At 47.3% G+C, this 288,358-nt stretch overlaps 5 protein-coding genes and 2 pseudogenes across 7 annotated transcripts; 5 read left to right on the top strand and 2 right to left on the bottom strand.

Moving 5' to 3' along the window:
- Positions 1–66,071: 66,071 nt before the first annotated feature.
- Positions 66,072–66,884, top strand: LOC139055704 (myosin heavy chain, embryonic smooth muscle isoform-like). Its single transcript, XM_070533239.1, has one exon. It carries the CDS (start codon positions 66,072–66,074, stop codon positions 66,882–66,884), a length of 813 nt encoding a protein of 270 aa, XP_070389340.1.
- Positions 66,885–68,050: 1,166 nt separating this feature from the next.
- LOC135905274 (uncharacterized) lies at positions 68,051–74,655 on the top strand (annotated as a pseudogene).
- A 2,003-nt stretch (positions 74,656–76,658) lies between these two features.
- Positions 76,659–81,129, top strand: LOC139046720 (uncharacterized). The gene is made up of 2 exons (XM_070533238.1): positions 76,659–80,061; positions 80,657–81,129. Exons 1-2 carry the CDS (start codon positions 79,443–79,445, stop codon positions 81,127–81,129), a joined length of 1,092 nt encoding a protein of 363 aa, XP_070389339.1. The 5' UTR covers positions 76,659–79,442.
- A 317-nt stretch (positions 81,130–81,446) lies between these two features.
- LOC135901800 (putative nuclease HARBI1) lies at positions 81,447–83,298 on the bottom strand (annotated as a pseudogene).
- Positions 83,299–111,371: 28,073 nt separating this feature from the next.
- LOC135901798 (uncharacterized) lies at positions 111,372–112,079 on the bottom strand. The gene has a single exon (XM_065431645.2). It carries the CDS (start codon positions 112,077–112,079, stop codon positions 111,372–111,374), a length of 708 nt encoding a protein of 235 aa, XP_065287717.2.
- An 18,555-nt stretch (positions 112,080–130,634) lies between these two features.
- Positions 130,635–165,669, top strand: LOC135901797 (putative sodium-dependent multivitamin transporter). Its single transcript, XM_065431644.2, has 6 exons — positions 130,635–130,647; positions 138,466–138,819; positions 144,913–144,978; positions 145,483–145,534; positions 163,157–163,224; positions 165,514–165,669. The coding sequence occupies exons 2-6, from the start codon at positions 138,487–138,489 to the stop codon at positions 165,667–165,669; spliced, it is 675 nt and encodes a 224-aa protein (XP_065287716.1). The 5' UTR covers positions 130,635–130,647; positions 138,466–138,486.
- Positions 165,670–177,110: 11,441 nt separating this feature from the next.
- Positions 177,111–269,678, top strand: LOC135901889 (putative sodium-dependent multivitamin transporter). Of its 3 annotated transcripts, XM_065431716.2 has the most exons (11): positions 177,111–177,128; positions 180,805–180,940; positions 196,626–196,755; positions 204,213–204,301; positions 213,652–213,761; positions 214,087–214,154; positions 232,888–232,974; positions 239,669–239,841; positions 252,110–252,210; positions 267,160–267,254; positions 269,471–269,678. In XM_065431716.2, the coding sequence occupies exons 2-11, from the start codon at positions 180,867–180,869 to the stop codon at positions 269,552–269,554; spliced, it is 1,011 nt and encodes a 336-aa protein (XP_065287788.1). In that variant the 5' UTR covers positions 177,111–177,128; positions 180,805–180,866; the 3' UTR covers positions 269,555–269,678. The 3 variants fall into 3 exon arrangements, with proteins under 3 accessions (XP_065287788.1, XP_065287789.1, XP_065287790.1); XM_065431717.2 differs by lacking the exon at positions 252,110–252,210; XM_065431718.2 differs by lacking the exons at positions 252,110–252,210; positions 267,160–267,254.
- The last annotated feature ends 18,680 nt before the right edge of the window (positions 269,679–288,358 follow it).

Below are 288,358 nucleotides of genomic sequence, written 5' to 3'. Positions count from 1 at the left end.
ATGTGGAGCAGACCTCTCACATTCCATTGAATAATTTGTGTATTAATTTAGATAGAGTTTGATACTGTGTCTTCTGAAAAGGAGAGTCTAGGTCACGGGGCCCTTTACGCGCGCCGTGATGCGCACTTTGCTTTTGGAGTGGTCGCGAGAACCGCGGCCCTCCCGGGGCGCTGGCTCGCCTCCTGAGAGTCCATCGCCTCCTGAGAGTCGCTGGGCTTCCGCTGAGTCGAACGGGTTGTTTTCGGGGTAAGCCTCACCTTGAAAAGCAGGGCCTTGGAGGCCACAAACTTAGATCTGGATGGATCCTCGTTTAGAGATGCCGCAGCGAAGCCGGCTGCTGTCGCATGGGCGGCTGATGGCACTGCCGCGGCCACAGTCTTTTGTGGTCCGGGCCGACGCCGCCGTCTGCTGCGCCGTTGCCCCCTTACGCGCCTTTCGCGCTTCCAGAAAGGAAATGGTCTCTTTTACTTCGAGGCTGATTATTTCTTTGTCTTTCTGCCATGTAGGGCAAGCTCTACAGAAAGCTGCCTGTCCACCGTCATAGTTCGGACAGTGGAGTGCGCCATTACTGTTGTCTGAACGGTGATCGTGGACACCGCACTTTGAGCAGGTTTGTTGACCCCGGCAGCTTTGTGAGCCGTGGCCATACCACTGGCACTTGAAACACCTCCGAGTGTTCGGGATGAATGGTCGGACTCAGACTTTAGTAAATCCTGTTTCTAATGTTTCTTGCAGCACACTGGACGCAAAGGTAACGATCAGATGTTTAGTTGGAATTTCTTTGTTTTCCTGTTTGATTAAATTTATCTTTACTATGGTGACCTTCTGTTCCTTCCCACCTTCTAGGAGCTCTCCCTCGCTCAGATACAACAGGTCATCGTCGGAAATTACTCCTTTGCTTGTGTTCATGGATCGATGTGGGGTCACTGTTTTGTCTACATTAACAAAGCAGAGCAGATTTGGGAGCTTGTCATGCTGTTGTTTATCACGGACTTCCAGCAGGAGGTTACCGCTAGCCATTTTTGTTACTTTGTAGCCTGCACCAACTGATTCAATGAGATATTTCGCAACCGTGAAAGGTGAAATCATTCTAACTGCCTTTTCAGGATTTTCACTATCAATAACGTGAAATTGTGCAACGTTTGTTTTGGTTGACAAAAAAACTGCAACTTCTCTTCGGTGCGTCCTCTTTTGTTAAGAGGCTGATCAGACAGACGGGGGAAGGACGACAAATCCATACATGTTTATTTAATTTCGGCAGCCATGCCAGCCACCCACCATCGAGCCCAACACGGGGACGCTACCAGACCCGAAGGAAACGTAGACGCTAGCTGTACATAGCTGCTATAAGCTAATATAATAGACCCCAGGTTGGACAAACTACAGAAGGTTAACGCTTGTGGCCAGGAAGTACGGAATTAATAAGAATTGAAGACAGGAAAGATGAAAAGGTGAGAAAGAAAGACGAATGTGTAGAAGAGGAGAGGAAAAGGCGGCTGCTGATTTCCCGCAGGTGGGTCAGTCTGGAGGTGCCGTCTATGTGAAGCAGAGGCCGAAGAGGCGTGTTGCCTCCACCAGCGGGCCTTAAAGGTCCATACACCCAGCATAGTCCAAACCTCCAGGATCCCCTTTTCCCTAGGCACGGCTAAGCCGCGCACGGCTACACGCAGGAGTGTCCAACCCTCGTGGGCTCGGGTACGTACTGTCGCAAAACACCAAACGCCTACTGACCCACAAGCCCCTGCGGGGCAATATTCACACATTTTGGGGAAAATTGCAACGTCAATTTTATCATGGGCCATAATGGCTAGACGCCAATCACTTGCCTCATAACGCAGGTAAAAAAATGTTTTAATGTTTCTGTCTTCACTTGAGTTATTGGACATGCCGAGCAGTCATCAGAACCAGACTGACACACATCCTCTAAGCACCCGTTTTCATAGCGCAATTACGTTGTCAACCCACCCTACGCCTGAGTAGTACGACATGCGAAGCCACAACAAACGACGAATAAGAGAAACGAGTATGAGGGAAGGTCCCCACACGCACGAGTCGCGCTTAACTGATTCCTTGCATGTGGTCTCCCTCCTCCTCATTACGGCCACTATGTACGCATAAACGATGCATTCATTCCATTGCTGGGTTTTCCTCTCTGCCAAATTAGGCCGATACCAAAGGCTGTGTAGCCCTAAAATGCGTCTCAATTCCCAGTTTTCATGGGTGAAGGATCGTGGAAACTTGCACACGCTCATTTTTGTAGTATCTGCTATGCGGCGCAACGCGCCCGCCTTGCGTTTCCAAGTGCTGGCGTGAACGAGAGGAGGACACACGGTTATGTTTCCGTCGCGGTCAGTACGTGGGTATGGATACGTGATGCGACTGCGCCTGCAGCAAGGCGTGAAAGGCCGACATCAACGGAATTCCTCTTTGAATAAATTGAATAGAAATTAGCAGTATATACCACTGAAGCAATCTTGGCGTGGCCGACCAGAGTGTATTTGCATTGTTCTCATATTAGTAGCCTCTAAGCAGCACCTAGGGCCCTATAACGTAAAGCTATTCCAATATGTTTCTATTCCAATCTCCTGACGTCAAACTTGCGTAACCGCCGACGCAAGCATCTGGCGGTGACCCGCAGGGTTGTCTGAATACACCAATCAAACGTTCTCCTCGTTCATAGGAGGTCACTTTTGTTTGCTTAAAGAAAGAATAAGAATGCCTACAGTGTTGTAGCTTGTCTTATCTAATTGGCTGACAAGAGGCGAGGATCACACTCAAGTGGAGAGGGATTTGATGGGGCCGAGCCAGTGCGCTGAAAATCGATAACCGGATCAAAAGGGTGCTGCAGGCGTCTGCGATTGGTCCACTTTCCCTAACTTAGCTTGTGGTGGCTGGTGGAAAATTGCGGCGGCATGCGATGGAAGCTTAAGAATGACGCCAAAACGGATCTTCAACAAAGAAATGTTGGCAGAACGAGGTCGTGAACGTGCCAAAAGTGCTCGAAAATCTTACATGATCACGCAGAAAGGTTTATTATACGCAAATAAACCCATGCTCTCTGGCAGGTACAAAGAGCCAGTGCCTGAGTGATCGGTGGCAGCCATCCTTTATTCCTTTCGGAATGGGGCAGCCTGCGGCTATTCAGAAGAAAATTGAGTTTTGTTCCTCATATTAGGTACGGTGATTTTCCGCGGTTTTATGACGACGCGGGTCAAGCAGGTGAAGTGGGTGCAACCCGAAAACTTTGGACCAATAGTCAAATAGTCGAATCAGAAATAAGTATTTTGTTTTTCGCTCAGTCAAATCATGCGTAATCAATGTGTGCACGTCATATTGTCACAAGCTGTCATGAACCATGCCTGCCGCGCAAACAACCAGATGAAAGAAAGAAGAGAACGACGTGAGCCAAGCTGCCGCGAGACCGCTCTTCAACAACCGCGCCTATCAACCAGATTCATCTGGTTCTGCATTAAAACACCTCGTGTGTAACATTTGGTGGAGCTGTGCGGGGTAACTCCCACGACCTACAACGGAGCCACCAGCACAAGAGCTACGCCGAAGCCGTCGCCTCGCCGGACTTTCGCCGTCGCGCTCAGTCATGGCCACAGAGCAAGATACCCTCACCAGCAGTGCCTCGGCGAGCCCAGTCCCTATCCAGCACTACCGAGAGCCACGCACGTTCTCGGTGAAGGCAGAGGAAGATGTGGATGAGTGGCTAACCCATTACGAAAGGGTAAGCCAATACAATAACTGGAACGCTGCCAGTCAGCTTAGGAACGTTGTTTTCTTCTTGGCCGGCACGGCGTTGGTATGGTACGACAACCACGCGGACATGCTAACTACTTGGACACGCTTCGTTGAGGAAATCAAAAAGTGTTTCGGTGACTCGGACGCAAAGAGGAAACGTGCGGAACTCACATTAGCCCAGAGAGCTCAGGTACCCGGCGAGACTTGCACTACCTACATCGAAGAAATTTTGAAGCTGTGCCGCACCGTCAACCCTCAAATGACAGAGGAAGATAAAGTGGGGCACGTGGTAAAAGGAATAGCGGAAGACGTGTACAACTTCCTCATTGGTAAAGAGAACTTGCACACTGTATCAGAACTGATACGGCACTGCCGTACGTTCGAGGCGCTGAAGACTCGCCGAATTACACCAAAGTTTGGACGGCTGGCCAATGTAACGACTGTAGCAAGTGTTGACACGAGTCCTCTGCTACCAGACCTTTCGTCCGCCATCCGCCAGATAGTCCGCGAGGAGCTCCAGCGACATGACGAACAGGCACGTTATGCGGTGCCTCGTTGCAGCTCCTCCGTTTTCCGAGACACTTTTCGGGAACCCCCTTCGGCTACTTGGAACCACTCGGTGAACGTCGCGGATCTTATCGGCTCCAGAGACGAACCGCATTACATTACGACCGAACCACCACGCAATGATTCGCCCCCTCAACGTTTTGATCCACACCCACGCAACTTTCGTCCACGAAGACTCGCCGCTACCTACGACTTTCAAGGGGAAGAGCCTCGTTACCCTCAACCGATGTCTTCGGCAGATTACTTCAATCCGCATTCTGAAGTTCGCCCTTCGCCAGTGTGTTACTGCTGCGGCATGCCCGGCCATATAGCTAGGTACTGTAGCCGACGCCGAGCATCAAACTACGGATCGTCAGCGCCGACTACGCGGTCTAGCGGTCGTACACTGCGCACTCAGTGGCCAGGAGACTCCTCTTCAGGAAGCCACTTTCGAGAGGACCCATGCACCGCCCAGGAGACCTACTTTGGAGCAGAAAGAACCCGGAACCGCTACCGCTCCCCTGCCTCCGACCGTACTCTGACGCCACCACCAGCCTTCCGAGCCTCCCGATCACCATCCCCTCGGCCGCGATTCACGTCACCATCGCCTCGGCGCCGTTTCGTGTCGCCCCCGCCGGGAAACTAGCCAGCGCGGCCGATGGAGGTGAGGTCGCTGGAAAATGTGTGCTGCCGACTCAACTGCCTCCAACTATTTTCATGCTAAAGAATAAGGTTCATGTACTGATTGATGGGGTCTCCACAATGGCTTTGGTCGACACGGGAGCAACTGTCTCGGTCATGAGTGTGGGGTTTAAAGGCCTTCTGGGACGCAAGGTTATGTTTCGTTGGGACCAGTGCACAAGTTTCCGTGGAGTCAGTGGTGAAGCATTATACCCGGTTGGTGTGTGTAACGTGGATGTGTCTTTGGGTGGGAAAGTTTTTAATGCAGAGTTTACTGTTCTTCCTCGCTCCTCGCATGACGTGATTCTGGGGATTGACTTTTTGCAGTTGTGTGGTGCGAATGTTGATTGCCGGACGGGAGAACTCAGTGTCGACACCAGTGTTTCACCTGTGCTCTTTGAAGGTGAAGCTTGCCCGGAGAGTGTGCTGTGCGTGTCTGAGGATAAAGTTGTGCCCGCCTTATCCGCGATGCGTGTTGCCGTCGCCTGCTCATCTCCGACTCCTATCTCGTTCGATGCTGCAGTGGAACCTGTACATCGGAACTGCCTCAAGAAAAACGTATTAGTTCCGCACTGCGTGGTCTCAGTGACCAATGGATGCGCGGGGTTGTGGGCGCTAAACTGTTCCACTGAAGCGGCAGTGCTACCTCAAGGCCTAAAGATTGCCACGTTTCCGACAGACTCTCCCGTATCGGTGGCAGTACTTGCGGAACTCCCCGATGAAGGAGCAACCAGTGTCTCGAGCTCCGGGAGCTCGAAGATACTTTCCATGATTGATAAGTCACTCAGCGATAATGAGCGTCAAGTTTTGATGGCCCTGCTTACGAAACATACCTCGGTATTCGACTTTGCGCAGCACAATGGACCGCCATCAATTCCTGCGTCCAGAACTCGTCACCGCATCAACACAGGAGCCGCCCAGCCAATCCGACAAAAACCTTATCGTGTATCCCCATCAGAACGCAAGATAATCAGTGATCAGGTCCAAGAAATGCTATGCAAAGGCGTCATTCGAGAATCATCTAGTCCTTGGGCAGCCCCCGTAATATTGGTGAAGAAGAAAGACGGTACGTGGCGGTTCTGTGTTGATTACCGTCGCCTAAACGCCGTTACTAAGAAAGATGTATATCCGCTCCCCCGAATTGACGACGCCATCGACTGTCTCTTTGCGGCATCTTACTTTTCATCAATCGATTTACGGTCAGGTTACTGGCAAATTCCTATACACAAGGACGACAGAGAAAAGACAGCATTTGTAACACCCGACGGACTATTCGAGTTTAACGTGATGCCTTTCGGGTTGTGTAACGCGCCCGCAACGTTCGAAAGGTTCATGGACACGATATTACGCGGCTTAAAATGGGAAGTTTGCATGTGCTACTTAGACGATGTTGTGATCTTCGGGCGAACGTTTAGTGAGCACAACAAACGTTTGGATTTGGTCTTGAACTGCTTGGAGAAAGCGGGTCTTGTGCTCAATTCAAAAAAATGCCGTTTTGGGGAACGGCAAACTCTTGTGCTAGGCCATCTGGTCGCTAAAGAAGGCATCCGACCAGATCCGCAAAAGACTGCGGCCGTAGAAGCATTTAGAGTACCCAACTCTGTCAAGCAGTTAAGAAGTTTCTTGGGCTTGTGCTCCTATTTTCGCCGCTTCATTCCCCGGTTTGCTGACATAGCTCATCCCCTTACACGCCTTCTCCAAAAAGGCGTTCCCTTTGAATGGACTGCAGATTGCGACTCATCATTTCGCCAGCTCAAGTTGCTGTTGACATCCCAAACAATTCTTCGCCACTTTGATCCTTCATCACCAACTGAGATTCACACCGATGCCAGTGGCGTAGGCATCGGTGCTGTGCTAGTTCAGCGTGTTGGCGACCGAGAGCACGTGATCTCTTACGCTAGCCGGTCCTTGAGCCGCTCCGAGCGCAACTACACAGTCACCGAACAAGAGTGTTTGGCGGTCATCTTCGCCGTGCAACGGTTTCGTTCGTATCTCTATGGGCACCCCTTCACTGTCGTAACAGATCATCATTCGCTATGCTGGCTTGTGAATCTGCGGGATCCCTCAGGACGACTAGCGCGCTGGGCCCTCCGTCTACAGGAATACGATTTCGTTATTTGCTACAAAAGTGGTCGGCGGCATGCTGACGCTGATTGTCTCTCTCGGATGCCACTTGAAACAACTGAATGTGATGCGGACAATTTTGATGAGTACATCGCTTTTGTGTCCCCGGAATTTCCGGATATGGGTACCGTCATATCCGAGCAGCACAAGGACGAGAGCTTACAACCGCTCTTCGCGGCAGCACAGGAGTCACCTGCGGGCAGTCGCTTTCGCCTACGGGATGGTGGCGCGCTGTATAAGAAGAGCTACTCGACCACCGGTGCACGCTACCTTTTAGTTGTCCCCACGAACCTTCGCCACCAAGTATTACACGCCATGCACGATGACCCAACTTCCGGTCATCTTGGTTCCACACGGACACTCTACCGGGCTCAAGAACGTTTTTACTGGCCTAAGATGCGGAAAGATATCGAACGGTACGTCGCCAGCTGCTCTAAATGCCAGCGCTACAAGCGTCCGCCACAAGCGCCACATGGCCTGCTTCAACCAGTTCCCCCTTCTAGCGTCCCCTTTGAGCAAGTTGGTATAGATCTTCTGGGCCCTTTCCTGCGATCCTCCAAGGGTAATCGTTGGGTTATCGTTTGCGTAGATCACCTTACCCGCTATTGTGAGACCGCCGCATTGCCATCGGCCACAGCTACAGAAGTTTCTATATTCTTGCTGGCTAACATTATACTCCGACATGGACCTCCTCGCATAGTAATCAGCGATCGTGGGCGACAGTTTACCGCGGACGTGGTTGAAGAAACCCTTCGTCTGTGTTCATGTAGCTTCCGCCATTCTACGCCCTGCCATCCACAAACTAATGGTCTGGTCGAGCGCACAAACAGAACGCTTGCCAACATGCTGTCCATGTACGTCGATTCAGCACACAAGAATTGGGACAGTATCTTGCCTTTCATTACCTATGCCTTCAATACCGCGAGACACGAGACCACTGGTTACTCACCATTTTTCCTTCTGTATGCTCGTCCGCCGCGCTACACCCTCGACACAATATTTCCCTACTTCGCTCATGACAACGAATCAATTGATGAGCTCCTATGTCGAGCAGAAGAAGCGCGACGCCTCGCTAGGCTACGCGCCATAGCATCGCAGGACCGGTCCAAGATACGCTATGACGGGCGTCACCGCCACGTTTACTTCGATCCTGGTGACCTTGTGTGGCTCTGGACGCCGTTGCGGAAGCGTGGCTTGTGCCAGAAGTTTCTCGCCCATTACGTCGGCCCTTACGTTATTCTGGAGCGCCTCAGCGATGTAAACTACCGCATTGCGCGTCTCACGAGCAGTGGACGACGCTCGGCCAAGGCTGAAGTGACACACGTCGCGCGTCTGAGGCGTTACAATCCGCGAGATGACTGACTCGCCCGGCGGGCTTCGTCTGCCAGCGGGGAAATGTCACAAGCTGTCATGAACCATGCCTGCCGCGCAAACAACCAGATGAAAGAAAGAAGAGAACGACGTGAGCCAAGCTGCCGCGAGACCGCTCTTCAACAACCGCGCCTATCAACCAGATTCATCTGGTTCTGCATTAAAACACCTCGTGTGTAACAATATAAAATGGGGTGCTACCGCGGTTTTCGTGACGTCGCGTGACAGACATGCGAAAGGGAGGTAGGTCGAAAAAAGTTTTTGACCAATCGCAGAGGGCTGATTGCAGAATTGGAATGGACACGTTTGCAAGAGCTTTACGTTATAGCGCCCCTAAACACACAACGGGTGCACTTGTTGGTTAGCGGCTACAAGGCACGTAAAGTTTTTGTTTTTGTAGTTACTGTACAACAGAGAACATCCCGCGCGAAGCCGGACGGGAAATTCTCGGGTTGAGATGCAGTAAATAATGCGCAGTAAGGAACTCAGCAGTCCTCAGCAATTAATAGAACTTCACATACGATACATCGCTGGCCACCAGTTCATCAAAGGTACCCGAGCAGTATCCGTTGATCATGTACTACTTGTACGCTGGCACGCACCTCGCTAAACGACACGACGCGGGCCATTGAATAGAGCACACGGCCACTTTAATGTTTTACCCGCAAACTAAAAGTAACCAATACAGCAGCCTCGGCGAAAGCATTCTGGCTTGTTTCCTAGTCGCAGTTGATTAGCAACACAGAACGGTTCTTTGACTCTAGCACAAATGTGGAAATATAATCGAGTACCTCTTCCGGATAGGCCCAATAATACGCATCGTTGAGTACAATCATTCGCATGCCTAAGACGCCAACGCTTGCGATAATTTTTGGAATTTTGCGACAGTTCCTTATAGGGGTCTAAAGCTGCTAAAACTGCTTGTGAACATTAACGAACCGAAGACAAAAAGCTACTGTCAATTTCTGGGTTCGCCTCGCATTGCATGTAGCAGATGAACGCAATTACCAGAGGAAAAACGGGCGTGTACAAATACCATAGCTGCCTTCGTTGTGGGCGAATGCTGCTGTCGCAGTTGATCAATTCACTGCGAAGACATCACTGAAGTTTGCTGGCTTATTGAGGGAACCAGTGCACCGAAATCGTCTATTTCTAGAGGAGAAAAGGTGGCTGTAGCGTCCTCGTCCGCTACAGTGTCATCTGTTCTGACCTCCTAAGTGTACAAACGGACACCACAATTCTCACAACCAATGCGAGGCCTAAAGCCCTCGAAAAGAAAAAAAAAATCTGGTTCCACACGACCCGGTGAAAGTGGATGTACAGCGAAGCTGTTGCCGGCGTTAGACGAGTACTACCACCCCTACTGAGGTTAGACAACGTTAGACAAGCACCGGCACTCCAAGCAACTAAACACAACCACAGCCTGCTTATGTAATACCTTTATTTCGTTCTAGTTGTAACGACGGACTTGTGATCGCTGTAATATACGGAGATTGGTTCGCTGACCACCTTGGACGAGTTTGTAGCCAAGACCAAATCCAGGCATAATCTGTACACCGCGTTATTGGTTGCTTTAGGTCGTTGAAGCAAGAAAGTCAAAAGATTTCTTTTGCGAAGGACACGAACCATTCCCGTCTGTATTAAGGCCACCAACTAATAGAACCGTCGTTGTGTCTTGTTCTTGCTTAACTCAATGAAAGTGCTTTTCATGAAGTTTTCTATATCTGTTTGAACTGTGCCTGGGTTGATGTATATTGTAAAGATTAACATGCCATCCCCGCTCTTTACGAACCGTACGTGGGCAAAATCGCTTTTTTCGTCGTTGTCAAGTATTTGGGATACGAGTTGGTACGATTCAGTCGCCTCGCGGCGTTTAGTCACCGACTGCGCAGCAATCCACAGGCCGCCACCTGCAGGTGCGCTGAAATCCGTTGCTAGGCAACTTCTCCTTTAAAAGGACCCTGCCATCTGGCATTTCGCTGCGCCGATTGCGTTCAATCCACAAGCCGCCAACTGCAAGTGTGCTTTGTTTAGTGGCGTGAGCCCATACAGCCCCTTTTCCAGCTACCGTTTGAGGTATGTCTGTATGGCCACGGCCACTAAACGGCGGTACAGTTTTTCGACAGTGTTTGCCATATGTTGATTATGGTCGCCGCCCAAGCTGCGCGACAGAGACAGCGGGCAGAGCGCGCACACATCAACGACAGGTGCGTTGCATGCACGCGCACATCCCGCCCCAACGTACGTGTGTGGAAGTGAAGCATACATCCTCACTCTTGTAGGCCCTCCTCCAAACGCAAGGGCATTATTGAACTAATTGAATTTTTAAATGTTAATACCGTCAGAAAATTCGCAAAGTACGTCTTACACACAAGCTGCAGAAATGATAGCTTGCGATTTTAATTCCAATATACGAGAAAACATACTTCTATTACGTGGAAACTCGCAGACAAAGCCCTTATCCCGTCTGAGGTCTGCCTGAGTGGACGAGACCACTAGGAGGCGGTACTCTCTCTGGGTGAGCATGTGCCGACGAAAAAACCGGACCAACTAAAGGCTAACAGCTTCGATGCAAAAAGCCAAATTGTGATACCGTTGGCTTTCTCTTCTGTTCGTTACAGAACATCCCATATTAGGGCAGCGCTTTTACGGTTAAAAAAAGAAATCATTTTCAGTTGTCTCAGGAACGATAAAAAAACGACGGTAAGTATAAGACCGGCAATATCTTTCAATATCAATAGCGCAGGTAGCACGGTTGCTGTTAATAATATTGGTAAAAGAAAATAGGTGTAAATGGTTCGTTAAATCACTTGTAAAAACGTCGGTAAATACTTCATTTTCATTTAAGTTTGCAACAAAGGTGTCAATCGAAGTGGCACTATTCTTTGTAAATGGTTGGTAACATTGTGCAGGCGCGGCAAGGTAAAATTGATTTCAATTTCCATGCCCATATGCCACGCGATGTCATGCCCATGCTTACAACACCTATGATTATCAAAGGCTCATTGATAAACAGGCATGGCAACACGTATAAAAATGCAAAAATCTACTTTTTCGTCAGTAGGAGGGCTATATATTACCGATGCCATGGCTTTCCCAAATCTACAGTAAGACATTCTACTTCTTCGGTACATACAGAGAATTTTTCCACTAAGATAAAACCTACCCTTTCATTTACCTGCATAGCTACAACCGCTCCCCTTTGACTGATTTTAGTTATGTGCTGTGAGCGATAGGGTTCAAAAAATGTGTGTTCGTTTTGTGATAACAATGTTTCCGTAAGACATATTACATCAAATTTATTTTCTGTTGAAGGCAGATTGTCAATTTCACCTACTTTGTTCCTCGTACTCGTGCTAGTACCATGCATGGTCAAAAATTTTTTCATACCAGTGATTTCTTTATTGACACGAAGGATGTCATAATAAGTGTCACTGGTTCATACTAATCCCGTGTTAAGAGAGCTTCGAGTTACTGTGTATTCGCCTGACAACCTATTCACGCTGACGTAATTTTTCTCGGTCATTTTGGTAGGCTACGCGGATGACCATTGCATTCTCACTTTTTGATCGTTTGACCATCATTTTGACGTCCTAACAAATTGGCAATTCGCCATGGATTTCATTTTGCGCACAGCTCAAGACACTCCCACACCAGAACAGGAATCGGCCTCCCTGGGGCACTATTCGGTCGGTACGTCTCTCATGACTCCTACAATTAACCAATGTCCCTCAGCCCCCGCGGCTGCGCAGTGTGTGACTAAGGCGGCGTTGAGATATGCGACGCTGCAGAGGGTGTCGACAATCTCTGCCCCCGTACAGGCCGTCACTACAAACCGATCCTCGCAGCGTTCAACACACCAACCCTCTCGAGTGAAGCTAGCTTAGCAGCTTAGTAAGACTCTGATGAAATTAAAATTTGATTAATTTGGTGAAGTAACAAACCTTTAAAGGAGGTAAAGAACAAAGGTAGCACAACACTACGCTCCAACCTCCAGTCACGATTTCAGAAGAAATCGAACAGCTTTATGAAGGTGTTGAATTAGCGATTGATCATCATCATCATCATCATCATCAGCCTGGTCACGCCCACTGCAGGGCAAAGGCCTCTCCCATAATTCTCCACCAACCGCGTTCATGTACTAATTGTGGCCATGTCGTCCCTGCAAACTTCTTAATCTCAACCGCCCACCTAACTTTCTGCCGCCCCCTGCTACGCTTCCCTTGCCTTGGAATCCTGTCGGTAACCCTTCATCACCATCGTTTATCTTCCCTCCTCATTATATGTCCTGCCCATGCCCATTTCTTTTTCTTGATTTCAACGAAGATGTCATTAACTCGCGTTCGTTCCCTAACCCATTCTGCTCTCTTCTTATCCGTTAACGTTACACCCATCATTCTTCTTTCCATGGCTCGTTGCGTCGTCCTCAATTTAAGTAGAACCCTTTTCCGGAAGCCTCCAGGTTTCTGCCCCGTGGGTCAGTACTGGTAAGACACAGCTATTATACACTTTCCTCTTGAGGGATAATGGCAACCTGCTGTTCATGATGTAAGAATGCCTGCCAAACGCACCCCAGCCCATTCTTATTCTTCTCATTATTTCCGTCTCATGATCTGGAACCGCCGTCACTACCTGCCCTAAGTAGATGTATTCCCTCACCTCTTCCAGTGCCTCGCTAGCTACTGTAAATTGCTGCTCTCTTCCGAGACTGGTAAACATTACTTATGTTTTCTGCCGATTAATTTTAAAACCCACTCTTCTGCTTTGCCTCTCCAGGTCAGTGAGCATGCATTCCAATTGGTCCCCTGAGTTACTAAGCAAGGCAATATCATCAGCGAATCGCAAGTTACTAAGGTATTCTCCATTAACCTTTATCTCCAATTCTTCCCAATCGAGGTCTCGGAATACCTCCTGTAAACATGCTGTGAATAGCATCGGAGAGATCGTATCTCCCTGGCTGACGCCTTACGTTATTGGGATTTTGTTCCTTTCTTTATGGAGGACTACGGAATTAGCAATTATGAAATTGAAAATCAGTACAATGCAGTCATGGGTGACCTCAATGACAAAGTGGGGAAAAGCAGGCTGTTGAACAAGCAATTGGAAGCTGCAGCCCACGCTAGGAACTCTAGACACGAGAGGAAAGTTGTTGGTAGAAGCTACAGAAAAGAACAAGCTGGCAATAATGAATGCCTTCTCCAAGAACAATAGCAACAGGAGGTGGACCTGCAAAAGCTCTAATGGAGGAACTATAAATGAAATAAATTTCATACTCTCTGCCGATCCCAGAATATTGCAGGATGCAGGAATGTTAGCTATCGTAAAGTTCAGTGAATATAGGTGAGTGATATCAAGGATTTCGCTCAATAAAAAGAGAAAAAGAGTAAAATTAGTCAAGAAGGAAGAGTCTAACCTAGACGCAGTAAGGGTAAAAGCACACCAGTTCAGGCTTGCGCTTGCGAACAAATGTGCAGCTTCAGAATAGAAAGATGAAGCTGAAATAGAGGTGATGAATGAAACGGGAACTAGGAATGGCTTCAGAAGCAGCAATTTCAGTGGATCATAAGGCATCAAAGCCACAAGAAGGTAAGCTCTCCCAAGTAACAAAGGACCTAATAAAGAAACGACGAAGCATGAAAATGCCCAACTGAAGAGATCAGATAGAATTCGCGGAACTGTGAAAACTGTTCAACAAGGAGAAAGTAGGGATTATTCGACATTATAACGCGAGAAAGACTGAGGAAGCAGTAAGAAGTCGGCGCAGCATGAAATCGGTTACAAGAAAACTTGACATAGGATTAGCCAGGATATATGCACTGAAAGACAAGCAGGGTAATAACATCAGCAACGCAGAACATATGCTAAAAGTAGCGGAAGAATTCTTTAATATTCTGTAGAGTATTCAGACTAGCCACACTACTTTTATTCAAAGTAGTAATGAACCGAATAAAGAGGTCCATTCTATAACTAGTGAAGCGGTTGGAAGAGCCTTGCAAGACATGTAGCAGGGCAAAGTGGTAGGAGAATATGAAATAACAGTCGATTTAATCAAAGATGGAGGAAATATGACGCTTCAAAAGCTTGTGGCCCTTTATGCGAAATATCTCCCGACTTCAAGGGTTCCAGATGTGGACGAATGCGAATAATATACTAATACGCAACAAGGGAAGCGCTAAAGAATCGCAGGACTATAGGCCCATTAGTTTGCTTCTATTATTGTGTAAAATATTCACCAATATGCAATACAATAAGGGCAACACTTGACCAGTCAACCAAGAGAACAGGTAGGCGTCAGGAAGGGATACTCTACAATGGATCAGATCGGCGCCATCAACCAGGTAATTGAGAAAACAGCAGGGTACAAACAATCTCTCTATATGGCTTTCATACATATTGAATAGGCATTTTATTGAGTAGGAATAGCATCAGTCATAGAGGCATTACGTAATCAAGGAGTACAGGGGGCACACGTGACTATCTTGGAATACATCTGCAAAGATTCCACTGCTACCTTAGGTCTCCACTCGTGAACCTGTGTGAACCTATCTTCGCCTGCTGCCCAGGCACTCCTACCATCCTCTGTCAAGACTTCCAAGAACCAACTTTGACTGCACTTCTAAAGCAATTGCATGTCACGCAATCATTATACCTACAAGGTTCCAGGCCATCAGCATCCCCGAGACACCTCCATGGACAATGCCGAAACCAGCAGTGAGGCCTCAAACACCCGGACTTAAGAAGAAATTTGACGTTTCTTCCATTGGCTTAAAACAGCTCACGCTTTCCCATATATTTATGCTATATAGTGGTAGTGTACAAGTACAGGTGTATATACTAATAGGTTCGGTCACACCATCTGCCACAACAGTAACTTTTGTCATCTCACAACTTGGCATTACTCGGCGATTTCAATTAGGCCACAAATCGACATCTACGACTGCGGAACTAGCCGCATGTCCGTTTTATGAGAACGCAGACACCTCATAACTGGACGGTGTTCTCCCATGCCAAATCAGCACTACAGACGCTAAAATGCTCTTTAAAGAAAGGAAGATACTACCCGCTCGTGCTGGAAACCACTGAACTTCATCACAGTGCGAGCTAGACGGCCACGTGATCGCTTTTCAATGGGTACCTAGTGATGGTGGTGTGATTGGTAATGAACTCGCTGACACTTAGGCAAGATCGCCCTTCCCTTCCTTTTATGAAGTACAGATTGCCTACTTGCGACCTGACACCAACTCTATTATGAAGGCACTCATGCAGGGCGTTACAAAAGCACACAGAGCTCACGATAACAACATCCACAGACGCCTATATATGAGTGACCCAGACGTTAAACTCTGTTTGCCTCCGAAGCTTACGCGGAGCAAAACGTGATTGCTACAGAGGATTCGGCGGGGAATCGGTTTCACACGTTGCTACGCGCACCTCCTCGGCCAGTCTAGGATAGGATAGAAATAACTTTAAGAAAGTGCTGGCAACCAACGGTTTAACGCGTCGTGACGCTGGCCAAGCGTCGACCCGGGGCTATAACCTACTATGCAATACCCCAGTTGGGCCCGTTTGTAGTGGGCCATCTAACAGCCTTGATTGTGACGCTGCCAGAGCCTGGAACCCAGGAACAGATTCTGTGGGATTGCCCAGCATATATGCTGGAGCGAAGGACGTTGGAAAGTTTTCTAGCCAGCGTTGGCAGGCGACCGCTGTGGCAGGGCATTAACCTCGGCCCATGACCCGGCACTGAAAATTTAATACGGGCAACTAAAGCGCTATTGAAGTTTCCGCAAGACACCAAGCTAGACGAGTGGCTCTAGCAGGGCCACGGTCTAATATACATAAGCACTCAACACTTCTCTTATCTCCATCACCCATGCCAGTACTTTCAATCCCCTTCCTCTTCCCCAATGAAAAGCAGCAGACAAGAGTGCATTAGCTCAGGTCGACCTCTCTGTCTTTGCTGTCAATAAATTCTATCTATATTTCAGTTTCCACATGAAATGTCGAAAGGCACCTATAAATATAGGGCCAGGTAAGGAGACACGATCTCATGAATGCTACTCACTGCACGCTTGGAAGAAGTATTCAAGCAATTGAAATAGGAAGGCATAGGACTAGATGAATGGCGAATATCTCAACCTTCGGTTTTCAGATGACATTGGCTTGTTCAGCAACACTGGGGACGAGCTACAACAAACGACTGAGGACCTTGACAGAGAAACTGTAAGAGTAAGGTTCAAGATTACTTGCAGAAGACAAAGATATTGTTCGATAGCCTAGCAAGGGAACAAGAGTTCAGGATCGCCATTCACCCTTTATAGTCTGTGGAGGCGTACGTATACCTAAGTACATTATTCACAGGGACCCTGATCATGAGTAGGATATTTACAAAAGAATAAAAATGGGTTCATATGCAAAATGCAGACATCGTCAGATCCTGACTGCAACCTTACCGCGATCATTGAATAGAAAAGTGTGCAATCAATGCATTGTTCGGCGCTATTATATGGGGCAGAAACTTGGAGGTTGATCCTCGCAAACAAGTTACGTACTGCGCAAAAAGCGATGGAACGAAGATCGTAGGCGCAACATTAAGAGACAGGGAGAGAGCAGTGCGGACCACAGTGAAAAAGGGCATAGCCGATAGTCTAACTGACATTAAGAGGAAGAAATGGAGCTGGGTAGGCCACGTCATTCGTAGGTTAGATGGTCAGTGGACCATTAGATTTGCGAAACGGCTGCCAACTAGGTGGGGGGATGAAAATAGGCCATTCGGAGGCGCAAGTTGGAATCTTTGGGTGCAGGACATGGGTATTTAATAGATCAAAGTCACAGGCCCTCGTCCTGCAGTGAACATGAAACAGGTGGCTGCTCCTGACCATGATAATTAATTAGTGGTGATCGTGGCGGCACATGCAAAATTTTTTTACTGTTTAGTCCAATACGAGAGTGGTGAGTTCATGTTACACGATACCTTGCGTGCACCACTGTTGTTTGTCTGCATTGTCCACGGACCACACAGGTAGACGTTTTTGCTTGAAGCTTTGTTGTGTGCCATTGGTCGTAAAGTCTAAGAGTTCAGCCTTATCACTGCCTCACATGAATCGCCTCACTTTCTTGAATGCCCTATTGCAAAACCTATTATCCAGAGTTTAGTATGATGCCGGATTATGGATAGCCAAGTGTCACGCGCTAGATGCTAGGTCACTGGACAGGCGCGGCGTAATGGAAGGCGCTGGGTACTGCAGCTCTAGCGTGTGAAATACCTGGTGCCTCACCACCGTATATATATATATATATATATATATATATATATATATATATATATATATATATATATATATATATATATATGGAGTAAATTAGGTATTGAGGTTACTCTTTTAGAGGAGGAAGTGATCTGCCACAACCATTCTTTCCTTTAGAGGGTAAGTGCGAGGGGATCAACTGTTGCTCCTCATGCGGTTACTGCTTCGAGGACACAGTTGCGCTTTTCCGATGCTCTTCACGGAAGTAACAGGCATTCTCTCCGACGCTCCGCAAAGGTGTAATTAATGAAATTAGGCATTTATAGGTTGATAACAAATTACTGCGCTGAAAAAAACGTGACCGAAAGTAGGATTCGAACTCACGTCCTCACGCTCACAAGTCAGGTTCTCTAACCACTTGACCACGGCAGGACTTTTTTTTTTCTTTCATGGTATTTATTACAGTAGCATTCAACCTCACATTCACCAGTCCTGCCTATTCAGAGAAAGGAGGGCATAATGAAAGTAACACACACAAAAGGCAGCGTTCATACTGTAACTTTAGAAGCGTGGTAAGGATAACCACCTCACCAACATAGGGTACCAGTCCGGTTGTATATCGAGTCCATTGTAAACTTGTTTTCGGTAGAACGTCATTTGGATAAAAAGTACTCTTGTAAGTACCACTGTTTCGGCGCTTCGGTCCATCATTCGCGTTTTGCACAAACTCTGCATTCCCATGAGAAAAAACATATCGAATGGTGGTTGGAAGGAGAGGATGAGGAGACAAGGTTAAGCTTCGGAACGCAGGTGCGGCAATGTGAAAGCGACTCGGCATTTTGTGTATGCTTTGCGGGGAGTGTCTAACGTTGAATGTACTTGCAACCATAAGCGACTGCGAAAAGAAATCTGCCCGTTATTTATAGGGTGATTTAAACTGAGGCAATGCGAGATGTGTACGTGCAGCGAGCTCAAACGGGGCACCCAAGATGACAGAGAAGGCCAATTTCTCTGTCGCTTAGCGTGTCCCGGTTGAGCTACACGTCTCTTCAGTTAAGTTTGTAATCTCCTTTGAACGGTACTATTGACCAAGAAAATCGAACAGTCTATCAAAGACGGGCGTATAATGTGTATCGCTCACATATGGTGTGCGCACGGAGGGCATGGCCTAGGCATGGCTCTTCACATACCAGCTTGTAAATTTCATGCAGTTTTCCCACGAAAAGGCAAAGTGCTGCTTTGCAAGCAGTTCAAGAGACAGTGTATGAAATTCGAACTATTGACGATTTATAGACAATCCCGTTTTCGCCGAATCACTCTACGACACGGATGAAAACAGCGGAGTGCATGGGGCGTAACTGTTGCCATTCGTCCTCCCGTTGCTCTCTTTCCGGACAGGGACTAAACACTTACTCTCCGAAGTTTGTACACGGCACGCACATCCCTGCAGTTAGTCCTTTGAGGGACGAAAGCGCCCTTATTAGGGCTAACTGCCCAGTTACTCCCGTTTTCTCCGGAATTCTTCTTAGGGTGCGATATATATATATATATATATATATATATATATATATATATGTGTATGTGTGTGTGTGTGTGTGTGTGTGTGTGTGTGTGTGTGTGTGTGTGTGTAGTGCAATGTAATACGATAAATGTAAAAAAAGGACGGAGTAGGATTCTATCGTCTGGCCTTGGAGAATGCCGCTCCAACAGACAGCGGAGTGTGAATAATTTGTCATATCATGACTCAGGCGCAGTTTTAGTTTCGCAGGTGCATCTCGCAGAGGCATGGCGGATTCACCATCGTCCCGCAACTAAAGCTGACGCCTGTGTCAGAAAGAAAAAGTTGTTGTCCTTATTCAATATTATGCTAGGAAGTGCCACAACACTGATCTTTTTCGATTGCTAATGTCTCTTTGAAAAAAAGTATTAAACAAACCGCCGACCCACGACGCTGTTTGGGCTGTTACTGCCGATTTTGATAGCCGTTTCTTTTTCTTTGCGCACGGGATATGCAACGTTTTCTTAGTGAAATGATGCGTTTCAATCACGGTGTAAGAATAGGATAGGTGTGCGAACGGCGGCCGCTAAACATGGAGCGGCAGTGCCCAACACTGGTGCATGTTTTGTTCACTCTCCGACAGGTGGCGCGACATTGTTAGGGGCCTACATTGGTTATGTTAGCGCCGCTCGCTCCTATCCCAACGCGGCTCGGCATTTCTTTTTCTGGTGTCAGGCGTGCACATGTGAGTGTGATGGGCAAGAAATGTTTTGTTCCCCGCTGCAGAACGGGTTACAAAGGCTGTACGGAGAAACTGTCTCTCTTTTCTCCACCGAAAGACGAAGAACGCTTGAACCTTTGGCGTCGAGCTATCCCAAGGAAGGATCGAGTCCTTCAGCCGAATGATCACGTCTGCGAAAAGCACTTCGAGCCTCACCTTGTGTCCAAGACCTGGACAGCGCACTACAAAGGACACGTCTTGGTGAGTGCTCCGCGAAAGGCATCGCTGGCGAGCGATGCTGTGTCAGGATTGGGGGCTCAATCCCTTCGTCCGTGGTCCTTTGCCAAGATTGGAGTACGGCATGAATTCGAAGGTAGCTGGCCCATGCCGTCGTCCAACTTATTTATGCTGAGATCGTTGATGAAGTGAAGAACTGCTTCTCATCGAGAACGGGGAAAAGGGGTTTATTTACAGAAATTAACTCAGTCTAACATGACTGCTTGAGAAAAAGAGTAACAGTCCAACATGACTGCATGAGAGAAGTGAACCAGTCTAACATGACTGCTCAAGAGAAGTGTGTCCAACATTCGCACAACCACAGTTTTTATACACTCGATCCGCCGGTCCTACGACGCGGCGGCTGTTCGTTTACACATCACCAACTCGCAGCTGCTCTGAAGATCAGTTTACAGACACAAAGGCACACACATTCCGAAGCCCAAGCGACGGCGTTGAAGGGGGTGCCGATCCGGGAAACTGTCGTTGTCGATCGCGCGTCGCTCATTGTTCCGAGCCACTCCGAACCGTGAGAAGCACAAAAATAAGTCTTCCCGCGGTAGCTTCTCCAGGCGTGTCAAATCAGCCCCGCGTTGAGGAACTCTGGAATCATTGTCCACACACCGAATTCGTCCCGTCACAATGTCGAAGGGGCTGGAGGAAGGCGGCGGATTCCAGCGCAACGGACACACGCTGTGTTCTTCTACAACCTGTTTTATCCATGCTACTTCTCCGGTGAAGTCATCTACCATCACGTAGGACGGATGGACAATGTCCAGCGTGGCGGCACTGTCTCTTAGCACTCGGCATGGTTTTCCATTAACTTGCAGGTCGTGGAGATATGGACTTAAAAGTTCCATATTCTCATCCTTTTCCTCCACGTAGGAAAAAACTACGCTAGGCTTCTCGCAGTTTACAGCTATATGTCCCAGTTTGTGGCATTTGTAACAGCGAATTGGTCTAACAGATTCGAATTTTCTTTTCTGTTCTTTTTGTGTGGTTTCTCCGTTAAGTTTCTCCTCGCTCTTTTCTGCGGGCTTTTCCGCCATGTCTACAGGCTCTGATCGTCTCGTTTGCGCACCCTTTTTGAACGGAAATGGTTTCCGCGGTCCATTTCGACCGTCCCAGTTTCCCTCCTCGGCGTTCAACTTTCTACGGGTTGCGTACTCTTCGGCTAATTCAGCCGCCCTTTCCACAGTGTTTACATTACCTCTGTCTTGCACCCACAGTTTCACAGCTTGGGGGATGGTTTTGTAAAACTGCTCTAGACACATGCATTCAATGATCATGTCTCTGCTGTCGTACGCTTCCGCGCTTTTAAGCCACTCGACTAGGTTGGCCTTTAAGCTATATGCAAACTCCGGATAGCCCTCGCTATCTTTCTTGCCTGTGCTCCTAAACCTTTGCCGAAAAGCTTCGGCTGAAAGGCGGTATTTCTTCAGGAGACTAGCCTTAACTTTCGCATAATCATATGCATCCTGCACACTTAGTCTGGCGATTACTTCCGCCGCCTCACACGGCAACATAGACAGCAACCGCTGTGGCCATGTACTCGGGCCGAAGTTCATCTTCTCGCAAGTCCTTTCAAAATTGCTTAGGAACAAGCCTATGTCGGTCCCGACCTCAAATGGCTTTAATAGCCTGTCCATGCGGTACGATTCTGCCTCACTTGATCGACCCAGAGCGCCTTCACTTCCTTGAGGCAACTCCAAACGTTTGCTTTCAAGTTCAAGTTGCATTTTCCTTAACTGAAACTCGCGATCTTTATCGCGTTCCTCTCTCTCTCTATCCCGTTCCTCTCTCTCTCGTTTTTCTCTGTCCCTTTCTTCTCTTTCTCGGTCCCGTTCTTCTCTTTCTCTTTCCCGTTTCTCTCTCTTTTTGAGAAGTTCCAATCCCATTTCAATATCTTGCTCACTGGCCTGATTGGAAATTAGCTCCAATAATTCCGATTTGAGCATTTCCTTGCGTACATCTAGGCCCAGTTCCTCACCAACAATCAACAACTCGTCTCTCAGCAATGTCCTTAACTCCATGACTGCTGCTTTACTGCCTTGATTCTGCTCTCTAAATCTAGCTAGGAAAACACAACCTAGCTAACACACAACAATCTAGCTTCCCTACTGTTCTAAACAGAACAACCACAAAATGAAGCTTAGAGAGTCAAAGCAAAAACCAAGCACTCACCGCAGATACAGCACCATGTCGCAAAGTCCATCTCACCGCTGTCAGCCAGTTGTCAGGATTGGGGGCTCAATCCCTTCGTCCGTGGTCCTTTGCCAAGATTGGAGTACGGCATGAATTCGAAGGTAGCTGGCCCATGCCGTCGTCCAACTTATTTATGCTGAGATCGTTGATGAAGTGAAGAACTGCTTCTCATCGAGAACGGGGAAAAGGGGTTTATTTACAGAAATTAACTCAGTCTAACATGACTGCTTGAGAAAAAGCGTAACAGTCCAACATGACTGCATGAGAGAAGTGAACCAGTCTAACATGACTGCTCAAGAGAAGTGTGTCCAACATTCGCACAACCACAGTTTTTATACACTCGATCCGCCGGTCCTACGACGCGGCGGCTGTTCGTTTACACATCACCAACTCGCAGCTGCTCTGAAGATCAGTTTACAGACACAAAGGCACACACATTCCGAAGCCCAAGCGACGGCGTTGAAGGGGGTGCCGTTCCGGGAAACTGTCGTTGTCGATCGCGCGTCGCTCATTGTTCCGAGCCACTCCGAACCGTGAGAAGCACAAAAATAAGTCTTCCCGCGGTAGCTTCTCCAGGCGTGTCAAATCAGCCCCGCGTTGAGGAACTCTGGAATCATTGTCCACACACCGAATTCGTCCCGTCACAATGTCGAAGGGGCTGGAGGAAGGCGGCGGATTCCAGCGCAACGGTCGCTTCTTTGAGCGCCTCGCAGCTGCAGCGACGGAGACGGGGAGGTGCGCGTCTTGCACCCCTTGTCGTAATCGGGTGGCAAGGTGGCAATCTTGTTGCGCAACTCGCCGTTCTTGACAGCTGTTCCCACAAGATTTCCCGACTGCCCGGCTTACCTATCTAAAACAGTGAAAACAAGGAAGCGCCCGGCGGAAAGACAACCGTGGTCGCAGTCGAAAAGAAAATGCGCTTCATCAAAAGATTGTAACGAGCAAGAAGCCTCGTGTAGCAGTGACAGTGGTGGCGTTAATGGGAGCTCGTTTCAAGCGTTGCCGAGTGCACCGGAGCACGACATGGATGCGTTTGAAGAGCAGACATGTGATAATATGCCTCAATCTGCTGGACCTAGCTCATCCCTGGAATCTGCGTTCGCAAGCTTGTTCGGCGATTTACCACGGTCGTTTCTTCCGTCAAAATCATGGGGATACCACCTGCTCGACTTTGGAGAAGTAAAAAGCGTCGTCTTCTCCCAACTGGAGCGCACCAAAGTACCTGTAAGCCGTTTACTGTCAGATGCAGGCCTATCGCCAGTGAGCACCGCATCTTCGTTCGTAACCACTAAAATTGTTGAAATTCATGAAGATATGCTGGCAAACATAACCGTGATGGGCAGGTCAGTTTCAATGGCAGATGTGCACTTTGAAGGTACTTTAACAACTATGGATGACGTTAAGGCTTTCTTAGAGCACGTTGATAAGACAAAACTGTGCAGTGGTGGACCGAGCACTCTGGAGTACCCGCACGCTGAAACAAAATGCGCATATCTGGACAACAACCAGAGATGGCGGCACAAGAGATGCTCTATTGTTCTTGACCCTAGTGACTCGAACTTATTAGTATGTCACAAATGTTCTGGCCTTTCAAACGTCCTGCGAATGCACCAGAAAAGAACAGAAGAAAGAAAGCGCAGGCTTAGGCCTTCAGGTACGCGTCCGTTGACTTCATACCAGAGCAAGGACAAAGTTGCAGCACTGCGTCGGGCAAATTATGCTCTGAAAAGGTCGAAAAATCGTCTGCTCAACCGCTTTAAAAAATGTCGGCGGAGCTTGCAGAAGCTCGTATCCACATGCAAAAAATGTCAGAAGAAGAACTGGGTGAGAAACTACGCAGAATAGATCTCCCTAGTGCTCAGCTGACTGTGGTAAAGGAGTGCGTAGCAGCAGCGAGGTTCACGAACAAAAAAAGCAGACGGTACACAGAGGATTGGCTTCTGATGTGCTTGCTGTTGCACATACGCAGCCCATCTGCATACTCGTTCCTGCGAGATAATGAGGTGCTCCCCCTTCCTTGCGTTACGACGGTGCGCAAGTACCTGAGCATGATAAGAGTCAGGTGTGGCTTTGACAAGAGGTTTTTCACGGCCTTTAAGAAGAAGATGACCACTAAAGACGATTTTCAACGCCACGGGATACTTGTTTTCGACGAAATGCGCGTCCGAAAGGAAATTCGAGTTCATTCGAAGACGATGACATACAGTGGCTTCACTGATTATGGAGACTCTTCAGAGGCCCCCGACGACCTTGCTGACCACGGGCTTGTATTTACCTTTCGGTCATTTGGCGACAAGTACTCTCAGCCGATAGCTGTGTTTGCAAGCAAGGGCCCCACAAAGGGAGCTGTACTCGCTCAGCTCGTCTTAAAAGCAATATTTTTGCTTGAAGATGCGGGAGCCTTAGTCGACGCAGTCGTCTGTGATGGCGCAAGTACGAACCGTGCGATGTGGAAGGAATTCGGCGTCACTGGAGCATTGCAACATACCCGGAACTACTTCATCCACCCCGTTGATGAAAAACGCAACGTATATGTGTTTTCTGACGCACCCCATCTTTTGAAATGCGTTCGGAACCGTTTGCTTTCACAGAAAGTGTTGTGCGTAAATGGCGATCGTGTTCACTGGGCACATTTTGACAGGCTGTTTATGGAGGATTCTAAACAGCTGGGAAATTTGCGTGTTTGCCCCAAATTGACTCTGTCCCACATCAACCCTTCAACGACCGAAAAAATGCGGGTGAAGTTGGCCACTCAATTGTTCAGCTTGAGTGTATCGAAAGGCTTGGAATTCTACTCGAAGAGAGGCACAAAAGGGCTCGAAAATGTCAAGGCAACAGTAGAATTCACACTAAGGTTTAATGATCTTTTTGATGCTCTTAACCGAAACCATCCAAAGGAAAGCATCACTGTTGGCAGCCGAGATTTGAGGGTCCTGGCCTCATCGTTGCATTGGTTAAATAAATGGGAAAAAGAAGTCGTATCAGGAAAAATCTCAAGAGCAAGTTTCCTAACCGAGCAAACCGCTGAGGGCCTTCGTGTGACTATTTTGTCCGCACTGGAACTATCAAGATACCTGCTAAAGGAGTGCGGTTTCAGATATGTTTTAACAGGAAAACTTAACCAAGACGTGTTGGAACGCTTTTTTGGCATTATCCGACAGGCTGGTGGCCAAAATGACCACCCATCTATGCCCACATTTCTGCAGCTTTACAACATGTTATCAGTTTACAGTTTGATTAAACCCCCTAAATTCGGAAACTGTCAAGTTGAAAATGAATCTCGGCAAGGTGCACCTGTACTCACGCTCAAAGATTTGAAACTTGCTTTTGACGACAGTGTCAAGTCAGAAGGACACCTTAAGCAACTCAAAGAGAAGCTAGATGGCCTAGTTGCTGCTGAAGAGGAAGTTGACCATGTGTTCGACAACTTGCATGAAGCACCGGCAGCTGCAGATTGCATAATTTATTATTTAGCTGGTTTTATATGCCGCAAGTACTTGAAAAGCACAACGTGTGCAAAATGCCGTGAAGGGTTATTGGAAGAAAGCGCACTTCATCATCAGCCGGAAAGCAGCCTTGTTCTGTGTAAAACCAGGGGAGGTCTTTTGCACCCAAAGCGAAGTCTTTTTCAGTTGCTTCATGCAACGGAGATGGAATTCCACAAGCATGCGGCTCTCAGAAATGCCTATGAATTAACATTGGAAAACATGCTTGATAAGTACAAGTTTCAGTTCTCCTGTGCCGACCATAAAGAAGAAGTTATGGCTGGCGTGCTACACAGTTATGTAGCCATGAGAATGAGGCAGTTCTGCAAACAACAGAAATCTGAGGCAAAAAATAAGTCGAAGGAGCTGCGAAAGCTGTCGAAGCTTCAGTAGGTGAAAACTCTACGTTTAATGTGCTGAATTAAATGATGGGCGTCATGAACTTACCCGTGTGCGCGACATGTGTGCCAGTGTCCGGTTTGTTTATGGAACATTAACGCTTGTACGAATAATTCAGTTTATGGCATGTTCTCTGTACATGTCAAATAAATGTCAATCTGCTCAAAACTTTACTGCTTTTGCGTCCGTGGTTTTTAGATGACAGTCGTCCATATGATTGACTCACGCGGAGGAAATGCCGTCAAACCAAGGCTAGGCCATCCTGCACACTAACATCACAACAACCTCTACCAGAACATTCAACTTCAGTTATTAAAAAATGCGGCCTTCGAATAGCCACATTGGAAAGTTGTTTTGCAGTCCATTACAATTTAACTGCGAGCTTATATAGGTTACAGTACACGTAAAACTAGTTTTCGTGCGGACGTTTTGGCATTTCATCATGGTAAGGTCTGTGGTTGGGTCATGTATCGTAGCCACTAATATTTCACAAAGTTCGCTGCAGCGTCAAGGAGCCTGATCAGTATTGCCAACTACCGTTGCGCTGGACTCATTGTGCCATGCTCCTATACCGGCATGGATGAGCGCGTGCACTACATAGCTCCCGGAGAACGCTTAATGTCGTGAAACGTATGCTTCGTTCATCGCAAACAAGTTTCCGTCTCAAGCTCGAATAACATACGCATCTAGTTTACCGTAAGAAGCGAATTCGAACGTTTTATTGACGCTTTTCACATCCGCAATGACTCTCGTCCTGCTTCTCTGGTTCAAAACCAAGGCCCTTGTGTCTGTGGCGCCATCTGCCGAGGGCAAAGCGATACATGCACGACTTTTTTCCGCCGGGACGGCCTTCGTTCAGCCACCTATCCTATTCTTACACCGTGGTTTCAATCGACACCTTTGTCTAGTCACATATATTCGTCAGAGAAGTGTAGGCTACTGCTGGCAGCCTTCGGTGACAGCACATATACCTATGTTTATAACGCGTCACATTGGCGCTAACCGCTTCTTGTGCTGTCAATGCAGACATGAAGAAATGGCTTATTTAGGAACACCGATGCGAAAGCTGTAATCCTTGTTAGACGTGTTGATTCCTGTACCCAGACGGATTGATAGGTGTAGATGGACACAGCGGGCATGCTAGGCCTAAGCTTCGTTGGTGGCGCACGGATTGGCTTAGCTTTGCTATCGGTGCGTTAATATCAATCAGCGGCGGGCTTTTCTTATGGCCATTTTCTTACGGCAAATCCCTGTACGCCAGTTTTCGACAGCTTCCTATTCCGGGCGTCTGCTACAGCGCCGGGAAGCGCAACCGCGAACATCACTTCACCTCACTGCCGCCAAAATAATGGCTGTGGAAGTGCCACGCATTGTTCTCAGATTGCGAGAGCCAGGACTGATGGCATTGGACGGATGGGTGACACATTTGGCGCAGAAAAAGCCGCTCAGGTGGAACAACTGCTAGCCAATACTGCTTGGCTAATGCCTTCTGCACAACATCAGCACCACCGCCATCTCCTTATGATAAAGCCACTAAATGTCTTTATTTCGATACTACTTGAGCAGAGAAATAGAAAGAGAGCTGTATAATAAATAGTTCATATGACCTCCAAGTCAAGGTCGCCAGCACCGTACGTTCCTCTGTACAATACAAGGGTGAATCAGAAAGTCTTTGTCCCTGTTCTTTATTAGCCAAAATAAAATAAATAGATATAATTACACATATGGCACACTATTCAACGAACCTTGCACTGTTGTGCTACCTATTCCCGACACAAGTTGAGCCATTTGTACCCATCGTACCACCACCTTTCTGGATTCATTTCTTTTTTCACGAGCAGCAACTGACTGGAACAGCCTTCCCCATCATGTCGCTGCCATAACCTGCCCATCAACATTTTCGTCCGCGATAAACGCCTGCATTTTGTAAACCTTACCCCTTGGGTAACACCCCAAAAGGGTTTGTTTTAAGGAAAGTAAAGTGATGTGGTGTGATGTAAATCTGGGATGTCCCTGTTGTAGAATTCGTCTGGCTGACTGCGGATCCATCATCCTCCTTTTGCGAACTCAAAACACCACCACCTCACACTTGTCAAAGCGAGAGACCTTACCACATACGTGAGCTGCAATTTCTTGAGTATTTCGATGGGCGTTGTCCCCTTGCCCCAAAGACAACGAATCAAACTTCATTGCTCGTACGCCATGGACGTGTGGAGCACAACCGCCATCTTCAACAACTGACAGGAGCACCATGCCGCGAAGTTACCGGCCGGTAAGGTCGGGCCGGTCCAAGAAAGGTTCACCACTGCAAATGGATATGCTGGCTTCGCATTTACAGCCGTAATTTGGCTATAAAAATACAGGCAAATACTTTCATATTTGCCCCCGTATGCGATTTTGCTGCACACGGTTGTAGGCGTGGTTCTAACGTCGCTCATGGGCTCGATGTCGGCTCCTTCGGCAGCCGGAACCGCCTGTACCCTTACAAAAAAAATTGTTGAAAGGTTATTGAAATATCATTGGTCAACGTCAACAAATGACCTTGAAAGATCATTGGCGAACTGTTGAAACATCATTGAGGAAATTGTTGACAAGTGTTGATAATTGGCCCGCGACATTTTGTCGAAACATCATTGTGGCCTCTCAATTTGAAAGATCGTTGGCATATCGTTGAAACTATGGTGTATTTCACTCTTGAAAGCCCATTGAAGCAGTGTTGAAGATGTGTTGTTTGTCAATGTTGAAAGCCCATTGAGGTATTGTTGAAATGTGTAGTTTGTCAATGTTGAAAGCCCATTGAAGCATTGTTGAAGCTCAAAATTGAAAGCCCATTGAGGTATTGTTGAAATGTGTTGTTTGTCAATGTTGACAGCCCATTGAAGCATTGTTGCAAATGTGTTGAGCCTCAAAATTGAAAGCCCATGGAGGTATTGTTGAAATGTGTAGTTCGTCAATATTGAAAGCCCATGGAAGCATTGTTGCAGATCTGTTGAACATCAACACAAATTACGTTGAAAGCCCTTTATGCCCCACTGGGTATTTAGCAGTCTAAACCTGCACTTACTTTAAAATACTGCTGAGCTATGTTGCATATAATTACCTTTGATGTCACGGTGGCATGTCTGCTGTGAGAGGATAAGGATAAAATTTAAATACAGGCATTTTGTACCGCAGACCTCTGTCACCCTGGGCTCAAAAGCATGCTCCTAGATTGCCTGTAATAAACCATATTGTAAAACTGCTAGCAGTACTGTTATGCCACTTTTTTCAATTGTCAGAGTGAATGGTCCTCCGAAAAATCAAGAGTGCTGAACTGATGCAGACAAAAACCATTTTTCTAGGTGAACTGTTTATTTGTAACCAAACATCTCTGTAAATGTACAACCCTTTGTAGTTTGAGATCAGAAACTTCTTAAAAACTATCGCACAGTACAAACTTCCTGCAGCTTGACACCATAACAAAATTGAATACTGAAGATGTAGTCAGTGTGGCTCTCAAGTAAAACACATTTCCCAAAAGAAATAAATTTTAAAAAATAAATGCCTAAATAAATAAATGTACAAGCAGACTGACATGACTGTAAATAAGAACACTCAAAAAAGGTACTTGCTTTCTCTATTAGGTAGCCAGTGGTACTATAACCATGGCACAATTTGCTTGTGCCCACAGCACTCAACTGAGACCTGATATGCAGGGTGGTTATCTTTAAGTTTCATGGAACTTATTGAAGACTGACTGTTGCAGCTAACATAATTCTAGATACAGAGTGCCAAATATTACTTGCATGAGAAACAAGACACCATAGTCAGCTGATTAACAAAAACTCAGTTCCTAATAAAGTTTTTACGAATTGTAGCCGGTAATTTTACAAGGTGTATGCACTTAGAATGAATTTCCAGAATGACACTAGTAACGAGACACATGCCATCAAACTGGCTGTAGAAATGCACTGCTATGCATCGAAGTACAAAAGTAACCGGAATGCCCTTGTATTTCTCTCACATTTATGGAAAAATATCGAAACTGGTGTCATCCTGGAAATGAATTTCAAGTGAATGTCTTGCAAACTCACTGGCTACAATTTGCAAACTGAAATATGTGCTGTGATGTTATAAGTGAATTAATAAATTTATGACAATCAGTTTAATGTTTCCATTTCTTGTGCTAGTAATGTCCACCTCTGAATAATCCAGCTCAAGAACAAGAATTATGCTACCTGGCAGACAACTTAAATATCTGTAAAACTGAAAAAGGATCGCTGTACAATCCTTATTTGTTGGTTGAATGGTGTGTGCCAATTTCAGTAAACCTTACATACTTTTGAAACATGGCAATCACAATAAGTGATGCCTATGGGAGCAGTTTATTATGCCGCATTGCTGTTGCATGATCCAGTTGTGTTTTCTGCCATGATAACATTGCTGCGCAGGTAATTCCATATCAAGCGACTTATTCATATTGACTGCTTCAGATTTTCATATGAAACAAAGACAGCTATTAGTGATGTGCTGGAATACAGCAAAGTTACTCCTTGTGCGAGTTCCATTTCAATTTTATTCGCTGCCACAAAAAATAACGAAAGAATTCAGAAGATATGGTTTTATGCAAACATGAAAGGCACATCATTGCCATTACTGGAGATGTTTTGTTGCATATTAAATTTAAGCCGACTTATACCTATTAATTTTACTCATGTATTTTAGATAGCAATAAACCATTTTTACAAAGTTATGTAAAATGCCGTTCTTACTGAACTCTGGAAATGGCACAGATGCACTTGCAGGTATGCAATTCCATGCCGAATCGACAAGCATTTTTTTCACACCGCACATAAATCTGAAACATTGCCATATGTTTACTAGAGTTCAAAGCTTGTTACCCACTTTTATTTATTTCTGCCAGATATTTTGTAGCATTTTAGGTGACAGTTTAGTTTTCCTGTTCAGCTGAGCTAGAGGCATCAAATGTCCTCTAGCTTTTCATTTTTTTTTCAAATGCTTCAAATACTTTTTTTTCAAATGCACATTGTATTGATCGAGGCCTTCAAATGGTGTGCGTGGAAATATGGTGAAGTGATGCAACTGCCAAAATAGCCAATTTTTCAAATATTTGCATACTTCAATTGCTTTTGGCACCGGCAAAAATGAGTCAAATTGCAATCCGTTAGTTTTTTTTTTCGTAAGAAAAAATTCACAGGACAGAAATTAAATACAGAATGGTAGCCCAAGTGACATAGTATAGCAGAAAAATATATGAAGCTCTGAAGGTTCAGCTGATCGCCTGTAAAAAAAAAATTATAATCTTTTGCAAGAAGCTTCATGTTCAAGGAAAAAACAGCTTTCGTAGTTGGCGAAAAAATGTGATACATTATTGGATAGCTCTACATGTCTGCTATGCATGTGTGAAGTTAAAAAAGTCATTTTTAAAAGCGAGAAATTCCTTTTTGAAATTTTGTCAGCACCGACTTTTCTCTGATGTGCGCACAGCTTGCTGGCCGGGAATGCAGACGACAAAGCTGGCTTCGTATGCACAGATGAGATAAGCGGTGTTAGGGTCTGCATTTTATTGCTAAGGGACACATGCTCTAATGCAACGAGGCTTGTGTTTGGTGTGGGCCAGGTAAACCATACAGCCATTGCACATAAAATATCAATACGAGGTCTGTTAGAAGAGTATCCGACCTTTGGCTGAAGAAAAAAAAGCTGGCATAACTGAAGTGTTGGAAACCTAATCACCCTCAAAGTAGTCTCCTTGGGAATCCAGCCACTTCTCCCAGCGGTGCTGCCGTTGTTAGAAGCATTCCGAGAAGGCTTCTTTCCAAATGGACTTTAGCTCAGCTGTCGTTGCAGCCATAATGTCTTCTCTTGTCTGAAATCAAGCTTGTTTCAATGGCCCCTTGATTTTGGGAAACGGCCAGAAGTTGCAGGCCGCCATATCAGGAGAGCAAGGAGCCTGTCGAACTACAGGAGTCTGGTTTTTCGCCAAAAAAGTCTGAATCAAGTGCGAGAAAAACATTGTCTTGAAGGACGTGCCAATTTCCTGTTGACAACTTCGGTATCTTGCTCCATACAGCATCACATAGGCCATGGAGGACATCCCTGTAGTAGTCTTTAGTGATTGTTTGACCCTGTGGTGTGTATCCGTGGTGTACCACACTGCGGGAGTCAAAGAAAGCAGTCAGCAACACTTTGACGTTGCCGCACACTTAGCAGTCTTTGGTTGGTGACGTGGAATGCTTCCACTGTAACGACTGGGATTTGGTTTCCAGGTCGTAAACATACACCCAAGACTTGTCACAAGTGATTATGGTGTTCATGAAGTTGGGGTCACTGTTTGTGGAATCCAGGATGTCTGCGCGACACAAAGTTGCTTTTGCTCCACCATGAGCAGCTTGTGAACGAATTTTGGCGCAACTCTCTTCATGGCCAAATCTTCGGTGATAATGGAATGTGGATAAAATGTGCTGATGCCCACCTCTTCCGCAATTTCTTGGATAGTTACATGACGGTCCCGCATCACCACGGGGTTCACTTCGGCAATGACCTGGTCATTTCGGCATGTTGATGGCCGACTGGAGCGTGGCTCGCTCTCCACCGATGTGTGGCCGTCTTTAAACTGGTTGTACCACTCCATAATCTGTGTGCTGCTCATAGCACAGTCACCGAAAGCACTCTGAATCTTCCAGATGGTTTCCACTTGGCTGTCGCCCAGTTTCTGTCAAAATTTGATGCAGTAGCACTGCTCCAGTCGCTCTGCCATTTTCCTTGCGATAAAAAACCGACGAAAGCACCGTACTACCTCATTCAAACGCTGCGTCCCAGCAATTCACGCTATTGGCAGGTGGGAAAAAATTCATGCATGCACACAAAGGTTCAAGGGCGGCTGATGAAAACGCGCTTGTTTCATATTCATCAGGTGTTCGCAAAAAAAGGTCGAATACTTTTCTAACAGACCTCGTACGTAATAAATATGTGAGGGAATCCTGCAGTGCTAAAAGATATGTTTCATGCAGTTTAGAAAAAGAAATATCAGCTATTATGTAGACAGTAAATCTATAAAGAGCACTGATATTGTTCATACAAAGCATCCTAAAGGGCATGTCGCATTGCAATGCAACATAGAGGGAGCAGGACACTTTGTGCCCTGCTCCCTGAAGCCCAATGATGATGCAAGTAGAAAACACCTTCATAATTAAGACTGAAAACCTACATGAGTATGAACAAATTCTTGTGGTGTTGTTTGCTACCACTGTTTCAGAGCTGGAACATGCTCATCTATAAAAGTCATATGTGCCATGTTCAGTCTGATGTGGTCAGACACCATTGGCAACCACTTTTTGCGTTCATGTTAAAAAAATACGAGCTGAGACTGCAGCAGCAGCGCTTGACGTCACCTGCCTTCGTAATGATAAAAAAGGCAAGTCAGTTTGTTGAGTAGTTCTTGTGGGTAATATATTAACAACCTTTCCTTGCTAGATGACATGGCTTCATATATTTATGCTATATTTATGCTGTATGTGTGATCCACAAAGGAACATTATAAAAAATACCTTATTGCACTTAAAGAATAATCACTTTTTGTTTCATGTCACATGCATAGCAGACATGTACGGCTGTGTAATGATGGGTGACATACTTTTGTGCCAACCACCAAAGCTAATTTTTTACCTTCAACACGAAGCTTGCAAAAAATTTCAACGTTACAGTTTTTTTAGCTGATCAACTGAACCTCCAAGGCTTGAAATATTTTGCTGCTATCCCAAGTCAAGCAGTCTGATTTTATATTCATTTTGTGCCTTCTGTATTTCCCTACGTTAGAAGAAAATTCAAACTGCAAATTTTAGCAGTCACACCACTTCAGTCTCTTGACATGAACACCACCTGAATATCTGGATCATATAATTTCCCTTTCAGAAGAAACGTGTATCAGTGGCTTCTAGCTTAGCTGGGCAAGAACAATAAATTTTTGCCAAAATTCAAAAAAATTTTTGTGAAGGAAAATAAATGGGGAGCAAGAGTTCGGAGCTTCAACTATATCTGTGATGGCCAAAAAAACGCTGGTTGGTTGCCCTGGAATTACTTAAGAGTATGTATGAAAGCAAATTTTCTCAAAAATTTTCTCGTTGTACCTACTCAAAATCAAGCAAACTTGAAATGGTTTGCCATAATGGAACAGTTCTTGAGAAAATTGTTGGGTGGTTTGGCATGAAATGACTTAAGCTACTTAAAAAATATATTAATAAGGAAACACTATCCTTACTGGAACCATATCAAAAACTAACATAAAAATGTAGTGAACTATAACAAAGCACAGCACTTGTATTCTGGATTGAGCAATCCAATGTGGGCTTCTCAGGAGACTAGCATAATTAACATAAATAAAATTAACATAAAAATGTCAGGGCATAGGAAGGCACAACATTTGTATGCTCATTTGAGAAATCCAAATTGGGCCCTTCAGGAGACTAACATAAAACATAAAAATGTCGAGAGTTACAAAAGCACAACACTTGTGTTTTGGTTTGAGCTGTCCAACTTGGGCTCTTCAGAGGTGAAGGGGCAGGGGCAGTTGCTTCAGGGGCAGGGTCCCATGCGAGAAGCGAGGCCAGAGTTCTTTACATAGGGCATGTTGGTACCAGGAAATTTGCGACACGTGAAGCCTGCAAAAACAAGCCAGAATAAGTTTTAAAAAGCAACTTCCACATGCAAGACAATGGCATGCAATATGCCCTTGTTACAATGAAATTGATTTATGTATTTGTGTTGCTTTATTCCAATTTTCCCTGGGTACAGCTTTACAGCATGACCATTTAAATTTATTTAGTGTGGCACAGGACTCCACTAAGTGTCAAATGCAGGAAAGGGCAAAGAGGAACAAAACACTGTAGCAATATAACTTTATGAATATCTTCAATGTCAAAGATGTGAACTTTGCTTGCTGATAAACAAAATGGTGAAAAAAATTCATGTCGTTCATAAATAAACCTGAACTGACAACTAAAATTATTTCTTGTAAATTTCATAATTAAAATGTGCAGCACTTCACTGTGCTTTACCATGCTCTAAATACAATAGTGTCATGTCACTATAATTGAGTGTAGCTTCATTTGATGTTAGGTTTCCTGAGTTCACATGCAATCGGAACGTACTTCTCGCCTTACAATGACTTAGGACTTTCCACATTAAAGAAGACACTGCTTACAGCGAAGTATGTTTTCTTCCTCAACGACTGAATTACTGTTACAATGAGGATTCCGTGTAGTTGTGCGCCAAACTGCTTAGCATGACACATGCAGAATGTGACAGATCCGAAGAAATGCTGTCTTTTAAGAGCCATATGCCATAGGACTGACTTCTTTAACCCTTTTAGGGTTCACTGCCATACATCTGTCACTGGGATGGAACGTTCTGAAAAAATTTGCCTTTTCAGAACAAAGTGTTGCCTAGCCTCCCACTGGAGGTGCTGCAACCTTCTGAGACTTCTAGAAAATATTCTTATAGTGCTGTCGCTCCTTGGGTTTCTCCCAAACTGATTTTTCACTTAGCTCCTTGGTGTCTGTCATTGCACTAATTTGGGAGTGCTGCCACAAGTTTCCGTAAGTTTCATTACAGAAAAAATTATGCTGCTTTATCCTGCATAAAACAATAAAACATGTAAAACTGCAAATACTGAAATGGTATTGCCACTTTATTGTTATTTTAAAAAATTATTTACCAGTTTATTTTCTCGGAAAGTCGCCCTGAAGAACTTAAATCTGCAATAACAATATTAAGGATGCGCGAAAAGTGATTTTTGAGACTGAACCGAATAATGCCAGAAGCAAATCAAATATTGGATAGCTTCTGAATAATGAACAGCTGATATCACAATTAATGTAAGATGTGGTTCACATACTAGTATTCTTAAAATTAGCAAGTTCCTGTCATTGTTATGTTTTGAAGAGCTGTTTATTAAAGGCACAAATGGAGCAGCAAAAAGTTTCTTCACATGCACAGGACTCTTCAGTAAGCATGAATGATTGCTGTACAGCCTCTAAAGTACAGCTACTTTAGTAACGTAGCCTGGTCTGCTATTCTTACAAGTTCTTACGTTTTACGTCTATACTATGTTATTGGAGGTGAAAATTTACCGTACTTTGGCTCAAATCTCATGTTTTATTGGCGTTTCGAAATATTAGAATAATACTCACATTTACAAATAGTGACCATTCAAAGACTAAATTGAATAGGACACTATTCAAGTCGAAAGTTTTGAGTATGTGCACACTACAAAAGATATATAACTCCTAAATTAGAGGCATATTTCTCCCCAAAATGTGATCCTCAACGGGCTAAACAAGAGCGACAGAAAAGCCCATTCATCTTTTTGATAAATTTAAGCCCATAATCTACTTGGCAATGGTTCATAACCATGTTAACAGGTAGGTGAAGTAAGGAAGCAGGAAACAATTCTAACAATTTCAGAATGGGAGTAGTGGACATGTCCGATGGTCTGTAAGAAGCTTTATACATTAGGCCCCAAGAGCCTATTCTCCATTTATTGAAGTATATGAGGAAAAGCCACATAAATATTTTTTTCTTATCTTAGAATACAAAGTGATACAGTGCATGTTAATAAATACGAGTCATAGGTTAGGTGCTTAGAATAAGTAAGCATCCACTAAACATAGTACTGTTGACTGTGAAGCTGGCAACTCGGTCCCTGTTGTTTCTTTGATTGAAACTACCAAAAGAAAATTGCCACAACACTCAGGTTCCCTCCGCTGAAAGGTTGCTGTCTCGGATCACATGGACCTGCTTCAAGATAGGAGCAACTTTGATTTGATGTGGTCTGTTAAAATTGGTGAAACTACTGTTTCACATCTCAGAACATGGAGAGCTGTTTTGTTTTGATTTCTGCAATTTGGTGAATGTGCTCCTGCTCGAGCTGAGCAGTAACCACACTTGAGCATAGCTTCTCCGCAATTCGTGTATTAACACTTTCAGGCTACTTAACCATGTCCTCCATGCCAACAGATTTGGAGCGTGCTTCACAGACAACTATTCCTTGCAATGACAGCCAAGTAGCACTGCTAATGCACAAATGCAGCTCATTTTATTTGGTGGAGATGCTAAAAACTTTCGGCAGTGAAGGCAGCTTTTAAATTTGGAAGCATTTGAGTATGGCGGCATTAGGCACTCAAGATCATATGAACAGTCATTCCAAATGGTAGGCTATTGTAGCACACAACTGCACACACAGGCTACATGAAAGTCGTTTGTTATGCCAATGGCAAGTTCATAAATTTAGAAAAGAAATGTGAATGTAAAAATGCAAACGGAAAGGGTATATGGTACTTGCCTATAACAGCACTGACCCTGATGGGGCCAAGAGCCTCTGTTGCCCCTTGGTGTTATTTCCAAAGCCCAAATGGCCCATGAGCTCCTCCTCTGTGAACACATGGTGAAGCAAGGCCCTTGCAAACTTTCCTGGTCCACCATGGCAGGCCATAGTAAGCTGGGCCAGGATAACCTTCTCAATGTGCACTCTTACAGCGTATGTTTACCTGCATGTTTAAGTAAATGTTAGCAAAACAGTTTTAAGCCTTTCAAGTACATTCACACAACAGCCCTACTGCAAATCAATTACAAAAGTACCTGTTGCAAATCTAAAATGCTAAACTTGACTTCTTACAAGCTTCTGATGCTGTCTGGATGCCCCATGTTTCAGAAAAACAATCCAGCACAAACAAGAAAAATAAACCAACGTATCCAAACATCTAGTACTTGAAAAAGGGGAGCACCAGCGAAACACAAATGACACGCACACAAGGAAACGGTATTAGACATGGACGGACATTGGGACGGACCAGCGTTCGTCCCTGTCTAACGCCTTTTCCATGTGTGCGCGTCCTTTGTTTTGCTGGTACCCCCCTTTTTCAAGTTCATCATGCACCAACTGGCCCAAGAGCTTGCGCTAATGCACATCTAGTACTATTTATTGTGATTACCATTCTTGGGATACTTCATATTTTCAGGTGTTTGTCTCGATTGTCCCATCCATTTGTGTGAATATGTAGCCATGGTCTAATGGGGAGATTGGGCTGCTATGTTGAGGGAAGAGTTCAATACCAACCGTTGGAACAGGTTGGGTGACTGGGTATGTGACCCTGGGCATATGCCACTTTTCAATGAATCTCTTTCACGCTATCTTGAGCAGATGCTGCTGCTTGTGTTGGCAAGCAGCATTAGGAGCTCGAAGTGGGACATGATTGTCGATCATTACTAAGATTACCACTACACATCACGTTCGCTTGCTGTGCTCCAGAAGTAATGCGAGATTCCACTCCACTGTATGAAATGTACATAAGCCGCAAGGACAGTAAATTAAATTAATTAAATTAAACCTCAATTAAATTAATCTACTCGCAAAGCACAGGCTGCACAAGATCACGGAGTGAACTCAGAAGTTTGTGGACAGTCAGTTGATGTCCATGTCAAGGACCTCTAGGGAGACTCGGTCATTTCCTCGATGTGCATCATCGTGCCGTCACACATTGTATTACAATTCTGTCTCGTGCCACTAATAGTAATCACGTATCACAGAATTCAAAATATAAATAGACACTTATATCTACTGTTTATTTAATCTTTACGGAAAATACTTTGAGCATGAGTTTTTGCAGAGATCATGAATTCTACCGCTTAAAGGAGCACTAAAGTAAAATTAAATTAATTAAATTTTAGCGTTTTAAGTGCCAAAACGACAATCTGATGTTTAAGCTTGTTTCACATGCAAGCGATTCAGCGAATGGAGCGAACAGCGACGCGGCGCTGCAAAGCTTATCGCAAAGTTTCGTTTCATATGCATTGCCGCCGCGCATTTTCCGCTGCTGCGAATAGCAATGTTGCTGGCATAAAACACAGGACTTTCAGCCAGTTTCGGTAGTTTGCGACTACCAACATAAACATAGCTTTGTCTCTGCCTCTCAAATTTTTATTTTATAAATACATATCCTGCGCTTAGCAATTTAACAATTCGTTGAAAAGCTCTCTTGGCATGTTGCCTGTACCACGTGTACCAAGTAAATAAACATCATCCTATGCGCAGGCTTTCCAGCACTAATCCTCCGCTGGTCACGTGTCGAGGTGGGTCGTTCGGAAGCAGTGCTGCCGCTCTGCCGCTGCGATGAAATTCCAACTTGCCCGAACCTTGCCGCTCCCACCGTTGAAACTGATTTCTGCGGCGCGGCGGCAGGATTTGCAAGCATTTTCGCTTGCATGTGAAACAGGCTTTAAGCACGCCATAGTGGGGAACTCTGGATTAATTTTTACCAAATCAGGCTGCAAGGTACATGGGCAGTTTTGTATTTCACCTCCATCAAAATGCGGTTGTTTGATCATGTGACCTCGTGCTTAGCGGCGCTGTGCCAACACCCCTAAGCAACTATGGCAAGAAAGCACTAAAGAGAAAAATTATTTTAGATGTATCTGTAAATGACCTTCCTACAATTCAAGAGATTCACTCGTACCATGACAAGAGGGTGAGTAAATTGTAAAAGCAGCAAGAGGAAAGATTGGCGGCAGTGCTGCCTTGATGTTACCACACCTGCTTTCTGTGACGTCATGGATTTTGATGTCTGTTCAGGTGCAGCAATTTTTTTTACAAATAAAGATGTTCTTCATTGTATTCCAAAAACTTAAAATAAGAACCGTCAGGAACTTTTACTGAAACAATACAACCCAAGTTTGTAAAAATACTTGAAATCCACGATGTGACAATGAGATGTCAGCACGAAGATTTTGGGGCGATACTCAGAAAATTGAACGCTGAGCTTTATTTTCTATAATAATCAAGCAATTACCAAGAAATTTACAGAAGTAGATATTTAAAACGATGCTTTATTTTAAATTCATTTAAGGTGTCATTAGTGTCCCCTTAATACAAAACAAGGAACGCACTTAGCTGCGTAATAGGTTAACATGCATCACAGGTTCTCATTAAGGTAGGATTATCAGTATAGCAATAGGCATGCACTGGCTACTCCAGAGGGGAGCCCTGCCACTTCCCCTCAACCTCCCAATTTCCAATTTTTTTTTTATGAGCAGTGATGCAATTTCTGTATCCTAACGAGGCATAATGCCAAGGAGATTCATGCCATGCTGGCTACAGTATGTGGTGACCGGCACTTCACACCGTCCAGCTCGGCATCAATCTTTCTGGAATTTGGCCCTTGAAATGCAGAAAGCTTTGATCACTGCTCGTTCTTCAGCCAACTTTCTCAAAGGGTGCTGCTGCTCTGGTTTGATACCTCTAGCAGTGCACTGCTGCATGACATAGGTAAAACTAGGAAGATGTGCACTCACGTAGACCACTAATGTCCACACTGTTTCTGAACACCCCTCCCATATCAGGCAAATACCCTGAAGAAGGCACATTCTATCTTTAATATGTTCACAAGTGACACTGAAATTCACTCCCAGTCCCGGTGCAGTTGCAGTCTTTCAGCTGAGTGCTTAAAGGCACCATGTCTCCTAATGAAGGCACTCTGCACCAATTGATCACTGGAGCAAATGCCTTGCAGTTGCATCAGCAATGTTGTTTTTTCTGCTTCCTGCAATACATTTTCACGGCATCACTGTATTTGATCATGGTGACGTTACAGAATGGATGGCCAAAGAATTCACCTTTAGCATTCCAGCTTGGGTGTCTCTCAGCTCATTTTGAATCTGAAAAAAGATGTCAGTATTAAAATGTGAAGCCACAATGCAGCAAAATCAACAATCAAAAGAGCTACATGGACCATTAGGCTGACATAAATAGACGGATACAAATGACTAGTCATTGAATACACTAAAGTGTGGCCGCTCTTGCCAATGGCAGTGTGAGCTTGTCAAATAATTTATTTCACATTCCTCTATTATTTTAAAAATTATTTCCATGCATCTACTGAACTGTTATGGCCACATATTAAAGGATGCTCCTTCATATAAAACCACAGTGTTGCATTCTTTTACTCCCCGTCTACCTGATGCTACTGAAGTTTTGCTTACTCTCAAAGAAAGAATTTCACAGAACTGCTCTTTCGACAATGCATTATTCCAAGCTTGTGGCAAAGCGCTGTCATTTAGTTCACAACTATGCGCTCCCCTTTCAATCTGTTCACTATTTAGTGCTCGGATTCAAAGCAAAAATAGCTTTTCGACATAACTAGCTACTTCTATGGTCACAAGAAACAATGCTAATTATTGATGTTTATGTTGCCGATAACGTATACATGCCGCCTCGAAACCCAGTGGGACGACAAAGCAGATACGCCAGGCATCTCGTTCCTCTACTGATTTTAAAATTTTGTTAAATCAATCACTTACTGAAGTGCGAAAAGCTGCAATTTCACGAAATTACGTTATTTTGAATGTTGTAGGACCTGGAGTGACATGAAATCTGCCTTTCCGTGAATGCTAAGAGCGCCTACGCGAAGCCGTTTGGGGCGAAGCACTCGATGGCGTCGAACGAAGATGAAAAAAGAAAGCTGAATGCGCGCGAACTGGTGGAAAACAAAACACACGCGGTTAGCAAGGCGTATAACTCGATGATTTCGCAGCACTCTGTGGCATCCCCCTCTATTGTATCTCACGTATCGCATAGAATCACATGTACACTTTTCAAATTCTTTATTATTATTGCGCGACAGCCTCCTCTGTGTTTTCCGATCGCGCGAACATCGGCCGCACGGCGTGTCAGATAGCAGCCTAGTCACTCGTTCATGAAGGGAATTCAGCGCAACAGAATACACTTTCGCCGATCCCACCGCCCCACGCCGCTACAAGCTCGCTCCCACGTCTTGTACTAGCGTGGCGCAAACGAAATATCTTCCGATTACAGTACAGATCGGATGGTTTCACGTCGCATTGTTTTGCGCTCATTAATAAGGCTAACTCAATCGGTGCTCGAATACCGTATCAGAAATTATGGCGTATGTACAACATGCCCTGTTTTAACTGGCACCACATAGCTGCCTTACGTCACCACAAGCGGAGTGTAAAGTTAAACCAGGACAAAGCTCCATGTTATATACCACGAATCTAGTGCGGTACAACCAATTCTGGCAACGGAAGGATAGTGCTAGGAATGAAAATTATAAAAGAGGCGCACGGAAAACACGCACAGGCGCTGAAATTCCCCTTCGTCCGCGCGCGCGGACGAACAAGGGGAATTCGAAACACTAACTCACCTTTGATGTCGCTGAGTCGGAGGCGATCATGGCGATCTTCGAGGCAACAAGCCCATAAAAAGCGAGCAACACGCAGGAACATTCCAAAGATGTCACAGCGAAGCACACAAAGAACGCAGAAAACGCAGGAAGTTTTCACACAACCGGCATGCACGATCACGCCGGAATGCTACAAGCCTCAACAGCGCAAACGCGCAATCATACATGTACACTCATACAAATACACGCTTATATTATCATAAATTGTACCATTTGATAACAAATTCTGTGATGTCATGTTATTACAGAAAAATTGTAGCGCTTTGGAAGTGTATAAAAGTTTTTTCTTCACTTCTTTGATGAACTACTTTCTTTGGCGCAGTAACGCAGTGCACCGGCCGGAGCTAATGGCATGCGCGGGAAAAGGCGCCAAATTCAAACGTCGCAAACGCCGTGCTAATGTTTCCGCGCACAGTTTTCGTCGTTTGTATTTTAAAAAAAAAAGTAATGCGTGCCGCAACCATGCGAACTGAACTATTGACCACAAAAGTACAGAAACGTCGCTGTTTGTGCTTCTTATTTCGACGTCATGGCAAACTGCAGGCGGTCTGTCGTCCCATTCTTTAAACATTTGTGCGTGTGCTTCTGCGCTGTGCGAGTTGTCACCGAGAACGTATAGCAGCGCAGGTTGTGCTTGGTGGCCGAGCAGATTCCCAACACATTCGCCAGCACCCCGTCTAGGTCACAGAGAAGAATTTGGCCTCCATGTGAAATATGAGCACCATGTTGTACATATCCGCCAAGCTTTTCGTTTCGTTCTGTAGCGCGCTAACGGGTAACATCTAAGCTAAATTACTCTGTAAAAACGATGTTCACTCCTTTCTCCGCCGCACCCGCCGTGGTGGCATAGCTTCTGAGGTGTTGCGCTACTAACCCGAGTGCTTGGAATCTAATGCCGGCGGCGGCGGCTGCATTTCGATGGGGCTGAAATGCAAAAACGCCCGCGTATACTGTGCGTTTAACCTGCACCAAATTTGGCGCAGGTTAAAGGACCCCAGATGGTCAAAATAAATATGGAGTTTCTTACTACGGTGCGGCTCATAATCAAAGCGTGGTTTTGGCCCGTCAAACCCCAGACTTGAATTTTGTTAACGTTCCCCGCCACCTTGACCATATTTAACATGGAGGCATGCAATGCCGTTTCCTAACACTCAGCCAGGGCACTGGCCCCTTATAATGGACGCCGATAGAAATGCAGGATGCGTCCAATCATCGGTTGTTTATCACTGCTTGTAGCGACGTTTGTCTTCTCAAACTATATATATATATATATATATATATATATATATATATATATATATATATATATATATATATATATATATATATATATATATATATGCAGGGTGTTTCTGCTAACTTTAGGCCGAGTGTAAACTCTATGCCCTCTATGACGACGCGACTAAATGCATGTTGCTCCCTTTGGTATGTAGCGTGTCGCGCTATTTCTATATATTGCTTAATTGGCTAATTAGTCAAGGATAATTAACCAACTTCTGAAGCAAGGAAGTTGCGAAGAAATTCCAATTAGAAAGTTGCAGAGCAGTTGGCAACACGTCCGAATAAACAGTTTCTGTCTTTTTATCTGTTAAGTATTAGTGTTTTCCAGCTTACTGCGGATGCTCGCAAAATACAAAAAGCACCACGTGACATGCCCGCCTGCGAGTCGTGATTGCACGGCTCCTAAGCCTTCTGCGCACAAACGAAAACATACCATTTAACCGGTGTGAACACCCGTCTGCTTATCGCCATCATGAACCGCAGCGAGGGAAGCACGTCGCTGGCGATCAATACAGCCAACGCCTACGTCACTGCCCTGTCGCCTTTTAAGCGGCAACACACCCTGCTCGATGGTATGCTCGTTTGGGAGCGCTGCACGCACGGCGCGCAAGCGGGTATGTCAGGTGATATTTTTTGTATTTCTCGGGCATCCGCAGTAAGCTGAAAAACACTAACACTTAATAGATAGAAAGTTAGAAATTGCCTAATCGGACGTTTTGCAAAGTGCTCTAGAACTTTCTAATTGGAATTTTTCGCCTAACTTTGTTCATTCAGAATGGCTAATTTTCTTGACTAGTTAGCTACTTAGGAAAAATACAAGAATAGCGTGACACGTACAAGAGTGAGCAACATGCATTTGGTCGCATCGTCTTATGGTGCATCGGCATATTTTTAAACTCTGAGTAAAGTTAGCTGAAACCCGTGTATATACGTCTATGGTTCAAGTAACGTGAAACAACACCCTGTATATATGCAATGGTGATCAAGTGATCAGTAAAGCAACATATATGTGCAAAAGACGCACACATACATATGTGCGTGTGTTTTTCACATGTACTTCGAAACTCAATATTGCTCGTGACTCAGTGTTATTCAACAATAAGTTAACAGCATTTAGTCAACGACTTTATTGTTGGAAACTACTCAACAATGGTTCAATACTCAATACTTTTCAACAATACGTCAAGAGAATTTAGTCAACGACTTTATTGTTGAAAACTACTCAACATTAGCTCAATAATACTCAATACTATTCAACAATATATCAACAGAATATAGTCAACGACTTTATTGTTGGAAACTACTCAACAATGGCTCAATAATACTCAATACTATTCAACAATATATCAAGAGAATTTAGTCAACGACTTTATTGTTGAAAACTACTCAACATTGGCTCAATAATACTCAATACTATTCAACACTATACCAACAGAATTTAGTCAACGACTTTTTTGTTGTGAACTGCCCAACAACTTTACTGTTGAATTAGTGCTCTGTGGTTTCAATAATTGTTGAGGTATTGTTGAAAGGCTATTGAGTCAACAGTTCGTCAACAATATGCCAACAACATTTCAACAGTCATTTTCATAAGGGTAAGGTTCTCGTCGACGAAGCCGCCGAGCGCCAACCGACGACTAAACGCGTGCTTCTTACGCACAGGATCACTGTCGACGGCGCAGAGAGCTATGAAAGTAGCCCTGAATGAGAAATGCACAAAGACGCCGTGGCTACCTACACTCCCAATATTATGAAATAAAGATTCGCTACGTAACGTCAGCACGTGGTGGTTTTGCTACCTATCACACTTTGACGTCGTATCAGCGTGCATCGCTTCATCTTGGCTTCTCCAGAGCTTAAAAAGCGCGACGATGCTTCGCACGAAGCGAAGAGGTCGTTTAGCAGTTTGTGGCGGTTAGGTTACGAAAGGAGCGACATGCCGAAAAGTGCATATCGTTCAATTTTGGAGCCCGGTAATAAATCGCTTATGCGACGTCAAGGCCCTAACTGCCGGGATTTTCATAGACAAAGTGTCCCCTGTGGCCCCTCATAAAAGTAAAGGCTAACATGTCAACATCGCCACCATGATCAGTGCCAATGTTTCAAGAAAATAACCAGGTTCATAAGAACTCATATTCAAGTGCACGTTATATTATAGAGTACCTTAGTTATAGAGTACCTTAGAGTTATAGTAGAGTAGTTATAGAGTTATAGAGAGTTATAGAGAGTTATAGAGAGTTATAGAGTTATAGAGTACCTTAGTAACTTGCGATTCGCTGATGATATTGCCTTGCTTAGTAACTCAGGGGACCAACTGCAATGCATGCTCACTGACCTGGAGAGGCAAAGCAGAAGAGTGGGTCTAAAAATTAATCTGCAGAAAACTAAAGTAATGTTTAACAGTCTCGGAAGACAACAGCAATTTACAATAGGCAGCGAGGCACTGGAAGTCGTAAGGTAATACACCTACTTGGGGCAGGTAGTGACGGCGGATCCGGATCATGAGACGGAAATAATTAGGAGAATAAGAGTGGGCTGGGGTGCGTTTGGCAGGCATTCTCAGATCATGAACAGCAGGTTGCCATTATCCCTCAAGAGAAAAATATATAACAGCTGTGTCTTACCAGTACTCACCTACGGGGCAGAAACCTGGAAGCTTACGAAAAGAGTTCTACTCAAATTGAGGACGACGCAACGAGCTATGGAAATAAGAATGATAGGTGTAACGTTAAGGTATAAGAAAAGAGCAGATTGGGTGAGGGAACAAACGCGAGTTAATGACAGCTTAGTTGAAATCAAGAAAAAGAAATGGGCATGGGCAGGACATGTAATGAGGAGGGAAGATAACCGATGGTCATTAAGGGTTACAGACTGGATCCTAAGGGAAGGGAAGCGTAGCAGGGGGCGGCAGAAAGTTAGGTGGGCGGATGAGATTAAGAAGTTTGCAGGGACGGTGTGGCCACAATTAGTACATGACCGGGGTTGTTGGAGAAATATGGGAGAGGCCTTTGCCCTGCAGTGGGCGTAACCAGGCTGATGATGATGATGCTGATGATGATGATGATGCTGATGATGATGATACATTACGGTAGCGCACCGTAGGCGAATTATATAGCGCATAAACATTCTAGTGGGCTTCGGATCAAATCGGTTCAAGTAATCAATCTTGCTACACTGCAGCTCCTGGTTAGGCGCTGTCACTGCACATATAATACGATAAAAATTTTGGGGCGGTGGTGTGCAAGCGGCGACAGACACCATTCTATAAACATGCGAATACGGACTCGCAGTAAGAAGTGTACTGCAGCTCAGGAGCAGCAGTGCATTAAATTTCTGGACAGTGGATGTTGTAAAACGTCATCAGCGTACCTTTGTGTACATTGCAGGACGAGCTCCTCTCACAACAATCTCTAATTTCCCTTGTCTTACGTAAGGTTTTTAAAAGTTGTGCCTGCAAATTTTTTGGTTCATCACCCCATCCAATTTTCTGCTGTCTTCAGCAGCGCTTGCTTTCCCCTAGTACCATGTATTCCTAATGGACCACAGTTTAGTGTCCCTACCAATTGCGCGACCTGCCAAGCATACATTTGCTGTCTAATGTCAACTACCACTACCCCTGTTTACCCTCTCATACACACCGCTCCGTTCCTGTCTCTTATCGTTATGTCCTTACATTCTTTCCTGCCATGACTTATTTGCGTGGTCGCAAACTTGTTCTCACAGCTTCTTTGTTGACCTAAGTTTTGCCCCATATCTTAGTGCTCCTACAATGCAATGATTGTTCCCTTTCCTTCTCAATGACAGCGGTGAGCTCCCAGTCATAATTTGGTAATGCCAGCCGTATGCGCTCTGACGTATTTTCCTTCTGTAAATTTCATTCTGATGATTAGGGTCCCCTGTTACCTGACCTAGATAGACATACTTCTGCGCAGATTATAAATGCTTACGGCCGATGATAAACTCTTGTTCTCGTGTCAGGCTTGTTTATTACCTTTGTTTTCTGCATATTAATCTTCAACCTACTCTTACGATTTCTCGGTTAAGGTGCTTTAAAACTTGTTGCCATGTGTCCCCAGCGTTGCTGAACAAAAACATGTCATCGGCAAGCGGCATGTGGTTGAGATATTTACCGTCGATTCTCACTCCTTTCAAGCATGGAATGAATAGCATTGGATAGATTGTATCTCCTTGTCTGACCCCTGTATTGATAAGCTTTTTTACAGCGAAGCTGTTAATGCTATAATGCCGAGTGTTGCCGTAAGGCAACAGCACTAAAACAGTTTTTTTTTTTCTTGAATGCTGCCTCCTCCGTGACACTGATTACGCCATGTGTGGGAAGAGACCGAGCATCTTGAGCTTGAAACAAATATGTAGACATGGTAGCACTGGTTCTTTGTGTTCGAATGTAGCGCGTTTTTGGATCTGCTGAGAGGTGGCCACTCAAGCTCAGCACACGTGACTAATAATAGCCCTGACACACGGGCAAAACTGAAGTCCCTTGCGGTAAACGCCTTTTGTTATTCTGGAGGACCCTTTGCTGAAAAGAGTTGCACCGATGACACACGGCACCGCACTAACTTCCTTAGGTGGTTCCTGAGATGAACGCCGCAAGAAACATAGCGCTGCTTGTCAAAGCAGCAAGACGGAAAATATTTTTATATTGCTGTGCATTTCGATTACATTTAGCTACCATAGAACCCAAAAATATTTTTGTTCTTCTTGATGACCTATAATGCGCGTATTAGTTTATATTATGCGCGTTTTTGCGCCTTAGCAGCAATCTAAATTGGCCCAGCAGCTGTGTACAGTCGGTCTTTTGCTATGCTACAGTGTACTAGAATAGCTGTGCATACTGTTTATTCTGGTGCTGGCCACGTTTCTGCAGTCCTTTTTCGCGTCTTTGTTGTCGCTTCCTTCGTGCGAGCAGGCGTAACGCGTTTTATTCAATGTGTTATTCGCACAATTGTGATCGTGCGACAGAACTGCGCATTTACATCATGGCTCAGCGAAACCCTATCGATGAAGCGAGGTTGCACTGACGCTTTTCGCTCTCTGATCTCTTGAAGATGAGATAAACGCAGCTAAGGCGAAAGTGGAAAACATCGAACGTCCATTCATCATGAGCATGCTTCATGTTGACTGCTTCGGCACTGTCCCCTCGAGCCGCGGACTGCGGATGGTGGGCCTACGTGCGCAACGAACGATGGTTTCACGATGCTAACACACCAAAGCCGACGCAGGAAATGACACTGCCGAAATTCAGCATTGCGGCACAAGCGACGGGATGCTAGCGTTTGAAAGTATAGCTAGAGTAAATCTTCACTGCTCGACAAATCGCATTACCGTTAAAATAAATCGTTTTCGCAAGGTAAAAGAAAATATACTTATTGGCAGTGTAGTTGTGTGGCAGGTTTCCTGCCATTGACGAGTTGTGCACGCTGTGCGCGAGAGTAACTCCTTTGCCGGTCGAATATTAGATGCGCGATGTACTTTCCCGCAAAGGAACTTTGCCTTCAGGGGGGTACTCCTTGATTGTGTGTGACGGCGCTTGAACGCCTTTCTAGTAGATGTCCCCTTAAATAAAGGATTTTGTGCCCGTGTACCAGGGGTATATATTTATTGAACTACAGCGGAATAGGACACTACTACGGCAACTGTTAGAGTTAAAACAGCTCAGAAGACAGTTTTGGACATCTATGATGACTCCAACCGGTGTGGCCGCAATTTGCAGAACGGAATTTGACCCGCCAAAAGGGGTGTTGCTCATGAGCAACAATTGGCATATGCGGAGGCGCAGTGAGTTAGGGGAGATACTGCTTGCAGTATTCTTCCGCTGCACTGTAAGTAGAACAAGAAAACCAGTAACACAGTGTTCATTCCACGGGATATAATAAGTGTTATTCATAGGGTAATATCTCTTGTATTTTATGGTAGATGGCGACGTCAAAAGAAAGGAAATAGCTGACTGACGAAGAAATTCTGTCACGAATCTTCCGTACGGATGGTGAATTGCCCAATGTTGACTTCGACAGTGGCCCAGATGACCCCGACTGTGATGCCAGAGATAATCGAAGTTTGATTGATTCCTGCCTACATGAAATTGCGAGCATGCTTCGCGGTGAACAGCCCTGCGAAGAGGAAGACGCAGAAATGCCAAGTGATCCTGTCCAAGATATGCCGGGAACTTGTGCCCACGCGGCCGCTCAGCGCAGAAAGAAGAAAGAAAACCTTCTCAGAATATGGCCTGCTTCCAAGATGCAATTGTCTGAAAGCCTTCCATGTAAAATATTACGATATGTATCTATGTTGCTGCGGAGCAACACCTCATTGTTCAGCGATGGATAAATATTCTTGTTTTCTGACAGTGTATTTCGGATATTTTGTGAGTCCTTTATGCTTGCCAAAATTTTCGTGATGCTGCATATTCAAATAAAGTTTTGTGCACCAAAGGGTTAAGGGCTAGTTCCTATAGGATTGTGTGCGTATGTAGACATAAAACTCCCTGTTCTTTTATTTATTTATTTATGATACCGTCAAGGTACATAATTGTACATTGCAGAGGGGAGGGGCGAGAATACGTACCAAGAGTAAAAAATACAGGATTATTTCAGGGAATTTACAAGGAACAAAAGCAATATGAAAAAAACTAAAAATGCATTCATAACAAATAACAGAGACACACATAACATGAATATACAGAAAGAGTACACTTTAGCAAGCAGACAATGTTCACGAATAAGTACATAATTATGCCATTTGCCACCATACATTATGTTATGCTGATTAGTGCATTCTTAAAACGAGTGCGGTCACTATGCTTACTAATGATGTAGGTAGATAATTCCAGTCGACTGGAGGCCTAGGAAAGAATGACTGTGAGCACGCGATGGTGTTATGACCGGGTCGTTTAACTTTATGTAAGTGGTCACGACGAGCCGAATAATGCGGCGCAGGTTGCATCCAAAGAGGGCGAAGAGATGCCTTGTGGTAGTATTTTATGAAAAAGGGAAATGCGTGATTTTTTTTCTGCAAAGAGATAATAACGGGATTTGAAGGGTACTCTTCATTAATGTAACACTAGCAGTGCGATGTTAGTTAGCTAAGATGAAACAGAGTGATTCCTCACTGATTCGATTTCATTAATTAATGTGATCTGATCAGGATCCCAAACGGATGAGGCATATTCTAATTGGGGGCGGACGTGTGTCGTGTACAACAGCTGTTTGAATAATACTGGCGCAAGCGAAAATTTTCTCTTCAAATATCCTAAGGAGCGGTTAGCTTTAGATATTACATATTGTACCTGCTGCTTCCAAGAAAGATCGCTAGTTATATGAATGCCAAGATAACGGCAGCATGTAACGGATTGAAGGGGCAGTCATTAAGGGTGTAGGTAGGGCAAGTTGATTGTTGTGTTCATATAGTAGGTTGTGCCCAAGTACTGCACAAGGGTGGCTAATCCTGCTCTGGTGAGGGAGTGCGTTACCAGTTCTGGTCACCGGGATGAGGCCACACTCCAGGCCTGTTTGTGCAATTTTATCAACACGCGGATTCTTTTTTTTTTAATTCGGTGGAAAATTGCCGGCACAGGGATTCGAACCACGGACCTCTTGCACGCGAGGCGGGTGTTCTACCTCTACGCCACCGCTGCATTACTGGAATACATTATATAATATGCAGGAATTCTATAGCATTAACGAGAGGGTGGCAGGTCTTGTTGTGAAACTTAATAAGAGGTACAAAATGAAGATTGTACAGGTCTACGCCCCTACATCCAGTCATGGTGACCAGGAAGTCGAAAGCTTCTATGAAGACGTGGAATCGGCGATGGGTAGAATGAAAACTAAATACACCATACTAATGGGCGACTTTAATGCCAAGGTAGGTAAGAAGCAGGCTGGAGAGAAGGCAGTGGGGGAATATGGCATAGGCACTAGGAATAGCAGGGGAGAGTTATTAGTAGAGTCTGCGGAACAGAATAATATGAGGATAATGAATACCTTCTTCCGCAAGCGGGATAGTCGAAAGTGGACGTGGAGGAGCCCGAACGGCGAGACTAGAAACGAAATAGACTTCATACTCTGCGCTAACCCTGGCATCATACAAGATGTGGACGTGCTCCGCAAGGTGCGCTGCAGAGACCACAGGATGGTAAGAACTCGAATTAGCCTAGACCTGAGGAGGGAACGGAAGAAACTGGTACATAGGAAGCCGATTAATGAGTTAGCGGTAAGAGGGAAAATAGAGGAATTCCAGATCAAGCTACAGAACAGGTATTCGGCTTTAACTCAGGAAGAGGACCTTAGTGTTGGAGCAATGAACGACAATCTTGTGGGCATCATTAAGGAGTGTGCATTGGAAGTCGGTGGTAACTCCGTTAGGCAGGATACCAGCAAACTATCGCAGGAGAAGAAAGATCTGATCAAGAAGAGCCAATGTATGAAAGCATCTAACCCTACAGCTAGAACAGAACTGGCAGAACTTTCGAAGTTAATCAACAAGCGTAAGACAGCTGACATAAGGAAGTATAATATGGATAGAATTGAACGTGCTCTCAGGAACGGAGGAAGCCTAAAAGCAGTGAAGAAAAAACTAGGAATTGGCAAGGATCAGATGTATGCGTTAAGAGACAAAGCCGGCAATATCATCACTAATATGGATGAGATAGTTCAAGTGGCTGAGGAGTTCTATAGAGATTTATACAGTACCAGTGGCACCCACGACGATAATGGAAGAGAGAATAGTCTAGAGGTATTCGAAATCCCACAGGTAACACCGGAAGAAGTAAAGAAAGCCATGGGAGATATGCAAAGGGGGAAGGCAGCTGGGGAGGATCAGGTAACAGCAGATTTGTTGAAGGATGGTGGACAGATTGTTCTAGAGGAACTGGCCACCCTGTATACGCAATGCCTGATGACCTCAAGCGTACCGGAATCTTGGAAGAACGCTAACATAATGCTAATCCATAAGAAAGGGGACGTCAAAGGCTTGAAAAATTATAGACCGATCAGCTTACTGTCAGTTGCCTACAAACTATTTACTAAGGTAATCGCTAATAGAATCAGGAACACCTTAGACTTCTGTCAAGCAAAGGACCAGGCAGGATTCCCTAAACGCTACTCAACAATAGATCATATTCACATTATCAATCAGGTGATAGAGAAATGTGCGGAATATAACCAACCCTTATAAATAGCTTTCATTGATTACGAGCAGAGATTACGAGCAGAACCTCAGCAGTCATGGAGGCATTACGGAATCAGGGTGTAGATGAGCCTTATGTACAAATACTGGAAGATATCTATAGCGGCTCCTCAGCCACCGTAGTGCTCCACAAAGAAAGCAACAGAATCCCAATACAGAAAGGCGTCAGACAGGGAGATACGATCTCTCCCATGCTATTCACAGCGTGTTTACAGGAGGTATTCAGAGACCTGGAGTAGGAAGAATTGGGGATAAAAGTTGATGGAGAACACCTTAGCAACGTGCGATTCGCTGATGATATTGCCTTGCTTAGTAACTCAGGAGACCAATTGCAATGCATGCTCACTGACCTGGAGAGGCAAAGCAGAAGGGTGGGTCTGAAAATTAATCTGCAGAAAACTAATGTTTAACAGTCTCGGAAGAGAACAGCAGTTTACGATAGGTAGTGAGGCACTGGAAGTCGTAAGGGAATACATCTACTTAGGGCAGGCAGTGACGGCGGAACCGGATCATGAGACGGAAATAATAAGAAGAATAAGAATGGGCTGGGGTGCGTTTGGCAGGCATTCTCACATCATGAACAGCAGGTTGCCATTACCCATCAAGAGAAAAGTATGTAATAGCTGTGTCTTACCAGTACTCACCTACGGGGCAGAAACCTGGAGGCTTACGAAAAGGGTTCTACTCAAATTGAGGACGACGCAACGAGCTATGGAAAGAAGAATGATAGGTGTAACGTTAAGGGATAAGAAAAGAGCAGATTGGGTGAGAGAACAAACGCGAGTTAATGACATCTTAGTTGAAATCAAGAAAAAGAAATGGGCATGGGCAGGACATGTAATGAGGAGGGAAGATAACCGATGGTCATTAAGGGTTACGGAATGGATTCCAAGGGAAGGGATTCCAGAGGGAGGCAGAAAGTTAGGTGAGCGGATGAGATTAAGAAGTTCGCAGGCATGGCGTGGCCACAATTAGTACATGACCGGGGTTGTTGGAGAAGCATGGGAGAGGCCTTTGCCCTGCAGTGGGCGTAACCAGGCTGATGATGATGAGGGCGAGTTGTGTTAGAACGAGAAATCCGCATAGATTTGCATTTATTAATGTTGAGTTCCATGCACCAAGTGAGGCACCAATTAGACATTATATTTAAATCGGATTGAAGGGTAGCTATATCGGATGCATTACTTATTTTTAGATATATAGCACAGTCGTCAGCGAATAAACAAATTTGTGAGGAAATGTTATCAGGTAAATCATAAATATATATATTAAATATAAAAGAGGACCAAGAACAGACCCTTGTGGAACACCGGATTCAACTGGAGCCGGGTTAGATGTGGAGTCGTTAGCTACAACAAATTGGGAACGTGACGAAAGGAACGATTGGATCCAGCTGAGTACTCCAGGCACAATGTTGAGTGCGCTTAGTTTGTGTAGTAGCAGTACATGTTTGACCTTGTCAAAAGCATTAGAAAAATCCAAAAATATGCAATCAGTCATAAAACCGCTATCAAGCTATACATGTAAGTCATTAGTGAAAGTTACTAGCTGAGTCTCACAAGAAAAGTATTTGCGAAAGCCATGTTGACTATTAGAGAAAAATTATTTTCTTGAAGAAAGTTGACAAGGTTAGAAAATATGATGTGCTCCATAATTTTGCAGGGTACTGAGATAATCGATATGGGCCAGTAGTTTAAAAAATATTCAGTTTCGCCAGATTTTCGGATAGGAATAACCTTCGCTGTTTTCCAGTCATGAGGCAAGGATGAAGACAGGTAAAACTGTGAAAAAATGCTCTCTAAGGTGACAGAGGAATACTCACAAGTATTTTTTAGAAGTTTCGTCGTGATTGCGTCTATTGCATGAGAAGACGTAACTTTAAGAGTGTCTTATAATTTTTTAATGCCAGTAGAGTTAAAAATTACGATATCCATAAGAAATAAATTACAGCATGATAACCTTGGAAGGTCGTTATTATGTGCTGAAGGAGTGAAAGCTTTTATAAACACATTATTTAAAATCGTAGCACAGTGCTGCCGAGGTATAGGCTTGCCGGAAGACGTGCTAAGTGATATGATTTTTGATGCACTAGGTTTTACTTGCTTCTTGGATTATTTATGAGCATGTTCGGAAGGGTGTTATTGAAAAAATCTTTTTTTTTATTCTTTATCGCAGATGTGTAGGCAGAGGTAGCTTCTTTGTAAGCAGACCGTTTAGCCTGGCTTTCCATTCGTTTAGCTGTGCGAAAAAGACGTTTTTTTCTGTTAGATAGGCATTTCAAAGATTTAGTATACCATGGAGCATTGTTATTCGAAAAAACGCGCCTCTTCGGAATAAACTTGTTCACGAGATCGTGAATTGTTTCATTGAATATATTCCAGTGAGTATCCAGCGAGCGCTCAGCAACTTTAGGCAGGTAATTTTCAAGGAAAAGAGCAAGTTCGTAGTTGATAGTGGTGAAGTGGCCGTTTTTATAATCACGAATGGTTTAATACTGTTTTGGGACGGTAGAATTGCCAGGCTAGTGGAAAAAATGCAAGACGTCGTGATCGCTCAAGCCGGGTGAATGCGTAACGTTAGATATGATATCTGTTGATGGTGTTAAAACAAGATCTAAAAGAGATGATGCGGTGTTGGTTACACGTGTAGGGTAAGTAACAACCTGAACCAAGTAGAAATCAGCCCAAATCTCGACAAAATGCTTCGATTCTGCGGAAGTTGTATTTACTAAAGGACACGTGCCTGACCAGGAAATGTTTGGGAATTTAAAATCACCCATAAGTAATGTTGGCGCTCCGGGGACGCGAACACTTACCTGGCAGCAATCGTACATGCTATCGCAAAAAGTCGCGGCTGATGATGGAGGTTGGTAAGAAACACCGATCACAACTTTCTTGATATTTACAGAAATGCAGCACCATGCACATTCAATGTTACGTGATAGGGCTACAGGGAAACAGTCAAAGCATTAATTACCAGCAATTAAAACACCATCGCCTAGTGTGTTAGCGCGATCAGCATGGTAAACTTATACCTTTTATTACAGTAGAATAACTCGGAGTTTTTATTTTACTCGTCAACCACGTTTTGGTTAATGCAATCATGTCTGCATCACAATCATCTATTAGGCTACACAGATCAGCTTCTTTAGGTAAGACGCTACGAATATTAGTAAAAAGAACCGGTAGTCTAGATATTTAGGATCGAGGTCCCTACCCCTCGCGTTATCCTATGGGCGTGCTGTTAGAACATTGCGGCCTGATCTTAAGGATAGAACAGGCGCCGTGGCATCATCTGGGATACCACTTAACGGCTTCAATTCATAGACATTTTGTTCAGTGGGGTTGTATCCGTAGCATTTTCTACCAATTAGTAGCTTGTTATATCTCAATTTAAATGGTACATTCTGACTTTTTCCGTATTCGATAAGAGTTTTTCAGGTGTGACGTATAGCGGGATCGAAATCTTCACTAACAGAGATACTCATTTCTTTTAGCATGACACGGTTCGATAATATTTCTTCCTTCCTTTTATAGGCAGCAAAATTTACTATCAATGAACGTGACTTCGCTGGAGTGAATCTACCAATACGATGTGCGTGCGATATGCTGTCACTAGTTATTCAGAGACTCAGAGTGTTAGTTAGAATCTCCAGTATCTTTTCCTCCAATTGAAAAGCGCACTCGGTGGCGATGTCTGTTAAACCATAAAAAAGTAGATTATTCCTACGAGAGCGGTCTTCCACATCATGGAATCGGGAGCGTAGGAATGCAGCCTCCTTTTCTATATTCCCAACCGCTTCACGCACGTCACCGAGTTCATGCTGCCATTTTTCAACATTACCGGTCTGAAATTATACCGTCGCAAGTCTTTGTTTAATTTCAGATATCGCTTCCGCCACCCTTTCCTGATCCGTTTTTACTCTGTAATAGTGTCCAGCATTGCTTTTTGGTTATCCTCCATTCTTCTAGACCTTTGATTCAAATCGCGTAATGTTTTCAGAATTTCCGATAATTTATCTCATTGCTGTTCCCTCGGAGAACCGCCATTACCCTCCACGTCACCGCACAAAAGCAACAACAAAGAACAAAAAGGACCAAGCACTGCTCCTGGGCATCGAAGCACGATTATAAATGGATAGTTGGATTGTTATCTTGATATGGAAAGGCAACTGACCTGTGGAATGAACAAAAATATGCGTGAGGCCATCATTCGTGTCGGGCGTCCATGCCCACTTGAGATTAAGTTCGGAGCGCCGGCTTTAAGCTGACTCGCTATAGGCGCAGCCGAAGACGTTGAAGATGCGCAGTGCACATCAGGTGACAAGTGACCCGTGACGCAACCACCCTACCAGAGGAGGGCGGCAGCGCACGGAGACATGTAATCTGGGAAAGCACCCGCCATCGCAGCTTCGTCGCAAGGGTCGCCGACTGTACCGTTGCCGGCGAGGCACTGGTCGACAGGGAGCATCTCATCTGGTGGCAAGCCAGATGAGATGTCTTGAAGACTATCTTCTGTGGTTAACGAACCGTTGTGGAGCACTCCACCGTGACGAGAGACAGCATGACATTCCCAGCCAAGGTGCAGGGCACCCAGTAACTGTGGAAATAACAAAAAGATGCATGAGGCCATCATTCCTGTCGTGCGTCCATGCCCACTCCGGGCCGACCCCGAAGACAGTGCAATGCTAGGCCAACTTGCGGTGGAGATGAAGCAGGCGTTGAGCGCTCGCTATATGTTGGCCGTGCAATACCGGGCTGACCTGCGGTGGATGTGAAGCAGGAATCAAACACTCCCTATACTTTCAAGGGACGTCGCGTTCCAAGATTGATTCACTACTGTTCAGAAAACGTACGAGTAGGAAGATGGTTGCGGCATGCGGTGGGCCGCAGAGCAGATGCATGCCCCAACCCGAGCAAGCGGCGGTGCATTTACTGCGGTGCGACCCTAGACACGACCTCGGACGACCGAGCGGAGCACAACTGCCAAACCAAGTTCTTGATCTGCGGCGAAGACCACTTCACAGGCTCTGCGCATGGTGTGTGTAAATTGAGACAGGCGTGGAAGCACGCTCCACCCCAGCTGAAACACGGTGAACCAGGACAACGCAAGCAAGGAGGATTGCAAACACCTCCGAAGACTGGCGTAAAGAAACCACAGAGTCCCAAGCAGATCAGAACTGTACAACCCAAACCGAGCAATGTACAGGCCGGGCCGAGATAGAAGCCACCTTCCTTCCATGCCGGGGGACTCCTTCCCGCTGGTAAGGCCGCTGCAAATGACGAGCACTGGATCAGGCGTCGCCTTTCAGTCTCCCATTACAACCTCTCTCTCCCCTTCAAAATTAGCAAAATGCTACAAATCATGCAAAAGCGGATTGCCACTCCTCAGCGCGAAAACCAAGCGCTGAAAGCGACGGAGGCTCCATCAGGAACGGAGCCGGGGTCTATGCAGGCCTCGACCCTCTCGGACGAGGAGGAGGAGTGTGGGTTGGACCTATCAGGTTATACTAGCGTCTAGCAAACCGTAGTAGCCACCTCAAAGATATTGAGACACGTTTTAGCAGGCTGGAAACAAAATTTCAAGAACAGAACTAAATTATATTGAAACAAAGCAAACTCATGGCGGAACACATTATTCCACAACTGGTAAACATTGCAGTTCAGGCAGCGACACAGTACCTGAAGCAGTCTCGAGCCCGCATTCAGGGGCCAGCATACTTCAGACCGTCAAAAAAGGGATTGTTCCCGAATTGTAGGACATGGAAGGTAGCATTATGATGTCGGAACAACGCCGACGCAACATTGTTCATCGTAACCCAGGAAACTCTGAATGTGATAGTTCTACGGAGCCACCCATTGCATTTCAAATCAAGACTTCCATGCCTACTCAGGCTCCACGCAGGCCCCAGTGGTGATGATGCCAACCCCTTAACAACAAATTGATGTTGTCAGGCACTTCCAAACAAGAGAAATTAGGGATTAACCAATGAAATTGCATGGCCTTTAGAGAGGAGAAAAAGAGGGCCACTCTGTATCCCTACCTGCAGACCCTAAATACAATGCCAGCGGCTATAGCGTTACAAGAAACGGGACTGTAGGCGAAACTGCCTGGATACAATTAATTTCAGGGGATACGTCCACCTGTATTCTCGTACATACGGAGTGTACGGCTCGTGAGAGAGACCTGGACCTCTCAGAGGGGCATCAAAACGTGATGGTCAACATCCTACCTTATAGAATACGAAACCACAGCCTATACATTCTTAATGTTTACAGTTTCCCCAAGTCGAAGCGAAGCGTCTTTTACAAAATAAAAAAAAACTATTTGGAACCGGATAAGCACCCACTAGTGATCGTGGGTGATTTTAACGAGCCCAGCTACCACTGGGGTTACGCTCGCGAAATCTCGAAAGGTCTCAAAGTGGCAGAACTCATCTCCACTCTATGTCTATCGCTCCTCACAGACACGATGCAACCAACTAGAGTTGCAAATTTGGTAGACCGAGATACAGGCTCGGATCTAACATTGGTGAAAAGTATGTCCCGTGCAACGTGGCAAAAATTAAATGAGCCGCTCGGGAGGATTCATTTTTATCACAAAGTGAATCAGCTAGCTGATTCACTTTGTGATAAATACCTATGCCGCACGCTAGACCCGGACAGGTATGCATACGAAAACGCGGGCAGGGAATGCCATAAACTTGATGCTGCATTTACCATGGATGATCTGAAAGCGGCCCTGGCCAAATTGCACAAAGGCACCACTCCGGGCCGGGATCATATTGACACGTCAGCTCTTTATCTTTTACGGGTGAGTGCTACGTGTCCGCAACCCATCGGCAAGAAGGCAGTGCGTAGATTCCTTGGTATGTGTGCCTACTACAGGCGTTTTGTTCACTGAGCCGCTGACACCTATAACAAAGTGGGACGTCGAGTTCAAATGGGAAGCGCTGCCGGCCGACGCATTTCAAGAACTCAAACGACACATGCAGTCGCCGCCGATGCATGCGCACTTCCACGAAGGCGCCGATACCGAAATCCACATTGACGCCAATAGCCTACGCCTCGGTGCCATCATAATCCAGAAGAAAGACGGACTTGACCGGGCTATAGCTTACGCTAGCCAGTCGCTGCCAAAAGCGAAAAGCAATTATTCTACGACCGAAAAGGAATGCCTCGCCATAATTTGGGTTACAGCAAAATTTCGCCCTTACCTACATACCTATATGCCAGGCCATTCAAAGTCGTCAGCGACCATCACGCGTTCTATTAGCTAGCGAACTTAAAGGATCCTTCAGGACGACTGGTGCAGTGGAGCCTCAAACTAAAAGAACACGACATAACTGTAACCTACAAGTCCGGACGAAAACACTGAGATGCCGATTGCCTTTAACGCACCCCCATTGACCCGCCACCGCAAGATGATGAGGATGAGAACCCCTTCTTTGGAATAAGTGCAGAAGACTTCACTGAACAACAACGAACAGACCCGGAGCTAAAAGGCCTTGTCGAGTATTTGGATGGGCACACCGACGCTGACCCTAGCGCATTGAAGCCATGATTGTCTTCATTCTGGCTTCAAAGCAGCCTACTAGTAAAGAAGAACTTCTCACCAGTCTGCGCCAACTACCATCTTATTGTTCCCTCAGCGCTACGTCCAGAAGTACTGCACGTCCTGCATGATGATCCAACCACTGGGCACCTCGGATTCTCCCGGACGCTATCGAGGATACAGGAGAGGTATTACTGGCCGCGGCTAATCACCGACGGTTCCCGTTACGTCAAGACATGCCGAGACTGTCAGCGAAGCAAGACACCACCGACAAGGCCAGCAGGATTACTACAGCCGAGCGAACCTCCTTGCCGACCATTTCTGCAGATCGGGATGGATTTGTTGGGACCGTTTCCGACGTCAACATCCTGAAATTAGTGGATCGTCGTGGCCACGGACTATCTCACCCGCTTCGCTGAAACTAAAGGTCTACCAAAAGGCAGTGCAGCCGAAGTGGCGAACTTTTTCTTCGAGAACATTCTGCTGCGACATGGTGCCCCAAAAGTCATCATCACCGACAGAGGAACAGCGTTTACAGCAGAGCTCACCCAAGCCATTCTGCAGTACTGCCATACAAGCCACAGGAGGACAACTGCCTACCACCCACAGACGAATGGTCTCACGGAGCGCCTGAGCAAGACCCTCGCTGACGTGCTAGCAATGAATGTCGACGTCGAGCACAAGACGTGGGACGCGGTCCTGCCATACGTAACCTTTGCTTAAAACACGGCGGTGGCAGAAACATCACTGATCACGCCGTTTAAGCTGGTTTACGGCAGGAACCCGACAACGACGCTCGACGCACAAAGTAACTTGTCTCAAAGTAGCAATTAAGGAGAGTAACGAGATTACATGTATAAAAGCCGATGCGCTTCCCCGCTGACCAGATCTTGACGATCACCGGATGTGTTCGCCATTGTCGACGTTCTTTAAGTGTAGCCTGTTCGTGTGGGCGCGGGTTCGCCAAATAAATGTTAATTTCGTCTTTCACAGTATTGCTACTGTGTTCTTCATACGTCACTACCACGTGACAACACCAGGATAACACTTCTAATAAATCGGTCAGCTGATACCTATCGGCATCTTTTGGAATAAATTAACGCTATCTGGGAAAGTCAACGGTTTCCAATTGATTAAGAAACATCTTTAGTCACCTTCTTCCCGAAATCCAGCAAGCAAATTAGCACAGACAACTCAGACACTTATCAATCACTTAGTCTGTAAGCAAACTCATGGAAACCATGGTTAGAAACCGCGACTCTGCGTACCTCAAAAGTAAGGGAGACTTCGCGGATACCATGTTTGGTTTTAGGTCCCTTATGTCTGCTCAAGACATCCTGCTTCAAGTAAATTGAGACATCAACCAACCAATCTATTCGACGCCCAATGACAAGGCCATTCTGGCTATCGACCTTCGTTAATGTTAAACATGGTAGCATACTGACCAACTTAGGCGACACTTATTGTGGTAGGAAAACCTGTACATACACCACAGACTTCCTCCGAGATATGTGGACGATTCTCCGCATAGCCGATGAGGAACATTGTCTATTTAAAATGGGCACGCGGGGGACTGCGGTAGGGGCGGTCCTATCCCCGCTACTACTTAACAACGCCATAATGAAGCTCTCCCGGACCATGGCAAAGGTGGGGGGGGGTGATGCACAATATGCCGATGACATCACAATTTGGAAAAATCACGGCAATATAGGTGAAATGGAAGACCCTCTCCAGCAGGCCGCCTCCACGGTGGATGCCTATGCCACGCAGTGCGGTTGCAGTGCGCTCCAGCTAAATCCAAGCTCCTACCTATCCGGGTAAACTTAAAAGACAGGATCACCCTGGACTTGTCTCAATCAGGAGACTCGATCCAGGTGGTCTCTGAGATCCTACGGAACTACGTTGCACAAGTTACGCAAAGCCGGGGAACAGGTAGGACGTATGATCTGCCGAGTCTCAAACAAACGCTGGGAGTTATGCGGTAGGGACGCGCATCGGCTCACCCACGCCTTTGTAACTAGCACGATTCTTTACTTAATTCCATATTTAACAATGACTAAACACTAGGACAACAGGGCTGATGCAATCCTCCCGAAAGTAACAAAACGCGCCTTAGGCCGGCCCATCAACACTTCCAATCACAAACTCTCAACCTTGGGGGTTCTTAACTCTATTCAGTAGCTCAGGGAAGCCAAACTAACAAATCAATGCACACGGCTTATGCAGGCCACCCCCTGGTGTCACCTGCTGGACCACCTGTATATTCAACATGATTGCGCACCTGAACACGAACAGCGCATCCCAGAACTTTTGCGCACCAAACTCTTGGTGACCCCACTTCCTCGAAATATGATGAACGAAACACACGAAGGAAGAAGACAGGCACGTGCCAATGCGCAAGAAAGACAGCTTGGCTCCCGTTTAGGGAATCACTATGTTGATGTAGCCGGACCATCGCCCAGGGGATATTACACGGCGGCGGTTGTACATCAGGGAACTGGGCTGCGTGGAATCTTGTTTAGAGCCGTGAATACAAACCAAGCACAGGAGGTGGCTATCGCCTTGGCGGCTGCAGACCCCTCTTGAGACTGCATCCTCACACAGTCTCGAAAGGCCTGTGAAAGCTACTTGGCAGGGGAAATCTCCCCGCTAGCCAACAAAATGCTGAGACTGCATCAGAGACAGAGATATCACACCAAAACGAATAATCGCGACTCCAGGCTATAAGGACCTCCTAGGTAATGAAGCTGCACATGCACCGACCAACGCAATCATTACCCCGAAACCTTCTTGTTCCCCCAAACTGCGTGAATGTCCTACCCCACTACTACGGTTCAGTGCAATCCGAGTTTACTTCTGCGAGCAGCGCCGGGTGTATTCCCCTCATGCAAAAGGCCTATCCAAACCAGGAGAACACATTCTACGGCACCTCCCAACTAACACGTTGCTCTTTCCCGCTATACTTAAACGTTTAGATCCAAAAATCAATGGGCAGTTCCAGCACTGTTGTGATTCGGCAGAGGTATATCAGTGTCCCTCCTAAACATTTATTCTTAGCAAGTTGTTCTAGTGGTAGGGAACCGAGCTTACAGGTGTATGCAAAGGGCTGTCTTTTCTTAGTAATAAGAAAGAACACACATCTTTCTGCGTTAAGTTTCATACCCCCTACATTGCGCCAATCGGTTGCGTAATTGACATTAACAAATACATCGTCAAGGTCATTTGTAGAATGAACTTCTTAGTACAATGCACAGTCGTCGGCCCGAGTGCATTGTACTAAGAAGTTCATTCTACAAATGACCTTGACGATGTATTTGTTAATGTCAATTACGCAACCGATTGGCGCAATGTAGGGGCTCCAGGACAGATTACGTCAACATTGTCTGTGACACAAAGAGCAAAAGTCCCAATACACTTCCTCGAGGCGGCTCAGATGTGAGTGGCAAGTAGTCCGACTATAGTCCGTCCATATCAACAAACTATACGCAGTCATATAAATTACCTGCAATCTAGCACACAAAAACTTCCGGAATACTAATTGACCTGAGCTTTAGAATTAGTTGTTCATGAATTACTCTACCGAAAACCGTGCAGAAATTTCAGTATATTACATCTATCTGACCCTTCATATCCATGACTCACGCAAAAGAGTGAATCTAATTTATCAGTAGCGTAATGCTCGAGTACTTTATTTGTAAACAAGCTCGAGCTTCAAGTTATTTAACGTATATTGCTTTTCTAGAAATATACGTGTATTTTGCAATACAGTGTTCTAATAGATTACAACACAGGGAAGTTAGTGATATTGGACGATAAGCTGGTATTATTATTCCTCCTACTTTTTTAAAGATCGGCACCACTCGGTCCATCCTCCACTCACTTCTGGACAACAGCAAAAAAAAAAAAACACGAAATATAATGACAAGAAGCTTTGCGGCAACCTCAGTATATCGGCGAAAGAATGCATTCGAATAGCGTAAAGACAGCATGAAGTTTTGATTTTATACTAGACAAAAAAATTCCAGGTTGAGAAATAAATCTGGCGTCATAATAACAGCAGACAGCAGCATTAGACGCACTTACGCTTTTAGGGGAAGACAGCGAGTGAGAACGCAAAGGCACCTCCACCAGATATGTTGTAGTGGGGTAATTACCGCGGCGTCACAATGCAATAATAAAACTAACTTTTATTGGACGAACCTTGGTGCAGCAAAAGAAGTAACACTCAGAAAAATAATAGCGCTGAGCACACTCGTCAATCGTGGAAAATCTGAACTGTGGGTCAAGAACATCGGCTTTCATACATGATTCGGTGAAGATTCCAGCGTTATAATTCGCACACCTTCCAAAAAGTACAACACTATTCGCGTCCCACATGTGATCTGATTACGCAAGATTCGACGAGAGCATACAGGACGGACTGAATCAACGAGAATACCCCAGAAAGATGCCAAATCATGCAGGCACATCTAGCTCTGAGCAAATACTTCCAAGTTGTTAGCGGGTGAAATGCTGTCCTGCTAATAGGGATAAGCAAGCACACGTGCCACTACTACGTTGATTTCATAGCATTTTTTTGCATAGTTTGCTTTGTACCACAGGGGACACTTACGTTTTCTCCTATTGTTCAATTCACGACAGTGGGTATCTGCCAAAGCTCCACATCATTATCATCGGCCACATCTTTATTGACACTTTCGCAGCGCAATGCCGAAGTCTGGGAGAGAGATCATCTCGAGTGAGGAGCAGAAAGGACCAAGATTTTCCGCGCACAACGTGACAACTTCGTTGGACGAATGGCGTAGGAAGTACTTGCGGCAGCCAACGCATGAGCAGGGTACTGACACCGAACTCGAGGCGCGTCACACGGACCTAAGCGGTGCCCCACAGTGCTACCAAGGCCTACCGACACCGGACAGTGCCGAGCATGGCGGTAAGGCTAACACGGACATCTCCGGTGAGAAAAATGTGCTTGAAATTGATAACTGCGTTTGCGACGTTTCTTCTCGTGACATACAATTGCGATGCTCTACAACGCAACACGAAGGGCTAGAAAAAGGGGAAGCGCAGGTATTCGAAGGAAATCTACAATTGAGGTTCCAAACGAATGAATCAAATTTATTGCCTCCAGTACTTGGCCCACAGTGTGACCTCAACAGGGGCATGTTATCGAAACAGGTGAACAATGAAATAGACCAGATTGAAATACAAGAAGACAATGATGAAAAAGAAAGAGACAGCCAAGCTCATGAATCGATTTTGCTGCACCATAATAATAGAGCGGAGGTGGATGTCGGTCGCGGAGTTAGCCGAATGGAACCTGTGGGTAAACACATCAGTACGTCAAAAAATGACGCAATGACCGAGCAGGCTTCGAATGATACTATCGGTAAAGATTCTTGGCCTTCCAAATCACGACTGAGCCATAAGCCTGAAGTCGAAAACGCCAATGTGCGTGTCAGGAGCGCTCTGCCCAGGATGGTTAGGCTGAAGAAAGTCTTCGTTTCACCACCACAGCCGCGTCACGGTGTCGAAGTCACGGACAACGATCATACGGACCGCTTCGCAAGTGCTTCCACTCAGATATCTGTTCTCTGCGAAGTGAACAAGTGTCTGCAGGCCAGTATTAGTGCCACAGAACAGAAGGTCATCAAGTGTCGGGACAGAAGTGGTGTGTTGGCCGGCGAACTTCGTCGGATTCAGGCACAGAAGGAACGACTGGAGGACCAGCTCGCGGTGGCGCAGGTCAACTCAAAACTACAGACGTCAAGAATGCAGCACACCGAGGAACAAGGAAAAGCTCTTCGAAAGAAAATTAACGAGGAGGAGGAAGGATTCGCGATGAAACTTCGATCAGCTCAGGAGGAAAGTGAACGAAGACTTGCGCGCTCTCAGCTGGCGTTAGAGAGAGCGGAGGGTGAAAAACAGGCTGCAATGCGCGAGATCCGGCAGTTGCAGAGGCGCATAGACGAATCTTCGAAGGAGGCTGACGTAGAAAGAAAGCGCGGACGCGAGTTTGAAGAAGAGAAGAACAAATTTAACGAGCAGATAAAGAATCTGGAGGCCCGTCTGCACGACGCAAAGCTGCAGTGCTCGCTTGAGAAGGCGCGCCGGCTGGACGTGAAGCGTCAAGTCGAGGACGCCCTTGAGCGGCGTGAGAAGCTCAAGAGAGACCTTCTTACCGCTTGCAGTGAACTCAGCTCGTCGAATAGCATCAGTGGAAGGTTGCCTGGACTTAGGAATGACGCACGCAACCTTATGGCACGCGCTCCCAACTACGGCGCTTATTAAAGTAATGGTAGCTACGACGGGTGCATAAGCGCTGAGGGCTATAAATATGAAAATATATGGCGTTGGCGTCTCTCACACGTGGTTTCCTTATTGTGGATATTTTTCCCCATGATTGGTATGGACACCCTAAACTAGGAGTGTCCAGATATTGCTTTTTATTTTTGGAGGCAAGGAGATCGTTTGGAGGAGGCGGAGAAGGTCAATGATATACAGCATTTATTGAATAAATATGTATGTTCGAAGTGGCCACTTCGGAAGCGTGCGCACAACACCAAAAATAATGAAATAATAAAACTCGCAGTTTAGCCCGAAAGGCGAAGCATCTGCTGCGATAGCAAATTAGTGGACAGTTATACAAAGTAGTGATGGTAGTTTTATCGACCATGTAAGCTTTGAAATGTAGCCCCACTAAATAAATTAACGAGCATGGTGGCACGCGCGCACAAGCGAACATTAGCACATTGAAATCGATGACCGCGGAAGGTCGCAGTCGAAGCGCTGGCTTCAGGAAATTGCGGCAGCAGCTGCAAGCGAAGTGACATTCGTGCTCTCTATTGGATCAACAACAAAAATTGTAGGATGTTTAAGCTTCGCCTTCAAGAGTGGAACGCGATAGCGTTATCGCACCCCGTTCGCACCGCCAACTCTTTCGCTCGGCATGCTCTTGAGTCACACAAAGACGAAACGTGCGCCTGAGCAAGCGGGACGAGCCAAAGAACTCGGTGCATCGGAGGGAGAAATGATCTACGCGAGCCAAACGCCGTGATCAGCACAGACAGCCGGGCCGTGACGAGCCGCGAAGGCGGACGCGATGATGGGGCTGACGCCTCGATGGGATCGTCCTCTAGAAGCGGGCGAGTGGCACGCTAGCTGTCGGGGCAGCGCCGTACATTGCGAGGAGGGGGCTTTCTGGGTTTGCCGCAAGATGGCTTTGCGTGCGCGTCAAGCGCAGAAGAAATGTAGCGGAAACCTACTACGCTACGCGTTTAACTGCGACTTCTGTAATTTACATGCTCATAATTACCGATATACACCGCAGTATAACTTTCTACGGCGCGTTTCTAAGGCAAAACCGCTATCACTAGAGGCGCTTTTGACCCCCTTTGAAGCATCTAACTCGTGGCTGAGTCATTCTGCTTCTGGACGCCGTGCAGTACAGACGCAGAATGGAGGGCTCCTCGAGAGCTGCGAAAGCGGCCGACGTTGGCCGTGGTACCCCGTGTTCTGCGTTGCCCAAGGATTACCGTGTCATCTTGCCTCCGTTACCAACAGGTGAAGGACAAAGGCGCGCAGTTGTATTGCACTGCGACGTCACTGGACGGCCTTATAGAATCGACGACTTCCGGAAGCCCTTGAAGGATGCTGGAGTAATTCAGTAAGTAGGTGGAATTGGTGCATACCAAATGTCGCACGTGTGGCTGCTGAACATGAAGACAGATGAGGCAAAGCAGACGCTGCTAGACGCCGGACCACTACTGGTGAAGAACCGGCCATGCCTCGTCATTGATCCAGCGAGGCAAGAACTCAGGATTAAGCTACATTGGGTCGCGTTCGACGTCACCTCTGAGACCATTCGACGAGCCTTCCGAGAGTACGGCGAGATAAAGGAAGTCATCAGTGATCGGTGGAAGGCCGAGGACTTTGAGGGCGCCGAGTCAACGACTCGTCTAGTTCGTCTTCTGCTGCGCCATGGTGTCACACCAGACCGCATCCCACATCAGATGCGTCTTGGTAGCGGCACTGCGCTAGTGGTTGTGCCTGGACGCGCCCCGTTATGCCTTCGTTGTCACAACACTGGACACATACGACGTGAATGCCGAGTGCCCAGGTGTGGTGCTTGCCGAGCGTTCGGGCACGAGCAGGCTAATTGTACTCGCTCGTACGCCAGAGTTGCAAGCGTAGGCGGTGAAGCAGACCGGAGCGAGATGCTCATGGACGAGGAGGAAGCGGAGAGCGTGGCTGGGATGGTGGCGTCTATCAGCGACGCGGCCGCAGTGGCGGCGTCCACCAGCTCAGCAGGTTCGCAAGAAAACGGGGCTGCAGACGCTCGGGCAGCAGACGCCACTCTGGAAGACGCTTCGACAGGAAAGTACGAAGAAGGCTCGGCAGAGCGCCCTTCTGAAACCCACTCCTTAGGAAAGCAGCTCCCACTAAGTGCGTCCGGGAGTGGTGAGAAAACAGCTGAACTCAAGACTGCAGTAAGCGAGGTTGTTGCGACGCTCGAAGACAGTGATTCGACGGATGAGGCTGCAATGGACGCCGAGGCAACACCTACGAAGCGCCGACTCAGCAAGGCAAGCACGACTTCTCAAGACACCCGGCTACGAGCAACGGAGAGGCGTGGGACCGAGCCTGGAACCAAAAAGCCTCGGGTGGCCACCAGCCATCAGCGGTCGGCGTCGCTTACACGCGGCGGCGGCAAGTCGACGCCCTGAGCGTCGACTGGACTGTGTGTTGCTACAAGGCAAGGTCTGTGAGGGGAGCGCCGTAGGCTCGGTCTGGTGTCACTCGCCAATATGGAGTCCTTAGAGAGGTCTATAAATATTGCAACACTTAAAGTCCGAGGGCTTAGTGCCAAGAGGCGGCAAAACCAACTTTACCGCCTCGTAACGGAGCATGATTTGGATATTGTAGCCATTCAGGAGACCAAAGTGGAGAGAGAGGATCAGACAGAGCGTATGGTGCGTCCTTTCACGAAACGCTATAACGTGTGTGTTGCTCATGCGGTGGGGAGGTCTTCGGGGTGCATTTTGTTAATTCGGCAGAGTCTTGGTGCTGTAGTGCAGTCGGTGACTACCTGTGAGTCAGGCCGTTTCATTGTATCTGACTTTTCGCTGTCAACAGAAAATTGGCGAGTAATTTGTCTTTATGCACCAACTCAGGCTCAAGAGCGAAAGCTTTTTTTGAAGAAATGGAGACGTACGTGAAATGCGAGCGTAGAATAATCCTGGCGGGAGATTTCAATTGTGTCTGTACGGAACGTGACAAAACCAGAGGGAAACACAATGATGCAAGTACTGCTGTTTTGAAAGACTTGATTGCAGAATTTAATCTAGAAGACGTGGGTGAATGTCTTTGCGGTGGAAAAGCGGTCACCTTTACCCACTTTCAGGGTGCGAGCCATGCCAGACTTGACAGAGTGTACGTGTCGGCTGAACTAATTCAGTCGTGTCGAGATTATCGAGTCACACCTGTTGCATTTAGTGATCATTGTTTGGTTTCCTTCCGTGTTGGAAAGGAAAAAACAAATAGCAAGCAATTTTCCTGGGATCTTTGGAAATTTAATGCAAACTTGCTGAAAGACGACGAGTTTTGTGATCAGTTTCTCAAGGCTATAGATAAAACAACAACTAAAAACTTAGATAGTTGGGGACATAAATGGGAGGTTTGTAAGCAAACAATTAAATTGAAAGCAATTGAAAGGGCCAGTGTTTTAAGTCACGCGAAAAAAGAACTCGAGTCCCGGCTTAGATTGAATCTGAAGCAATTATTGGAAGCTGAAAGTATACAACCCGGTTATTTCTTAGAAGACATAAAAAGCATAAAGCAAAAACTTGAGCTGATAGACCAAGAGCGATACAATGGAGCATTGATTCGAGCCAGAGCTGAAAAATGGTGCACAGGAGAAATGCCGACAAAACGTGCCTTGGGAGTCGAAAAGAAATATGCTTCCCAAAATGCAATAACAGAAATAGAACATAATGGGTTACTGTCTACCAACAAAGAAACAATAGCAAGTTGTTTTCTGGAATATTACAAAGTATTGTTTTCTCGTAGCCAAGTTGACACTGATAGGTTTAAAAAAGACTTCATGTCATTGATGCCAACATTAGATGATGAAACCAAGGAAGTATTAGAAGTGCCCATAACAGTAGAGGAAGTTAAGAATGCGATTGACCATTTAAATAATGGCAAATCACCGGGACCGGATGGCTTAAGCGCTGCATTGTACAAGGCGTTTAAGGGTGTTGTCGCGCCTGTTTTGACTGAAGTATACAACGAGGCTTACGCGAACAAACATCTACCGCCGTCCTTTTTGTCAGCACACACGGTCCTAATACCAAAAACTGAAGACCCAATTAAATTACGTAATGTCACATCGTATCGGCCGATTAGCCTGACAAATATAGACTATAAAATATTAATGAAAGTATTGGCTAACAGGTTGCAGACCGTAATGAAAGATTTAGTCGGTCCACATCAAACGTGCGGAATAAAAGGAAGGACAATTATGACAAATATACACATAGCACGATCAATCCTTGAATACTGTGACGCAATGCAACTAAGTGTCGCTATGCTGCAGGTTGACCTTGAGAAGGCATTCGACCGCGTGCCGCACGATCTGCTTCTATGTATGCTTGAATATGTGAATGTAGGCAATGTGATCAGTGAGGGTGTGCGGATTGCTTACGCCGGATGTACGACGAGATTGATAATAAACAAATCAGTAGGTGAATACATACCAGTACAGCGCTCAGTCAGACAGGGGTGCCCATTATCACCGCTTCTTTTTTGCATATATATTGAGCCCTTTTGTCTAAGCATAATTAGGAACAACGCGATACGTGGATTTCAGTTACATCAGGCCGAGGTAAGCCTTCTTGCTTACGCTGATGACATTGCAGTTTTCTGTGTCGATCATGAAAGTATAATGCATACCGTCAATGCTGTTAAAAGTTTCTGTCAAGCAAGTGGTAGTGCAGTAAACTGGGACAAGTGCGTTGGGTTCTGGCATGGGGAATGGGACGTCGCACCAAGGATGTTTTTGAACATTAAATGGCAAGAAACACCGACAAAATACTTAGGAGTACCCCTACAGTACTACTCTGACAATGAGCCTTATTGGAAAAAACAAACAGAGGTGTTACGTGAAAATGCACAAAAGTGGAAAGGATGGGATAAGTCGATTTTCGCACGGGCCACGACGTGCAACCTATTTCTTGTAAGCAAGCTATGGTATGTATTGCAAGTTTTGCATTGCAGCAGGTTAAATGTACAAAAAATGCACAGAGTGTTCGCGGTCTTTATCTGGAGCTCTCTATGGGAAAAAACGAGCCGAACAAATCTGTTTAAAAGAGTGAGTGATGGTGGGCTTGGTTTAGTGCATCTGTATGTGAGACAACTCGTCAGTCGATTTGTTTTTCTCAGAGATGTAGACCATACCTTTCTCAGAACTATGATTCAACTGAGGCTGGGTAAAGTGCTACCAGAGTTTGTTGTGTCTTCGGTGTGTCAGCAAGGACCAGTACGTGGATATCTAAAAGAAGTGGTGTCATCTTTCCGCTTCTTATCGGTGCGTTTTTCTTTGCAATATTTGACAGATGTGTCACGCAAAAAACTGTACAAGGACCTTGTGGATGTGTTATTTCCTGTGCCATTGTACCGTGAATTATACTGTGCAGGCAAAGGAAAAGATGTTTTGAAACGCGTTAAAAAAATGCTAGTTGCGCCAGGGGTTAAAACCTTTTTTTTAAATCTGCACACAGGAACCTTACCTGTTAAAACATGGTTAGAAGAAAGGGGTTTATTTGTTCCGTGGGGTACTCATTGTTTGTTATGCAAAAAACCAGAGACAATTGAGCATGTGTTTTTAGATTGCTGGGGTGGAGTGTTCTTCTGGGACATCTTACAAAGAACCTTGAAAAAAGAGTTGCCATTAAGTCCGCACGGAATCCGTTATCTCACGGTCGAAAACGACGATGGTGTGCCTTTCGATCTGGTTATGCTCCTGGGCCTGCACAGTATATGGCGAACTCGGACTGCTGTACACAATGCGGATACTGACGCTAGACCGGTTCGCGAATATTTTTGCGAATCTGTGTCCCATTTTGTCGAAGTGCAGAAGGTGCAGTCGTATGTACCAGAATGGGTTCCAAGATTAGAAATGTTGTTGCAGATGCCGAAATACTGATGGCTTGTAGTCAGCAAACAGCTGACGGTTCTCGGTACTATTATCTTGTTAATCTGTTCTTCTGATCTCGTAAACTCTGTGAAAAGCGAGGCAATAAAGAAAAAAAAAACTCGTGGCTGAGTGGTAGCGTTTCCATCTCACACTGCGGAGACCCTGGTTCGATTGCCACCCAGCCCATCTTGCAAGTTCTTTTTATTTCTGAATTGCCTTCCGCCATTTTTTACGGCCGACGCCGACGATACCGGCTTTTCTGCAACATGAACTCCTTAACACTATCGCGTTAAGAATGAGCGCCGAGAACACAGAGAACACACAAAGTACGAGCCGCCGACGCACCTAGGTCTGTTCCCACGCAGATCTCCCTCAAGATATGGCCAAGCAACCGCACGTCGCCGCCACATGCGCAGTTGCAGCCCGAGTAGAACGTAGTCCCCCCCTCTCTCTCTCCCATCCCAGCGCCTCGCAACGTTGTGTGCCTCGCGGACGACGGGACGCGGCAGGCTTCCTGCCGGCTCTCCTTCACGTGAGCGAGATTAACCCCCGTATTCTTAAACGCGCCTTCACTTGGCGCTTCACCTTGACATCGCCAAGTCGAGGAGAAGCGCTTTCCTTCACTCAAGGCGTCGTTGCATTTCGTGAACACTACTTGAGCACTACTCCGTCAAGGGACTGCTTGAGAAACCGGCCTTCACTTGAACGGTGAGCGACTTCCGGAAAGCGCCCCTGATAACGAAAGTATGTGGCCAAATATTGCAACAAAAAGAGCGAAAAACACTTTAAACTGTTTACGACATGTTTTTTATTGTAATTGATGAAGTTTTCTTCAATGTATCTGTGAATGTATTACACTTGCAACATATTTGGTCAATCAAATGTTGATGTAGCCAAAACTGGCTATAGCCAAGCTTCGCCAAGCCGTGCCAGAGCAGAATCCGTAAGAATCGGAAAGTTCGCATGCTTCTGTTGTCGGCTGCTGCTCCTCTTGTCAGCTTTTTCTGCCGTGTTCTGTGTGCGTTTTTTTGTTTAAAATGAGCATCAACAGCGACAACTGCGTTAATCGTCGTGGCGATAAGACCGGCGTGTCGAGATTCGTATACATGCACGAAGAACGGGAACTGCTCCGCAACCTTGTGGTGAGGCACAGAGCGGTTATAGAAAACCGCCGAACTGATAATCTATCGAAGCGCGCCAAGGACAGTGCCTGGGAGAAGCTGGCCGAAGAATATAACAGCCAACCCGGCATTCGTCGCGTTATGGTGATGCAGCTGCGGAAGCTATGGGACAATGAAAAATCAAAATAGAAGAAGAAAGATTCCGAAGAAAAGCGGGATTTGTACGCAACAGGTGAGAACTTCACCTTACATTTGCTTGGCAAAATTAAGCACCGCAGAAGACTGAAGACTACAGTGAAACTACGGTGTAAAATAATTGTATGCAGCCTCAGCATCATTGAACCACTGAACCCACCGGCCGCCCCCCTTCTAGCATACGCTGCGTATCCCCGAGCTGCTGCACAATTTTATTAATAATGGCAATGGAAAGTGCAAAAATGCTTTTGCTGGTGTCAGGTTAACGACAAATCTTCTGCGCACGTTATGCGCACGCGAATAATTATCGGCATAATCAGAAAGCGTAGCTAGTATCTGTATGTATTATAGCATATGTTGACGTTACAGTTCAGTAAGCTGCTCGTCGCGTTTATGCGTGTGCGTTGTTTTGTAACCTGTAATTTTGAATGTGCACATGCATTTACACTTTTTTACGTCAGGCGGTGGACCACCTACCTGCCGGCCAATGAGCCCATCATTGGCGCTTGTCGGGGCGGCGGCCTCTCACATTGGAACCCGGCTCCCAAACCCCTACGACAGCGACGGAGCCCATACCAACCAGCCAGTACTGTCTCTACCCCCTGCGGGCATACTTGAGGCTATGGTATCTGGAAACCAAGACAGCATGGACGAGTGGCTTGGTGAAGCCAGATTTGGCAAAAACTATTAATTGGCATGCTGCTGCCGTTGTGTTGTGATATGACTGCATGCATGTATACTGTTTCTGAGATGTTCTGTTTCTGTGTCGTTTATTTTTCTGAGTAACGCAGCTGGCGCAGGTGTTCACATGGCTTGTGTGTGTGTTTCACTAAAATTTACGTTTCTGTCATTACTATCTATCAGCAATACGCCATGTTGTGCCAGAATCTTGCTGTTACTTCACTAAATTATTGTCATGGGCGAGTATATTTATTAACCTTAAGGTGTCTTTGTGTGTCATAAGTAAACACGAAGATCAAGGCTATTTTGATAGGCTTGCATGCCTTTAGAGCTGTAATTGAACCTGGTTGTTTTCTATGTGCAGGTCCTCTCTTCCATAGCACTACTTCCAGTGCAGGAAATAGCTGGCCTGTCAATAAACCGGCAACTTTCACCTGCCTTGGCTGAAACGCTTCACTCCGCCAGTCAACTCTACATTTGGCGGCTGTTGAAGCCCCTCTTCATGAAGGACAGCCTCTTTTTTTCTAATTTGTGTCTTGCAAAATTAGCATGCACTTGTACGAGCTGTCTCCATCTCTCATTCTTTTCGAGGTGCCTCTGTGTTTGCATAGTGCCAGCAATGTGCCCCCTGCAACCTGTTATCCAATTTTAATGCTGACAACATGAAGATATTCATTGTGGTTCCTGTGTGTACATGTGCAAAAATAAGTGTGCATGCACACAAACAAAAGTGTCTCTACAGTAAAGTTGCAATGTATGAATGCTCTTTTGATTGCACCAACTGCCTGTGGGGCACTAGTTCTGCTTCCTGTGTATTTTCAGGCCCTACTCCTGTGGTACCACAGCCAGCTTCGGAAGTCTGCGCTCTATCAGAAGCAACGGGCATGTCGCCTTCTACAGCTCGGGCGCCTTCGGTTCTAACGCTCATGCTCCTCCAGCAGCACCGGCTCCTGGCGACATGCCTTCTTTGCAGCTGATTTCTGTGACTAACATGTAGCAGGCATCACCAGATAAGTTGTTTCTCCTGTTATCTGAAATTTCATGCTACAGCTGAGATGCATCCAGCCAGCAGTGAAACTAAATAGCGTGCTTATCCAGCAGCACTGGAACCTATGTGGAATTTGATGAGCCTCCTTTGACAGCATATTTGTGCAACTAACATCTGTCAGAAACATCACAGAGTGAAGTTGTATCTGTCATAATATATGGTACGCGGGAGTGCGAAGCCTAAACATATGAAGACAGTGCGCCGTGCGGTGGCGAAGAGGACCATCATCATCATCGACACCAATTTGGCAGCGCCGGCAGTGGTGCCTCAAAAAGCGTGGCGCGAGAGTGTGGCCCGTGGCCCGTGGCGTGAGCAGTGCGCGAGGTTCGGCGGTCGACGGAAAGCAGCTTCCTCGCTGGGCGTCTGGCCCATAGGAGCTATCGCCGGCCGCGCCAATACGCCACACCTGAAGCAACACTGTCGCCCGCTGGGAGGTTACCTCGCCCCGCTCTTCCGCTGGGCACTGGTCCAGGAGGGCTGGCGGTCCGGAACCGGGGCGCTCGAGCGTTCGGGTGAGCGGCCACGGGGCTACCCCGCCAGCTGTGGACGCGACCCGGAGACTGCGGCCGGTTACCTGAGCCCCGCGAGGCGGTCCGACCCGGCCGTCCAACCCGGCTGTCCGACCCAGCCGACCGTCCCGGCCGTCCGACCCAGCTGTCCGATCCGGCCGTTCTACACGGCTGTCCAACCCGCCGGCCGACCCTGTTGTCCGACCTCGCTGGTTACGGCTGTCCGACCCGCCGGCCGACACTGTTGTCCGACCCCGCTGGCCAGCATCGGTTCAACGAGGTCTGAGACACGGTGACATACGCTTCCGCCGGAACTGTAGGCCAATCATAACCCACCGAGCCATAGATATAGTGCATGTCGCCTATGAGGCATTTTGGGACATTGTCACTCGTGTGTGCCGTTATCTGTGTCGTGTACGTCAATACAAGTCTGATGTGTGTTTTTGCTTTCGCGTGCTGCTTCTCCCTTTTTATGGAGTGATCCGGCCCCAATAACATCACAAACTGGCGAGCCTGCCAGGATTCACTCGTAAATACAGTGAAAGGGGGCAGTTTCGCTTGAGCGCAGACACACATTAGTAGACGGCACCATGGATTTAGAGAAAATCACGGATATAGGACTCCAAATAGGATTGTCAGGCGCAGAACTTTGCAGATGGATTGAGGCCAAACAGGCAAAACAAAGGGATGAGAGAGCTGCGGAGCGAGAGGCAATCAAGGAAGCTGCTGAGTTAGCGCGCTTAGCTGACGAGAGGCAGCGTGAGATCCTCCAGCTAAAGCTGCAGCTTCAGGAAGGAGCTCGCAATGTGCCGGCAGCTGCTTCTGAAATTTTGACTGCGCCCAGCACCTCCTCGTCATCCCTCAATCCACAGAAGTTACTTCCTTTGTTCGACGAGAAACGCGATGACTTACACGCGTATATACAGCGGTTTGAGCGCGTAGCAACAGGGCAGGACTGGCCACAAGAAAAATGGGCTCTTGCTTTGAGCATGTGTCTGACTGGGGAAGCGTTAACTGTGATTGGTCGGATGACTGCCGCCGATTTATTAGATTACCCGAAGGTAAAGAAAGCTTTGCTACAAAGGTTTCAATTCACGGCTCAAGGCTACCAAGAAAAGTTTCGTAAAGCACGAGCAGTAGAGGGCGAAACTGGAAGACAGTTAGCAGCAAGAATTTCAGCCTATTTTGACCATTGGATTGAGATGGCTAATGTGCCTAAAACATATGAAGGTCTACGAGATCACATGATCTCTGAACAGTTTCTGCGTTGTTGTGAGCCAAAGCTAGTCATTTTCTTGAAGGAGCGAGAGTGCAAATCCCTTGACGAATTTGCTAGCTTGACGGATCGCTTTCTTGAAGCGCAGAACTGGACAAACCTAGGAAAGGGTCCCGATAACGCAAAGGATTTTGATGGAAAAAACATTGAAGCTCCCAGGAAACCGCAACTTATGTGCACCCTTTGTCATCGGTTTGGACATTTGGCTCCTGACTGCCGTGCCCCACCTAAGCGTATGCTGAAGTGTGAATTGTGCGACAGAACGGGACACACAGCTGAAAATTGCCGAACTGGGTACGGGGACAACAAACCAAGTTCAGCGTGTGCACTCGCCAAATCTCAACCAGTCCGAACTCGTCAAGTGAATGAATGAAAGCGTCCAGGAAAGAAGACTCGCCGATCAAGCGACAGCGATGACAAGAACCCTGGGACTGCTGTAACTTTCCCCATCGACGGGATGCCAGTGGTTGAAGGCCGGCTGCTGGGAAGAAGTGTTCGTGTATTACGAGACACCGGTTGTAATACTGCAATTGTCAGACGGGAACTCGTTCCAGAGGTGTATATGACGGGAAGAAAGAGGAACGTTGTTCTTCTAAACGGCTCAACAAGCTACCTGCCTGAAGCTGTCGTGCAAGTGAACACACCGTATTTTACAGGCAAGTTAACAGTGGCATGTATGGACGAGCCCCTCTACGACCTTGTTCTGGGAAATCTTCCAGGCGTCAGAGGACCATACGATCCGGACTCTGACTGGAAGCACCCCGCTGCTCCCAACGCTGAGTCGTCGCCGATAGAAATGAAGCTGAATAAGGCGCCTAGGAAGCCTCAGCATGTATCGAGCGTGGCTGAAGCCAGAACTGAAGAACAAGGCAAGATTTGTCCCTTGTGCGTTCCGTGAATCGTCTTACGTGACGTGACAAAAGGACAACTCACTGAAGAACAGCGGAAAGACCCGACGCTGAAACATATTTTTGCGAAAGTAAGCAAGTCGTTTAACTTGGGAAAGGGCCACAGCTACGAGTTCGTGGAAGAAAAAGGATTGTTGTATCGCCTTTACCACCGGGCCACTGGCAGAACCTTTAAGCAGGTGGTCATACCAAAAGCATTTAGATCTGGCATATTAGAAGGGGCACATGAAAACATCATAGAAGGGCATAAAGGTATCAGAAGAACAACCAATCGTATCCTACAAGAATATTATTGGCCAGATTTACACAGAGACGTAAAACGCTTTGTGAAGTCGTGCGACAAGTGCCAAAGGACAACAGCTAAAGGGAAAGTACAGGCCGCTCCACTTCCTCGTCAATGTGTGCTTGTGTGTGCGTGCAAGAATGCGACAAGTTCGTTCGGTCCTGAAGTTTTAAAAACGCCGACACAAAGGCCGCCGAAGTTGAAAAAGCACCGGAGACCAGGCCAGCGAAACCAAGCCCACAGAGGAGCACGCCAAGAACGTCAGCAACAGAGTGTTGCGTTGGAGTCTCCTTTGCAGGAGTATTCTTTTACTGTTAACTACATAAAAGATTGTGACAATGTCAGAGCTGACTACTTGAGTCGAGTCGCGCGTAATCACCTGTTTATATATCAAAATGTGATTAGACATTGCGACATCTCAAGTGTTTAGTATTTAGTTGAAAGCGAACAGACTTGTGCGTTCGTTCTTTGACTGGGTGCAATGCCCTGTGAGCAAGATGTGTCGTGTACTCATATGTACAATCGGACAGACGTACATGACAATTTTCCTTTTTTTCTGTTTCTCATCCCGCGTCCTTGTGTTAGAATAGTTGCGAACAACTTTCTCGAAAAGGGGGGTATTGTCATATTATATGGTACGCGGGAGTGCGAAGCCTAAACATATGAAGACAGTGCGCCGTGCGGTGGCGAAGAGGACCATCATCATCATCGACACCAATTTGGCAGCGCCGGCAGTGGTGCCTCAAAAAGCGTGGCGCGAGAGTGTGGCCCGTGGCCCGTGGCGTGAGCAGTGCGCGAGGTTCGGCGGTCGACGGAAAGCAGCTTCCTCGCTGGGCGTCTGGCCCATAGGAGCTATCGCCGGCCGCGCCAATACGCCACACCTGAAGCAACACTGTCGCCCGCTGGGAGGTTACCTCGCCCCGCTCTTCCGCTGGGCACTGGTCCAGGAGGGCTGGCGGTCCGGAACCGGGGCGCTCGAGCGTTCGGGTGAGCGGCCACGGGGCTACCCCGCCAGCTGTGGACGCGACCCGGAGACTGCGGCCGGTTACCTGAGCCCCGCGAGGCGGTCCGACCCGGCCGTCCAACCCGGCTGTCCGACCCAGCCGACCGTCCCGGCCGTCCGACCCAGCTGTCCGATCCGGCCGTTCTACACGGCTGTCCAAAACGCCGGCCGACCCTGTTGTCCGACCTCGCTGGTCACGGCTGTCCGACCCCGCTGGCCAGCATCGGTTCAACGAGGTCTCAGACACGGTGACATACGCTTCCGCCGGAACTCTAGGCCAATCATAACCCACCGAGCCATAGATATAGTGCATGTCGCCTATGAGGCATTTTGGGACATTGTCACTTGTGTGTGCCGTTATCTGTGTCGTGTACGTCAATACAAGTCTGATGTGTGTTTTTGCTTTCGCGTGCTGCTTCTCCCTTTTTCTGGAGTGATCCGGCCCCAATAACATCACAGTATCTATTGCTATTTCAAATTACATGCTACTCCAGGCGCCACTATTTAGTAGGGAAACTTTAGTCTGTTGTTACGGCAACACTGAGTCTAGACTGGAACACACTTTTCCTATTTATTTCTGTGACTAACACACTTGGAGGGCATCATATGGATAAGCTGCTTACTTTTTCTTTTCACTTGCTGGCCTGGGTTACAGTCTAAAGCCTCTAGCGCTTTCCATTTCGTGTGTGACTGATCACTTGTGACGTCTGATTAGTGTGCCTGCATGTATGTGTATTGGTATTCATAAGATGTTCAAACTATGAATCGACACTGCTTACAAAAATGAGTTTTCAACTGCAGTGTGTCCTAAGCTCTAAGTTAATGTTTGTTTTATGTGTGCAGATAATCCAGTTCAGGCACCACTGCCGGCTCAGGAAAGTGCTGTCTTGGCAGGTCCCAGTACCGTGCCGCTATCGACGACTGAGACCACGCCACATGCAGTGCCAACACCTGCTCGACTGGAAGCTTCAGACGCTGCGGCTCTCATTGACACACCTCAGCAACTGAGACCAGCACGAGGCCGCACAGCTGCGATAGAGCGGGCGCTCGCACCTGAAGGAGCTGCCCGACTGAAGGCGCTTCAGAAAGATGAGGAGCGCAAAGCAGAACTGCACTCTGTAGAGATGCGCTTGCGTCGGCAGCAGCTCATCCAGCAACGACAACGTCACAGGATGGACGAAAAACGGAAGCAGAAACTGCACCAAATCGAAGTGCGATTGCGGCAACAGCAGCTGGAGCAGCAAAAGTGGCGCGATGACATGGAGCGCCAGATGCTGTTTCTTGAATTAGAGGCAAAGAAGCAGCAACTTTCATAAAGCCAGCAGGCACAAAACTAAATGTTTCATTATATTTTCACACACGGTTATGCTTTAATATGTAAGGAGTATGATACAGCTGCAACTGTGGTTAATGATTGAAACTACTTGTGCGAATAAGCAATAATATACACAATACACGAAAAAAGCACCAAAATATACATATGAAAGAAGTACTAAAGGAGTGTCCTGACCAGCAAAGTGTGCTTGCACTTTGATGGCATTCCTTATCTTAACTTGCACATAATTGGAGTTTCCAAGATGTACTCGCTTTGAAATCTGGATTAACGTAGGTGCAAATTCACTTTTATGATGTTTTAGTTAAATGTTCGAGCAATAAGCCTCATTCGACATTGCGATCCATGCAGTGTGTCAGTTTGCCTCGCCACATCAGGCTGCTGCCGCCTCAAGTGTTGTGGGATCACCACAGCTGGAGGTTCCGGGTCCTGCCTCAGGACTGCCAGGTTATGCAGGGCAGCACAAGCTGTCGTAATGACCGCAGAACGCTCCGTCAAGTGCAGAAGCCCCATGTCCAAACATGGGAAACACACCGAAAGCTTTCTCTACAGTGTTGCGGGTGCGGATGTGAGCCGCTTGATACCTGTGCAAAACAGACAATGTTAGTTTACACTTATGCTAACTACTCTGAGACGCACTTTATACCTTGGCCTCATAAGCAGGTTAGTCGTCAAAGCTCTTGCGGCTAATATGTTAATTGTATTGCGTCTTATATTCGGTGTAGCAAGAACAGATTGCATGAAATACATGAAGGTAATAAAACAAAGCTATATTTTGCAAAATTACGTCATTACTACTAAAATATCGATCACGCTTACTCTAATTAAACCTTCAAACGCAAGAAACTGTACGTCATTACATAAGGATTATTGTGCTTTTTGCTTTATGCAGCGATACTCACTTGCTCTCGGGGCTGTTCGGACGTCCGGAGGAAGCTAGTGGGGTCATTAGGAAGGGCATGCATGCATAGCCAGCATCGCCAAGTAGAAAACCAGGCATTCGTTTTGTCTCGTAGAGAACACGTGCACGACTGTTGTCGAAGATTCGACTGTCATGCACGGATCCGGGCCAGTTAGCCACGACGTCGTAAAATTGCAGCTGAGGCCCTGCATTGACCTAATGAAAAAAAGAAGAATCGATTGTAATTTTTTTTCAGCTGAGGTGAATGTAAGCCGCGCAATTCACACATACACGATAGTCTTTTTCTGAGTAGAAGCAGCCACTGCTTTTTAGAATTGCAAGGCCCTACGTCCCTTTTGGTGATCTAAAGAAATTCAAAGAAGAGCCACAATATGTACGATAGTCTTCTAATATAAAACGTCTAGCACTATTGCCATGCCAATCTTCATTTACTCGGCCATATCTCCGCGCATTATCACGAAATGCGCTATGTCATTATCTGGAGCAGGAAAAGGATCGGAATGGAGTAAATTGATTTCTACCATGACTGATCCAATTAGCCAGTATACTGTTTATTGAAGCCTGTAGACATTAACACATGACTGTCTCATTAAGAATTAATGCTGCGCTAATATAGAGAAAAGAAAAGAGGTAGCAATTTACCTGTACATTTATGGAGAAGTAACCCTTCCGATTGCGGTAAACTTCGCCATTCGGCCCACCCGGTGCCTTGATGCGGATGTGGGTGCAGTCTATGCACCCCGTCACCTCGGGAAACTTGGCAATGCTGTAGAAATCCACCATCGTCGCACGGAACTCGCTATCTGTGCTCGGAAACTTCACGACGACCGGGAACAAGTGCGTAGCAATTAGTCGTGAGACACGTTCGACGACGCGGCTCACTGTCGGTTGCGACACGTTCACTAGGTCACCTGTCACAACTTGAAATGTGCCCGCTCCATAAAAGCGTAAAGCGAGAAGAAGTTGAAGCATTGGTGGCAGAGGGTGGCCACGGTTGCTGGCGCTCTGTTCAAGAGGCAGGCAGTCAAGCAGCTTCTTCACGGTGCACTTCGTGAACCGATAGCGTGCGAGAAATTCGCTGTTGGTGAAGTGTTCCATGGGATTCAGGCGGTCCCTCAGCCTCTGTCGTGCTACGTCTGCAATATCGCTGTTGTCCATGACGACGCCGAATAGCTCGTCGACACGCAGAACATAATCGACGAACGAAGCGTAATCCGCCATAACGCTCGAGTGAAGGAGCTGCCCAAGGTAGCCTCGATGCTACCTTGAGATTCTCGAGGAAAGCGCTCGGGATTTCCTTCACTTGAGGAGCGTTTCAAGTCGAGGGCGATTTGTGAAATGGAAAATGACCCTCAAGGAGCGTTTCAAGTGGAGGGTCGAGTCAAGGAGCGTTTGTGAATACGGGGGTAAGTCCTGATCATCGGCTGCCAGCGCACGCCATCATTCGAACATACAGCGCAAGACGCGCGGCAACTATTTATTGCCCTTGCACTTCATGCGGAATTTTAGGACATGGTGACACCGACGGCGGAAATGCACTTGGAGTGTCCATATAATTGATCTTGCAGTAAAAAGTTAACAGATGGTGTACAATCTTGCAACCTGCTGAAGCCAACAGCATTAGCTACAGTTTTTTCTACTTTGAACTCCGTTTTAAGGGGACGTTTATGTTGTGTGCCTCGCGGACGACGGGAGACGGCAGGCTTCCTGCCCGCTCTCTTTCACGCAGGCGAGATTCAGTCCTGATCATCGGCTGCCAGCGCACGCCTTCATTCGAACATACAGCGCAAGACGTGCGGCAACTATGTTATCGCCCTTGCACTTTATGCGTAATTTCAGGACACGGTGACACCGACGGCGGTAATGCACTTGGTGTGTCCATATAATTGATCTTGCAGTAAAAAGTTAACAGATGGTGTACAATCTCGGAACCAGCTGAAGCCAACTGCATTAGCTACAGTTTTTTCTACTTTGAACTCCGTTTTAAGGGGTCGTTTATGTTGTTTGCGTCTTCTTTGTCTGCTGTTTCTCTTGCACTGGTAGTCCGAGTCAAGAATATAATTTGTGATTTCCGGCTTGCGCCTCTTCCTTTTACCCAAAGTTATTCCCGTGCAATGGTCGTCGTTTATTCATATAAAATGCAATTATATATTATGATGGCTTAGGCTACATGCCTATGGGTCCTATTTTCTCTCTAACACTTTCCGAGATGCGTTGTATTTCGCGAGAGGTAAGGTCCAGCTGTACGTCACCCCGAAATAACCGGCATTCTGTTCCTTGGATGAACCAATCAGCAGGCCAAGAATTCGAGAACCGCAAATTGATCATTAGACTATGTGAAAGTCAATGAATAAATGTAATATTGCGAAGAAAGTAAGATTGTTCAAATTTATGAAATAGCGTATCTGATCAAAGGTGAAGGAAACCAGACGAAGACGACGAAACAGGGGACATGGGGGTGCATACATTGTTGGATGTCAACAGAGGTCACTTCGTGCCGGATCAGCGAAGAGGCAAGAAGGGACCATGGAGTTTGTCGAAGCAATCTATTTCGATAATCTACATTTCAGGAAAATAGACAAATAAAATACAAAAATAAACATAAATGCGACTATGCAAACACCAATAACGATGACGGCAACAGCGGCCAAAGTCACGGTGACTGATCAGTCAGTGCACTATAGTATCTGCCAACATTTCGGAATCAAATCTTCTAGCTCGCTTTTGGCTCATCGGGCTACCTGGGACCTTATTCACGAATATAGTATTTTGAAAGAGCTGTTTATAAGTGGCTGTCACTTTCTTCATTTATTGTGTTCCCAATAAGCACTGACTGGAACCTATTCTTAAAAATCCAACCTCATTGTAAATATATATTTTCCTAAATATAGGCCCTAGCAACGGCTTGAGTAAAAATCCAGTATGTCACACGTACACATGAGAAAGATAACGATCGCGTTCTCAAAAAATAATGATGTAAGAATTTCTCTGTCAGTTGCAAACGCTCTGCTATAACAAGTTCTAACAAATTTGATCTTTGTTTTCAAAAGATGAGGCGCCAACAGTGACAGCACACTAATGAAAAAAAATAACAGGACAAGGCACTTGTCCACCTTGTCCTGTCATTGTTCCTTCTTCATTAAGGTGCTGTCTCTCTTGGAGGGGGAGCAATAAACTTCATTTGTGGACGCCAGATTTGAGACCTAGGCCTCTATACCTAGATGACAGCCTCGAGCCCTTGGGCCCTGGCGGCACCTTCGGCCTGCTCGATTGCCTTGAGCTAGTCTTCCGGTGCACAGGTGAGCAGCGATATCTCCCGCTACTCTCTGGTCTTGTTTATTTCATTCTGTGCGGGTGTCCGAGAACAAGCCCAAACCATAAATTGTAGGTCCACCCTTTCTTGACAGAATCTACGTCTATAGGTGTAAAGGTCCGGGCAGCAGTGGTGGTAGGCCACCGGGTTCGGATATGCATCTGTTTATAAGAGGCACCATGCCGTCGCTTGCCGTCTACTCAGCAAGCAGGGTCCCGAGGGGAAATGGGCCATTCTCTTTTGAAAGTTATGAACCAACTAGCCCCACATGTTCTTCTGATGTTTGTTAGTCTGTCAATGCTATTTGTTTATTGTAAACATAAATATAACTCTGCGTGGATATGGCGCTGCATTGCTAAGCACGAGATTCCGCCTGCGATTGAGGACGCCGCGAATCCACTCATTTCCCTTCTTTACCTTTCATCACCTTAAAGGCCCCTTTCGGGGTATTGCAGAGGGAGTGGTTTGCACGTATGTAGGTAAATGCAGGCGATTACGGTGAAATACAAGTCGAATCTGTCTCAAAAAATGCTCAGTACCATCTGATGGACGCGATATCGCAGGGACGCTCGTTCCTGTTTTTAGCTATCCCAGGAAAGAGTGAAGCTTGAAACAGGTGGTTCGTATGCGAGGACTAGCATCTCGCAGTTGATGTCCGACGCACTGTGAAATGAGTCAACGGGACATACCTGAAGGAAAGTGCTTCAGCGAGCTATGAAATAATTTGTAATAAACAGGGAAGGTCGCGTTGCGGCGACGGAATGAATTAAGGCCAAAATAATCTCACGGTGACGGTCGATGGTAATGCGATCAGCATTCGAGCAAATGTAGTGCACCATAGTTGAGAATGGAAGTTTATTTGATTTCCGTAGTTGTCACTCTGACTTGCGTTGCTTTCGCTATCTGAGACATAATCCGGCATCCTCACAGGTTGTTATTACACTCACGGGCAAAGGTAGCCCACCACCAGGGCGGCATTACGACTGGTGTATGACGCCGACGCACTACCATCGAATAACTAGGATGGACTGACGTCGAGGGAAGCAACAAAGACGGTGAGCTGACAATGAGATAATCAGTACTAAATGTGGGCGATGCAGACACAAGGACAACTGGAAGACGATGAGTGTATGACGTCGATGGCGCAACGACGACGGTATGACGAAGCTGAAATGCGACAATGGCACGACGTTGACAGTATGGCTATGGATGCATGATAGCAACTGTCTGACGACGAATGGCGACTATTACCTGACAGTGGTGGCGTAATCATAATTAAATGGCACATGATTACAATAGAGTAAGAAAAAGGAATGCCGTCGATGAATCGAAAAAGGTATTCCGACGACGGCAGAATGACGAAAATGGAATGACGCTAATGAAAGGTCGACGCTAGTAAAACGTCCGCGTGATGGCGCGACGACAAGCAATGGTATGACGACGACAGTTTGACGACGGTGGCATGATGAGGAGTACATGACGACAGTCGAATGAAGAAGCTAGAATGATGTCGCTGGAACAACCATGGTGGCATCCCGACGATGGTATGACAATGAATGCATGGCGACGACTGTACGATGCCATCGAAATAACGATGTTAACATGACAACATTATGGGGACAATGGATTGACGATGAGTGTGTCACGACAATGAAAACAACGAAGGTTGTATTACGTAGCCTGTATGGCAGCTACGGTGTGATAACGATGGCGGGATGACGACGGCATGACGAAAGTCTGATGACGTAGCTTTATGACAATTGTACGACTACGAGGGCAAGCTGATGTTGGTATGACGACGGATGTGTGATTGCGACTGTCTGACGACGCGACTGTGTGATTGCGACTGACTCAACGACGACGATGTCATAACCACGGAAGTGTTACTACAAATGAATGACGACAGCCTTATTAGAATACGATGAGGAAGGATTGACCTCAATCGAACGGCGAAGATAGTATCGCAACATTGAGATGACGTTATTGAAGTTATAACGATGAAAAATCCACAGTGTGATGACGACATTATGATGAAAATGGTATGACGACGAGTGTCGGACGACGAAGTTAAATATAACGATCATAAAACGGCCTTGTTGGTATCACGACGCCGGTATCACAATGAATTCATGACGAGAACTCTATCATAAGGATGATGGTCTCATGACGACGGTAGGAGAAAATCGGATGACGACGACTGTATGACGACAAAGACGTAACGAGCAATGTATTTCGAACCTTCTGTGACTACTATGGCCAGAGGAAAGCGGGGTGAAGCCGATGCCTTGACGAGAGGTGATGATGAAGCTGAAATTACGACGATGCAACGGCATCTTCACCACAATCTACCTAGTACTAGACAAGTTGGCCAATTTGGCAAGGCGACGATGGCATGACAAGAGCGAGATTAGTAAACGGAAACGACGACAAAGGATCGACAATGACGGCATTACGACCACGAGCAGTTGCGTAGTGGCCCAAACTGCTAGAAAACTCGGGTCGCATGGTAGGCGTAAGAGCCTAGATAGGTAGATATAGATAGAGGGCACAGGATTGGTGCTCGCGCCAGCATGGCTGACGCATGGCGGAGACCCATGGCCCATTCATCATCGGGTTCCTTCCGTAAAGCAGCTTGAACGGCGTGATCTGCGTTGTTTCTTGCACTGCCGTGTTGTAACCGGCAGTGCTAAACAGATGCCGCCTTACGTACGGTAAGGCGGCATCCTACATCGTGTGTTTGACATCGATGTGTATTGCAAGCATCTTGGCGAGAGTCTTGTTCAGCCGCTCCGTAAGACCATTCGTCTCCGGGTGGTAGGCAGTTGTCCTCCTGTAGCTTGTCTGGCTGTGTTGCAGAATGGCATGGGTGAGCTATGCTGCAAAACGCCGTCGCTCTGTCGGCGATGAGGACTTCTGGGGCACCAAGTCGCAGCACGATGCTCTCAACGAAGAATTTCGCCACTTCTTGTGCACTCAGTTTCGGCAGAGCTCCCATTTCAGCGAAGCGGGTTAGGTAGTTCGTCGCCACGACGATGCAATTGTTTCGGGATGCTGACATTGGAAAGGGTCCGAACAAGTCCATCCCGATCTGCTGAAATGGTCGGCAAAAAGGCTCGATCCATTATAGCAATGCCGCTGGCTTCTTTAGCAGTCACGGCAAGTCTTGATACAACGGGTTACCTCGGCGGTCAGGTGCGGCCAGTAATACTTCTCTTGTATTCGTGCAAGTGCACGAGAAAACCCAGGGCACGCGGCTGTCTGATCGTCATGCAGAGCGTCAGGGACATCTGACCAGATTGCTGCAGGCCCAGCGAGAAAGTTTGCACGGGCTGGGGAAAAGTTCTTTACCATGACGTCATTACGCGAGTAGAAGTAACACAATCCGCGCCTAAATGTCCTCGGGACAAAGTCGGTTTTGCCTTCCAAGTACTTAGCAAGGCTTCATCGCTGCGGCTCGGCAAAGTCATCTGCGTCTATTGTTGCATAAAAGGATTCGTCGTCTTGGTCATCTTTCGCGAAGGCTTCATGGGAACACACGACAGGCAGTCGGCATCAGGGTGTTTTCGTCCGGACTTGGAATTCACTGTGACATTATATTCTTGCAGTCTGAGGCTCCACCGTGCCAGGCATCCTGCAGGGCCCTTTAAGGTCGATAACCAGCACAAGGCGTGATAGTCGCTTACGACTTTGAATGGTCTGCCATATAAGTAAGGGCAAAGCTTTGATGTAGCCCATATGATTGCAAGGCATTCCTTTTCCGTTGTAGAACTGCCTTCCGCTTTTGTCATCAATGAGCTAGCCTAAGCTATCACCCGTTCAAATCAGTTTTCTTTTGGATTAAGACGGCGCCGAAGCCTAGGGTACTGGCGTCAGTATGGATTTCCGTATCGGTGTCTTCGTAGAAGTGCTCAAGTACTGGTGACGACTGCATGCGTCGTTTGCGTTGTTGAAATGCGTCGTGCTGCGGCGTTTCCCCCGTGAACTCGACATATGATGTAGTTGGGTGCGTCCTTGACAAAGAAAGTCCTCGACAAAGCGCCTGTAGTATGCGCACAAGCCAAGAAACCTACGCACTGCCTTCTTGTCGACGGGCCAATGGAACTTTCTGATTGCAGCTGTCTTGTGCGGGTCGGGGCATACTCCAGACTTGCTGATGACGTGTCCCACGAGCAGCAGCTTTTCTCACGCAAAGTGACCCTTTCCTGGTTTCAGATTTAGTCCGCAAGACTTGATTGTGTTTAGCACTGTTTCAATGCGTCTCAAGTACTTGAAGAAACTTGCAGAAAAAACGACGACGTCATCAAACTCGACGAGGCAGGTCTGCCACTTCAACCATGCTAAAACCATGTTCATCACACGCTTCAACGTTGCATGCGCCGAGCACATTGAGAATGGCATGACTTGAACTCATCACGCCGTCTGGCGTGATGAAAGCACTCTTTTCGCGATCCCGCTCGTCGACTTCTATATGCCACAGCCCGTCTTGAGATACATCGACGAGAAGTATTTAGTGTTGCAGAGCCGATAAAATACATCTTTTTTCCGTGGAAAGGGGCGTACGTCTTTGTTCGTAATGTTGTTCAATCAACGATAATCGATGCAGAAGCGTAGGTTTCGGCCCCTTTTCTTTACCAAGAATACACGAGAGGCCCACGGGCTTTTCGAACGGCTGTATGATGTCGCCGTGGACCATCTGTTTGCCTTACAGCTTTACGTTCTTGCGTTGAAACTCAGTATGGGCTCTGCCGGAGGGGTCGAGCACACTCTTCGGTTATTATGCGATGCCTTGCAACTGGTGTTTCTCGAAACCTAGGTGACGGTGAAAAGCACTCTTTGTGTCATCGGAGAAGACCTTTGAGCTGCTCCTGTTTGCTGCATGGGAGACTTAATGGTAACTCTGAACTTAGTGTCACACATTCCTCCCCCCCTCTTCTTTGGCTTCTGGATTGGATTGGCGCGGCTCGCTACGTGCTTCCGCGCGCTTTTCCGAGCGCAGATTGGTGTGCGCCTGGTTTCTGCACTAGGCTGTTATGCGATCGCTTTTTCGAGCGCAGATTGATGTCAGCCTGGTTTCTGCACTAGGCTTTTGCACGATCGCCTGCTTTTTGCACTGGGCTTTCAAAAGCCGAAGTGAGCGTCGCTTACTGCAGGCGGCAAGTGATTTGGCTCACGTACTGCGTGAGCAAAAACATAGGCACGTGGCTCATGAAGGAGATGACCGGCGACTTGCTTAATCTGTCAGACCATGTCATCGCCGACTGGAGGAACTACGCTCGTGAGGTCGTGCGGGACGAGCTGCTGGCGCGACCCCCACTCGGTGGCCCCGGGAGGATTGTGCAAATTGATGAATGCCTCCTTCGCGGCAAGCGAAAATACAATCGAGGCCGCCTGATGACGGGCGACAACGTTCCGACGAGCCGCCAAAATTACGGCGGCATTGCAGATCGTGGACCATGGGTATTCGGCATGATCTGCGGGACCACCGGGGAGCTCCGACTATTCAAGGTCGATCGACGAGACGCGGCAACGTTGAACCGGGAACCACCATCCACAGTGATGAATGGGCCGCATACAACTGCATCCCGAACTTAGTGGGGGCTAACGGAGCAAGACTGATTTTGCAATGGGAGGCTGTTAACCACAGCATGAACTTTGTAGACCCAATCACGGGCGCTCACACCCAGAAAATCGAAAGCTACTGGCAGAAGGTGAAGCGCCACCTCGTCTCCGCCGGCTACAGGGTGACTCCACAGCTTCTCGAGTCGCACCTGATATGGCTATGGTGGGCATCGATTAATGGGCGCATGCGCTGCAAGGACTCGTTTCTGCGTTTATTAGAAGCGATCGCACGGCGCTACCCAGTGTGACATAGTAATGGAAAATAAAGCGCACTTTTCTGACCCTTTGCTTTTGTATGAATGTTTCCCGGCATTGCTGCGCGCTTCCATACACGGCACGACCGCGGCGCAGCACTTCCGCAGTAAGCGACGCTCACTTCGCCTTTTGAAAGCCCAGTGCAAAAAGCAGGCGATCGTGCAAAAGCCTAGTGCAGAAACCAGGCTCACATCAATCTGCGCTCGAAAAAGCGATCGCATAACAGCCTAGTGCAGAAACCAGGCGCACACCAATCTGCGCTCGGAAAAGCGCGCGCAAGCACGTAGCGAGCCGCGCCAATCCAATCCAGAAGCCAAAGAAGAGGGGGGAAGTAATGTGTGACACTAAGTTCAGAGTTACCGACTTAATTTGGATTTATGCCAAGGTCTTCCTCGGGAACTATGGTCGTCGAGGTAAACGCCGCAGAATCCCAGAGGACACACGTATTGCTGGTTTCCCGAATTTCCTCGATGTATGCGATCGTCGTGCCCATGTTGATGTGCTTGAACTCCTGACTGAAATTTATCAGCAACACTTTCGCATTCATCCGGGCATTCGAGCGATTACTCTTGCGGCGCAAATTTCACCGTCCAGCAGTAGACATTCCTCGATGACGCTTTCTACGTTTCTAGGTGTATTGGTGCCGACAGAAATTACAATGCTGGAGCGGGGGGGATGCTGACTTCATTTTGGAGCACACTCAAGGCACACTACGAGAGCTCTCTGGCGGTATCACGTGGTCTTCGGATAGCGTTTTCGACTTGACTTCAGGGCAATGATGGCGCTGTGTTGGTTCCGAAACCCAATGATGCCAAGAATAACGTCTCGTGAACAATGTTTGAGGATAACAAAGGTGGCAGGATAAGTGCGGTCATTAACGTAAATTCTGGCAGTGCCAATTCCAGTTCCTGTGATCAGGTGTCCCCCAGCTGTCGGGATTTGAGGGCCTTCCCATGCAGTCTTAACTTTCTTCAACTGGGCGGCAAGCGGTCCACTCATCAGGGAGTAGCCGCCTCCTCTGTCCACTAAGGCGGTTATTGTGTGGACATCGAGAAGCATGTCGAGGTCAGTGGTTCCTTGTCTAGCGTTGCGCTTAGGTATTAGCGTCGGATCATGGCTGCATCGTGTTAACGTGAGGCTGGAACGTGGCGTCGTCGGGTGTTCTTTTGTCAGCGTATTCTTTGCGTCAGGGCTTCGTCGGGTGGTGGTGTCTCGTTGATGTATGGTCGATATAGTCTTTTTGGCATCTTCGTCGGTGGCGGAGGATCTGAGTCAGTTTGACGAATAGCAACCGCAACTCCATTGGTTGACGCTTTTAGTTTTCCTATATGGGCGCGCAGGCCGGCCGCGGGCTAAGCCAGTGTATGTTCGGTGTTGCGGCGACACGCATCGGCCTGGTGACCACGAACGGGATGGTCGTCGAGAGCACCACTTAGTGGCAGCCAGGTAGTCGGCGACATCGCGAGGTCGTTTGCCAAGCTGTGGTCCCGGCGCGTTAACGGCGAATCCTCGCAGTCCCATCTCCCGGTATGGGATTCGGCAGTAGACGTGACCCGCTCATCTGCAGTTGTAGAAGAGTGGGCGGTGATCAGGAATGTGCCATACGTTGCGTTCCTTGGGTATTTCGCCAGACAACGGGTGGTTGAGCAGACGGTGGAAATGCATCGTTACAGAATCCTGGCCCGGGCGCGGAAGGTTACTTTGACGGCGGCGACGGTGGCGTAGATCATCGCTTCAGGCTGGCCTGTGGCGATTCCGGCTGCCCTTGGGCAAGCTTCAGTGACCGCTCTAATTCCTCTCGATCAAGGCAATCTGAGGCTGGGATCTTGGGAACATCCTCTGAAGTTCCTCTTGCACGACCGCTCTGACGATCTCGCAGAGGTCATGGGTGTACAATTACTGAGAAGGAGGTGGAGGGAAACATTTGTTAAAAAAGCACAAGCGGGTGTCTTTCTGCTTGTGTGGGGAGGCGCCCTTTGTCCAGGACTTCTGCGGCTGTTGTGGTCGCCGGGGCCCGCAACCAGTTGCTGCAAGTTACTATGGTCCGATCTAGCCAGCACAGCCTCCCACTGTTCGGGTGTAGCGTTGGGCATTCGCGGCGCTGCCTTCACGTTGGTGCATGCCCATGTTGCGGGATATAAGGAGGCGTACTCGTTACAAATTGGACATTTGTATGAGAAGGGTGTATTGGGTGTAGTCTGCTTAAATGGGGGTATATGTAGGTTTGTAAATGTCGCCATGCTAAAGAGTCTTCGCGTGAGATTGCCTTGTGTGGAGGTATGTATTGTCGTCTGTTCAATCTAGTGTTGTAGTGTGGCGGTGTGTCGTAAAAGTACGGGTTCCATAAATGTGGCCGTGTCCGGGAGGCATGAGCTCGGGCAACAGCGTGCTCACACTGATTTCCATGGGGGGACTTGTGTTGCGAGAATTGGGAGGCTTGTTTGAGGAGTTGGTGGGTGACGGAAGATATTGTGCCTCTCGCGTAGCTAGGGCAAGCTGCATGGGAGTCTGTAATAATTGTGTCGTGCTCGTTGGTTTCCTTAGAGGTGATGGCCAACTGGATGGCTCTCTCTTCCGCTACGAGGGTGCTGGCAGTGCGGATCGTCACCGAGACCACCTCTTGAAGGTTATGGTTGACGACGCTGGCCGTCATGGCGGCCTTTTAAGGGGACGGTGCGGCATCTGTCTCTAGTGTGGTTGGAGACTGCCAGATTTTGTCTATAGAGTCTTTTCGCTAGCTTGGTGACGACGGTCCTGATGTACCGGGTGCATGCGCATCTGGGCATAGGGGCTGCCTTGATGTGCTCCCGGATGTTGCGGGCCAGATAGATTGCTGGTTTGCGCCCTTTTTAGTGTGTGATGTAGCCTAAGCGCCCTACGGCTGTTCTTCCTGTTTGTGTGAGGGCTAGGCTTTCTTGTTGGCTTGCGCGGTGGGTGTCTATGATTTCTCGTATTGTATTATGGACTGCTAGGGCTTCGAGCTTGAGTGTCGCTGTTCCTCGTGGTAGGACGAGCACTTGCTTGTATCCTTTTCGCAGAAATACGTCTAATCAATATTTCTCCTTGGGAGTGAGAGAGAGAGAGAGAACAACTTTAGTGAAAATGCCTGCAGTGAAGAATAAGTACGAGGCAGCGTATGTAATGCGGCTGATTATCAGGGCTTGGGCTAGCTGAGTTATGTCATCTTCTTTTAGAAGTAGTATTTGGTGTTTATGCGGCTCAACATTCACATGATTTTGAAGGTGGTCCTCTCTAGACAGTGGATGGTGTATTCGCCTACACGGTCCTGTTGTATGTGGAGGCCGAGGACGCGGACATAGCTTACTGCTGGTATTTCCTTGATGTCGAGGGTGAGTGTGATGTGGGGTATTTAATCGAGTTTTTTTCGTGATTTCCTACGAACGACTAATAGTTCCGACTTCTCGGGGAAGCATCGGAGACCATTTGTTTTTGCATATTGCTGGACGACGTCGGGCGCTTGTTGGAAGGCGCCTTGTTTCCCTTCTTCGGAACAAGTGGTGGTGCAGATTGTAAGATGATTAGTATACTCCATGACTGATTCCTTGTATTGCGTTCAGTTCGTTAGGTAATTTCATAATGGCGATGTTGAAAATGGTACGTGATAGAACAGCACCTTGTGGGCTTCCTTTGTTTCGGCTAGGTAATGTCGGGGTTCTGAGTGAGGCAATGCCTATTGTGGCTGTGCGGTTGCGTAGAAAGGCGCGTATGTTATTGCAGCTATTACGACAACAGTTCGTGAGACTTAGGTTTGTAAGGATGGTATAGTGAACACCTTGTCGAAAGCGCCTTTGAGGTCAATTGCTAGAATCGCTCCGGTGTTGTGTGGCGACATGTGTTCAAGGACTTGTTCCTCTAAGAAAGAGGTCGTGGGTAGAAAGATGGTGCCGAAATCCGAACATGGTTTCGGGAAAAAGCTCGCTGGATTCTAGGTAAGGCAGAAATCAGTTCAGAATGACATCTTCCAGGAGCTTGCCTAGGCATGAAAACAGTCATATTGGTCTCACATTTACTGAGCGGGAGGCTTTGCCTGGTTTCGGAATGAGTATGATGTCCGCGTGCTTCCAATCTGGTGGTAGCATAGCCACTTCGCAATGATGATTAAAGAGGTCAGTGAGAGATTGAATGGCACCATCATCCAGATTGAGCAAGAGTTGATTTTTGTCCTTATTTTTGTGGTGTTTCGTGTGAGTTGTTGCACCTCAGAGATAGTGATCGGCTTGTCGACGTCGTAGTTGTCGCTCCTGCTGTAAGAAGGTGGTTGTCCTTGTGCGGGTTCGAAATCGCCTATGTACCGTGCCCCCTACTCCTCCAGGATATCATCATCAGAATCCGCATGGTTGTGGAGGATACGCTGGATTGTTTGCTGGCTAACTGTTGTGCTTTGTGTAGGGTCAAGAAGATGGCATAGCATTGGCCATGATTTGGCCGTGCCAAAATTGCCCTGCAACTGGTTGCATAGTTGTCGCCAGCTGTGACGGGTCAGCTCCCCAGCATAAAATCCCGCGGTTGCCGTGAGTTTCGCTATACGTAGTTTCAGTTTAAGATTATGTTTCTGGCGCTTCCATCTCCTAACGATGCATCGACGTGCTTCCCACAACAGGTGAAGAAGGCGCGCGCCTACGTCCGGTATGTCTGTGGTGAGTGTGATCTGATTTGAATGTCTGTCTACCGTCTTGTTGGAGCTCTCGTACCCCTTGTTGGAGATCCGTAATACCCGTTGAGGAGTCATCCACTCGCTCTTTGCGAAAAGCTGTCCACTCTGATTGTTGACTTCTTGATCGAGTGGCGTGCATGCTTAACGTTCGATGTGGTGGCAAGTATGCAGTGGTCACTGCCCAGTGTTTCCTCCGCGTTGAGCCAGATGGTTTTTTGTAGCCCTTTAGTAGGAGTGAGGTCAGGGCATGTATCTCCGGAGACGCTGTTTCCTAGATGTGTGGGGTATGCGGGGTCTGTGAGGGGGTGACAGGGTGCCGCTGTGTCATGTACCGGAGCGCAATGCCTTTTGATGTGGCTGCCCTGTAGCCCCATGCCTGGTGAGCCACGTTGAAGCTACCTCCTATGAGAAGGCTATTGTTTATGGTTATGACAATCACTTCGGCGATCAACAAGTCGAACTTGGCCTGCTTCTGCTTGGGTGGGCTGTAGATATTCAGTATGAAAATAATATTTCGGTCTCGTTGGAGCGGTAGGATCTCAATTGGGTTGTGATCGACGTCACTGTCATCCATTGTTGTTGTAAGGTTGTGAGCGTTTAAGCTGTAAGTGTGGCCACGCGGCTTTCAGGCATAGTCGTATATGGTGTAGCTGGTTTTAGTTGGGTGTCCGGTAGTGCGATTGCACTTGGTGTTGTTTTGGCGTTACCTATTAACGGTATTGATTCTTGCTTGCGTTTGTAGCTGCGACAATTCCAGTGTCCAATTAGGAGTGGGTTTTCATAGCTGTCGTTGGTTTTGCTATTCATCCTGGCTTACGGGTGGATTGGCAGGGAGTCCCTGCTCTATTTCATGTTGTGCCAGTGTTCTCACTTTCTTGCGCAGCTGATCTTTTGCAAGCCGTGTTTCTTTGATTACACTTGGCAGTGGATGGATGCTGTATTGCAGTGCTAGCAGCTGCGTTGCAGTACATCGACTTTGTCCCCGACTTGTGCTATTTCTGTCGGTTTTGCTGATTGCGCGAGAATCATGGGTTCATAAAGTTCCGAAGATGATGCATTGCGCTTGTTGGTGCGGACTGCTGAGTGGCAGTGCGATTGGCGTATAGTTCTGCAATGTCGTGCGAAATTTGTTGTTTTCTTCATGAAGGGGTTTGTTTTCCTCTCTGGTATTCTTGAGGACAGTTAGAATTTGCTGTTGAATATCAGTATTGCGTCTGTGTAAAAAATTCTTTTGTGTGGGTGAGGGGGTGTGTTGTCTAGGGGGACTGTGTGAGAGGGGACAAGCCGTGCTGACGTGCTCACCGCTAGTATTCCCGGCGCAGCAGGTCCGCTGAGCTTCCGGATCGCTCTTTGTTGGTTCCGTGAGCAGGAGCAGGGCCTGGAGCGGGAATGCTTCCATTGCTGGTCTGTGCGTGACCGAGAATTCAGTCGTGAATAGTCCCGGCGGCTAATCCTTTTTGATGTTGATGGTGCCTTCCTCAGTCGATCAGGGCACACCTTGAAAGCCATAGGATGAGGTCGCTGGCATAAGGCGCACCCGGGGTGGCAGGGGGGGGGTCTTGAGTGGGTTCCGTGTACCACAATGGGGACAAACGTCGGCTTGTGGACTTGGGCATACATCGGCCCGGTGGCCTGCCTGGTGGCAGATGCGGCGTAAATGCGTCGCTGCTCGGTATGGTTTAAAACGTACTTCACCGCTGTACTATCGCACGTAAAGGGTATATATAGTCTTGCCAGTGAATGTGATCACTGCTGCGGTGGTTTGCCCGAGCATACGGGCATGTAAGATTTCTCGGCCAGGTGAGTATAGCCCGTTAAGAAGGACTTCTGTGGTATTCGTGTGGAAATGACGTGAATGACCCCTTTGGCGGAGCTCACGGGTGCCGCCACGTATGCTGTGACTGCCAATTCTCGACCGCCCAGGTTAATTGTAGTGATGTGGCCAGTGGCGTAGCTAGGTCGCCTGGCACCCGGGGCCCATAGGTCTTCTGGCAACCCCCCCCCCCTTATGTAGTCGAGGAAGACGAGGATATCGACAATTTGCGGGTTTCAGCTCCAGTACAGCCACCTTGGATACCACGCACGTTCCCCGGGTCCCCCTCTCCTTCGCTTTCTTTCCCAGAGATCGCGAATGCAGCAAATATACACGCTGTTTTTCCTGCGACAAATAACACAGTGTGCTGCACTGATAACGTGCGATAAGTTCATGTGCACATCTTCTGTCAGACTGTAACGCTTGGCAGCCAATACAAATGCGGCATCGTGGAAAATATGGCTAGCGTCACAAGTAACAAAACATATCTTTATAATCAAGTTTTAATTACCAATTTCAGCGGCACTATTGCTTTTGCGAAATTGAAGCCCGACATTCATATCTTGCCCAACAACAACTTCACGAAAATTGTCATAGGTAGCATGGCACGCAGTATTTTGTCTGCGGGCAGCCCTGAACGACAACGAAAATGAACTTGTTTGTCAGCGACGCTGATCTCCCCACCCTATTAGAAAACGCTACCTGCCTCCCCACTACGCAGGTGCCAATGCTATGACAATTACGAGTTCTCTTCATTCTGATCAATAAAGGCTTGTTTTTATTTGCTGCTATACGGACAAACGTGATTATGCGAGCTGCGGTACCACCGCAGGATTTGGAACAGAATAGAGCACGCTTCGCGTCGATTCTTGGTATCACCATAAAAAAAGAAAGAAAAGGCCGCGATGAAGCCCGTGCCAGCGAAAGCTTGCACTACTGTCGGTCTGCACTCGCAATGGAGAGAATTAAGGGATCAACGTTACTGGTCCACTATTTCATATTTCTTTCGCTGCTAACGTATACTGGACGCCGTCCGCAGTGCCAAAGTACTGTAGGTTGTAGCACCCAAAACGATATTGTTTAAGAAGTTTTTGTTGAGTTAATAATATGACTTTGAGTCCTCAATTCTCGAATTGAAGTGCTTCCTCCATAAGTACTAATTACAGGGTTATTAAGGATATGGTTGTTACTTATCTGCCATATTTTTCGCGCTACCGAGTTCCTAGTAATCACAGACAGACATAACTTCATAGAATCTCGATCGGGAAATTTCCTTACAAAATTCACCTTTTCTTTTTTTGTAAAATTCTGTGCAGCTGATACAGACACTGTACTTCTGTCACGGAGTCACACAACAACAACAGTTTTCTGAAACTTTCCAGGGTAAGAAGGAAAGCGTGAAACATAACGGCAGGTTTCGCAGCGACTTCTCGGAGCGAGCGGGAGAGGGGAAGTAAAAGCGAGCCGGACATCCCGGCGGGCCCACGACTACAGTCTGTCGAGTCATACGCCGCCAAACTCTGCGGCCCAACCGAGTCTGAAGACAATCCAGAGAATCCCATTCGCGACGTTTGACGGCCCCACTTATGCAACGTCGCCCTCAACGAACGCTTCGCCGTAAACGCGAGCGCCGGACGCGCAGGTTGAACGCCCTCTTGCTGCTGTCTTCGTTCGTCTTCGCTGCGCGCTCTGAACGGAAGAGGGACCCAAGAGCCCCAACGCCTTACAACGCCTCACTGTATGTTTAGCAACTACTGCTCCCAGCATGAACGCACAGCGCAAGCGCACCCCACATGAAACGTTCCGCTAAGGCGAGTAGTTTAGCGACCATTTCGCGAATTAAATTTTTTTAACCCGCACATTCGTGCAATTATTTCGGGGGGTGTTGACAGAGCTGCAGCCGACAATTATGCGGCGCAACGCATCGGGTGCATGAGCTCGGGCTACTGGATGCCGGAGCATTCTTTGCAATTTGCGCCCAGTCAAGCCGGCAGAAAGAGGGGTGTCTTCAGGCGTATATTACACCCCCCCCCTGGCCCCTTGCATCCGGGGCCCACGGCCCCCCGGCCCCCCCTGTTGCTACGCAACTGGATGTGACACATGCTCATAGTTAGCTCTTCGTTTGGCGTACTAGCAACAGCTATGTTTTGTACTGGGACAGTTCTTGAAGCAGGCTTCCATACGTGCGCAGTGGTGGAGTAATGACATGTCAGCGTGATGCCTTCAGCAACCTGTGGCGTTGTCCAAGTGGCAAGGTTGAGTCCCTATCGGGGGCGGATGATTACCTTGAGGTCGTTTCGGGGCAGCGGAAGGAGTCGGGGGGCCGATGTGTGTCAGGGTTGGAGGGTTGGAATGGTAGGAGTCGATGTTTTTTTCCGACCGTACTTATCAGTGAGCCAGTCTCCCGCGGCAGATTCCCGAGGAAGTGGGATGTGTACGTGGCTGCGATTCACCTCGGTGCCGTCTTTGATGGCCGCTGGTGCGGCGAACTGGGTCATGGTCGTCGGCTAGACGATACCCGTCGTTAGGCTTAAGTGGGCGGGGGCCTCTTGAGAAGTTGATAGTCCGGTAATTTGCGGAACAAGCGAATCACAGTATAGATTAGGGTGTCGACGTGTTGCGCTTGACATAAAGAGTCGATTGATGCGTAGTTTACTGTGGTTGCGCGGTGGTGGAATTGCCGGTTCCACATTTCCAGAGTTTCCTAGATGTTGGTGACCTCACGAAGAAACTCTTCGATGGTCTTCCGTGGATTCCGTGTGATTCCGGCGAAAGGTTCTTGCTTGACACCCCACATGAGAAGGTGCAGTTTCTTCTCAGACATTGCGGGGTTGGCGTGGCTAAACAGGCGCGTCATCTCCTCGGTGAAGACCACTATGTTCTTTTTGGGTAGGTGTGCTCGGGATTCTAGCACAGCTTCGGCCCTTTGCTTGCGCATGACGCTCGTAAAAGCAGGCAGGAATCTGCTACGGAACAGGTCGCACGCTGTTGGAGTCAGCTCCCGGTTCTCAAACCAGGTTATGGCTGCGTCTTCAAAGGCGAAGTATACATGCCATAGCTTGTAGTCGGAGTCCTAGTTGTTGAAAGTGGCGATTTGTTCGTAGGTCTCCAGCCAGTATTCCGGATCTTCAGTCGCTGCTCGATGGAAGATCGGTGGGTCCCAAGGTTGTTGCAGCAGAATGGGGGACGCTGGGGCAGCCATTGCGGTCGTCTTAGCCACGATCTTCTTGGCCGTCTCAGGTAAACTTTGGTACTCCGGGGGCCACTGTTGCCGTCGGCGGCTTGCTAGGTGATCCAGGATTACGCTGGTATTGTCTTTGCGGGCCAGGCTTGGATCACGGCTTGTCGGGAGCGTCCGGTAAATGAACAAACTGGCACCTCCACCAGATATCACATGGTAGTGATTGCGACGAACGCAGTAGCAAAACTGTAAATAGCGAAACTAAAATATTAGGTGAACTTGTGCCCTCAAAGACAGGCTACATTCAAAGAACGGCGACAGCAGTCGTCGAAAATCTCACCAGCGGGCCAAGTCGTCAGTCATCGAAGGTTCTAGTGTGAGCGCTGGTGCCCGCGTGTGTTCCAAAAAGTTCTACGCCATTCGCGTAGCGTATACATGAAATCACAGTACACAAGGTTCGGTGACAAGAGACAGCGGATTGAACCATCGATAACATTCGAGCAACTTCCTATACATGGAGCTGCGTCCTGCGCTGTGCGATAACATTTGTTAGGCAGTGAAACCTGGTCACTCGATAAACAAGTATACCTGTCAATATTCTTTTCCACAGTTCGAAACTCAGGTCAAGTGAGGGCCTTATAACGGAAAACTATTAACGCGACAGCGTTAAGGAGCTCGTGTCGCACAAAAGCCGGTGTCGTCGGCGGCGTTGGCCGTGAGCGATAAATCCCACCAGGCCCTTCATGAATAAAAAAAAACAACTTGCAAGATGGGCTGGGTGGGAATCGAACCAGGGTCTCCGGAGTGTGAGACGGAGGCGCTACCACTAAGCCACGAGTTTTTTTTTCTTTATTGCCGACTTCGACGTTCTAAATCATGGTTTACAAAGGATAAAACATGTGAGCCACACTTCGGTCAACACGGTACTAAAATCTTTTCAACATCGCTAATTCATCAAATACAGAGATCCATTGCGGTGGATCAGGCAACGCTTTGAAACCATCTCTCACACACACAACACTCAATGAAATTTTCCCGAGTCGGTCGAGCAACAATGTCTCCGTTTTGGAATTGCAGTCTAGTTTTCCACATTGCGTGGAGGCTCAGGACCATAATAAGGTCATACGGGACATCCTCGGTGTTATCAATCGGTAAGAAGCGTATTCCATATGGGTCTAAGGGTAAGGGCCGGATTCTGAAATCCTCCTAACCTTAGACCGTTTCCTTACCTTCCGCAAGGAGCCCTCCATGCTACCTAAACGTTAGGCGCCCTCGGAAGGCCACCGCGAATTCTAAAAGCTTCCTTTCGCCTTCCCTGCGGAAGGAGCGCCTCGCCAAAGGAAGTGTAACGTTAGAGCCTTCTGGTTTCGAGATTACCCACAAAAAATGCGAAATATTTGTAATGAGTTGCCGAGACAAAGTGCCGGGACTGTTAAAATTGCATTTCTACTTTTATACTGGGGCATAAATTACATTTCTTTGGTTAATAACGTAAAAATGGTTCGAAAAGGATGCGCGTGGCAAGAAAGCAATCTCAGTCTAGCAACTATGGCAGCATCTGAGTTCGTTTGGTCAGGCGTCGCTTTTTTCCTTTCTTTGCGTGCGCTTTCTTTCGTGTGTGTGTGTGTGTGTGTGTATGTGTATTTGCCATGCCGGGCAAAGCATATTTTACGGAAGAAGAAAAAGACTTGTTCACGGAACTTCTACAAAGGTACAGCAATGTGATTGAAAGCAAGAAAACAGATGCTGTGTCGCTGAACGCGAAGGCGAAAGCGTGGGAGCGGCTGTGCACAGAATATAACAGCATGCCGCACGTGCGTCGACGCGAAGTAAAACAACTAAAAAACTGTGGGATAACCTGAAACAAAAACTGAAAAAAGCAAAGGCGCAGCAGATCAGAGACGTCATGGCCACAGGTACGTTTTCGTCTTTGTTTCCCCTAAACGTTGCAAATATTTTCCATCTGAAAACTTGCAAAAAGAGAGCGCAACGTATTTCAGGTGGCGGACCACCGCCTGAGCCGCTAGACGACAGGCTCACCCGAGTCGAGGCGCTCGTGCCGCACGTGGCGGTGCGAGTGCCGAACCCATTTGACAGCGACAGGCAGTCGCAGACGCCAGCCAGTGAAGCCGTTACAGACATTATTGACAGCATGATGCATGAGACCGATTCACGGTACCACGACAGCGACGATGGTAAGTATAGTTTCTACGACTACAACTTTTTTTTTTGTAGTTTTGCGGCCACCTTGGCACGCCTCACCGCTCAATATGTGCAGCAATTGCTCGAGTGCTGCTCACGGGCCATTTCATTACGATAAAAGCCCAAACACTTGCTGGCCTCGCTTCCCGACGTTTCCATCACATAGCGCGGCAAAATTTGCGGTTGGACCGCATGTCGTATGTACTGTAAGGAATTAATGAATGTCAGTGTAATTACCTGTTGGTGCAAAATTGTGACGCACATTTTCCGCTCAAGGAGCAGGCTTTGCGTAATGAGCGCCTGACCTGATAATATGAAAAATAGCCTATTCCTTTGCACATTACTCCGATATTTTGCTACTTTCCCAAATTATCCCAATGTTGCATTGCTGCGCTTCCGGGAGCACAGACAACCGATTCTACTTTTTATGCGGAACTAGTTCCACTGCATGGTTAGGTGAAACCCGTATGCCTATTGTGAATGCACGCATTCAAGCTACCACTGCAACGCAGCAGCACGATCTTGTGTTCGAGCAACTCGCTGTAGAGCATGTACAGAGTGTACATCATGCATTATGTACAGTGTGACGTAGTAAATAAAGGCGGTAGAGTGTAGTGCGCTGCAATAATTGCTGCCATTCTTTCTTCTGGACAGAGTAAAGTGGCATGAACAAGTTTGTTTTGTGGCGAACCGTTTATTTGTTCTTTTTAAAGCACTGTGAAACTTTTATGAACACTGTTACTTGCAGAGTTCGGGATGAATAGTAACCTTAGCCAGGCAGGTGGGATTGCCGAGGCTACATCACAGCAGTGCTCGCCAGCACCTCCTCTCAGCAGTGGTGGGCTGCCTGCAGAAACAGCAACCTCAAGGCCATCGGGCAGCCAAAACAGAGATGCTTTCATTGACCAAGGCTCAGGAGCTGAGCCAGTTGTTCGCCGTCGCCAAAGTGGTCGTCTTGCTGCTGTCGACACAGCATTATCGACGGAGTTGGAGGCTCGCCTTCGTGCTGTAGACGACGAGAGAAATCAAAGACGTATTGAACACGACGCCAGGATGAAAATGATATCAGGCGAACATGCTTTGAAAATGCAGCAATATGCCGATGAACGGCGCAAACGGAGTGCGCTGCACAGAATGAAGGTGCGTGTTCTAAAAGCTAAAGAGAAGGTACAAAACTTCAAACAAGCAATTCTAAAAAAGCAGCTCGAACTCCTCGGGCCAGGAGGCATTGCTGAATGTGACCTCGTTCCACAAGACTAAAGGCATTTTTTTTTTCAGAGGCGGCAGCAATAATAAACCTAGCCACAAGCCATATAAATGAATAAAGTCAATTTCATTTATCCTGAAGAATCGCCACTGTCTGATATGCGAACACTTCTCCACTTTTAATTACGCAGCACAGATCGCAGTTTTACCTCTACACCGTGTCCATATCGCTGTCATCTTCACTTTGGGCACTTGTGAAGCAACGCTGGATAAGGTGCCTTCGATGTTGGGTACCCAGAGGTGAGTCAGGTTCATACAATGCCACACCTTCACCTTCAGGCTCCGGCTCGTCAACATTAGGGTTGGGTTCCCGCAAAGTGCAAGCAATGTTATGCAGTGCTGCACATGCGGTGATAATTGCAACCGTCCGCTCTGTCAGCGTTTCCAGCTTTGTCCTGAGGCATGCAAAACGTCTCTTCCAGAGTCCAAAAGCTCGCTCAATGGAATTCCTCGTTCTAATGTGACTCCTGTTGTACCTGCCAGGAGAACAGCAAAATAATGACTTCGTGCTTATTTCACATTGCTTGAACAAAATTCTTTCTTCCTAACCTTTTCTCTGCAGTTGTTTGAGGGTTCCTCAGTGGGGTCATCAAATAGGGCGAACATGCGTAACCTTGATCGCCAAGGAGGATGCCAGTTACTGCCTTCTGCTCATACATGACACTTACTCTGCTGTTAGTAAAAATTCGACTATCGTGGACAGAGCCAGGCCAGCTTGCCACGACGTCGAAAAACTGAAGATCGGGCCCTGAGACCACCTGTAAAAGCAAAACAATGATTTCACACAGTGGCACATGCGTTGACGTATTGCATGCACACAGATGTCATGTACAGTTGTCCACACACTCGCCAACACCGCTCAAAATGACTGGGCTTCCTTTGCATTTATGGCATTTGCCGCTGCCTGCTAGGGTGAAGAAATCTTTTTCACGCAGGGTTACACAGCTATGGTCACGAATGTGCACGCCCTCTAGATAAATATGTGGTCGACATATATAAATTTCTAATGCCACATGTGAACTGCGCTCAACAGATATACATACGTAATGCGACACGTTAACTGTCATTTCACCTTACAACCTTTCATTTTACCTCTTTTTTTCTCTCTGTGTGCGTGCGTACTTTTGTGTACAATGGACACAGCACCTGCATGATTCATGTACGGAAGTGAAGAGAAACGCGAATTGCGCTGCAGTCATTTCTAGCAGGTTTCGGGGAAAACTGGCCACTCACCTGCACATTTATGGAGAATACTCCTTTCCTGTTTCGGAAGACTTCTGCGTCGTCTCCACCGGGACTTTTAATGGGTATATGAGTACAATCGATGCCTCCAGTAACCCCAGGGAATCCTCCGATTGAATAGAACCTTGTCATGACTAACCTCGCTTCACTGGCGTTTGGCAGCCGAACGTACTTGGGATACAGACGTCGGCATATCAACTGTGTCACCTCCCAAATACACCGGCACACAGAGGGTTGGGATACACACACAAGGTCTCCTACAACAGTTTGCATGGAACCCGTTCCGTAAAAACGCAGTGCAATGAGGACCTTCAAGAGAGCAGGTAGCGGCGCTCCTGTGTTGTCAGTGTTACAATGCAGTTGCAGCTCTGCCAGTATGGTTGTAACAGCTCGCTTGGAAAAACGATACCGGGCTAGAAAGTCCCCTTCGTCGTAGTATTCCAGTGGATTCTGCCTGTCAGTCAGGCGCCGGGCTGGAGTCAAAGGTGGAGGCTTGTACACAGTCCCGTAAAGAAGTTCATTTGCTCGTCGAAGAAACCGTGCATAGCTTTCGAAGCTATCGTCTTCGGATAAACATTGCAAGGCCGTCATTCTCGCCGCTCGCTTTCCACAAGATCACAGTGAAAAAATTACCGACGATTACGTTACTTCCTAATGCGAAATTTGAGCGCAGCAAATGAGCTGTTTCACCTTTTCGATAGATTCAAGCAAAGAAATCGAGCAACACATGTATGCGCTATCACAGTTTTTTTTTATTTTTCACACGTATTCCTTTAACAAAGACTCCACTAACAGTTCTTGACAGTCATGAAGGAAGCTTTGTGGTCGGAGAAATAGACTGATATATGTTCGACTTGGTACACCAATGCTTGATTCTCAAAGACGAGATCTATACAAGTGCCTCGCGAGGTTGTCACAGCCGTGGGACGCGTTACGAGCGAGAGGAACGGGATGTTCTCCCGCATAAGTGTTAGGAAATTGCTGTTTGTCTTTGTGTCAACATTAAAGTCCCCCACTACTAACATCGGTGTGGATCGATGGACGGTTAATGCGAGTTGCAGGAAGTGCACGACGTCTTTCGTGAGTGCGGTAGCGGACTCACGAAAGCGGTATCAGTCGGTCGCTGCTAGCGCTGGGGGGATGAAAGGGGGGCGGAGCTGGTTACGAGGCCGACGATAACGCCGACGACGACACGAAACCCAGGAACGGACGCCAAAGAGCCATTTGTGTAGCCAGCCCTCCTCCACAGTCTCTCCTCCTCCCTTCCATCATCCTCCCTCGCCCGGAGAGCCGACAGCGCGCATGCGCGGCGGCGGAGCAGATTCGTCGGCGAGCTGGTTACGAGGCCGACGACAACGCCGACGACGACGCGAAACCCAGGAACGGACGCCAAAGAGCCATTTGTGTAGCCAGCCCTCCTCCACAGTCTCTCCTCCCTTCCATCATTCTCCCTCGCCCGGAGAGCCGACAGCGCGCATGTGCGGCGGCGGAGCAGCAGATTCGTCGGCGAGCTGGTTACGAGGCCGACGACAACGCCGACGACGACGACGCGAAACCCAGGAACGGACGCCAAAGAGCTGCGCTCTAAAAAAGATATGACACAAAACGCGGTCCGCGTAACCAAACTGGGCGTCAGTACACGGCGGCTGGCTACCGCGGCCTTGGCTGCGCACGGCACCTACCCTAGCCGAGCGTACCGCGTGCAAAGTCATGCGGAGAAGCATACGTTCAGGTAGAGGAGCACGGTTAGGACGCATGAAGGTAGCATGCCGGCTCCCTAAGCGCGGGGAAGCACCAAGGAGGCCCTAACTTAGTGCCCCTTAGTAAGGTACGTTCCAGAATTGACGCCAGGTCGCCTCACAGCGTGTGAGGCATCCTTAGTTATGAAAGGAGTGTTTCAGAATCCGGGCCTAAGTGTTTTTTCAATGTTCTCTGCAGAACACCCCAGTGAAAGATGGCGTCCCAGCAGTCTAGGAATGCATGTTCTATTGTTTCCGGTTTTTTGCATAATAAGCAGTCGGTGGTCCAGGGGATGAATATACCCTTTTCATGAAGCCAGGTCTTAACGGGAAGTGTGTTTATGTGTAATTTGAAGAAGAAAGGTTTAGCTGACGGCCGTATTGGCATTTTTTTTTTCACTCTCTTTAAGACATCTTGTCCTGGGCCTCCACGGTGTGGAAGACGGTACAAAGGTGCAGGGAACATCGTGTCCACGAGATCTCTGTATAGTTTTTTCCTTGTAACGGTTGACAGGTATAGGTGTGAAAAACGTACATTCAACATCCTATATGACCATACCACTTCACGCAGGTAACCAGTCACAGCTCCTGGCATGTTGTGAACAGTCGAAACAATGAATCCTGGAATTTGTCTACACAGCCGTACCTGTGTCACTGTTCGGAGAAACGGATCTTTTTGATCCCGTAAAAACACAAAACGTGACACGACTTGTCGCAGAAACAAATGAGCTAGACCAAGCCCACCTTTCTTGACAGGGAGGAACAAGTTCGTTCGACTCATCCTCTCCCAGGTAGACGCCCAAATAAATAATCATAATAATAATAATAATATTTTTTTATTCACTTCAATTCGTACAACGTGTTCCAGCCTGCATAAGCGTTGCCGCTTGTGTGCTGAGCTGGGCAGCCAGGTTAAGCACATGAAACAACAGCGAGTAAATCATAGTTGAAAAGTAGGGAAAATAAAATCAACCAAATACTCAGCAACTGCTTGTGCGACATAAGAACAAACAAGCAAACAAACAAGAACCAGCAGAACATATGATAGCAAATCCACCGTGCACACTTTCGTACACGAAATGAAAACGTTAAGAACATGACCAACAGCAAATTACCTTATTCTATATTATCTTTCAGCCAAGGTCGAAGAAAATTTTTAAGGTCTTTTAAACCGGTAATATTCGGGAGGGTTCCTAATTTATTGAAGTAGTAAGGAACATAGTAGGTGCGGGTTCTTTTGCCATAAGTGGTGAAGATGCGGGGTATGACATACTTTTCTGATTGACGGAGAGGCCGTACTTTAATGTTGCAGGTTTTAAAGGAGCTGTGAAAGAAATGCTTGTATAATATGTCAAAGATAAATTGCTTGTGTACAGGAAGCATGTCAAAATATTCCATACTGTCTCTGGCTGACTTATCATGATAGTTGGTTCCATAGGAGAGATTGGTTGCAATCCTGTGCACAATGCGGCTTAATGTGTTTAATTTATATAAAGAAGCGGTTCCGTAAATTGTTATCCCGTATCGTAATATTGACTCTCCCAATCCTTTATATACCATTTTTCTAACCGATACATCACATATAGATCGTAGAGCATATATATAAACACACACTAGGCGTAGGCGTTTGGCTAACTCTGAAATATGAATATTCCACGACAGTGTTTCGTCAAATGTGATACCAAGGTATTTAAAATTAGATTTAAGTTCCAAAGGTGGGCATGAACAACACGTACAGTTTCTCTCATGAAGGTATATATTTGATAGTACTCTAACCACTTTATATGGGCTATGAAAACAAAGTAGGCAGGTTTTTGTATTATTAGTAAAAATCTGATTAGTGTTGAACCATTCTATCAAAAGATGCACATCCTGTTGCATCCTGTCGGAGGCCTCTTCATACGTTTCACTTGGTATCGCCAGGGCAGTATCATCCGCGTATAAAAAGAGTTGGGAGTTCAGTGGAAGACAGGTCATATCATTGACGTAGATATTAAATAACAAGGGTCCTAAAATTGATCCCTGAGGAACACCTGTCGAAACGTTCAAAATTGGGCTGTGTAATCCGCCTAGTTGGACGCATTGGGCTCGATCAGCAAAATAGCTTTTAAAGAACGACTTGTATGGACCTCTAAAACCAATACTGTCAAGTTTATCTATTAATAAATTGTGATTGATAGTATCAAAGGCTTTTTGCAAATTAATAAAAAGTGTAAGGACAATGTTATTGTTATCTATTTCTTTGCAGACTAGGTCATGAAAATCCTCTAGTAGGTTTACCGTACTTTTACCTTTGCGGAAACCATACTGGGCTGCATTTAGTAGATGGTACTTATCAAGAAAAGATGTCATGCTAATATGTATAATTTTCTCTATGATACAAGCGAGGGATGACAAAATTGCGATTGGCCTATAATTATTATAATCCTTTTTGGAGCCTTTTTTATGCAATGGTCTTATTACGCTTACTTTCATGAACATGTGAATTTGCCCAGTTATTAACGTTTCGTTGATAATGAAAAGTAAAACAGTTTTAAGTATGTCAAAATGCACTATGAGATCTCTTATCCTAACACTATCATAGCCTGGGGATTTCGTTATTGGCATTGTTTTCAACACATCCCATAATTCCTGCTCAGTGACAGTAGGCATGTAAGCTGAATGAATGCTTGAAGCAACTGCAGTAACGTTCGCCATTTTGCTTCCCTGTCTACACAAGAAAGTAACAGATTCTACAAAGTGTTTATTGAACTCAGTGGCCAATTCTACCTTGGTTTTATCTGGAAAGGCCTGTTCTAAAGTATCATCAATGCTTTTCTTGGATGGTTTTCCTATGGTGGTTTGAACTAATTGCCAAGTTTTTTTTACGTCACTACTGCATGCCGAGAATTGATTAAGCTGGTACTGTTTTTTGGCCAGTCGTATTTTTGCTGTAATCTGATTTCGCAGTTGCCTGAATTCTTCTCTTAGTGCAAAGTCATGAGGGTTCTCATTGCGCCTTCTTAAAAGTTTACTTTTGATGTAAGATAGCTCAATAATTTCCTTGTTTATCCAAGGACTTGCCTGATTTCGCCGCTTCATCCTCACCTTAGTTTTCGATTTATTGTAAATTGATTTTAGTTGTTCTACGAGCAGTTCGTAAGCATATAGGTGATTGTACTGCAACAGGGAAGTCCAGTCATACAACTTAATTAGTTTATCTACTTTTTCATTGCTAATTACAAGCCTTTCTGTAGATCTCTCCTGTGCCACCATTATACTATTTTTTAACAACGTAAGCGCAACAAAATAATGATCTGCAACTTTTTCTTTGATAATACAGCCGAATGTTTCCTGTTGCGTTACGGTTGTACTGATATGGTCAATACATGTCTGTGTGAATTTACTTCCTAGAAATTCTTCTCGCGTATAGCCCTGAATTTTATTCTCCAAGCCAAAACTGGCCAACAACGTTAAGTACTCACTTACACCTACCCTATTGGTCACCGAAATGTCAATGTTGAAGTCTCCTGCGAGAATCACACGTTTATTTACTCCATATTTTTTCAGGAATCTAGCGAGCTCCTCTAAAAAAACTGCAATATTCTTGCTAGGAGGTCTGTAAACCGCACAAACTAAAAATTCATCTTCATTGGGAGAAAGATAAAGCGCTATAACTTCCGCTTCATCAAATTCAACTTTTAAGCATTCACAAAACCAGCAATTTTTCACAAATACTAACACTCCTCCACCGCGTTTGCTCTCTCTGCACAAGGCAAACGATTGATAGTTCTGTATATTATATAGAGAGCAATCAAACTCGCTTACATTTATCTCGGTAAATATTATGACCTCCAGAAAAGTTAAAACATTCTCCAAGTACATTTGTAACAAGTTCCAATTTTTGTGAAGACTTCTCACATTCACATGGATAAGATCAAAACTTGTACAAGATTCAACTGACATGAGTTCCCGGCGTATCTTCATCCACTCAGAAAATGAATGTACAATCTCAGTCATCACGTTATCTTGCGCAGATCCGCTTCGTTCTCAACAAGAATAACAGGGGCACCTTCAATTTTCCTAACAAATATACGACCATTTCGCACCCAAACATATTTGTAGTGTTTCTCAGTTGCTTGGCGCTTTGCCATCCATCGAAGCTTCTTGGCTAGATGTGTCAAATTTTCATTTATGTAAATGTTCTCATGTTTCAGCATGTTTCGCTTTGCAAGCCACTTTTCTCTTGTTTCTCTCTTGGTGAAACGGACTAGTATGGGAGCCTCAGCGTCTGCTTTGCCTTTAATACTGTGCACAACTTCGACTTCCTCATTCCTGGGAAGGGGTAGTTCGAGTCTCCCTGCAAGGGAATTTATAACTGCTCTCAAGTCTTCCCTCTCATGGCACTTGATCCCATGAATTTCCAAATTATTACGTCTTGAATAGGATTCCATCCTATTCACCTCCATTTCCAGTTGAGAAAGTCTAGTGTCTTTTGCTATCAGCTGAGCTTCCATGTCCGTAGCTTTTTTCTTCAGCTCTTTTACTTCTTGATTCTGGGTTTCAAGAGTTTTAAGCACTTCATCATATTTGGAAGAGATCAAATCGAGTGATTCTTCTATGCTCTGTATTGTTAGTGCTTGGTCCTCAAGTTTTCCATTGGTGGTATCATGTTTAGCCAGCTGCTCCTCCTGCTTTCTTTCGAGCTCATCAAAACGGCGTAGCATAGTGTCAAGCTTCGACATGACGTCAACCAAAGAAGGTTGCTCGCTGCCTGCCATTAACTTCTTACGCTGGGAGCCAGCCCCTTCTTCAGCGTTCGACAGTCGTGTTTTGTGGTTTGCACACGTGGGACATAACCAAATACGGATCGTTTCTACTGACATGCTTTTTAGGTTAGTCTTTGTGACGCCAGAGCATTTGCCGGCATGATGACGGTTATCACAATCGCTACAACGAAGGCACTGGCTATCAGGTGCAATAGCTTTCAGGCACGCGAGGCAATCATTGCTAGACATTGTGAACACAACTTTGTGCAGTCCGGCGGAGCAAAATTTATATTTAAACACTGAAGTAGTTAAGAAACGCTGCTCTCACCTACGTAAGCGAAGAAAGAGCGTTATGCCGCGCTCATGCACTCCGCCGGACTGCGCTGGTTCACAATCGGCGTTGGCTTTTTAAGCGTTGTTGCCCGGTGTCGCCCTCCTGGATTGGCTGCCACCACGATGACGCACTCGCGGTATGGACTGTGTAGCCATGGGCGCTTGCACAGAATCTTCTCCGGTATCACGTCGATAACAGCGCCGAAGATGGAAGCATCCGAAGCCGGGGAAGCGACAGTCAGGTCCCTTGGGTCTGGCGGTTCCTACGTAAGCGAAGAAAGAGCGTTATGCCGCGCTCATGCACTCCGCCGGACTGCGCTGGTTCACAATCGGCGTTGGCTTTTTAAGCGTTGTTGCCCGGTGTCGCCCTCCTGGATTGGCTGCCACCACGATGACGCACTCGCGGTATGGACTGTGTAGCCATGGGCGCTTGCACAGAACCTTCTCCGGTATCACGTCGATAACAGCGCCGAAGATGGAAGCATCCGAAGCCGGGGAAGCGACAGTCAGGTCCCTTGGGTGTGGCGGTTCCTACGTAAGCGAAGAAAGAGCGTTATGCCGCGCTCATGCACTCCGCCGGACTGCGATGAAATGTAGCGAAAACTCGGTGAATTTTTTGTACGCTTACCCTCGCAGCACACAACACAGTCATAACGTACCATATCTTAGATACTAAACAGAGGTTGCAGACAGTGGCTCTAGAAAACATTGACAATTGCTTTCCTTTCCACCCGTCAGCCTTTTCCTTTGCTTTCGAAGCTTGATCGAGCCAGTACGATTCAGGCTCACGGTAACTTCCGAGAGGCACACCCAAGTACTGCGTTGGTAACGACGACCACTTCAATCGATAAAGGGCCTCCGGCGTGTCTTTCCAACTACCATGCCAGAAGCCGTAACTCTTATCCATGCTTCAAAGCGGTACAAAAGCGCCTCTAGTGAATGCGGTGTTGCCTTAGAAACGAGCTGTTTCTAAGGCGTGCGTCTCTTGCTCAGGCGCACATTTCGTTGCCGCGCCGAACGCTGCGTTGCTCGACGCTCACCGCGTCCAATGCGGTGCGCGTAGTCACTGCGCCGAAGCCCATTGTCTTGCATCCCTTGGTGGGTCGTCGGGAACGCTGTCGCGTTCCACTCTTGGAGGCGAAGCTTAAGCGTCTTCCAGTTTTTCAATTTAGTTTTTATTCCAATCTCCTGACGTCAAATTTGCGTAACCACCGACGCAAGCATCGGGCGGTGACTCGCAGCGTTGTCTCAACAGACGAATCGAACGCTCTCCTCGATCATAGGAGGTCACTTTTTCTGTTTGAAAAAACTGGCAGTGGCTTAGCTTGGCTATGCCAGAATATACGTAGCGAAAGCTAAGGCATAGCATAGTTAGCCTTGGTTAATCGTGATTGCAAGTCCAGGTTTGTCTGGTTGTCAGGCTATGTTGTGGCGTTTAGCCACTCGTTCGGCGCGCTGCTCGTCTATTTCCTGGGCAATTCACTTCCTTTTCATCTCGTTCCGTTAACGATTCCGCGTCTCCTACTGCTTATCACAATTGTCGCCGTCCATACTGCCGCCTCAACTGTAGTTGCAGCACACGCGAGCTCTCCTTTTCAATCCTTCGACATGTATCAGGTATGCGACGCCACTGGCAAAGCGAGCGGATGCGAGGGCAAAGAGAAGGAACGCAGTGTGACGTCATACCAAACGGCGGGAGCAAAAAGGCCTCGCGCACATGGCGCACACGGCGAACAGTGGTTCGATAATAAGAAGCGGCAGCACATGGAACTTAGCGGGGGGCCCGACAGATGGCGCTTCTTCAGCAGGAAGCGGAAATGCATTTTTTTTGCAATATCCGATATGGCCTCCTATTACCGGTGGCGTACGCTGGTTATGCGCCGCGCTCGCCTTGCTGGCTTTGCGGCATGCCTCAACTGCCACGTTTTAATCGCCAGGAGACTAAAGAGCCTCTACTGACGCCCATACAAAGAAGCCACAAGTGAGTGAACAGTACGTGTGACTTTAATGGCAGAAGAGAAGCAGTGCACCTTCTCGTACAAGAGCAGAAATAAAATTTAATGTCGAGATGCGCTGAAATCATTAACGCGTGCTCGTAAGCTGCTCACTTTCGTCGCTGCATATGGCGGTCTAGTAACGAGCGACAATCTGCAGCGCAAGCAAATTCGGCAGCGTCGTACCTGTTTGCATCGACAGTCGCCGTAACTTGCATTGCGAAGCAAACGGGTGACAAGGCATCTTCTACCGCAGCCAACACAGCGACATGGACTACCCGGCATTTTAGCGTTACCTCCTTTCCAACCTGCACGTTTCTTTTTGTTCTCTCGGGGGCCACTAATGTGTAACTCATACTTGGTGCCCCACATTCTCAATATGGGTGTCACCATTTTTCAGCCACTTTTGCAGGCCTTTCCAGCCATGTGGTTGTCAACTTCATACACTTCGGACCATGTAATCACGTGTGCTGGTCACCGTGCACGTCACATCACGGCCTATGAAGGCCTACAAGGGTAATTTGACCGCGGCTGCAGCAGGAAAGGTCGAACGGGGAGAGCACCAATTACGGTGCATGTAAATTGAGCGCCTTTGTCGCTGTGTGGACTGCAGGAGCAGATGGTTACCTCGAGAGACTCTTGCCCATGCAGCTGACCAGGTCACCACATCCAAGATACATAACACGGCGACCACTATCAAGTGAAGCTCGGCATTCAATCACACCATAAGGTTCAGACAGTGCACTGTACATTGGCTAAGATCCATATGACAACAGTGGGCATTCACACATTGCAGGTCACTTACAGCACATTCAGCTATCCGACTTCAGACACAGTGCTTGCCTCCATCGCTCATGGCGGTCTACTAACGAGTGACAACCAGCATCGCAAGCAGATTGGACAGTGCACCACCTGTTAGCACTCACAGTCGCTGTAATTTGCACTGCGAATCAATCTGGTGAAGCAGGCCCCTGCTGCATTAGCCAACACAGCGACATGAACTACGCAGCGTTCTACGTTAACGCCTTTCCTACCCGCACGTTTGTTTTTGTTCTTTCGGTGACCGCTAATGTGTCGCTCACACTTGGTGCCCCACCTACTCTAAATAAGGACATGGTCTGTTTTGTGAGAACCGCCATTTCGCAGCCACTTTTGCAAGTCTTTCCATCCATGTGGACATCAACTTTATATGCTTGAAACCATGTAATCATGTACGATAGTCTCAGTTCACGCCAAATCACAGCCGAAGAAGGCCACAAGCACACTTTACCCACGGCTGCAGCAGGAAAGAACGAACAGGGAGCACCAATCACAGTGCATGTAAACGGGTTGTCTGTGTCGCTGTGCGGACTGCAGGAGCAGGGCCTTACCTTGAGAGGCCGTTGCCCAATGCAACTGACCAGGTGGCCACATCCGAGAAATGTAACACGGCAACCATGAGCAAGTGGGAAAGCATTAAAAACAAGACTGCATGCACATCATTTCGGCATACTTTACCATAACGCTCAATCTATACATTGGCACTATACACTATACATTGGCTACAATCCATATGACAACAGTGAGCATGCACGCACACGGGTCGCTTGCGGCACATTCAACCGTCCGACTGTAGGCATAGTGCTTGCTTTCGTCGCACATGGTAGTCTGGTAAAAACCAACAACCATCAGCGCAAGAAGATTGGACAGTGTGTGAAACGTGTTTGCACCGACAGTCACCGTTGAAGATGAGCAACTTGCATTGCGAAGCAATGGGGTGACACAAGCATCTGCTGCCGCAGCCAACACAGCGACATGGAGTGCCCGGCATTTTAGCGTTACCGCTTTTCCAACCTGCATATTTGTGCTTGTTCTTTCGCATGCCATTAATGTGTAACTGACACTTTGTGCCCCACATTCTCTGAATATGGGCATGGTCGGTTTTGTGAACATCACCATTTTGCCGCCACTTTTGCAGGCCTTTCCACACATGTGGATATCAACTTCATACACTTAGAACCATGTAATCATGTATGAGAGTCTCCATTGACGCCTAATCATGGCCGAGGAAGGCCACAAGCAAAATTTGCACACGGCAGCAGCAGGAAAAGACGGAACGGGGGCCACCAACCACGGTGCGTGAAAATTCGCAGTCTATGTAACTTTGCGAACTGTAGGAGCAGGTTCTTGCATCGAGAGACTGTTTCCCAATGCAACTGACCAGGCTCCCACATACGAGAAACGTAACACGGTGGCAAGTACCATGTCGGACAGCAGCGAAACCAGATTCTGCAATGAATCACTTCAATATGCTTGCGCAAAAACACAGGCTCTCGAGCAGGAATAGCGATACTGAATGAGACTAGGAATTAAATATTGGAATGAGAAAGCTTGCATGCAAGAAATAAGCCACTCTACCTTGGAAGAACTGAAAGCGGAAAAAAACATTAAGAGAAGTTAAATGCTACATAGCACACAGTGTGAAGGTTAATGCAAGACACATGACAATGCCGCATGAGCTATTTCAGGACAGGAATTGCACATGGCAACCTGCACTATAAAATACTGCTACAGATATATTGCGCTACTAGACAGTGACTGGTATTACGTATGAGCAAATAATCGGTTTACCTTTAATGTTTGGATGAGGAAGAGGAATGATCTGTAACAAGAATGTGGAATGAAAAAGCTTGCATTAATTGAAAAAAAATATACTTGACAAGAATTGGCAAGGCCAGGAAGCTCGCTTAGGAAGGGCAAGCTGGCGGAAGTCTTTTGGCCAGCGTCGTCTGTGGTTGTTCAGAGGTTGCAGGTACACCTGAAGACGCATAATTTTTGTTATTGAGGTACCTGGATGACTCGGCCAATATCGGTGCTGGTGGAGTGATGGCAGAGGCTCTTTTCACTCTTCAGTCGTGCGTAGACTTGATGTCTCGCTCAAATAATTCTGGAATGGCTTCTTTGTTCGTTGTCTTGCGAATTCGGCTCTAGCCCCTTCCTGTTGGTGTAGATGGGGGCTCCCGCGATGGCCAAGATGTACTTGGCACAGACTCTGTGCCAAGTACTTCTTGGCCATCATGGCACAGATCATCCAAACTCATGTAGTGCTTTCTTTTATGTTGGAACCAATTATGCTGAATTGTAAACATGACCAAACGTTCATATGATTTGCTACAAACAAATGACATGTATCTCAAGACTAGCAAGCCAATGCAGCTTATATCAAGTATATTTATTTCTGAACCAGGTGTTGTTTACCTTGTAGTAGCAGCCAAAGCCCACACAATAACCTTGTTGTAGCAGGCAGCAGCTTCTGTTTAGTGCATAGAGTGTGTTGTCTTATACTGGCGCCGTCTTCATTACTGCATGTCTGGAGCAGAAATTGTGACTGCATCAGAAATTGAATAAGCCCAATTTTGCAATATAAAATGCGAAAAGTTCAGACATATACATTGTAATGGTTTGTGAATACAGAACACATGCAAATGTACACTGTTCTAGGGTGCTTAAGCAGCATGGTAAATAAATATTGTTACTCTCCGTAAAATGGATGTCTGCCTAACTACAATGCATGTCAACAGCTTAAGTAATGTTAAGATCACAAATGAGAACATTTGTGCGCTCGTTTGTACACTAGAAGAGATCACATTGCTGGTTTCACAAGCAAATAGAGGAAAGACATGAAGATATTGGAAAATATGCCCTCTTTTTCAGCATGAACGTGAGGCACCGCTTTACTGGAAACATAAGTGTCCTCAGGTAAACCTACCTGAACAGCAAGAACATTTGGAACCAACAAGTACGAAATATGGGTGAATTATCATGCGTGCAATTGCGTAATACAATAAATTCAGTACTTTAGCTACAGTTTATCACAAGGTTATTCGGTTCCCTGAACGAATGAAGTTGCCGGTGGACTCGATCTATATATATATATATATATATATATATATATATATATATATATTGATAAGGCTACTCAGTCACCAATGGCTACCGCTAAAACGAGATGAACAATGTGACACGCGTTCCGATGTCGCTTTCTCTTTCGCGAATGTGTACGATAATGGCCTCAAAACGGAAAGTTTATTTGGGAAACCGCAACGGAGGGTACTGACTGCCCATATGTAATGCAGCATCTAGTTCGTTAACTTGCCTCCGCATATAAGTTAACGAGACGAATATATTATATAGCGATTGAAGCAGCGATCTTAAAAGACTCACTGGTATTGCCGTCCCCAGTAGCAGTAGGACCCGGCTCCCATTTCGATACAGACGTGTTCCACATGGCTCACGACTGAAGCCTAGCTTTCTTGTTTACACCCCAAGTTAAATAACGCGAGATATCGAAGCGCACTAAACTGGTTTTAGCACAAAATAACCAATCGATGCACAAACCAACGAATACGTACCTGCCGTGCACGCGAACATACGAACATACAGGTAAAAATTTTAAATCCAGGCCAGAGGCCACGTGGGAGGTCGATGATGCTGAACGCTAATTTGCGCTTAAAATTGCAAAAACAACAAAGTTGGTAAACAAGAGTACAATGTAAAAGTAGGATTGATAATTTCGTACTCTTTGTCACGTAATAAAAACGCTTCGTTTATTGTTGAAGTAAGCTTGTAGGTTAAAATTGTGCTTACTACGGCGCCTCAAGCGGGAGATAATGCACTCACGGGGGAACCTTTTTAATTGGCCTACTATGCCTCTCTTATAGCAGCACCACGCGGTTGATTTTTTCGCCCTCTGTGAACATTTGTTGAACTTGAGAGTGTTCGAGGTCTGGCGTCTGCGATAGGTCCGCTTTCCCTTACTTAGCTTGCGATGGCTGGTGGAGAATCGCGGCGGCATACAACGAAACTCGAAAATGACACTAAAAGGGATCCTCGTCAAAGAAGCGTTGGTAGAACGATGTCGCAAACGTGCCGAAAGCTCTCGAAAACGTTATACGGCCAGGCAGAAAGCTTTATTATAGGCAAATAAATTCATGCTCTGCGGCAGGTGCTAGTAGCCAGTGCCTGAGTGAACGGCGGCAGCCATCTTTTATTCCCTTCGGCACGGGGCAGCCGACGGCTATTCAGAAGAAAATTCAGTTTTGTTTGGCACAATAATGCGTCTTTAACACGCACACGTCACTTTGACGTGGTGAGTTTGCGCAGATTTTTGACGTCGTGTGAGAGGCAGGTGAAAGGGCCGCAGCCCGAAAACTCTTGACCAATAGCCGAGGGCTAATGGGGAAAAGACGTCGAATTAGAAGTAACTATTTTTTGTTTGTTCGGTCAGATCATGCATAATCAATGTGCACACGTCATATCAGATGGGGAGTTATCGCGGTTTTCGTGACGTCTTCTCACAGACCGGCGAAGTGGTGGGCGGTCTAAAAAAGTTTTTCACCAATCGAGAAGGTCTGACTGCAGAATTGGAATAGAAAAGTTTGTAATAGCTTTACGTTATAGAGCCCTAAAATACATATGGCTGAAGATTTATCGCTTTCTACTCGTTGGGCTCGCAATACGTTAATTATCTTTGCCAAAGAGTTACCTGAATCACCTGTTTTCCAGCTTCGGTATAACAGGCTGTTTTGAATGACCCGTGGTACATGTACGGTCTCAGTAGCGACAGTGTGTGGGAACCAAGTGTCAAACCTGTATCATCCACCGACTGCGATAATACCACACGAGATGGCAGCGTTATTAGAAGACCTGCCTCTAACACACACGCGCACATCGTGGCAACTCGCTTGGATCCCATTCTGTTCGTACACACCAATAATAATCGGTGAGGGGCTGTGGTGGCATTGTAGCGCGCTAGGACCTGTCACAATAGTCCGGTCACAAAACACGGCGACCACACGCCTAGTACGCTGACGGTGGGCGAGCAGTGGAATCGGTGCCATTAGGCTTTCGCCTGATCAAGCCACCTCGGCTAAATTATAATTTCTGGACGCCAGGTGCCAGCGTCTGTACAGTTATGTCAGCGGACCTGTTCTAAGTCGAGCCCTTGCCGTATGGAGACCGGTGGAACCCGCCCCGGAGACCGGGGCGGGTTCCTGAACTCACCACCAGAGGGCGCGTGAAGGGGGCGGGGCGGCTATAGCTAGCAAGCAAAGGGATATACAACCTCTGGCTAATATCTGTGGTAGGAAGGCGATACGTTAGGCCCGAAATTTAGCAATAATGAATCAGATGTTTTAGCATTGAATGAAAACAGCGAACAGGCAGTCACAATACAAGGCCAGGAACTACCTCGCGCAAAATAATAGAAATACCTTGGTATACTGATACATGGAGGCAATAGAAATATGGAAAGAGAAGAAAAAAACAATATCACTCAAGGGGCAAAGAAATGCGGCCATAATAAAACACAGAGCGCCATGGAGATACAATAAGTATGAGGTGCTTCGGGTTATGCGGAAAGGTGTAATGGTTCCAGGACTTACATCTGGAAACGTTGTTGTCTGCTTGAAATCTCGGGTGCAATCAGGACTCGATGGGAACCAAAGGTCCGTGGAACGCCTCGCATCGGACGCTCACGGAAAAACTACAAATGAAGCTGTGCAGGCTGGTATGGGCTGGACATGTTTTGAAGTGAGGGAAGCTCACCATAAAATTAAATATGAGGAAGAACTGAGGTATATGGAAGAAAGTAAATGTGCTGGAGGAGTGTATTTGTAAAACAATAACATTGATTCACAGCGGAGCAAAAGAGCTAGGAAGCTTACCAGTTCAATATGCGGCCTGTATGGTGAGCAACACCACAACAAAGAACGTGAAGCAGAAAGTCAGAGAGGCTGAGACAATCTCCTGGGTGACAGCAATGGAAAAGGAACCTGCTATGAGTAACTACTTAAGAGGAAAAAACGAAATCAGGAAAGAAACAATTTATGATAACTCACAGGGAACTTACTACTTTCCGAAGCGATATAAGGAGGCCTTAGAACACGCGTGAGAAATGTGTCATACGTTTCTGTGCATCAACTGCGATCACCATTAGCATTCCCTAGAGAACTGTCGTTGTACAGAGCAGTCATATCTTCTTACATCCTTCAGTAGAACAACTGCCAAAAGCACCCCGCCAAGTCCGCAGTGTGCCAATTAAGACAATGTTTGCTGTGAAATTTCGTGAGCATAACTTCTAAAATCAGTTTTTTGTGTAAATCTGCGTTTACCCGCCAGTGAAGTGGCAGTTGTTCTAATAAAGTTTTTTTTTCAGGTTTCACCAAACATTTTTGAAAGCCCCGGCAAAAGGCCTGATAAAGTCATAAGCCAAGAATGTCACAAATAAAGTGAGCGGAATAATGCAATGCCATGAACGACATTGGAGGGAAAGTTCGTTTTTCTTTCTTGTTCTTTTGAGCATATGCAGTGCTCTAAATCTGCCACATGGTGGCTGTGAATACTGTCAGCTACTATGTAAAAAACAATGCCATTTATGGTGTTGTTGTTCCGGTGTTGCTGTTAACATTTACGCCACCGTAGCTTCCGGTGGTGTTTTCCACCAACCGCCCAATTCCTGGCGCGTCCTTATGGGCGTCTTGCGCTGGAGTTTGAGGTATAGTAGCGGCGCCTGGTGGCGGCGCGGGAAACGACATCTGGGTCGTACCAGCTTGGGTCGTATTGAACCCTGGCTATGGCGAAGCACGTTTCTAGGCCGGCTTTTGCGTCGATTCGCACTTTTTTCTGCCCTGTTGCGAGTGAGAAAAGGCTCGTCACTTCTCACAGACCACGCTGCGAGCTCGCCGCAGCCTATAGTTTAACTAAAACGGACCCTCCGTGTGCCGTGGGACGTAATGCAAGGAGCAGTAGGAATCGGTGACGCCGATCCGGAGAGACCTAGCCCAGCCTCAAAGAGGTGTCACCGTCATTACTTTTGCGTCATGGACTACCATGAACAAGAAGCCTGAATCCCAACATCAGATTCTACCGTTTTCCTTCAAGGCCTCACGAAGTGGAGCGTCGGGCGCGCTGCATAGCTGCAGTTCGTCGCGCTGAGTAAGCGAAACTTCGCGCCATGCTGACTGCTTCGCCTGTCTTGAAGCTTGCTTGATTATCTGCGTTCTAAAGTTCAGTGTTTCGCACCTACAGTCCCGACGGCAGACCGGCATAGCAGCAGGCATGGCTGGTAATTCACGATTCGAGACCCGGCCACAGCGACAATTAACAATTCGACCGATGCGAAGTGGTGAAGTGACCAGGTGTGTGCAAATGAGCACAAATGGTCGGGCTCATTCGATGACAATTCACTACTCCACTACGAGCAGCACAGGTTAAGAGATTTAATGCGCTCATCCTTCATCTCAAGCTAACACGTTGAGGCAGCGCAGCAAGGCAGTACTGATTGCAGCACATCGATGTTCGAGCGCTGTCATTAAAACCTATATCAAGCGAGCAGCGCACGAGCTCGCGCTGCAGCGCGATTCGCACGTACGTGCGAGCTCACATGCGTTGCATCAGTTATTACCAGTTACTAAAGGGACAGATGGCCGCTACTACAGCGCAGGCATAACTACTTGTTTAGCGGCATGCAGTCAACAAAGATTGCAGGAGGCCCGCTGTTTCGCAGCATGTCGAAAGACCGCTGCCGTCGCGGCGCGTACGATCGTGCGCTCGAGCAGTTCGTACATCGCGACGCGTACCGTCGTGTGCTCGAGCAGTTCCGTACACACGATGCCTGCTTATCGCTGCTGTGGATTCATTTATAGCAAGCGTTTCCTTGTGTTTGTGCGCCTGAATCTAGCAGCTAGCGTGCAAACCTTACCTGAAGTTCCACTTCGTACGCGACTCGCTTCACTTGCGATTGACACCGTGCTAAAACTTCACCGCCTAATTCTTGAACGGCGTACACGTATTCGGCACTGCATAATTTCTTGCCTTTACGCAGCGTGCCACCCCTGAAAAAAATCTTCGGCGCCCGATATTCGCTGCAGGCCGTGAAACAACACAACCGAAAGTGGCGGGTCCATATTGTAAACGTGCTTTCCGAAGCAGACGACCGAGCTGGTACGACCCATTTTAGCACAGAGGGCGCTTTTTAGCACCTTTTTCGCAGCGCCCCCTGGGCAATGCAAGAGCCCCATTGTGGGTATGGGACATGCTGGACGCCGATTATCACTAATGACATGTACGCCTATTTAGCCCTCGACGCTGTTAAGCGAGCGTTGACGAATCACAATGGAAGGCACAATAAAAACACCGCCATGTGGTCAAATACATCACGCCATTCTTGCGTGCTACAGTACAGCGTGTTCATATCTCCGATATATACGTGCAGACGCCACCTTTCTAACGACCCGTGTGCAGCAGACAACCTTGCAATAACTATTGCCAACATGGAAAACGCGCATGCTGTACTGAGATGTTGAGCTCCAATTTCAGCGAGCTCTAATGACCGTTAACTTGAACGACAAGTACCACCTAACAGACTGGTATACCTCTCCATATGTTGCCTGTAAAATTGCCATGACTTTAGTGCAAGAATGTTTGTTGGTTTTCTGTGTTGCACGGTGTTCACATAAACGAGAAGAAAGGGGGTTAACCGACAATGACAGTGACAAGAACTTTATTATAGTGTCCTGAGGAAATTGATTGGGGGGAACCGAGTGCTTCCGGTGTTAACCGAGGGGCCAGATATTTGTTAGCCATATGATAAGAAGCCAACAAACACTGACACCAAGGAAAACATAGGGCAAATTACTTGTGGTTAACAAATGAAACAAAAACAATAAATTAATGGAAATGAAAGTGGACGAGCAAACAGCTTGCCGAAGTTAAGAAACGATCCCACAACCTTCGCATATATGGCAGCAGAGGAAAAAATAATAACAGTAAAGCGGCAGAGAAATGCGGCCATAATGAAGCGAAGAGCGCTATGGGGATGCGAAGGTTGTGGGGTTGTTCCCCACATGCGGCAAGTTGTTTTTTTATAGTGAGAGTGGATGAATTTTGTTTCGTTTAATTTATCGTGTCTTTATTTCATTTATTAAGCAGAAGTAATTTCCCCTATGTTATCCTTGGTTTCAGGGTATGCTGGCTTCTTATGAAGGTGTTCACATACTGATTTATGGATCCCTTTCAGGCCATCAGTGCTTGGTGTGTTAGCTAGCGTTTGTACAGTTCTCACATATGGCATTACACATGATATATAAGTACCATGGACAAAGAAATGCTCGTGCGATATCGCAATAGTTACAGCACCGTCTTCCTAAATGCTCATTGCCGCATTGACATGGGTTCGAATGTAAGTGCTGGCAGTAGTAGACATAAGATTTAGTTTTCTTAGCACGATGACAATGGCGAAGTCGGAGATGAAGAGGTGGCCTCACGGGGCCCAAATAACAATCATGAGGGCAAAGGTCTTTCTCGACGTAACATAATTGGTGGATGGACGGACGTCCTAGACTAGCCCAGTTTAGGCACTTAACTGCTGTCGCAAAAATAGGAACATTACAAGCTGCAACATGACAGCAAGAGGAAACGACACAAGTTATTACTATCAACCGGATGCTTCGGCTTGCATAGAACGAAACTTTGACCGACAAAATCTGGTCTTTATGTTGCAATTTGCGATTGCAGCTGTACTGAGCGCATCTTTGGGATGCGATAACGTAAATCATGCCTTTCCTATTTGGTTCTTTTCGCCTGACATCAGACTCTGTTGACATCAAACCGCTCTGTCACGCGAGGAAGAGCAGCCATTCGTGGTATTGAACTTTACGTTGGCGGGATGCCTGTTGGTACATAACTTCCACGCGAAGTATTGTTTAAGTCTACAGAGCCTACTTCTTGCCGTAGTAATGAGCATAAATGATGTCACTTCTGCATGTACAGTCTTTTTTAGATGCTCTATTTTGTCACTGGTTGCCAGCTTCAGCTAACTCTTCGTCGCTTCGTTTATTCAGTGCAAAGTTCTAAGGCCTCATGGTGACCAGCGTACTCGTGAGATATATGAGGGTCACTGTACAGATGACAAAAGGGACACTTGCTTGAGTATGCTGTCGATATTGCTCCTCCCCAAGGAAATCAGGTTTCTTTTTTTTCTTATTGACGACGACGCTCGCTGAATGACCTTGATTTTCAATGTCGAGCCTTTTATAGATGCATATATTGGCCGTGTGTGTAACAAAACATTCAATGATAGTTAGCGCCTCGCGCACCTCCTTCTGGTGTCTTCTGTCTTCCGGTTTATTCGTTTTGTCTGCAACACGTACCAACCGGCCAAAATTCGCAGTTTATTGCAAAACCTTGCCAAAGGTGCAGCACAAACCACACCACTGTGCTAAAATGGGTGCATACATATTTAACATTTTGTTCGTGTTTTCGTGGCACATATATTAGTGCAAAATATATATGAGCTGTCAAGTAAGTGGTGTAACACAAACCTCAAAATAACAGTCGTACTTGAGTAGCAAGGTGAAGGCCTGTTATCCGCAGGGTGTGTTGAAGTATTTCTTTATCGACACTCCTTTTGTCATTTTTATTAATATGTGCCTTTTAATTTAGGGCAACCACAAATGGAGCATTTTACCCATCCAATTCTTATTTATTCAGCCACAGGTTTCTCGCCTATACTGTCGAAACGTGTGAACCATACTCCCTGCTGATGCATCACGGCACAATTGGCAAACACCTCATGCACGACAGTACTTTCTGAGAAAAAAGCTGCCTAAAGCACCACATTGCGAACAAGGTGTGCATCTCCATGCGCATAATGAATTCTAGTTTATCCATTTTCTACGCTTATATAGACTTGCCTTTGTCTTCTTAGGTAAAAATTCTGCACATCTGATGGCGTATTTTGTATATTTGCACGACACTACGCACCGGCAGGAGAACTGATGCTGAATGTACAATATGCAAAAACTGTGAGTCTGTTCCACGTCAACTACGACAAAAAGAAGCAGTCCTGATCATCATGCCTGTCATGTTTTACCCATGGTCGGTTATGAAGGTACATAACTGAGGGGTATTGGTGACCACCTGAAGAAAGCAGCTTTCTAAATCCCTGGCTGCATGAAATTATGTGTGCATCCTGTCAGGGGAATCCTACTTTTCTGAGGGAATGGAAACGCTGTTGACGCACCAACGTCTGCATTTTTAGCGGAACATTGATGTCATCTGGAGAATAGGGTTAATTTACTAACTACAGCCATGTATTGCCGAATATCAGGGAGAGGTATGCACGAGTCCTTCGGATACAAAGCTGTGCTTTGTTTTATGAGGCAAGTTACAAACGTTTGTTTTTATGTTTAGGGAAACACAATAGAAATTCGAAAGACAGGAATGTTAACAAGAAAGAAAGTCTGGTTTTCTGCAGTGTACTGCGGAGCAGGGAAGATAAGGAGAGAAGAAAGTAGAGAGAGCGAGAGAAAAAGGGAGTGCAGACACACAACCACCGCCAGTCGCTATCACCACAGACTATCACAACACTGTAGCAGCTGTAGCACTTCGAACCTCAATTGAGGCTACACCACTTGTGCAGATCTGTTAGCCTTAAAAAATGACAAGGGCTGTAGAGCGATCGGTTGGTTTGAAATTATTTCGAAACGGGGCAAGCTTCAGCGATTTTGAAATCCTTTTTTGCGTTTTGCACAGCCTACCCATGCGTAATTAAGGCGTACACGCCATTTTTACGGGAGGAGGTGGCGTGGGATAGTGATGTCGCATTGCGGACAGATGTCTTCTGTCTATTCAACCCGATATGGACCACCTTTGTAAATAATAAACATTCATTGTTTGATCGCTTGCTTGCTTGCTTGCTTGCTTGCTTGCTTGATTGATTGATTGATTCATTCATTCATTCATTTATTCATTCATTGAAGGGGATGCGTTTGAACAGAAAAGAAAATCATATTAAATGAAAATAAGAAAGCAAGAAATTATCGCGCACGTTCATGGGCAATCAAACAATACAGTGCAAGTAATTTCTATGAATATATGTGAGAAGAAAAACGCAACTTTCGCGCAATGCCATTCTATACTATGCAACCAAAGACACAGTCTGCATGTCGCGTGACCTGAAGTCCTCTGGTATTATGTGCCTTTATGACCGGCCATCACACGAGACACGCAGCAATGAACTGTGGGCATTAGAGAGTCGTCTCTTCGCTTATTAACATGAGATGGACAGTCCGCTCTGAGCTGAGAAACACCGGCTTCTTTCAGCTGCTCGCGCAACTACCAAAGTATTCTGGTACTGAACCTTTCAAAAGCCTCACGAACGACAGCAAAAATTTTGTCTCCAGGTTTCATTTCAGTGGGCTCCGTCGATCACTGTTTTCTATAAGTATTTTGGCCTGTCTGAGTAGAGGTTGCACCACGTGTCGCAGATTTGCATTACAAAAAAGACAGCACGTCTAGATAACGGTTCAGTTCAGAGGCAGCCAACATGTGCACCTCGAAAGAATGCTAAAACATGCGCGGGCGAAAGCGGCCTGCCACGTCATTATTTCCGCTGTCGCTGTTTTTATCTTTTCGACATGAGGCACCGTCAATGCAGCACACCTGTTCTCATCACATTTCGCTCATGACCCCATGTAGCTGTGCAATGAAAGTGTGTTTCCGGCCCTATTCACAGATTTCCAGCAGTCTCCTAAATACATCATGTTCACGAAGTTGGATTGAGTTACAAGTACGAACACTGAAACTTCGCCATTTGTGATTCTCTCGTATATCAGGTTTCCGAGGTGGGATTCGATTGCAGGTACCAAACCTTCTGAACATTTTCACGAATTTTGCTCGGCACGTTCTTTTGGGTTTTCTCCTGTCCTAACAGTATTACGGCCTATGCTTAGCTGGCCTCTATCCATTATATAACACTCTGTGAAGATAGAAATTAGTGAGATAGAAGATAATTGAGGGCATATTTCTGTCGTTGTGTTTGATTTAGGCTGTGCCTAAAGGTAGGTGCGATCTTTGCCTCCCCCTTTCTTTACAGGTACGTTACACAGATTCAGCAGCGTTTTATGGAAGTAGGTCCGACATTTCTTGTCGTTTTTGCAATGCTTCATGTTTGAGTACGTCAGGTATAAGCATGTTGGGCAGCTAAACACATATTTCGCCCGATTCCTCGCTTATTTTGTTTTCTTGTGCCGCCTCGTACCTGTTTCGGTGCGGATCACGCAAATAGGTGTACTCATATTTGCAGCAGTAAGTGCCGCGTCTGCTTCCATAACTTTGATGCAAGCTTTTACAGCAAGAAAACGTATTCCATTTGTTGTCCCTCGATGCGATACTATGAGAGCGTCTGTTTATCGCAAGTGCAGCAACACTGCAGTAACGCTTCGTTACCCTTCCACTAAGTGACTGAGGGAAAACCGCTCGTGTAGCAGCACTCCACAATTACGAAGTAATTGAAGTCGCAACTGTAATTAACAAATTAACAGACTCGTTTGCTGACGAAAGGAAAGAAGCGCAACTCGAAATAACTGAGGGAGGCTGACTAACTAGAATAACTGATGGCGAATGAAGCAGCGGCTAGCTCCGCTGACTGCTCTTGAAATCGCCCTGAATTGTTGTTGGCGAACAGGCGCGAGTGCCTTTATTGCACCGCTGGCTTTTTCGATCAAAGAAATTCTTTTGTGACGCTTCTTCTGGAGATTGATTTAATCACACCGCTGTGCAAGCAACAAATAAAAAAGGCAACCAGCGATTACCTTATTCCCTAGTGCGTGATTTTAGCGCCGCTATGTACGTGTTTTCATTTCGGGATATACAAATCTGATCTGCGGGTCAAGCTCGTCGGCTTTTATACATGACTCGTCAAAGGTTCCGGCGTGATCGTTGGGGCAGCTTGGCTTCCAGGAAGTAGTACACAATTCACGTCACCCGTATAATGAGATTATCAAGCCATCACACACCATGAGAATCGAAACAAGCCCGAACGAGTCTAAACCTAACAAACGAAACACATGTGAGCGAGAGCTGACGCGCAGAGATGATAGTATGAAATGAAAGCTCCGGCTGAAAGCAAATACGAGTACGCATCGAGAGGTCGGGAGGGTCCACATAAAAGCAATTTCGCACGCGCGCGTCCCTCATGGCGCAGGTCTCATTGGTCTCCAGCGGTCGCGCCTTGCGTTTTTCAACTGCCACTCCGCGTTTCCTCTCTCATCTCTCGCTGTTGCACTCGTTCGCCCGGTTAAGCTGCCGCCGCCAACGTTAGCCGCAGGAGTGGGACATCTACCACCACAACATATAGGTGTACTGTTTAAATGTTAAGAAGGATGCGCATAAGCGAAAGCTTCTTAAGAGCTGCGCTCTAAAATTGGTGGTTTCGCCTGAAAAGCGCAGCATCGATTGCGATAACAAATTAGTGGCAGTGGCGTAGCTAGGCCGTCTGGCACCCGGGGCCCATAGGTCTTCTGTCACCCCCCTCCCTGGGCGTAGCCGGCGGAAAGAGGGGTGTCTTCAGACGTATATGACACCCCCCCCCCCCCTTCACTGGCCCCTTGCACCCGGGGCCCACGGCCCCCCGGCCCCCCCTGTTGCGACGCCACTGATTAGTGGGCAGCTAGCTCTACGAAATAAGGATAGCAGCTTTATCGGCTGTATAAACGTGTAAACATAGACGTACTAACTAAATTAACGAACATTGTACCACGCGCGCTCAAGCAAACATGAACACATCTCCCTCGATTACCACAAAAAGTCGCTGTCAAAACGTTGGAGCGAGGAAGCAAGGGAGCAGCAGCGAGCGAACTGACCATCGTGCTGCGTGTCGCATCAACACGAACTAAGCCGCGAAAACAGTGCGCGGGCGGACTGTCCCCGTCGCAGATGACTTTAAGAGAAGCGGCCCGTGTGGCCGCACGCGCCAACCCGGTCCCACCTACCTGCTTGGATCGCTCGCGTGCACGAGATGGTGTCGCGCCCGCCGGTTCACCCTTGCGCGCTTTCACTGGCACATACATCGCAAGGGGCGCGGCGACGTTTTTTTTTCCTTTATGGAATGAATGTCAGAGTAAACGTACGCAAAGCACATAAATATTTCTAGTAAAGCATTTGCGGCAGATATCTGAACATGTTGTAGTCAGTTTGTAGCCAGTCGTACATCAACAATCAAGTGGGCTGTTTTGTTGGCGTTGCAGTAAAATATCCGATTGCCACGCGGGGTAGATTGGTTTTATACCAATTCACAGTTTTGTTGTTCTCTTGAGGTTCTTGTTTGTCGGCGGCAGTTCACCTGGGAAAAGCCTTTCCGCTACTATTCATCTCACAAGGTAAGACGTTATAATTGCTGCCGGACTGCCACACGCACTATACTGTCCACTTACGCGTTCCGGCAAGTTTCTTGCGCTATTTTTCCGTGTACTACATGTGTAAAAACCACAAAACAAACGTATCGCACAAAAACAGCAATAAACGTACATATATATACGGCCCGATCGTGCATCAGACCTGACGTTCGAGTGACCGTGAGGACATATTGCTTGCTGTCACTTGCCATTGTCAGATCTAAGCGGCGAGTATGTTTTCGCCAGATCAGGAACGCTGTTTAAAACAGTGGAGATAAAAAAAAGTTTCCGGCATGAAAGAAAAACACGTTACGGCGAGAATCAAACGCAAGGCCACAGCGTGCTCAGCAGAAATGATGGCCACTGCTGAGACATTTTTTTGTAAATCTATTAAATGGGAGAAGAACTTTCAGAAAAAAACGGTGAATGAAAACGCATTCAAAAGTCACGCAACCAGTCATCCAGTCCGACAGTGTTTCTTGTGCAGCGTACACACTACGAACATAGTCTGAAAATTCCCGAGAAAATGACTGAGTGCTTCACGGTAGTTCAGCGTGCCTGTGACACATTCTGCTGCGCCAAAGGCTATCTAGACCAAGTGACATGAACATGTCCTACGTTGGTTCGCAGGGACATTTAAAAGGTAGGAAGGGAATTGCGTATGGTGTGATCTTAAAGTCTTCTTTAAGTGGTTCTTCGAAGAATATCCCAGAAGAAAATGGTGTCTCTACAGTTTACAAAACAGCGATCAATCATTTCACCATGTGGATACAAACGGCAGTTTACAGACTACCGCACGAAACAGCCGTTTTCCAACCAGGATTTCATGCAAATAGTTGCCTAATGTAACTTGAAAGATGCTTTGATCCTTGGCGGTATGTCCGTTCTGCGAACACGCTTAAGTACATCTAGGTAATAGCATTCCAAATGCAGGGCTTCAGAGGAGGCAGGACTTCAAGTGCTCAGTTGTACCCTTCTTCCCTGTATCGCAATAGTAATCCTCACTGGTGAGCGGAAGTTGCAAAAGTACACCGTAAAGTTAACAACTGGCAAGAGTAGCAGTTGTCCATATTTAGCCGAGCTGAAGCTTGTAATATGTTCCTAGCTGATCGAAATATGTATGTCCTGCAGGTTAGAGCCTACACTGATCGCTGCTTAAATTGCAAGTTCTGTACCGTGTGTTTGCTAAATATTTGCGGAGCTCACATGTTGACGCCATGTGGCGTGCTAACTTTTTTCTTCCTCTTGAAAGACTTGGTCCTCGTTTTTCTTAGGCAACTTGTATCCCAGTAATTTTTCGTTCGTGGTTAGAGGATCCATTTCTAAGACCTAGGTTGCTACTACGATTAATCCATTACATAATAAAAATAGTTGTTTTGTCATTCGTCAGAAATGCACCTGGCATTCATCAAATTGAGATTTCGTCATATGGTTTATAGAAGCATGTTGTTGAAGGCTTTTACTTTCTAAAGGCTCGCTTTAGCATGAATTATATTTTCCCTGTCTCCCGCAAAAAAACTTCTGCTCCACTCATAGACGCAATGTTTCCTCTTCCCCATTACCATGCTCCTTATTTGGAACGCCACCGCCCAGACGAGCCGAATTATTTTTTCTGTTCTCATAATGAAACATTGCCTTATAACTGGTAAGGCTTTTTCCGCATTATTTTTTAAAGATTTCAGCCTTTGGAAGGTCGATTGTAGTGAGCTTTACGTACATTCTACTTTTAAATGTTGTCCTATAACGCACTTAACGCAAGCTTGTAAACGCTTCTTTGATTAGAATCGCAAGCCGGGCGCCCCCCTAGAACTGAATGCCATCAATACTCGCTACGCCTACCACAACTTTGAGCAAGATGCTAGGTCGCACATGTGCTGATGGGAAGGCATGTATGTATGATAACAAACTCTGCGCGTTTTTAAGCTATGTACTTCGAAGGAAGTGTGAAGTTTCGCGGAATGCGGTTTCAGAACAGAGTTCTTATAGATGCGCTGTTCCACAGCATCTTTAAGGTGGGAAGTTGGACGTGCCTTTTCCATGGATGTGGTGGATTTATTTGACTCTTTTCCTCACAAGGCCGTCTTTGCTGCAGTCCGAGAGTGTATGAAAAAAAAAACGAAAAATTTTCCTTTCAGAATAATGCTGGAATATGCATTGGCGATTTTTGACCGTTTTAGAGTTTTATTTGCAATCTACCTTTATATCATTTGATCGGCAGTGCTTTCTGCAGAAAGCCGGCATATGATAGGATCCTGTGTGGCACCAGTATTGCGTAAAAATTTTCTCTCACAAATGGATCAAGTTTTACTTCATGTTTTACCAGCTAGGCAAGTTTGTTGATGTCTTTAGATACGTGGATGATATTTTGATATTCTTAATGAGGACGGAAGTTTGAAAACTTCGAAGAGAGTGGGCATGATATTTTATGCATGTTCCGATAACATGGAAATGGCTTGAAATTCACTATTGAAGTGCCTGAGGGTAACTACCGACAGTTTCTAGATATAAATATTGAGTTTCGTGCGGATCACATTTGTTGGGCAAATGCACCTCGCGCAAAGAAAGGGCTCCTGCCATAGGTATCCGCCCATTCGAAGGTAATAAAAAGCGGGATTGCTTCAATTTGCCAGAAATCCGCCCTCGAAAAATCATGCCCTCACAGCATGCAGTTCAGCTTCCAGAACCAATTGGCCAGGCTGTCTTCAGCTCGATTCCCTGATTCGATTGTGATGGCAGTCGCTGAAAGCCTACTACAAAAAAATGAAGAGGGTGGCTGTGAGAGCTGGCGAAGATCCCTATCGAGAAGAGGCGGTGAGACCTGTGGTGGTGCCCTATGTACACAAGATGGCCCACAATTCAAAGAAGGTGTCTGGCAGAAATAGGGTGCCGCTTGTATTTTCTACCCAAAAAAAGCGCGGAAGCCTTTGTTCTCGTATCGAAATTATACGTGAAGGAAAAAATTGATGCGGCACCAAGCATGGGCGACCGTTTATGAAGTGCGCCGAAGGTGTCGTGTACGAAATCTTCCTCTCATGCGGCCGCTCCTACACAGGGTAAATGGGCGCTGTGTTAACGACCCAATTAGGGAGCAAGATGCAGAAGGGCCTAACATACCCAAGTCCTGCCTGTCACGCTCTTGCGAGCCATGTTTTGCAGGGGCACGGATTCTAGCAAAGAGTAAAGATACAAAAGCTTGGGAAGCAATTGAGGCTTTCCATATAGCAAAGCAAGGAAGCATGTGTGAAGTTTGCAGTTTATTTCCTTTCTTCATTACAGAAAGAGGAAACAAGAGCTAAAGGCCATTCGGCCTGACAGGGGCTCTTGCTCCTAAGTGCGTTCGGCTTACATGATGATCCGATGTACAAACAAAAAAGCAAATATAACAGGAAAACAAGCAAGTACGATGTACAACAGACAAATAAACAAGATAATGTGTACATTATACAATCACTATGTGTAAAAGACATTTATGCTTCAGTTTTTGTTTGTGCAATCACATTACCGCGCAGATTAAGGAATACATATATAGTGCATTATTAAAAAAATTTAGTGCGAGAGCAATTTATGTGTGATTAATTTGATAGTGTATGAGTAGGCTTTTTATACCTTGCTTAAAATTCGGCGCACAGAAATCAATTTTTTGTTCAACAATGTTTAGTAACCTAGGTATTTGATAGTTTATATCCTGACGTCCATAGTTAGTACGCGTGAATGGTATTTTTTTTATTTGATAACGTAATGGGTATCGAAAAGAAGTGGGTATGCTGACAACATGGAGCCTGTGTTTTTTTATATGTAAGAGTAATCTATAATGAAATACTTGATTTGCTCGGATCATTAAATGTTTGTTGAAGAGATTGTGTGTGCGTAAGTCACGCGGCCTACCATGGTAGTTTTCGAAAATTCGGAGTACTCGTTTTTGCAAGCTTAATAACCTATCATAGTTTTTTGTTGTAGTTGTTCCCCAGATCAAGACACAATAAGATAGCTTCGAGAAAAAAAGGGCGAAGTATATTGATTTCTTTAGCCATAAAGGAATTAAATCACCTATTTTGTACATACAGCCTACTACTTTGCTAAGATCATTGCAGAGCTTATTGACATGATTATCCCCGGAGAGGTTTTCTTGGAACCATACCCCCAAAAATTTTTGCGTTGTTACTTGTTCTAGCCTCTTTGCTTGAAATAGAACAGTTATATTAACAGGCAATGGCTTGTTTATCGGTCTAAAGATTATATATTTGGTTTTATTGACATTCAATTGTAGTTTGTTGATGTACAGCCATTCAGATAATAAATTTAAATATTCATTTATTTCTTTTTGTATGCATTGCAAGGAAGAATTTGCAAAGAAAAGATTAGTATCGTCTGCGTACATGATGATATTAGGTGAGGAAGAAATGTTAGGAAGGTCATTGATATATAGATTAAATAATATAGGACCAAGTATGGAACCCTGTGGCACGCCATTCTGTATTTTGAGAAGTGAGGAAGTGGCCTGATTATATGAAACAAACTGGTAACGATCCGTTAAGTAGCTTCTCATTAACTCTAATGCTGTACCACGTATACCATAGTCATAAAGTTTGCACAGAAGTATACCATGATTTACGCTGTCAAAAGCCTTACGTAGGTCCAGAAATAAGCCTACCGTGTATAAACGGTTTTCTATATTTTGCAGTATTTGATGTTTTATATTTAAGAGCGCATCCTCACATTATTTATTTTTTTGAAATCCGTACTGCGCCGTACTAATAATAGAATATTTCTTTAAGAAAACTTCTAGTCGAGTGTTTAGAACATTTTAAAAAAGTTTTGAAAAAAGAGGTAGTATAGATGTGGGTCGGAAGTTGCTTACACTATGATCAGCACCGCCTTTATGAACCGGGCAGACTCTGGCTATATTAAGTTTGCTAGGAAAAATTCCGGACTCAAACATTTTATTAATAATATGAGCTAATACATTAGAAATGATGTCAGACACATATTTTATAGGAGATGCCATGATACCGTCGAAACCTGCAGCACTGACTTAAAGTTTTTGATCACGCTCTCTACTTCGGTTGGTGTCACCGGAAATAGCATTAAAGAATTTTGCAGAGACGGTCTCACAGTATGCCCTATCTCTTCTGGATCTGCTGCAGAAATGTTGCTGCAGCATTGAACAAAGTGAGTGTTTAGGATAGAGACGGCTTCTTCACCCAAAAGAGTGCCGTTAACCGAAGCTATTTGTAGATCTTGAGGGCTAGCCTTTCCTCCAGATATTTTCTTAATTTCCAGCCAAACTTTTCTTGGATTCGTATATATGCGCGAGAACACCTTCTCATAATATTATTCTTTTGCCTTTTTTAATTCTCAATTTACCTGGTTACGGTACTCCTTAAATTTGGCTAATTCATTCATGTCTCTAGTTCAAAGGAATGTATGGTACATTTTATTTTTGTTTTTGATTTTTGTAAAAAGCAGTACATCTATCCACGGCTTTCTAATTTTTTGGGGTCCTTTTGTAGCACTATGTTGCGGAAAGGCTATGTCGTAGCAAGTGATTACTTTATCGAAAAATGAATTGTATGCCTTATTTGTGTCACTTTCAGTTAGTTCAGATTCCCAGTTTTTTCCCGAATAAGAGAGCGAAAATAGGCTAGCGTCATTGTATCTATGAGACGGTAGGAATATACAGGCACATTATGCTTTTATTTCTGCGAACAAGGCAGAAAACAAAAAATTGGAAGATGATCGCTTATATCAGAGGACATGACACCAGCAGTCACAGTGGAATCATGTACATTAGTGATACAGACATCTAATAAGGTTTGACTGTGTGCTGTAACTCGTGTTGGCAAGGTTATAATATTCGATTATGCGTAAGAGTAAAGCAACTGATTATATTCTCGTGTTATTGTATTTTCAGCCATCATATCTATGTTCGTATCACCTAGTATGGCAAACATTTGGCCGGTGCCGCTGAGATAAGCTAGCAGGTTATCCACAAAGGAAAAGAATTCTTTTTTGTTCCCACAGGCTGGTCTGTAGACTACTGAAAATTTTCCTGCTTGAAGACGAATAGTGAGGCATTCAACGTTGCGATTAATTAGGGAGAAATCTGCAATTTTCTCCGAGTTTAGATCATTTCGTACGTATGCTGCTAGACCACCACCTCTGGCGTAGGTACGGTTTAGTATGTGATGCCTGTAGTTTTCGAACTGTATCGGGTAGTTCTTATCAGATATCCACGTTTCAGTAAAAAGAAGAACATCGGGATTAGTGTTGGTGTGTTGAAACAATTCTTCAATTTTATCTTGTTTATTTTTTATGCTTTGGACGTTTAAATAAAATATTGAAATATGTTTTTGCAAACCAGCAGATATATTTGTAAATGAAAGGTAATCATGATATAAAGATTTATCGACTGAAGCCATATCTGGACTTAAATCAATAAGAATTGATTTGACTGAATAAAGCTAAATATTAGGTTATCATCTTGCTGATATCTTCAGTGCAGAAAATATGCAGAATAGGAGATGTTTCATTGCGCCTTGCCATTACTTTCCCTCCAGTGTCCAGACATATTTCCAACCAACCTCATTCTTCCTTTGTTTCGCAGCACTTAGTAATTGTTTACCTTGTCTCGTCAAATGCTCATTAATGAATATAGGACGATCCTCATCAAAGCCAAGCATTCTGGCATTAATTTTTCCCTTTCGCGATTTAGCAAGAAAACTGTTCCTTTTGAAACGGCGCACGAATCGAACAATTATGTTTTGTTCATTGTATTGTTTTTCATTGTGTGCGTCAGCGACCCATCAATATCTTTATATATGGATGAAAAGAAATATTTAACCGGTACGCTTCAATGTCAATCTTGGTCTTAGTATGTTCCTTGCGTCTAAGACGACTATATAAGAGTGTGGCGTGCCTCCGGTTAAAGCAGTTGTAAGTAGCACTCTTTCCGGTACCCTTCCTTGTTTCTGCGTATGATCGCACCTAGTACCCAAGATGAGTTTAAGGTGGGAAACTCGATTGTTCGCGTGCGCGTGCGACGTAGATTTAAACACTTCCTTTTACTGAGCTTCGATTCCAGAGAACCAAAAAGCGTACGCAACGAACGAGAAATACTTTACCAAACTGTAGCCGTTATGATTTTCAATGAAAGTTCTAGTTGACTGAGATTGCTCTGCATTCCCACAGTAGTGAAAAAGAAGAAAGGCAAGCCCCATGCGCAACTTATGCTATGCTCAGGCTACTGGCTCCAGCAGACTATAGAAGAACAGTTTCGTCGGGTATGATGGAAAAGGAACGCTAGAATGCTTTTCTCCAGGTTCTTTTTCTGAACTCTAATGCGAATGTGATTTCATATACGTGTCGGCAGCCAGATCAGTGAATAGTTCTGATGTTATTTTTCACTTAATTATGGTCATTGATGGGGGCGCCAGAACAACTATACATGAGGCGAATTCTCGTCTACTTGTTGTGAGTGTTCTTTACGTAAGAATATTTCAGACTTGCTTGCACATGTGAAACTAAATGCAGTGCAAAGTATTCCTTGAAAGCAATTCACAATGACGTAATGCCGTTCCTCGAAAGCAACGCTAACTTGCAATTCAATGGCTCTTTCACTATCGGCATGTGTATATTAGGGAGCTTACGTGGGAATTCCGCTACCGCTGCTACGCTGATCACGTGTGTCGTAGGATGAATCAAAATACAATAATACACATTTAATCTCATAAACCGACATAACTCGCTCTGTGTTAAGCTTGTTGATGCTCCACGTTTGAACAATGGCTACCTTTTTCACACCAGGTCTACCAGCCAAGAACCACCATGGTACACGCTTTTGAGTTCGTGATCTTCACAATCATTGTAGGAGGGAACGTTGCTCTTGGCCTGTACTTCTCCTTCCGGCGGCGAGTCGGTCACGATGGCGGCACCGATGAAGTGTTTCTGGGCAAGCGTTCTCTGGCCATGTTTCCCTTGGCTGTTTCAGTGCTGGCATCAATGATGTCAGCGCTGGGCATAGTGGGTTTCACGGCACATTACTATGCGTACGGCATACATATGATTTGGGCAACCTTACCTATGCTGCTTATCATCCCGGTCATCACAACAATCATAGTGCCAGTGTTCTACAAGCTGAAGATTACATCAGTATTTGAAGTAAGTGCACGCCTTTCCATTGAACTATTTCTGTCTTTTTCGCTATCGTATAGATGTCGGCCGGTTGTGCGACGTAGCTGGCGAACCAGACAGCGTGCCTTTGCATAATAATAATATTTGGGGTTTCACGTCCCAAAACCACTTTCTGATTATGAGGAACGCCGTAGTGGAGGACTCCGGAAATTTTGACCACCTGGGGTTCTTTAACGTGCACCTAAATCTAAGCACACGGGTGTTTTCGCATTTCGCCCCCATCGAAATGCGGCCGCCGTGGCCGGGATTCGATCCCGCGACCTCGTGCTCAGCAGCCCAACACCATAGCCACTGAGCAACCACGGCGGGTCGCCTTTGCATGCTGGAGGCAGCATCGACAGCAGAAAAAGAGGCCATTTATATTATCCAACATAAGCAATTAAGTGGCGACTGTGATCCAAATCTCAGATAAAGCTAATTCACAAAAATAAATAAAAAAAATAATTGTGAACTACTTCGTCTGTCTTGCCTGTGTCATGTCCGCTTCTGCCTGTGCGTTCATCGTAGCACTGTTTGTTATTTGCCATCATGAATCCGATCCTAAGTTGCCTTACTTGCAAATAGAGATTTAAAACCGGGATAGTAATGATTTAAGAGAAGGAAGTGGTGGTTGAATAAGCATCTGACAGTATCACTGAACTGCATGCCTAATCGTGATCGCATATATATATATATATATATATATATATATATATATATATATAAACTTTTTTGTACTGCTTTGACCTAAGGGGGAACTCCTTGAATAAAAAAAATGCAAGGCGATGTTGCAGTGGATAAATGATCCATTTCATTTAGAAATGCCTTGCCTCTGATACACTTTTACCCTTCACAAGCCTGAGGTCCTTAAATGAAAGTTAGGTGATGCGCCTACCTAAGGATGTATTCTTCAGCACCTGCGTTAGGGTTTATGATCCCTGTAAAATGAAAATCAGTGTTTCAATGTTGTATTTCACTCGCTCATTCTGTTAGATAAGAATGGTCATTTCGCAGAGAGGGCAGCAAAGAGCAGCTTGCTTTCAAGTGTCATCTTGTCCTGATTTTGTGTCCCGCATGATCAGTGTCTGAGTTCAGAGAAATTATAACCGATTTGTATTGCAAAGTGCGAAACCTGAAATTTTTTCACGTGCGTCTGCCATGTAGCAGTGTTGGTAACGCGCAAGTAAGAGAACTTTGAAATCCGATTTTGTGTGTAATCCACTGGCGCCACATAATTTCAAGGAACTGTGAGAATAAAGCGAAGTTGATTTTTCGGTACTTGAAGTTCTTTGTAAACCATCCGCATGTACCACGTCACCGCACAAAACATGTTAAGAAAGTTGCCAAGTGCCCAAAATTCAATAAGCGGTAGTTATCCCAGCATGCTCAAAACGTGCGAACAACTGTAGAAAATGGTCTCCGACATAAAATGGGCGAAGTAGCAGTCGTATTTCAAAACAATCTGATGGAAATAAGTAATACATCTCCACACATGTGAATTTTAGAAAGTGCCTTCGAACGTCACGGTAAACGTATTTTCGAGAATAATCATGGCGTACACGCTTCGTCTCTTGAACTGTTCGTGGCTGAGGTAGAAATTGGCTTCCAACGTGGCTTCCAAAAGAAAGCGCTTGATGCGCAGGAGCTCATTTCGCGCAATGTCTTGTGCGCGGTCCCGGCGCTACATTGTAAGCAATGCCACATGAACTATCCCATCAGTAGATCTCGTTTTTCCTGCTGTGAACTTAACGCAGAGGTCCAAGCGTAATTGGAGCAAATACTGCCTCATTTGCATGAGGCGCAATAAAGGCTTGCGCGATATGGCACGTATAAGTGCCAAAAAGCAACAGGACCTGGCTACGTCCGCAGTCGTGTCATCTGCTATCCAATAATTTGGGTTCAAAGTAGCGTAGATAAAACTGCCTAGCAGATAACGGTGTGCATTCTTTAGCAATTGGGGCTAAATATGTAGATAAGACTATTCCACGTGCTATGTTAGCAAGGGCTCCGTCTAGTAGCGAGCAACACCCCGATTACGGCAGTTTAACTGGCAAGCCGAGTTTGCATATTTGTAGCGAACAGCGTTGATCTTTGCGGCTATCCAACAGCGTAAGTCCATGTTAGGGCGCGCAGCCACCAGAACTCTCAAGCGCTCTCGCAGCAAGTGAACCTTGGTACTGAGGTTCTCTTTAGGACTTCATTGCGAAATCAATGATAGAGGCGCTCGAGGCACAATCGTGACGTCGGCACATAAAGCTATTGTGCTGCAGTGGCACCCATGGCGTATGCGCGGGACACAAGTGGAGGGCGTGGAGGCGTGCAGAGACGGGCAGTGCATTTGGCCGAAACAAAAGGAGTAAACCAAGAGGACGCGCAGTCATTCTACGTATAATCAGCTCTGCAGGGCGCACAGGGCGACGTTCAGGCTTCCGTTGCTGGCGCGGGTGTTTCGCTTACAATACGGTGGCATATGAGCAGGCACTGATGTGCACTTAGTGTGGCATGCACTGCTCTGAGCGGAGCGAACAGCGGACGTTGAGCTAACGAACTATTTAATGATTTCAATGGACGCATGCAATAGCTGACAATTTTCGGTCAGCTTAACATATTGCAACATCGGCGTGTGCGTCCGGTAACGTAACTGCCTTCGTCACGCAGCCTCCGCATTTGCTAGGACAAGGCCGTGGGACTTTCTTGCAGTCCAACCTTACTGTCGCTTTTAATGCTTCGCCTGCAGGCAAAACTGCCATGTTCTTTTCTTTCTTTATCTAGAGAAGATTAAGTCCTGCTTCCTCTCCGCAGCACCGAATCAGAGGAAAATAAGAATGGCACCAATCCGTAAAAGTTCATTCGATGAACTTGCGTTAACAGACCCTTAATCATTTGCCAATACCAGCAGCACACTTTTGCACGCCCCTCAGCTAAATTTCCCACGTGGTTGCTCTTATAGTTACTTGGTTATTCTTAAATTCCGCAATAATTTGTCGTCTTTGGTGAAAATAAGACAGCCGATTTATAGGCTTTGAGATCATTCCAAGAGCAAAGAAGTAGCCCAGCAGGTATGTAGTAAATCTATTTGTTGGTGAAGCAAATTATCCCTGTTTATCATATCAGTGATAAAATATCTTGTATAACTGGCAGAGAAAGATTCACCTTTCCTGAAAAGCATTTGTAGTACGCCACAAAACAGTTTGTAGGCTTTCAATAACCGCGTACATTGTTTACCACTTTGATCGCGACACATGATACGCTAAAACGAGCGTGCGCTCTTGTTCAATGGAATCGTGCGTGTATTCGCTGAGAGAGAGAACCCTTTAATGAAAGGCAGATATTTTAGCCTGCGTATAGATATCGCTGACATGCTCCTCTGCGTGGGGAAGGGACTTGGGGAGAGAACGAGAGAAAGGGGAGGCGCGAAAAGACAATAACTAAAAAAAATTGGGCACTGACTTTTCTGATTCTTGGTCAGTGGCGTGCTATAGTAAAGTCCTTCAATGTATGCACCGCCCTACAATGAGGTGACAGAATTCGCTGCGTGAAAGGTGCATGAAGGTGACCGAGTAGAACTAAAGTTTGTCGAGTTGACCAATATTTTCCAAGTACGTGAATAAAAAGTTGATCGCACGCTTTTGTGTGAGGCAGGTTAAAGAGCCCTAGACACAGTCAAATGACAAAGGTCTTTGTGTAAGCTAATACATGCAATGCTCATAGAACGCACGCTCGTCGGCATACGGTCGACACTCATACAGGATATGCTCTGCGGTTCCACTTGAGCTACAGTTGTTGCAGTGTGGACTTGTCACTTGACCGAAGCGTTACCGTAAGCCGTTTCCATAGGCGGTATTCAGGCGAAGGCGGTGAAGGCGATGATATAGAGTTTCCAAATGCGGACGAACGTTGGATAGGAGTGTAGATCTGAAATTCGAGTCAATTGAGCAAATGAAGGGGTAATATTAGGTCGGCAAGCTCCACATCCAAACCTTTTCTTTAGAAGAAAATCTTTTAGCTAGTTGGGAAGCATCAGATCTAGTGAAATAAATCCGCTTATATTTAGGTGTCGAATACCTTTGCGTGGCGCTTCATCTGCTTTCTGATTGGCCAGAATGCCACAATGAGCCGGGATCCACTGATATGCGACACAGTGGCCTTACAGTACGCGATGTTAAAAGAAACACGCTGATGGTTAGTTTTTTAATAGATTGCACAATGCTTGTAGTGCTCCTTTAAAGTCAGTGTAAATCGCCCATTAGTAGGGCGCTCGGCGCAGTAATAGAGGACAGCTTCTTTGATACCATGAAGCTCTGCTGTCATTAGGGATGTACTCCACTGCAGACAATAAGAACGCATTTGTCTTGTTGAGGGAACATAAAGACTACAGGAGGAGGTCTCCCGAGTGGTTGAGGCAGTAGTGTAGATGTGGGTGTGCTGAGTATATTTCTCGGCTAAGTAGAGGAGAGTGGTCTGCAGCAGAGCGGCCTGTGGCATGCGACTCCTCGTCTCATTTCCACCGGGTACAAACTGGTTTATACCTAGAGGCCAAAGTGCTCATGGAGGAAAAGTCGGAGGTAGTAATTTCTGTGGCGGAATAATCGGAGAAACGTGCAAGAATTGCGCAGCTTGGCTAAAGCGAGGCTTACTGTAGGTTACGTAGACGCGGTAGATGGAGTGCTTCTTCCCTTGAAGCACATGCCGAAGATGGGTGTTCAGGGTTTCTTGGGGAGGGATGACATCTAGTGGTAAACATCCTGCTTCCGCTGATGTTTCCGAGGGTGAACAGCCCTTCGGGAGGTTCAGGCAAATCCGCAGGTCGTTGTTCCACGCGTCTTCCAGAGTCGTCTTGTTTGCTGGTGATAATCTCTGAAGCACCGGCAGGCAATAGCGTAATCTGCCTTCAATATAGGCTTTTTTAAGTAGTACCGTTGAGCAGCAGATTGCTTGCACTCAGCTACTCATGTTAATATATTACGTTATAAGGATGAGCACGTAGACTGCCTATACTTGAATCATGCAACGTTCCAGCATCCGATCCTCCCGTCCATTTTCGTGTTACCTTGGAAGCACAACGCCGAGTCATCCGGCGGGCTCAGCATACCGCGTGGTTAGCAAGGGCTCAGAACGAAGGACGCCTCTCAGCGAGTACTGTAAAACGTTTTCTCTCTTTCAGCGTCAACACTGGCGCTCCCACAAGTTCTACAATTCACAACACCCTTCACGTCACGCATGTAATCTTGTATCGGCGACAACACATACAAAAGATAGAATCCGCTACACGATCGAGTCAAGAATATTCTGATACATGAAGGTGTGTGCTGCGCTGAGCGATAAAGTGGAACATCTGTTAGTCGGTGAAAAGCGGCCAACAGAAACCATGAACAAGTACATGTTTGAAAGGGAAGTTTTACTGCAAGAAACACTACGACTCAGACTGGAAGAAACTTTGTAGAAGCTATCGGTGCCACCACTGATTGCGGGTAAGGGTGCCCAATTTTACTTGGGCGATTTCGTACCCGGAAATCTCAGATATTTAGGGGTATCGTAAAGAAACACGATATGCAGACGTAGATGTCGTGGATGTCGGTGGCCTCAAGTGGTGCTGAGATTTATCAAGTAGCTGAGCTGTGTACATAGACGTGTACTCATTACTTAGCTAAGCTGTGCAATGACACGTTGCCGTTGCATACAGACACTGGCAATCTGAAATTGCGACATGAATCTCCAATTCTTTTATTTTTGGTTCAGCCGCACCCACCTGGCTTAGACAGGTGTGCTTGTTCGCTGCTGCATGAGGATAACTAGCAAGAGCTACGGCTCTTTCTTTACTAGGCTATTGGCCATACAATGCTTATGGTGCAAAAATATCTGTTATTAACTATTACCACATTATTTATTCACCTGCAACACTATGAGCTCTCTAGCTCTACAGAAGGACGAAAGATGTAAATTAGGAGATTGGATATAGGCAAATTGAGGAGGGGGAAGGAGGCATGCATACTTACGCACTTGCCATTGGCATTTAAAATACGTGAAGCTCCGTAAATGGCCCGGCGTTTAACAACTACACAATTTCATTTTGTTTTACAGTACCACAGAATGCGGTTTGGCAGCGCCATTGCAGCTGCCACATGCGCATTGTACTTCTTTTTTGCGGTAAGCTCGTACATACCTTTATATACCTTAAGTACTTCTGGCAAAACATGAGAAAAAAATATTATTTCCACAGTGATCCATGCTGAGTGTGATTCTTCTCCCTAAATATTGTGGTATAAAGTTTATAAACAGAAATAGGGTGCCTCAGAAAGGCTGGCCTTTCTGAGGCACCTTATCCCTGTTTAGAAACTTTATACCCCAGTGTGCTATTCCATCGGTCAACCCCTTTCTTGATTTAGTTATCCCTAAACAGACATTTCAGGTGAAAATGCATCTTAGGCTTCTCATTCAACAGTTAATTCCAAAGGTTTGGTATGATTGCAATAAAGTTGTGGGTCTAAACAGCTACCTGTTGCACTTTGATGCTTTTCATCATTTTATTACAAATTTTGCCTATTGTACACAGCTAATCCTATTTTTCTTCTTTAGAAATTTATTTGTTCACAAAATAGACTTCATTTAAGATATGATGTAATTTGCTTGACTTGCTTTCTTTTTTTTTAGCAAAGCTTGGGGGCTCTATGTATTTACACGGCATCACTGGCTGTTTCAACAGGTATTTATGAAAGGAAAAAAATCATTGAAAAGTGAAATAAAGTGCGCGCAACTTCGAGCCATATACTTCTGCGTATAAAGCACAAACATCATGCGGTTCTAGCTGTAAAAGATTTAGGCGGCGTGGCTGCTAGTTCTTAAGCGGTGCTCTTGGCGTCCATCCGTGTAAAGTCAGAAAATAAAGCGCAAAGCCTACTGTATTCGGCCAGGCACGCACAATTGAAAATAAGCTTTGTAATTTGATTTCTTTCCGAGGCGTTCACAAAACCATCTGCTCACCGCATTTTAAAGAACGAAATCCAAAATAACAGTTTCTAGTTCATATCCCGTAAGATTTTTTCGGCCAACCGCAGTCATTAGGCGAAACACGTTTCGCAGAAATTCAGAGTATAGAAATTTCACGAAAGGGAAAAAAATTGTTGCAGCTTTGTAGCTTTGCTAATGCTGTATAGTGTGAATGACAGCCTTTCGTTTTGAGCAGTCGTGAACCTCCAACTTTTCGATGCTTTTAGTGACCATACGTGATAACCTCCTTCTCAACGGTGATCCTGGAAAACACTGCTACAAATCATATGCCACTTTAGGAACTGGAAGCTTACGGGGTATATAGGGAGGCTCGGCCGCAATTCGATACAGCAGGAGCGTCACACGCAGCCACGTAGACACGAGCTGTCTGCAGCAATATTCATCTGAAAGCTCGACGGGCTAATATCCCGGCTTCCTATAGCAATATTCGCCAAATAGTAAGATGATGGTGCTTTTCCTTGTTGAACTTTGCACACTTTTTGCGCATAATTCAGAATCTTGCAGAGAACAAGCGCAGTGCTTTGGGAAGGCTGGTGGGCGCGCCAGCGTCTGAATGGTCGCACCGCAGCGACAATGGCGCAGCGTTGGACACAGCACATGTTTTGTCTGGGTTATGTCTCGGGCAGTATACCACAGCATTAACGCTGTGGTATACTGCCCGAGACATAACCTGCTGAATATCCTCGGCGTCTGTCAGTGCCCAATTTATGTATCACCTAACAGTGCGCAGAAAACAGCTGGGACGTAACTGTTAGAAGAATCGGCTGAGTATACGTAAGCGCATGTTCGATGTCACAGTTGCTTATTAAGACGTTTCTTTAAATTAAATCTTAATGTGAAAAGTGGAGACGCACAATGCTATAAGGCATGACGCAGAGGAAAACACACGAGAAAATGAACGAGTGACGAAATCAGTAATAATTATTTTATTATCAAACAAACTTAGACATATGGCACAAAACACGGCGTAGCACTTCACTAAACACTTTGCTGCATCTTCGGAAAATTCTTATTTCTATTTCGCTGAGTGATATAAAACACGCCCTTTTATAGACCACTTCGTCAAGGTGCATTTCGGTTGCCTCCGTCATCATGTCAGTACAATGCTCCGATCACAACAGAAATTACTGCCATTGTAATTATATAGTTAGTAGCCAACTTAATCACTGGAGCCGTATTCTGTAATGTTTCCCCTTGAAGCCGGTTCACTTTCATGCAAGTCATTTGGCGGCGCTTGGCTGTTGTCAGCCCTGGCGACCATGGCGATTAATTTTGTTCCGGTAATCAATAATCGCAAAGCTTATCAGTAATCAGTAAAGGTTATCAATAATCTACATAGCTAACTGGTCGTCTGCTACAAGCGGTAGCGTCGAGAAGTGGTTCACTGGACGGTCGCGTGCGATGGCCAGCATGGTAGCCAGCCATAGTCCTTTTCATCCATCAGGTACAAGCATGGAGGAAGGAAACGTTAGAAAAGAGCGTTACGTCACGCAGCCAGCCTTGACAAGTGAACGCTGCGTGAAGCCCACACATTTGCTCAGTCGTAACCCCACACGTCATATCTTGCGTCGAGATCACGGAGCGACAAATGAGATTTGCGGGATCGTTTGGTTCCCAGTAGCTATACTAGTTGTTTTATTCGGTGCGCGTGGGTTGAGCTGGGCTGCCGTGGCTCTGCCAGCAGTGCTGAAATACTAAAACCGACCGCGCACTTTGACGTGCGATCACATGTTGGGCCACCAGGTTTGGCTTCAATCGCGCTGCGCGATGCTCCCACCGAACTTTTTCCTTTATTCATGGGCGATACGCAGCAGAAGATACGCAAGAAGTTTCGTAATGGAAGTTTAGCACTCCGCGCAGTCCATCAACGTTTCGCTGAGGGTTCCGCCGTGCTTCGCCTCGCTCCAGCAACGTTCACACGCACGTGCAATAAGGTCCGTAGATAAAACATGTTTTCAATGTAGCACACCTCCTCCTCTCCTGCGCCAACCTCCTCTTTCTCATTGTGCGAAAGCGCCCCTAAGAAATTTCAAAACTATTGAGGGCATAAAGAAATACAGGCATATTTTATTTACTTTCACCTCGACAATACGTACTTCATTTATAAAAGCGTTATTTCACTCAAAAAGTACGCTTTCTCTTACTTTCTAGTACAATGCATATTATGTAAGGAAACATAATCTGTGTAGTTCAACTGTCAATGCTGTGCAGTTTGTACTTCACATCAGTAGCTACGGCGTTTCGCACGCTCCCGGGCAATGCACCCGCTTCGATGCAAATTCACGCTTGCTACTTGCTCTACACTCTGACGGCAACAAACAAAAGACGAAATCAGCCATTGCTTACTCTCACAACATGCTGAGGGCACACCATTAGGTATGTTTTGTTCTCGTTATTGAGACGAGCTCTTTGTGTTGGCGCTGCTAGGCCTACACGGACGATGCCCAGATATAAATGAGGTTTGACTTAACCTACCAGATGGCTCCACAGCTTTACCAGTGATTTCTGACTATTTTCCTGTTGTCTCGCGTTTAAGCAGCTTCCCGTTTGTCCTCGCGACTACAGGAACATAATGAAAAAGTATAAAAATAGAGAGAAGTTCCAAATGCCTTCCACTCTTTCAAAAAACAGTAATACCAAGCAGCGCGCAAGAAAACACTAGACTCATCATTGAGGCAGCGGTTATCGCAGAACGCAACTGCGTCAGCAAACCATTCCTAGCATTGACTGTTAAAGAATTTGCCCACCTGTGGTCTTTATGTGGGAGGCCACCTTAAGCCTTGGCACGGCATTGGTGCGCCCTAGTTTATTTGTGCTGACCATGTTGACTTGCACGATTGTAACAGATTATGATCAAGTTCGCGAGAGTATATATACATATGTTTTTGTAATAAACACCAGATCTAAGTTTGCGCTTCTCCTTGTCGCCTTTTTAGTGTCCCGCGTCCACTCTTGCGCCAGTCATTCAGCATGGAATACCAACTAGCCCGGTTTTACAGCAGCTTTTATTTATTGCGTTAGTTTGCCGTACGGCATTAAAATGAAGTTTTACACATAATTATAAAGCTCTGTCTGTTGGATAAAGTCCGAAAAGGACGGGTGATGAGGGCCATGGATGCCCTTGTGTAAGTCTGGCGGCAGATTAGGGTAGAGACTCACAAGACTCAGATGACGTCGACGAGCGGATTGCAGACCAGTGCATGTCCACAGCAAGTGCTGTAGGTCGGCATCTTGCACAAGCGCAGGACAGGACAGAAATATAGACGAGGCGTCGATATATCTCTATTGCGCTAGGGTGGACGGTGTGACAGCCGCATTAACGCGAAATCTTCGCAGCGATATCTCCTCTTGATGGATGAGGCCAGCCTGGAGTTCAGAAACACATGGAGGTATGAGAACTCTCATAGAGCGCTGAAGAACTTTCTTCTCGATGTACATTATTTCATAGTGGGGAAGCATGAGCACAGGGGATGGCGGCATGATTATAAAAAGATGGCAAGTGGCGTCTGCCGCTGTATGAGCGGCTACACTTGATCGACGAATCCAGCCGACTTGAACAGGGCATGGATAAGTCATCGCACGGCGGTGAAAGTCCATCGTTGCACCAGCTGAATCATGGACGCGGCGGAGTGAGCGCACCGCTTGCATCGAATCGGTATAGAGGATCACGCTTCTTGCCGTTGCACCTTGGTGATTGGCAACAGAGGTTCAGCCCATCGCGGAGTGCAACTATCTCCACCAGTACCGAGGCAATGGGTGTATGCAACTCATACGAATATGTCTGGATTATATCTGGATAGAAAGGACATACTAAGCAAGTATGAATAATTGCCGAACTCAACCGGGCATCTACATAGCCACATAGGTCTAGCTCCTGGAATTCTGAAAAGGAAGGCACCGGCGCGATGGTGCTCACGAAACTTGAATTTCGATTAGTCACCTGCCAAACGCAACCAAATGTCTTGTTGTTAGGCACTTCGCAGTGGCTCCATGGTGCTAGAGACGATGAATATTGATCCACTATGCGGAAAGGCGGGTTCATGTAATCCCCCAAGGCAGCAGCCGCAGGGACATTGCTGTGTTTTATCGTCTGCACTTCGCGTCTTTTATGAATGAGCTTATCAAGTGTGCTCATCTGAGGTTCTGCCTGAAGCGTCGTCATAGGTGTGAGCCTCAGGAGGCCTCTAATCACACGCATGCATAGCTCCCCGGTTAACGCTTGTCAGTCGAGCCCATTCTGCTTTGGTAAGGCGCTCAAACCGCTTGATAGACGAAGTGAGGCTGGAACACGGAGCAAACCAGCTGCCGAGAAATATGAGTGGGAGCCCCACCCGACCTCACGGTGATGCGATGAAAGATCTGAATGATGCTAGAAGGGAATCTGGAAAGCGTAGCCAGGACGATGCCGATCCGGATGCAGAAAATATAACTCCAAGCACTCGGACGATAGTTATTTCTGCTAAGACGCTACCATCAAGCTTAAGTCGTAGAAGGGCTTCGTTGAGCTTTCGGTGGCCACAGTTGTTAACAATCGTTTTGTTGGAGGTATTTTTAGTTGGGAGTGGGAGCCTCACTGAGGTGCACCAAGCAATTGTTGTATTAAGTGCTGCCTGCAGTGGGCGTTCTTGATACCTCAAAGAGTAGAGGATAGTGCACACAGTCATATCATCAGCATACATTAAGAATTGTACGTCCGGAATATTTTACAGCTCCCACGCCATCGACAGCAGCTCAACAGTAAACAATTCCCACAAAAGGACGAATCCTTGCGGCACTCCACACTTCGTCGTAAACTGTGCATAGTTCTTTTCGCGAAGACGGACGGAAATGGAGCACTCACAAAGAAATGATTGTATGGATGCGCGAGCACGACAACCCATGGGAATCAACTGCGGCATCTCAAGTATAGCCTCATGGCTCACATTGCCATAAGCTTCATATATATTCATTGCAAGCAGCGACCGCACGCGGTGGGATAGATCACCAATGAGTACCGAAGTGCAAATGTATTCTAAGCCGTATTCAGTGCTGAGGCCGAAATCTAATCTGGGCTGCACGATACCAACCGAAATGTTCAAGCCTACATAGCGTCGCAGTAAGGGCAATTGGTGGCAATTTCGCGAGAATGCCATGTGACTTTCCTTCCTTTGGAATGCCGAGAATGGCCGTATGTTTCCAGGACGTCTGAACTTATCCGGGGTTCCACAGAGTATTCTCAATAACCATTCAAGTGCAGGTCCCACCATAGTGTTGTGCACATCGTATAGTATTCCGTGACGTCAAAAGCCAGCCTGCGGTTTAGCCTTGTTGTCTGCCGCCGATAATTCAGCCATGACAAACGATTGCTCCATGCTGTCAACTCTCCCTTGCATGGGACTCCTCCTACATGGACCGAAAAGGGGAATGAGTGGGTGAAGGTTAGATGTGCGGTGTCGATATTCGGCTAAAACATCGCGCAACTTCCGGTGCGAATAACGCAGGGTCTGGTCCGCATACAACACACGCACTCCAGATTGATTGAGGAGTACGGGGAGAGGAAGAAGACGAAGAACCTGCTGCTAGCCTGTCTGAGTAGCTCTGCCTACATTTATCGTTATTTTCGTTATTTTCTGGTAATATCACTGGTCAGAACGGTTCAAGACGCCTGTCGACCCGAAAAGGTACCTTCCGTATCGGAGACCGACGGGTGCTGCCCCACCCGCCGCCTCACAAGTTGCTAGGAGGAACCAAGCTGGCACCGACGAGCACCCCGCCATGACCTCCCAAGGGTTGACACCGGGTCAGAAACGCCAGCTGGTTTGTACAAGCCAGCCTGACTGCAAGCGACAAGACACTGGTGAATCTGAAGACGAGGCAACTATCATCGATGACGACAACGTGGCGGACGCTTCCGACCTAGACATGGACGAGGGTGGTTTCCGAATTGTGCGCCATCGTAAAGACAGGGCGGAGGGCATTCCAGTGTTAATCACTGCAACATCCGAAAGAGATGATTTAAGGCAAGTAAACCCTATTGTCCTGTATTCTCAGCTTGAAACGATTCTCGGTGGAGCACCAGTGAAGAGCCACTTCACAGCACAGGGAGCACTGCTCCTAAATGTAGAGACAGAAGGACAAGCGAACATCCTTCTAGAGACCAAGAATATCGGTGGCATAGTCATATCTGCCCGTGTCCTACACAGTTATATGAAAAACACGTGCATTGTTAGAGGAGTCCCTAAATGGTACTCGGATGAGGAGCTGCTCACATACCTGAGACCTCAGGGAGTATTCCATGCAAGAAGAATCATCCGTCGGGTCCAAACCTCGTCATCTGAATGGGAGTCAAGGCGCACTAACTCGGTGGTTGTCACATTTGCTCCAAATTCTGAACGCCCGGAGAAGATCAACCTTGGTTTCACAAGACACGATCTTGTCGACTACGTGGAGACACCACCACGCTGCTTTAAGTGTCAGCGCTTCGGACATATCGCTAAGTACTGTCGTGGGGAACAGAGGTGCAAGCGCTGTGGGGGACCTCATGACTTTAAGACGTGTGCAACTAAAGACAACTTTGTGTGTGCAAATTGCGGCGGTGACCATCCTGCTAGCTACGGTCGATGCCCGGCGCGGACAGCTGCTCAGCGAAGAAATAAGATGTTTGTGCTGGGTCCAAAGAGTGCAAGCGCACCATCGAACACGAAGAAGACGTCCAGAGCGCCATAACTAACTGGTTTGGAAACAGAGTACGCATCTCATTTCCCGCGTCTCACACCGATAAACGAAGTTATTGAGCCAACGCAAACGGTCACAGCGGCTGAGAAACCTGTTGGAAAAGAGTCCGAAAAGCGCACCTATGCGGCCGCAGTAAACCGACCTCAAGTACCACTTGGCAACAGTCAGCAGGAAAACTGCCAGCATGTGATACGCGCTTTGTTCACGGCACTACGTTCCCACGTCGCGAAGATGCCTGCTAGTTCAACGAAGGATATGCTGGAAGCAGTGCTGGCTCTTGAGTCAGTAATACTTTGCTCTACTTCCACATACACTCAGTAGCATAATGGCAATGTCTCGCCCACTTGGTCCATTCCGTCGTCCAAAAGTGCCCTTAATAATGCAATGGAACTGCGCCGGTATTCTACAGCGTCTTTCTGAACTCAGCCTTTTCCTTCGAGACATACCTATACCAATTCTAGCCCTCTCGGAGGCCGGTCTCCCAAATGGAAGGACGATCCCAGGGTACATCAGACATGGAAATCCGAGTATACCATCATTTGCAAATGGAAGTGCGATGATATACATCAGGCGAGAAATACCTCACGTCAACTTACCAGTGCAAGACATTTGTTCTTCCTTCTTGGAAGTCGCCGCTGTGCAAGTGTGCCTAGGAAAACGAAAACTCAGCGTGGTGTCGGTGTATATAAGTCCGCGCAGGAAGGTCTCCATGGAGGCGTTCATAAAGGACCTTTGCATTCGTTGCCCCTCTCCTATAATTATCTGTGGGGATTTTAACGCACATCAATCGCTTTGGGGAGATAAGGCTGCAGATTCCCGAGGCAAGGAACTAGTCACAGCCGCGGAAGCTGCTGACTTGTGTATCGCGAACGATGGCAAACCGACTTTCTTCAGACCACCAGATTCATGGAGTGCCATAGACCTCGTGATCCATTCTACAGACCTTGTCGTATCGTCAACAACGGCCCCAGACACTTTCCGATCTTCACCAACATCACCGGATTTCACACTGCTGGGAGACAATTCTGTGCTGTTACCCGCTGGGACACATACAGAGAAGCGTTGGACGAATCCCCTGGTGAGCTGTTCGCAGATATGCTGCGGAGCAAAAGAGTGGCTACCTCAATGTTGAAACTGCCAGATCATTTTCCTACTCCTGATTTGAAACTAAAGAACCTCTGCGCAGCGCGTAGGAGAGCGGAGCGAAAACTAATGAGAAAAACGGGAAATCCATCTGCGAAAACTGAATACAACAGGATAAACGCTGTCATCCGTCGTCACACAAAAAGATTAAGACGAGTTCAATGGGCTGCTTTCTGTGAGAGTTTATCGGCGTTTACTCCCATGACCAGGATATGGGGAGTAATGAATAGCCTATCCGGAAAGATTCGCCTACACAGGCCATTCGAAGCACTTGCTTTAAAGCAAGGAAAAGATTTGCAAACCCTTGCAGAAGATTTTGCAGACGTGTACACATCTGGCAGATCAGCAGGAGTATCGAACCCTCTGTTGTCTGAAGCATTCCATACCATGGATACGCCGTTCACCTTTCGTGAGTTGGATTTGGCGCTTAGCAAATTAAGAAGACGCTGTGCTGTGGGTCCCGATTCGATCAGCAATCAGATGCTGACAAATCTTCCATATGAACGAAAACGAGCACTTCTGGACATATTTAATCACGTCTGGAGCACAGGAGAGATCCCAGAAGCGTGGAAGACAGCATGGGTGGTTCCAGTGCTCAAGTCCGGAAAGGATCCTGCAAACCTCACCTCATATCGGCCAGTATCGCTAACATCATGCGTATCAAAGTTGATGGAAAGACTAATACGTACGAGGTTAACATGGTATCTTGAGCAAGGAAATAGACTGCCATCATGTATGACCGGATTTCGTCCACGGTTGAGTGCCCAGGACAGTGTCTTGGATCTACTAAGCCATATCGAGCACCATCGCGTAGACGGCCTTTCCACACTCGCCATCTTTATGGACGTTGCCAAGGCATACGACTGTGTGCTTCATACAGGCATCATCAACGGACTCCGAGCCATGGGCGTCTCGGGAAATGCTCTTCGATTCGTCCATGAATTTCTCAGTGATCGATGTGTACAAGTTAAGCTGGGAAGTATAAGGAGTGTCAAGCGACGCATTTCCCTCGGCGTCCCACAAGGAAGTGTCCTATCCCCCTTGCTTTTTAACGTTGCCATGGCCAGCCTTCCAGATGCCCTGAAAGTAGGCCGGACGGCAGTTAAAATGTCCGTCTATGCAGATGACATCTGCATTTGGATCTCGGGGTACCAACACAAACGTTTGGCCCGGATAGCCCAGGCCGCAATCTCCACTATTGATCGCCACTTATCGACGCTTGGCCTATCCTTATCAGCAGAAAAATCAGCCTTCATGCTTTTCCCGGGAGTGAGACGCAAGTCAACACGTCTGACGCTGAATATCAGAGGGCATTCAATTCTTCGTGCAACTCATGTTCGATTCCTGGGTGTCACCATCGACAACAAGCTACTATGGCGTGGTGCGGTCGAAAGTGTTGTGGCTGCATCAGTGCAAAGAATCAACGCACTTCGTCGATTGGCAGGTGTACGTTGGGGCAACAATCCTATATCCATGCTTAAACTGAACGCTGCATTGATAACAAGCCGCATTCTCTATCAGCTCCCTCTGATATCACCGTCATCGAGTCAATTCGAGCGCTTGGAGGCAGTGCACAGAAAGGGACTTCGTTTGGCGATGGGAGTTCCAACGGCGGCTTCAAACAAGAAAGTCACTAATGAGGCTGAGTCTCTTCCACTCCGCCTCTTGGCATCTCAGGCCTTGCTGACGCAGCTATTAAGGCTGGGCGAGTCACGCGCAGGCACGGCGCTTCTCCGGCGGCTAAGATCAAGAAATCGCTCACATTTCCATGCGGCGCTGAACACCTTACGATTTTTAGGATTGGAATGGCCTAAACGAAGTCACCTTGACCCTCCATGGTCTTTTCCGGACGTTACCTGCAACCTCAATGTACCCCACCTACCAACGAAACGCACCATTTCAAGTGCCGAAGCCAAGTTTATTGTGCTGGACCACTTGAGCACTGTGTTTCAAAGCCATCTACAAGTGTACACAGACGGTTCGGTGTGCGCACAAACAGATAGCTGTGCAGCGGCATTCTGCATACCATCCCTTCATGTGTCATGGTCTGGCCGACTGGATCGCGTAGTTTCCTCTACAACAGTAGAAAGCGCCGCAATCACCGCGGCTTTGCGGAAACTACGTGCCTTTTCTGCACGAGATGTCGTGGTGCTGACGGATTCCAAGTCAGCATTACAAAGATTACATCGGGGCCTACCTCTAGAGAAATTTACAAGGCAGTCTCTGGCACTGATTGACGACCTAACGAGCAAAGGATTTAACATAAGGTTTCAGTGGATTCCATCACACGTAGGAATTGATGGAAACGAGGAAGCTGACACCTTTGCACGCCTAGCGCTGACATGCGTCCCAAAAGTGAAAGCTCCCAGAGCTTTTCAAAACCCTAAGGATGCAATCCGCCTTCACTTTAGACAGATGCACAAGAATCCACACGAATCCTGTGTGACTCATGGATTTACACGCGAACAAGCGACGCTTTTATACCGTATCAGGACCGACTCCGCATACACCCCAGCTTGGTTATAAAAGAATGGGCTTCGCGCTTCCCCACTCTGTGTTTTCTGTGGTGACATTGGTGACATCGAACATTTCATTTGGCTATGCCCACAGTTTGACACAGAAAGAAAAGCGTTGGTCGACAACCTGCAAAAAAGCGGTCTCACGCACAGTACCTTTGAAGACGTTGTTTTCCCCGGAGGGCCCGCGGCATTCAGGAAGAGAGCGCAACGACTGCTGATAGCCTTCCTGCGAGACACGGGGCTCATCGACACCTGGTGACACACCCATGATCTCAACTCGAAGGAAGATCAGGCGGAACAATTGCCGGCTATGTATGCCAGGCTAACCCCGCCTGCTTCAACATCACCACCACCACCACCACCACCACCGTTGAGGAGTACGTGAACCTCGCTCCATTGCCCGGAAACTCCGCCACACCGAAACCGTAGAAGGTGAAGGTCCATGCGACGCACCACATTGCATCCAGTAGCTCCGAGAAAGTCTCTCTTCATGTCTGCAAGGCGCAGCGGTTGCTCGGTTGAAGTCGTAACCAACAAAGCTGGGATATGGAGAGCGAGACAGCACTTTCCGCAGGACGACGCTCTGCGCACAGACATAGAAGTTGTAATTCTGGGCTGGATGCGGCTCCCGGAAGTTTGCATGACCATTTGGTCCCATGCACCAGCAGTGGGATAGCCCCAGGCCATGTGCGGTGCATTAAGGTCACCGGCCACTGATATTCGGCGGCCAGAGTAGGCCATGATGCAGGCATCCGAATCCACTTCCTGCCACTGAGGGCACCACTCTGATTGCGAGATAGCTGTCTGTTGATATTTGCTGTTCACGTACACAGCCGCTTTGTTAGTAGTAAAACCCGGAGGCACCACAGCGGCGGGTATACAATGAGAGGGGTAACATAATATTGGAGACCGTACAAGCATGAAAACTATTTGGTCTTCCGAAGAATCAAAGCCCAGATACAGAGTTTGTTCATGCAAAAGCGCTGGTTCAGCTCACCAACATTTCCTGTCAAGCCTCGACAGTACCATTGAATGACACCTGGAAGCGAATTGCTCGTGACATGACAAGCGGTATTAGAAGCTGCAAAAGAGTACGCATTTGGGCTGGTTGGTTCATGATTACGAGCAATAAAAACAGCGCTAAACGACGGGACGAGTGAAGGGACACAGACAACAGCGCTGACTAACAACCAAAGTGTCTTTATTCTTTCAGTCAGCATGTATATGCTCCGCCGCTGTCTGAAACCACAGAAAACACAGAATTGGGCATGCGCAGGGGGAATTGCAATTAATGTGATAGGAAGGCAATCTCCTTCGGAAGGAGAGAGTTGTCTGTGTCCCTTCACTCGTCCCGTCGTTTAGCGCTGTTTTTATTGCTTGTATTAGAAGGTTAGCGGCAAGAACAGCTGAGAGATTTTGCAGCTGCAGAGCTACAAATTAGAAAAAGTTCAGTTGTAGTCAGAGCACCAGAAAAGGCAGGCACAGACTGAGATGGCAGGGATTTCTGTTCACACATGCTCGGCTTGATCGAGTGACTCGTTTGCGCATTATTGCTCGACGCAACGTTAGGCGACGTACTTCCTTTTGTAGCGAAGCTTGGCTTTGATCTGGGTCAGCTAACATGGGCTCCGTGTCAAGTTCGTCCATTAGGGGTGGTGCAGGTATGCCAGATGTGTCTTTTCGGCTATCCCGCGTAGCTATCTCATTATAAGTCGGCCAGCTATGAGTCGGAATGGTGGTTTCAGCGTGGTTAACGTCAGTATTAGCTTTTTCCAGCACTGCGAAGCGGTTGCACGTGAGAACACTACCAGTCGCTATCAATGAGCTCACCGCCTTTGTGTTTCCTCGGTGACTCTTATGCTTAGCCTAATTAGCACATCGCGTCGTGGAGCAGGCCTTGTTAGTGACTTCATAGTCATTCAATTTTCATAAGCCACACTTGTGCATAGTTGCTTTTTTCGATGCGTGCTGGAGTCTGATACCTGTGGACTCGAGGTACGCATGAGGCCCGGTGAAACACTTGTAGCAATGTACCACGGCTGGCCGGCACGGGCGGAACTGTAGAAGAAAACCGTATTAAGCGATGCGCTCAGGAGGCTTTGAAGGACCTCAAATGGTGACTAGGCATGTGCGTCATTGGCCCATATAATGGACACTAACAACCTGATGTGAGGAATTAGATCCTTCACCACGCTCTCTATGTTTTCACCAGCGTCCACACTGGCTACAACATAGCGCCGGAGGTCCGAGCCAGATGTCAGATAAGGTTGTACGGGTACGCAGGATGTTTCAGAAGTGGCCACAGCCTACAGCATCCATATACGCTCCACGTCTTGGAGAGAGTATACCAAAACCGATACAGGGTTCGTAGCTCTCTGCATAGGAAAGCCTTGAAAGCATTTTGTCTTGAAGCAGGAATTCAGGGCATGTTCGGGCACCCGCTTTGAGAACAACGTAAGGTCAAAGGAAGCCATGGACTTGGTGACCCCTTTGTATAGAGGGGCTTTGACGCACGTAACAAGGGGGACGATTCTGTAGCGCTAATACATCCCCAATTATATGCCGGAGGCGCCTTCAATGTGGCTGATGCAGGAGACGCCGCGTCGATTTGGGGTTAGCCAGAAATGGTAGAACTTGGCACATCCTTGGTCGGTACACAAATGCCCCTGTTGGTAAGTGCTGCAGAACAGTCCCGAGACACTGCGGGCTCTGCATTCATGGAAGCCATAATCGGTGACACTGTCGACCACAGTTGGAGAATCGCTGGCGCGCGTGAAGCCAACGCACTTTTTCGACCGCAGGACCCAGCGACTCTGCTGGAGTCAGGCCTAACTCCCGCCTCTGATTTTCAGAGGGGCCAGAGCTCCCTCCTATGCATAGAACCGTGCTGATGAGTACACCAGGAGGTGGCAGGATGTGTCTCGATGCCGCACAATGCAGCGAACCGAGAACACGTGGGCATATTCCACCAAAATGTCCAAAACAAGAGTTCGATGAAATGCTGGCTGTGCTTCACGCCCGCTTAGCTTGGCTATGCCGGAACGCTTTCAAACCCTTATGGTTTATTGCGTTATGTTCTACTTTAGAGGCCGGGCTGGCGGCGCCACGGCTTAGGTGGGCCGATTCAGAGGGACATTTGGCCCTGTTGTCGGATAAGCAAACTTCAAGAAACTGCCAAGAAAAAGTGTAGCGCAATTCAAACGAAGCCGGGGATTCTGGCAGACCCAGTAAATGCGGTCTATTATTAGGCCGATACATTTGCTGGTGTGATGTATCCCCGATTGCGGCATCCAGCTGCGTGTTCAAACCGACAGGCGTGAAAGCTATCGATACAGCGCATTCAGGGCAGTCTTGTCCTAAAAAATTCCCTTCATTGAAGTATACCGTGTCTCCTGAGCGATGCTTAGTGCAGCCGACGCTGCGAGATACGGAAACGCGTGTGCTTGCACAAGGCAAATATAATTCGTATGCCTGGGGCCGTATAACGTAAAGCTATTCCAATATATTTTTATTCCAATCTACTGATGTCAAATTTGCGTAACCTCCGACGCAAGCATCGGGCGGTCACCTGCATTGTTGTCTGAACAAACCAATGAAATGCTCCCCTCGTTGATAGGAGGTCACTTTTGTTTGCGTGAAAAACGAATAACCTTGCCCGCACTGAGGGGCTCGTCTTATCTATTTGGCTCACAAGAGGCGACGAGCATGCTCAAGTGGAGAGGGATTCGAGGGGCCGAGGCACTGCACTGAAAGTCGATAACCGGATGAAGAGGGTGGCACCGGCGTCTGCGATTCGTCCACTTTCTCATAATTAGCTTGCGGTGGCTCGTCGACAATCACGGCGGCATCTAAGGAAAGCTTAAGGATGATGCTAAAACGGATCCTCAGCAAAGAAGAGTTGGCAGAACGCGGTCGTAAACGTGCCGAAAGTTCTCAAAAACGTTAGACGGCCACGCAAGAAGTTTTATTACAGGCAAATAAACCCATGCACTCTGGCGGGGATGAGTAGCCAGTGCCGGAGTGATCTGCGGCAGCCATCTTTTATTCCTTTCGGAACGGGGCAGCCTGCGGCTATTCAGAAGAAAATTCAGTTTTGTTCGGCATATTATAGCATCTTTATCGCGTGCACGTCACTTTGACGCGGTAAGCTTTTGCGGTTTTGTGACATCGCGTGGCAGGTAGGTGAAGTTGGTGCAGCCCGAAACCGTTTGACCAATAGCCGAGGGCTAATGGCAAAAAGTCGTCGAATCAGAAATCACTATTTTTGTTTTGTTGGGTCAAATTATGAATAATCCGTGTGTACACATCATGTCAGATGGGGAGATATTGCGGTCGGCTGATTACAGAATTCGAATAGAAAAGTTTGGAATAGTTTTACGTCATAGCGCCCCTGGTACCGTGCCAGATATGTGTATTGTTGCCCAGTGACAGACATTGCGGACACTTGGGACACTAAAGGCATCGGTAGCAGGCGTCAAAACGCAGGCGAAACATTTTGATGTGCTCTCCTTCCTCATTGTTTGAGGCGCCTGGAGGTTCCGTAGAGGTCGAAGGAGCTTCTCATGCAGATTATTACAGCGCCATGTGCGTTTTTATGCCCGCCACCATGGCACACTTTAAAACACCGTCCTGCACTTGGCTACGACTACACCTTTTCTTCCGATGAAGATCCGAGTAGATCATTGGCGTATGCGCACTAGTTTTGAACCTTCTGAAAATCAGCTCTAGCCATTTTGAACACTACGTGAGAGCTTAGCACGAATCACGCACTCAAATGAAGTAGGAAAGAGAGAGCATGCGCAAGACTGAGCAGGATGGCGCAAGAGAACTATGATGGTCGATCTCTTACAAATTTTCCTTATCTAGGGACCTTAGTGAGCACGCACCCAAGGCGCCTTACGATGGACTTCATATGAATACCTCCCCCCCCCCCCGAAAGACAACAACAAAAGTCCCAATGATCTAAAACAGCGTATTAGGACTCGTATACCACATGGCGTGTGTTTCTTAGTATTGAAACTTGTTTAATTCAATACTGAGCTTATATAAAGAACGGCTTCGCGAACCACGTTTCAAACATCTACATGGTGTTGCTGCGAGGAACCGAGTGCTCTATGAATGGTAGAAACACTGGAAAACGGCTAATGCTTGAGTTTCCGGGTAAGAGAATTATGTTTTACGGTATAATCGAAACGCTGCCATGCCTCTGTGATGTGTTAAGGTCCCACTTAACGACTTTTCTGGCTCATGTTATTTTCAGCAATTCAATTAGTTCAGCAGCGCCTATGCGCCACGTGGAGTGCCTGCGTGGTTGCGGTGTGCAATTACCTTTCTCGAAACGACGTCCGAAGCCGACATCAGATTTTTTGTGACTTGGGGCCCTGAACGCTATCGCACTAAAACATAGAACTATATAAACGCGCGAATGCAGCCACATAAAAAGTCTCTCTAGCCTCCTTAGCGTTTTACCTCTATGTCTGAAACGGAACTTATTCTGGGTCTGCCAGACCAGACGGTGCATTTGTAGTCCGACGTTATTGGCGCGCGGTCGAGCTTCGCTTGCGGCCAGTCATGCTACGCCGCTACCGCTGCGCCAGCCGAAATGCCATCGCCTCTACACTTCGACCCGGATGGCGCTGGTTGCTCTCCTCGGAGCATGTGCAGATCAACACCCAAATCCGCGCGCCGCTTTGAACGGCTGTCTGGGACCATTGGCAAAGCGGCGTGAGCGTTGTTTTGTAAGTTTGAAAGGCCTTTAGCTCCCGTTGAAGGCGACCTTCAAAATCAAAAACGAGAGCCGTTATCCGGGCACTCAAACAAAGACATCCGGTCAAGGTGCGAAAACAAAACGAAATCATCCGGGCAACCAGACAAGACCGCATTGCATAGGCTCGTTACAAAAATACTGCTTCCGAGTTCTTGTTAATGTTGGGTCGCAATAATGCTCAAGCTGTACCTTCTAGTAGACCGAAGAATGATTTGTCATTTCCAATAGCGTCATTGAAAATAAGACACAGGGCACTGTACATCTGATTGTCATCTTTTGGTGCTGAATGTTCTTTTCAACGCCAGTGGTCCACGAGTCCCAGAGTGCATCTGGCGCACCGTGAATGGCTGTTTGACCGACACGAGACTTGCAATGAGGTTATGTCTGTGACAGCAAACCACTGCGTCCATATGGACCCCTGAACAGTATGGCGTGGTTGAGTGTGATGTGGTGTCGTGTGCCTTGGTGAACGTGCACTACAGGCATCTTAATAGTGCGGCTCGCACCATCTCCAACCAATCTGCCGGCAGCCATTTCATGCTTGCATGTACTCTCAGCTACGGGATATCGAGGATTTTTTTCTTCGTGCAATGCACTGTGAGTCAGCGCAGTCGTCGTGACCAACATGCGAATGAAGAAAACCATATCGACGCCGGGCGCGTCAGAGCGCGTTTACCGCGTCTGATTACGTCAGCTTCGCCAGTCCACCAAGCTACAGACGCTGTTGTTCTCGCCACGTGATGTAGCGTGCGCTCACGGTCACGCTACGTCAAGCTACATTTAATACATTAAGGCAACTTTATATTTCTACGTAGCACGGTGACGCCACACCAGTGAACTGGCGGCACTCCTTAGTCCGATGTGAGGCGCGGCCGATGTATCCGGCGTCCGTCGGCATTCCTCGGCTGCAGCCAGCGCGAAATGTGACATGCGGCATACCGCGCCGGCGTCGTCACCCATAATGTACCGCATCCGCATCTCGCTGCTGGTGATGGCACATTCCACAGCACCTCACAGCGTGCTCCTAGCATTATGACAGAGTTGAGCAAATGAAAGGGCGCATCTGTTTTAAGTACGGTTTTAATTTTGTATTATGAGATGTGCACAGATAATGACAAGTTCAAAGTTTATGTGACCCCAATAACGCTTCTGCACACTTTTTTTTTACCAACAGTGTTTCATTTTCCTGTAACCTGGTGTAGCCTCGTGATCGGCTTGACTGGCACTATATACACTGCATTGGTAAGATGTTCTTCAAGCAACCGCGGTTGCATTACTCAATATGTGCAATATGTGCAATATACACAATCTGTAAACTACTAGTTTACTATTTTATTCACGCCCCGCACAGGTTCGAGAAATGGAGTAATACGTTATGGGTCCTAAGAAGGAAAATCAATGCTTATGCCAATAGCAGTATAAATGAACGCTGATAGATCATTCAAGAGAGCAAAAACTCAACACACTTGAGTATTCGTGCTGTTTTGAAGTAGTGTACTCCTCAGTATAGCGGGCACTCACAGTTGACGGTGCTACTTTCTTTAGAACAGATTCACTATGCGCAAAAGACCCTATCTGCTGGCTCACATATTGCCTGCTTTGGCGCCGAAATTTCATGCACGGACGCCACATGTCTCAAACCTGCCTGGCGCACAAAACCCACGGAAACGGCTCTCGACAGCACAAATGAATGAAATAATAGATTGGATTTCAAGTTGAAGCGGTGGGCTAAATTTTGTGTTTTCATGGGAACTGTGAGAATAGAACTGAGGATGAGGAAGACTGGCAATCATGACACGACAAGAGAAGGATTTGACGATGGTAGCGTAAACGCAGTATCCAGATTCTGCCATTGTGGCTTAAAGATAACACAGATAAGTCCTGCAATAAATAGCAAAGACGAGGACGTATTGCACGAATAAAAACGAGCGCAAACGAAATAACAGCAAATGCGCCTGTCATGCTTTATGCTTAGCCGTTTGGCGCCAAGACCATTTTGAGTATATTACCGTTTCGCAGGCATATATAAGTGTTAACGAGCTCAAAAGATGGTATAGCGGCAAATTTGTTACAAATTACAACCGTTCAGAGCATTGATTCATTACTCATAATTTTTTACTGATACCCAGACAGACACAAGGGATTACACTCTTGTATGTTTTTCAGCCACTAATTTAAGGCCAATGGTCTTGTAGAAGTTCCCAACGATACGATCATGCTGCCGAATGACAAGATGCTGGCGCAGTATCTACTCCTTTCGCGTTCGGACCAACGCATTGTAATAAAATTTGTGCAGCTATTTCCAATGACATTGCCTGCTCATAGAATGTTTCAACTAAGCCGCGTGGATGGTTTCTTCACGACATCATATCTTTCTTAGGTGTATTTTGTTATAGTTCTTTTCTACTTATTTTCAAGCAGAGAGAACAAAAAGCGGATCTGAAGGGGCTACATTTTTATTAGCAAGAGCCATATGGCGTAAAATACTTCGAACCAATGGTGCCCTAAACCTTGATCCCCTCTGCTTGCTGAATCAGGGTGCTGCGCGCTTGTGTTCGCGATTGTTGCTGGTATTGATCTGCATTGTGCTAAACGCGAGCACGTGCGTATGACTTCGCCCTGTATGATCTACAGAGTGCGGATGTTGTTCTTGCATTCGCTTTATCTTTGGTATTACGACATTAGGGCCTGCCTATCAAAGCGCTGCACGCGGCATGCCGCAAATACTTCTCAAACAGCTCGAAAGATACGTCAATTGCTTCTGTTCTTTACTGCCGAGAAAATGAGGATATTATAATCGCAATGATTTCGAAAGCGGCGGTTCCTCAAGCGAATGGCGTTCTGCCACTGAACACAATTTGCATAATCACTTGCCAAGAGCAAGAGCGGGCCGAGTACAAAAGCGCTTGTTAATGAACGTGCAAAACTCAAAATTATACTGAAGTCCGTTCCCGTGGCACAATTGATGGCTTCATCATTTCTAACAGCCGAATTTGATCACGACCTTTTAATGTTGTTCACGTGAAAACATTTGTTAGCGTCTTCCTTTTTAGCTGACGATGCATGAGCAGTTTGAGACATGCCATGCGGAAAACCGTGAAACCATGTTCTCTGCTTCATGGCCTGCCGGTAGTAATATACAACAGGCAAAAATTCATTTTTCCGTTAAAAGAAAGTATGGGCACACTTCCTCGTTGCACTCAAGAGCCCTACTTTCAATATTGTTTTCGTTTCAAGGGCTACGTAGCAGCGATCGGAGCGTGCAGTGCGACGAGAACAAGGACGCAAGCTCTTTAACTCGCCAATAAGTCAATCTTGTCTGACGGTTGGCTTTTCTCCCTTACTGGAGGTTTTGCACTCATTAGAGGCTAAACAATTTAGGCATTGCACAGAAGTGTAACATCAAGATGACTTAGCTGTCGAACGTAGCTTCTCAGCCTTCCACGACTGTTATCTTCCCTAGCAATTACTCTTGCACTGTGCCTGCTGCAATGGCCTGGTTTTAGTAGTCCATGTTCGCCATCTTTTCAGGGTGGCCTACGAGGTGTGGTTTGGACGGACTGTGTACAAGCACTTGTTATTGCGGCCGCTCCAGCGACTATTGCAATCAAAGTGCTGTGGGATGCCAACAAGCGACATCTAAGGCCAATGACATTCGAGGACTTTAAACCATATGTCTTTCAGTAAGTCATCAAATGCCTAAAGTATAGCCTTATCCATCGACAGAAACGTCAGCAGCGCGTTGACGACGTCTTCCGTCGTATGCGGGTGCAGCACTATCGACATCATACTACTTATGTCGAGTACAGAATTATTGCTGTCCCAGTAACACATATAAACAACGTGCTGTCTCAGTCGGCTTTGCAGTATTAATGCTGTCCCAGTAACCTTTATAAGCAACGTGCTTTCTCAGTCGGCTTCGTCACGTCGCTGATGTGGGCCTGTCAGGATTCACAGAGAATATTTGAACTTTGAATTTTGATTATTACTTGATATATATAAATAGATGTATTGTCAAGGTGTTCATTTGTGGGGTACGCCAGAAAAGGGATGTCAAACTTGTTACGTGGGTTTTAGCCTGGCGAGCTGCCAGAGCGGGCCCCGCATCTAACAGCTGGTGATATGCCAGGCTACCCGCCGATTCTTCTTCATTACACTGCAGCCGAGAAAAAAAAAGACGCCATTCTGTCAGTCTAAGCATACGGCAACTAAAAGACGGATTGTAGAAGAGTTAGAACCGATCTAAGTGAACCATTTTACCACCGCCGCGGTGCTTTTCAGAAGCCGGTGACAAAGGCTGTATTAAGGGGTAAGATTCTGCAATCGCACCGCAAGATTTATGGAATCTTAGGAGCAATTTAGTGGAAACACCGGGAGCTACAGGTGGAACCCACAGCCAAGCCAAAGTGTTGGAAGGGAAGCTTGCTGAGTCAGGGCCACTACGACAATGGTTCTGGTGGGCCTGATCTCGCCTTTTGTCGTAAGACAAAGGTCGAGCTGTCTGCAATCTTCAGAATGCTGAGCAGCTTGAGATACAGGAACACATTGCGGCAAGTCGGGCTGGTAGGGTGGAACGGCATGTTGTATCGCTGGTGGATGGAGGTTCGCGGCCATACAGTGAGAAAAACTCAGAAAAGCCAGTAGTCGCATGAGTGCCAGTATTGTAGGAGGACGTGACGAACGGTTGCGTAGCGTCCCAGTGGCCATAGTGGGACGCGTATTTGGTGAGCATGTCGCCAAGACTGCAATAGAAACACTCTGCCAGCCCGTTCTTCGGCGGGTAGTTTGAGCTAGTGACGCGATGGACGATGTAGCACTCAATAAAAACCTACGTAACTACTTCAGGTGTAAAATCGCGACCTCGTTCACTGATGTGTCGCCGAGGGCATCCATGAAAAGACAAAATGGCGCAATACAAATGATGCAACGTCTTGAATAGCTGTAAATGTGAGTGCAGAAGTTTGTGCATAGCTTGTGAGAGGCCAACCATAATCCAGCGGTTGCCAGCAGTGGTACAAGAAAGCAAACCGTAAAGGTCGATTCCCACCCAATCTAAGGGATGAGCTGGACAAGGAAGCGGCTATAAAGGTGTGGCAGCAGAATTAGGCTCTGCCTTTCGCCGTTGGCAGTCGAAGCAGCAGTGAACGAACTTGTGAAATAACTTGTACCTGCCAGGCTAGTAATACCGGGTCCAAAGGTGAGTGTAGATCTTTAACACATTATTGTGAGTACAATAAGGATTACTGTGAAATGATGCGCATAAATTAGCCCGTTAACACAAGGAGCCATCGCCCGCCTTCAGGGAGATAGTTACGACAGTAAAGGTGCTTGTCGCGAATAACAGTGTTGCGCCTGCCGCCGTAGAGTCCTGGATGCTGGAACAGTTAGAGGATCAGAGAGTAGCTCCAAAAGTGCGGTAGTCTACATGTATTTGTGGTGCTTACACCGCATGTCATCTATGCAAATGCTGATGGCATAAAGGTGAGTCAGCAAAGACTGTCTACGCCATAGTAAATCGGCAAGTCAGTCAGTCAGTCAGTCAGTCAGTCAGTCAGTCAGTCAGTCAGTCAGTCAGTCAGTCAGTCAGTCAGTCAGTCAGTCAGTCAGTCAGTCAGTCAGTCAGTCAGTCAGTCAGTCAGTCAGTCAGTCAGTCAGTCAGTCAGTCAGTCAGTCAGTCAGTCAGTCAGTCAGTCAGTCAGTCAGTCAGTCAGTCAGTCAGTCAGTCAGTCAGTCAGTCAGTCAGTCAGTCAGTCAGTCAGTCAGTCAGTCAGTCAGTCAGTCAGTCAGTCAGTCAGTCAGTCAGTCAGTCAGTCAGTCAGTCAGTCAGTCAGTCAGTCAGTCAGTCAGTCAGTCAGTCAGTCAGTCAGTCAGTCAGTCAGTCAGTCAGTCAGTCAGTCAGTCAGTCAGTCAGTCAGTCAGTCAGTCAGTCAGTCAGTCAGTCAGTCAGTCAGTCAGTCAGTCAGTCAGTCAGTCAGTCAGTCAGTCAGTCAGTCAGTCAGTCAGTCAGTCAGTCAGTCAGTCAGTCAGTCAGTCAGCCAGCCAGCCAGCCAGCCAGTCAGTCAGTCAGTCAGTCAGTCAGTCAGTCAGTCAGTCAGTCAGTCAGTCAGTCAGTCAGTCAGTCAGTCAGTCAGTCAGTCAGTCAGTCAGTCAGTCAGTCAGTCAGTCAGTCAGTCAGTCAGTCAGTCAGTCAGTCAGTCAGTCAGTCAGTCAGTCAGTCAGTCAGTCAGTCAGTCAGTCAGTCAGTCAGTCAGTCAGTCAGTCAGTCAGTCAGTCAGTCAGTCAGTCAGTCAGTCAGTCAGTCAGTCAGTCAGTCAGTCAGTCAGTCAGTCAGTCAGTCAGTCAGTCAGTCAGTCAGTCAGTCAGTCAGTCAGTCAGTCAGTCAGTCAGTCAGTCAGTCAGTCAGTCAGTCAGTCAGTCAGTCAGTCAGTCAGTCAGTCAGTCAGTCAGTCAGTCAGTCAGTCAGTCAGTCAGTCAGTCAGTCAGTCAGTCAGTCAGTCAGTCAGTCAGTCAGTCAGTCAGTCAGTCAGTCAGTCAGTCAGTCAGTCAGTCAGTCAGTCAGTCAGTCAGTCAGTCAGTCAGTCAGTCAGTCAGTCAGTCAGTCAGTCAGTCAGTCAGTCAGTCAGTCAGTCAGTCAGTCAGTCAGTCAGTGTTTTATTTTCATCAAACAAAAACATTTGTGAAAAAGGGGAGACGGCGAAAAAGCTGCGGATACTGCAGCTTGACTAAGCACCGTCCACCGTGTAATAGCAATGACAGGGTAAATATACAAGTAAAAAGATAATTACACAAGCAAAAAGTGAATAATTTAAAGTGACAGAGTAAACACTCAAGCGAAAGCAAATAATTATACACCAGTACGAAAAATTGTACATATGGGATCATTTTTGCATATAATAAAGCAAGAGAAGACAAATTGGCATCAATGATACATGCAACATTTATATAATGCAATACAATTTAAGGAATCCGCAGTTACAAAAACAAGCTAACTCCATTGGTGGGATTTAGTGTTCTGATTTCGATGTCTTGCTGCTCATATGCGTTAAGAGTGCTTGGTAATGTGTAGCTAAGCCTTTGCGTTCCGTAAATAGTGCGTGAGAATGGAGTTTTCCAGGAGGGTTTATACCGATGGAAGTAAATACTTTGAGTAGGTTCAAGATTTGCAAGTGTGAGAAATGTGTCCAGCTTCCCGCGAGTTGCACTAATGTAGGATTGCAGCGGCCTGCATTTGTATATATTATTCGCCGTAACAATTTTATGTTTCACAAAAAGATGGCTGGTGTGTTCAAGGTATGGTATGTTCTCTATTGCCCTAATAGCTCTTTTCTGAAGCATTTTTAGCTTATTCAAATTGGTTAATGTAGTGTTTCCCCATATTAAAGCACAGTAGTTCAAGTGAGCATGGAAGAGAGCTTGATAAATAAGTCGCTTTATGGTAAGAGGCAAAATATATCGACAACGATTTAAAGCACCAACCACGCGTCTCATCTTTAAGCTAATCTGATCTATTTGGTCATTCCAGGATACATGTTCATTAAAAATTACTCCGAGCGTCTTTATTGATTTGGTTACTGAAATTTTGTATGGGCCTGGGGTAACATGGTGAGGTAACTGTAGGGATGTGCCAAGTGCTCGAAAAAGGACACATTTTGTTTTTGTTTCATTTAGCGTTAAATTGTTTTTAGTGCACCAATCGCGAAGCTTATACAGGTGTTTGCAGCTAGTGCCTCGAGAGTACCTAACTGTCTTCCAGTAAAAAATAGTGTGCAATCGTCAGCATAAATTATAAATTTGCAAACTTCGTCGATGTTGATTATGTCATTGATGTAATATAAGAACAATACATGCCCTAGAATGCTGCCTTGTGGCACCCCGGTTTTAATTGGTTGTGTGCGTGATTTAAAGCCATTTATTTCAACGTACTGAGACCGCGCACTCAAATACGACTGAATAAGTTTGAGCGAGATTCCTCTAAATTCATAGCATTTTAACTTATTTAATAATAATTCATGACTTACGCGATCAAATGCCTTACTGAAGTCCAAATATAATGCAAGTGTCAAAAGCCTGTTTTCGATATTATGCAATATGATTTCTTTTTGTGCTAGTAGAGCGCTCTAAGTGGTAGAGAGCATCGGCATCGGTGTGTTTGCGTCCATCGCAGTACACGACCCGGATGTCCTGCTCCGCCATCCAGCGTGCCAGGCCGTCAGAAGAGACTTTCACTGAGGAGAGCCAGCATAGCGGGTGGTGGTCTGTTACCAAATGAAATGGGCAGCTATAATAATTATGTCCACATTTCGTAGGTGCCCAAAGTATGAATAAAGCCACCTTTTCGAGTGGAGTACTCAGGTGCGCATGCCTAGGTTGAGCGTCGGCGTCCCTCGGCGTAACCACGTGAACGCGCTTGTCTCACTCCTCGCGCGTTCGTACTTTTCTACCGCAGTTGGCTCATCAACGTCCCTCGGTCTAACCATAGAGTTTCCGATAAAAATTACTAGAGGGAACTCTGGCGCTGCTGTCGTTGTCCTACCATGGGAATGATGGGAAGTACATGGATTTGTCTGATCTTCGTGCTTGTGGATTCAGACGTTCTTGTGGCTTTGTATATTACGCTATATAAATTTTATTGACGTATATTTCGGCGCGATCTATATTCTTCGAAGTGCAGAAGACGCTGGGAACGCGTACAATTCCTATTATTTGCAACGATTGAGCTTGTCCAGGTGGCCAAATCGAAACGCGCCAAGCGTCTCAAGGCACCGGCATGCCGGCGATAAATTCGTAAGGGCGTTTCATTCGCGTGTCGGTACATGCGTCCGTGGCTTAATGGTTTCAATATCAGGCTTCTGTGCTAGAGTCCCTGTGTTCGAATTCTGCCGTCGGACAAATTTAATTATGTTTATTTATTCCGCCATATGCTGTTGAAAATGACGAGTTTACAAAGTCACAAAGCCATTTGAAGCCAAAAAGACGATGTTTAGGCAAATCCATGCACTTCCCATAATTCCCATGCTGGGAGAAGCGCTCCCATTGTAGCTCCCGTAGACACTAGCGCCAGAGTTCCCTCTAGTAATTTTTGTAGGAAACTCTATGGGCGTAACCACTCGTACGCGCTCGTGGCACTGCCATAGGTGGCTCCGATGCAGCTGATTGTGCCGGCGTTCCCATACTGCCCATCCCTCTGCAAATGCGCTGACGAAACCGGCCTACTGCCAGTCGGTGCGGCAATTTCCGTTTGAAATTCTTTGCCTCAATATATCGCTAAACGAAAACTTGTATCGAGCTGCGCACAACTTTCGCATCGCAGAGTATTGTAATTGTCGGACATTTTCTTTAGTAACGTAGTAGTTTAGCTCCGCCTACGGGGGCGCGGGGCGGCTAGAATAAGCAACGACGTATTCATTAGGATCAAGTCTTATTTGGGCTAGATCGGCGCCATGACCGACTTCGCTGGCATCTAATCTGTATGGACTTCAGTTAAGGCAGCAGGGTAAAAATATTGCAGCATGGTAGGAGAGGAGACGGAGTAGGGCCGTGAATGTGAGGTCACGTGCTTTGGAACAGAGAGATAGTGCGTTGTCTCCAGTAAGAAGTTGAGTCAAAGGAGCGATAATCATAGCCAAGTTTTTCACCAAGCGGTGAAAATTTGAGCATCGGCCGGCCAAGCTGCGTCGAGTCTTCACGTTGGCAGGCTTGGCGGACTGCGTAGCTACACGGCGTATCGCCGGATGTGGAATCATGCTTTCTTTGCATATGGCACGGCTTAAGATTTGAAGCTTACGAGCAGCAAAGAAGAATTTGGCGATGTTAAGCTGCAGACCAGCCTTGGTAAGACAGCTTAATGCCTCACTTAGTTGTTGGAGATCAATTGGGAAATCAGGCTAGAAGCCAGTAAAATCATTTAGGTACGGAATACATCGATACCGCGCAAGATAATGTCCATCATGTGCTCGAAAGTAGCGGGTGTATTACATAGGCCGAATGGCATGGCATTAAATTCGTATAATTGGTCTGGTGTGGCGAAGGCGGTTTCTGAGCAATCAGCCTTCGTCATGGGGACTTCCCAATATACGGAGTACAAGTAACAAGAGGAAAAGCAGTCAGCAGGTTTCAAACAGTGCAGTGCTTTGTTTATGCGCGGTAGTTGACTTACTTCTTTCCGCATAATTTTGTTAAGACGTCAGTAATTAACGCAGAAGCGAATAGATCCACCTTTGCGAGGGTGATCGAAGATGCCCAAAGGCTATGGGACGGCTCGATCATTACACGCAGAAAATACCGCTCACTTTTTCGTAAATGGGACGACATTCACAACCAGAGACACGGTAAGGACGCTGCCGGAGTGGGGTGCGTGGTTTGGCGGAAATGCTATATAATACAGTATTGGTACGGCCAAGAAATATGTTGATGGCTATCGAAGGATGGGGTAATTTCACGTAGCCGGCTGAGAAGTCGCGCGCATTGCGTGGTTGTAAGATAATAATAATAACAATAATAATAATAATAATAATAATAATAATAATAATAATAATAATAATAATAATAATAATAATAATAATAATAATAATAATAATAATAATAATTATAAACTTCTTTATTTCGATCAGTCATCGGGGAGACTGCAAGTAAAAGTCGCTTTAGAGGCAATCGACCTGACTAAAGCCCACACAAAGGCAAACAGCGATTGAACAGGAGATATATATATACATAGCAATTGACTACATGTGTAATATGCACCAATAATAAACGCAAAAACACAAATTTCCTCAGAAACGCTCTTCAATTATTTAAGAAATATTGAGTGACAAAATGTTGGCGTAACTCGTACATCACTTATATAACCGGAGATATACAACCAGATAACCGGAGATCGACGAATATGCGTCGAAGGGTGCGTCGAAGAGCAATGACGAATTCGCTGTTTAAGCGTAGCCGAGACGTTCTCGTCCGCCTTCTGCTCGCTTGAGTACGGCATGCTTTTAGGTACTGCAAACAAATTCTTGGAAACGGTTGCGTGCCACGACAGTAATAGGCAGTCGAGCTCACATGTATGTAGCCGCTAGCACAGTTTGGAAGAAAAGTGGCGTTGTAACAAATGATGCTCTCTCTCGCACAGGGGGCGCATAACGTAAAACTATTCCAATATGTTTTTATTCCAATCTCCTGGCGTCAAACTTGCCTAACCGCCAACGCAAGCCTTGGTCGGTCACCCGCAGGGTTGCCTGAACAAACCAATCAAGTGGTCCCCTGGTTCATAGGAGGTCACTTTCGTTTGCTTGAAAAACGTATAACATTGCCTGCACTGAGCTGCTTGCCTTCGCTAATTGGCTCACAAGAGGCGAGGAGCATGCTGAAGCGGAGAGGGATTCGATGGGTCCGAGCCACTGCACTGAATATCGATAACCGGATGAAGAGGGTGGTGCCGGCGTCTGCGATTGGTCCGCTTTCTCTTACTTAGCTTGCGGTGGCTCGTCGACAATCGCGGTGGCATGCAACGGAAGCTTAAGAAGGACGCTAAAACAGATCCTCAGCAAAGAAGAGTTGGCAGAACGAGGTCGTAAACGTGCCGAAAGTTCTCGAAAGCATTACACGGCCACGCGGAAAGCTTTATTATACGCAAATAAACCCATGTTCTCCGGCAGGGGCGAGTATCGAGTGGCGGAGCGACCGGCGGCAGCCATCTTTTATTCCTTTCGTAATGGGGCAGCCTGCGGCTATTCAGAATAAAATTCAGTTTTGTTCGGCATATTAGTGCTTCTTTAACACGTACGCGTAACTTTGACGGGGTAAGTTTTTGCGGTTTTGTGACGTCGCGTGAGACGCAGGTCAAGTGGGTGCAGCCCAAAAACTTTGGACTAATAGCCGAGGGCTAATGGCGAAAAGGCGTCGAATCAGAAATAACTATTTTTTTGTTTCGTTCGGTCAAATTCTGCATAATCAGTGTGTACACGTCATATCAGATGGGGAGCAATCGTGGTTTTCGTGACGTCGCGTGACAGACAGGTGAAGTGGGAGTGGTCCAAAACAGTTTTTGACCAATTGCAGAATTGGAACAGAGAAGTTTGGAATAATTTTACGTTATAACACCCCAGCTTCCAGATGTATCATGCATGTTTTGTGTGTATTTTTTCTATTCCGCATCAACTGGAACGCTGGAAAAAAAAATTGCTCTTCTCGTCATATAGGAATAAACGGCTTATAATGGCGCGTTCTTCGGCGACAGGCGCGACTGGCTGCTGACGAAGCGCTTTTTTTGGAGCGGCATCCCCAGCCGCTGCCGGTAATGTGAGAGACGAGCAAAAGTTGAAGTATAGTCTACGGACCATCGTTGAAGCCCTTTCCCGTAAGTGAAGGGAGGGCGCGGCGCTGGCGATGTTTTTACAAATCTCTCATGCGAGCGCTGTAATCGCGGCACATTCGTGTGCAGAGAGCGCGCTGTCACGTGGTATATTTTAAACTCTGCGGGCTTTTGTTTTTCTCGAATAAAAGTAGCCACGATAAGCCTATCTCGTTGGAAGTGCCTGGGTTGGGCAATATTTGTGGAGCTCCACAAATTTCCCATTGATGCCTGAACGTTTCAAGCTATATTTGAAAAAGTTATTCAATTTATCTCGGCTAATTACTCAAAAAATACGCGCAAAAAATGGTACTGTAAGTTTACATAAACGCTAACAACATCCACGCGATTTCTATTTTGCAAGAGGTATAGGTTTCTTTCAACACCTTGGTGCATGTTAGCTGGGACACCCTGTACATATAAAACATGTATATATATATATATATATATATATATATATATATATATATATATATATATATATATATATTCTCATCTCAAGTAGCTAAAGCAGGCGGCTGTGAGCGCGATTAACGTGCAAGGAGCTATTCCAATCAGTTTGTATTGCATAACTGACACTAGACCGCGACCGTTGCATTAAAATATTTTTGACCATACCGACTTAGCCTGTCTGTCACACCACCTAGCGAAAACCACCAAATATAACCATGTCATATGAGCTCTGCACACTGATTACGCATGGTTAGGCCGAACAAAATTCCTTCCGAATCTACGCCTTTTTCGCATTATTATTCCGCTATGGCTCAAAATTTTTCGGACTTCTCCGCTTCACCTTCATATCACGCGACTTCACAAAACTGCAAACACTTAGCACCTCAAAGTGATGTGTGTGTGCTAAAGATATGTTAGTATGCCTAATAAAACTGCAACGTTTTTGGAATAGCCGAAGACTGCCTCGTTCAGAAAAGAATAAAACATGGCTGCCTACCGATCGCTCTGTCACTGGCTGCTTGGAACTGCGGAGGGAATGGATTTGGCTAGGTATATTAAAAGGCTATGTGGATCGCATACAGTGTGAGAATTCATTTTTGACATGTAAACCCCAGAAAGTCATTATTTACCGATATGATTATGAGGCACGCAGAAGTCGGGGACTCAGCATCAGTTTTGACCAGGGGGGGGGGGGGTTCCTTAACGAGCACGAGAAAGGAGGGTACACGGGCGTTAACGCATTTTGTCTCCATTTAATATCTACCGCCGTGGCTGGGATATGACCGCGCGGGGTCGTGCTTAGCTGCGCAACACTATAGCCACGGCAGGTAATTACATCGTATCACTTGAATCACAACTATAGATATTAGTACGCTAACGTTTTTGCCTTTCACCCTTGTCGAAATGCGGCAGCCGCCGTCGCGAGTCAACCCGCGACATTGAACAACGTCATAGCAGCAAAGCTACCACGGCGAATACAACATTGTGGATCTTATGGGTGGCCGCTTCCGTAGTCATCTAGACGCTGGGGTGCTTTAAAGCACATTTGCATGTGCATTCCCTGTGTGCACTCCCTGTGTCCGCGTGACAAATTTACATAGCATTTGTTTTACAGTGGAGCTGTTATAATATATGTCCTGGCGGTTTGTGTGCGTAGGCAAAAAACTGGAGGACGCTTAAGCTTCGCCTTCAAGAGTGGAACGCGACAGCGTTCCCGTCGACCCGCCAAGGGAGGTAAGACGATGGGCTACGGCGCAGCGACTACGCGCCCCCATCGGACGCGGTGAGCGTCGAGCAACGCAGCGTTCGGTGCGGCAATGAAATTTGCGCCTGAGCAAGCGACGCACGCCTGAGCCTTAGAAACAGCTCGTTTCTTAGGCAACACCGCATTCACTAGAGGCGCGTTTGTACCGCTTTCAAGCATCGAACTCGTGGTTCAGCGGTAGCGCCTCCGTCTCACACTCCGGAGACCCTGGTTCGATTTCCACCCAGCCCATCTTGCAAGTTGTTTTTGTTCATGAAGTGCCTCTGGTATTTATCACTCACGGCCAACGCCGCCGACGCCGACGACACCGGCTTTTCTGCGACACGAGCTCCTTAACGCTGTCGCGTAAAAAACAAGATGGTGGGCACGCCAGAGCCAAAAGAGCTCAAGCATAAAGCAAACGCGTGTCGCCGGGTACGCCGCAGATGCATTGAACGGTGAGACGTGTCAAAACGCACGGCGATAAAAAAAATATGGTAACAAAAAATGTAAAACCGGAATCAACGCTCTTTATTGTGGATTGCGGTTTGACGTCACGCGCTCTATAGGCAAACTACGTAAGCTTATCTGCGTTGCCTTCCAACCGTAGAATGAGTATGCCACGTGCGGGGGAGACTGCGCTAGAATAGTGCACTTACGAAGAACACCATCATGAAAAGAAGCGGGAATGGCACGTTATACGGATGAAGATAGTGCCGCATACCCCAAGCTTATGCACCTATGGTTGCATTACCCATACCGATTCCAGTTCTATCGTGATTGCGGGTAATTTTCAACATAGACGTTCTCGGCCAGACGCAAAGGGGTTCGTGGCGTTCCTCTTGGAGTGCTTCTGCAATGTTACACAAGCAACAGTGTGCCCACGACGCGTCATCGGTTTTGCATAGACTTCACATTGGCCAAGAACCTTTCCAGAGTCGCCACAGAGCCACTGACCGTACATGATAGCAATCATAAAGCGATAGTCAAGTGGAAGACCAAATAAGAAATCCAAAAAAGCAAGAAAAATATGGAAAATATAAAATCATTGAGTATGCAACCTAATAAAACAAAAACAAAAAGAATCGTGAGAAAAAGCCATTCATTGCGGTATGTGTCTTTTATTTTCAATGAACATATTGACATGTAGGTGACGGTCAGCTGCCTGGCACGCAGGCAGACAGAAAGGGGCACTGCGTCGGCAGTAAACTTAAAGAAAGTTTATTGGGCGAATTTGTGCCCTAAAGCAAGTGAACAACTCCGTAACGGCGAAAGCAGCAAGCGCGCCCAGGGCGTTCATCGGACAGCCAGCGCAAGTGGTGGCCCCGTATTTATACGTTTGGCGTCGACCATAGAAACGCGTCAAGCGACGCCACTTGCGTCGCAGAGAGGCCACTCGCGTCATAGCGAAGGGAGCTGCGTCGCTCGCGACGAAATAAACGCCCGTGGCATTACCGCCTCGTGAAAAAGCATCGCCCCCATGCTAAAGAAAACAAGAAACTTGTAAGCATGCACTCAAGCATGGAAAATGAAAAAAAAAGAAATGTCCGTTATTCCGCTAACGCTCAAAAAACGTATTGCGGCGCGCGACGTGGACCATCTCAGGTCGCGCGCGACGCCGCTTTGACTGCGTCACTCCATGGGATCTCCTAGACTAGCGGCCCAAGTTTATCTTGTAGGGCCCGAAGTAACGACGCAGGGGCTTCTCACTAAGCCCGTGTCAATGAATCGGTGTCCAAACCATAACGCGGTCACAAAGTGCGTACTCTTGGTCTCGTCGTCGTAGGTTGTAGAGTCGGGCGCCGGCGTTTTGCTGCTCTTTAATACGCATTCGGGTGAGCGGGCGAGCTTCCTCGCGCGTTGAAGGAAGTCGGCAACGTCTGCATGGATGTTGTCGTCTTCGACGTGAGGCAACATCGTATCCAGCATGGTGGCGACTTGGCGACCGAAGACAAGCTAGAGTGGCGTCATCTGCGTTGTCTCCTGTGGCGTGGTGTTGCACGCGGACGTCACGTACAAAAGGACTTCGTCCCAAGGCTTGTGCCCGACGTCGACATACATGGCGAGCATGTCGGAAAGGGGTTTATTTAAACGCTCCGTAAGGCCATTTGTCGGCGGGTGGTAGGCTGTAGTGCACTGATGGCTCGTGTGGCTCAAGTGCAGAATCTGTTGCGTAAGTTCTGCTGTGAATGCCGTACCTCTATCGGTAATAAGAACTTCGGGTGCACCATGACGGAGACCGATGTTCTTTACGAAGAATCTGGCGACCTCGATTGCATTTCCTGATGGTAACGCCATTATCTCGGCATAGCGCGTGAGGTAGTCCGTTGCTACCACTATCCATCTGTTCCCGCAAGTAGACGTCGAGAAGGGGCCAAGCACATCTGCTGGAACGGTTTCCATGGTGGCCCAATTGGTTGCAAGAGGCCTGCTGGCCTTCTAGGCGGTGTTTTCCGATGTTCACAATCTCCGCAGGTTTTCACGTTGCGTGCGACATCTGCGTTCAGGCCGGGCCAGTAGTACTTTTCTTGGATTCTTCTGAGAGTTCGAGTGAGTCCCAGATGCTCTGCTGTCAGCTCATCGTGAGACGCTTCTGAAAACTCTTGCGGTAGCTTGACTGGCACGACAAGTGGGTATGCCGCTTTTTTTGCAAGGACGTTGTCGCGCAAGCACAGCGACAAAAGTGCGCGCCTGAATGCCTTTGGCGCCAAATCGGTCTTGCCGTCGAGATAGTCAACGACACAGCATAGATCAGGATCGGCACGTTGATCTTGTGCGAAGGTGTTAGAGCTTACGAGCCCAAGGAAGGCATCGTCGTCATCGTGGCAGGATGGGGCGGATTCAACAGGGACTCTCGAAAGGCAGTCGGCGTCTGTGTGCTTTCGGCCTGACTTATACACGACGGTGACGTCGAAATTCTGTAGTCACAGGTTCCAACTAGCGAGGCGACCTGAGGAGTCTTTCAGGTTAGCGAGCCAGTACATAGCGTGGTGGTCACTGACGACCTTGAAGTGCTTCCCGTAAAGATCCCGACTATCCTCGACTATCCCGACCCGAGGCGACGGTTCCTTACCGGCTGGGACTTTTTGTCGCTTTTACAAAAGCCTTCGATTTCAGCATCAAAAGACAAGGTAGTACTGCATGTTGTCACTGCGACAACGAAGAAACTATCGAACAAACTCTGTACCATTGTATCTGATACAGTGCACAGAAGCAGTCACTTGTGACCGCGCCGGCGCGACTTGACGACCGGCCAATTTCGGAGCAGACAGTCCTGGAATGCCTAACCATACAGTTCTCCCACCACAGGACAGTCAAGGCACTCTTGAAAATATTGCGTTCTGGTGGCCTATTAGAGAGACTAGTTCTCAGGCATGTTTCCAAGCTCCTCTGTTGATTTTTTCACCGTATTTCTGTCTTTCATATCGCTGTTCCCTTCCCCCAGTACATCATAGCAAACCAGAACCTTCTCCGGTCAACCTCCTGCTCTTCCCATACCACTTGACGCTCTCTCTCTCTTTCTATTTTTTGTTTGTGGAAGTTACAGCTTCAACTTTCTTGCCTGTAATATTTTTAGCGTTTCTGATAGCAATTCATCTTTATTTTAACGCGATAGCGTTAAGGAGCTCGTGTCGCAGAAAAGCCGGTGTCGTCGGCGTCGGTGTCGGCGTCCGCGGCGTTGACCGTGAGCGATAAATCACGGCAGGCACTTCATAAATAAAAAGCAACTTCCAAGACGGGCTGGGTGGGAATCGAACCAGGGTCTGCAGAGTGAGAGACGGAGACGCTACCACTCAGCCACGAGTTCGATGCTTGAAAGCGGTGCAAACGCGCTTCTAGTGAACGCGGTGTTGCCTTAAAAACGTGCCGTAGAAAGTTATACTGCGGTGTATATCGGTAATTATGAGCATGTAACTTACACAAGTCGCATTTACACGAGTAGCGAAGTACGTTTCCGCTAAATTTCTTCTGCGCTTACCGCACACGCAGAGCCATCTTGCGGCAAACACAGAAGACCCCCTCCTCTCAATGTACGGCGCTGCCCCGACAGGTGGCGCACCATGCGCGCATTGGGGCTGTGCGCGGACCGGCCCCGACTCCCTCTCCCCTGACGACGCTTCGCCGTGCTCCCACGCGGGTTGCAGAATCAAGCGCCGTTCCTTTCTTTAGATTACTATCTATCTATCTATCTCTCTGCCCGTGCCGATCACGACGTTTGGCAGGCGTAGATCGTTTCCCCCTCCGAGTTCTTTGGTTCGTTCCATTTGCTCAGGCGCACGTTTCGTTGCCGCGCCGAACGCTGCGTTGCTCGACGCTCTCCGTGTGATAGGTGGCCGCAAAGTCCGATGCGGGGCGCCTCGTAAGTGATCCCTGCGCCGTAGCGCATTGTCTTGCACCCCTTGGCGGATCGATAGGAACGCTGTCGCGTTCCACTCTTGAAGGCGAAGCTTAAGCGTCCTCCAATTGTTGGTTTTCTTCTGCCTACTTGTCTCAGTAGGTGCGCTGTTTAACGTCAACTGCGCCTAATTAATATCATTTTCGTACATTATCTGACCTACTGAGAAAATCTTTGGCTCGTCATATTTCCTTAGTCCTCTGGTTTGCTACATTTTGAAGGTACTTTAAGTGACACTTTCAACCACCAAGCTACAATAGTTCAACACTAAAACCCCGTTAACCTGATAATTATTCAGCTTTACGAACTTTTTGAAGAAAGCGTAACCCGCAGAAAAATAAAAATTCTATAACAATGCACGTCATGATTTCTTGAACTTTGTCCTACCAGATACAATTTAGACTCAGGACGAGAACCTTTGGTCAAACCTCATCGGACTGTTTTGGGGGTGGATGTATCGGGCGGGTTTGGACCAGGTAATGGTGCAACGCTACCTAGCCTCAAGAACACTCCGCGATGCAAAAAGGTAAGCGTTACTGGGCGAGCATAGCCGTTTATATGTTATTTCCTTATATCGACGAGCTTATTTTGCTTATTCACTTACATATGATTTTTGTTACACTAGCTTAATTTTCATGCGCGAAAATTTTCCGTGTTTTAACATGTCCAGGAAACACTAATAAAACATCTAGCATCACGCTTGTCTTTGGGAACACACATCTCCAACCTAACGTGTCGGCATATGTAATGTGAAAATTCGTAATCCTGTGCTCCCTTCTCTTCCTTGAGAGAAATTTGTTGCTATCTGGATAGAGAAGTATAGATGTTTCTATCTGCAGACTGTTAGAGGCGAGTAACAGCGCCGTATAAGATACGTTAGAGGGTAATTTGCAATCTAACAAGAAATATAGAAAACCTTCAGAAGCGACAAGAGCCAATCTTTTTAAGCACCCGAGGTCCAATATCAAACTTAATATTCAGTATATCTGCATAGATAATATGTATTTATTAAAATGTCTTCAGCACGCCACCTCTATTTTACGTTGATATTCATCGGGTATAGAAAGTAAAAGGCAAACTTTCTTTAGCTAAAACGCGTTGTCACGTCAGAGCTAGTACGTGCTGTATTTATCTGAAATAGTCAATATGTAAAGACCACAAAAGCGCTAATTCTATTCCTCAGCAAATCTTCAGTGCATGCTGAACAATAAATAATTCTGTTTTTGCTTCTTTATCTCATTTCAAACTTGTACAAGACTGGGCCAGCCTTGACTACATCATATACTTCACTACTTCAGATACGAGATGACCATTCAGAAATTTTTCGCAAATTTTGGTCTGAAAGTAGCGATAAAGAAACCTTATGTGTGAGCGAGACATACAGGGTGTTCTAAATGGAGCTTTATGTTTGGCTTAATATTAGGCACTCGGAGGCACGCCAGGACCACCTGTGCAAATAAGTTATGTGGCCAGGGGGACACAAAGTGAGATCATAATTATCGCTGTCAGCAGCACACTTAATTAAAATTGAATAATTAAGTTCTTGTTGAGTGCAGTAAGTGGCTATGCCTGTATTGAAAAGTTACAGGCAGTCGTGTTTCTAAACAGTATCTGTTGGAAGAATTCTTCTAGCGTGCATGTGCTGCGAGATATCCGACTCCAAATTTATATTGCCGGTCCCATGATTACGCATGCAAGAGAGTTACGATCGGCGCATAGCTCCTCCCTGATGTGCCGCTGCTGTTGCGTGCGGCGTTTAGTCTGACAACGGGAGGAGGCATTTGTAAAGATGACAACTGTCCCCCTTTAACTTTTACTTTTTCCCTTTACCGACCTCCTCCCCCTCCCCTCTCTCCTGTATATACTCCCTCTTATTCCTTACCCTAACCGCAACAATCTTCCAAACCAATCCTCTGATTTCCTATTTCTAACCTGCCATACCTTAGTGGTGCAGGTGGGGTGCACCTAACCCCTCTCACATTCCGTCCCCCTTCCCCTCTGGGCTGACGAAATAAAAAATCGAAGAACCCGGAACCGCTGTCATAACACGTGACGGCGCAGCCTGTAACAATGGTGGCAGCTGCCATGCCGAGATAATGGCGCGAGCGCAGAAGCCGGAGGGCAGTCCGCGTGGGTAATGGTGACTAGACGAGCGGGCATGGTCCTTGCCTGGGCTACGCAAATAAAGTGACTGCTGGGGCCCTATTACGTAAACCTACATCGGTATGTTTTTATTCCCATCTCCTGACCTCAAATTTGCGTAACAGCCGATGCAAGCATCCGGCGGTGATCTGCAGGGTTGTCTAAACTGACCAATCAAACGCTCTCCTCGTTTATAGGCGGCCAATTTTGTTTGCTTTAAAAACGAATACTATTGCCCGCACTGAGCGGCTTGTCTTATCTAATTGGCCGATAAGAGGCGAGGAGCACACTCTAGTGGAGCGTGAAGGGTGGGCCCCAGCCAGTGCACCGAAAATCGATAACCGGTTGATGATGGTGGTGCCGGCGTCTGCGATTGGTTCGCTTTCCCTTCCTTAGCTTGCGGTGGCTGGTAGAAAATCGCGGCGGCATGCGACGGAAGGTTAAGAATGCCGCTAAAAAGGATCCTCATCAAAGAAAAGTTGCCTGAGCGAGGTCGTAAACGTGCTCAAAGTGCTAGAAAACGTTACACGGCCATGCAAAAAAGTGTTACTGTACGCAAATACACCCATGCTCTCCGGCCGGTGCGAATAGCCAGTGCCTGAGCGATCGGCTGCAGCCATCTTTTATTCCTTTCGGAATGCCGAAGCCTGCGGCTATTTAAAAAAAACACAAATTCAGTTTCGTTCGGCAAAATAATGCATCTTTAACGCGTACAGGTCACTTTGACGCGGTGAGTTTTCGCGGTTTTGTGACGTCACCTGACAGGTAGGTGAAGTGAATGCAGCCCGAAAGCTTTTTCACGAATAGCCGAGGGCTAATGGCGAAAAGGTGTGGTATCAGAAATAGCTATTTTTTTTCAATACAATCGTACATAATCAGAGCATACACGTCACATCAGATGGGTAGCTATCGCTGTTTGCGTGACGTCGCGTGACTGACAGGAAAAGTGACGGTGGCCTAAAAAGTTTATGAACAATCGCAGAGGGCTGATTGTGGAATTTGAATAGAAAATTTTGGAATGGCTATACGTTATAGCACCCCTAATTCCAAAGTACTTTAAGTTTTAGGGAAATCAAGAGCAACAACTGCACGGCACACCGCGTTGTCATATCTTGAGTTCACCAGCTGAAAGCGGAAGGGAAACAGTTATCATCTTTGCCTATGCCTCCGTCCTGTTCTCGGAGTAAACGTCGCAAGCAACAGCCGCGTCACATGAAGGAGGAGCTTTGAGCCGATCCGCTCTCTCTTGCATGCGTAGTGACAGGAACCACGATGAAAATTCGGAGTCGGATATCTCGTAGCGAAAACACATCAGAAGAATTTTTCCAAGCTAAACTGTGTAGCAAGAGGACTGCTTCTAACTTTTCAATACAAACATACACGCTTACTCCAGTCAATAAAAAGTTCATTATTCAATTTTATTTGAATGGGCAGCTGGCATCGATAATTATTATCTCCCTTTGTGTCCCCCTGGCCATACAACTCATTTGCACAGGTGGTCTTCGCGTGTCTCCCAGTGGCTAATTTTAAGAAAACCCTAAAGCTTAACTTTTAACACCCGGTATATACGAAGTCGTTTAAATGACAAAGCTCATTTTATATGCCACATAACAGGATACAGCTGAGAGCAGTTTCTGGCAACAGCGATAAGCGCGCAAGCCTTATTTTTCTGCATATTAGCCTCATGAAGGACATCCAATGTTTTTGGCGAATGCGAGCACATTGCGATTAAGTTTCAAAGAGCCTATGTGTCAGCGCCACAAGTGCACAAGCAATGCGCTGCTGCAGGTTGTCGTCTGGTTTCGAACACAAAGCGAGCCGCGAGGCCATCGCTCTGATTCTGAGCTGGGAGATCAGCGTTTCCGCAGCATCTGTGCAACATCCTACGAATATTGCAAGTGAAAGTTTGAATATACGCCATATATCTTTCCAATCGTAACCGAAAATACTGTATCCTGACGTTCACGAATAAAGGTACTTTAATAAAGGAATAAAGGTATCTGCAATTACGTAATTTGTGTTGACGAAAGCAGAGGTGAAGTAGAAGTTATGTTAGTAGAATCGGATGGCTTTATTTTTTTCTTGAAGAATAAGTACATCTGCGATCCCACTTTCCACTATCCGCTTTCACAGATCGAGGCCTCGGAGGACTTCCGATTTGAACAGCTGAATTACCACCTTAGTTCTCGCGGTAAAGGTAGGCGACGACTAGCAGGAAAAGTGTGCTGGAACAGAAGCCCAGAAATTTCCAAAAGATTTTCAGCTACTTATTACAGCATTACTAATGAATTTCGGCCAAATGAAGAAATCTTAAACAAAGCTGCCTGAGGTGTGACACATGTTTGCTGTATTTTGACAAATAGAAGTGAAAATGTTTGCATTGCAGAAAATTTTTCAGAATTTCTGTTGAACTACGGCTCAACATGCCACGGGAGATGAGCCTTCGAGCATCGGCAAGAAAACGAATCCCAACATCTGGGTGCTATGCAGGATGCGCGGAGTTTCTCGTTTTCACGAGTTTGAACGAGTTTGCTCGAAGGCAGTCAGTGAACCGAGATAACATGGAACGCGCAAGAACAGCAGGTGAAAAAAAAGTAGAAACTAATGAGAAGCCGCGCATGGCAACGTGAGCGCCCCCTGTACCACACACTGCTTCCGCGTTTGAAGCACAGAAGGCTGCGCAGCAAAACGCGCCAGCGCCGCATATTGCTGTCAACATATTATCACAATTTAGCAATACCGTCAATTCTCGGCTGTCTTTCTGCACACTTGCCGTGGGCCTTGTGTCACGCCTTTGTCGTGCGCCACAAAAGGGTGCCTCCTTTTTCGGTCATTATATTTCTATCCCCCGTCGAATATGCGAACAGGGCACTCTCGCACCTGCACTTTCGCTCACTCGAATGCGTTAAAAGAAAACAATTAAAATGACAAAGAATTTATCTCTTAAAATATCTGTTTTTCATCTTGAATGCTATAAATTTCTCATGGCAAACGGAGATCGAGCGAATTATTAAATTTTGTACCTTTTCCCGCGGGTAGCGAAGTGAGGTGGAAGCATAGAAGCGGATACGGCCTACAGGCTTGCACGAACGAGGGAGTTCATAGGGTGAGCAGTCGCCGCTGCCGTGCACTGCTTTTAATATTTGGGGGTTTACGTGCCAAAACCACTTTCTGATTATGAGGCACGCCGTAGTGGAGGACTCCGCAAATTTTGACCACCTGGGGTTCGTTAACGTGCACCTAAATCTAAGCACACGGGTGTTTTCGCATTTCGCCCCCATCGAAATGCGGCCGCCGTGGCCGGGATTTGATCCCGCGACCTCGTGCTCAGCAGCCCAACACCATAGCCACTGAGCAACCACGGCGGGTATGCAGTGCTTTTCTCGATGAAGTCTGTCGTGACAATAACCTGACCATTCTCCGTTTGTTAGGGTAATGGCAACGCAGCACCGCGACATGACTCCTAATTGCAGGAGCTTCATTGAGGCTATAAAAGCCGCCACTTTAGCAACTAAGAACGACACTCTAGCTACAGAGACGGGAGCAAGGCCTGTCAGTTGTGTTATGTGGTTATATTCAGTTATGTAGTGGATGGGTAGGAAAGGCTCTGGAAGGACTTGCCCGGTTTCTTCAAGACTGCCGCCATCCTGGAGGCTGAGCTCGGGTGTTTGTACGTAGCATTGTGTCGCGCATCCATCTCATGTGGGTGTGTCTGGTTTATTAATGAACTTATGGGGCTCTTGCATTGCCCAGAGGGCGCTGCGAAAAAGGTGCTAAAAAGCGCCCTCTGTCCTAAAACGGGTCGTACCAAGCTCGGTCGTCTGCTTCGGAAAGCACGTTTACAATATGGACCCGCCCCCCCCCCCCCCCCCCCTTTCGTTTCTGTTGTATCACGGCCTGCAGCGAATATCGGGCGCCAAAGATTTTGTCAGGGGTGGCACGCTGCGTAAAGGCTAGGAATTATGCACTGCCGATTACGTGTACGCCGTTCAAGAATTCAGCGGCGAAGTTTTAGCGCGGTGTCAATGGCAAGTGAAGCGAGTCGCGTACGAAGTAGAACTTCAGGTAAGGTTTGCACGCTGCTAGATTCAGGCGCACAAACGCGAGGAAATGCTCGCTATAAATGAATCCACAGCAGCGATAAGCAGACATCATGTGTACGGAACTGCTCGAGCACACGACGGTACTCGCCGCGATGTACGAACTGCTCGAGCGCATGATCGTACGCGCCGCGACGGCAGCGGTCTTTCGACATGCCGCGAAACGGCGGGCCTCCTGCAATCTTTGTTGACTGCATGTCGCTAAACAAGTAGTTATGCCTGCGTTGTAGCGGCCATCTGTCCCTTTTAGTAACTGGTAATAACTGATGCAATGCATATGAGCTCGCACGTACGTGCGAATCGCGCTGCAGCGCGAGCTCTTGCGCCGCTGGCTTGATGTAGCTTTTAATAATAGCGCTCGAACATCGATCTGCTTTAATCAATACTACCTTGCTGCGCCGCCTCAACGTGCTGGTTTGAGGTCAAGTATGAGCACATTTAACTCTCTAACCTGCATTGTGCTGCTCGCAGTGGGGTAGTGAATTGTCACCGTATCGGCCCGGCCATTTGTGGTCATTTGCACACACCTGGTCATTTCACCACTTCGCATCTGTCGAATTGGTAATTGTCGCTATGGCCGGGTCTCTAATCGTGAATCACCAGCCATGCCTGCTGCTATAAATGTCGGTCTGCTGTCGGGACTGTAGGTGCAAAAGACCGAATTATTAAGAACGCTGATAATCAAGCAAGCTTCAAGACAGGCGACGCAGTCAGCATGGCGCGAAGTTTCGCTTACTCAGCGCGACGAACTGCAGCTATGCAGCGCGCCCGTCACTCCACTTCGTGAGGCCTTGAAGGAAAACGGTAGAATCGGATGTTGGGATTCAGGCTTTCTTGTTCATGGCAGCCCACGACGCAGAAGTAATGACGGTGACGCCTTTTCGAGGCTGGGCTAGGTCTCTCCGGATCGGCGTCACCCGATTCCTTCTGCTCCCAGCATTACGTCCCACGGCACACGGAGAGTCCATTTTCGTTAAACTATAGGCTGCGGCGAGCTCGCAGCGTGGTCAGCGTGGTCTGTGAGAAGTGACGAGCGTTTTTGCACGTGCTTCGCCACAGCCAGGGCTCAATACGACCCAAGCTGGTACGACCCAGATGTCGTTTCCCGCGCCACCACCAGGCGCCGCTACTATACCTCAAACTCCAGCGCAAGACGCCCATATGATTCCTCATAGTGTGTACGTGAAGTAGGTGTTTGGGTATCCCCAGATGGCTGTTGGGGCTTTGAAATCTCCGCTAAGCATATAGTCATGGTGTTTTGGAGCGAAAAAAAAATGAAACCGAAGGCAGAGCATCGCGGAAGGATTTGGGGCATTGTAGACATTCACAGCTGTGATATATGTGGGTGGAGAGGCTGGGCAATAGGAAAGGGCTGTTACATATGGAAGTAAAGCCCTTCTTTCCATAAGTGATCACGGCGAATATCAATGGAAGATGGTGACTCGGCAAGGTCGGCATGCAGTGCTTGATAGCCTGGGATAATTTTGGTATGCACTTTCTGTTGTGATAAAGTGACGTATTGTGCATTGCGTAAGGAGCCATAGCTATAAGGGGGTGTGGTTCCTGGAGAGGTTACTGCAGTTTTACTGCGCCATTGTGATCACTATATTGCTAGTTATTCGAAGAATTGGGTGGAGCGAGAAGGGTGGGGGCCATAATTTTCGGGACCAGGCTTACTGACGAGGTGGGAACGGGGTGGGTGCGTATGAAGGGGCGGTTTCTGTCTTCCACAGGCTCTGGAGCTTCATCAAATGCTTTGTTTATGGTCCAGTTTAGATTGCTAAGGGACTGTGTGAAGTTAGCGATCTACGTTGAAATTACGAGGCTTGCATCTCAGTACGTGGTTGCCGTATCTCAACGAGGGATGTGATTGGAGTTAAGCGAGGTAATCTGTCAGACCAACTTCCAGCTGCTCAAAGAGGCAGGGAGCGAGAAGGGTTTTGAGCCGGGTGCGGGTGTCATCAGAGACGTTATCCTTAGCGACGTCTGCAGGTTTCTTCAGGGCCAAATCTTGTTTACCGGAGCAGCTTGCTGATATCCTGCTTCAGCCTTCTGTTGTACAACCGGTGTCGGTTGAATCACAGGTATTCGTTACTATGGCATCAGATGCGAGCGCTGGTCCCCCTATTAGAGTCTGTCCGCAGTAGGCGTTAAGAGGCGGGCCCCTTCGAAGTAGATGAAGAATTTGAGAGTTTTTCATGTGCTTGTGACGTGCTCAGGCTCTTCCCCTACTGTTTGTGTAGGAGGCGCTGCTTCCTGGCTGCGTTGGCGCAAGATTCATGCCGTTGCTTCTGAACGCGGCATTTTATGCGAAGGGCATGTGCTGGCCTTGAGAATGAGCACTCGATGGTGTCTGCTGGGTGATGACCAGACTGGGTGATGGCAGTTGAACAGGTGGGGCACGGGCGCTGATTCCTGGGCCAGGCACACATCCGACGTCAATATTTCTTGCAGTTCATGCAATGATGGGCCCGAGGCTCATGGTTACGGCAGCGATATTCAAGTGTATGTTAGTAGACAAAATATGGAACGTACGTGCCGGCGAGAGTGGTCAAGGCGATGTTTGTGTTTACCATGTGGTGGGACAGTGGTATATTCGCTTGGTAACATTCTATATGACGCAGAAGTTCTTGCGGGGTGGCGTGAGAACCAATACTGTGAATAACTTCATGGCATCAGCTGATGAGAGCTGCAAGGTATGGAGATCCGGCCTATGTGTGGTCAGCTAGCGGGATGCTCTCAACGTTAAGAAGGCGGTTGATGAATTTGATGTGGTGGGTCTGGAAATGGCGAGGTGGTTGCGAATGCGTAGATGAATGAAACGTCGGCACAAGTCTTTACCGGCAGCTTTTCCGCTAACATGAAAGCTTAGAGAATACTGAGTAGCTTTGCGGGGTAGGCGGAAGGTTACACGGACAGGTGAACACAAACCATATTGAAGTCAAAATTTGAGCAGGCGGCAAGTGAGGGCTTCCATACTTTTTCGGGAGTTATCCATTCTACTTCAAGGTCATCGCACTCGACAGGGTTTGTAGTGGAGGTGGCATCTGACGTTGGCGTGTCCTCAGCCATGCCGGCACGCAGTAGTGGTAGGATGGGGCTAGTGAGGCCGTCACCACTTCATAACTTGAAGCGGCCATCTTTTTTAGCTAAGATGTATGATAAAAAATGGTGTCGGAAGGAAGCAGATGACTCGCCGGCTCCGAAGAGCAGCACATCCTTGCGGATTAGGTGATTCATAGGACGATTTCGGTGGATGGTGCAGTGCACAACACGAACACCACATTCCTCTTGGAGACGCTTGGCGCGTCCTAGTTTTCCACTACTACTCACGTAAGTGTTGTGCTCCCAAACAGCGTTGCTGTGGTGCAGCTGTGTGTATACCAACCACACCGGCTTTCGAAAAATGGTTGGAGCAGAACTGACAGTACACTTCAAGCTACAAACCCTGATGGCTTTCTTTCTTCCTCATCTACTACATCAGTGAGATGGAACGGCAGCAATGCGCCTGTGGCAGAGCTCCTCGTCATTTCGGCGTTGTGAGATGCCCGTAGCTGCCAGGGCATCCTAAAGCTAAGCTTTCTTTGCTTTTTATGCGAAGCATATTACTAGAGCTCAACCCAGCTCCTCAGGCGCGGCGGTGTCGCCTTCAATACCACGTGACACCGTGACGTCACGACAGAGGAGAAACGGGGCTCCAACTCGCGCCGTCGCTCGCGGCGTCGCCTTCAAGGCTGACCACGTGACACCGTGACGTCACGACAGACGAGAAACGGGGCTCCAACTCGCGCCGTCGCTCGCGGCGTCGCGGCGGTATTGGCGGCGAGGAGTTACGGAGTCGCCATCTATCGGAAGCGCTTCGCTGGCGTAGTATGAGGGATCACGCGGCGCGCTCCTCATAGGTTTTGCTGTCAGCGCTCACTGAAAACACCACGCGCGAGCTCTCCCGGACATTTCTGTAAGTACTTTCGAAACAAGAGAATGTTCTTACTGTCTAAATAATAATCTTGGGCAAACTGAAAGCACAAGACGCTATCTCTTTACCGAATACGTAGAGTGAACGCCACTGCGTGCGGTCGCCGGGATGGAGTCTCCCGAACCGGCTTCTTGCGTGCAAGGTAGGCAAACGCTGAGAGCAAACTATGTGAAATATGTTCTTATAGTGTTTGTATAACCTAATGGAGCGTAATAGAACGAAGCCTCAATGCAGCGATCGCGCAGATTCGCAGCGACCGACCGCGCGTCTGCATGCTTGTCCGCACACTGTTTCGCTTTCACCGCGCGCGCGTTTTCGCACCGTGCCATGAGCTTTAGGCCGCAGAATATGAGCATTTGACAGTAAACAAGCAACCATTGTTGTGTGGGCATTATCAGAGCTGTTCAAAAATAATTTCATTGTAGAGACTTAGACGCCTACGGGGACTGTAATATGCCGTCGCGACGATTCAATCTTTTATTTTTCTTCTAGATTCTTTGACCTTTCAATATTATTTCCCGAGTTGCGTCGCACTGTATGTTTATCGGTGTTCTCAGCGTGCAATTTCCCGCTGCTCCTTTTTTGTAATCCAGTGCATTAATTCTTAACACAAACATGACCATATGCCATGCTTTTTTTTAAAATGTGCTTCTTACTACTGCCTTTCCACTCCACTGAACTTGATAGTATCTATAGCATCGACAAGTTGATAGACCAAACCGTCATGACATTAGTCGGGCAGCGGACTCGGGCGAGCGTCTCAGTGCGCGTTTTCAGAACATCGCAGACCGGGCGCCGTAGCAGAAATCTTCCTCGCGTCTGTGCTTGCTGCATACCCGAGTTGTAGCCGATGATTGTTTGCCGGTTTTATGGTTCGCGAGCCAAGCTTCACGCAGCTTCTTGTCATGCGGCTACGTGTGAATAAGGCTGACACCGGCCTTCGTTACGTGCGTCCGGCCCTGCGGCACCGAGCAGTAGCCTACCATGTTGCATGCCTTCAAAGGCAGCCACTACCTATTGTAGTGCTTTCAAGCGTTGTAAAGTAGACACTCGAAGCGGGAAAACCTCGTCACTAAATGAGGACCGTAGCGTACGAGGGAATTTAAAGTCGTTTTCAATTCGCTTCGGCGCGCCCGAAGCAGCCGACGCGGCCGCTATGTCCACCTGATCTCTCCTCGCACGTCACGCCGACGGTGGCGCCAGCTTTTCCAGTGGTGGAGCTCGAGGCCAATATAAGCAGCTGCGCTTGCCTCTGCTACACTCACGAGGTGAGATGCCTCATGGAGACAGAGCTGCTCGTTGGAATGAGAAGCGAAGGTCGCGGCGTGCTACAGAGACTGTTTCTAGGTGGCTTTGCAACGGCGCAGTGACTACGCGCCCCGTATCGGACGCGGTGAGTGTCGAGCAACGCAGCGTTCGGCGCGACAACGAAATGTGCGCCTGAGCAAGCGCCGCACGCCTGAGCCGACGCCGACGACACCGGCTTTTCTGCGACACGAGCTCCTTAACTCTGTCGCGTTAAAATAAAGGCTAGTATGCTTCACATCCTGGGCTTAACCTTAGCTAAACCACAGCCAGTTTTTCCTTCGACTTTCTCACTGTTGTTGCTGCTCTGGCTGTCTTGCACGCCATGTCGCCGTTGTTTCATAGCGTGCATATACATACATGAAAGGAGCGTGCCAGAGAAAAACGAGATAGTAGAAACTTGATTGTACCTTTTCGTCGCACTGCATGTGAAAAATTCCCTCTGGAGATCTATGAACATCGCCATATTAATCTCTTGACAGCTGTCGTTATCCGTGACCGCAGACAGCAGCATTGCAGAAACCGCAGCCATTACATTTCTACTAACGTGGAAGTCCAGAGTGAAGTTAGATAGAATAGGAGAGGGGGCAGAGAAATAGTAGAACCTATGCAGTCGTGAAACGACTGAATAAGAGCCTTGCCACTCTCGCAGTTACCATAGAGGGCGGATAGGGAAAAGGAGACGTAGGAAGGCAAGGAAACGCTGCTACTATATACCCGGCAGCGGTTAACGGAAACGGGATGAACTAGATTTCCCGGTAAGGAAGGGTCATGATCATCATCATCATCGTCATCCTCAGCCTATTTATGTAAACTGCAGGACGAAGGCCTCTCCCTGCCATCTTCAATTAGCCCTGTCTTGTGGCAACCGATTCCAACAAGTGCCTGCGAATCTCCTAATTTCATCACTTCAGGTAGCCTTCTGTCGTATTCGACTGCATTTCCCTTCTATTGATATCTATTATGTAACCTTGATGGTTCAACGGTTGTCTAACCTGCGCATTACATGACCTGTTCACCTCCATTTTTTCTCTTGATGTCAATTAGAATATCCTCTATACCCGTCTGCTTTCTCATCCAAACAGCTCTCTTCCTGTCTCTTAACGTTATGCCTAGCAATCTTCCTTCCATTGCTCTTTGCGTTATCCTTAACTTGTTCTCAAGCTTCTTTGTAGGTCTTCAAATCTTCGCCCCACATGCCAGCACCGGCAAAATGCACTGATTTCACACCTTCCTTTTCCATGATAATGGCAACCTTCCAGTTAAGAGCTGACAATGTCTACCGCATGCAATCCAACCCATTTTTATTCTTCCATGAATTTCGCTCTCAGGATCAGGGTTTCCTGTGATTAATTGACATAGTAAACATACTCCTTCACCGACTCTAGACGGTGACTTGGGATCCTGAATTCTTGTTCTTTTGCCCGGCTATTCATAAATATCTTTGCCTTCGGCACATTAAGCTTCAACTCCCCTCTTACGCTCTCTCTGTTAAGGTCCTCTATAGTTTGTTGCAACTCGTCTGCAGTCTAGCTGAATAGAAGAAAGTCATTGGCAAATCGAAGGTTGCTGAGATATTCACCGTGGCTCCTTACTCTTAAGCCTTCCCAGTTTAATAGCTTAAATACTTCTTCCAAGCACACAGTGAATAGCATTGGAAAGATTGTGTCTCCTTGTCTGACCCTTTTCTTTATAGATATCTTCCTACGTTTCTTGTATAGAATTAAGGTGGCTGTGGAATCTCTGCAGATATTTTCCAAAATATTTATGTATGCGGTCTGTACTCCTTGATTACGTAGTGCCTCTATAACTGCTGGTATCTCTACTGAATCAAATCCCTTTTCTTAAAGAGAGGTTTATTCTACTCTGCGGATTTCTCACTTACATGATTAACGGCATGAAGGTGATCCATTGTAGAGTATCTCTTCTTGAAGCCAGCCTTTTTCCTTGGTTGACTAAAGTCCAGTACTGCCCTTATTCTACTCAAGATTGTCTTGGTGAACATTTATGTAAAACTGGGAGCAAGCTAATCGGCCTGTAGTTTTCCAATTGTTTAGCGTCTCACTTTCTTGTGGACTAGTATAATGTTTACATTCTTCCAGTTTTCTGGGACCCCTCATGTCGATAGACACATCGTATGAGAGCTGCCAGTTTAGCAAGCAGTATGTCTCCTCCAGCTTTGATTAAATCGACTGTTATCCACCTTCTCCTACCGATTCTCCCCGCTTCATGTTCTGGAAGGCCCGTCTGACCTCATCGCTGGTTATAGGAGGAGTTTCTGCAACCTGTTCATTATCGTTCGTACTGCACAGGTAAGTATAGAATTCTTCCGCTGCTTTTACTGTACCTTCGAGATTGGTGATGACATTAGGCTGCTTATCGTTCAATGCACACACCTTTGTTTGTGCTATGGCGAATTTCCGTCCTTCTGATTTCAGGCTGCGTCCATTTTTTACGGCTTCTTCAGTATTTCTCACGTTATAGTTTCGAATATCCCTTATTTTCGCCTTGTTGATCACTTTTGACAGTTCTGCGTATGCAATGTTGCCTCATGAGTTGGACGCTTTCCTGCTTTGTCGCTTCTTTATTAGGTCCCTTGTTACTAGGGAGAGCTTGCTTACTGGTTGCCATGGTGCCTTGCCTCGCACTTCTATTGCTGCCTCTGAAGCCAACCTAGTTATGATTTCATTCATTACCTCTATGTCATCTTCATCTATCTGTTCTAAGGCTGCATATTTGTTGGCAAGTTGTTGGCAATTTGTCTGCTTTTACCCTTACTGCCTCTAGGTTTGTTTCTTTTTGACCAATTTTACTCTTTCTCCCTTCGAATTGAGGTGAATCCTAGTCCTCATTATCTATTATCAGTGCGCTTTAGCCTACCTATCACTTCTACGTCCTGCACTACGCTGGGATCGGCAGAAATTATGAAATCAATTTCATTTCTTGTTTCACCATGAGGGCTTTTCCAGGTCCACTTTCGGTTGCTATGCTTCCTGAAAAGGGTATTCATTATTCGAAGGTTCTTTCTTTCTAAGAATTCTACTACCATCTCTGCTCTAGCATTCCTCGAATCGACGCCGTAGTTGCCAATTGCTTGTTCCCCAGCCTGCTTCTTCCCCACTATTGCATTGAAGTGGCCCATTACTACACTATACTGAGTTTGTACTTTTCTCATCGCGAATTCAAAATCTTCATACAACTTAACTACTTCATCATCATAGTGACTGGATGTTGGAGCGTAGGCTTTGACTATCTTTATTCTATACCTCTTAAAAAGTTTCAATACGAAGACTGCTACCCTCTCAATTATGCTGTATAATTCGTCAGTTTTAGCTGCTATGTCCTCATAGATAAGGAATACGACCACGTATTGCTTCTTATCTGGGAGACCTCTATAGCAGAGGACGTGGCCATTAGTCAGCACTGTATAAGCCTCACCAGTTCTTCCAATCTCGCTAAGGCAAATGATATCCGAAAGAATGTCTGATAGTTCCTCAAAGAGCCCTGCTAAGCTAGCCTCACTCGACAGATTTCGGGTGGTAAAGGTTCACAGGGTCAGATTCCATTGGCGGCCTGTCCGGACCCACACTCTTAGCACCGTCTGCTGCGCTACAGGTCTGACCGCCGCCTTGGTGAGTTCTCTGCAGCTGCTGTCGACCGATGGCCATGGTTTAGTTCGAGTCATTTGGGAGGGGGTGGCCGTGTACTGCACCAGGGCGGCCAATACCTGTTCTGGTGAGGGATTGTGCCTGTTGAAGCTTAGTGCGCCTTCCTAATTTGGTTGTACCTGGATTAGTATAGCCCCACTCGCTATCGGCATGTTTTGCTGGTGTGAGGCGTCACTGCAAGCCTACAGATATGGTTATGGTATTGTACGTATCTGTTTTTCTGAAAAATAAACACCAAGCACATATGCCTAGCGGACAGCTTACGCAGGTGTTGCAGAAGCAGAGCCTCAATAAAGCGCACCACAGGGTTCAGCCTGCTCTACGGAAACGGTCGCATGTCAAATCAACAGTTCAATGCCCACCGCGGTAGCTGTGCGGCTATGGCATTGCTCGAGGTCGCGGGTTTTTTCCCGACCTCGGCATCCGTATATCGACGGGGGCGAAATAAAAACCGCTCGTGCACTTAGATTTAGCGACACGTAAAAGAATGACCGCAGTGTCATAATTAATCCGGAGTCCGCTACTACGTGTGGCGTGCTTGATAATCTGGATGTAGTTTTGGAACGTGCAGCCTCACGTACAGCCAGGATGCGACGTGCCATGTGGAGCAATTATACGCTCAACCCTCTCGGAGGTTATGAAGTACGGCGCACATCAATGCCTCAAGCAGACGCCTTCCTTGTATGTTCTGTGTACTACACAGACAAACAGCAGTGGTGCACGCAAGGAAACGCTTAACACCAGCATTCTCGTGTTGGACTAAAAGTTGAAAAAAATTTAACATCCGCCGTCAACATTACAGCTTATTATCGCCAATCAAAGCAAGCAGCACAAAAATCTTTGTTTTTCTGCTTAGCAACAGAAGTTGTCTCGCGTATAGTGCGACACCAATATGTCTCCGCAACAAGTACTTTCCACGTATGGTGAGAACACTATCTGAAAATCTCCCATCCAATTCTAAAGTTTGCTATTGCTTTCACTGATTTACCCTGATATTCACCATTTCTCGTTTCGTTCTAGAACGGCATGGTGGGGGACCCTACTTATTATTGCCTACTTCATTATTACTGCCGGCTTAGGCCTCATCATGGCTTACTGGTATCGGGACTGCGACCCTTTGCTAGCGGGCGTAGTCACTACTACAGATCAGGTACGTGAATATGTTTAGTGATGGCTCTCTAGTCATTATTCCGCCGCTTTAGCATGGCTTTCTCAAAACAGTACACAACTAAGTCACCGCTCGCAAATGGATGAAGTCGAGGGTATGATGGAAGCCTCTCCGGTAGGGATGATCCATACTTAAATGGAAGAGGTCCTAACACGAACCAAAATGGTTTGAAAAAGATACATATATATATAACGCAAATCAAGGATTTCGTTCGCGAAGAAGTCGCACGACAGCTATCTCTGGTGTCCGTCACTCAGGAGTCTGCCAGCACTTTGCCGTCTCATATCCGTAACATGATCCATGCAGAAGTCGCGGAAGCGCTGCCGGCTGTTCACCAGCAGGATGTCGTGACTACGCCAGTCACTTATGCTACGGTTGCTGCAATGGCCCCTCGCAGTGTGCCCGTGCGTCGCTTCCAGCAGCCTGTGCACCGCCCTCCCCCTCCCGTCCCCTGGACCAACACTGCCGTCGCTAACCCGTGGCGTACGCCGGACAATCGCCCTATATGTTTCGCATGTAGGTGTCCCGGTCATGTCGCAAGGTTCTGCCGCCGCCGATCGCAGGCGTTCGACGACGATCGCCGAGCGCCCTATGTGCCGCCTGATGCAAATGCGCCTTACGAACCCTTCGGCCCACCTCCAGCTCGCTCCCAGACTGATCACCGTCCTCGCTTCGAACGCCTCCGGTCACCCTCCCCACGTCGTCGATCGCTTTCCCCTATGCGTCGACGACCCGTCTCTAATGAAGAGGGACACTAGACGACGCAGTTCCTGAGGCAAGAACTGCGCAAGTGTCGACATGCCGAAGTCCTCCTCCTTTACCTGCTAATGTCATTGATGTGTTTATCGAAGATGTCGCTACAGTCGCCTTAGTCGATACCGGTGCCGCTATTTCAGTTATGGATGCAGGATTTTGCCGTTCGCTTCGTAATGTGATGACGTCTCTGTCTGGATTGTCGCTCCGAACGGCGAGTGCTCAACCCATTCGCCCTACCGCTGCTTGTACTGCCCGTGTGACCATACAGGACGTTTTGTACACGATTGAATTCATAGTTCTTTCATCGTGCTCCCACGCCGTTATTCTAGGATGAGATTTTCTCTCATGCCACAACGCCATCATCAATTGCGCTCGGGCTGAGATTGAACTTTTCCACCTTGGTGACCTGGCCTCCGTCAATGCTCATCCTGCCGCTAAAATTGTAGTGAAAGAAGACACATGTATTCCTCCGCGCTCTTCAGCATTCGTACCAGTCTTCTGTAGTATCATATCCGACGGGATGGTCTTCTTCATGCCCTCTCATCACTTTGTTAGCCGAAAAGCGCTTCCTTTGCCCTTTGCAGCTCTTGACCTTGCCGCCGGTGTCAGCACGATGCCCATTTACAATCATCTTTCATCGCCGCTATCACTGCTCCGCCGCGAATGCCTTGGTTACGTCGAGTCGGTCGATTCAACACGAATTGTCTCCGTCCTCGACGAAGCGCCTGCTACTACCGTCCATGAACTGAGTGCCCTCTCCGTGCCGGACTCAACATGCACTGGTGTCTTCAGCCCATTCATCGCCGAAGATCTGCCGCATTCGCAGCAATCTCAACTTTTCGCCCTCCTTCAACACTTCCGCCGTTCTTTCGACGTTGCGCAACCGTCTCTTGGCCGCACTTCGACGGTCGAGCATTACGTCGACACTGGCTCTCACTCACCGCTGCGACAACGACCATATCGCGTGTCCGCTACGGAACGTCGCGTCATTGCAGACCTGGTCGATGACATGCTCCGTCGAGGCGTCATTCAACCTTCCCAAAGCCCTTGGGCCTCTCCCGTGGTCCTCGTCGCAAAAAAAGACGGCTCCATCCGCTTCTGTGTTGATTTTCGCCGCTTGAACAAGATCACGCTGAAGGACGTCTACCCATTACCACGCATCGATGATGCTTTGGACTGTTTACAGGGAGCCGAGTTCTTTTCTTCGCTGGATTTGCGGTCAGGCTACTGGCAGCTTCCGATGGCTAACATCGGAACCTGCCGATATTGTGGTGTTCGCCCCTGATTTCGCAACGCATCTGCTCCGTCTCCAGCACGTACTCACTTGCGTGACCAACGCCGGGTTGCAACTTAACCTGAAGAAGTGTAGATTTGCTGTTCGTCAGCTCACAATTTTAGGCCATGTAGTGTCAAACGAAGGCATTCGCCCGGATCCCGAGAAGCTACGTGCTGTTACTGCGTTCCCAAAACCTACCACTATGAAAGAGCTACGCAGTTTTATCGGCCTCTGCTCTTACTTCCGACGATTCGTTCGAAACTTCGCGTCAATTATATCGCCTCTCACGCAGATCCTTGGTGGCGCTCGAGGTCTCTCATCATGGTCTCCAGAGTGTGACGACGCCTTCGCAACCTTGCGCCGTCTTCTCACGACGCCGCCCATTCTTCGCCATTTTGACCCTCAAGCACCAACCGAAATCCATGCCGATGCAAGCGGTGTGGGCCTTGGCGCTGTGTTGGCACAGCGTCAACCTGGCCACACAGAATACGTCGTCGCATACGCGAGTCGCACGTTAACCAAGGCGGAAACCAATTACAGCGTTACAGAAAAGGAGTGTTTGGCCATTGTGTGGGCGCTTGGCAAGTTCCGCCCATATTTATACGGCCGATCATTTGACGTAGTGACCGACCACCGCGCACTATGTTGGCTGTCGACGCTCAAAGATCCATACGGCCGTCTTGCCCGCTGGGCATTGCGAATCCAAGAATATGACATCCGCGTGGTTTGCCGTTCCGGGCGAAAGCACTCCGATGCTGACGCGCTATCCCGATCGCCGCTTCCCCCGAAGGCCCGTGACGACTCCGCCTGCGAGTGTACACTATCCTCTCTGGACGTTGACACTATCGCTGCTGCACAGCGTAATGATCCCTGGACTGCATCTCTGCTCGAACTTCTCTCGGATACGTCGAAAGTTCCCGCGTCACGTACGCTTCGGCGCCAACTTCATCATTTTGCGATTCGAGACCAGCTACTATATCGACGAAACTATGCCCCAGAGGGACGCACCTGGTTACTCGTCATTCCGAGAACCTTGCGATGAGAGCTCTGCTCCTCTTTCCACGTCGACCCTCAGTGTGGCCACGCGGGAGTCTTCAAAACCTACGACAGACTTCGACACCGCTATTACTGGCGGGGAATGTACAATTTCGTTCGAACGTTCGTCCGCTCTTGTCGTGAGTGCCAACGCCGTAAAGCGCCACCACACAACTCCGCCGGTGAGCTCCAGCCTCTGCAATGCCCATCCCGACCCTTTGATCGCGTGGGCATAGATCTCTACGGACCACTTCCGTTGACTCCTACCGGCAACAGGTGGATAATCGTTGCGGTCGACCACTTAACCCGTTATGCGGAGACCGCTGCTCTACCAAATGCTACAGCGCAAGAGGTCGCCAATTTCATACTTCACCGTTTTCTCCTTCGTCATGGAGGTCCACGTGAACCTTTAAGCGACAGAGGCCGCGCCTTCTTATCTGAAGTCGTCGAACACCTGCTTGCTGAATGCGCTATTGTTCATCGTAAATGCATTGCTTATTACCCACAGACGAACGGTACCACGGAACGCTTTAATCGAACTCTTGGTGACATGCTCGCCATGTATGTTTCACCTGATCACTCTAATTGGGACCTCGTTCTTCCGTTTGTCACCTATGCCTACAACACCGCGACTCAGGCCACTACCGGATTCTCACCCTTTTACCTTCTTTACGGCCGCCATCCTTCGCACACAATCGACACTATTCTGCCCTACAGCCCAGACCCATCCGAATGCCTGCCGATCTCGGAAGCCGCCAGACACGCCGAGGAATGTCGCCAGCTGGCCAGCCGATTCACCTCGGACGACCAGAACCGTCAAAAGGCCCTTCACGATGCCCAGAACTCGACTCCCACTTTTCTCCCGGGCGCTCTCGTCTGGTTGTTTGTGCCACACCGCACGCCTGGGCTCGCTTCAAAACTCCTTCCGAAGTACGACGGGCCATACCGCGTTCTCGAGAGAACATCACCCGAGACTTACCTGATTGAGCCGCTAACGCTGCCGTCCGACATGCGGCGTCGTAACCGCGAAGTCATTCACGTTCAGCGTCTCAAGCCGTATCACGATTCTACCGTCCTTCCAGAAACCTAAGTCGCCAGGATGGCTCCTTTATTTCCGCGGGGCCATTGTAAGGACGATAACGAACATGCGCGCTGGGTCAGCAGCATCGCCAGCATCAAGCGCGCAGCAGAAGCTCGAGCTCGGGGGACTGTGCTCGGTGCATTGTAGAACCGGCGGCCGCTGCGAACCCTAATAAACCTCCTTTATAATATATATATATATATATATATATATATATATATATATATATATATATATATATATACACGCTTAGGCTTAAGTAACCGCTCTTGCAGTATATTTTCTGATCATTGCGCATTCACACACTATTGCTCTCTAAGTGCATCGCATATGGTAGGATGACTGCAAGATAGATACCTCTTAACAGTGACATGTTTTGGGCACTATTGCTGATGGAACCGAAAATAGGGCACAAGTTTCATCCTGAGAGTATTAAATATGTCATCTGTGATGCTCCACCGTAAGCAGACAAAGCAGCCAAAATTCTCGATTTACGGCGAATATCAAAAGTCTCCCAGTATTTACATTATGTAGCTGCGACCAAACGCGGCACTATGATTCATTGCAATATTATATCGTGTCTAAACTACACAATGTCCCATGGTTTTTATATGCCATAAAAATATTCAAACTTTCATGCATTCCTATTTATGGTTAGTTCTCAAGCTTGAATTTTATTTTCATTCATTCACAAAAGAAAACAAGGCAATAATCAAAGGAATAAGCAAAGCAAAGGAATAAGGCTACTTATACCTGGATAAGGCCTTCTCTCGAAAAATAATAAAAAAAGCGAACGTTGCCAGTTCATAAACATGTAGGCTCGTTAACTAATAACAAGGTGTCAGTTTTTGTTGCAACAAATTGACATTTTGACTGCAATTAGAGCACGACTGAATAACGACAAGTATCTGGGCATTTCTCATTATTGTATGTGATTTCACCCGAAATTTTGTCTTATATAGAAGTGCCGTAACCCATGAACATGTCAAGCAAGCTATTTCCTTCAGTGCGCATGTGCGCACTCTTTCTGTCACACCTTCCCTCTCCCCTTGTCTTTTCTTTATATTTCCGAGCGGAATAAACCCGGCGTTCTTCGGCTGGAACGACTGTCTCGTTCACTACGGGAGGGGCGTTGCCTCCACCCGTCAACCATTGCAACAGTGGCGACGAGGGTGGGACGCCCTCGTACGCAAGTACGCAAGTACACACGGGAAGGTTGGCCGCACAGTTTTGACATGGAAACGAAAGAGATGGCAGAGTTCTACAAAAAACGGCATGAGCTGTCTGTTACTGAAGAAGTGCTCTACTGGGGTCATCGTCTTGTAGTGCCGACAAATGCGCGAGGGAAACTGCTAAAGCTACTACATGCAGCCCACCAAGGCGTTTCCGCTATGAAGGCAAAAGCCAGGTCTTTATTTTGGTGGCCTGGCTTAGACCACGACATCGAGCGCATTGCAGCGACCTGCCACAACTGCGTGCAAACGTTACCGATGCCTCAGGCTAAAGAACCAGTAAGTTGGCCCGATACGCGCGAAAGGTGGTCGCGCTTGCATATCGACTATGCGGGACCAATCAAAGGGAAAATGATTCTGGTAGTCGTCGACTCGCACACAAAGTGGATTGAGGCGGTTCCCATGTCACAGGCTAACGCTCACAGCACCATTAATGCCCTCAGGACAATATTTAGCCGTTTCGGTATACCGCGAACGGTCGTGTCGGACAACGGGACGCCATTCACCGCATGGGAGTTCGAGCAGTTTATGAAGCGAAATGGAATAGTACATATTCGGGCACCCCCCTATCACCCCCAGAGTAATGGCCTAGCCGAGCGAGCCGTGCGCACCGTCAAAGAAGGCTTGAAGAAGATAGGAGGCAGTTGCATCATAACGTCGTTGGCCCGGCTGTTGTGCAATTATCGAAACGCACCACACCAAGGAGGCCCTTCTCCTTCAGAGATGCTATTAGGTTACCGGTTGCGCACAAGATTGGACATGTCTTTTCCTCCCAGAGCCTGCCCTGCTAAAGCTGTGAATGACTCAAGCTGGAACTTTGCACCGGGAGACTATGTGTACGTGCGAAATTATGGCGTCGGCGATAAGTGGGCCCCAGGCACTGTGGAAGCTACTTCCGGCGCTCGCCTCCTGGATGTTAAGACTGCGGACGGGTTTGTCCGCCGCCACTTGGATCAAGTTCGTAAGCGGACCACCGATGAGACCCCAGCAGCCGTCGACCTGTCGAGGCTTCCTACAACGGGTTCCCCGGTATTAAAGGAACCAAGGACCTCTGAAACCCCTGAGAAAGTACCAGAAGCGCAACCTCAGGAGCTACGTCGCTCCACACGATCAAAGAAACCTGTCGTGCGTTTTGGTTACTAAGGGTGAAGAAATGCCGTAACCCATGAACATGTCAAGCAAGCTATTTCCTTCAGTGCGCATGTGCGCACTCTTTCTGTCACACCTTCCCTCTCCCCTTATCTTTTCTTTATATTTCCGAGCGGAATAAACCCGGCGTTCTTCGGCTGGAACGACTGTCTCGTTCACTACGGGAGGGGCGTTGCCTCCACCCGTCAACCATTGCAACAAGAAGTAACGTAGCGATAGATGAAACATTCACAGCAGTCAGAAATACTCTGCGACACCAAATATGTTATTAGGGGGAATATTTGCAAGGTTTTCACATATTCGCGCTCATGTTTCCAGTTTTCCAATGGGCAGCAATATCTGCATGTACCAGAATGTAGCTTACGGTCTTAATCACGTTAAAGCTGCCCTAAAAATTAGATATGGTAAACATCTAAGGGAAGTATTACAGTGTGACATTTAGAATTTGGAGTTCAACTGCTTCCACAGTGAAAAAAAGATTTTTCGGTGTTTCATGTTCTTAATGGCTCTAGAGTGCCACCGACCATTCAAGCTACCAGGCAGTTTTTTTTTTCCTTGGCCCCCTCCATTTTCTTGTAAACGGGCCCAATTAAATTACAGAAATCAAAGGAAAATACATAATGTTCACCAATCACAGAGCCATTATTGAGCTTTTGCGCAAATGTTTTCATTTGAACGAGAGAGAGCCTGCTGTCAGCAATCAATGCATAAATGTTGGCGCTGTTATGACAGCATACTAGAAGTACATTTAAAATTCTGGGCTCTGGAAGTGTACAATTTAGCATTTGCGCTCTGCTGAGAAATAGTTTCCTAAATTTTGAATGTATCGTGCGCATCATCACAGATTGACAGTGCAGCTTCAAGTTGGTTTGTTGATGAAATCTGTATACAGAAATATATCACTTTTCAGATAATACCCTACTACGTAAATACTCATTTGGCCGCTTTCGTGGGATTTTCTGGCATCTTTTTGGCTGGTGTTGTGGGAGCCACTACAAGGTACCCAATTTACACTACTATCTTCTTTTTTACCCGTGATTATTTCGCACATACCGAATTGCGTAAGTCGTTACTGTTTCATGCACTCCAAATTCGCAACTTGTGATAGCCTTAGTAGAAAGAATCTTTCTCGCCAAGAACTTCAAGAGAAAAAAAATGATCGGTACAATTTCTCAGAACGGTAATGTACCAGTACGAGTACTCTATGTAGCATTGTGGGAAGGACGAGTGTGTCACAAATTCCCGTCCATCATATCACTGGTCTTAAAGAGTGTTTGTCTACTTCAAAACTTGGAATAAAGAAATTGCGGTGCATTCACTCCTTAGACATCATGATCGACGTTATTGTGATTCTCAATATTTGTTATGATGGGTATGCCATTGGCAATAATTTATTTTGTATGTTACCATGATCGTTGTAATACTTATTGGTATGGTTTTAATGGTACAAGTAACGAGGCAGCGACAGAGTTCCTATATGTACTATCGCGCTCGGTAAGAGCTACAACGCGAAAACGGTTGCCAATGAGGTCATGCGTTGTAGCTCCTACGCCGCGCGATTCGCCAAGTGTATTGCCATTAATAAAGGTATAAAGCCATTAACCAGGCTACTGTGTAGTGCTTCTCTTCTAAACGTAATTACATTTTTATGATATTCAAACATTTTCCGGTGCTTAACAGACCATGTATTTATCCGTGTCTCCAACCGTATTAGCGCCAGCCTAATCCATTTTTAATGGGTAAACTAATAGTCTGCAGTGCTTTGTGAACCTAATTCAAAACCAGCCATTGGACCAACGGGGTCACCAGAAATGCGACAATGGGTGTATGTCACTCTTCAGTCAACCTCTTTCATGCAAACTTGGACCATTGGGTATGGGCTGTTCTTTAATCAACAAATTTCGCACCAACTGGCCTCGCAGCGTATGCGCCCCTGGGTAACTGCCCTTGTTCGATGAACCTTTTTGACACCGAGTTGAGGGATTGGGTGTGTGTTGCTCTACAGTTAACTCATTTCGCGCCAACCAGGGTCCCTGGCTTATGAGTATGTGCCACCCTTCAAAGAAATTCTTTGACGCCAGCTTCGTTCACTAGATATGGGGCACTGTGTATGTGCCACTTATCGATGAGCCTCAATTACACCAACATGGACCACTGGTTATGTACGACTGGGTATGTGCCGCTCTTCAATATTAAAAAAATTCTTCAAAACTATCCGGTGCTGGACGCAGCGGACCCGCGTAATACATGCATATTCCTAGAATTTCGTCCCACTATACGAGCTGTGTTCAAAGCGCATCGACTCTTTTTCTTTTCAAGATAGATCAATATATAGATCACGAGGGTTGCAATGCGGGCTTGGTTGTAATGCATCTTCAAGGGGAGTAGGGTAGCGCGATTTAAAGACGGCACAAAAGAAGACACAAAGGGACACACACATAGCACTGTGTGTGTCCCTTTGTGTCTCCTTTTGTCCCGTCTTTCAATCACGCTACCGTACTCCCCTTGATGACAATATATAGAGGGATGATTTCATCGCGAAGATACGGTGGGGACATTCACGCGTTTGGGGAAATTGTTTTCCGCCCGCAGAAAGAGTCAGTTTGCTTGCGGTTCGCCTATTAGTGAAGACACATAGTGAGCGCTTGTTGGCTTCTAGTATGTACTAAAACGACGGAACAGTATAAACAGTGATATTGGATCAAACTTTGCCAGCAGCTTGGTGATGTGGAAGTAGAAACCGTTCTAAACATTTAGGGGGCTTTCGGGGATGATGTCACAAGCAGTTCCCGTATGAAAGAGTGCTACAATCGCTTGAGAGATGGCCGCATATGAATGTACAACGAACAACGTACAGGTAAACCCCCAAAAAGACGAAACGAGTATGTCATTGAGGAAGTGCAGACTTCGGTAACAGAGCACCGTCGCATCACAGTTCGAGAATGGCGAACGAGATAGGGGTAAATATTGGATATCAGTAGATTTAAATTTGACTTAGGATTTGGCTTGAGGAGAGTTTCCGTGAAATTCGTACCGAAACTGTTAACAACGGAACAGAAGCTACTTCGTGTGGAAATCGCTCAGGACCTGCTGGACATATCAAACAGCAACCCAAACTTTCTAAACACCGTGATCACAGGCGATGAGCCGTGTGTTGATGGGCACGATCCAGAAACCAAGATGCAGCCGTAACAGTGGGAACGCCCTACATTTCGAAGGCCGAAAAATCACGGCAAGATTGCAGCAATTTAAATGTCACGTTGACTGTTTTCTACGACTCCCACAGGGAGGTGCATCTTTAGTACGCACCTCAAGACCAAACCATCACAAGGGAATAATACCTGAAAGTCCTTCGTCACCTTCGTGTTGCTGTGGGGAGCAAAGGAGCTGATCTGCGGGTGGCAAAAACTTGGCAACTGTGATAACATATATCATATAGATATCATGATAACGCACCCGCCCATTCTCTGCGTCTGATACAGACTTTCTTCCCCAAGCACAGTATTCGTGTGCTTCTACAGGCCCTCTACACTCCCGACGTGGCTCCGTTTGGCTTTCGGCTATGTCTCAAGCTGAAAATGCTGCCAAAATAAACCAAATTTGAGCCAACAGAAGACATTATGGTGAATGCGACGGTCAAGCTCATCACCATTACAGATTATGTGTTCCAGCAGTGTTTTGAACAATGGCGTAAGCACTGGAAGAAGTGTGTGCATTATTAAAAATACTTTTATGAAGTGCTTTAGGCTTCTCTAACTCCTAATGAATAACTGCATTTCTAGTGACCAAGGGTTTGATACCTCTTGAACACAACTCGTGCATTCAGACACGCGTGTGGTGCGTTCGTGAATATAATGTAATATGATATCCCCTGGGAAACGCCGGCTTGTACAAGGGGACAGCCCAGCGGTATACGCGCCTCATCCATGTCGTCTGTTGGCGGTGGTAATGCCGTTTTTCTCAACACCTCTTAATTTATAATCGCATTAACCTCACCATTCATCGCACGATGGGTTTTGCTGGAATATTTTGACCTCATTGACCACTGCCACATACCTAATGACGCGTACCCAGTTACTCAAGTAGACATGAAAGAGCGGCATTGACCCAGTGGCACATACTGGGCGAGCCAAGCTGTCCTGAGAGAGTGGTACATAGCTAATGGCAAATGGCCAGCGTCTCAAGTTGGCGAGGATGAGCGTTACGTACAAGTTGCACATACGCGGTGAACCAGTGGCACAAGCCAAGCCACACCTAGCTAATGACCCCAGTTTCAGAAAACTGGTTAGATACGGACATCACACCGAGAAGCACGTGAAGTTTCAAAAGAAGGAGGAGGTATGCTGGGGCCGCGCATGCGGACCGAGCCCGGCAAGGTTGCTGGGAATGTCCCATCTTGTACGCTACGCATTAAAGACGATACGGAGTGGTAACCGCCATTAAAAATGCAATGCATTAGGAGCCAGAGAGATTGATGACACCTTGCTATTTTCGCTGTCTTCGTTGAAGAAGCACAACGCTTCACTGTTTGCTTATGTTGTCATTATATGCAACTCCAAACGAATTCAATTGAACTAAGAAGAATTAAATTTCAAGCAAGCTCTGCACGTACATTACATATTGCCGCTTAGTGTTGGTCGGAAAACCGCGCATAGAAGATGAAAAACCAGAGGATCGCGCTGAAAGGTTCTATGTAAGCCGAAATCACCTATTCATCTTCTTTGCCTTCTCGTAAAACCGCGTGGCATGACTGGTGCAGGTGATGTGTACAAGGGCAACGACACAATACATGCACAAGATCCCGTCCAGTAGTAGGAACACGAGTCCTACGCCCGTGAACACCCCACTTCAAAGAGAAAAGCGCCGCCAACGAGGCGTACCACCGGAGACACCAGGACACCCTACCGAGACAGGCGCTATGATGTCGTCTTAGATCACCACGGAAGTTCTGACGCCTCTTACGCTAACCTGCTGGACCTTTCAGAACCCACCGTCACCACCTACCTTTCACGGGGATCTATACAAAGACGTGGATGATTGGCAGGGTGAATTTGAAGGTGTCGCTGCGTTGAACTGCAAGGATGATGCCACAAAACTCCGGAACGTGCACTTCAGGTTAAAGGATGCCGCCAACTAGTGGTTCCAAAATAGAGATATGCTAAAATCCCGCCTTGGAATCGGATATGACCTTCTGCAATGCTACATGAACGCTGACCCCCGCGAACCCTCTCAGCGTAAACTGCAATCCGGCGTTCAGATGCCGAATGTGGCTGTCACGACGTACGTGGAGGATATCACTCGGCTTTTGAAACGGGCGGATCTTGCTATGCTCAAGGAACGGAAAAAATTATGAGCCCTTCCACTCTGTGATGGCGGATGACCAGCGAAGCTGTGTCGCACACGAGAAAGAGGTCACACAGAATTTTGAACAAAGGTACGTATACATTCATTGATTGGTGGTCATCTTGATGGCATGTATGCACACTAAGTAATTTTTATACATCCGCGGTCATTCATACATAACAATTGTTATATACATTCGTGTTTTCATTTCGCTAAATATTGAGGCAAAGAATTTTAGGCCGAGATCACTGCACGGACGTGCAGTGGGCCAGGGCCGTCAGCGCCTACGCAGTGGGAGGGGCAGTATCAGAAAGAGAGAGGAAGAAAAACGTTTATTTCTAATGAGGTGGGGTGACTTCCTCGTATGTCGGAGCCCTTAGTTCTGGGCCCCATTGGCTCGCGCAAGTCCGCGAGCCCACTGCATCAGCCGTCGCTGCTCATGCGGAGCTAAGCTGGTCAGCGCAGCCTCACAGCAGGAAGGCGAAGGTTTAGAAATGGGGGAATATGGCGAAGCTGGCTATGATGAGCACCAACGGAGCCAGCTGTGGAAGACGATGAACGCGCTAACAGCGGACGAGTGCATTTGCACACTTACGCGGAAAGGCGCCAACGAGCCAGCAGTGGTAGAAGACGACGCCGAACGTGCGACCAGTGGCACGAGCAATTGCTCACGATTGTAGTTTTTCTTACGCAGATTTTTAGACGGACGCGAAATAGGCACGAAAATTTAACTATAAACAGCTTCGCTGTAAATGTTACACTACCTGATTCGGGGTGCGACGCACTAACGTTTTACTAGTCTTTTGCGAAGCCCCTTTACGGTGTGCGGCCGAGTTCTTCACTGAAGCTGGGACGATCGCGAAAGACCATTACCAGTGGTCTGCCCTCTTCTACCAGCAAGTGAATGTCACTTGAGCTCCCAAATTGTCCGCTACCTTCGGGAGCAATAGCATGGAATGAGTTCGCATAATTGTTCGCTCTCTCATCAGCGAAGAACGTTTACAGGTGAACAAATTGGTAAACAAATTGGTGAACAAATGTGCAGATAATGCAATTGTTCGCGCCAAACTTCCAACAATTCTTTAAAAAGTTATCACCCCTTGGAATGGAACGCGTATTCTCACAGCTGGATGTAGCTTTGTTGTGCCGCTGGGCCATTGTACTGCAAGAATTAAAATTTGAGCGTGGACCTTTGTAGTCACCCGCTTCGTCCTCCGTGATTGTTCGCGTCAACTCAATCTCAATATGGACTTTCTTCACGAGCACGGCAGAAATAAAAATCTCAATGAACGCGTAGTTACCATCTCGACACAACATGCCACAGAGCAACATGCTGACAGCTGTCGTAAACCAGCGCTGCGTGTTGCTGGCGACAGCCTGACTTTACCGCCACGAGCAACTGTTCTCGTACAAGTCACGTCTGAAAACCTCCTAGACGAGGTCACGCTCGCCGAAAGCAACGTCTTGCGTTTGCTGCTTCAATGTGCATACACTGCAGCTGATGACCTTTTAAAGAAATTTCAGTCTTCGTTCGCGTGTTCGTCTATAGTCGACAAACCGCCCTCACCAAGCATCGCATTATTACCGAGGATGATCACTGCAACATCACTACCGTGTTTCTCCTATAGAAAGCGAGAGTATTCGAATGCAGCCTTATAGGAAATCTTCAATGACGGAGTCATTTGACCACTGAGCAGCCCATGGTCATCGCCAGTCGCTCTAGTGAAGAATTAGGGATCACTACGTTTCTGCGCTGATTACCGGAGCCTAAACAGCATCATAAAAAAGACGTTTACCCGCTCCCTCGGCAGGTTGCGTCACGCGAAGTATTTTTCATCAATTCCTTTAAAGAGGGCCTATTTACAGACCGAGGTAGATGAACGAGACCGAGAAAAGAAGGTGTTGGTAATCCCAGACGGCCTTAATGGGTTGAGAGTTCTCCCTTTCGGCATCTGTTAAGCTCCAGCCATTTTTCACAGGATCACGGATACCGTTCTCGCCGGCTTGAAGTGACAAAGCTGCCTTGTGTACCTTGATGACGTAGCCATCTTTTTTGATACCGTCGAAAATCATTTAAATAACCGTAGAACAATTCTGGAAGCCACTCACTCAGCGGAGCTTACGCTGAAACTCCAGCATGCCATTTCGGCTAAGAAGAGCTCAAGTTCCTTGGACATGTCGTGAGTACAGATTGAATTCGCCCGACCCAGACAAGACTACAACTGCCGCCGCTTTTCCTGTTCCGTCAGAGAAAAGAGAAATGCGACATTTCCTTGGCTTTTGCGCTTACTGTCGTCAATTTATTCCGAACTACCCCAAGGTAGCCGAACAACACGCGTGACTGACCCGAGAAGATGTACCTTTTGCCGGGACCCCGCAGCAAGGGACAGCTTTCGCAGAGCTAAGCCAGCGCACGCAGGCAGCACATTTTCTTGCCCAGTTTGATGAGGAAGTAATTACAGAGCTCTGCATAGACGCTAGCGACGTCGGACTTGGGGCTCGCTTTGTACAACGACACGGCCGTATTTAGCACGTCATAGCTTACGTCAGTCGTTCGCTCTCTCGACTCTACACCAACTAGTGTACTTTAGAGAAGAAATGCCTCGCAGTTTATTTATTTATTTATATAATAAAGGAAAATAAGACATCCTCCCATTCGTAGCACTTGCCACAAAGGAAAGCCATACGGGTTCCTCGAAAGAAAAGCCTCAGACTTGAAGAAAAATTCGTCGTGGTCCGGCACTCGAACCTGGGACCACCGCCTTTCCGGGGCAGCCACTCTACCATCTGAGCTAACCAGGCAGCTAGCAGATGGCATGGCGAAGTCGAATTTGTCGACAACACACGAAGCAAAGTCAGTGTTTGACGTAGTAATTTATGCATTCATTTATTTATTTGTTTATTTATTTATTAGTTTAGTTATTTCAACATGCTGGAGCCGCGAATTGCTATTGCAGGACCGGGGAAATACAGTACACGAAAAAGCATAAAAAGAGCACTGAACGTCAATGATTAGTAATATACAATATAAATTCAGCGAGTTGTAAAGATCTCGCGTTACCAGGCAGAGCAATCCACAGTTATATAGAAAGGGCAAAAAAACTGTATTTAAACGCATAGTATGATGGTAAAAAGTGGACATATTTGTGGGCGATTACAAAATTCAGGCCTTACATCTACGGCCGTCCAATCAAAGCGGTGAGTGATCACCACTCCCTGTACAGGGTGGAAAATTTGAGAGATCTGTCTGGCTCGCCTGCGCGGTGGAGTTTGTGCTTGAAGGAGCCTGATATCCCAATTATATGCAGGTCTGGGTGTAAACACAAAGACGCTGACGCGCTTTCCCGCACGCCTGTGGGACACCCTGCTCTGATCTCTGAGGATCACGATGGTGTCCTCGGGGCTTTTACTGAATCTGACTTCAAGTCAAATACCGAGCAGACAAAGGATTATGGCGTGTTATCGACTACCTGCAGGAGCGAAATTTTCAACCTCCTCAGCTCGCGAAATATTCACCTTTACTCTCAGAAGGGGCATCCTGTAGAAGAAAAATGCCCGTGGCCGCGACAAAGCTTTTCTCTTCGTTTGGCCTACGGACATACGTGATAGCATCTTTCTTGGGTGCCACGACGGAGCCACGTCTCCACAATTGAGCTACTCGCGGACTCTAGCTCGAGTGCACCAGCAGTACTGCTGGCCACGACTTTCGTCTAGCCTACACCACTATGTGAAAGGCTGCTGCGAGTGTGAGCGCCGCAAGGCAACACCTGTACAACTTGCGGACCTACTTCAACCAATTTCACCACCTGGGACTTTCACCACCTGGGACACCTGGGACCACCTTTCACCACTCTACCTCGTGAGGATGGACCTTATCGGACCCTTCCCTTTGTCTTCCACTGGAAATAAATGGATGATTGTTGCAATGCATTTATCATTATCATCATGAGCCCATTTTATGTCTACTGCAGGGCGAAGGCCTCTCCCTGCGATCTCCAATTACCGCTGTCCTGCGCCAACCAATTCCAACTAGCTCCCTCGAATTGGTAATTTCATCGCCACAACTAGTCCTCTGCCGTCCTCGACTGTGCTTCTTTTCTCTTGGTACGCAATCTGTAACCATAAAGGTCCAGCGGTTACCTAACCTGCGCATTACATGACCTGCTCAGCTACATTTTTTCTCCTAATATCAATCAGAGTATCGGCTATACCCGTTTGCTGTCTGGTCCAAACCGCTCTCGTTCTGTCTCCTACCATTAGGCCTAGCATTCTTCGCTCCGTCGCTCTTTGCGCTGTCCTTAACTTGTTCTCAATCTTCTTTGTCCGTCTCCAAGTCTCTTCTCCATATTACCTGACTCGTTATGCCGAGACAAAGGCACTGTCCCACGGCTTCGGCTTCCGAAGTCGCGAAGTTCTTCGTACACCACATCCTCCATCGGCATGGCGCTCCACCGTACAGGAATGATGGAGGACATTTTCAAAGTTAGCTGCGCGAGTCATCGAAAAATAACAGCCAACCATGCACAACCGAATGTACTGATGGAGGGGTCAAACAAGACCATAGTGGACATGCGGTCACTGTACATGGATGTGAAGAACAAAACTCCGGGTTAGATTCTTCTGTACATCACTTTTGCCTACAATACGGCAATACAAGTAGCAGGGGACAACGCGATTTTTCATTTTTATTCTTTTCTGCGGACGCAGCGTGCAAACTATGCTTGGCGCTATGCTTCAGGGCGACATAAGCGATGAACTTTCTCCAGTCGCCGAGCGATACATAGGTGCACGCACCCACGCGCACAAACACATAAAGTGAGGCCACTGAAAGATACGTTAAGAAATGATGCGCCTGTATTGAAGCCCCATTTCTTGATGTTAACAAAATATTCTGGGATCAATATTTCGTCTTTTTATGCATTCCCTATTCATCCTTGCTTTTTTAGGTCGTCTATTTCTTGAAGTTTGACATCATTAATTGACATCACTTTTTCCATCTTTTTCAGCACAATATCATCCATCATAAATTCACTTGCGGCCGTAACATATGTGGAGTTTGTCGCACTTTTCGCAAAACCATCACCGAAAGGTTCACTTCTTCTGACCAAACTTTTAGGTAAGAACGTTGCGACTGACTTTTTTTTCTTCCAGATTTATACTTATTCACCACACGTGTGATTTGTGAGAAATAGTGTCAGTGCTTCATGTTCGGCACTAGATTGGTAACAGAAAACTTTTCATGGCCTACCTGCAACGACTTCTTGCGATACAAGTCGTTCATTATATGATTTGTTTTTGCATACGGACACTATTGGGTTAATGTTGACGCATTGTTCAATATTTTCGCCTATGGTTTAGTACTCGTACAATAATGTAAGTCATTGTAATCCATAAAAAAGAGGAAACGCAAGCTATTTCACACTCATCTCCTTGTTCTGCAGCTTTCGCCTCTGGAATAATCATGAGCCTTTATGCGATTGTTATACCGTACTTGGGGTCGACTGGCCGGGTAAGTGGTCGAATGAAGCTTTTCTTTATAGATCTATGACGTCCTAGTATAAACGCAAGTAAAAGATAAGAAGTATCAATTTTAAGGATTTTGTTGTTTCGAGAAATCCAACTTTTCGTTGAGATATACAATATCAATGCTCAAACTGAATAATAATTCTTTCTAACATTCTACTCACAAAGTCTATAAGAATATCTCAAACTATATTACTTGCGTAACGAAGAAGGGCAACACGAAGACGGAAGATGCTAGATTTGGAAGATATTAGGTTTCGACTCGGCTTAGCTATTCGTGGTTTCGCACCAGCATCTGCTAGTCCACTACGATAAAAGTGTCTACATTTGCATATCACACTTGTATGAAAGATAACACGACAGTCATAATATTTGAGTCAACTGTATATTGTTGTATGTACTACGTCACTATTTTGTTCCAGTGCAATAGGAATAGTTTTCATAGCAATTATCAACGCGCTTTCTTTTTTGAAACATCTCAGCTGACACTTACACAACAGTATTAATAAATATCGTTTTAAACACGTACACCTCAAGTAAGTAGCACTAGATTCAGCAGTATTTGGACGTGTAGCGTCCATTCTAATGTACTGTCTCGTCGTAGTGCCGGTTAAGAACACAATAGCACAACTGTGAATTACGAAAGTACCTGCCGTGGTTGCTTAGTAGCCATGGTGTTGTACTGCTAAGCACGAGGCCGCGGGATCAAATCCTAGCCACGGAGGCGACATTTCGATGGGGGCGAAACGCGAAGAGCCCCGTGTACTTTGATTTATGTGCACGTTAAGGAACCTCAGGTGGTCCGAATTTCTGGAGTCCCCACTACGGCGTGCCTCATAATCAGAAAGTGGTTTTGGTACGGAAAACCCCCTAATTCTATGATGAATTACGAAACAAACTATTTAATGGGTGATCCTGTACCCATAAGAGCAAGTGACGCTCAAAGCAGAACGACAGCGGCGAGTGCAATCGGTGATCTATACATGACTCGCCGAAGGTTCAAGCGTAATCTCTGGTGCCCGCGTGCCTTCCACAAATTATTACTCAATTCGCATCGCTCCTACAATGAGGTTACATGAGATTCGGTGACAACAGACAAAGGATAGAGCCTTCAATAGCATTCGAGGAACTTCGGATCCAAGGCACACCTTGCTCCGAGCGATGACGTTTAGCATCTTTTATTAGGTAAAAAGTTCAGGGGAGAGAAATAATTAGGTACAAGTGTCAATGCCTCCCACTTAAAAAACATCGTTCCGATGCGGAAACAAATATGAAAGCGAAAAACAAAAATACGCATATCAAAGAAGAAGAATGCAACAACAAACCAACAAAGAAGCAATTTCCCGAAGTTTGTCAGCGGGCGTAGACAGTTTTAAGGCACACACACAATGTGGACGACTGCAGGCCATGTGCAGCGCCGCTGTTGTTGCGAAATGCCGACTGGTACGACCTCATAGCCATAGTGCGCCAATACGTAGGGCGATACCGTGGGGTCCACAAACGCGTCCCAGATGTTTCTCACGGAGTCCTTGTTGGCGTATGGGAGTCCAAACACAAACACGGTCTCCGAGCTGGTGTGTTAGCGTTGTCGAAGATTGTACTGCCGGCTGTCCGTCGTTCGCTGCTTATTCATGCAATGGCGGGTGAGTTCTGCTTTTTCGGAGCGCTGCAAATGGGCAGCGACGTCGGGAATCTCTTCATCATTAACGTGTGGCAGCATCGAGTCAAGGTTCGCCGTCGAGTTCTATCCTTAAAGCAGCTTCAATGGCGTGGTCTGCGTTGTTGCTTGCACTGCGGTGTTTTAAGGGCACGTTATGTCGAGAAGGACCGCATCCTAGGTATATTGTTCGAAGTCGACGTACATAAAATCGTGTCGGTGAGAGTCTTTTTAGGTGCTCGGTAAGGCCATTCGTTTGTAGGGGGTAGCGGTTTACCTGCGGTGACCTGTCTGGCTGTATTGTAGGATATCTTCAGTAAACTACGCCGTAGAAACAGTTCCGCTCCTGGTGATTAGCACTTCTTGGTCACGATGTCATAACAAGATGTTCTCGACGAAGAATTACGGCACTTTCGTAGCGGTACCTTTTGGTAGAGCTTTAGTTTCCGTGTGCCAGGCCTAATTATCGAATTAAGCGGAATGAAAAGATCACAGTTCCGCAAGGAGAGGCGAAGCACCGTTTGCGATAGCAAATTAGGTAGGTGCACGAAGTAAAGATAGTAGTTTCATCGGCCATATTAACATTTAAACATTCGCTTACTAAATAAATCATCAATGACAGGATGTGTAAGCTTGATTTAACGAGGAAGTAGAAAGAGACACACACACAGAGACAGCGCCGTCTGTGTGTGTATGCTTCCTTCTACATCTTTGTTCAGTCACGCTTACACATTCTGTCGCAAATTGAAACCATCTAGTGCGTCAACGTATTTTAACTAAGCTAACCAGCACGGTGTTACGCGTGCACAGGTAAACATGAACACACCTCGCTCGATGACAGCGAAAGCTGTCTATGAAAACGCTGGAGTTAAAAATCGCGTTAGCAGCCGCGAGCCTATTGACCTCCGTGCATCTGTCGCTTCAACGCCAGCGAAACGTTGAAAGCAGAGTGCATACGAAGCTACCGGCACTACGCGCACTCTGCAAACATCGCAGATTGCTTTGAAGGTGAAGCCAGCGCGGGCGCCCCCTTTGGCCACGTCTCAGATCACTTTCAAGACACGAGCACCGGCAATGCGTACCTACGGTATCCTCCAAAGGCCTCTACTACGGCTGCCGCGATTCGCGTGAACAACGCCGTCGGAGGCGCCGCGGTTGTTTCCCCTCTGTATGGAGCGGTGGGCGAGGAGGACATCGATGCACCCTAGCAGCCGCCGGAGAAGAACGCCCTTCCTCCCTCCGCTGGAGGGAGGAAGGACCTTCTCCCGCCCTCTTTCCGCCGCTGGAGAGGGCAGGCATATGGGCCGCGTTCCTCGCTCGCGCACGCGAGATTTAACCACTACGTCGACGGCAGAAATGCGCTTGGTGTATCCATATTATTGCTGTCGCAATAAAATTATCTGACTGTCTTGAAGCGACAGCAAACTACCATACACTTGTTCTGTCCAGCTAGGTGCATTTGTATGTCTTTAAAATGTGGATAGAACTACGTGGCACACCCTGTATATAGGTAGGGTTCTTCGAAAGGACAGAGATCGTAAGTGGAGTGGGTGAGGCAGTGGTATAGAATTGAAAAGAAGGGTGTACTATTGAACGTTGGGGGGGGGATGCGAGGTAGCATGGTGTGTCAACCGGTTGTCGTGTCGCTGCAGGCTCCTTTTGTTGTGGAAGGGGCCTGATCGGCGGGTGTTGGGACGTGCGGAGGTGATTATCTGTTGCACTGGACGTCATCCAACTTTTATCTCTCGGCAAAAGGGAATAAAAGAAGCGGCAGAATTGGTACTCGTTAAAAAAATATCAAAATGAAATAAAGCTAGAAATAAAAGCACAAAATAGGTAGCAAGAACAGAAAACAAATCACTAAGTAACCGACTAAAATATAACTAAGTGTTCTTGCCTATTACTTCAAATTTAGCATAGCGAATAGACTCTTGAGCTCCCTTTGCAACGGTTATGCGTATTAGTTGCAATGTCATTAACTACGAATGAGGTATGCTTCGTTGTATTTTCCTTCTCGCGCAGAACGGCATCGTGAATGTAGGATGTAGAGTTTAGGCTCATCAGAGTTATGACCTGCTTGGTTGAAATACTCGGCGACAGCTTTGGGAAGCTCATTGGCTGTGTCCGGACGATGTCCGTTTATCTTGACGTTGCATAGATTGTTCCGTTTTACCGATGTATTGTTTCTTGCAGAAGGAACATTCAACTATACATATTACAAAAGAGATTTATTGAGGTTCGTAACGACAGCCGGTTCAAGGATTTACCAAACACAGTCCCCTAACCCGAGCCTCTGCCGCGCGCTTGATGCTGCTGACTGCGCTCACGTTCGTTATATTCCTTGCAATGGCCCCGCGGAAAAAGCGAGCGAACCTGCCGACCTAGTTTTCTGGAAGGACGGTAGAATAGTGGCATGGCTTGAGACGCTGTTCGTGAACGACTTCGCGGTTACAACGCCGCATGGCAGATGGCGGCGTTAGCGACTCAACCAGGAAATTAACGGGTGATGTTCTCTCGCGAACACGGTTTGGCCCATCGTACTTCGGGAGGAGTTTTGAAGCAAGCCGAGGCGTGAGGTGTGACGCTAACAACCAGACGAGTGCGCCGGACAGAAAAGTGGGAGTCGAGTTCTGGGCGTCGTCAACGGCCTTTTGGAGGCTCTGGTCAGTTGAGGTGAATCGGCGGACCAGCTGGCGACATTCTTCGGCGTGTCTCGCGGCTTCCGAGATCAGCAGGCAACCGGATGGTCCGGCCGGTAGGGCAGAATGGTTGCGATTGTGTGCGAAGGATGACGGCCGTAAAAAAGGTAAAAGGGTGAGAACCCGGTTGTGGCCTGGGTCGAAGTGTTGTAGGCGTCAGTGGTAAACGGAAGAACAAGGTCCCAATTAAAGTAAGCAGGTGACACATACATGGCAAGCATGTCACGAAGAGTTCGATTAGAGCGTTCCGTGGTACCGTTAGTCTGTGGGTGATAAGTAGTGCATTTACGATGAACAATAGCGCATTCAGCAAGCAGTTGTTCGATGACTTCAGATAACAAGTCATGGCCTCTATAGCTCAAAAGTTCGCGTGGACCTCCATGACAAAGGAGAAAACGGCGCAGTATGAAATTCGCTGCCTCCTACGATGTATCATTTGGTACAGCACCAGTCTCCGCATAACGTGTTAAGTGGTCTACCGCAACGATTATCCGCCTGTTGCTGGTAGGAGCCAACTTAAGTTACCCGTAGAGATATATGCCCACGCGATCAAAGGGTTGGGATCGGTATTGTAAAGGCTGGAGTTCGCGGAGTTGCGCTGCTGTGGCGCTTTCGGCTTTGGTACTCGTGACAAGAGTGGACGAAGTTTTGAACGAAATTGTACATTCGGCGCAGTACTAGCAGTTGTGAAGTCTTTCGTAGGTCTTGAAGGCTCCCGCGTGGCGACATTGAGGGTCGACGTGGAACGAGGACCAGAGCTCTGATCGCAAGATTCTCGGAATGACGAGTAACCAGGTGCGTCCCCCTGGGGGGGCATAGTTGCGCTGATACAGCAGCTGGTCTCGAATCGCAAAATGAGGAACTTGGCGCTGATGTGTTCGTGACGCTGGAACTTTCGACGTATCCGATTGAAGGTCTAACAGAAATGCAGTCCAGGGATCAATACACTGTGCGGGAGCGATAGTGTTAAAGTCCAGAGTGGAGAATGCGCACTCCCAGGAGGAGTCGTGATTGGCTTTCTGCGGAAGCGGTGATCGGGATCAGCGCGTCAGCATCGGAGTGTTTCGCCCGGAACGGTAAACAAGGCATATGTCATATTCTTGAATTTGCAATGCCCAGCGGCCAAGGCGGCCCGATGGGTCTTTAAAGCGTCGACAGCCAACATATGGTGCGAGGCGGTAGGTCACTACGTCAAAATATCGGCCGCATAAATATGGGCAAAACTTGCCAAGAGCCCACAATGGCCAAACACTCTTTTTCTGTTACGTTGCAATCGGACTCCGCCTTGGGTAACGTGCGACTCGCCTATGCGACGATGTATTCAGTGTGGCCTGGTTGACGCCGCGTCAACACAGCGCCAAGGCCTACACCGCTTGCATCGGTATAAGAAGAAGAAGAAGTATTTTAATGATTGGAAAATGTAGAGAGGTCGGCCGGATAATGCAGCATCTGGCCTACTACTCTACGTAAGGGAAGGGGAAGAGGGGAAGAAAAATGGCTGTGGCTTAGCTAAGGTTAAGCCCAGGATGCGAAGCATACTAGCCTTTATTTTATTGCGACAGCGTTAAGGAGCTCATGTCGCAGAAAAGCTGGTGTCGTCGGTGTCGTCGGCGTTGGCCGTGAGCGATAAATCCCAGCAGGCACTTCATGAATAAAAAACAACTTGCAAGATGGGCTGGGTAGGAATCGAACCAGGGTCTCCGGAGTGTGAGACAGAGACGTTACCACTGTGCCACGAGTTTTTTTTTATTTATTACCTTTCTCAAGAATGAAACAAAGCGATACGATCACAAATCCACACTACATAAGGTAATTAAAAACGCTTGGCCGCTTTGGGTAAGCGTGGGTATTTAAAACCGCTTCAGGTTTACAAGAGCATCTCGATGCTTCAAAGCGGTACAAAAGCGCCTCTAGTGAACGCGGTGTTGCCTTAGTAACGAGCTGTTTCTAAGGCTTAGGCGTGCGTCGCTTGCTCAGGCGCACATTTCGTTGTCGCGCCGAATGCTGCGTTGCTCGACGCTCACCGCGTCCGATGCGGGCCGCGTAGTCGCTGCGCCGTAGCCCATTGTCATACACCCCTTGGCCGGTCGACGGGAACGCTGTCGCGTTCCAGTCTTGAAGGCGAAGCTTAAGCGTCCTCTTTGCAGCTGTTATGACGTCATATGGTAGCTACGCGGCCGCGCGCGGCGCAGCAAGGAAGATCGTGGTTGTGCGGCTAGTATGCTTCGCATAAAAAAGATTTTGGTTGGCGCTTGAGGATAAAAAATTGGAGGACGCTAAAGCTTCGACTTCAAGAGTGGAACGCGATAGCATTATCGCAACCGGCTCGCACCGCCCACTCATTCGCTCGGCTTGCTCTTGAGTCACACAAAGACATAACGATCTACGCGAGCCAAACGTCGTGATCGGCACGGACACACAGGCCGCGACGCGGCATGAAGGCGGACGCCATCATGAGGCTGATGCCTCGATGGGATCGCCCTCTATCTCACTTGGGAGCACCACGCAGACGCATGGCTCCTCGCCAGCAGCACGGCGCACATCGCAGGGGACGCCTTCCCACCAGACGCGTTACGGCGCAGCGATCCGTGAGAGGCGTCCTGCATCGTACGATGCATCTAGGAATCGCGCCGTGAGCAGAAAGAGGAGCCGCGTTGCCTAAACACGAGGGTTCGAGTGACGCACGCTGGAAGTTGGAAGCGGAGAGAGCGAGAAAACTTGTTAAACGCAAGGGTGATCGGGCATCCTCGAACCGGTCCTCGCACGGCCCCAAATGCGCTCAAAAGAGAGGAAGGGGAGAAGTGGGCGAGTAGCGCGCCACGTGTCGGGGCAGTGCCTTACATTGCGAGGAGTGGGTTTTCTGTCTTTGCCGCAAGATGGCTCTGCGCGTGCGCTAAGCGCTGAAGAATTGTAGCGGAAATTTTCTTCGCTACTCTTTTAACGGCGGCTGCTGTAATTTACGTGCTCATAATTACCGATATGCACTACAGTATAACTTTCCACGGCATGTTTCTAAGGCAACACCACATTCACTAGAGGCACCTTTGTCCCGCTTTGAACCATTCAACTCATGGCTGAGTGGTAGCGTCTCCGTCTCAAACACCGGAGACCCTGTTTCGATTCCCATGCAGCCCATCTTGTAAGTTTTTGTAAGATATTTTTCGCTCACGTCCAACGCCAACGACGACAATGGTTTTTCTGCGACGCCAGCTGCTTAACGCTGTCGTGTTAAAATAGCCAAGAATGGGTGGCGTCCTGAGAAGATAACGCAATGTTTTGAAGGCGTCGTCGAACTATGGAGACCATGACGAGATATGTCTAGCGCCACCAAGGAGCTGCGTGAGAGGCGATATAATTGACGCAAAGTTTAGAACGAATCGCAGGAAGTAAGAGCAGAAGCCGATCCAACTGCTTAGCTCTATCACAGTGGCAGGTTGTGGGAATGCGGTAACAGCACGTAGCGTCTCGGGATCCGGGCGAATGCCCTCATTTGACACGACATGGCCTAAAATTGCGAGCTGACGAACAGCAAATCGACACATCTTCAGGTTAAGTTGCAACCCGGTGTTGGTCAAGCAAGTGAGTACGTGATGGAGGCGGAGCAAGTACGTTGCGAAATGAGGGGAGAACACCACAATGTCGTCAAGGTAGCAAAGACATATTTTCCATTTGAGGCAGCGCAGAAGAGTATCAATCATTCTTTCAAACGCAGCAGGTGCGTTGCAAAGTCCTAAAGCAAGACGGCGAATTCATACAATCTGTCAGGTGTGACAAAGGCGGTTTTCGGGCGGTCGGCCTCTGCCATCGGAACCTGGCAGTAGCCTGACCGCTAATCCAGCGAAGAAAAGAACTCGGCTCCCTGCGAACAGTCCAAAGCATCATCGATGCGTGGTAATGGGTAGAGGTCCTTCAGCGTGATCTTGTTCAACCGTCTCAAATCAACACAGAAGCAGATGGAACGGCCTTTCTTTGTGACGAGTACCACTGGAGATGCCCATGGACTCTGTGAAGCTTGAATGACGCCTCGTCGGAGCATGTCATCGACCTGGTCATCAATGACGCGACGTTCCGTAGCGGACACGTGATATGGTTTTTGTCGCAGCGGTGAGTGAGAGCCAGTGTCGATGTGATGCTCGACTGCTGATGCACAGCCAAGGGATGTTTGCGTAACGTCGAAAGAGCGGCGGAAGTGCTGAAGGATAGCGAGAAGTTGAGATAGCTGCGAACGTGTCAGATCTTCCGCGATGACTGGGCTTAATATACCAGTCGATGTTGAGTTGGGGATCGAGAGGGCACTCAGTTCATGGACGGCAGAAGAACGGACTTCGTCGAGGAGGGAGACAACTTGTGTTGAATCGACCGACTCGACGTAACCAAGGCATTCGCGGCAGAGTAGTAATAGTGGCGATGAAAGATGATTGTAAATGGGCATCGTGCTGACACCGGCAAAATGATGACAGGACATGAAGAAGACCGTCCCGCCGCATATCATACTACACAATGCTGGTACGAATCCTGAAGAGCACTGGCGAATACAGATGTGTTCGTTCACGATAATTTTAGCCGCAGGATGAGCATCAATCCAGGCCACGTCTCTAAGGTGGGAAAGTTCAATCTCAGCCCGAGCGCAATAGATCATGGCATTGCGGCGTGTATCGTGTAGTGAGTATCGTGCACTCAATCGTGTATAAAACGTCCCGTATGGTCACACGGGCTGTACAAGCAGCGGTAGGGCGAATGGGTTCAGCACTCGCTATTCGAAGCGACAATCAAGACGGAGATGTCACTTTACGGAGCGTGCGGCAGAACTTCGCATCCATAACTTGAATAGGGGAGCCGGTAACGACGAGGGTGACTGTAGCGACTTCTTCGATAAAGCTATCAATGACCTTTGAAGGTAAAGAAGGAGGACTTGTGGCATATCGACACTTGCGCAGCTTTTGCCTCGGGAACTGCGTTGTCAATTTTCCCTCTTCGTTGGAGACGGGTCGTCGACGCACAGGGGAAAGCGATCGGCGACATGGGAAGAGTGACCGGAGGCGTTCGAAGCGAGGACATCGATCAGTCTGGGAGCGAGATGTTGATGGGTCGAAGGGTTCGTAAGGTGCATTTGGATGAGGCGGCACATAGGACGCTCGTCGATCGTAATCGAACGTCTGCGATCGGCAGCGGCAGTACCTTGCGACATGGCCTGGATGCCAAAATGTAAAGCATATAGGACCATTGTTAGGCGTACGCCACGGGTTAGCGACGGCAGTGGAGGCCCAGAAGACGGGAGGGGGAGGGTGGTGCACAGGCTACGTGAAGCGACGTACTGACAAATTGCGAGGGGCCATTGCAACAACCGTAGCATAAGTGACCGGTGTAGCAACGGTATCCTGCTGGTGAACAGCCGGCAGCGCTTCCGCAACCTCTTCATGGATCACGTTACGCAGATGACACGGAAAAGTGCTGGCAGACTCCTGAGTGACGGACACTAGAGATGGCTGTCGTGTGACTTCTTCGCGGACGAAAGAGTGAGAGAGAGAGAAGGGAAGAAGGAAGAAATCCTTGATTTGGGTTTTCAGGGAGGCTTGCGGTGGTCAGGCTACACAGTGATGCCGCACTTGGCGTGGGATGTCCTCTTATCAGAGCTCCCTGCTTACGTAATTCATTATAGCTCTGGCACAAGCTCATAATGTCGGCTACTGGGCGCGGGTCCTTGGCCAGAAGCATCTGGAACGCTTCATCATCGATTCCGTTCATGACGTGGCTGATCTTTCCCGCTTCCGTCATGGCAGCGTCCCCGCGCCTGCACAAATCGAGAACGTCTTCTATATAGCTGGTGAATATCTCACTCGTGCCCTGTGCGCGTGCACGCAAACGCTGCTTCGCTCGGAGTTTTCTAACGGCGGGCCGGTAAAATACTTCTCTAATTGACGTCTTGAACGCTGACCGCGTTCGCATATCCCCCCTCATGTTTTCTGAACCAGACTGGCCACGCCCGCGAAGTAGTCTGTCCGAGTCATTCCATTTCTTGTGAACGCTCACCAGTTCATATCACGACAGCCACTCTGGAACGTCGTTGTCACCGGTTCCACTGATGATGGGAGGTTCCTGCTGTAAAATGGTGCCAGCGCAAGGGACGGGTGGCGATTGAAGAGCCTGCTGGTCGGCGTCCGGCATGACAGAGTGTAGCGTCCGAGAATGGAGTTCCAGGATGGTAGAGTGGAACGTTACCTCGCACGGCTCCACCACTTTATAAAAATATTTATTGAAGTTCGTAATGGCAGCCGGTTCTAGAACACACCGAGCACAGTGCCCTAGCTCAAGCCTCTGCCGCGCCTCTGCGCTCACGTTGGTTGTCTTCCTTACACTATATATATATATATATATATATATATATATATATATATATATATATATATATATATATATATAGTGTTACGCGCGGAAAAACACAGGTGAAAGAGGCTATATACAGGGTATTTACACTGGAGAGAGCCCCACTTCGTCGTCGTTCTCGCGGCGGCTCGTCTCTTGAGCATCGCTTGATGACACCGTAATACTACCCCCCGGCGGCAAAAGCGCCGTCACGGTGTTGTTAAATATCCAAGGCGCGTGGAGAGTTGTAGGGCTTGAGTCGGGCGACGTGGACACTGTCATTGGTTGTCACAGCGGAGGACGTAGTGGGCGAGGCTAGAGCGATTTCGTAGATGACATCGGTTACTTGGTGAAGCACGCGATATGGGCCTGGGTACCAGGAAAGCAGTTTTTCTCAAAGGCCAACTTTACGCGATGGTGACCAAAAAAACACGAGGGTGCCGGGCACAAAATGGACATCACGGTGACTGAGGTCGTAGCGTTGCTTTTATTTGCCGTGAGAGACTTGCAGACGAGTGCCCACCAATTGGCGAGCATGGTCAGCATGGGCGATAGCATCACTGGCATACGCGCTAGTTGAAGCTGTGGTGGACGGAAGCGCAGTGTCCAGTGGTAGCGTCGGTTCACGGCCATAAAAGAGGTAAAAAGGTGAAAAGTCATAAGTTTCGAGACGGGAAGAGTTATACGCAAATGTAATGTAAGGTAGAGCCTGGTCCCAGTCACGGTAGTCGTCTGAAACGTACTTAGATAGCATGTCTGTAAGGGTGCGGTTCAAACGCTCAGTGAGGCCGTTCGTTTCAGGGTGGTAGGAGGTTGTAAATTTATGCTGTATTGAGCAGGCACGCATGATGTCGTCAATGACTTTGGCTAAGAACATACGGCCATGGTCTGTTAGCAATTGACGTGGAGCGCCATGAATGAAGATGATATCATGCAGGAGGAATTCCGCAACATCAGTTGCGCAACTGGTCAGAAGAGCGTGGGTTACGGTGTAGCGGGTCGCGTAGTCCGCCGCGACGGCAACCCACTTGTTTCCTGATGTAGATTCCGGAAATGGGCCAAGAAGGTCTAAGCCGACACGATGGAACGGCTCGGCAGGGATGTCGAGTGGCTGCAGGTACCCAGGGGAAGCTGGGAAAGCTTCTTGCGTCGTTGGCAAAGTTCACAAGCGGTGACGTAACGTCGTACGGAACGGGCAAGGCCCGGCCAGAAAAAACGACGGCGTACATGGCCATAGGTTCGATATACGCGAAGGTGTCCTGCCGTTGGTGCGTCGTGGAGCTCTGCTAGGATGGTTGAGCGGAGGTGTTTAGGTATGACAAGTAGGAACTCAGAGCCGTGCGGATGAAGGTTACGACAGTACTGAGTACCGTCGCGGAGGACGAAGCTGTAGAGTGGCGTCGGCCGAAGAGTGTTCAAAACGGTCGATGAGTGCTCTGATGTAGGCGTCACGACGTTGCTCGTCGGCGAAATGAAGCAGCTGCGACACAGAGAATACACTAGCAGCACTGGTAATATTGGAGGAGTCAGGGTCGTCAACAGGGTAACGCGACAAGCTGTCAGCGTCTTGGTGCAGGCGGCCTGACTTACAGACCACGGAATACGAAAATTATTCTAGTCTCAAAGCCCATCCACCAAGCCGGCCTGTAGGATCCTTTAGGGATGCGAGCCAGCAGCGAGCATGATGTTCAATGACTACGGAAAAAGGGTGACTGTAGAGGTAAGGACGGAACTTAGCAACCACCCAGACTACAGCAAGGCATTCTCGTTCCGTAATGGAATAGTTGCACTCCGATGGTGTGAGGAGGCGGCTCAAAAAACAATAACGGGATCCTGGCCACGCTGACGCTGGGCTAAGACGGCACCTACGCCATGACCGCTGGCATCTGTGCGCAATTCTGTGGGGGCATCAGGGTTCGAAGTGGGCGAGAATGGGTGATGAGGAGAGAAGAGTAAGGAGACGAGAGAAGGTGGCGGCTTCTGCAGTTCCCCACGAAAATTGTACGCCTTTCTTTAAAATATTAGTGAGAGGTCTAGCAAGTGCCGCAAAATCTTGAACAAAACGACGAAAGTACCAGCATAGCCCGACAAAACATTCAATGTCTGCCGCTGTCTTCCGAACCGGAAAGTCTCGGACAGCGCGAGTTTGTCGGGATCAGGCTGTACTCCGGAAGTGTCAACGAGGTGGCCCAGAACAGTGGTTTGGCGGCGGCCGAAACAACATTTCGACGAGTTAAGTTGCAGGTTCGCTTTTCAAAATACATCAAGTATAGCTGTTAGACGCTCAAGGTGAATGTCGAACGTGGGCGAGAAGATGATGACGTCGTCGAGGTAGCAGAGACATGTGGACTATATGAAACCACGGAGCAAGGAGTCCATCATACGCTCAAAGGTGGCAGGGGCGTTGCATAATCCAAACGGAAGTAATTTAAATTGGTATGGGCCATCAGGTGGGATCAACGCGGTTTTTTCTCTGTCCATATCGTCAACAGCAATCTGCCAGTATCCAGAACGAAGATCAATAGAAGAGAAATAGCTGGAACCGTGGAGGTAGTCAAGGGCGTCGTCTATACGTCGGAGCGGGTAGACGTCCTTCTTAGTAATGTTGTTCAGATGGCGGTAGTCTACACAGAAGCGCCACGTGCCATCCTTCTTCTTAACCAACACTACAGGTGACCCCCAGGGACTCGAAGAAGGCTCAATGATGTTTTTGTCTAGCATTTTGTTAGCTTCACATTGAATTAGTCGGCATTCCGATGCAGAAACTCGATACGGGCGTCAGTGAATAGGAGTAGCATCGCCAGTAAGAATCCGATGCTTGACCGCGAGCGTCTGGCCTAAAGGGAGATCGTCGATGTCGAAAATTTCTCTGTAGGACGATAATACTTGGCAAAAGTCTTCGGCCTGCGCAGAAGACAGGTCCGTCGCAACCATTTTCTGTACCTTGGGATCGGCGGCCGAGGCTGGCACGATGGGCCTTCTAAGCTCGCAAGAAGCATCGGTCGATAAAGGTGCCACGTGATGGTCGCCGAGACAATCAACGTTGGCAAGGCAAATACCTTGCGGTAGAATTTGCTTTGCCAGTCCAAAGTTAAAGATAGGCATGAAAGTTCGTTTCGCAGTAATAGTAAGTATACTGTGATGCGCGGTAACGTCATACTGTAGTGGAATGTCGCGCAGAGGAGTGACGAGGTACTCGCCATCAGGGGCTGGTGGGGAAGACAAGAGTTCAAGATAGGCTACTGATTTTGGCAGCAGGCGAATAAAGTCGGTGGGGCGTGGGTGCCACTGAGGTGCGTCAGAAGGTTCTGTGAGAATCGGCAACTCAAGGCAAGGGTACTGGCAGAGCAGTCAATGAGAGCAGTATGCGCGGAGAGAAAATCGAGGCCGAGAATGAGGTCGTGGGGCAATGAGCAATCACGGTGAAGAGGACCGAAGTGTGGCGGCCAGCGATGCTAACACGTATCGTACATATGCCGATGATAGGCACAGTACCGCCATCCGCAACGCGAACGACGCGTGCCGAAGCTGGGGTGAGGAGCTTCTTCAGTCGTCGTCGGAAGGCAGCGCTCATAATAGAAAGATGTTCCCTTGTATCGATGAGTGCCGTGACAGGATAGCCATCAACGTCAACGTCAAGAAGGGTTTGGTTCGTGTGTAACGTGAGCATAAAATTTGATGGCAGGGTGGATAACGCAGCTTCACCTCGAGAAGCTGCAGTGCCTAGTTTTCCGGCCGGATCCGGGAGGCGATAGGCGATGGAGAGAAGCGACGGGGTTGGGGCGAACGAGACCGATGGCGTCGAGGTGAAGGAGAGCGGCTGTAGCCAAGGTTCGGGGCAGGAGCATCAGCGGCAATGGGTTCATGGTGGGTGGCATAGGGAACAGAAGGTCCAAAGGGGCGGGAATGAGCGGTGGTGTATATCCGAGGAGGTGGTGGCCATCGGTTGCGGCAGTGACGAGCGACGTGGCCGATGCGACAGCAGTGGAAGCAGATCGGCCTGTCATCAGGAGTACGCCATTCGGACGGGTTGCGGCGAGATGTGGCAGAAAAGGACTGCCGGGAACGAGGCGGGCTGCTAGAGATCTGGGGATCCGTGGGTGGAGACGATGAGCACACGGAGTTGAGACCCATGCTCTCAAATTCCTGTCTGACGATGACTGAATAAGCACAATCGTGGTTCCTGGTGGATCGGCAGGCGTCGCGTAGCTTTTCGTTGAAACTGTCCCAATTGATTACCTCGTCGTCATGCGTTTGGTGCCATACGCGTGGGGCGCCGCCGAGATAAAAGATGGCATTGGTGAGCATGATCGTTGGATCCCACCTGTTATTAGCACTGGCGTGTTCATAGAGCTTGATCCATTCGTCAATGTCCTCTCCCTCCAGGCCAAAGAACACATCAGGGTCCCGATGTTGGCAACCTTGATGATTGGAGCAGTAGAACAAGCCGAAGCCGTCGCAGAGGCTGTCTCGTCCCCGGGAGGCATGGTAACGAGCTCGATGTACCGACCACTCCTGAGTTCCGTGGTGAGGACGGGAATCGCCGACCTTCACCAGAATGTTACGTGTGGAAAAACACAGATGAAAGAGGCCATATACAGAGTATTTGCACTGGAGCCAGACCACAAGGCTGACACTCGCCCACGTCAAGAGCACAGACCCACTTCGTCTTCGTTCTCGCGGTGGCTCGTCCCTTGAGCATCGCTTGATGATATTGTAACAATATATATATATTAGATCATCGTGTGTAGTGGTCACTTCGGGTGGCCGATCCAGTACAGCAAGTTTTCAGCGTTCGGCTAAGATGCTTTCGTTGCATGCCTCTCGACTCCACGCCAAACCTCAAGGAGCCACTCACTTTGAATCATGAGGTACACAAAGCACAAAAGTACAACTATGAACCCGGTTTAACGGTCCTAACGTGTCCAGAAAGAGGCCGGATGTTGCAGTTGCATCGATGTTGTTGGTTTAAGCATTTCTGGGTGCTCCAACTCCGAATTGAGCAAAATGTGGGAATGAACCATATGTAGTCGGGGTGCCTCGTTTTGTCCACCTGAACAAGATTACTAAAATGCAATTGCGTACCTTTGGCACACTCACAGCGCGTAGCTGGGGCATAATGAACAGCGCGTAACTCTGGGACACTTCGAAATGTGGACCCGAAGATGCCGTAAAAGTGAAATAGAGCGAGAAGTGATACGAGAAACACAGCGAAGGCTAAGGTGGGCACGAATTCCTATGTTTGCACTCTTGAAGGGAGAAGCAACTTACAGCCGAGAGGCCCACAATATGTTCGCTGTGACACACGCACACACGCAGCCATAAAGTGTTCCTTGTTGAATTATCACAAGTGGGCATATAGGCTCCTTCATCTCAAGAAACGTAGCAGCGTATTTGTGACATCACATATCGCAGGAAAACAATGCTATTCTCTCAAAGCAATTCACAGGGAAAGATAGGCGATGGAGTGGGAGGCTCCGCATCAGTTCCGGCGACGTCGTGCTCTTAATTTTCTTAATTGTGGTGTATGACGTGTCAAAAGAAGGACGTGAATATGAGGCTTGCCGTAGTGGGGGACTCCGGAATGGTTTTGATCAGCGGGGCTTGTTTAACGTGTGCCTAATGACCGGCACACAGGCGCTTTTGCGTTTCCCCTCATCGCAATGCGGCTGCCGTTGTCGGGATTTGAACCCGCACACTCGGGTTTACTAGCACAACACCAAAGCCACTACGCCACTGTGGTGGATACTTCGTGTTTTTCGAACGTCCCGTAAACCACGCCTGATTATTCAGAGTCGCGTGCTCCTCTCCGTACTGTTATTGTCTTATCGACACAGATTATGAGACTAGTATGGTCATCTACATCCCGTCCACAGCGCAAAAGCTATAGATTCACCCATATGCGATACGCCTCCTTTACAATGCATATACTAACAAATTTTAACGCGCTAGCGTTAAAGAGCCCGTGTCGCAGAAAATCCGGTCTCAGCATCCACGCCCCGCGTCCGGTATCTCGGCAAAATGAGTTTCGGACAACAACACATACCTATATCTTCCATGTGAGACAAAGCATTGACTGAACTAATTGAATTTCTCAAGCTGGAATACGGGGAAAAACCGTAGAGTACCACTTGCACAAACCCTACAGACATGACACCTCTCGGACTGTATTTTAAATATACGAGAAAACGTAATTCGGTTACGCGAGAACTCAAACAAAGCCCTTATCTAGTATTTCTACAATTCATAGACCGGAGATGGCGTCCGCCATTTGTGCACGCCGGCGCGTAACTATCTCGCAGTCCGGGAAGCGGCGCGCCCGCTTTCTTGAAACACTTCCAGATGGCGCTTGGCTCTGCCGCATCGTTCCATCAGAAAAAGCGCCGTCATGCATAGCGTTTGCGGCGAATGTTTCTCTGTAAGCATAATGGTTACATACGCTGCAGTTGCAGGGAAGCGTGCGAAGTACTTATGGATCTTTGAATGCTATCGCGTTTCACTCTTAAAGGCGAAGCTTAAGCGTCCACGAAATTTTTTTTTCCATGCATTTGCTCACCCCATCGTTTTGCCTAATTTGCATGTTTTGCGCATCAACTCATTATACCTCGTATGGCGTGTTTTGCACTGCGCACGTGGCATCAGCGGCGCGTAGCCGAAAAGCACACACTCTTGATACTTGGGAGTTGATGGTGTTTCCAAACAAGAAAAAAGCGCCATTGTGGCGCTCGGTATTGGCCTTATATCTACGTGTCTTCTAATGAAGTACGCGGAGGAGGAAGCGGAGGAGAGAGAGAGTGTCCGTGAGTCAGTGTAACAAAGGCTGATAAAACTGCTTCCTCACCTTTGAGCTTACCGAGGACTTCGCTGCCCTGTAGCCTGCGCCTCAGTACAAGAATCTTATGGCATTTCAGCCCATGGAAATCCGCATCCTGTGGCCGATAACAAAACGAGAAACCTGTACCGCAGAAGCAGAACTTACGGTGCACTGATCGCGGTACAACAGGCGGAGAAGCTATGCAAGAGCGAACAGCCAGCAGGCGAATTAGGAACTATTATTAGGAATTATGAATTATTATTAGGAATTAGGTATAATTAAGAATTAGGAACGGTTTTCTCAGCGTTAATAATATGACTAATACTTCATTCGTACTCAGAGATGGTGTGGTCAGGCATAAAGGGTCGCAGAAGGCAGAACTGCCCATACCGAAGTGGCTTGCTCGCCCGAGGTCACTTGCAGGCGTTGCGGCAGCAGCGCTAGATGGCGCTGATTGCTATCAGGGAAGCGCGAAAGAAGGGTCCCGCTGCGGCACACGCCTCATAGACAATTAGTTTCGACGGCGGCCATGCGCTGTGCGACCTTATTAATCCAATGCGAACGTATTATCGTTGACAGCCATCGGGAGATGAGTTTTGCCGCATCATTTTCGAATTGTTCGCTTCATAATTTGCCCACGCAATCAAACAGATTACTCGGTCGAAATGTTTAAGCACAGAGGACGACCAAAGCCTGGTTTGATAGCACGGTTGTCCACGCGCTGCACGAGCGACAAAATCTTTGCTGCTCGGCAAGCAGAACCACAGCGCCGCGCCAACACATAACGTGGGTTGCACAACATCGGTAATGCACCCCGCATGCCTTCGAAATACAGACTGCTGTGTATTTTCTTTCGAGTGGAGCTATGTCAATGCTCTGCGCACACCGATTGTTTTGTCTCCCGCATGGCGTATACTCGCTATCAGTAACGTTGCAGTCCCACAGAGGGGGCAAGCCAATAGAGGCAGGTGACCACTGATGTATTAAGAATGTGTTTTATGTACCACAAGAATAGCAGGATTTCGCGTTGTCGTTGTGTTAGTTATTTACTACTGTAGGACGCTTGTGTGCGTGGTACTTGTTGTTCAACAGGCAGCGCGAAGTACGGCTAAATGCATGGCATTTGCTCTGCAACAATTGCTTGTGAGGAACAATAACGTAAACGTGTAAACATGTACTCTTGCAGGTGTTGATGGTGCTCCAGAATTGCATAACCGCACCGTTCGTAAGCCTTTCAATGCTAGGTCTGGTGTTTCCCTGTGTTGACACCAAGGTGCGTAATGAAGTTCGGTTCACGATGGTTTGAGTTTATGTGATGTCGAAATCCACACTTTTTTGTCGAGTGACAATATATATATATATATATATATATATATATATATATATATATATATATATATATTTAACTGAATCGGCCTTTATAGCTATATGTGATCTTACGAACGTGCGTGCTTTGTGGTATTTTATTGGCACATGTCCCATGTGACTCCGCTATGTGGCATTGTGGCCTTTCGGGTTGTACTTGTTAAGTTAAAATACGGCTCGAAAATCCAATGTTTTCTCGTCGTATTCCATGGCACATAAGCTTTTGACGCCGCCTGTTGCTCTTGATGGCTTAGCGTTCAAGAAAACCTTTTGATGTGGCGTTGCAGTGGAATGAATGGTCATTGCTCAAAACATTGGACTTAGAAATGCAGGAGCTCTCAGGAAGTTTTGAAGCGAACAAGGTCATAGCATGGTGTAAGGTAAAATATATTGTAAGAAATAAAAAAGACCGACAATTTCAGAAGTAACATACTGCGCGATTAGCAACGAGGTAATCCGAAACAAAAACATGAGTGAGCGCTAGTAGTAGTGTGCTAGAAAGTCCTGTGATGGACGCCGAATTGAGACGCGAATTCTAGTGCGGGACAGACGAATGTTAGATATAAAAAGGTTTTATATCAGGAGATGCAGCACTGTGGTTTCGCTGTAGTTGACATGGCGTTCGAGAACCATTGAAGTTTTGGTGTCAGTTGTTAATGTTAGCGACGATGTCATGGGAACACAAGGTATTTGCACGATGATGTGGCTTCAGTTTCGACAGTACATATCTTGTAGGGGCTTGCAGTGGTGGTGTGCTGGATAGCAAATGTCATTGATTTGCATTTGGTGAGATTGACAGGCAAGTGTCATACGTCACACCAATCGGCAATAGTGTTCAGGTTATGTTGCTGTTGCGACGCGTTTTTGGTTGAACTAATTCGGCTATAAATGACGCGATCGTCTGCGAAGAGTCCCAGTTTCATGCTCATGTTAGCCGACAGATCAATGATATATATATATATATATATATATATATATATATATATATATATATATATATATATATATATATATATATATATATATATATATATATTAGGGGTGTGCGAATATTCGAAATTTCGAATACGAATCGAATATTTTCCTTATTCGAAGAGTATTCGATTCGAGAAATGCATATTCGGAAATTCCCGAAAATTCGAAGAGAGCCGAATAACGGTAGAAACGGCGAATATTCTGACAGACGGAATAATTGAGCAAGTAACGAATTATATGCTTGCTCCGCATTCTCCTCAGAACATGTTTATTCACTGAGAACTTCGCATGACCGGCTCATTATTTGTACGCTCTGTTTCAGTCTATCTGCATGACGCCCGTGAGACACGATCAGTTTCAGTTTCTTTTTACCAAGCTTTATTCTATGGCTCTTTCATAACCATATATGATGTCCTTTAGGGCTCTGTAACTATATGCGATAAAATATGCATCCCAAAAGTGTTACCTGAACAATCTTTAGATGTTTGGAAATTAAAAAGAAAAAGAAACATGTCCGAGGAGAACGTTGCATCGCCATCGACGACTCCCGCCTTGTGTTCCCGCTTTCCTCGAGTAATAGCCGGCTCTTTGCACCTAATGCGCTGCTTCTCCGTGAGACAAACGCAAAACACGCTAAGCCACTGCGCTATTTGCAACTATCTCAGTGCTTATACAGCCCTCGATCGAGCGTGTTCTCCAAGAATGGCATCATCTGCAGATGACGAGCCACCGATCAAGCAAGAAAAGAAAGCCGGAAGAAGTCTCCTTTGGCGGCACAGCACAAAGCTCTCGCCATCGACAGCTCGGTGCAAGTCGTGCGATCATGCTCTTAAAATGCCAACGGGAACAACCACTACTATTCAAAATCACATGAAACAGCACCCCGTGTTGATGGAAGAGCACAAAAAAGAGGCCGCCACGAACGCTCCGTTGAAGACTCAACCGGCACTAGATGATATACTTCAGCAGAGACAGCAGTCATTGTCTCAGAAGAAAGAAACGCACTTCACCAGAATGTGGCAGCCGTTCATTTCTTCACAATTTCTGCCATATCAGTTCAAAGCACTGGTTGAAGCAGCTGTACAGTCGTGCTACAGTCGGCCATCTCGAACAAAATTGTCGCGTGTGCTCGTCCCGCGCATGTACAGCGACACAAGAGCAAAGGTACGACACGAGCTGCGAAAAGCACTTGAACACGGAACAAACACTCTCACTATTACGAGCGACGTCTGGACGTAGCGTGCCAACGAGAGTTTTGTAAGCCTCGCGTGTCATTTTTCTGCGGTGAAGTTCGACATGAAAAAGTCCTCTTTGAACATGCGACATATGCGGGAGAGTCACACGGCTGTGAACATAGCTGCGTCATTGGAGCAGCTATGCACTGACTCTGAGGTACCAATCGACTGCGTGAAGTACATCGTGACGAACAGCGGCCGCAACATCCGAGCCGCTGCCAGGAGACTGCCTTGGCTCCAGCGAGCCTGCTTTGCGCACACTCTGCCCTGATCAGTGATCAGCAATGAAATGTCGTGTACTCCGGCAATCAATAGACTCTGCAAGAAGGCGAAAACGATTGTAGGACACTACAAGCATAGCCCTAGTGCACAGAAAAGACTGAACGATCTGCAGACGCAGCTGAACAAAGACGTGCTCCATGTTGTGCAGGATGTTGACACAAGATGGAGTAGTCAGTACCTCATGCTCTCAAGGCTCCTTGAACTCTGAGAGTCCTAGCCGACTTGAGCTCACCCTTTCGGACACGAGCGTAGATACCTTTAACTCTGCAAAGTGAAGAGATGCAGGGGAGTTTTTGGAGGCATTGAAGACCTTATTTGACGCAACTGTGATTTTAGGTGCTGGAAAGTACCCCTCACTGTCATGTCAAAATCCAATTATTTTTGAAATGCTGCATTGCCTCGAAGATTGCAAAGGCAACTCAGCGTTTGCTAACAATCTTGCAAAATGTATCAAGACTCGTTTTGGTGAGTGCGAATTTGACGAAGTGGTCAACCTGGCCATGTTTCTTGCTCCACGCTTTAAGGACACAGTTCATCAGGCGTCTGGTCAGATGATCTGACTGAAAAACATTATAACAAAGGAGCTCCACGCAGCTGGCGTAGAACCCAGTGAGGACACTGCCATGCCAGCGTCGAGTTCGTGTCCGCTGGTGGTATCCACTGTATGAAAAGCTTTTGATGGTCTAGTGATGAACAAGGAGAACGCACGTTTGACATCTGCCTCTGAGAGGGAAGTTACAGACTATACAGAAAAGCTTCTCCTCGAAAGGGGCAAGGATCTCTGTGAGTGGTGGCAGTCCATTGGCCGCTGCATGTACCCGCTTTTAAGTACACTCACCCAGAAGTACTTCGACATCGCTGCTACCTCAGTTCTAAGTGAAAGTCTTATCTAGCGCTTGAAATGTTGTCACAGTGCATACAGAGCGTTTACTTTCTGAGCATGTAGAGCAGTTAATTTTCCTTCATGATAACCACTAACAAGTGCATTACTTGACTGAGAGCATTACCTGTCATTACCTGAGCGCACTATCTGTAATGAGTGCCTTTTTAACCTGCAACAGCCTTGTAAAATGCAATATTATTTTTAACAAGGATTATAAAGCTATTGTCACCACGTTTTGCAACTTTTTTAATTCTAGATACATATTCGATATTCGATTCGATATTCGAAGACTGTTTTTTGCCTTATTCGTATTCGAAAATTTCAATATTCGCACACCCCTAATATATATATATATATATATATATATATATATATATATATATATATATATATATATCTGTGTATGTGTGTACAGTGCTGATAGTTCATCTGCGTGGGGAACACATGATGTTAGAGGAGGTAGCACAACACAATGATTATTACCTCAGGTGAATTGCTTTCGCCCCTTCATAATGTGTCCGAACCATAAAATTAGATTCCGAGGTAAGCCGTGGTGAGAGAGTTGATAAAGTAGTACGCCATGTATGACGTGGTCAAACGCCCCTGAGAAGTCTTAAATATTGCTTCTACTCGAAGGTGAAAATGCATGTAGTACAGGAGATCATCAGTAAATTAGGCGAGCTCACCTCCACATGGTAAAAAAGTTTCTAAATCCGCTTTTGTGTGGGTAGAAGTTCGTTGATTCAACGTTGATCTCTAGACTACATGCTATAGTGTATTCCATTAGCTTTGATGGCATGCTCAATGGAAAAATCAGGCGATAGTTAGAAACGTAGGCAGTCTCCTACTTCAAAAAGGGGAATGATTCCTGCTTTTTTCCACTTCTTGGTTTACTGCTTATTAGACTATTAAACACCATATCTGAGATGATGCTGAAATAATGTTCTTCAGGAGCTTACTGTTAATGTGATCGCATCCTGCAGACAAAGAGAGCTTTAGACTGTTAATTAGCTTATGAGTACCTTTCTCAATGAAGATGACTTGAAGATTTTTTTTCACTAGGTAGTGGAGAGTGGATTCATTAGAGCAGGCTGGAACAGTAAAAAACGTTGATGAAAAGAAATTGTAGCAAGCTTTCACACAGTGTTCACTTTTTACTTTGTTACCATCGGCGTTCGTGAGTTCAATAGTGTTAGTTCCTGATTTAGCGGAGAGTTTGCTGCTGAATTTTTTAGGGTTGGTTTGAGTCTTGAGAGAAGATCGGACGAAAGAAACTTGTCTTTGGCATCCCTTATTTTCTTAAGGTATACTTTCACACTCATCCAGGTGCTAGGAAAACCAGGGTTTCTAAGCATCATGCCTCATTATCTTCGCCGGAATGTTCTTGTTTTATAGATTCAGTACTAAATTCTTGTGTAATTCTCAGTTAATATTCACAAGGTGCCTCGGATACCGCTTCCCGAACTGCTCGAGAAAAACTGCATGCTCATTGTTAATAGCCTCGTAATTTCCCCTTTTGTAGTCAACCTTTAGTTTGCTTTCATGTGAACGCTTCTTTATCGGGAGTAAGAAGGTTACGTGCAACATATTATGGTCACTGAAGCCCGGTAACCTGTTAATTTCTGTGTTGGCTTCAGGTGCGGATGTTAGAATAAGGTCAGGGGTAATGCGCCTTTTTTGTTGCGAGTTGCGCGGTGATGGAAGTTAAAGTTCTCCACCAAGTAGTGGAATTTCCTTGCCTCATCTGACGGTGAACTCTTCTTTACCGGAAGCAAGAATAAGTTTTTTATTGGATGACCAATTCTTCCAAAAACCTGAAATGGTCAGCTGTCAATCTGTCGTTTAATGTAAGTTAGTCTGTTGAAAAGGTTATCTCGAAGAGGTGGTTCTCTATCAGGTAGCAAATACCAAAAACTAGTTTCTCTATGTTATCATCCTCACAAATGAGCGAAGATGGCAAGGCATTTTCAATGGCGATGAGCACCCCTTCTCCTTTCCCACCACTACTGTCATGGACATACGGCGTGAATTTGAGATCAGCGGAAATTTCCTCCCTATCAGCGATGCCTACCTAGATTGAGGCAAATTTCACTCATAAGATGGCGTTGGTACAAGTAAAACTGGTAGCAGAATTTGCATTGGGTCTGTCCGCGCCGGCTGCTTTTTAGTCAAGTATATCTAGGCTGTTGTCACTAATATGATCGGAGTCCCCATCGCGCCATGTGCACAGGCATTGCAGTAGAAGCTGCACGTGGATACCTTATCTACTTTTTTTAAAGGCAGTATACATATGTATGCACACAAATTCTCCCTATAATAAAGTGGTGACGAACACTCACATGAAGATTGAGTGAAGACTTTCGGATGGTCAGCACGAATGCATTGGTGATATCGATGCCTATTTTGGAATTGTGGCGACATAAAAGTTAAGAGAATTTATGACCACGGTCTCTAATAAAAAGATGCAAATATATGGTAAATAATGTTAGGCCCTGCATACACTTCAAGTGCTTTGGGCACCTATGCATTCGTTTTATTGTGTGTGTCCACTTTGCACAGTGTGAACACAGTTTTTATCTCACTACAAGCAAATGGACGCGCTGCTAGGCCATAATAAACCTTCCCTAATAAAATACTACGTGAATTTATGCTCTTTCAAAGTACTGTTTGGTGTTCTTTGAAAAGGAAAGTGATCCTGCACTTAAGCCTACTACTGTAAGCCCCACTCGTGAAGGCAAGAAAGAGCCAGTGGCAATATCGACAAATAGAGCGTAACACCAGGAAATTATCATATCTTACAGGCCTTATATTAACGAGAAGAAAGAGGGTTTACCAAGGGTCCTGATGTTTATTACACATAATCATAAGAACGCAACAAACACTGACACCAAATGCAACATAGAGGAAATAAGATGTGCTTAATAACTGAAATAAAGAAATGATAAAATAATGGGAATGATCATCACCTGTGGCAAGTTGTTTTTTATCCATTTTCATTTCCATTAATTTATCGTTTCTTTATTTAAATTATTAAGCACGAGTAGTTTGCCATATGTTGCCCTTGATGTCAGTGTTTGTTGGCTTCTTATGATGCGGCCTTACATGAGTATCATTGTTCAGCAGCCTTTGGTGATGCAGAACTTAATCAGGGAAAAACATTAGCGCGTAGGTTCTTTTCGAAGTGAAGAGCGCGTTTTAGATACTGTTTTATTTATTTCTGTACTTAGGCGGCTGTAATAGCTGCTACCATCGGATGCATTTGGCAAGGGGGATACACCGTACTCAACATGATGTATGGTGCCAGCCCTCCAAGAATGGCGGCTTCGTTGGATGGTTGTGATGCAGAGGAGTTTGCCGTCTCGCTGACGCGCAGCAACGCATCTACGCCATACGGCCAAGCGTGAGTGGTTTTTGTTTTAGTAATGAGTGAAACCTAAGGAGGTAAGTATGGTCATCAGTTTTGCTTGAAATGCCACCGGAACCGCTGAGTACAAAATGCAGGCACAACGACTCGCCTATCCTTCATTGCATTTAGCGTATCCAACTAGTGCCCCCGCGATAGCACGCGCCCAGTATTCCACCGTGCTCTCTGCCTCAGCTCGCTTCCTCACTTCTTCATGCCTTTACAAAGTGCTCTCCTCGTTTCGTTCTTCGCTATACATACGCGCGCCAAATGTGCTCGTTGTGTCGCCGTGATGTTGAGAAACTAACGTTTCGGGGACCCTTTCAACTATGAAAACATGAAGTGGCCCGATGGTGCGTTTTGCTGTTGCTGCCACTTGAAGTAGTATAGCATTGCCGCGCGTTTTTCGGTTGCGGCTACAACCGGTAAAGATATGATCACGTGATTTCCAAGAATGAAAAATTATTAGGCTGATGAAGATGCCTATCGCAACTACTAGCAAAGAAAAGGGCGAGCGCAGCATGGTGTTTGAGTGGAGCAATACTGCTATATTTGCTTCTGAAGGTGGGCTTACAGGCAATGTGCTAATGTAAGGTTAAAACAGTGCGAAAAGCTTTGTTCGTAGGCGTCATTCTACTGCTATAGTAATGACCGTCCCTTCAATAAAATGACAGCTGTTTAACAAACGTGTGCTGATGATCCTGAAGACCTGTGTTGTGCCCTTACTAATTCTAGGGCACTGGTGTCACTAGTAGCCGGAATGGGGATGTTAGCCTAGTGACTCTCATGTTGGCCTGAAGCGTGCAATAAATTTAGTTCATGAACCAGAACAAGATGCGAAAACACGCTGAAGTATGCAAAGCTATGCAAGATATTTTTTTCTGAGCGATGCCCTGAATGCTGACAAGCCTGACACAGCAGACAGCTTCTCGTTTCAGGTCTTCATTTAAGGATATAACTTCCCTGAAGGCGTACTAATATACCAAAACGCATTGTTCAACCACAGCTACTATGACACTGGCATTTAGGGTAGAACGTTTTACGCATTTAAAAGCAGGGAAATATTCCGCGAACCTCGGCATGCCGCAAGCGGCCCTCCACAACGCCTACAGCTAAACTCTTTGCCAATGATCCAGCGCTCGCCCACGGCAACACCTTGGCAGGTCGTGATGCATCGCTAAGCCACGTGCCTCCTGGCGACATAGAAATCGAAGCTCGAACTGTAAGGTTTCCCGTGCACCACGTTGGCTACGTCGGTCTTCGAGCGTCTGTCTTGGAGTCGACAAATAGGTATAGAAACGCTATGAAGTGTTCCTTGTCGGAAAACGTGAAGGTGCATTTTGATCGTCTGAATACGCAAGCTTCCAGGAACAAACAAGAGCCGCAAAGTCAGAATTTTTATGCGTTCCATGTCTGTCTTTGAGAGCTTTAGAGTAGTGCTGAGGCTTCGGCTAGTTTGTACATATTCATAATGCATGCAATGCTGCAAAATTACCTTGCACTAAGCAGCCACTTTTGAGTCACCATATAGCATGCTTTCTTCCGCAAGTATCGAGGCCCATTCGTGAGGTAAAAACCGAGATAATGCTGACACTTTGCTGCCGAGGTTAAATGACAGGTAGTGAAAGTACGACACAACAACCCTTCCCGCGAAAGACAAACACATTAACGGCAGCCACCTGCTTGGCCTGTTGCGGGCAGAATAGGTGCTTCTATGTCGATCGATAACACGCTTTCCGTTGCCTAGGGATATCAGATGGCTGCCTGGGCGCTAATAACTTTCCGTTGAAAAGAAAACCTGCGGAGGCGAAGCGAGTGCAGGTAACAACGCCTCCGAATATAGTTGCAAAGTCTTATCCGCGTTACTTTAAATTGGGGAAAAACATAAACATCTGATTTACTAGGGTGCGTACAGTAGAATAGCACCTGAGATACACCAGTCAGTGTTAAACGGGACTCTTGCTTTCGGCGCGTTGCAAATACGGAACTGTCGCATAAGGGAGCAACGCTGATACAGTGTCTTTTCCAATAAACCGTAATTGCTGTCTAACACTGCGGCGCTATTACAAGTAGTAACACAAGTACACAAGATCCGCGTCTGTACGTTTCACTTCATTGTTACAGAAATATGTCCGTTAGTAGGGTTCAAAACGGAAAAGTTTAACGAACCCCCGATTTCACCTTGGTGGCTATAGAAGTACTATAGAACTATAGAACTACTCTATAGGTTTTTTTTTTTATGCGTGTAGAAGGTTGCTATAAATGCCTCGCCATAGGACAGCAGAATAGGTCGAAGCATGTTCCTGCACACTCCAACGTACACCTCGGTTTCTACGTAAAAGAAACATCTGACGCCAAGTATCCTTCCTTGCTATTAAGCCTACAAATACTCTGTACGAGCCTCACGCCAAAGAACTTCACCTATCCGGCATTGATTGCTCATACATTTAATGCCCCGTTCGCATTCTCAGGGTACATCACATATTCTTGCAGGGGCTATGTATGTATGTAGGAATATATGTATTATTGTATCTAACTGTTTTCACGCCTATATCACCATGAGCAGTCCGTTGTCGAATAGATAGCTCATCGGGATCATGTGCATGTAACAAGGTACTCAATTGAGCATTGGGCGTACTTGGTGCAAGCGTGCCGCTCTTCAACGAACCTCTTTCGCGCCGATATGGGCCACTATAGATGTGGGCCTGGGTTGGTACCACTGTTCGTAGAAGCTCTTTGACGCCGATTTGAAGCGCTGTGTATGTGCCACTCGGTCTGTGCTAGTGGTCGATGAACCTCTTTGATGTCAAGTTGGGTCCCTAGGTATGAGCCAGTAGCTGTGACACCTATTGCAAACTTGACTGCCGCGCGTACATCGACAAAATTACCTAAAGAATGGCGATGACAAGCGCTATCATGGTCGTTCTTTCAATCTTTTTGTCGATCTACGCGATGTAGTCGAGTTTGCAATGGAATACCAACCAGCCCGTACCTGAACCCTGTTCGACGCCTACTTTGGTGCAATGATGTAAAAGCTCCATCAAATTTCGCCGAAGCTAATAGGAGTTAAAATCACTTCACAAGGGTTCCTCAAGTACAGCAACCCGACGCATTAGCAGGCTGTACCACAATTGCGCTAGGTACGTGCCACTTTTCAAATAATGCCATTTACGCCGATGCTTTAGCGAGCTTCGCCATCAATGCATTAGGTGTATGCCCTGTTTTAATGAACGTCTAAAGAACTTGAGCCAGAGAGTATGTTTCACAAAGTGTCTTGCAAGCGAGGGAAGGATTCTCTATGTTGGCAGTGCCGGCGTGTCACGCTTCTCGTCTTGGAGGCCACGCACGCTCTTCTCGACAGTGCCACTGTGTGGAGAAGCGTGTCCAGAAAGAAGGAAGAGACAGGAGCCCGGCTGGCGAATTGCGCGTTTCTTAGCTTTTACACCCCCCGGCGCGCCATGCATTTCGGAGGCCACGTGCAGGATTCGCGGTGGTTGCGCTAGATGGCGCCGAGTGTTCAAGGAGAAGGCGAAAGAGGAATCCCACTACATTACACGTTTCATAGATAACTCGTTTCGACGGTGGCTGTATGTTATGTCACTACATTATGATTCAATGCTGAACCAAATTCCTTCGACTGTCATCGTGAGATGAGCTCTGCCACAACTTTTATACAACGCACAAATGCAGTATAACTGTTACCCTTGAATGCGTTACGATTTTTAAGGTACATCACGCACTTTCCGAGCGCAAAGTGTTTATATTTGTTTCTATATGTGTTTATACCAATGCATCAATGCCGTCTTTATGTACCACAATATCAACTTCACCAACTGAGTATGTAGGAATGCGTATGCGGGTGGATGCTTTTTAAAATTTCCGGAACTTCAAAAATCTTCTCCTTTGGCTGGATTATTCGAACATGAACATTTCCAGCATGAGAAATAAAGGAACAAGTTCAACTAATTAAAAAATGTTCACTAAGTCACTTCTTACTTAGTTACTTTCCCTATCAATGTTCCAATTTACGTAGTGCAGACGCGTAGTTTGCTAGACTTATCCACTTTAAATGAATCCCTAGGATGAAATCAGTCTACAGATATTGTTTCCCAAAGTGTGGGGCAAAATATATGTGCGTTCAAGTTACTTTTGTGCCGGAATGCAAAAAAGAGCTATGTGTTAAAAGTGCCCTGAACTACTTTTTATAGATGTGGAGGAATGCATTTGAAATGAAAATAGGCTATTTCAGAAATACTTTGCCGCAAAAAGTACTTCAGTGCGTTTAGCAAAAGCAGAGTTACTGGCAATCAAACACGGCGTCGGCTGTGATCCTGTTCCTACAATGTGTTGCACTGTATAGGCTGCGTTGCCGTGGGGCGTACCCACAACGCTCCATCTTCTAAATGTTACCCTGACGCGCAGTTCAAATTTCATTTTATTGCGAAAGCAATACTGCTCGCCATTTCGGGCCATCGGTGGTCGTACCGCCTCCTTACCCAGCTGCGCGTCACGTGACCATGTGACGTCACGCCAGACCGAGAGACGGGGCCCCAGCTCGCGGCATCAATGGTGGATGCGAAGCCTTGCGCGCCACTGCGGCGGCGCTACCGAGAGAGGCCGCTCGCTTGTGTGACATCAAGCTAAAAGGATAAATGGGGCTACAGCTCGGCTCCTCGCAGTGGTCGGCGCGCTGCCTTGCGCTATGTCGGATGATGTATAGCCATAAGTTTAACAAAGGGCAACCAAATCCACAGCATCAGCCGAACCAAGGCCCAGCCAAGGGTATTGCTTTCGCAATCTTCCAGGCTTAAGCAAGCTAAGCCTTCAGCCAATTTTTTGATATTTTAGAAGCCACGACTTCATGTGGTGCCTATGACGCGCTAAACATAATACAAACGCGGTTGCCCTCAGCGAGCCGCAGTGCGCTAAGCCAGTGGACTCGTGGCGGCGCCCTGAGGCGGCCGCGGTATCTACGCCACGTAGCCAACCGCAGCTTATGCCAGCTATCGCCCAATAGCAGCTGTCTATGGGAATGATGAAATCGTGCGTCCGATGACTGAATAGAGTGCCTAGAAGACAGTGAGGACAGCGCCTTCTGTTGAAAAGGGAGCGTTTGAGAGGTAGGTGACTTTGCGATCCGCGTGCGAGCTCCACGTACCGGAGAGAGCCGCAAGGGGGCACCGAGCAACGCGGTTCTGCTTGCATCGCGCTCTGCGTTTCGATGTGCTTTTTGGTAGGCTAGTGCTTCCACCCATGGTAACGAGATACCAGTCAACTCGTGAGGTTAAAAGGAACACGGGCGTGCTACCCACGTGGCCCTGGGTGAAGCTCGTGGAGCCCAGCGATCCTACAGACCCGAACTACGGGGCAGCGTCGATAACCCCAACGCCAGCTCGGCGCAGCAGCCGGTGCTGCTCCAATGCGTGAGGGACGCGAACGGCAGCAACCGTTCTGCCTGGGCATGGCTACGGGAACGCTTAGCGAATTTCATATGATGACGACAATGCAAGGTGAGAACGCACCAGCAGAGAACATGGATCTAACAAATCTAGGCAGAACAGAAGACGGAACAGTAGGCTCCGTTCGCCACAACGCCGGAGGACGCCAGCGGACGCCAAGGGACGGACGACGACTGGCAGACAGCCTTGACACTACGGCAAACAAAGCAGCAGGCGCGAGAGAGCATCCGGGAAATGGACTCTACGGGCAGCACTAACCCGGCGAAACAAATGAAACGACGAAAAGGCATACCCAAACTTCCTCCTCTCTCTAAGGATGACTTCAAGATAGTTATCCGACTTCACAATGGACTGCCTATGAAAACAATCAGCACGCCTGCCCTCGCCGAAGCGATCGTCACGGCCTGCGACTACGAAATAACAGGTGAGCAATTTTTGCTCCGTATAAAGCCAGGCTCCAATATCGCCCTACTTTCGACATCAAGTCAGGGGGTCGCGGAGCAGGCACGCCGAGTCCACTCCCTCGCTATCAACGGACGTTCGCATGATGTTAACGTATACGCTTCCACCTAAGAGGAAGCTATCCGAGGAGTTATACACAATCTTCCACCCCGAATGCCACCGGAGACCATCAGAGCAAACATACTTATACGGACTGAAGATGCGGCCCGTCACTACCTCGGGTGGTGAACTACGACGGAGGCGGACTCCTGTGTCATCCTTACCATGCTACTGTTCAATTGTGCAAAGCATGTCATGGAAAAGGGCATTGGACACCTGGACAGCCCTTTGGACAGCCCGACTTTCGAGTGTGGCGAATTTTCGGACTCAGAAACCCAGTCGACGGACATCATTGTAAGCCAAAGTGTTCCTCATGTGAGGGGGCCCACATCACCGGGGACCGCAGCGGCCAACGACGCCTCAAGCAACCGAAAACACCTCAAGTTAGAAAGAGCGCTGACAAGCACAGTGAAGTGCAGAAAAAAAGACGCTGGTTTGCCTCAGAGGAAGAGGAATCGGACTACACAAACTGCCCTAGGAGCGACCAACGCGACCGACAGGGAAGGACCACATCACCATTTCCGCACCGAGTGAACGCATGGTCCAGATCAGCGTCACCTCACCCGAGCAGATCCCGCTCTCGAGCACCGAGAGCGCGGCCTGGGACAGAAGCAAGGCAGACGCAACGATCATCCAGAGAAGCACCGAGGGCGGTCTCCATTCTGACAAATCCACAGGTAAGCTAGGCAGTGGTCGCGTCCTCCACAACCACACCTATCACTCAAAACAAGGAGTACAAGAAAATAGTGGCGGACAACAGACAACTTAAGCAAAGCTTGTACAATATAAAAACTGAACTCGAAACGCATAAACGACAAATGTCAAGCATGATGACGCACGCAGGAGCCCATAAAGCAAACGCACCCGCGCAACGTTCCAACACACACGCCAAACCAACACAGACCAAACCACTATCACAAACGCAGCCTATAGCGCAGACGCCTACACCCATCACTCATCCGGAAGGGAACTGGACAATATGTGCGCATCAATGCAATTATTTTTCGCAGAGCTTCACAATCTTAAACGGTACGTCGACGACTTGCTGAAAGGAGAAAACACAAGCGAAAACTTCGTAGCAGCCTTAGCCCCGGACAACCGAGATCCAAAGGTCATCGTAACCACAGACACAGAACATTTCGAGAGCCCATACTCTGGCTAGCGACACATGTACACACCAAGAGAATTTCGTAATTTGGCAGCGGAACTGCCCATCACTACAAAACAAACATGTTGCACTTACGCAATATATCAAGGCGGCGCTTGTCGCACCTGACATTACTTGTCTTCAATAAGCGGGGGAAATGTGGATACCTATTAGGGGCTACCGTTTCTACAGTGATTCGGACTACCCTGAAGTGGCAGCATTGGCCCGAAAGGACCTGACAATCACTGTCGCCATAGCACCTAGCGTAGAAATCCACCAACAAATACTCACCATTTGGCCATTTAAGAAGGGTCGTCACAAGTGCGTGAAAACCAAGGTATATAGCCACCCTAGAGATAACAGGGCCGACTTTTCATTAAATTTAAGTCATGTATTCACCTTGCTGTCAACGAATGACCGACTAATCTTTGTCGGAGACTTCAATCCCTAGCACTCCACATGGGGTCATCAGCGCGACACCGCCAAGGGCTTCAACCTACTACGTGAAACTTAGTCCCACAAATTCGTACTGATTACGCAGCCAGGCATTCCTACAAGGATAGGAAACGGCGTTTCCCGGGACACCACGCTTGACCTTAGGTTTGTCAGCAATGTTGAGGTGGTCACCTGGTGTAACCTAAACGAAGCGCTAGGTAGTGATCTCGATCTATTTTGTATCAGTGTTAACACGGCTAAAGTTCGACAGCCCCTAGGGGTGGCCAGGCTCACTAATTAGAAAAGGTTTCGAGAACGACAGCAGGCTGCTTCCTCATTTCTAGCCACGGCCGCAGGTTGGACAAGTTTCCTCAAGGAAGTCCATGCTGCCACCATCAGAGAGATCAAGACCACAATGGAAACACCAGCAGTAGACAGCCATCTCGCCCACCTCTAGGAGGCCCGCAGAAGCATAACAAAACGCTGGAAACGGCAGCGGCGTAATCGCAAACGTAGGCGCCAAATAGCCCTGCTGGCAAATGAAGCTATCACCTATGAAAAGGAGCTGAATAATCTAAATTGGTGCAGCTTCTTCGACTCTCTCTGAGGCACCCTCAGCACCAGGAAGACCTGGGCTATTCTTCGGTGCATGTTAGATCCAACTAGCATGCGCACCGAGACGACTAACACCATGCGACGACTCTTAAGAGAATACAAAGGCTCAGAACAAGAACTCGAGCACCTCAAGCGCACCTACACCGGCGCTGCCCAGACATCTTCACGCGTTCACGAAAACCGACAGGACGCGCTTTAACATGCCGTCAACACAACTGAAAGCTATATAAGGCGAGCAGGCATGAGGTGTGCTCTAGCGAAATCGGAGTACATTCATGTCAGGCCTAGACATGCCCGAGAGACCAGGGCTCCGGATCTGCAGCTCACCTTGGAGGGAGAGCCCATCAAGAGGGCATCCCACCTGCGCGTACTGGGAATGTGCATTAAAGTAGCAGGCAGCATTATCATAGCGCTCTCCAATCTCAGACGCACTGTTGGGAGCGTAACCGGGCTTATTAGCAGAGTTACATGCAGTCGAGAAGGCATGACCGAAGCAGACGCCATCCAACTAAAAAACGCCTTCGTCATTAGCCTTCTAACCTACGCCCTGCTTTTACAAACCACGCGGGGTAACGACATCGAACATGTGGACAACCTCATAAGAATCACCTGTAAAGCAGCATTTGGCCTACCTGAAAGCACAAGCACGATCTGACTTCACGAATTGGGAATGACGAGCCGATTCCAGGAATATGCAACGGCTACACTAATGGCGCTGCGTGAACGGCTAAACACGACACATCAGAAAAGAGACGCTCCGTTTTACATACTTCCCTATCCACTGAGACCACAATATTGTGGCGAAGAAACATACTATTGTCATCTGCAATCCGGCTGCGGATCCACGTGGCACCAATCCCCCGTTACAAGCACCCAGTCCAACATGTGGCAGGGAGACGTGCGCAGGCAGCCACCTTACTAAAGCAGCGAAACGGCCCAGATACCTACTTTACAGGCGCGAGTTCGTATCACAAGAATTCAGGCACCCTCAATACATTTGTAGCAGTCGTGACTAGCCAAGCACGAACATCCACAGCAGCATCCCTACACACGAAATCAGTTACAACAGCCGAAGCTGTTGCCATAGCCCTGGCCATAGGCACCGCGGAAGCTAAGGGCCACTCAGCTTACGTGCTGACTGGCTCGCAGCACACCTGCCGCCTCTTTCTTTGGGGGAAGGGGGGGGGAGCTGCGTCTACCATGCTGCGACTTCCTCATCCTAGGGACGGAACTCACTATGGATCATTGAGTGACCTGATGCCCGGTGCACACAGGGATATCGGGGAACGAACAGGCGGACCGCTTGGCTCGAGGCATGACAGGCCGAGCCGCGGGCCACGTCGCCCAAGACAACACCTCGACACCCGGTGCGCCAACATAAATCCTCGAGTTACAACGACTAAGTAGGCGAACCAAATCCATTCCGGGACTGGCGCCGCCTGCAAACAAACACTTTCCCATATTTGTACAGGCTACACAAAATGTAACCAGACAAATATACCAACAATGCCCGTGGTGCGAAGGAACACGGGCATTGGAAAACAACACTCCAGTGCGCGTTACGTCCGGTGGCTGCCACCTTGCCGCTGGTAGACAACACTCTCCATAACTGGTCGTGGGAGGCGCGACTCGCGGAAGTGGAATTGGGAAGCGAACTGGCGAATCTTGACCTGGTCCGGCGTGCCACTGTAACCAGTGGGGCCCTGGAAGAGGGGCTCCACCCCCATATACAAACAACCTCTACTACAATAAATGTTTACTCTCTATCTCTCTCCCCACGTACCGCGCACGACAGGAAAACTTTGCTTAGATGTTCACGGCAGCGTATGGTTGTAAGACGCAAAAAAAAGAACGAAAAAAAGAGACAACAGAGCATTTCCCGTGGCAATGCTGCAGGCCCATATCTTGAAACATTCTGGCGGTGCAATACAAATTAATGCGATTTGAGAACTGATTGACTAGAGTTTGTAAATTACATATTGGAGTAAATTATAAGTGAATTAGCAGATTTTTTATTGTTTGATTATATGTTCTGATTTCTCGTGGAGCAATGTCCGTATCCATGTATAACCCAGCAAAAGGGCTTGAATTATGTTATCTGCAGCAGCTGCTTTTTTGAAAATTCGTAAAGCTTAAAAATAATCACCCCGTATATGTGCCGCTCTTCAACGAACCTTTTTTATGCCAACATGGCTCACACTAGATGAGGGACTGGGTAGGTAACGCAGTTAAAAAAAAATAGTTTACGCTCACTTGTAGCACTGGGTTTGGGCCACTCGGTCTGTGCTGGTCTACAATGAACCTCTTTCATGCCAATTTCGATGACTGGTTACTTATCTATTTGAATATACTGTTAACCCACTTGGTGCTGTAACAGCAGTGGGGGTATATACAAGAAAGTACAAATTACAATCAATAATAAAATAAGAGAGCAATCGGGTGTAGAAAGACAAGAAATCAAACCCTTCATAAGCGAACACATCCAGTGCGGAACATGACAGACTGAAGACAGCCGCCATATTTGATAATCAAGGCAAGCGTTCATACACATCGCAAAACATTAATTCACATATTAAACAAATAGTACACATCTAGCAGTTAATCACATAAATTATAACAGACTGAAGATGGGCCAGTGGTTGTGGGCCGCTCTTCAATGAGCTTCCTTGACGCGAGCTTGGGTAACTAAGTATGTGCAATTGTGAAGGTTAATCCCTTCCATTAATCCCACGGAGAGCGGAATCTAAGCGACATCACACAGGTTCCTTAGGAACAGCAACCCAGCGCTTTAGTAGGGTGCGCCATAAATGCAGAGGGCATGTGCCTCTGTTCAACGAACCTCTCGTCAACCCAGGTCACAGAGCATGCGCCACGGGGTGTGCCGCAAGCGAAGGAACAGCTGTCAGGTTCGTAGAGGCGGGCACGCCACGCTTGTCGTCCGGGGTGCCACGCGCGGGCTTCTCGACAGCGCCAGTAGATGGCGCAGCGTGTCCAGAAAGAAGCGCGAGAGAGGAGCACGGCGGCTGCATGGTGCGTTCGTAATTGTTCGGACACGCCGGCGCGCTTTGCATTTTGGAGACCACGCGCAGGCTGTTGGCGCTGCCGCCTTCCTAGGGAAGCGTGAAATATCAGTGCGATGCACTGGCACGCCTTGTACATAAAATGTTTCGAAGCTGGTGTGTAACTGTATTGATTGAATGATAAATTCTTTACCATAAACAGTCATCGTGAGATGGGTTCGGGCAAATCCTCTGTTTCTTTTTCAGCACTTGGGATCGGCCATTTGGCATGAAGGCTATAGTAGTATTTGAGAGGGAGAGAGAGACGCTGCCTTTTATCAAGCGGGAGATGTTTGCCTAGCGAATCAATGGCAACAAATGGCAAATGCACGTATTAGCGGCCACACTCAAACTGATGATAACATCCCTTATACAGTCGAGTACTTTCTTTCGTTTGTTCGCCTTGTAAACATTCACCAAGACCTCCAACCAACAGGACTACCATCAATCATAGCAAAATCTTTCCTATCGCCTGTGTTCTTCTCTAATGTTAAACTTTATCAAAGGATGATGAGAGTGGGCAATAGTCGGGTAGTGCGGAAAAACACGTTCGAAAGAAGAGCGTTACCTAAGTAAAGCGAGGACAATTGCGCACCAGCATGCTTTGGTAATGCATACCTTAGCGCTACTGCACCCGCAAAATTTCTCCAATATAAAGAGAAGGCTGGATACGAGCGTTTTCCTTGCATTTTAACAACAGCGTTAGGCTTGTTTTGCGATAAAGCACGGTCTTCCCCAAAACGAGGGTGAATAGTCCAACCATTAAGTGGTCCTCCGCTGGGGTAAATTTCAAGTTTAAGCGACTTTGTTTAGTTGTATTCATGCAATAATATATGGAAGCCTCTCTGTAAAAGGCGTGTAACAGCCATCATATAAAATGTGAAATGCTGGCCTTTCATTTAGATTCCCTAATTAAGTAATTATTTACCGCTAATAAAGAATTTGTTCATCGCATATGTTGAATTACTGAGAATAATCATTCATTTCAGACGGAACGAAGCGCCTGTGGCAATGATTTCTACTTACTGGAACAACCTCTTGTGCACGACTGTGACAATCTTTATAGGACTGCTTCTTAGCATAATTACGGGTAAGCCCCATACAGCTCTTAATGCGTGCAACTCCTAGTGTCATATATGCGATAACACAACGAACTTCCACAATTTCACGGTCGACTGGTAGTGCTGACATCATTTGTCCAAAGAAATGTGCTGAAGCACCACATTATTAAGCAGGAAATGCTTTTACCTATCGTTATCGGCGACTTTCAAGTGACCTTGAGCCAGAAGCGAGAGCCAACACCCGGGCAAGTTTGCGAGGAAAATACGAGGTCATTCGGGTAAACAGACAAAACATACAATATTGTGGTCTCCGGCCCCCATTCCTATGTACAGGACCGCATTACGCAGGCTAGCTACTGCCCAAAGAAGTTACGCAAAAATATGGCTTCCGAGTTCTTCATAATGTTTGTTCACACTATCACTCAAGCAGAACTTCTAGTACGCTAAAATTTTATTGGTCACTTCCAATAGCGGCGTTCAAGAGGCAGATAAAGGGCACTATGGACTTAGTTGTAATTTTTTGTCGCTGAGCACTGAAAGCCAAAAGCCCACGAGTTCCGCAGCTCGGGTTTTTCGTCATCTCGAGAGATGGCGCCATGCTGCATGGCGCCTCCTCTAGGTGCCTCTTCCCGCCATGGTGGCTTAGCCTTTATGGTGTTGCGCTGCTAAGCACGAGGTCACGGGATGAAATCGCGGCCGCGCCGGCTACATATCGATGGAGGCGAAATGCAAAAACTTCCGTGGTCCCGTGCATTGAGGAACGTTAAAGTTCCCTTTGTGGTCAAAATTATTCTATAGTCCACCACTACAGCGTGCCTCAATATTAAATCATAGTTTCGGCACGTAAAATCAGAGAATTCTATTCATTCGTCTTTTAGCTGGGCAATGCGCTCTGCCTCCCTGGCGTCTTTGGCTGCCTGTCGTGCGGCCTTCAGCAGGTTTTCTTCTTCTAGCTGGCGATCGTCCGTATGGACCAGTACACAGTATGTCGTGGTGCGGTCGGTTGTGGTGGGGTATGCCATTGCGAACACGCACTACACCCATTTTAAGATTTTGGCTAGCATCATTTCCAACCAACCTCCTTTGCCGTTTGCCATTTTATAAATGTACTGTCGATTGCGGGGAGCCAATGTACTGCAGTAAAACACGTTGTGGTGCTAGTTGGTGCATAGCTTTCAATAGAATAAGCGCCAAAAAGTGACAGCACACAAGAAGAAAAACAGACAGGACAAGGCGCTACTTGCAACTGTTAATTGAAATGAAGAGAGGCTGATTATATAGCCATGAGGAGAGGAGAATGAAAAAAGAGGGACGCTGAATATCTGAATGCGCACGTGCGAGAACACTGAAGATATAGGGAATCACGCTTAATCTAAATATAAAACTTATCTAAAAAGATACTTTCATTCGTGTATATATTCAAAGACGGGGTACTGACACAGTTGTCCCCCCTTTTCCTAATCTCGTTCGCCTCCAACAATTCACGCGCAACAGAATCTTTACGTTTATACATGATTGGCGTATCAAGAAGCCTTGCTTCATGATACGCGGGTATACGCGGGTATATATATATATATATATATATATATATATATATATATATATATATATATATATATATATATATATATATATATATATATATATATATATAGTGTTACGGTGTCGGGAAAGGAGATGGTGACAGGACCTAGAGGAAGACGAAGCCTGGCCGTTGCCTGAATGCCATATACACCAGTTGTAAATATACTTTATTTTACACTCATGGGCCTGCTTTCTTTGGTATAAGGTCTGGTGCAATGTTTTGGTGGAAGCTGTGGCGTGCAATCACGGAACATCGCAGCGGACGTCATCTACCTGCCGCCACAATGGCTAATCAACCGACACGATCGACAACGCCTCAGCAGCCCGTGCCAACAGTCATTCTCACTCATCCGCAGGACCGGGGGACATATTGTGGCACGTACAACGCAGACGTGGAGGACTGGCTTGCGACGTACGAGCGAGTGTGCGACAAAAAATGGTGGGATCCAACAATGATGCTAGCAAACGTGATATTTTATCTTAGGGAAACTGCGAAGCAATGGTACGACACACATGAACCTGACCTAACGAGGTGGGACGTCTGCAAAACAAAAATTGAGAGACAAGTTTGGTGACCTGTCGGTCGTCAGCTGGCAGGAAAGAAAGAACACCCGTGCCGCGCTCAGACATCCGCAGAATCCTATGTCGTGTACATACAGGATGTGCTGGCCCTCTGCCGCAAGGCTGTAACATGACCGAGGCCGACAAGATTGGTCACATGCTAAATGGTGTGGCAGACGATGCCTTCCATCTCGTGATCTGTAAGAATTGTGCCACTGTGGATTCAATTAAAAAGGCGTGCTGGCGCTTCGAACAAGCGAAGGGTCGCCGCGTCACTCAAACTTTCGACCGATTGCCCAATACCACCACGACACCTTCTTGCGAAGACCTGCCGCGGTTTGTTCAGCCCACAGGACCGTATGATATAACGCACATCGTTTGCCGTGAGCTTGAGGCCATGGCTCCGGCTCCACTTCGTTCCGACTGTCGGGAAAGCGTGCCCGCTATCTACCTTATGCAAGCGGTCGTCGGGAGGAAATAGCAAGTTTGGGCATTCCATCTCTCTGCTCGGTCCGCCATACAAACACGTACCAAAAATATCCGGCGGCTCGCTCGCAGACGCAAAGCTTTCCGCCACTCCGTCGCAACCCAGCTGACTGGCGCACAGCGAATGATAAACCCATCAGTTTCATTTGTTCCGGTATTGGACACATCGCCCTCATTGCCACAACTATTGGACGTCGCCTCCTCGGTGGTCGTCTCCGAGTCACTACCGCCAAGTGACAGACAATCGTAATTTCTCGCCCTATACGACGACTGGGAACATCAACGCCGACAGTGCTACACAAAGATCCAGCCGCTCCGCGTCTCCGCAAGGTCGCAGGTCCCGTCCGCCTTTCGTTCCCCGCTCTTCGTTCCCTTCTGCAACCGGCCGCTTCACTTCGGGAAAGTAGGCGGTGCAGCACCCGGCCCACAAATCCTGTGTTGACCCTGCCTACATGTGGAAACCTACTGGACAATGAAGTTATTGGCGTTCCTGTTAGATCTCTCGTTGATACAGAAGCAAGGCTTTCAGTAATGGGCGCTGCTCACCGCCGAAGACTCAAAAAGGCTCTGACACCCTTTGTACCGTGCACTGTGCGAGTCGCCGGTGGGAGTAATTCATCTATTCTTGGAATGTGCACAGTGGGGGCCATTCTACCGTTGTGTTATTTATCGTCCTTGAGCACTGTTCGCACGATCTAATTCTTGGCCTCGACTTCCTTTCGAAACACCCTCCCCAAATTGTCTGCTCCGCAGGTGTTGGATCTGCCGCTTCATGCCGACGCAACAACTTGCGCTTCACACAGCTTATTTTCTGCTGAGTTTGCAAGGCTGTCTCCAAACACTGCTACAGAACTCCTGACGCCCTGTCGTCCCCTACCTGATGGCGAGTACGTCGTGTCGCCGCTTACTGACGTGGTTTTGTCGTGCAATGTTTCCCTACCGAGCACCTTAATCCGGATCCGCAAGAACTGCGCTCGTGTGCACATCCTCAACTTTGGATTTTCATCGCATGTGCTGCCCCACGGTATCGCCATAGGCCATATCACTCCTTTGGAAGTATTTGAGATTTCTTCTTTGACTTCTGAATCCTTCCTCAGCATCAACGGACCTTTGTCACCCACTCCTTCGTACTCGATGCCTGCGGACGATGTTTGTAAGATGATTGCAGCTTACCTTTCTTCCAAGCAAACAAGAGCTCTTCGTCGCCTATTCTTCTCTTATCGGGATATCTTTGATTTGGACGACCGTCCACTGGGTCAGACATCTGATGTCACGCATCGCATCAAGACCGGTGACGCCAGCCTCATTCATAGGCGGCCATATCGTGCCTCCGCAACAGAAAGGGCCATCATACAAAAAGAAGTAGACAGTATGATGAACAAGGACATCATTGAACCTTCCAGTAACCCGTGGGCATCACCGGTTGTCTTAGTAATTAAAAAAGACAACTCGTGGCGCTTCTGCGTTGACTACTGCCACCTCAACAGGATTTCAAAGAATGACGTTTATCCCCTGCCTCACATTGATGACACTTTTGACTGCCTTCACGGATCCCAATATTTTTCAATTGACCTCCGCTCCAGCTATTGGCAGATTAGCGTCGATGAGAGGGACCGCGAGAGAACTAAGTGCCTTCGTCAGACCGGATGGTCTGTACCAAATTAAAGTCATGCCATTTGAATTGTGCAATGCGCCAGCTGCATTCGAGCGTATGATGGATTCTCTCTTGCGCGGCTTGAAATGGTTTACATGCCTCTGTTGCCCTAATGATATGATTGTGTTTTCGCCGAACTTTTCGAGGCATTTGCGGCGCCTCACAACCGTGCCCTCCGTGTTTGGCATGGCTGGTATTCAGCTAAACTCCTCTAAGTGCCATTTCGGTCGCTGTGAAAGTAATATACTCAGCCATCTCCTAGACGCCGCCGGAATCCAACCTGATCCACAGGAAGTTCACGCCATGCGAAATTTTCCTGTACCTTGTTCAACAAATGATGTCCGTAGTTTTCTGGCCTTACGCTCTTTTTTCCGGCGATTTGTGAAAAATGTTTTCGACATCGGACATCCTCTCACTGACCTTCTTAATAAAGATGTCTCTTTCTTTTAGGGACCACTAAAGGAGAAAGCCTTCTCTACCCTGATTGAGCGGCTTACAACTTCCCCGATTCTGTCACACTTTGACCCTTCTGTGCCCACTGAAGTACAAACTGGCGTGAGTGATCATGGCATCGGCGCTGTCCTCACTTAATGTCAACAGGACCATGACCGTGTCATTGATTACGTCAGCCGCCTTCCTTCCACGCCTGAGCGAAATTACCCCATTAGAGTGAGGGAATGTCTCCCGCTAGTATGGGCGGTCGCAAAATTTCGACCGTACCTTTTCGTTCGGAGCTTCTGCATCGTAACCGATCATCACACCCTCTGCTGGCTCTCCTGTTTGAAGGACACAACTGGATAACATCTACGTTGGACATCGCGTCTGCAAGAATATGTATATTCTATTATGTATAAGTCAGGGCGCCTGCATAAGGACGCCGACTGCCTGTCCCGCAATCCCGTGGATGAACCGGACGATAACGATGCAGACTTGGACATCAGTATTGTATACCTCTCCGGATTCCTCCATATTCGCCACGAGCAACGCCAAGATCATATAGTTCGCACACTTATCGAACGCCTAAGCTCCTCGTCCAATGACCCGTCCCTCCGGATGTACACCTTGCGCGATGGAACTTTGTACCATCGTAGCATTCGTCCTGATGGCCCGGAGCACCTCCTAGTCGTTCCCAAGTACCTTCGACCGGCCGTGCTCCAGCCACTTCACGACGCTCCTACTGGGGTGCTATGCAGGATGCGTCGAGTTTGGCGAAACTCGGGATCTTCACGAGCTCTGGCGACACCCCAAGATGAAAGCATGAATGGTACCGAGACACAGTTTATCTTTCGACAAGCCTCCAGTTTCATTGGTTTATCTAGATTCACTCTGGCTGGCTATCATTCCTTGGGCGTTGCCTTCTGGGCGCTCGACAAACTGGGGCTCACGTGATCATACCGTCGGTGCATGGTCGTGCCTTCTTTCACTTGTTTGTCGTTCCACCGAGTGCATTACATGCAGAAGCAAGTTGTAAAACAAATGCATTTAGTACAATATTATTAGTTACTTTAACGTGGTTTAGAAGCATTTTGAAGCTTACGAGATGTGCACTGAATGCGTCTTAGACTAATTTGTAATTTAGTACGCTTCGCATTATACCACGAGGGAGCGCTGTAGTGGCGTCATCACATCCATTCACCGGGCAAGCATGGCGGCTAAGCATCAGAGAGGCCCAGTGTAAACAAACCCGTACAACGAGCTTGCAGTGCGTGACGTAGTGATCACGCTCGACGATGACCACCATTTCTTGGATAGTTCTGTTCCTCCGTGGGCAATCTTCCCGTGCACCCGGTAAGACTGCCAATAGCTTCGGCGATTTTACAGATCGCAATGCGCGCCTACTGTTCACGGCGAAGTGCTGAAGAAACAACTTTTCCGGTGCTGCTTCTGCGAGTGCGCTGAGTTCCTCCACTCTGCGTGACTGCGAGCGTCACGAACATTACATAGTGCGGGCAAAAGGTAGACATCCTATATAGCTACGATGCGACGAGGTGGTACCGACGATGGATCTCGCTACCAACACAGTGAAGGAGACTTCGACAAACTGCAGATAAGTATATTTCTACTGTTTCATATTTAGCATAATAAGAGTGCACGGATTAAGTCACTTTCGTAGTAACGAACTGAATGTCCAGCAGTTTAAAGAAGGCAGTGAGAACCAATGAGTGTTCGTGCTTTTACGTGCAAGTGGGCCCGCGAAATTATGGAATAGATGAAGGTAACCTTCACTAACTTGGTGAGGCAGCAGAAATTCATGAGTGACATTAAGCTAGAAAATTTATGGAAGAGTATCTTTATCCAAGTGAAATATCAATAGCAAGTACTGATATAAAGGAGGAAACTTATACAAAAATTTCATGGGTTGAACAGCACATGGAAGGCATTACCGAATCGTGATCGCCACGTTACCGCTATCCTTGAAAAAAGTCTAGAATCATTGCATTCCACCGGTTATGCAATATGGGACATAAACCTGGAGGTTAACAAAGAAACTTGAGATGTCAAGGACTGTGTAGAAAGCGAAGTAACAAAAATTGTTGCAGATAGCATTAAGGCAGGAAGACAGTGGCGTAGTAAACCGTGGCAACTGATATGCTAGTTGAGATTAAAAAAGAAAGGAATCGGCAGGCAGGCCATGCACGTATTCGATCACTTGTTGCCAATTCATATCAGGTGATTACATAAGCATTACAGAATGAATGTCAAGGAGAGAGAACTACAGCCAAGGATGGTAGAAAATTGCGTAATGGGACAATAATATGATGTTTGTAGGCATAGGATGCAATCAGCTCGTATAAGACGGGATTGTAGGGTGAGGCATTTGTTTTGCAGCGAACAAAAATAGGTTTGTAGTGCTGACAGTAGAGACTCGTGAAGGTGCAGGGCCACCTCAGCGGCTGGCACACTAATCAACATGACAATTGGCTCTGAAAAAGAAAACCCCAGTTTTGAAAAATAAAGCAATGTTGTCCCAACGCATTGTTTTACTAAGCATACTACACTAGAGGCTTCCACATTTAAGGGCACTTAGTACTAATAGTGCAACGAGCATTTTTCTTTGTAAATAATGGTTTGTATGTGGCTGATTCATTCCAATACACTTTTTTGCAGCAAAACATTCTGCTGCTGGAGCCACTCAATCGCCTGGTGGCAGTAGGCGAGCGCCAGGCACGTGCTCTTGAGAGTGTGGCAAAGGTCCAGAGGGCTGCTCCGCAACAGTAGTATCGGTGCCCTCACTGCTGTCCTGTTGAGCCCACAGAAGGCACCTTATAAAGGAGCTTTCAGTTTAATATTTTGTTTATTATTCAAGAACATGAATAAAATTATTGCAGTAAACATTGTGCTGTGCATATTAGGAGACTTATAACATGCACTTTGTGTCCCTTCAAAATAGGCATAGGCAAAAACGTAAGACAACCTGTGCCACTCTTGGACCATGTAAATAAAAAATACACTAATGCAGCATACACGTCATCATGCTGTTTGTTCTTTCTATGTGCAAGAATACAGTGCGTGTTCATTAGCCACAAGATGAACGGTGTGTGTAATTCACAATGAAGAAAGGAAACAGCAGGAGCTTAATAATGCTATCACCTATAGACTGTGCATATGACTGCAACACTCCCCGATTCAAATGTGCCATTACATGCATGTTCGATACCACATATTCTTTAACATTGTCTTATAATTGCATGTACCATATTTCACACATCTTAAGCCCTTGCATAGCACACTTCTGAAGTATCCATTTCATAGGCCAAATAATTGTACACTTTGTCCTTTTGTGTTGTATGAAAAGCAGCATCCTTTACAGTCGGATAAAACTTCAGAAGACAGGAGAGGCCCCACCCAGATGACCAAAGCGCAGCAGCTGATTGCCTACACGTCTAAAGAAATAGTCCCTCTCCAATGAGCAATATTAGTCTGTCTGGCGGCACGATATCAGTCTCGAGTGCGTGCCCATTGGTGCAGGCTTGTGTTCACCTGCCTTAAAGTGCAGATTCCGCAGCCTCCTAAAGTTGTATCCGACTATAGAAACACGTAATGCCTTCCACCAGTTGCATAGACTTCTGCAATTTGATAGCACACAATGATCAGGAGCAGAAATCTATAAAGGCATCCAAGCAAAGCTGGCTGACCACACTTCCATTATGAGGGGCTGAAAAAGGTCTCGCCAAATATTCCCATGACGTCCTTGAAAAAGAGGTGGTGTTTGGCACTTTTTTAGAATCAAAAACAGATTACACTGAATGTTGTGTAGCACGTCAAAACAAACTGAGCTTGGTTATTTGCACAGCATGTAATGGGAGGTCGAGCTTAACATAGGAAACAAACTGCTCTGTCCAGTACAATTTTGAGGCCGGTATGGCACCTATTATGGCACCGGTATGGCACCTATTATGTCAACAGTGTCTATATACAAATTACACTTTTCACAGGCCATTGATTTCACCATTATTTTTGTGTGATGGTTCTTTCAATCAGCGCTTGTATTACATGAGCAGTTGGATTTGAAAGCAAAGCTTTGTTTGCAAACTTTCCGACTTCCATAAGTGTGTGCCAAGGCACTGGCATGTTGTCGAATAGCTCACACTTCCTCGGTCCTGCACCAAAGAAGCCCAATGCTCTATTTTAAGTTGGATCGCACAACAATTCAACGGCACACAAAGAAGTGTAACACACACAGCAAAGCATTCTGCTGTGTGTATTTCTCTTTGTGTCCCGTCGAATTGTTGTGCAATTAAACTTCAAGCTTCTATACCAATACACCGTCTTCAACCTCACCAATGCTCTAGTTATTTGGCCACAATGGTGCCCATCTTTGAAATTTCCCAACACAAATTAGTTCCCCAAAAAATCACAAATGTAAAATTTTGCAGCACAGCTGTATGTATGAACGTGCCATATTCTTTACCACTAAGCTCACAGGAATCAAAGAAGCAAGCATTAACCAGCCTTGCTGCTGCCGTTACCATTATCATCATGACACCAATGGAAAGACAGTGCCACGTTTCAGTAAAGGGAGTGCTGGAGGGAAAGGTGTGACAGCGAGGGCTTACAATAAAAATAACAGTTACGAGACATGTTCAATGCCAATATATGCTGCATGTCGCTCAGCCTACTTTGGCAATGCGGCAAGTGTTTACTCGTTTGGGCATATCACGTTTTGTGTAATCGTTGCTCTAAACCTGTACAAATGGTCTATTTGCTCTGCAAGTTTTATTTTTATCATGGTAGGTTAAAGACCCACTTTTCATTGGCATCTGCACCACATTTCTTCCGATATGTAATAATGCCTTGGTGGTTCATGACATCTTCACGTACAGAGAGTTCTGCAGAGTATCGGATGTGCATTGTTCTAATGCTTAAGAATTAGAGCCCCATTATGAGACGAAAATATACAATTTATCCATCCAGAATAACGCCGCACCCCCCCCCCCCCCCAAAAAAAAAGATGCACTGAACCTCTGGCACATGCATCGACAGTGAACACAGCAAACAATCTGAAGTATTTTCTTCATGCAAGCCAACACACTAAGATTCTCAATGCATTTTCATTCCGCCACAAATGCATAGGCACAACCGGCTTGGCGCAACATCCACATCTCGCGCTGCAACAAATTGTGCAATGCCTCGCTGTTTCATAGTGCGGCCGATAGATTACGCATGACCAAAATTCAGCATTGTGCATACTTAGTAACTTCACCAATGAAGAACCCCAAGTTGTTTATGAGATTAGGATTCATAGGTTACTTCACACAATTAGTGATATCCATTTATCTATTTATACTTAACCCCTTTCCCAAGAAAGTGAGCCATTTGGAAGGCACCCTGACAGATAAGTAGAACAATCGACAAAAAGTGATCAACCAGCGAAAAAGTCTGTTAATCACAGTAACGCTGACATTGAAGGCGCCTTAATTCCTACGTACGTTCCGTCGACACACCCGACTACGTTCGTAATGTTCCCACGATGTGGGAAGCATTCTTTTATATATGCCCGCTCCGCCGCAGTATTCTGGAAAGCTAGCCACCGCTTACGCACTGCCGCATCGATAAGCGCGTCATACACATCTCTGACACAGTGGCTAACAGTAGTTTGATGGCGTCCGATGTAACGCTCGGCGCCGACGCTCCCCTGAAAACTCATAGTCCCGTAGAAACGGAGGGCACAGATGACTTGCTCTACGACGGTGAGCGAATGAAGCCCGCCACGCTGTCTCCGCAGACGAGAGTCTTCGCCTACCTCGTCACACAGCCAGCACACTGATGTCTTCGACAGGCGAAAATGACGCTGAAACTCCCCGTCGGTCATGCAGGTGAAGAGGTCCGGACGGTCATACTGACGCTTCCTGCCGCTGGATGCAATGAAACAGGCTGCTGCTGCCGCCGCCATGTTCCCGAGTTGAACTCGGAGGGGGTTTCGCGATGTACGAGTTTAGCACGAGTTCGCCCGTCAATCAAAACCAGAGGTCACGCCTCGCGCGAGGCATGTAACTATTGCGCGCGCACCCACTACAGTTGGGCCACGCCCAACTTATCTTCCGGCAACAGCAACGCGGTGTCGAGCTTAGAGGCATCAACAATCTTGACCGCCGACATAAATCACGCACAACGCACTGTCATCGGTGATGTACTGAGCACCACTATCGAAAACAAAGCGTTGACTGTCGCTGGCATACATCCTCTCGGGCTGAGATGGCCGCACAACACGGTTTCACTGCCTGCATTGCGGCGCGTAGGGCACAGTAAATAATTATCGGCACGTCACTGTAGGTGCTTGCAAGGCGTCGAGGGGGACGACGATGCTGAGGAGTGCTTATTGCAGCAGTCGTTTCAGATGGCTGCTCTGTCATCGGTGATGAAACGGAGCCACAACGTCGTGAACACGATCAGCGTCCGAGAATCGCTCGCTCTTCTAGGCCCAGTGCAATGGCATTTCTTCATCACAAGCACTGCGCACTCAACAGTTCCAACACCTCTCTCCGTTCGAAATCTGATTTCATAAATGCACACAAGAGCCCTCACCTGCCAAAATGCGAGTGCTGCGGTGTCGTTACGATATCCATCTGCGATCGCTGCTGGCTCCAGCAGAGGTAATCCGCAAGCACCTTCGACTGCACAACACACTCATATACTGCGTACATGCGCTCAGAGGCGCCTTCACTGGGCAAGCGATGACAAGCGATGAATTCTGTCGCTGGGGAAGCACGCACGCTTCGCAATGTATCGCAGAGGCTTCGCGCACAAAGATAAACTGGTACATTTTCACTGAACTGCGTCACTACGCACTCTAAAATAACATACCGCCCTTTTACAGCGACAGCTGTTGTGTCGTTTTTAGTCGGTAAAGCGGGGGCCTTAAAGCCTAGTGAAGCACCTGCGATGAACAGCCGTACCGCGGCGCTGCGTTTTTATTCCCCTAATAGAGAAAGAGTGGCCATGACCTTCCATGGATCATGACCGACTTCATTGAGAATAGCACTGCAGCGCCCCTAGGCGACTTATCACCGTATGAACGCCCTCTTGCGTGCGACCCGCTTCAATGTACCGCTTCTAAGCTTTCGCCTCCCTGTCGACACTCACGGCAAGAAGTGCAAAATTTAATCATTTGCTCGATCTCCGTTTGTCATCACAAATTTCTAGCATTGAAAAGGAAAAACAGATACCTAAAGAAATAAAAATGTGCCTTATTTTATTTGTCGTATTTTAACGTATTCGTTTGAGTGAAAGTGTAGGTGCAAGAATGCGCCGCATGTACCCCGTTCGCATTCGATGGAGGATAGATAGATAGCGCCCGAAAGATGAGGCACGCCCTTGACGCGCCTGGGAAAGGCGTGGCAAACGGCTCACGGCAAGTGTGCTGACAGACAGCGGGGCAGTCACGGTATCGCTAAGTTGCGATAATCCGTTGATAACAACACGCGGCGCTGGCGCGTTTCGTTGTGCAGCCTTCTGCGCTTGAAACGTGGAAGCAGCGTGCCGCGCAGGGTGCGCTCATGTTGTCATACGCGACTTCTTGTCTACATATTTTTTTGCCTACACCTTCGGCCCGTTCCGCGCTATCTCCGTTCACTGACTGCCGTCGAGCAAACTCGGGCAAAACTCGGGTGAACGAGAAACTCGACGCATCCTGCATAGCACCCCTGCTGCACATCTGGGCGTCACTCGCACTTACGACCACCTGCGGCGACGCTTCTTCTGGCCCGGCATTTATCGCTCTGTGCACCGTTATGTCACTTCTTGTGACCCTAGTCAGCGCCGGAAGACGCCTGCTATGCCTCCTGCTGCTTTGCTTCAACCAATGGATATCTCTACAGAGCCCTTCTTCCGTGTAGGAAGAAGGGCTCTCAATTGGGAAGTGGTCTCCTTGGCCCCTTCCCAATTTTCATTAAAGGAAACAAATGCATCCCTGTAGCAACAAATTATGCCACGAGATATGCCATCGCACGAGCGATTCCTACCAGCTGCGTTGCAGATGCCGCCGACTTCTTATTATACGTCATCCTGCTACACGGCGACCCTCGAAAGTTGCTCACGGATCGCGGCCGCTACTTACAGAACACCAGCTTGCTACCGCGTACCACCCTCAAACGAACGGCCTCACCATGCGACTAAACCGCAAACTAACTGAAACGCTGACCATGTACGTTTCCGACGATCACCGGGACTGGGACATCGCTTTACCATGCATCACTTTCGCATACAACTCGTCCCGCCACGACACTGCCGGATTTTCCCCATTTTATCTTTTATACGGCCGCGACCCCACCTTGCCCTTCGACACGTTGCTATCTTCCGCAGTACAATCACCCAGCACTGGTTACGCTCGCGATGCTATTGCCTTAGCCGCACAGACCCGAGAGGTCGCCTGTCATCGCCTCACAGTCAAGCAAGCTTCTCAAAAGCGACGCTACGGCCTTCGGCACGTCACGTCACGTCGGCTTGTCAGAAAACTACTTTCCCGTTATTCTGGTCCGTATCAGATCTTACGTCAACTGTCCGTCGTGACACACGAGATCGCTCCAGCCGGTCTGCCTTCAGTGCCTCCCAACATGCCCAGCGATGTTGTTCAGGTCGCCAGACTCAAGCCCTATGTCCCGCCATTAAGTGAGGATCTATAACGTGCACTGGGATGGAGCTAACCCCGCCGGGAGGCTGAAGTTAGGGTAAAGGAAAAGAAGAAGGTGACATGAACTAGAGGATCACGAACACGGGCCGTTGGCTGAACCCCTTATATATCAGTTGCAAATATACCTTATCTCACACTCGTGGGCCTGCTTTCTTCCTGCAACAATATATATATATATATATATATATATATATATATATATATATATATATATATATATATATATATATATATATATATGTATATATATATATATATATATATATATATATGTGTGTGTGTGTGTGTATATTTGTGTGTGTGTGTGTTTGTGTGTGTGTTTGCAACACCTTCGCTGTAAAAAGGTTCTGAATTTGCAAGGTTCTACTAAGGAGCCGTGTGTTTCGTTTCTTAAACTGATGCTATGCCGGAATCACGACGACATGGTTCAATCTCGACAACAAACTACAAGTGCTTCGCACACGCAAAACACAAAGCAGTGGCTCACGGTTCGTTGCGCTAGTGTGCGCTGTTCTTGAGCCTTATCCTAATTTGCTGCCTACATTCTTTCATATCTTGCTTCTTCGTCTTAAACCACCACAATGGTGCCTTTCTTGCGCGAAGGACGATTTTAGCAAAGGAGAGTGGCCCGTTAGTAAGGGGCAACACCATCATAATACCCTAGTGGTTACCTAACTTTGGCTGAAAATCTGCGACCACTACTCTTTCGCCCCCGCGTCCCATTAATGGCTGTCTCATATCACATAATCTATCTTCATTTATGCTTCCAGCGTAATGCGGAAAAGCAAACCCCTTGCAACTTACCATGAGAGTGTACACTCCTGTAAGAAATACAGAAAACTTGACTGGCGCGTTACGCAAATACGATTATACAACAGTCCTTTAGAATAAACTATTAGCCATTAAAAATCACCTTCTACATGTCCTCATTCCCGTGCTGATGTGGCAGCTGTAAATTATCAATGACGCTTCCGTTATTGTGCACGCTGTGCTTATGCACAGCGTGCACGGTACACATGCTTCACACTTCAGACTCACACGTGCACGCTTCACACTTATGGAATAATTCTTTATGGAATAAATGGAACATTTATTGGTTATAATGTTCGCACTGTGCCCAGCAATGGTTTATCCAAGCATCCGCTCGCATTCTATTTCACATGCTTCTGGATGCAGGCCTCCCTCTAACGATGGTCGTGCCGGATTCTGAAGATAAGACGTCAGTCCGGTGAAGGGGCTAATGTAAGGCCACATACAATAGTAGCGGGAGAGGGAGAGCGGTCAAATGCCCATCATATCTGGTGCTGGTCACAGCAGCCCTCACCTTAGGGGCTTTTCATGCCCATTAATTTAGTACCGGTGGATGAAAGATGTCAGCATGCCTTCTGCAGGAGCCTAGCGAGGGCTCTGCTGTACGTTCATTAAGCTTAAGGCCTTGGTCAACCATGTCTTGTGGTATCTACACATTGTATTTTAAAAACTCTCTATCTTCATGTTGCCCATTTTGCCTCCTGAAAGGACGGATCAAGCTGAATAAAATGGCATAATTACGGCTCTATGCAGATGGCCACAAGCACTACAAGAAAAACTTGCACCTCACAAGCGCCTGGTTCTTGGAAAAATGGGCGATTCACGGATTCATTCCGCGAAGCGAAATTGTGAGTGACGGTCAGCTCTTTGACTAGATGTTAATGCATCCTGCGATTCCAAGCTATCCTTAGATATTGAACACTTACGACGCCGAAGAATTAGTATGTAAGGTGTCCGTGTTCTCAGCACGTGTTCATGTCTAAGCACAACAGACGTTGACACTTAAGCACTGACACAGCCCAGGTTTTTCGCATGAAGAAAAACAATACCTATCATTAACATAACGGCTAGGTTAAAAATCAGTGCCTGAATTCCGAATAAAGGTAATTATTAGTAAGCAAGTATCGAAATTCCAAAGGCAAAGAAACGAAGCCTTTATTGAACTGATATTTGCGTGCATCCTAAGTTCTTGACGTAATGTTGGTTTCTTCTTGGAGGCGTTCAGTTACATGTAAAAAAAGAGGTATTCCAATATAACCTATTCTAAGCGCTCACGCGTGGAGTTCTTAGCTGAAATACATACATATATATATATATATATATATATATATATATATAGCGGTATTATAGTAAAAGGTAGCAATGCTCATTATGACATACTTTGTGCGTCAGGAATAGTTATCTTCTTTTCACAAATGTTTATGCACAACAGTAACGGCGATTTGCCACACTGGCCTCCACCATTTTTCTACATTTAGGGACGGTAAACTGCAATCCTTAACTAGGTGCTGTCATACTTAGCCCCGTTACAACAAGTATTAGCACTATACAGAGTGCTTCAGAAATTGCCTTTAAAATGCCTTATGAAGTATCATGAGATACTTAAGCAATTATTTGAGCACTGATTTTGCCACAGAGATCTTTTTTTAGCCATAAGTGCTACCCAATCCCTCAAGGTACAGAAAGACTCATAAAGGGGAAAATTGTCCTGCATCCAACTGCACCACTCTCGAGAAGGAGATTGCATATTGTAGTGCAGTTTTCTTCTCTTTAATGGTTCTCCTTAATGTAAAAACATTGTCGAAATGATATTGCCGTTGCACTTCCTATCATTGCTTTCTTGTTCTCTCTCTCTCTCCTTTCTTCAGCCCCAATTTCTCCCACCCCAGGGCAGAATAACAAATCGGAAAATCTCATTTGGTTAACCTCCGTGTATTTCCTCTCTCTCTCTCCCTCTCCCTCCGTGTTGTTTTTAGAAAACGGTGAATATATCAGACGCCGAATTTCACAACCTAGTTTATGTGGAAATTAAAGTGGATGAAAAAAGAACAGTTTTTTTCATGCACTTTAATTTCCATGATTTATCGTTTCTCTATTTCATTTATTAAGCAGAAGTAATTTCCCCTATGTTTCCTTGGTGTCAGTGTTTGTTGGCTTCTTATTATAAGACTAACAAAAATCGGGCCCCTGGGTTAACCCCTTTTCTTGTCGTTTATTACATAACGAGGGTCTCGAGTCCGGCAACATTGATGCCTTCAGGTAGCATGTGTGGGTTTACTGACCAGTTGCCTTCACCCAAAAAAGAACATGTTTTCGTGACGCCTGCGGTAAAAAGGACGTTCCACGCCCGCCGCCAAGGTCTGTGAGTAGTGGCACTGGCTAACACTTCCAGGGTTCTACTAGGACACGTAAATACCCAAGAAAGTGGATGGGAAACGGCGCCGCGGTAGCTCCATTGGTAGAGCATCGCACGCGAAACGCGTAGGTTGTGGGTTCGGTTCCCACCTGCAGCAAGTTGTTTTTTCATCCACGTTAATTTTCAATAATTTATAGTTTCTCTATTTTATATGTTAAGCACAAGTAATTTCCCCAATGTTGTCCTTGGTGTCAGTGTTTGTTTCAGAGCTTCTTATGATATGACTAATGGAAATCGGGCCCTTCGGTTAACCTCGTTTATGTATATATATATATATTCGTATATAGGTGTGTGCGTGTAAGAAGTCAACTAGACAGCAACCTAGTACAACATAAGTGAATTACTTGTACTTACTAATTGAAATAAAGAATTGATAAATTATTGAAACGAAAATCGATGAAAAAACAACAGCCCGAACTTGGGGAACGATCTCATGCCTTAGCATCCTGGGGGCGATGCTCTGATGCTCTTACCAACTTAGCTACCGCGGTGTCATTTTGCCATCCACTCTCTGCGGTATTTATGTTTTACTGCTAGAACTAACGCTGGGAGCGTTATACTTTGTGTTAGATTTTCTTGCAGCATATTCTTATACTTTAATAACTTGCGATGATCATGCATTCTATGAGAAGGTCTTTTCTGTTTCAGACTGAGCTCAGTGAAGTGAAGGAGGAAGCGCTACTTCAACATGGCGGGGAAAGAGGCTGTGAAATCAAGGAAGGCAATGTGTGAGCTTCTGGGAATGATGATTGAATATAGACAACATTTTCAGTGACTTTTTTGCAAATACATATCCTTCCAACGTAAAACACAATGTAGTCATATGTGACAGACATTATTAAAGGATGTACACTACAATGGCTGTCCCTGTAGTGTTTCTTTTCTTCCTCTTTGGGAACTTATTCGGTGGCCTCCTATCCCAGTTCCATATTTCGTGCTCAGCGTCACGACATTCGTGAAATAATTTTGCCTAGACCATGGGTTCCGTGTGCATTTATATCTTCTTAATCCTGGATTAGCTGAAAGACCTGGAAAGCATGCCCTGCACTCATCCCCAGCTATTAATGTGCCCTGAAACTGGTGAACACTTAACACTGTAATGTCCCGAAATACTATACTTGCCATCAAAAAAAGGGTAGCACATTCGTAATCAAATTGATGCCTCGCCGGCATCACACAGTGTTGCATCCGCTAATGTGTTGTATTCTTTATTCAGTAGTCTTTAGGACGTATGCTGTGCTTAAATTACCCTAAAGAAGAATCAGAACTACAGCCCTTCTTTCCTGAATTTTTAGAATTGGCTTAAAACTGCAACATTACTTCAGTATACCTTACGGGCTCAGCGCCATAGCCTAAAGCAGATATCTCACTTCAAATATTTGTATCACTGACGCCACACTTTCTTTTACCTTTCATTAATGCGCTTCGACACCCTACAGCCCCCCTCCGCCAAATTACGGCATGCCCTCCTGCAGAACGCACAATTATTAAGTTATTAAGAAATAAGGCCTGAATAAGTAACGGATTAAAACATTGTCCATGGAACGCACTCAGGCAATAACAACATATACGAAGAGCTTAAGATTCGCCAATTCGGGCCCCCTCGACCACATCGCCATTGTGACTAGAGCTGCGATTCTACATGTGAACTGATATCAAACGTCACCGCGGTTTCGTGAGTGTGGCCAATGCAAGTCAATTGGATTATGTAGCTGCACGACTATCCCCTACAAAGCAGGCGAAGAAGGAGATGAGCTCTCGTGCAGGTATTGCGAGATAAAGCGCGCTAGTGTGCTCGACGTTAGCGGGCGCAGCGTCGGCCGCTACCGAGATCCCACTGATCCATGGCTGGCCGGCCTAAATAAACTGTAGCTACGGCGACTACCTCTTCGCGCCGCCTCCCACAAGGTAATTGCAGGCATTGTGCTACGAACAGGCAACCCACGTCACTAAAAGGTATGATGTGTATTGTGGCCACCTGAACACTTATGTTAGGCGTATAAAAACGGCTGTCTTCTGAGGCGTTGGGAAAGCAAACTTTAATACGAAATGATATACACAATGCCACATATTTAGAATATTTATTTATTCGCGGACCATGCCCCGCACAAAGCACATGTGCACAGATATTCCCCTAATGTGACTAAAGTAGTAATATTGCCACGTGCGTTTATGTCGGCTTGCAACGACGCAGCTCGCGTCGCTGCGACGCGGGCGCCGTCGCTTGACGTGTTTCGATCATGGACGCACCTCAAACATTCCGCGGCGCAAGGTATAAATACGGCACCACAGTTTGCGTTGGCTCATTCTTACGAATGCCCTAGGCGCGCTTGCTGTTTTCGCCGTCACCGATTTGTTCGCTTGCTTTAGGGCGCAAGTTCGCACAATAACTCTCTTTAAGTTTACCACCGACGCAGTGTCCCTTTCTGTCTGCCTGCGTGCCAGACAGCTCGCCGTCATCTACGTGATATTTTGGTGGAGATACCAGCCCAAGTGCCTCTGGAGCTGGCGACACGGAAGAGAGCTCCAGAGAAGACAAGACGGAAGGAAATCGGCGAAGCCGCCGACTACAATGATTTCGGGCTGAGTTCGGACCACTACCTGCCACTGGTCGCAGTGTGAACCACCGCTTGACGTCACTAATGCAAACCGACACCACACGTGCACCCTTCATCGTCCAGCAGCCACGAGTACTTCCGCTTTAGCGGTTCCACTTGCGAGGATGTACAAGATTGGCTGCAGCGTTACGAACGATTTGCAACCTTCGATAAGTAGTCTGACTACGACAAACTTTGGAGTGTCTTCTTCTCTCTGAAAGACTCTGCTGGAGCTGTCCTTGACTACTTGGGATGCTTTCAAGTGGCACTTATCTGCAACTTCGGCAAGGTTTTTGTGCAAAGAACGAGCAGAGGCCTTGCTTCAAGCTCACCAGCAGCATCCAAACGAGTCCGTAACCGCCTTTGCGGAAGCAATACAATATCTCTTTCACCACGCGGACGCCAACATGATCGAAGACAAGAAGCTTCACTACCTTATGAAGGCCGTCAAGGAGCAACTTTTCGTCGCTCTCATTTGCAACCCGCCGAGGACCGTCGCTGAATGGATTAGCGAAGCGGCCACTGTTGAGAAGGCGCTCGAACTTCACGCAAAAAGCAGTAGAACCGCAACTGACGTGCTCCTCCGCCAGATAGCGACAACTCCCGAAGTGCCTTCGCGGTGGCCCTTTGAGATACCATCCACGTCATCGTGCGCGATGAGCTGTGCAAGTTGCTACCGGCTGCACAACCACAAATATCCTCGCTCTCCGACGTTGTAAGGCACGAGGTACAGCAAGCGCTGGGCACATTCGATCCCGCCGAAACAGCACGGACCGTATGGCCACCTTGCCAGGAACCACGCGTTTCAGCTTACACCGCTGCTCTGCAAGGCCAAGCGAGGCCAACCAGCTGGCGACGGGAAACCTACACGCCACCTAGACGTAGTCAAGCCTAGCTGCAGCCGCAGCACCCACACCAAGCCATCCGCTTAAACACGTTCCGGCAAACCACCACGAGGGATACTGACATCTGGAGGACCCCATATCAAGGACCGATCCGTTTTCGTTCCGGTGACGCTTGCCACCTTCTACGAGAGTGCCCCTACAGTCAGATGGGTCTGCGCGTGTACAACATCCACGCCCCATGACCCATTCCTGGCCAGCGGCATTAAGAAATTGAGGCCTACCTTAGAGCGACCGAAGATGCCACTCCACGTCGCTTCAGGTCCCCGTCACCTTACCCACGCCGTTCGTCTTCGCCGTACCAAGGGTACGCGATGCAGAGGTCACCGCGCCCTCGTAGGGGAAACTAAAACCTGCGACGTCGGGAGGTGACGCCGCTCTCGAGCGAAGACCGAAAAACCCTCCTACAGCCACAATGAATTCTGACGCCACGACGCTACCTGACGCAGCGACTACATGACCCGATGCTACGCCCCTGAGAACCCACGTGACCCTAAGACGCGACCCGGCACCACAAATTCGATGGCGCGGCAGAAAAACACAACAGCACCTTGCCACGAAGCTTCCACCCAATGCAGCCGCGACCGTGTGATGCGACAGACCGCACAGTCGGTGACCGACCGACTTCGAACCCTAACACCAAGTGCCGACTTGCAAATTAACCTACACGGACGTCCAGTGGTTCCACTGGTCAACACCGTGGCCCACTATTCCGTCGTTGGTGGATGATTTGTATTGCAGCTCAATTACGTCAAAACCTTTAGCATGGAAGAAGTTTGGGCGTGTTGGTGGGATACATTCAGACTGGGATACATAGCGCAAAAAATTGACACAGGGACAAGCAGAACACAGGACGAGCGCTCATCCTGTGTTCCGCTTGTCCCTGTGTCAATTTTTTCCGCTATGTATCCCAGTCTGAATATAAGTTAAAACCGCATGGGAGGGTCCTCAAATAGGCGCAGCAGGAGGCCACCTTATAACCCCGACGGGACGACGCTCTGCTCGGTTGCCCGTGCACGGTCACACATACTCTGTGAACTTCATTATCCTACACCAGTGCTCTCGCGACGTAATCCTCCGCATGGACTTGCTCAACGAAAACGGTGCTGTGATCGAGCTGCAAACGAAAACGATAACACTGTCGACAAAACAGTCAGAAACAACGCAAAGTAATGATTATCTTCGCTCCGCGTTCACCATCCTCGACCATCAAGTTAGCAACCCGCTCAGTGCGAGCGTCATGCCAGTTGTCGAAACATACGCGTTCTCAAGCGGAGATGCGATTGTCGAAGCGAACTTGCAGCTGCCTCTGGATCGCCAAATATGCGTCGCACACGGTGGCGTCCATGTCTGTGAAGGCAAAGCGGCAGTGCTAATAACCAATTTCAGCACGGAGCACAAGCACCTCAACAGGACTACGATGGTCGCTTTCTTGGAAGAGTTCGCCGAATTAAGCGACGCCTTAGCGATCTCCGAGTCGTCCCATGAGGCGTCATCGACGGTGACTGATGAGTTGAACTTGACCATAACCCCGCCCTGCCTCAAGAAAAGCAAGGAAAGCTACGTCGCCTTGTTCTGCGATATACCGAATGTTTTTCAATGTCATCGAGGATCCAGCAAACGCAGATAGCGAAGCCTGGTATTATCACAGGTTAATCGGCTCGTCCCGTCCGCCGAAGTCCCTACCGTGTTTCTTCGCGAGAACGTGAGACAATCAAGACACAAGTTGAAGAAATGCTTCGCGACTATGTCATTCCGCCCTCCTAGAGCTCGTCGTCTTCGCCGGTGGTGCTCGCAAAGAAGAAAGACGGTACCCTACGATTTTGCGTCGTTTATAGGGGTCTCAATGGCGTCGCGAAAAAAAGACGTTTAACCGCTAGCGAGAATCGACGACACGTTAGATCGACTGTGCGGTGCAAGTACTTTTCGTCGACGGACCTCCGGAGCGGCTGCTGGCAGATTGAGATCGACGAGAGGGACCGTGAAAAGACTGCCTTCATCACCCCGGACGGTCTTTACGCGTTCAAAGTTATGCCATTCGGAATATGCTCAGGGCGTTATGGAGACTGTTTTGCCTGGGTTGAAAAGGAAGCCTCGTATGAACATACGAGGCTGAACGTATGAACATACGACGACGCAGTCGATTTCGCATCCACCTTCGACGAGCACCTTATTAGGGTGCGGACTGTGCTAGAGGCAGTTAAATCGTCGGGACTCACTATAAAACCAGACAAATGTCCTTTCGCCTACGAAAGCTACTGTTCCTAGGCCACGTAGTTAATCGCGAAGGCGTGCGCACGGACCCCAAAATGATGGCAGCTATCGAAAGTTTCCCCGGTACCCAGCGAAAAGAAAGCTGTCCGTAGTTCCTTGGGGCTTTGTCCGAGATTCCTTACGAATCAAGGAGCCTCGCACTCGCCTTACGAAAGCCGACGTGCAGTTTACATGACAGAAACTTCAAGAAGACGCTTTCAGCGAACTTCAGAAACGCTTGCGATCACCGCCAGTGATCGGCCACTTGGACGAGAGCGCTGACACCGAAATCCACACGGATGCAAGTGGCATAGGACTGGACGCTGTGTTGAATCAAAAGAAGAGCTCCCTATCGAAAGCCGAATTTCCACAACCGAAAAGAAATACCTCGCTATCGTTCGGGCGGTCAAAAAATTTCGGCCGTGTCTTTACGGTAGGTACTTCAAGGTCGTCCACTACTCTCTGTGTGGGCTTGCTAACCTGAAAGACCCGTCAGGTCGCCTCGCTCGTTGGAGCCTGTGACTACAGGAGTTCGACGTCACCGTCGTGTATAAGTCAGGCCGAGAGCACACAGACGCCGACTGCCTTTCGAGAGCGCCTATTGAGTCCGCCCTGCCCTGCGACGATGACGACGGTGCCTTTCTTGGGCCCATAAGATCTAACACCTTCGCACAAGTTCAACGTGCCGATCCTCATCTACGCTATGTCGATCAATATACCTCGAAGGCAAGACCGATTCGGCGCCAAAGGCATTCAGGCGCGCGCTTTGGTCGCTGTTCCTGCACGACAACGTGATTGTGAAGGAAAACTTCGCGCCGCGGAAAGCGGCATACCTATTCGTCTTGCCAGTCAAGCGATGGCAAGATATTTTATAAGCGTCTCACTATGAGCCAACAGCGGGACCCCTGGGATTCACTCGAACTCTGAGAAGAGAGAGACAGAAAATAATGCAGAGAAAGGCAGGGAGGTTAACCAGATGTAGTTCCGGTCGGCTACCCTGCCCAGGGGGAAGGGTTAAGAGGGATAAAAAGAGAAACGGAGTGGAAGGGCGAGATAGAAAGAGAGACAACTCTGAGAAGAATCCAAGAACAGTACTACTGGCCCGGCTTGTGCGCAGACGTCGCACGCTACGTGAAAACCTGCCGAGATTACCAACGTCGGAAAACACCGCCTACACGGCCAGCCCGCCTCCTGCAACCGATGGAGCAACCATGGAAACCATTCGAGCTGATAGGGATGGATCTGCTTTTCCCCTTCCTGACGTCTACTTGCGGGAACATGTGGATAGTGGTAGCAGCGCACTACCCTACGCGCTACGCCGAGACAAGGGCGTAGCAATCGGCGTCGCTAGATTCTTCGTAAAGAATATTCTGCGTCATGGTACACCCGAGGTAATTATTACCGACAGAGGTACGGCATTCACAGCAGAACTCACGCAACAGATACTGAACTTGAGCAACACGAGCCATCGGCGCACTACAGCGTACCATCCGCAGACAAACGACCTCACGAAGCGTTTAAATAAAACCCTCGCCGACATGCTCGCCATGTATGTCGACATCGGGCACAATACTTGGGACGAAGTCCTATGTATTGTGACAGTATTAGGACACCGCAGAGCAGGAGACACCGCAGATGACGCCATTCGAGCGTGTCGTCGGTCGCCACCATGCTGAATGCGATGTTTCCTCATGTCGAAGATGACGACAGCCATGCAGACGTTGCCGGCTTCCTTCATAGCACGAGGAAGTTCGCCAGCTCGCCCGAATGCGTAATAAAGAGCAGCAAAACGTCGGCGCCCGACTCTACAACCTACGATAACGAGACCAAGAGCACGCACTTCCTGACTTCGTTACAGTGTGGGCACAAATCCGTCGCCACGGACTTAGTGAGAAGCTGCTGCACCGTTACTTCGAGCTCTACAAGATAATTCCACGACTTGGGCCGCTAGTCTGCGAGGTTATGCAGGATGGAGTGACGCAGTCACAGCGACGTCGCGCGCGATCTGAGATGGTCCACGTCGCGCTCTTCAAAAAGGTTTTGGAGCGTCGGGCGACTAACAGACATTTTTTCGTTTTTCATGTTTCATTGCATGCTTACAAGTTTATTGTTTTGTTTGGCATCCTGACGATGCTTCCTCACGGGAGGTGGGGGCGGTTCCACATGCGTTTATTTTGGCTGGTGGCAGCGAGGTGAGGGGCGTCGCTTTACGTGTTTCGATCATGGACGCGCGTCACACACTCCACCACGAAAGGTAAAAATACGGAAAAATAGCTTGCGCTAGCTCATTCTGAAGAACGCCGTAGACACGATTGCTGTATTCGCCGTCACTGAGTTGTTCGGTTGCGTAGGGGCACAAGTTCGCTGAATAAACTCTCTTTAAGTTCGACGTCGACGCAGTGTCCCTTTCTGTCGGCCTGCGTCCTAGGCAGCTCGCCGTCACCTACGTGACAATATTAAATTGAGACAATTTGGGGTTGAACTTGTGTCCCAAGATGACAATTGTAAACTGCAAGTCAATTATATAATGTCTGTTGTCAGAAGTAAACATCACGAAAGCCACAATGGCACTCCTAAATGATCTGTTTTTCCACCGCAGTTATGAACACAAGATGTATGCGCCGAGACAGAACATGTATCCTTTATTAGCGAATAGCGTTTCTGGCCTACTTGAAGCATTTTGCATCTATCTATCTATCTATCTATCTATCTATCTATCTATCTATCTATCTATCTATCTATCTATCTATCTATCTATCTATCTATCTATCTATCTATCTATCTATCTATCTATCTGCCTGTCTGTCTGTCTGTCTGTCTGTCTGCTTGTCTGTCTGTCCATCCGTCCGTCCGTGCGTCCGTCGGTCCGTCTGTCTGTCTGTCCGTCTGTCTGTCTGTCTGCCTGTCTGTCTGTCTGTCTGTCTGTCTGTCTGTCTGTCTGTCTATCTATCTATCTATCTATCTATCTATCTATCTATCTATCTATCTATCTATCTATCTATCTATCTATCTATCTATCTATCTATCTATCTATCTATCTATCTATCTATCTATCTATCTATCTATCTATCTATCTATCATGTGTCCCAAGTTTTCTACGAGCATAGGTCACTAGAATTGCGGGAGAGGTCGTGATGGCCATCATGTTCACTCTATTGTCCTCACCCCAACTTCACCATATGACTTTCATCGTGACATTTCTGTAAAAGCTTTTACTCCTACCTAGTGAGCCAAATAGTTTAATTGTTTCAGCTGTAGGTACCAGCTATTCGCTGTTGTGTCATGGTCGTTGCAACATCGTCATTCCACCTTCGTCCTCCTTTCGCTGTGCTGGTGTCGCCACCCCAACTTCGTCACGCAGTCGTTATGCATTCGTATTCATACCATCGCCGTGACTCCGTCGTTTTCACTCCGCTTCCGCATTCTAGACTCGCCATATGACTTTCGCAATGCTGACGTCGTCACGCGTTTCACACTGACCTGGTGAACCAAGTTGTTTGTTTGTGCATGCCATAAATTATGACGTTATGCAGAGGGATACATATTGAGCGGATTTATTTTATTTCCAACTGCGGGTAAAGCTTGCTTTTAGAGCGCAGCTCTTTGGCGTCCGTTCCTGGGTTTCGCGTCGTCGTCGGCGTTGTCGTCGGCCTCGTAACCAGCTCCGCCCCCCTTTCATCCCCCCAGCGCTAGCAGCGACCGACTGATACCACTGGATGCCGCTGACGCCGCTAGAGAGTCAAGATAACGTGACTGCATAGAACACCGTCGCCGCCATGCAGAAAGAGGAGGAAAGGGTCCCCCCCCCCCCTGTTCTTGTGTGGCGGATAGGGTGCTCTTCGGTTGCCGACGCGCCGGTTATTTCACGTAGGCCCCGGCACATCGACGAATACGTGACCACCTTCCCACGGCTAGACCTTGTTCTTAGCGCTGCGGAAGCGAGGGTATCATATTGTTTGTGTCGGCATCGGCGGCGTTGTCCCTGAAACCAACTCCGCAGCTGGGGTTGACTCACTATCGGCGTCAGCGGCATCAGTCAGTCGCTGCTATCTCTTCCCTCCTCCCTTTATCGTGTTGTCCGCTTGCTGCGCGCGCTTCTGCCCCCATCGTTTGCCGCTGGGTGTACACGCCGCCCCCCTCCCCCCTCTTCCTGCGAGTCTCCGGTTGTAAAGCGCCGGCTCGAACTTAATTCCTTTCTTCGCTCCTCCTCCAATGCAACCCCTGTGCGGTGGCAATCAGAGAGCCAGATCGGTGGCGGCGGATCTGTATATGTGCACCGCCCGAGCCGAAATTGCCGCTGCCGTTCGCCCTGTGCGGTGGCAATCAGAGAGCCGGATCGGTGGCGGTGGATCTGTATATGTGCACCGCCCGAGCCGAAATTGCCGCTGCCGTTCGCCACTGCGAAATTATCTGCCAGTTCTTTCTGAGCCATGAGCGAGACGACCGATGGAAGTCCTCCGTCTGCTGCTGCTGCTGCTGCTGCTAAACGAGCTGCCAGAGCAGAGGCCCAGCGCCGTCGCCGTCAGAATCCAGAGGTGCGTGCCGCGGAAGCAGAAGCTTACCGTCGCCGCCGTCGAGATGATCCAGGAGTACGCGTCGCCGAAGCAGAGGCTAAGCGCCGCCGCCGAGAAGACCCTGCCGTTCGCGCCGCCGAAGCGGAGGCTCATCGCCGCCGTCGAGAGCAACCAGCAGTAAGCGAGGCTGAAGCAGAAGCTCATCGCCGCCGCCGAGAAGACCCTGCAGTTCGCGCCGCCGAAGCGGAGGCTCATCGCCGCCGTCGAGAGCAACCAGCAGTAAGCGAGGCTGAAGCAGAAGCTCATCGCCGCCGCCGAGAAGACCCTGCAGTTCGCGCCGCCGAAGCGGAGGCTCATCGCCGCCGTCAAGAGCAACCAGCAAGAAGCTCATCGCCGTCGCAGAGAAGACTCTACCGTTCGCGCGGCCGAAAAGGTGAAACAGCTCATTTGCTGCGCTCAAATTTCGCATTAGGAAGTAACGTAATCGTCGGTAATTTTTTTTTCTTCTATACCCTCAATCAGGACACATCAGCCAGACGACTAACATAACAGGTTTCACTCCCACACAACGAGATGTCCACCACGAGATGTAGCACCGACAACAGCAACACTCCTAGGAGTCACGATGACCTACTTATATGCAGACGCACCAATCTACATAGATAACAATGGCGAGCCAATTGACCGAAGCGAGAGAACTTACGTAATGATCAAAGCCTTTGCAAAGTGGTAAATCTAAATTTACCTGGCGACATGATATTGTTACGTGTAGCAGGAGCCCAATACTATATACAATTTATTTACAAAGAAGCTAACGGTAGGCCAAAATGACGACGTTATATCAAGCGGGCCCACGTCGTCTTCTTCCTCCGCAGTGCAGCCTCACTGTCGCGGCTGTTCCGTAGCGTCACCCCCGGCAGTAGAAGAACCGTCCCGGTGCTTAATCTACACATCCGTGGTGAAAGGTGTCTGGTATGTCTTTAGTCTCGCTGCGTGAACGATGTCACTTGCAGCCGACGATGACGCTGGCAGGTCGGCGGGGATGACTTCATACGTGACATCGGTCACTTGTCGCACCACACGGTATGGGCCAGTGTAGTGCGACAGCAGCTGTTCGGAAAGGCCAAAACGTCGAACGGGTGACCAGAGAAGCACCAGAGAGCCCGGAGTAAAGTGCGCGTCGCGATGGTCGCAATCATAGAGGCGTCTCTGATGCTCCTATGAGGTCTCGAGACGGGTGCGGGCGAGCTGGCGCGCGTGGTCGGCGTGTGCGATCGCGTCGCGGGCGTATTCAGTGGTTGAACGTGTGGCCGAGGGCAACAAAGTATCCAAGGGCAACGCGGATTCTCGGCCGTATAGGATATATGATGGTGAATAGCCGGCGGTGTCGTGAGGCGATGAATTATACGCGAACATCACGTATGGTAAGTGAAAATCCCAGTCGTGGTGGTCGGTCGCAACGTACTTTGAAAGCATGTCGGTGATGGTCCGGTTGAGGCGCTCCGTGAGGCCATTGGTCTGTGGGTGGTAGGACGTGCTGAACTTGTGCTTTGTCGAGCAGGAGCGGAGGATGTGCTCGACGACTGCCGACAGAGAGCTGTGGCCACGGTCAGTGAGTAATTGGCGCGGAGCACCGTGCACAAAAATGATGATGGCTCTGGTGATTGCGTACCGCGTAGCATAATCAGTAGCGATGGCGACCCATTTATTTCCGCAGCTCGAGAGAGGAAACGGTCCAAGAAGGTCTAGACCAACACGGAAAAAGGGTTCCGGTGGGATGTCGATCGGCTAAAGACATCCAGCTGGAGGTTTGGAAGGCTTCTTCCGGCGCTGACAGGGCTCACAAGCGGCAAAGCAGCGCCGCACGGAGCGGGCGAGACCCGGCCAAAAGAATCGATGGCGTACACGGTTGTATGTTCGCGAGACGCCCAAGTGTCCAGCCAAGGGAGCGTCGTCAAGTTGTTGGAGGACAGTCGAACGCAGGTGTGATGGTGTGAAGGTCAAGGCCATGTGGATCGAGATTGCGGCGGTATAATGACGCCTCCTTAAGGAGAAACATCCGGAGAGAGGCGTCGCCAGGCGTTGACTCCAGATGGTCGATGAGGCCTCGTAATGAAGGATCGCGGCATTGCTCGTTGCCGATTTCAAGCGACTGGGACACGGAGAAAACGCAAGCGATGGCGTCCGCATCAGTCGGTTCGTCGACGGGGTAGCGGGACAAACAATCGGCATCCTGGTGCAAGCGTCCCGTCTTATATACCACGGAGAAGGTATATTCTTGCAGGCGTAACGCCCAGCGAGCGAGTCGTCCCGTGGGGTCCTTGAGCGAGGATAACCCGCAGAGCGCGTGGTGATCAGTGATGACACAGAAGGGGCGTCCGTACAAGTATGGACGAAACTTCGCGACAGCCCACACAAGAGCGAGGCACTCGCGCTCTGTGATTGAATAATGGCGCTCAGCGGGTCATAGAAGTCGGCTGGAATAGGCCATAACGCGATCATGTCCACGCTGGCGTTGTGCTAACACTGCTCCTATGCCGTGACCACTGGCATCAGTTCGAACTTCCGTTGAGGCAGACGGGTCAAAGTCGGCCAGAATCGGAGGCGTGGTAAGGAGAGTAGTGAGCTGCGAAAAAGATGCGGCATTGGCAGTCCCCTAGAAAATGGGGCGTCTGTCTTCAAGAGGTCGGTAAGAGAACGTGCGATGGTCGCGAAATCATTCAGAAAGCTTCGGAAATAAGAGCACAGCCCTACGAAACTACGAACGTCCTTGGTAGACTTCGGAACAGGAAAGTTCGTAACGGCGCGAATTTTGTCGGGATCAGATCGCACACCTCTGGCGTCCACGAGGTTTCCAAAGACGGTGATGTGGCGGCGAGCGAAGTGACATTATCACGAATTCAACTGGAGACCGGCGTGGCGCAACATGTCAAGTATCGCGGAAAGACGGTCTAGATGCGTGCCAAATGTGGGCGAATAAACGATGACGTCGTCCAGATAGCACAAACAGATGGACCACTTGAACCCCTGAAGCAAAGAGTCCATCATTCATTCGAAGGTGGCGGGCGCGTTACAAAGACCGAAAGGCAGCACCTTGAATTGACAAAACCCGCCAGGGGTAATAAATGCAGTCTTCTCTCGGTCCATGTCGTCGACGGATATCTGCCAGTAGCCGGACCGTAAGTCGATAGAAGAAAAATAGGTGGCACCGTACAAGCAGTCTAGAGCGTCATCAATACGTGGCACAGGGTAGATGTCCTTTTTTTGTGATTTTGTTCAGGTGGCGATAATCTGCACAAAAACGCCACGTTCCATCCTTCATTTTGACGAGTACGACGGGAGAAGCCCAGGGACTACAGTAAGGCTCGATTATGTCCTTTGCAAGCATCTTTTTGACTTTCTGTTGGATGGCAGTTTCTTCGGACGCAGAAACACGATATGGACGTCGGTGAATAGGGTGCGCGTCGCCAGTGTTTATGCGATAGGTCACGACGTACGTTTGACCTAAGGGTCGATTGTCAAATTCAAAAATGTCGCAATAGCCGTCGAAAACGCGGCAAAGGGCTTCAGCTTGAACAGGTGTAACGTCAGAGGAAACCATCTTCTCAATGTGGACGTCAGTACTGTGCGATGACGTCACGGTATGGGCTGAGCTGTGACGATCTTCCACTGTGAAGGGCTCGATCTCATCATCGTGCAAAGCGCTAACTATAGCCAATGAAATCCCCTGAGGCGGAACTTGCGCGGTTAGCGCGAAATTGACAAGGGGAAGGCAGGTGCGGTTGCCAGTAATTGTCAGCACAGTGTGCGGCGCGGTAACACCATGTGTAAGTATAACTGCCGGAATTGGTGCGACCACGTAATTACCGTCAGGTACAGCTGGTGGGGACAACAAGTCGACGTACGTCACAGATTGAGGCGGTAGGCGAATAAAATCCATGCAGCTCATACGGCTTGGAGGCGGGTCCACAGGGTCGGCAAGAAGAGGCAAGTCAAGGCGAAGTGAGCCCGCCGAACAGTCAATGAGGGCCGAATGATTGGCGAGGAAATCCGGACTGAGAATGCGTTCGTGAGGGCAATGCTCGATGACGGTGAAGAGAACGACGGTGTGTCTCTCAGCAGTGGTGAGTCGGGCAGAGCACATGCCAACAATAGCGACCGTCCCTCCGTCGGCGACTTGTACAAATCGGTTCGGGGCGGGCGTCAGAACTTTCTTGAGCCGACGGCGAAGAGCAGCACTCATAATGGACATATGCGTCCCGGAGTCAATCAAGGCGCGCACAGGAACATTGTCGACGACAACGTCCAAAAGATTCTTGTTCGTGGGTAAGGTGAAGCGAGGATTTTGAGCCAATGTCGTCTTTGCAGCTTCACCTCCAGAAGCTGCACTGTCTAGTTTTCCGGTCGGGGGTGCGGCGAGTAGGTCGGAGAAGGAGCACGGTGTGTCGGGGGCGAACGAGATTGACGACGGGAGGGAGAAGGCGCGCGGGAGTAGCGGGGTCGTGTCAAAGTTGTCGCAGGGTCAGATGATGAAGCGGGCATAGAAGGGGTGAAGGAAAAGGACGCGCTAGAGGGGCGAGGGTGGTAATCAGGAGAATAGCACATCGGAAAGTCCAGCGGCTGCGGCAGTAGTGAGCGACATGTCCAGTGCGTCGGTAGTTAAAACAGATCGGCTAGTCGTCCACGGTTCGCCATTCGGAGGGGTTGCGCTGTCCGTAAGAGGAGTGAGAAGAACGCGGTGGGCACGTGCGTGGAGAAAGAGGTTCCGAGCGTATGGAGCGAGTGGATTGCAGGCCGACGTTGGACCACTCTTGACGGACGACGGCCTGGATCAAGGAGGTTGTCACCGGAGAATGATCAGGTGACGTGAATGAAGAGGCCGCCGGTTCTGCAGCTTCGACCTCACGACGAATGATGCGGTTCAAGTTGTCACATCGTGACGGCTAGTGGAGGAGGCCATCACAGGATGACGTAGCAGCTGCGTTGGGAAGCCGCGTGATATACTGGGATACCCGGCGGCTTTTAGCATGCTCGAGATGGCGCCACTCCTTGAGAATCGCATCGATACTGGTGACGTTCGTAAACACGAGCAAATTGAAGGCGTCGTCAGCAATGCTTTTGAGGACGTGATTAACCTTATCGTCCTCAGACATGGTCGGGTCAGCCTTGGCACAACGGGCTAAGACCTCGAGAATGTACGACACGTGAGACTCGGTCGACGTCTGTAGACGAGTCGCAAGGGCTTTCTTGGCATTGACTTGTTGACCGAACGGATGGCCACTGAGGTCGCGGACCTTTTCTTTGAAAAGATCCCTGCTCGAGATCTCTTCGCGAGTCTGAAACCATGCAAGTGGAGCTCCGTCGAGGTAGGAAAGAACGTTCGCAAGTATAATAGTCGGATCCCACCGGTGACTGGTGCTGACATGTTCGTATAAGAGGAGCCAGTCGTCAACATCAGGACTGCCGACTCTGTTGAAAACACCAGGATCCCGAGGGGGGGAAACGGCGACGTAGGTAGGGGCTGCAGGCGGAGACGGTTGCGTCGATGAAGTGCCACCGGCCGAAGCCGAAGTTGCACGGTCTCCGTTGCGACCGCTGTGAAGCTCCATGACGGGTACGGGGAACGTCCACCTCCACCAAATTATTGTTACGTATCGCTGGAAACCAATACTATATACAATTTATTTACAAGAAAGCTAATGGTAGGCCAAAATGGCGATACTATACCAAGCGGGACACGTCGTTTCCTTCTTCCTCAACGCAGCCTCACTGTCGCGGCTGTTCCGTAGCAATATTTAAGGTGCAAGCGGTGGAAGCAGGCTTGCGGGCTTACGCGGCGTTTCACGGGTTGTGATTGGCGAATTGTATTAAATATAGTGATGCATAAACGATGTTTAAAAGTTTCTTACAAGCACTTGTGAATTCACCCCTCACCCTAAGCTCTCCCACTCGACCATGCTGCCCGCGCGTCAACAGCAAACTGCCGATGAATCTATCCGACCAGATATTCGGGTTTTTTTGTGAATGCCTTTTTTCTGTCGACGTTTGTAGTGATTGCCCTGTTATCGCCACATCTGCATGAGAGACCCCTCGCTATGTCTACACGGCGAAACATGGATACTAAACAGCGTGGAAGAGGCATATGAAGCTATCGGTGCGCATGCAATACCTAAGCCGCAGCATTATCATAATTATCACGACTGCACTACCTATAGGAACGACTAGTGTCGCTATAAAAAAATTGAGAGCCTTGTGAGGTGACACATTGTTTGATTATTTCGAAATCATATACTATAAGGATCATCTCACCAACTAATAACCTTCAGCTACGTACTTTCCGGGATCAATTTACCTTACTATTACACTACATATGTTCGCAATAGGCACAGTTTGGAAATTACCGTCATATAGAGTATCTGACTTTACAGGGCAAGAAATCTGCCGATGGCCTTTTAGGGAACCCGAAGTAAAAGAAGAAAATATATTTGCTTAGGAATGCAGTAACACGACGTTATCGCTGCAGTGAAAGATGTTATATGAACTGTGCTGCTTGAAGTTTGCCTACGTAAAAATAATTTGGCTACCAGCATGGTGCCCCTGCCCACAAACTTCCCTCTGTGTGTGCTCTCTTTCCCATATGCAGAGTACCAAGTTCGAGTGCGCAATCTTGGACCTCTGTCTTTCTACAAATACATTCTACTCATTACGATGAAGCTGTTAAGGGCTACTTTCCCTGCTGTCCTGTCCGCGCGTATAAAAAAAATACCGAAGAGAGTTCAATGTCCGGCCCACCGGCGGCGCAGTTTACGCAGTCATTAAGCATTCTCCATGCCTGGGCCGATCTCGGCGGAAGTGAAACAGGCGTTAAACACTCCGGATACGTGAGACGATTCCGAAGGCAGTAAAATACCGGGCCGATTCGCGGCGGAGGGTGATGCATGCCTTAATCATTTCCCACACGTGGGCCGATCCCACAGAATGTGCAATGCCGGGCCGACCCGCGGTGGAAGTGCACTTCGCCATTAAGGGACCCACAAACACAGTTTCGCTGGTTATTCTTCGCCACAGGGTGTAAGCGCACTGAGTTTTTATTCTCTCTGTTTTGTACAAACTGTTATGCTTAAGTACATTTACAGTTTATGTGTCTCTTCTTCTGCGGTGTGGTGTTTCTCACTGAAATAAAGTCGTGAACTATCTCGTATGCCAAGTTGCCGAAAGCATGCTCTTCTTCAGCACATTCTTAGTAACCATTGCTCTTGTGTCTGTTTTCTTCAACTCAATAGGCTTCTTTCCTGAGCCTTAATCGCGACATGCGGTGCTTCTTGCGTTGGTTTCGTACAAAGTTCCGTACAAAGTACGGGGCTTGTCCAGAACGGTAAATCTTCTGTGAGGGCAAAAAGAAAAATATTGTTCAAGCTACTACTGTGTTATTTCCGGTGCTGAATTCACTCAAAGTCATGTACCAACCAAAGTCCACAGAATATCTCGCTTTAGGAAACCTGAGTGCAATTAGACAATTAGACGCTGGATGGATCGAACCGTTTTGGTTACGCGCGTTCCAGGCGAGCACAAAGCGAAATATGAACAAACCTGCATTAGTAGACGACTCTTCCGCAATCCCGAAAAAAAAACTTTTACAATAAAAACAGGCATATTAACCCAGAAAATATTCAAGAACGAAAACCGTATGGCGACGCCGCCTTGAAGTTCACGCAACAGCTCGCCGATAAGTCATGCATATTGTCGGCGTCCACTGGGTCCTATATACATTTTTCTCGGTAGAAACAGAATACATTCTATTATAAAAGAGCCAAATACTCAGCACAGTAAATATAAAAACTTTTCGTGAGTAAGGCCGACTAGAAAACAAACACCTCAGAGGCAAGGCTAGTGGTGCCAATGTGCTTGGGTGCTTTAAATTATTACTCAATAACTACAAAGTTGCTGGCCGAAAGCAAGGGAATGTGTTTGCAAGCGTAATATCAAGCACTTTCAAATTTGTATCAAGTAGGTGCCCTGTGCACTAAAGCAATGCAAATGGTAATTCCGGACACTCTGCCGAAATGCTTAATATGTAACGTGTAATAACTCGGGGGGGGGGGGGAGGAGTGGGCATGAGCTAAAAGTCGCAATAACACCCACACTATGGTGTAAGCCTGGTGCGCAAAGAGTTATCTATGATCGCCCGTAGTGCAGGCTTTGAGTTAATTGTTATAATATTCCACTCCTTATTTATAACAACAACAGCGAATGTTGTGATGCCAAATATCTAAAATACCAGCAGTAGAAGAAATTCATTACTGAATTTACATATTACATAATTACATTACAATTAATTACATTACATTAATTGCATTGCATTAATTAATATTGCATAATTACTGAAGACTCCCACGTCAACGTTCTTGCGTTTATTGGCTACTTGTATCGAAACTCAACATACTTATCACACATACACTATTTTCTAAAACGAGATGGTTTCTGTGATGAACAGCACTGACAATCTTATGTTTAAGATTGTAAAAACGTTTTTAAACACGACAGCGAGCCTATCTACAAGTAGAGATGTCAGAGCATAAAACAGTTAACTTTTTATGACCATCTCGTTCTTACTGAAATATCTCACACAAGAGGTTGACAGAAACAGCCGTAAAGTTTATTTTTAATAAATTTTCGTGCTATCTCTCGCCACTAATATCGTATTTAATTGGCGCAAAAAAGTCAGCAAACAAGAAAACTTTATTTGTCCCCCTCCGCATTCCATCTTACTCCTTTATAGTGAGGGTCTTAGACACGAGAAAAATTGCACGGTCAAGAATTCGTAATATAGTTATGCGTATCACTTTCATGCAGGTCATACGTGTTGTCCATGAATCAGCGAAAATACTTCGCGATTAGAACAAAATATATGTATTTGTCACGAAGTTCTTGAACGCCGCACTGGGCAATGACGCCCCCAGAAGGAACCCTTTGTGCATTCAAGGTGCGTCCGCTGGAGTAGGCGACAGTCAAAGTGCCAGCTTCGCAATGCTTGCGTCGTCTTAAATGGAGTATCTGCAACCTAGGACTTCTTCCACGGATGGTTGAGTTCCGGGGCATGACGGAAGTGGCGGGTGTATTGATTTCGGCGACCGCGTGTCGTGTGCGATGTCAGATGAAGACAGTACGTTAGCCATTGCGGCCACCACGTGTGCGTATTGAGAGCTCGCCTTGTGCCTGGTGTCGAGGACTGTGGGCTCAGGCAATCCCATGGTGGCGACGACAGACGAC

This window comes from Dermacentor albipictus, chromosome 2 (genome assembly GCF_038994185.2).
Source record: "Dermacentor albipictus isolate Rhodes 1998 colony chromosome 2, USDA_Dalb.pri_finalv2, whole genome shotgun sequence".
Taxonomy (NCBI): domain Eukaryota; kingdom Metazoa; phylum Arthropoda; class Arachnida; order Ixodida; family Ixodidae; genus Dermacentor; species Dermacentor albipictus.
Note: the sequence above shows the minus strand (reverse complement) of the source record. Positions and strands in the feature narration are given on the sequence as shown.

Coding starts and splice junctions, on each gene's coding strand:
- LOC139055704 (XM_070533239.1), top strand. CDS start 66,072: ATGGTTAGGCTGAAGAAAGTCTTCGTTTCACCACCACAGCCGCGTCAC.
- LOC139046720 (XM_070533238.1), top strand. CDS start 79,443: ATGGTACGCGGGAGTGCGAAGCCTAAACATATGAAGACAGTGCGCCGT. Junction 80,062..80,656: donor TCAACGAGGTCTCAGACACG/GTGACATACGCT, acceptor TTATGTGTGCAG/ATAATCCAGTTCAGGCACCA.
- LOC135901798 (XM_065431645.2), bottom strand. CDS start 112,079: ATGCTACGCCGTTTTGATGAGCTCGAAAGAAAGCAGGAGGAGCAGCTG.
- LOC135901797 (XM_065431644.2), top strand. CDS start 138,487: ATGGTACACGCTTTTGAGTTCGTGATCTTCACAATCATTGTAGGAGGG. Junction 138,820..144,912: donor AGATTACATCAGTATTTGAA/GTAAGTGCACGC, acceptor TTTGTTTTACAG/TACCACAGAATGCGGTTTGG. Junction 144,979..145,482: donor CATTGTACTTCTTTTTTGCG/GTAAGCTCGTAC, acceptor CTTTTTTTTTAG/CAAAGCTTGGGGGCTCTATG.
- LOC135901889 (XM_065431716.2), top strand. CDS start 180,867: ATGTATCGGGCGGGTTTGGACCAGGTAATGGTGCAACGCTACCTAGCC. Junction 204,302..213,651: donor GTTGTGGGAGCCACTACAAG/GTACCCAATTTA, acceptor CATCTTTTTCAG/CACAATATCATCCATCATAA. Junction 232,975..239,668: donor TTCCCTGTGTTGACACCAAG/GTGCGTAATGAA, acceptor TTCTGTACTTAG/GCGGCTGTAATAGCTGCTAC.